A 278,774-nucleotide genomic window follows, 5' to 3' on the forward strand; every position below is an offset into this window, starting at 1 on the left:
GGGGAGGCCTATGTTCAGAAGTGGACAAAATGATGATGATGGCTAAAATGATGATGATGAAACAAAAATGTAAAGGTCTGATTTGCTGTCAAATTTAGGTGCCTACTGAAGCCTGTAGACAAGATTCTGAATCCACACCTTGATTTTGAATTAAATATAAAACGCTGTCAATATTTTGTGCCTGTGTACAATTTTATGAACTTAATTTTACTTTTGAGACGTTATAAATCATTCTTTGTACACATATTAATATTTTTAAATCTGCGTCACGTGCATTTTTAATCTCTTCATCGTTCTCCTACGTAATGCAAAAAGGAGAATGCTAAAGTTCCGTCAAGCAACTAACAAGTAAAGGTTAAATAGTTTATTAATTAACAATCATGCCAGTAAGTTAGGGCTGCCCAATCCCTGAGGCTTAAAGGCTTGCGGTGGCAGCCCTGAATTTGGCGAGCCGTGGTTAGAGGCAACCCTGAAGTTGTAAGTTCATCCTGAGGGAATTGTAGCTGTAATCTTTGAGTGCCTGTACAGGAGTTGTAGGGCTGTAGAGTTGTCGATATTGATATATCGATCGTAAAAGTATCGATAAAACTACAACGCACGAAACAAGAATATAATTTTAAGTAAGAAGTTTCCTCTATCATAGATCACATCGTTAGTAAGTACCTCTTCGAGTGTGCAAGTTGAAACTAAAAAATAATTAAATAAACACGAAATTTTCTAATTTCCATTTTCCGTATTGCTGATTTTTTTAAGGAAAGAAAGCATTATTTATGCTTTTATTAATACTTATTTATACTCAGTAGTACTCGTACTTGATGTCTATTTTCTGCTTAGTTCAGAATCATGACATTTTTACAAAAGCTTCTTTTATATTTTCTGTTCAGTTTTTGTTCATTTTCTTTTTATCGAATCTACAAATTCATAGTCCAATTACATCACTATACCAAAATCAAAATAGTTCTTAAGACAAAGCACTAAGAACTGCATTTCAGTGCACGATAGTGGCATAACTTTGACATGTAACTTCAAACTTAGTGCACACGTAATCTATGTAAAACATAAAACTTAGTGCGGTGCGAACTTGAAAGAACATTAGCTTTCTCTATCTACGTTAGTTCTTTCACTTCACGTACTTACTTACGTACTAATTACTTTTAATAAGGGCTCCATTTTTTTCCATTTGGCTACGGAATCCTAAAAAGCAGATAGGTTCAGATTGGTCTTTAAATACTATGAAGATCATATAGGTGATGAAAGTGGAATAGATCTGTGTACTCCAGGTGACACTTTAATGGCCTTTGATCACCTATTGATAATATCACCTAGGTAGGTAATTAACTTCTTATCCATGGGTGATCAAAGTGGAGTAGACCACTATAAATAAGTGCAAGTGTACGTAATGTATTTAGAAAAGTCTCCTAATTTACTTTTGTAAGCCTGTGCCATTCTTCTACTTAGGTTAACAAAGGTAAGATAAAGGAGTTAAATATGTATTTATAACAACGCCTATTATAATTTCAATTACGAAGAGGTTGGTCGCCTACTAATCCATATAAAATTTTTACCAGAACCATAGTCAATTAGATCGGTCTGTCTTTTGTCTTACGTACAGACTAATAAAACATAAAAGAAGTAATTAAACAAAAAAATATTAACAAAAACGTGCTATTGCCAGTTAGGTACTTGACACAGTAAATTGGCATGTTTTGTCATCATCATCATCATTTCAGTCACAGGACTTACACTGCTGCACTAGGCCTCCCCCAATGATTTTCAAATTGACCAGTTGGTAGTGACTTGCAACCAGCGTTTTACCTTTAAGAAATCGTCTGTCCACCTTGTATACGACCATAATGATTCTGAAACGTGGCCTTTCACTATAATAGGTCTTATAATGGCTACTTTATCAAAGTTGCACAGCGTGATATGAAAAGGAAAATCGAATTATATAGGAAATTGAAAACCAATAAAATTTTCAGGACCAAACTTAAGTATTTTTTATAGAAATTGTGTCTTAGAATGATTGGTTATTATGGTGCCAAATACCCAATTCTATGTATCAAAAATTTAGTTGTCTAAACCTTACATGACCTCAATATAATAAAATACTTTTCTCCTAAATCATACTTTCGCCCTTCGCTAACTCTACCGTTCTTGCCGTACTACGCCAGAACTAAGGCCAAATTCCTTTATAATTATAACAAATGGTGCCTTTAACACTTCCCGCGGGATAATTTCAATTTACAACGCTATAAATTCGCGAAAACAAAAGTTTAATGTAAATATAAGATATTCTTCAGCTATATTGCTTAAGTTATAAGACGAAGAGGAAGTCAGATGGATTTGTGAGTGAACTAAAATTGTATTGTAAGTAAATGTGATCAAATAATGGAAATTTCAAGTACTTTGGAAGGTTCAGGGTTAACTCTTTAAGTTCAATACTCTAAACTCTTTAAGTGTAGTGAATTGAGATAGCTTTTAAACCGCTCTTCATCTTCAAATTTCTATAAAATTACCCCCGTTTGACGTCACTTCTGTTCAACAAAGTCAAGTGATTGAAGAATACTATAATAATTTCAAATCAAATATAACTGGGATAATCTAAATTTCAAGGAAGGAATTATTTGTGAATACAAAATCTAATACTTTGGGAATTTGATTGACAGGTCATAAAATGTTTGTCAATTGATGTCATAATGGACGTCCATTGAATACGTATTCCACGTTGAATATCCCACCCAAATAGCTAAAAACTTAGGTAACAAAGACCAAAAGAATACAAACAATATTTGAATCTCCATTATTTTCACGAAGGAAGAGAGGGACAAAGAAGCCACTTAAAATAGTTAAAATAAACTTAAACACTGAATACACGACAGAATGCGGAAGTAAACTGTGTAAACCGATTTGTAGGACCTAAGCTTCTTAGGTCGGGTTCTGAAGTACGCTGTTTTATTTGTAGTTTTGGTTGCAAAGACTTTGGCCGAGTTGCACCATCTTACTTTAACTTTGACAAACGTCAAAAAGCCGCCAAACTCCATACAAAAAGCACCGGTTATTGTTATTCTTACGGTTAAAATAAGGTGGTGTAACTCAGTCTTTATCTACAGGATGTCACAAATAATACCGCGGTAAAAGGTATCATGTGTCCTTTTCCTAAGTCCAATACCATAGAATTTGAAAAGAGAGGGGGACAGAGATGAAAGAGAGAGAGAGAGGGATTCTTTATCTCTTTTTGGAACGAGTTCTTGAGTGGAGACGCGTTTTGCTTACTTACTTAGTATTACTTACTTAGGTTTTCACACCTAGTGGTGAAGACATGCAAAAGGTTACTGACATAATAAGACAGTTAGAAGGGAGCCGAAGAGAACGCTCACGCTCACTGTGAGACCTCATAGTACCGTTTGTAAATACGGGCGTAAATCTGGCAGTGGACGGCTATGAGCTGATGATTATGTATGATGATACATTAACCAATATGTTAATAATTGTGTACTTACAAGTTTGTAAGCTACTACGTGACAAGGTGAAACAAAGTTTGTATCATTAAAATCCTTGACTCATCAACCAACCATGCTGTAACTTCTAAAACCCTTGAAAAGGAGGCTGACAATAGTGACTGAGTTTCTTGCGCTGCTTCTTCTCAGCACTGGCCCATTTATTGTCCCGAAGCAGTGGTAGGGTTAATATTGGGACGTGTAAAAGTGCTTTTTAAAAGGCTATTTGCAAAAATAAATGAGTTTTATGAGTTTTTTTTACTAAATGCTTTGTCGAGAATCGAACCAGGGGCTGGCAAGACAGCGGAATATTAACATCGAGAAACGTCGGGAACGCATGCCGTCTTTTATTTCGTGACGAGCGTCCAAGGTTTGGGAGAAAGCGGTTATTTAACCAAAATCTTATGATTACATATAAAGCCTGGTCCGTGAGCACGTAGAATCCCGTCCAATGACCCCAAGCTACCCATCCCTATCGCTCGCGCGTAATTATGTTGCTGTCGCGACTGTGCGACGGGCGCCCGCAGTGAGTATGCGAGCGCGAGAGCAATATAATTACGTGCGAGCGATAGGGATGGGTAGCTTGGGGTCATTGGACGGGATTAGGGCATGAATATCGGAATCTCGGAATCTCGTAATATCGGAATCTCGGACGGCGAGATCCGATATTTCAATTCCGATATTGAGCGACCCAATATCGTAATATCGGAATCAGATAAAAGTTTTAATTGAGATTTTAAACAAAGCGTTTAAACTCGCCACAACCTGCCACAAAGCCCAAAGTACATGATTGGCAAAGACCAATGATTTTCTCATGTCTCTCACCATCACTTTTTGTTCCACTGCAAATATTTTAATATCTTTACTATTTATGGTTAATTTAACTTGTTCTTAATCAATTTTAGCATTTGCCATAGGTACTTGGTCAACAAAGAACGACATCTCAACTCCCTTTCAAACATTAATTTTACTGGACTATGGACCGTCAGTTCTGCGTACTATGTGCCCTGCCCATTGCCACTTCAGCTTGCTAATCCGTCGGGCTATGTCAGCGACCTTAGTTAGTTTACGGAGCTCCTCATTTCTGATTAGATCTCGTAAAGAAACACCAAGCTTATCCCTCTCCATAGCACGTTGTGCCTTATATTCAAAGGCCACGTTTTCGAGCCGTATATCATCACTGGTAACACACACTAATTGAAGACTTTCGTCTTCTTATTCGACGCTTTACCTCTTTCTCGAAATTGCATCTAACTACCTAGCTGATCGTTTGTCCGAGATAGACATACTTACTTGTCAACAATCTCGAGAATCGAGCTCCTAACCGAAACTGGGTAAGGAGCAACATGGACATTCGACATAAGCTTCGTTTTTTCCATATTCATCCGAAGGCCTACCTGTTGGGAAACTCGATTAAGGTCTTCGAGCATTGTGATAAGGTCTTCCAACGGTTCTGCCTTAGTAAGCAAAACAGACGGACGATGAGGCAGCAAGGTTCTGAAGTGGAGGCCACGAACCGGAAAGCGCAGCGTAGGACTCATAACCACAAGGTGGACCGACGACCTCATAAAGGTAGCAGGAAGGCGCTGGATGCAGGCCGCCACCAACCGGCCATTATGAAAATCAGCATCGGAGCCTGTGTATAGCAGTGGACGTCCTATGGCTGACATGATGATGTTGGCTCGTGGTTTTGTGAGTTGTACATCGATAATCAAAAAGGAACAAATTACAATCATATTCAAGTTCTTTGTAACACGTGATTTGAATGACCCTAAAATTCGTTCCGCCCACATAAAACAGGGTAATATAATGAAAGAGTAAAAGTTTGTTTGATACCTGTGATTTTACAAAAACAATTTAATTATTTGCTAGTCCATTAGGCTCATTATCAGTAACCATTCATTATCAGGTGATCCGTCTGTTCGTTTGCCTCTTGTCACATAAAAAACCAAATGCAATGGATACCCATAACGTAAAAATGGTTTTAAAATATGTACTTCAATTTTATGAAGTGCTGTTTTGTACCAAATTAAAGATTTTGATTAAAATCATTATTTTATTGTAAAAAATCCAGAATTCTTACGAATATAACCAAATATTAATTTTATAGCACATGAACTCAATTCCGATATTAATATCGGAATTCCGATATTGAGATCTAATATCGGAATCCAATATCGGAATTGAAAACCTTCCGATATTACATGCCCTAGACGGGATTCTACGTGCTCACGGACCAGGCTTTAGAAGAACAAAGTGGACAGATGACAACTACCAACCGGATAATCTGGAAGAGGCCACGTAGCGGATAACGCACCTACGACCTCGTAAAGGTATCAGGAAGGCGCTGAATGCACGCCGCTACCAACCGCGCTACGTGGAAATCATTGGGGGAGGCCTATGTTCAGCAGTGGACTGTGGCTGAAATGATGATGATGTACCCCAATTTTCTCGCGGATCTTATGACTTGCACCAAATCGCAATAAAAGGAGGAATGTGCGGAAGTATGCCGCTCGTGGAGACTGCTTAAGGGCACAGCGGACAGATAAAAAATACTTGAAAATCTAGCTCGCACCCTTTAGGCGGTTGCTTAGCGAATCATTCCGCGAGAAAAATGAGTTTCATTGAATACCTCAGTATAGAATTAAAGTGAAGTGCGGTACAAGTCTAAGGCTGAGTTGGTGCACCTTATTTTAACCGTGACTTTAACCATAAATGGTGTTTTTGAATGGAGTTTGACAGATTTTTGAGGTTTGTTAAAGTTAAAGTAAGATGGTGCAACCCAGCCTAAGAGAGGTGCCACACGAGCGTTGACGTCGTAGCGGCGTCGCAGCGGCACCGTATCCGCATGTCAGATTTTGTAGAACTACGGAGCGGCACCGTAAGTACCGTAACGTCAACGCTCGGTACGTAGCGGTGCCGCAGCGGTAGCGTAGCATCTCTCTAAATGTAATTAGTCTGGGAAGTATTTAATGATTGAATTTAAGGGCGCTCATTCGGATGTGAATATCAAAATTCTTACACAAATCTTCGTTATTAAGGTGACCAACTGAAAAACACAGAAATAGTGTTTTTGTAAAAAAAAAAAAAGAACTTTACCCATAAACTATGACGGGGATGTTCTTAATAGCAGCTGCGACTGCTTCTCATTTTAAAACTGTGATATTTTTTAATCTTAATCCTTTTAAACGTATTTACAGTAGCCAGCTTTACGCAATATGCTCTACCTACATATTAAAGCTTTTTATGTTAGTTGACATGACAATGCTTCTAAAAAATCGGCCTCAATCTCTAAATTACACACAGACGAACATAGAACCTCCTCCTTCTTTTGAAGTCGGTTAAAACCTATATCAGTTTCTAAACCTGTCACATCAATATCCAACATATCATTGATATTATCGGTTCCTACATAAGAAGATTCGAGAACGCGTCGCCTGCAAACTAAAGTTGGTAAAACCAATTAATAGTTTGGTGCGAACGTGGGTGATGTAATTACCCGATTTTGGGGTAATTACCCCAGTTTCTGAGGGCCTCGGTTGGTATATTGATATAAGTGTTATAGGTGTACGGTGCCGATATGATCAATCGAATTTGTCTGGTTGGTTTCAGTGTGGTGTTTATTAATTAATACAGGGGTATAACGACGAAATGTTTGTAGAAAATACCTTACCAGTTTCAATTTAGTTAAATAAGCAATTAAAATTAATGTTTTTCAATACTGCATGCAATCTGTAACTTGCTCAATTTCTAAGAACGTCACGTTTGTTAACTGCACTCTGAAACCCAAGATACAAGCTATACTGCTTAGTTTGGGTCTCACTGGCAAATATTTAAATAGGTTAGTATCTAGTGCATGGCTTTGTGATTTTGTCAGTTAGTTGTACATTTCTTTTTTGGAAATAAACATTTTATTATTATTGTTTATTAATTACTGGAAGCCTAGTGAACTGAAGACTTCTGTGTTCAGCAGTAAAAGTCGTCTCTAAACATTATTTTACTAAGCCAATACATGAATGGGGGTATAATAGGGTGGCGATCGCTAGGTATATCGAAACCATGCGCACTAGACTCAAACTATAGAATAGAATATTTACTTTAATCAGCATGTTAACATTTAGGTGAATAAATAAGAAAAAATCTAATTTCTAAATTGAATAGGTAGGTACTTGTTTTTCCAACTTTAAAAGTAAAGCTGATCCCGCGTTATGTGAACTCACCGAGTCATGTTCCTGCAATAACGTAAACAAATATTAGAAGGATGTGCCACGTCATTACACGCTTTCGTTTGTAAATATCTGACGTCATCGAGTGACGTCATGTGTGTGATGAATGTTTATTTACTGCCGATGCTTGTTTAGGTTGTTTTGTGAAAAATTTCCCCGAATCGTAAGAAAGGATTTTGTACATATAGATGATAATGCTGTTTTATGAAAACTGCACTATAGCGGACGAGGCGAAGAAGATCGGCAAGACCTGGAGCGAGATCAAGCGAGAAGCTCAAGACCGAACGAGATGGAGGACTGCTGTGGACGTCCTCTGCCCCATCTAGGGGACATAGGACCATAAGTCAAAGTAAGTCATGAAAACTGCAGATAGTCGTATTTACTTAATTAAAAACATGGAAAATTTCTTCATTTTTTACCCGACTGCGCCAGAAGGAGGGTTATGTTTTTAACGAATAGGTTTCGCCTGCTGCCTGACTCGCCTGTATTTCAACCTGTCACTATATTATCACGAAAAGAAAATAATTATCTCGCTTGCATCCCCCCTTCAAAAACTAGAATAAAAACTTGTGTTTTTTTCCTTGGTTTCAATCAATATTTTATCTAAATCAATTCAGCTCTTTTAGCTTGAAAAGGTAAAGACAAAGAGCTACTTTCGCATTTATAATATCAATATGGATGAATTGAATTTGAGACAGAACTAAGTATTAAATTCCCATTAAATCCCCCATTTAGTTCAGTCAGCTGCCATATTACTATTATAACTAAATGGTTTCTTGTAATCCAAACCGCAAAGAGAAGCCAGTGGCATTTGCTATACAATATTAAGGTGAGTATAGACTAGAGCAGGGTTTCCCAAACTATGGGTGGCGACCTAGTGGTGTCGCGAGCAAACATTGAGTGGGCCCTGCATGTAGAACGACACACCACCCTACCGATCCAACCACTGCGCAACGGGCGACAATTGTACTTAGAATTGGTTTGTTATTTGAAAAGTCCTTTATTTAGGTATATTGGTAATGGTTAAATTTCCTATAGGTGGGTCCTGAGTTTGGAAACTTGTATTAGATGAGTCGTAGCCCAGACAACTTTGGGAACCACTGGACTAGAGCATGTACCTGAAACAGAACAACGAGCCGCTCTATGTCCTAGTCAATAGAACTAGGATTCACTAGAATCTAGTGAATCACCCTTCTACGAACCAAACGTCGAGCCAAGTGTAACAATTTCGTCGAGTCTGCACCAGCGCGGTTGTCACATTTCAAGAATTTCAAAGCGAGAGCGAACGCAAGGTACAACGAATTGATACATTCGCTGTGGGGTATTACGCCGAACATAGCGCCGTACGTTCGCAAGAACGTTACATTACATGCAAATTCTTAGGAAACTGAGCGCTTACCTTTATTGTATTGTACCATTCGTTAGTACCATCATCATCATCTCAGCCATAGGACGTCCACTGCTGAACATAGGCCTCCCCGAATGCTTTCCATGTTACCCGGTTGGTAGCGGCCTGCGTCCAGTCTTACATTACTAGAGAAAATACAAATAAAAATACTGGTGAAAATTTAATAAAATATTTTTGATTTGATTTGATTTTAAAATGCTCTAGTGTATATCCATCTTCAACCCAAGTCTTATTATTACCGATAGTCGTGTGACCACAAATCGAGGACTCATAAGTATGTGCATTAGGACTCTGAGACTTCAGTCCCTGAGGACCCAAATCTGGCACCGGTCCTTATTATCCTTTGGTGATGTACAAACCCCTCTTTAGTGGGGCACTTAAGTTTGAATTTACACTTCAAAGTAGGGTGTCTATGAATCAATCCTTCAATAAGACTCGATTTGGTTTAGATATTTGTATAAAATAGATATAGTACAAGCCCTAAAGTAGTTGAATGATGATAATGATCATACATTCTGTAACATCAAAATTTACATTACAGTTTTTCAAATAGTGTTATCGCTTCACTCTGCACTTTTGTTTTTCAATAAGGATCAGCTATAACACAGCTCAATGTAACCTTGTTGGTGTTCAAATAAATAAATAGCAGACATACATACACAGACAGTCTTGGCACCTTACAACAAGGAGGACAGACCCTTAATTAAATGGATAAAATCGAACTGCCTACGGTGGGAATCGAATCCACGACCTTTCGTTTGCCGGGCGACTGGTCTTCTATCTGATTTACTTAGACACTGGATGAGCCCGTCGAAATTTTCAAGTGTAATACGCTGTTACGGCCAGCGTTTTTTATTTAATTTTATCCCTAGTAATCCCAAAGCGTTGCCAACCTATCCATCCACCTCTAGAGGTACCTACGCCAGGAGGCGTCGCCCTGAATTGTTTATGAGCCCAAATTGCAAATGGAACCGTCTCACTCTGCCAAAGACATCTACTAAAGCTGTAATTAAAAATTGTACCAAATAATTAAGCATTTTATTAATCCTAGTTCCGCGGCGTTTCAATTAAAGTAATTTTAGCGAATGTTTATTCGGAAATTGTGTTTTTATTGTGTTTCTGGGCGTATTGTTGTTATATTTTTCATTTATAATTTAATCAGAAGCGTTAAGACATTCACATTAGTATATTATACGTATGTCATTAAAAAGAAACTGAGGTTTTTTTATATCCACACCGAGGAAACTCTTGGCCTGTATCTCACCTGATGGTAAGTGATGATCAGGCCGAAGGTGGAAGCGAGCTTCACCCGGAATCCTCAACCACGGAAGAACTAATTATTAATTTTAACTTATTAGTTATTAATCTTTACTTACATAGTATAAAACAAAGTCTATCCCGCTGTCTGTTCGCCTAGTTAGATCATCATCATCATTTCAGCCACAGAACGTCCACTGCTGAACATAGGCCTCCCCTAATGATTTCACCATTGTACGCTTGGTAGCGGCCTGCATCCAGCGCCTTCCTGTAACTTTATGAGGTCGTCGGTCCCCATATGAGTGGACGTCCCAATATGCTGCGACCTTGTGGGTGGAGATCCCAAAATAATGACAATTATCTTACTTACTCTAAAACAGGTGGGACTCTAACGTGACTAGAAAGTTAATGATAACCAAAACCTTGAAATGCTTTCAGACCTGAATCGAATAAAAATCGATTCCACCATCGCTGTCCGTAAACATTATCAATCGAACGATCTTCTTTACGGTATCGTTTCAACTTTTTCAATTAAAAACTTTTTGGGGGAAATTGTTGAAATTTAATTATCATGGTCACCATAAAGTCGAGTCAAAAATCGCCTCCGGGTAGCTACAATCAAACTGGAAGTTGGACCATTAGTGGAATGAAAGTAGAGTGTATAAATGGAGATGTCCTTACCACAGGCTGAGGAGAACAGCAAGTTCATTTCACTCGTATGTAGTTGTGGGAAAACTAGCTGCCCATTTCGGACTGCTGGAATCAGAAATTTTATTGATGACAAATTCAAATATTTTATTCAGTACAAAGGCCCTTTCCAGGGCACTTATACACGTCCCAAATATACATAGCTTGCCCTACCACCACTTCGGGACAACATATTATGGGCAAGTGCTGAGAAGAAGTGGCGGAAGAAACTCAGTCACCTTTGTCAGCCTCTTTTTCAATAAAATACAGTAATTTATAGTTTACATGACACGCAATAAGTGCGAGCTAGGCATGTAAAATCCACGCACTCTTGTCATTTAAATAATCGTTTACGTTTCGAAAAGTCTTACGAGTATACATAAGCGAAACTGCAGGCAGAAATACCATCTTGACATGCAATGAATATTATGAAAATAAAAATTTCAAGTTCTCCGGAGATGAGGTCTACCATTGAATATTTAATCGGTCCACCAGCAGTATTTATGTTAATACTCTCTATACTAATATTATGAAGAACTACTTATAGTTTGTAAAGTTGTTTGTAAGAACTTATCTCTGGAACTACTAAATTGGTTTGGAAATATTTCACAGTGAAAAACTACAGTTTTACAATTAATTTTTTAAAGTCTACTCAGGCAAAACTATGACCAAAAGCTAACTGTAATGTAATACAGTATGGCTGGGTTGCATTGCACCATCTTACTTTAACTTTGACAAACGTCAAAATTCTGTCAAACTCCATACAAAAAACGCCGGTTATCGTTATAGTTACGGTCAAAGTTAGGTGGTGCAACTCAGCCTATGTGTTCTAAATTGTCTTTAATCACGCCGTTAACTTTAACCGACCAATCGCAACGATCAACTGAAATCGAAATCAAAATTTTAATCAAGGTCCGTTGATTTAGATTCGCTTGCGTTTCGCTCGTTATTAATAAACATTTCGTTCGTTATGGGATTGAATTTGAAATACAATAATAGAACTTATTGATATTACGAAGTAGAATCAATCGAGCTAACTTACAATGAGACTACTTTGGATTTACTTTGTTAAAGAGCAAATTATTGTTTTAAACTTTTTTTAATTCAGATAATTTCTTTTAATGGCGAAATAATTTATCTTTTCAAATAGTCGAGTTAGTTTGAAGACAAAATTTTCACATTTTATGTCATTTGGAACTCGAACCTACGAACTTTCGAATCGAGAAGTTCCAATCTTTTCAAATCTTATTGGTTGCTCAAATACCTAGTGTGACTGACTGACTGATAAACTCAAAGGTGACTGACTGAATGACATAGTGATCTATCAATGCACAGCCCAAACCACTGGACGGATCGGCCTGAAATTTGGTATGCAGGTAGATGTTATGACGTAGGCATCCAGAAAGGATTTTACTAAACTCCACCCCTAAGGGGGTAAAACGGGATCCACGCGTACGAAGTCGCGGGCGGCCGCTAGTTAAAAATATATAAGCGTACCCAGTAGTACCTACACGCTTTCTGTTCTTTCAAACACTGGGCCCTCCAAAATTCATTTCTCCAGCCTTGTTAATATTCCTCGACGATTTTATACAAAAAAGGTCCCAAGCATCGTAAACCTTATACTCTTACAAGATCGGGGAGTCAGATATCGGCGCCATCTTGGATCTATAATGGCATTTAATGACATACTAAAGTTCGGGTTCAAATTAAAAAGATCCACGGCGGAGGGTCCGAGTCTGGATAAACTGTGTATTTCACATGGATTTGCCCGAAAAACTGCTTATTTGACTTTCGGATGTAGCGTATTTTTTTACCCGACTACGCGACGCAAAGGAGTATGCTATGTTAATGTCAAAATGTGGTGGTCTTTAAAGAATGTTTTGTGATTATGTTTAACTTTCAATAAATTTAAAATATAGATATCTTAGAAAAAAAAAAAAAAAGAAAAAAACTAATGAATATTGAACAAAAATAAAGATGGCAATTTCATACTTTACCCCCCTTTAGTGTCTTAATAAAACATCTATTTAAATATTTAAAAATTAAGCTCTTTAAAAAGTAAAACAAACTAACATAAATTATATTTAGAAAAATTCATGTACGTCCTTTTGCGGGAATGGCCTTCCAAATCACGCTAGCCGGTCGACGTCGGCTCCTGCGCAGTCAGAGCGCCAGTCGCCGCCTGGCAGCCGCGCGCATTGTATGTATGTACAGTAATGTACAACTTAGTTTTATTCACAGTAATGTCAACCTAGAAAACTGAGTGTAAACGTATGTACAACAAAGTTCAAGTAAGTACAGGTTTGTTAGGACGGTTCCCGCAGAAGTAGGTACATCTGCTTGTTCTGGCTATTGGACAACTTGTAAATTATCTACCTACATAAAATTTGTTAATTTCTCATGTAAGTGACTGTAATGTTTTTAATGAGAAATAAATGTTCTTTAAACCTAAAATGTGGTTCAATTGACCGATGTTATGCATGGGTACGCTAGTGGTTAGTTTTCCAATATTATTTAAACTATAGCTTTTATTCGCTTATTTGTGTTGGTACTTATTATTAAGAGAAAGTAGCATTTGAAAGAAAGAGCACGGTAAAAGAGTTTTTGAAATCAGCAGTTTCTATGTTTATTTATTACAAACATACAAAAATACAAATCTTTCGTCGTTATAATCACACAAAACCTACATGTACAGAATTGGCAATGTACTATACATATATGTATGTGTTAAGGAAGCTATTGGAATTCTTCCCACGGCCGATCAATAACCGCAAGCGATTACCAAAGATAAGTAGTTAATACACGCACCGCCATCTTGGATCTACAATGTCATTAAATGACACCCTAAACTTGGGGACTAAATTAAAAGAATAAATGAGATATCCGTTTGTCTCCGCCTCACGGATTTACTGGCAAACGTTGATTGACTATAAAAGTGCCGTAAGAATTGGAAAAAGTACTCCATTGTGCCATTTGGGGAACCCATCTTGAACCAAGTGATTTCTTATTCCGAAGTGATTAAAGTTTACGCCATGAAAATGTACCAGAGTACCAGAGTTCTATATCATTCAAATATATAAAAGGAGAAACTGACTGACTTGCTGACTGACCTATCAACGCACAGCCTAAACGGCTAAACGTAGGCACTTGAAATTTGGAAGGGACGTAGCTTAGGTACCGTAGAGGTGGACTAAGAAAGAAATTCCTGAAATTCCCTGAAGTTCCACGGGAACGAGAGTTAGCGGGAAAAAACATTAATTGTATGAAAAAATCTAAACCGCGTAAGATAGATGAAGGGGGTAAAACGGGATCCACGCGTACGAAGTCGCGGGCGGCCGCTAGTCAGACTATACATTTTCGTTACAAAATAGTTTGTGAATTGGTAAATGAAAAATAAGAAGCTTCATTTCTCCACAATCTTCAAATATTACATCAATTTAATATGACTAAGACTGAGATATTAGTAACTGCTAGGTCAGGTAACTCAGAAGAAACTTGAATTGAAAATACGGAGTTTTCACTACCACGTTTTACTTCAATCTCTAATAGATTAGTAAGTCATTTTATCGCTTTAAATGCTTACAAAAAGCTTCATTTAGACCTGATTTGACGACTTGGAAGACATAATTTTGCCACTTTACTATAAAATAAGTTTCTGAATAAAAACGTGAAAAAGATTTGCAAGAAAATAAAAAAATACACTTAATTTCAAAACAGATTTACTGGTCAGTATAAGATAAACCAAAGGCCGCACTTTTTTATGCATATCAAGGCAGGTATTTGACCGCAATCGCACCTGGTGTTAAGTAAGATGAAGTTTAGGATGGTACATAATATCTGCCATACGGGACTATTCCCACCTCTCGTTCCTACCACTGCAACTCCTGGTTAGCCAGGATCTACAGCTCGACCGCCACAAAAACCGAACCAATGAAGGTCAAGTTTGTCCCGGGGGAAAGTTAAACTGTCATTGGACCCGCAACGAAATTAATCAGAAGAACATAGGAGGAGTTCGAAATTAAGGTTCGACTTTTCTCCATTGCAAAGCGGATGACAGGTGACAAACAAAAGCTTAAAACCTTTAAGAAAAGATTATGCACCACAGACAATAAATATCAATTAAGGGGGCCTATCTTATGAGCAATTAGCAACTACCTGCCAATAATATTTTTCACAAAATCGCTTAATAGCACAGAAATTTTTCCTTGTCTATGTATAATATCTGCCATGTAATAAGTACCTAGTCAGATTTCGGGAGCGGGGTGGAAGCTTTTTAAAAAGGATTATATTTAATTAAACTAAGTGATCACGTCCTCGCCGAGTTGGAGGCGATTTAATAATGATTTAATATTGTGGCCGATCGCAGTCGTCCAGTACGGTGTTTACAATTTAGTTCTGCTGACACATCTCTTATGTGAATAACAATTCTACGAATGCTTACACTGTAGAGGGGAAAGTGATGACTTATCTTGTTTAGTCTAGAGCAGAGGGAGCTGACGGATACATAACTCCTCCCTCCCTAAGTGAGAAATTATCGGAAGTTTCATTTTTATGAGTATTCCGATAATTTCGTTTACATAAAATTTTTACATGTTTGCGGAAGGCAATTAACACAATTAACATAAAAAGAATCAAAACTAATACAAATGTAAAGTATGTAAAATAAGAAGTGTCTGTTTCATTTTCACTAGCACTGATTGCTGCACTGTGTTTCAGGGCGTACGACATGTATTTGATTTCATCCAAATTGATTCCATGCATATTGAGTGCGCGTGCACCGGATAGCGTTGCGTTTACAGGTAGCTCGGGTAGGTGAATCACCGGTACGTGTTCTACGATGTCTGATGAAATGTAGAGTCGATGGTGGATCTGCAGGCCATGGATTTCCAGGTCACAGGGCTCATCGATGGTGATGATGTACGTGCCGAAGACTGACTGCTTACTGACTTCGCTGTCGCAGTGTTTGGTCAGCGTGGCTTTCAGTCTGCTGTACAGAATCCAGTTGTTCGCGTTGAGCTGCTGGAGTTTTACTTCTTCCAGCTGGATCTGGTGCTGCTTGCAGGAGGTAAGGTCCTTACTGAACCTCATCAGCTGTTCCACGCAGGTAGGCTCGTTATGTAGAGCCTGGTTGTCCGTAGAGCACAGGAAGCGATCGCCGGCGGCAAGCGGGCGACACGGTGTTACGATTGGTAAGTATTTCAAACCCTTCGCCAAAAGGTAAGGAAATTTGGGGAAAATGGAAAGCGTAACGTTTTGGGATTCTTGGAATATAGGAAGTGAGTATATCTTATAATAATTGTAAGTATAATTATCTATCAATGGTATTTCTAAAATAAATGTTATTTGATCCTGTTTCATATAAGATTTTACACAAATAGTTTCTTCTAAATTTAACAAATTACTTTCCGTAGGCTGATAAACTAAATTGGCAGAGTTTGAAATTAACTTCAAATGATACAATAATTCTGTAGAGTTTACAATTGCTTGGTGTAAAATGGATACTCTACTTAATGCTAATGCTGTTTCTATTTCACTTAATCTTATAAATATTGTACGGAAACTACTTATGAATATGTTATACACTCCTAGTATGTATGTAGAAAAAGTCCAATCGTTTTGTGTGGACGTTATGTTTTGCAATAGGCTTTCAACTCGTTTCAAGCGTTCATCAATAATAATAGAGTTGTTATTTATTTGCTCTGAAATATTTATGAAGCTGTCGAACATTTTTGAGACCAGGGTAATTTTCTTAGATATTATATTTAGTTGAAGGGCCAGCGCCTGCGTCCCTATAATTAGCAGAAGGCACCACCTGCGGAGGGCGTTTTATGTTTTTAATAGGCACTTTGGTAGTCCTGTCACCTACTTTAATTGGTAAGATGTTTCGCTTGGCTTTGCCTACAACCTTTGCTTTTACATAACGTGGTTTGTCTTTGCTTTTACGCTTATTTACGTCTTTTGCAAATATTATGTTTCCTTCGGAAAACTCTATATCTGTTTCACCACCTTTCTTTTCCCTAATGGTTTCCTTTTTGGCTGTCGTTTTCTGAGCTATGTATTTATATAAGTGCTTTGTACGTTTCGCATGATCTTGAACTAATTGCTGATAATATTGCTTTTCGAAATTGATTCTAAATGGACTGTCTGAATCTGTATGACCAAAAACTACCTCAAATGGTGTTAACTCAGTTACAGAGTGGATGGTGTGGTTATATGCCATTACTGAATATGTCATAACTGATGCGGCATCTGTACATCGTTTTTCGTATTTAGCCAATCTATAGATCTCTATAATTGTCGAGTGAAAGCGTTCGATAAGTCCCATAGAATTAGGGTTATTTGGGGTTCCGATGTGAAGTTCAACTTTATGTAAATTTAGAAATTCTTTCATGAGTTCGTTATTAAATTCGGTTCCTGGATCTGAGCTTATACGTTTTGGAATTCCGTAGAATGAGAAATATTTCATAAGTGCTCTAGTAACGTCTGATGTTGATTTGCTAGGTATCTCTATTGCTTGTCCTAATTTGCCGAAGGCGTCAATTAGGGTTAAATATGTGATTCCTTCAATACTGAAGAGATCAATGAAAATTTCCTGAAATGGGGAATCTTGAGTTTTAGTTAATTGCAAAAATGGTTTTATGGGTTTCCTATCGTATTTCATTTTACGGCAGGCTTCGCAAGCGTTAATGATTGCGGAAACTGTTTGTTGCATGTTAGGCCAAAAATGATTTCTACGAATTCTAATCAATGTTTCCTTAATACCACGGTGGCATGTTTTTCCTTCATGGTATTGGATAACTATTGCTTTTTGTTCACCCTCGTCTTCTATGTAATTTACCCGTTCTGTACACTCGTAAAACTGAACTACATCTTTCTTAAAAAGTTTAATAATTACGTCTGTGAAAATTCGTCTAAGTTGATCTGATTCAAAATAAATGAAATACTTTGTTTTAGGTTTGATATATTCTTTTAAAAACTGTTTTACTAATTCTGCATTATTATCAGGTAAATGTACTTCAAGAACCTTTTGTTTATCGCGCGAAAGGTTTTTGACTGAAAGTTCATTATCGAATCGTTCAAAGACTAATATTTGATTAGGTTTGTTATCGATTGCTTCGTTTAAGATTGGGATGCCTTGTGATTCGGTATCCTTTGCGGAATGAATAGTTTGTGAGTTATTTGATTGTTCATCGACACAGTCTGAATTATTTGAAGACGGAATCGGATATTCTGAACCTAATTGTCTACTTCCTTCTACATTTTTCTATTTTCTTTACTACTTTATCAACATGTTTTTGAATACGTTTTTCCTTTTTGCTAACATTTACTTTCATGGACTGATTATCTGAATCAAGAGCATTTACTTTTATGCGGGATAACGCGTCTGCGTTTGTGTTTTGTTTCCCGTTTTTGTACACGATATCGAAATCGTAATCCTGTAAGCGTAAACGCCATCGAGTTAATTTGCTGTTTGGATCCTTTAGCGAGTTAAGCCATGCCAAAGGTCTGTGATCTGTGTAAATGACAAATTTACGACCATAGAGATAAGGTCTGAAGTGTTTTACAGCCCATACAATAGCAAGTAATTCGCGTTCGATTGTACTGTATCGAGCTTCAGTATCACTAAGTGTGCGGCTAGCATACGCTATGGGTTTATCTTTGCCTACTTGTCCTTGTGAGAGTACTGCGCCCAATGCTACATTCGATGCGTCTGTTGTTAATATGAATTGCTTGTCATAGTCTGGGTATTGTAATAATGGGGCATGTGTAAGTAATTCCTTACATTTGTTAAATGCGTCTGTATATTCCTGATTTATTACGATTTTATTTCGTTTCTTTAAACATGACGTTAATGGTTTTGTAACTTTAGCAAAGTCTTTAATAAAGCGCCTGTAATATCCTACAAGTCCTAAAAAGCTCTTTATTTCTGTGGTCGTTTTCGGAATTGGGTAATTTAATACAGCGTCAATTTTATCATCATTAGGTTTAAGACCGTTTTTCGTGATGGTGTGTCCTAGGTAAAGCACTTCCTTACGAAGGAACTCGGATTTATCAAGTTGAATTTTAAGGTTTGGGTTGCGAATGCATTTTGCTTCGCATGTTATATTGGTCCATAAAGTTTACTTCCTCGAGCACAATCGAGAGGGCGGCTTCCAAAGTGGACGGTGCCTTTAGTCTCACAATGCGCACAAGGTTTTCTGGTAAATTATAGAGAAACACGTTTAACGCGGTGTTGTTGTATATTGTGATTTTGGCGTGACGGATTGACTCGTCTGCTATGGTGTTTACTTTGGATATAAGCATTGACCTGGTTGATTGCACGCGGTTGCAAAAGTCTGTGTACGATTCATTCGATCTGATTTTTAGTGATTCTAATTCGATATTAATACATGCCTCACTACGCGGGTCTCCAAAATGTTGTGTCAGAATTTCTTTAAGTTCCGACCAGTTTGTTAAATTTTCTTGTTCTGATAACAGTGCTGCTGCATTTTCTGTAAGGCGGCTAGTGATAGCGTGGTACACGTATAAATCTTGCTCAACCCCACCTCTATATCTCGATATAACATACTCACATTTTTTAAGGAACAAATTTAGATGTTTTTTTGTCACCATTAAAAAATGGAATTAATCTGAGCATCTCGTTGGGTATTGGCGTGATTTGTACGGATTCGATTTGTGGTGAAGCCATTTTTACTGAATTTAAATTTAGTTAATTAATATGCGCCAGTCAGAATTTGTAACAGTACTTTACACAATATTCACAATTAAAATACACGTAGTGATTACCGTGTAAAACACACAATAAAATACACAATAAAAATACACAGTAAAAATAAGAGTGGTTCTTAATTTAATTGTTCAATTTCGAGAGACAATTAACTTAACAACTTTAATAATTTTTACTTTACACAATAAACTTATTTAATTTAATTCAATATTCAATTTATTTACTTTATTTCACTTTATTTACTTTATTTCAATTTATTTACTTTATTTCAATTTATTTTCTTTACTTTGTTTCAATATTTAATTCACTTAAATCTAAACGAAAAGTGTTAACGATAAAGTTTTATGACGAAAACACAAAATGCGATACCCTGGGAGAAGTTCTATCCCGGAGTAGCAATATTTCCCTACGATTTAAAAAGCATGAAAAATACACAGAGGATAAGGAGTGGAAGGATTGGCGAAAAGTTCTACTCACCAACCGACCGTTCTCTGCATACTCGTTCCACCCGTACTTCGATGACAAATTTATTTGGTTCGGCGGATTTATTAGTTTCCCGTAGTATCACGAATTTAAACGGCGGATTTTGACACCAATCGCGTAAACTTTAGGAAAACTTGCAGCAATAAATCCGAACGGCTGCGCCAGTCAGATTTCGGGAGCGGGGTGGAAGCTTTTTAAAAAGGATTATATTTAATTAAACTAAGTGATCACGTCCTCGCCGAGTTGGAGGCGATTTAATAATGATTTAATATTGTGGCCGATCGCAGTCGTCCAGTACGGTGTTTACAATTTAGTTCTGCTGACACATCTCTTATGTGAATAACAATTCTACGAATGCTTACACTGTAGAGGGGAAAGTGATGACTTATCTTGTTTAGTCTAGAGCAGAGGGAGCTGACGGATACATAACTACCTATTCACTCACTATACAATTCAATTGTATTACTAGCAATAAGAACTCACCCACCACCCCCACCCCCTAAAAGGGTTGCTCAAATGGCGTAACCCGAGCATAACCATATCCTATTTGTCTATAATAAAGGAAAACCAACATCATTACCAAATCCGGTAAGAAATGCTACTCAGATGGACACAGCCTATCTACGTAGTAAAAATATATCGGCCAGTATTGTTTTTCTTTTATTTTTATACTTTTGTCCAGTTATTTGCTCTTTTTTATATTATTTTTTTTTTACTTTTATCTATTTATTTGCTCTTTTTCCTTTTATTTTCATACTTTAGTTCTTGTTTTAACCAATTATGTTACTTATTTAGCTTTGTTTACATATCAGTCTTTCAAGTAATTTTTCCTTTATAGCTCTTTTGAAATCAGATGCTGGTGATATATTAAAAAAGTCTGTAGGTATGCTTTTTATAAATGGTACTTACTTATTTTATTTAAAAAATATAGGAGATTTCATACTAGTTCATTCATTTATTTTGTTAAAGATTGTAAATAATTGGAGAAGTTGTCAACTTTAATATTTAAAAAAATACATAGGACCAAATTTTCTTATTAATTCCACATGAGTCAAGAATTATTAAAACTTAATTGGCTTATCTTTAATTTTCTTAATTTAAAGCACATCCATAAACAAATACATAATGAGTTGGCTGTTACGTTCTGGCTACACTACTAACATAATAAAGGCACCCATGTTAAACTAGGAGACGTGCGCAAACATCCCAGTAGTTGGCTTGATTAAATTTCCATTGATGGTTAAGCCCCCAAAACAAACACGCAATGTTATTGTATTTGGGGATAATAAAGTAATTCTTAGATTTGTTGGTTTTATCCCCTACGTGTCTTATATTCGTATAATAATATGTGTGCTACAAGCCTTGCTTGATTTTGGGACAAGAACGTTTCATAAATAAAATACTGACTTAGGTACTTGGCTAATGAACGGTTTTCATAATAATTAATGTTTAAAAAATGTTTTACCTAATAAAAGAGTGACTGATGCCCGTTTTCACCATCAATCCCTAATTTTTAAGTGACCTCTATGAAAACTGAATTCCTGTTATGTGTTACCAATGTTACCATAGGGGTCACTTAAAAATTGATGATGAAAACGGGCATGAGTTTCTTCTGCTGCTTATTTTGATCATCAGCCGATAAATGTTGTCCCGAAGTTTTGGTAAGGTAAGATTATACTACACCCTGAAATATACTTATTAGCCAAACGTTATTTTGAAAAAAATCTTTATTATTACATTTTGTTTCAAATGGCCGGGGTCTCTTTTAATGCTGAGTTGCATCAACTTACTTTAACCGTAACTATGACAATAACGGGTGCTTTTTTTGGACTTTAACAGATTTTTGACATTTGTTAAAGCTAAAGTAAAATGGTGCAAGTCAGCCTAAGTATACCAGTGTTATTTTGATGACTAGTTAAACTTACGATGTAACCAAACGCATACAATAGTTGGAATGTTGGACTTTGGACGAAGTTCCTGGAAGCCACCAACTTTCTCGGGACACGTCGAATAGTCAAGAGGTCAGTTTGCCGTTTGTAGTCACTCAGTATAATATAGGTTTGAACCAACCAGCTTTCTGATTGTGTAAGGCCCAGAACAGACGGTGAAACGCAACTGCAACGAAACTGCAACTGCTAGTTACTTTTGAGTTGCATCTAAGTTTCTGCGTCCGTTGAGAGACCACGCATGACGCGACCAGTTTTAAACTTTCAGTTTCAGTTTCATTCATCAGAATCATCACAAAGTTGCAGTTTCGTTGCAGTTGCGTTTCACCGTCAGTTCTGGGCCTAACAAATACCCGTATTCACAATCGATGCTTGCTTAAGTGAATCAGCAACGCTATGAGAAGTCGAACGCGCAGCTATGTGATTGGTTTGTGTGTGTCACTCCGCTACTCAAGTATTGTCTATGAATAGGTTTTTGGGAGCCTGTGCGTCCACGCGCATTGTGATACCTCATAGTAATGTTTTTAAATTCGGGTGCATGCCTCCCCCAATGTCCACATCGCCCGGTTGGTAGCGGCCTGCATCCAGCGCCTTCCTGCTACCTTTTTGACAACACAACCTTATTTGATTTGTAACAAAATGCTTGTTGCGAACTTTTTGGCTACTTTGGGTGTCATGAACTATTTGACGATGACTGTGATATTACACACGGTCTGCTAGCCAGTTATGTTATTTGAACTTGCCTTGACACGCTAACGCGAGTCTAGATATGGTTGGGACGCCCTGAAAAAGCTGCACAGTCTTTTTAAAAAGACATTGTTTTCTATTTTATTAAAAGAAAGCTTTTGTCAAAACGTATCCAGGTCGCAAGGCGCCTTAAACATTCAGAACTTGGCCTTGTCTTGTTTGTACTACCTTCACAGCTGACTTGGCCACCCGAGGGTAAACACTAACTTGGTACAGTACATCACACTAAACAGTATACTTATATACTTGAGTTAGGGGTCATTTTGCAACGAAAATGTTGTACTGTGTTGTCGATTGTACATTTGTTTGCTAAGGGACCTTGTTACAGTAATAATATTGTAAAAACACAGACGACTAGTGATTAAAAGTTATAAGTTTGTCGGCCCAGTAACTTCATAATCATTATCTTATTTTCAGCCACAGGACGTCCACTGCTGAACATAGGCCTCCCCCAATGATTTCCATATTGATTATTGGTAGCGGCCTGCATCCAGCCCTTTCAGAGACCTTTGTGAAGTCATTCTAATAAATATAGTTTGTTATCACTTCGAGACAGTAGGTACCGAGTAAGTGAATAAGTAGGTGTCCGTAACTTTTCCTTTGTCTATTTATCAATCACGAGATAACTATAATTGCTTTAGTCAGTAAATAATAAAAATAAACAGTATATTATGGTCATGGTCATGATGCTTGTTGCTGGCAAGCCAGCTATTAATTATGGAAAAACTATTGTTCTTACACTTACTATATTATCACTGTGATATTTTGAAAATAAAATTTAACAAAATGCTTTAGATTAAAAATAGAGTTTTACATTCCACAAAATAAGACGAAGATGTATTTTTTATTTCGCAGTAAATCCGAGCAAAAATTCCAAAGGACAAAAGAGAGTCCCTTTACAAATTGTAAATAAAAAATAAACCTTTTTCTTCATTCCACTCAGACAAAATGGCGAATATCGCATTACACTTTTACGAATTCCGAATGGTCCTACAGCCATTCACATACTGTTTTCAATTGGCAAAATTGGGACTCCGTGATTTATATAGAGTTTGGGACGCGTAGGGATGTGAATAAGTGATCGATTGTGGACAAAGATCGTTTTGAATACATCGATTTGGGGGCCTTGGTAATTTGATAAGCTTAGGTTGTGCAAAAGGGTATTTGACACCACCAAACAAGTAGCGTACTTTATAAACCATGAAAACGAGATTCTCTCATAATTTTTGTTGCGAAATACAAGCATATGACGTCACTATTGCGCGTAACTTTTTAAAAATTAAAAAGCAACCAAAAATATCGTAATTTGAAATTGATTTAAAATTAATTGAGTATTTGTATGACCAGAATGGAGTGTGTTTTCTAGACATTATCGGTGAATGGTCTCAAATACTCAATTTTAGGAGTTTAAAAGGTTTCTGGTACATTGAGTATTTTGGGTCATTAATGACGAGGCTTTGGATAGCTATCTTAAATTGGATATCATTTAATTTCTTAATTTTTTAGTGCTGAGAAAAAAGTAAAAATTAATCGATCGATTTCACTTCCTGAACACCCAATCCCATCCCTAGCCCAATATGGGACATTTCATTGAAAATACAACTTGAAAATTCCACGTAGAAAGAAACCGGGCATTCAGCTGCCTGTATCTTGCAAGATGTGAATGCAAAATAGTTCTTGTTCGAACTCGCTTCTTCGCAAAGGCGATGTGTTTTGGACTGTTTCGAATACTATTTGGATAGAAAGGCAATATGTTTGTCTGTACAGAAGTTTTTATAAAATAAATAGAAGTTGGTTTGGAAATTGCATACACAATGCCAGCCAAGTGTAAGTCGAACTCTTGCACTGAGAGTTCTGTATCCATAATTCTTCTTTTCGTGTCGACAACAAACCTACACAGTGTCAGCCCAAAACTCCGCCACAAGAGTGGCGTTGTCAGTAGCACTCATCAAATCCTCCTGAGTGCAGTTGCTTGGGCTATATCCATACTTATCTTCCCACTCACATGATGTCCCTCGCCTTCTCTCAAGTCACTCAATTATCTTCTTTAGTTTATGAGTTTCACACGGACATTTCTTTATCGAAATTACAATTGAAAATTAAAAAAATCTATAAAATACAAATGAAATAGAGCGTGATATTATTATATTTTTTTAATGTTTCCTTTCCCCATTCGTATCCAAAAATAAATAATCTTAACTGGTCAAGCATTTTTTACCTCAACTAAAGTGCATAATATAGATGACAGTAGATGTATGAAAACAGTGGAAAATAGTGCGTTGTGGCCTTCTTTCAACAGTAGAATTAAAACCATTAAGATCAGTCAAGCTACAATCACGCCTGTTGTTAAGCATAACGTAGTCTAGTGTACCACCTAGGTACAGACAATAGCAAATCAGACTATATATTTTTATTGAAAAACTGCCTCTATTACTATGGGTATAAAAGACCCGTGTACCTGTACAGCTTGACGTGCCGTCGGCTATACCTACCTACTTTGCAAACCGAAACCCATTAAAAGCTCCACGAAAAGCGATCTGAGAAGTCATGCACGCATTTACCAGTATTCATATCTGCCATATCAGATATATTCAAAGAAATACCCATGTCTTTTAGGGAGTCACTTATGACAAATAGCGCTCGCTAGCGATTCCCTTTGACATCTCCAAATTAAAGATACATACGCCAAACGCCTCCCCTTTGTAGCAGCCTCGCTTAATAAGGCGTGCGAAGAACAAGTGTGTAATATTTCACGCTATTTCAATGTTTGGGATGATGAAAGACACTTATTTGAGAGATATAGCTAGCATTAAGTACGTCTACGAATATTAAGCTTTTAAAGTTTATTCACTGTGACGACTGCTGATCAGAATAAAATAATTTAAATAATTACTTATACTTTTTTTACCGGTCAACCTGGAAATCATTGGGGGTGGCCTATGTTCAGCAGTAGATAGACGTCATGTGACTGAACTGAAACTGAATTTTCAACCGACTTCAAAAAAAGGAGGAGGTTCTCAATTCGACCCGTATGTTTTTTTTTTTTTTTTTTTTTTTTTTTTTCTATGTTTGTTACGCGGTAACTCCGCCAATTATGAACCGATTTGAACAAATCTTTTTTCAGCATATAGGTAATACCTCAAGGGTGGTCCCATTTAAATTTAATAATAAAAAAAACAACCCCCAAGGGTGGAAAATTGGGGATGACCTTTTTTATACGCAATATCTCCGCCGATTATGAACCAATTTGAACGATTATTTTTTTGTTGAATAGGTATTATCAAAAGGGTGGTTTCATGCGAATTTGAAGAAAATATTTCACCCCCAAGGGTGGAATATTGGGTATGAACTTTTTTATAATATACATTAAGAATATGGTCTCAATCTGCCTACCTTCAGTGGTAACATCAAGGTAATAATTAGTTAACTAAAAAGCAAGAAATAAGTTAAATTTTATAAAAAAAAATAAAACCGACTCCAAAAAACCTACACTAAAAAGTAGAATAATAATTACTAATTACCTACTTATTTATTAGGACGAATTATTAATATTTATGTAGGTATACCATGATTGATACTTTTGGAGTCGGTGCAGGCAAACTTTACATGTTTCATAATCTTGGCACCGACTCCAGAAGTATCAATCATGGTATACCTACATAAATATTAATAACACTGGTCAACAAAATTTTAACTTTGTCGTGCCACACGGACTTTTTTGATATTTTTTAGTTTAATTGGTGATTGTAAGAAAAAACCAACTGTTAAACAAAATTTGCTAGACAAGGATTTTGTTCTATTGAGTAATTTGAAATATTAGGAAAAAACGCAGATCTCGTAAATCAAAAGTTTATTTTTTTTAAAATGACTTAATAATCTAAGATTTTCTTGAATATTTAGCTTCTGGTTGGTCTCTTTTAATTATCCAGCAGTAATCTGCTAACATATTTGGGCTCCATTTGCCCTGGTACCGATATTCCATATTAGAAATGTCCTGATGGAACCTCTCACCGTGCTCGTCGCTGACAGCCCCTAAATTGTCAGAAAAAATCCAGGTGTGAGTCTAAAAAATAGATCTTAAGTGAAATGTTGCAACCCAATGCTTGATATGACAATAATAGCTTTTTAACCCACTCTCTGTAGCTGCCACTCTTGTGTTTACCCAAAAAATTTGCAACAACATTTTTAAAATCCTTCCATGCAGATTTTTCTAAATCGCTTAATTTTTATTCAAATCATGAATCTTTTATTAACTCCCTAATTTGAGGGGCAGCAAAAATACCCTCTTTTATCTTTGCATCACTTATTTTAGGGACAACACATTGACCTGAAGTGGACGGTTGTGAATTGTCGTTCTCAACAGACGTAGTTGCAACTGGTATTAGTTCTGGCAATTTTTTTACAATGAGAGGCTGGTCTTATAGCTGAAGATAAGTTATGGTAAATAACTGTGTTTTTTTTTCTTGTAATTTATACATTTTATGTCAGTGAGACAAAAATAGCAATCAGAAACGTGATCTCGCTGTTTAGTTCATATCATGGGTACAGCAAACGGCATAGATCGTGCACCTTCGTTCCAAATATGAGGGTCGTTATGCAACAGACATAAGGGGCCCAGGATTTGTCTTGATGGGCGGCAGAAAAACCAAAACAAGGGTGATAACACTCCAACACAAGATTCGTAAAATTTCGTCGTTGTTTTTTGAATGTAAGTTCTCCGCAGACATAGCAAAAAGAGTTAGGATCATTATTACACTTCCTCGACATGTTCACAGGGTTAATAAATCCAAAACAATGTTCAAATTCAACGACAAATAATTTTATAACGATTTACTTGTAAGCATTTCTGTTAATTTACTGCCGTAGTACTATTTATGAGTATTACCGTATCACAACAAACATGAGGCTAATTGACATAAGACAACTGTGTTTTAATAATGAGGGTGGATTGGTAAAACAAAATTAGCTATCAAAGTTCGTGTGGCAAAACCAGTGTTGACCAGTGTAATTCGTCCTAATAAATAAGTAGGTAATTAGTAATTATTATTCTACTTTTTAGTGTAGGTTTTTTGGAGTCGGTTTTATTTTTTTTTATAAAATTTTTTAAGCTGTCGGTCGACCAAGCAGGGTATTCTGTACGTTTACCTAGACGTAGTTCTTATTCAATAGAAAGTTGGTAGTGGCTGTATGAAAAAGGCACGCGATCATGCTTAAAAGCTTTTATTGGATTTGCCATATTTTACTTTCTTTTAAGACACAAGTATATGAAATATGGTTTAAAAAAAAACATTTTCCTTAGTGATTGCTACCGATACATCTCTTACACAATATCATTTTTTCAATTTCAATTCAAAGAAGGGTGTTTCCGCAATCCCCCATGGCGACAGCACGTACCTATCACGTGACACGTCAAAGGTGGATCAAAAATGAGATTTGTTGATTACACTCGTCACAGAGGTGCTGCAATATTTTCCATTCCAGAAAATGTTCAAGATTGAAATCAAAAAGGACTCGTAAGGACACTTTAAAGTCTCTTTTTATTTGCCCTACTACCGCTTCGAGACAAACATTTGGCAAGTGCTAAGAAAAATCGCCACGACAAACTCACGCCCGTATTCACAAACGATGTTTGCTTATTATAAGTGAAGCAGAAAATCGAACGCACAGCGTTGAATAGAGCTCTGTGATTGGTTCGTGTGTCACACTGTGCGTCCACGCGCACTGTGAGACCTCATAGTAATGTTTGTGAATAAGTTACCACTGTCTGCTAGTTTAATAATAGAAAAAGTAGAGGTTACAATATTCAGAACCAAGTTACTGACTACGCATTCTCGCTGATAGAAAATGGCCACATTGCGTGGCTGTTTTAATTGTTTATTTATTGCCCTACTGATGTCTAGATTGATTCTAGATTGATCAACAGTACGCCATTTGTGTTATTCATAAATAAATAATGTGTTATGGACAAGGTCGCATTTCTGTAGGCCTTGGATGCGCGCCGCGATAAACTTTTATCGATATTACGCGATAAGCCCATACATTTGTCGTCTAAAATCATCGAAACATTTTATCACGGCGCGCATCCCAGTCTGGCTGATCTCTAAATATCCCAAATCTTTATCGTTTAATTTCACTCCCGCATCTCGTTCCCGCATTATTCATGAACTTTCCGCCGTTTGTCATAAAGAACAAAACAGTCCGGCAGGACAATGCTCAGTAACGCAATAAATAAAATTCTTAATTGCGCTTCAAAACAAATACGAGCAACTTGGCCCGCTTTTGCCCGGGCACAAACTGTTTCAAGTGGGGAAATCGTCGTTTCACCAACTTTCGATGTGTTAATGTTTGTTTGTAATGATTTAGATGGTTTGATTAAATTTTAATCTAGAGACGTTATGATATTACTCGAGTACGCTTGAGTAATTAAAGGGAGTTTCATTTTAAGAGAATTTTTTAGTATTTGCAAGTAAATTCTTAGTATTTACTTGTAAATACATTTAATGCCAAGTATTTGTGTAGAATATTAAATTAAAGACGTGCTTTAGAAGCATGTTTTAGCTCGTGGTTTAACCTCTATATATTTTACTTTGTCACAAAAAGACGTTATCAACCAACTCCATTAAGACACCTACTTATTTTCTACAATAACTTAAATAGGTAGTAATTTTCAGATCCTTTACTTATCAAATTAATTAATATTCACGACCCCTTTCATATTTATTTTTGCAAAAAAGCAGTTTTTCCATGGCTCATCTATCCTTTTCCAAAGATTCATTGAAACTGATTCAGTGTTGTTTAAAACATAAATCATTTATTTTGACATTTAGAATATCCGCACGGATTATGTGTTTTTATATAACAAAGTAAGATACACGTGAAATGGATCATACCTAATTCTAATTCCATGAGCAAAATATTTAAGCCTCATATTTTTGTTTGATCCTGTAGAATTATAAGCGTTCCTAGAATCTCTTTTAATGCTAGACAAAGTAAAGATATTTTGTAATTACTGACTTAATAATGGGAAGTCATTCATTCGTTTCAGCCAAAGGATGTCCCCTTCTGGATAAAGGTGCCCAAGGCAGGGTACTCACCTGCCATGTAGCACGTAACATAGCATGTAACGTAACCAACCTTTAAGTGAGTACGGCTCGTCCACGGTCATCGCGTATCTAGCTGCGAGCTTCTGTATCCTACTGCGAGCCGCCTTTGTGCTCGCAGTGATACCGCCAGTCGGCGGGTCGCTGCGATCTCCCTGCGAACCACGCGCGAGCAGCCCGCAGCGGGCTCGTGCCTATGTACTCACTTGATACAGTATCTAATACATTACATGCTACACGGCTATATGAGTACCCTGCCCAAGCATTTCCACAACGACCAGTCCTGAGCTGCCCGCATCCAAATGGAAAAGGGGCAACAAAGTAAACGGGATTCTGCAGAAAAAAATGCCCATCCAATTTTATTAATAGCCATCAGTTAATGAATAATGCTAAATACAACTCACTGGTTAATCACGAAATCTCGGAAACTATAACACCGACAAACTTGAAAGTCACATAGGCTCCATTTAAGGTATAGACATCTGCTAAGAACAGATTTTACCAAACTCCACCCCTAAGGAGGTAAAACGAGGTCAACGCGTACGTTAAGTCGCGGGCGGCCGATAATTTTCAATATAAATACGCTGTTTCAGTTTTACCTAGATTTACTCATCTCTTGCATACTTGGCAAAAGTTTTTAATTTATTCCACGGTCATCTGTCTACACTCCACGCAATAAAAACAACAGTTCCCCAAGCGATCATAACTGCCCCTAACGCGACAGTTGAACTCGTCCCATTTTGACAAATTGCTTTTTACTAACTTTTGTATGTAGTGTAATGGAGAGATGAAATAAATAGTGGTCAGTAACAATGATGTTGAAATTAGTTAAGGTAAGATACTGTTAATTATACTTTTTGCTCGCGAACCGAACATTCCTCGCGTTCATTCGCAAATCTGCGTCTTACATTAGCCACCCTACTATCTGCGGTTCGATAACTGTACATAGGCAATTGCACTGAAGGAACTACTTCAGAATTGCCTACTGAAGAAGAGACACATAGCATTCTGAGTTCCTAATGAGTGGCTGTTAGGAAGACACTAGAGCAGGGTAGAAACACCGCGTATTGGCCTTGCACTGAGTAAACTACTCCATTGGCCTCGAGATGTGCCAGCCGAGCAGTCGGTCATTGTCTTGCAATGGACTTCTTTTGATTCGATCCCCAATCCCTAATCCTAATGCGTCTTAGAGACTATTATTAAGAAGATACTAGGGAATTGCTGAGGAACTGCTGCCCATTAAAGAAAAGACCGCAGAAGAGTAGCTCCATAACAGAACTGTTAATAAGATAGAATAATGTAAGATAAAATAAATAGTGGTCAGGAACAATGACGCAAACGTTTGCCAGTGTGGAGAGTGAAGACTAAACCTCCGTTGGCCTTTAATACATTAGAAATGGTTGTGCTCCTGCAGAGGAGGCTAAAGTCGCCTTTAAATTAGAGGCGTGAGGGAGCGCTGCAGTGGCGCTATGTGCTCTGTAGTGCCTCTAATTTGAAGGCTCCTTTAATGACCTGATGATGATAAATAAGCAGACTGACCTTGCACTGCGGGAACTGCTCCATGGGCCTGGTGACGCGCCAGCCGAGCAGCGGCGGGATGCACACGAGCGCGCTCATCAGCCACACGGCGGCGATCATGAGCGCCGCGCGCGCAGGCGTCCGCTTTTTTAGGTAATCCACCGCCTGCAAAGAAGAAAATGTGGAATTAGTTCATTCAAAGACTAGTACGGTTTCGGTGCTTATACGGGTGACTTAAGGATAGTTTAGGCCCAAGAGCGAGCAGTAGCCTGAGACGGAGCCGCGGACGAATGTCCAATAGGACAATAACTCGCGGCTTCGTATCAATGGCCCCGGAGGACGCCGTTGGGTTTTAGTGGGTAGGCCCCGCCCTCCCGGCGGGAAGAGTCCCACATAACCCACTGACTGACTGTCCCCATCAGCCAGTGGGCTGCGCAAAGCATTTATCGACGCAAAAAAAGGGTTGATGTCAACTGTAAAGAGAGAGCCTGCCTCAAACAAAATTGTAAAACGACCATGTACTTGCTGGACTGCTTCAAGACCTAAGTGTTAAGAGTGGATTCATCACCATAGTCCTCGTCCTAGCGTTCCTCGGATCTCGAGTCGATTAGAGTGGTCCACCGTTGGGTTATTATTGTGAGATGCTTATTTGTTTTTAAATTCCAATTCAATAAATGGAATTTTGGCAAAAAAGTTACGTCATAATAAGTTGCTTTTGTGTTACATATAAGTTTCGTCCACATTTAATTATAGCAATTTACCAATAACCAGACCACACCACTAATTTAAGCAAGCTGAATGAAGTTTCTTAGTATATTCCTAACTAGTATGAACTGAGTAAACATCTCTCGTATTAAATTATTTCAATACGAACCACATTCAAACATATTAGATCGCGTATGAGAGCAACAAAAAGACGAAGTACGAAATAATATTAATTTCGAACGCCTTCGCTAGTGACGTCCCTGTACTCGAAGTGGGACGAAAATTATGAGACAGCAAAAAAGTTTTATAAGGCAGCAATGTGAAAATAATTAATTTTGTTGCTATTCAATTGATATACTTATAAATTGTATATTCAAACAATTAGTGTCATACTTTTTACGATGGTCCAGTTACTTACTATGCATGAGTAGAAACGAAATAGGAGCGACCTAAATACACTAATAGCTTTCCGACCGGAACTACATCTGAAATTAGTTACAGTTTTATAATAGCTTGCCTCAAAATTTTCCATATTTTGCTTTGTCAAATTTAGTTAGATATATTATTTGTTTTCATTTCTGTTGTATGTAGTACCTATATTTTTAACATAGATAGGTAGGTACTTTTTATTTCACACTAAACAACACATAAAATACTAAATACATAAACTTATCGCTAAGATGTGATGACATAACTTACAATAAAATGCAAAAGGCAGTACATGATAAGTTAATTTTTTGTATTGCTACTAACTCATGGGCCTACTATAGTCTTGAGAAAATAAACTTTGAAATAAATAAAAGGAACGTCCCAATTGCTCAGACACACCCCGCCCCTAGCACCCGAATATCGAATTGTTTCGTATGATTTATAGAGGTGCCCCCTCACGATTCTCTCGCTGTCAAATACACCCGACAAGCAAGGTCTAGATGTGGTAAATATTTAGCTCGCGCGTATAATAAATGAACTCATAAATAAATAAATTTGGTAGATAACTCCTTATTGTCGTGGTCAGGGATGATAAATACGTTTCTGAAGTGGCCACGATTGTGTGCTTAGTTTCTGGTAGTGTTATACATTTTTATTTTGGGAGACTTTTTTGTACAGTTCGCATCAAAATATGTTTATCTATACTACTAGTCTACTGCCTAAAACACAATTTTGTTACGGGTCCAATGACAGTTTAACTTTCCCCCGGGAAAAACTTGAACTTCACTGGTTGGGTTTTTATTGGCGGTCAAGCTGTAGGTCCTGGCCACAAAATATAACAGAAGGTAAACTCATGTATGTACCTCGCTTTGCATACCTCTCTCGCTCGCACGCTCGGCCGTCGCGCTAGGGTTGTCTTGCCATGTGTTGCGTTTATTTCGATAAGATAGAAAAATGTTACTCTTTAATACTATGCAAGAAAGACAATAACAAATATCCACGTATACTTATTTATATTTAGTACGTTATTATAGTAATAGTTTGCAAACAAATACACGAGAAGGAAGTAGTATTTAGTTGACTGACACTATTATCCAACTAATATTATAAATGCGAAAGTTTGGATGTCTGGATGTTTGTTTCTCTTTCACGCAAAAACTACTGAACGGATTTTGATGTAACTTTACAGTATTATTGTTTATAACCCTGAATAACATATAGGCTATAATTTATGACGATCTGTGACAAACTAAATTTCACGCGGGTGAAGCCGCGGGCAAAAGCTAGTTATCCAATAATTCCTAAAACCTCTCTAAAACAATTTGATATTCCTAATAATTGAGTTGGCTTTCAATTTCAATTGAAATTCAAATAAATAACTTACTTACCTCCCCGAATCAACTGGTAACTTAAAAAATGAAAATTCGGTATTTAATTATGAGTTTAAGCAACCAAATACCGAACAATCATAATACGACTTTTTCTGTTCACTCATTTTCGTCAATTTCGCAAAACAAAATAATATCACAGGCGGTTGACCGGCGCGTGACTCAAGCGAACCACAGCGAACGTGTGGCGAACGTCTGTCGCGCCACGTCGCGCTCGCATTCGTCCAAGACAGTCTTGCTAGAGCGGTGTCTATGTGTGCGTGCGTGGCTCGAGCGCGTTTAGTATGGAGTTTGTCTTCTGTTATATTTTGTGTCCTGGCTATACAGAAGTTGCAGCGGTGGGAACGAGAGGTGGGAATAGTCCCGTACTGCATAAAACAGTGAGGTGGGAATAGTCCGGTACTGTCGAAAACAGTTGAACCTTACTAAAGAGTACAGAGACATTGCTCCCTTTTTACTACCAATTATTTGTCTTGCTTGTGACGTTAGACACCCAATTACCATCCTCGAAGATTGGCCGATTATGTCAAATACAGTCGAGACTACTAGCTTTGTTGCAAAGACACTCTTAATACAAGTACATAAAGTACCTGTACCAAAGATGTGTACTGTACCTGTTGATCGCCCATCTAGTTTGGATGTACTCCGCTATTGTAGTCATTATCAACATGGACATAAGCCTGACAGTGGCAAAACAATATTGGTTATTAGAGCACTAATTATTGGGGTGTGGATGTGACAACCGTTTGGTGGCTTGGACAAATAATTGCGTTATAAGTAATGAGGTAACGGACAATGGGACAATAGGAATCGAATTATTGACTATTAATATTTGTGAACAAATGTTGGTAATGTATTTTATCTCATCATCATCATTTTAGCCACAGGACGTCCACCGCTGAACATAAAAGCCTCCCCCAATGACTTCCATATCGCACGGTTGGTAGCGGCCTGCGTCCAGCGGCTTCCTGCTACCTTTATCAGGTCGTCGGTCTACGTTTATCACGTGGATTTGATAAAATGGATGGACATTTAAAGTCACCAACCTAGGGTTAGACTTCCTGTCATAACATCTGACATGCCTTAATAAGACTGAGGGCAAAACTTCGAAATCACTTTCCCAATCGTTATTTAAGCCTGCACCGTCCAAATCGAACTGGTAACCTAAAATTTTGCAAGTTTGATTTGTAAATTTTTTGTCTGATACTCATAGTTCCAAAGAAATCATTTCGTATATTTTAGACTATACGAAAACTATTATCATTTTGCCTTAAAAATACGTTTTTCTGATTAAGCTAGTGTGGTTTTCCGCCTGGAGACGCATGACGCGGAGGGCCGACCCCAAATGAAATGGAAATGGGCCAGGCAAAGTAGTAGTAGTAAGCTAGTGTGGTTTTCAGTCTATGACGTGGTCCAGTATCTCTCTCTCTCTCTCTTTCTCTCTATCTCTCTCAAATTAAAATAATAAAAAAATTGAATATATTCAAAATCTTAACAATAGCTTACAAAATAATCACTCCTATTTATAAACTGCAACACTACATTTAATTTTCTTACGAGTTCGGTCCAAAATAGCTCTTACAATGTAATTTGTACTAAACTGTGTATTACTGCAACATTGTAATTCAGTTTATGTGCAAACTAAGACTGACACAATAAAAATTGGAAAAGCAGTCGTAGTTTCCTATAAGGGCTATATTTTTCCGGGACACCATGGCGGCGCAACCAGTCTATAGGGAGTTACTCACCTGTGGGTCTATACAAAGTGCACATTTTGATCACAAACCAGTCGAAAAGTGGTCGAAAAGCCTTTTTTTATATGGAGTTTTGACGGATTCAATTGTCGATTCGATCAAAAAGTGCATTTTGTCTAGGGGGGCTGGTGTCCGTTTGGTTGCGCAAAGCTGCATACATTTTGTTGGTGGTCGGCAACTGGTTGCGCCGCCATGGTGTCCCGGTGAAATATAGCCCTAAGACTCTAAGATGACGTGATGAATTTATATTTGGCTACAAAATAAAAATACTGAGTAGGTAAGTACTACCGGCCGCCCGCAACTTCGCACGCGTGGATCTCATTTTACCCCCTTAGGGGTGGAGTTTCGTGAAATCCGTTCTTAGTGACATATGACGTGATAGAGCATAAAAGTTTGAAGCACATCTGTGCACCTACCATGAGTTTACGTTAGGTGTGCTCGCTAGCGAGTACGTCAAAAATCTCTATGAAGATTTTGTTTCTTGAAAGTAGCCGCTAGGGGCGCTGCACAATATGTCATACAATTAATGTCATTTTTTTACGTAGTCGCTAGCGAGCACACCTAACGTAAACTCATGGTAAGGACACTGAAGTCTTGCTGACGTATGACGTCACCAAAACACCCTCCCGTGCCGCTTTCACACCTCAGGCACTGTGTCAGTTATGCGCTAAATCTTTAAATGATGATACTTTTAACTTTCAAGCCTAACGCCGTGTCATTTTTCTAAGTCCCGTTAGCCCCACGTACTAAGCTAAATATGCTTGTGTCATGAGTGAGTTCACCACAATAGTCGAGCGGCGGCGAGGACCGAACGCGTTCCCCGGATCACGAGTCGGCTAGTCCGACCCCTTCACCGTTCGGCTGTCGAGGCTTCAAAAGGTGGTGCATAAACCACCCTTAAACAACTTGTGAACTCATACCCCACTGTATGTAGAGTCCATTGTGACATTTGTTTATGTAAAACGAAGTAAAGACGCATTTCAATTTACGCCAGTATTATATTTGTGTTTATCGATGAAATAATGTTTAGACTTGGCGTTCACAGCTTTGGTTAACGCTTTTAATCAGCACATTTCCATCAAATAAACTATGTAGTCTCATTTCTGTTATTAGTTTATGCATCGCCATATTGATTTTAACAAACATCAATAATAGCACAAACGATAAAAGAGAAAGACCAGTAGGGATGGGATGCGCGCCATTATTATAATTTTATCGGTGACTAGCTGTGCCCGCGACTTCGTACGCATGAAAACCCGTTTTCGCAACATTTTTCATTTTTGCTCTGCACCTATTATTCGTAGCGTGATGGTATATAGCCTATAGCCTTCCTCGATAAATGGGCTATCTAACACTGAAATAATTTTTCAAAACGGACCGGTAGTTCGTGAGATTAGCGCGTTCAAGGAAACAAACAAACAAACTCTTCAGCTTTATAATATTAGTATAGATATAGATTTTAGACGACAAAATGTATGGGATTATGTCTTAAAATCGATAAAATGCCTCGATAAAAGTTTATCGTGGCGCGTATTCTAGGCCTACTGACAAGCCAAGGCAGATTGTCTTGGTTAGTTGGAACGAGGAGGGCCGGCTGCAAATGAAATGGGAAATGACAAATAAGAAGAACATAATCTGGGTATCTTTTAGCGAGATTGAATGGGTAATTACGACAGGAGGATGGTAGCGATCAGTAGTGCTTGCAAGGGGATAGCTGAGCATAGGATCTCAGCATATTTTATGATTAACTAGCTTTTGCCCGCGGCTTCACCCACGTGAAATTTAGTTTGTCACAGATCTTCATAAATTATAGCCTATACCTATGTTATTCTGGGTTATAAACAATAACACCGTAAAGTTTTATCGAAATCCGTTCAGTAGTTTTTGCGTGAAAGATTAACAAACATCCAGACATCCAAACTTTCGCATTTATAATATTAGTAAGAAGGAAGTAGGATAATGATAGCGGTAGCCCTACAAGAACGCTACAGTGTTTCCATGTAACTGTAAAATGACAAGCCCTGACAATTTATAAGCTGACGGTCACGGTGAAATCACAATGCAAATACAGTAACTAGCAAAAAAGCCACAACATCAAGTTTCAGATGAAGCGCAGATGTACCGAGTCTAAGTTCATAAAAATTAGCACTAGTCTATCGCGCTAATAAAATATTCCAAAAAGACGTTCCCAAAGAGTTAAAGTGTCCCACATTTCTCATTCCGCGTGAACTAAAGCCAACTATTTAAAGCGAAAGATTTAAAGTAAAATTAATTCCGTCACCGTCGTGAGTAACAGGTGCCATTAATATTGAAAGGATTTAGGCAACGCCGCCCGAAGTTGACTGGGCGCGGTTGAGCTAAGTCTTGAAGGTTGGATGCATGTAGGTAGGTTTTAAACTATTTCAGCTTCGCGCGCCAGAACAAAGTATGTATTGTAACTTTGATTCAAGATTCGATTTAAAAATTATTTCTTCCCCAACCCGTCTAGCCGTTGCGAGAAATGAAGGTGAAACCAATTTGGTTAGGTAATTGTTGAGATTCGTGCCAATGCTATGGATATGACGATAACAATTACTATTCAACCTCGAAAACTATCAAAAGATGACAATGTGCTGATGAGATGATGATGGACATTGTGAGCCAAGCAGGAAATTAATTGGTCTTGGTGCAAATCGATTAAAGTCAGCTTATCCAGCATCTAGCTCAAGCGTCATTTCTTACAACCATTTTATTTTAAAGCATTAGCACTTAGCTATTTTACCTATACAACAAAGATAAAAACGGAAGATTTAAGGAATCTCAATAATTGTCTCCTTAACACTGAGTGTAAAAGTTGGAAATTATATCGAGGTCATACAGAATCAGAATTTTTATTTGTGTAAAAACATAGTATACAAATACAAAGATGTTACAGACTTCAGCAGTGCACAAAACCATAAACTTCATATAATAAGCTTTTAAAAAGCGGTTTGTCACGTGTATGTATCATTTTTATCTTCACTTGGTATAGAGTTTGGTAATACGCACCTCACCCCCGGGAAATCTACCTGCAAAGTTGTTGTTTTCTTTAACCCAACGCCGTATCTTTTCGATTTCGACAAGCACTCAGTCAGTTTAGTTAAGGACCAGCGATAATTTTGGGTAACGGATAACGGTATCAGGGGTTCAGTTTGGGTAGGTTTAAACTAATGTAATGCCGGATTTAAGGGTACGTGTTGGTGGCGAGAGAAAACAAATTAGTCATTAGCGATGAAAAAGTGGAATTGTTGCGTGTGGGGTTCTTCGTTTTAGCAAAATGACGTCCACTGCTGGACAAAGGCCTCCCCCAACGATTTCCATACAGGTGTTTAGTGGATTCGAGCCCCACATAACCTGCTGTCTCCCGGCGGTAGGTATGGATAGGCCATTTTCTTGGGTAAAAAAAAGGCTCTTCACATTCACCAGATCGTCGGTCGTCAGGTTCTTATTTTCATCTTATTTTTTTATTTTGTATTCTTTGTGGTATGAGTTAGTGCTTTCAAATTGTGAAACCTACTTACACATCACATAGTATTGATTATTTACTGTTTGTTATATTTTCTTTCAATCATCATTGATATCTTTTAGACAGAAAATATACTCCTACATACTCGTACCTTCCCTTTTATTCTATGTTCAGGATAAGCTTAAGCCTCTTGAGGTTTTATTTACTTTTACTAAAGTTTCGTGCTGCCTGACATAAGTAATTTTACTTTCAAAAAAAATTTCATATAATTGGCACTTTCAGCTTTCTCCGATACTAATTCTTCAACGGAAACTGTAATTTAAGGTGGGTCGCAAAAATTTAAATGAATTTGTTTTTAGTAAGGCTCCCGTGGGTTTCCCCAGATGGGTTTAAGGGAGGAAATACAACACAGCTGTTGACGCTTTTAGTCCGGTTAAAAACAGGAGGAAAATTCCAGAGATTTTTTTACACTGAAAGTGGCGATAAGTGGTTTGGAAATGCGAAAAAAGCCGCGTGACCTCGTTCCATAAGTTGGCTGGCTGGCTAATTTTACTGGCTGATAAAGTCCCTGATAGACTATTAGGAACTTATCAGCTGCCAGATAAACTATAACTTTTTGGTTTAACATTTTAAATAGTAGGTAGTCAATTAATAACTATAATTTTCGGTTTTAAATGTAGAGTCGAATTATAATTTGTTAGCTTACTACATACCTACAACTATAGAGCTGGGTATTTCACAACTTAGATAAAGTCCCTGATAGACTATCAGGAACTTATCTACCAGATAAACATGACTTTCGGTTTGACATGTAAACTAGTCAACGATAACCAGGTTACATTTTTAAATAACGTTACGTCAGATTCACTATCTGAAACTTATCAGTCACTGGTAGCAAACATATCTGTACCCCCAGTGAAAAGGGATCTAACTCGACTTAGATCAAAATTGACTTTATAACATAATGTGAATCTCTGAAAAATTAGCTATTTTTGTATCTAATCGGTATGTTTCTACGACGTATAGAAAAGAAAATAATGTTGTGCCAAATGATACAAGTAAGGGTTTGTGAACCAATTTTGAGTTTTCTTTCGTGTATATTGATACATGTCTACTTTTAACAAAGTGTACCGGAGGCTTCTTTCAATTTTTTATTGTGTCAAGAGGTATGACTCGTGTTACTACTTTTTACACGATTGAAGTTGTTCAGATTGAATTTGTGATTAACAATATAAGATGACTCATATTAATATACACAAAAAAAACTATGTATTGTTGGTTGGTGAAAAATAATGTAACTTAATTTATATCACAAAAAGTAAAAAACAAAAGGTTATTTTTTTTGTGTATAATGATTCAATTAGACTAATACCATTAACCACAAAAGTTTCGTACATGTGTAAAATGTTATAAGTTACTTAGATCAGAAACATTTGAAAATCGCAACTAATAATTTGGTTAATTATTTGGTGTAAAATGATATAACTTAGCCCAAACGTCAGATTAAAGGAAAAAATAATGTCGTAGTTTATAAATCAAAGAACTTTAGTTAATAGTTTTAATAAATAATGGTGAACATCTACTAGTAAAACATATAATTGAATTCAAAGTGCCTAACGTTGTCAATATAAGTACTTAATAAGTGCATTATAGAATTTACAAGAGCTTCAACTACCAGAACTCTTTATAAACAAAACTCATCACCTTTGACAACAAATTGAACTGGGCGAGTCATGTCGAGAACAAAATAAAAATGGCCTGTATAGCATTCCATCAGTGCAAGAGACTCATTGGTAGTAGATGAGGTCTCAACCCAAAGATAACACTTTGGCTGTACACGTCGGTTATATGGCCCTCTTACACATATTATTATGGATCACTTGTATGGTAGCATAGAACACAACTATCCACAGCAAGATCAAAACTCCAAAGCCTGCAACGCATAGTAAGCATAGCGGCCACTAGTTGTATGAGAACCACTCCATCGACATCACTTGAGTACCTTCTGAATCTTAGATCTTTAGACCTCTTCATTCAGGAGGAAGCGCAAGCAGCCGCTTTAAGACTTAAAGGTCAAGGACATATAAGAAGCAAAACAAGGAGACAGGACATTCCACGATCCTGCACAAAACCCTAATAAAAGAAATACCTCTCACCGAGGCACCCATCGACAGAATTCCCTGTGTTCAAATCTTCGATTGAAGATATAATATCCAGCTTACAGCGGAAACGCAAGATTGCTCTGGAATCAATGAACTTAGGATATACACTAATGGCTCCAAAACCCAAAAAGGTACAGGAGCTGGTGTCTTCTCGAATTACCTAAATATACTAAGAATATCTACAACACTAGATAAACACAATACAATTTTCCAAGCAGAATGCAATCAGAGCAGCACAGGCGGTTGCAACCATAGACATCCGAGGTCTGAATATAAAAATAATCTCAGATAGTGCAAGCAATACAAAGCAACTTAACCCGGCGTCAATGACGCTGGGTCATATTGACCCGAGGCATTTTCAAACGTTCATAATTTTTTCTTGCGTCCATTTTGTGGTTCGAGCGTTCGTATAGCTGGAGATACAACCTCCCTAAGTCCATTCCGTTAGTTAACTCAGTGTAACTCCGCTTGCGTAGCGAGATACACAGGCTTCAAATTAAAACGGGTCATTATGACCCGGCATCATCGGCGGCGCGGTGATTTTGTGGTTTACTTTTATTCGCTTATTTTGTGTTTAATGCTAGCTTATGTTGTTCTTTTTTAAGTTTTAGTCAAAATGTCTATGTTAAATGACCCAGCAAGAATGAAACTCTGCTAGAAGAGTCGGATTCCAAATGTGAAGAATTTCAGGTTGTAATAGCTAGAACTTAGAAATGGCAACGAATGTGAAAAAGACGCAAGTAATGTGGACTCAGTCTTCGGATAATCTCGACCTTGCATTAGTACGACGTCGGCAAGTGCGTCATGCCACATTTACATGCCCAGACCATTTGATTACATACTGCACCACTTGCAGCAGTTCCATGGCTCTGAATGATGAAGTAGAAGACTGATCTCATTGTATCTGCATACAAGAAGTTGATTATATCTCTTTTTCACCATATTATAACATTGTTGATTCCTATAAATACTAAAAATCTTTACCAAAAACAAAAAATATAGACTCATTGTGTTTTTACACATGATTATTTCATGTTTTGTTCAAAAATTCATAAAAAATTGATTTATATTAGGTATTAGTTTTATTTTTGTTTAATTAGCTCAGTAAAGAACCCTATAAACATAGACAGTAATTAAAATTAAGATTACTTGTTCAATTTCCTGAAAAATTATCGATGATGAATGGGTCAATATGACCCGGGGTCATCGTCTTTGCAATTATTTTCACGTCATTGGCGCCGGGTTAATATACTACATTATAATACTTATATTGGAATGCCATGACGCGCTCCTAAGTCATTGCAGACGCAAATGGCGTTACCCTGCACTCCTGAAGTAGATCAAAGGGCACAGTAACTCCTTGAGCAACGACGCAGCAGATGAACTGGCCAGAAAGGGATCGTACACGACGGTATTTGGTCCGGAACAATTACCTATAATGCCGATACCATAAGCACAGATCAAGACCTGGCTGCGCTCCAAAATAGAAAAATAACACCACACAGAATGGAAAGATTGTGAAAGATGCAGGCAAACAAAAGATGCAGTTGTAGATATATCGAAAAAGTTCTCCCGCAGCCTCATAAGACTAAACAGGGACAACATCCACAAGGTCCTAAGTGTAATAACAGGTATGTTAAACAAACACCTACACAATATAGCTGTTACAGACAGCCTACTGTGTAGAATATGCATGGAGGCAGAAGAAAAACCGCAGCACGTGCACAAGTAGTGCACAAGCGTAGCAGATCAACAGGCTCAAATTCTCCAATCACCAGGGTCGCTGCAGAAGGCCTGTAGCGACCTAGATAGGCTGCTGCTACTTGGGGGGATCTGGAGCGATTGGAATAGGAAGATAAACTACAAATAGCACACAATGGTCTAATCAAGAGGTTAAGTGCAATATTCGATTGCCCTGAGAAACTATCTACGAAAGTCCTTATGAATGGATACTATGTATAAAGTAAATAATTATGTAAATCGCATGTGTTGCTGGACTTTATCTGCTTAGCTCGCAAGTATAACATGTCTTGTTAATTCATGTCTCTATTGATTTAAGAAGATTCCCGCCCTAGGCAGTTCGATTTTTTCAAGTTATTTATGATTTAAGAAGAGTCTGACAAGGGTGGCTAAATTTCTTGCGCTGCTTCTTCTCAGCACTGGTCCATTTATGTCCCAAAATTATTGTAGGGTTCAAGTAATACTAGGACGTGTTAAAGGGCTGTTTAAAAGCCTCTTTGTTGATAACAAATACATTTTATGAATTTACTTTTATATTATCCTTCTGTAGCCAAAAGGCAATCAATATACCTTGACATCACCATCTCTGGTCCAGGGTTTGATTCCTAAAAGGGTAATTGTAGAAAACAAACTTTTCTCTGTCTCCTGTCTAATTAGTTCATGTGAAACCATTGTTGTTTCTGGTCTTTACTACACAATTGCTTCAGCTATACTTACTTTATAATAGGAGATAATGTATGTGATTTAGGCCGATATCATTCATGGTATATGGTGTAATAATGAATAAAATAGTAGTTTCAGATCAGAATAAACATTTAAGGAGTAAATAATTAGAATTCAGTCTCAAATTCTAGCCATATTCCTTTACAGTCGCCACTTATATCACTTTACACATAATTATTAGGATACTTAGATCGCTATTATGTTAGTTAGATCAGTTTACACATTTTTTTTCTCTCCACAAAATTGGTGTATAATAATATAAGTAACAATTTTTGGACGATTTACCCTAAATAACCTAAAATAATGATTCCTCATAGTGTAATTACTTATGTTTGTTTTACAACTTTTTCTAAAATTGAAAAAACAAAAAATTATCAACAGAAATGGTGGAAAATGTATCACTTTACACTTGTTAGCGTTTGGTTAATTCAGTGTGGTGTAAAATGATTTATATCTCATTACATCACTTTACACGAATGTAAAGTTGTCGTGCATGGTGATATAACGAGGTTTTTATTTAATTACGAAAAAACCACATGCTATATTTCCCAAACTGGCACACTGCCTAGTTATATCTAACATTACCTTTCACCTAAAAAATATTTCACCAAGTTATCTCTAATAGCGACAAAGCAGGATTTTTTTTAACTTCAAATGCGATTTCCCAAAAATCACCATTTTCGACTTAACTCCCTTTTCACTGGGGGTACAGATATTATAATATCTCTCTAAACCACTAAAGCCATACTCGGTGTTCCATCAAGCAACGTAATACGAAGCTTCAGTGAGGTTTCCTACAACAATTGAGTTAGACAACGGAATGATGTACGTATATTTTATGCATTATGCATAATGGAATTGGTACATATCCAAATAGTCTCCGGTTATTTATTATCTTGGAATTAGCGTAAACATTGAAATGTCTTTAGATATGATATTTAAGTAGACATGATCTGGATTTTTGTAAATTTTACTTAAGTAGTTGTAGGCCGCTACCAACCGTGCGATGTGGAAGTCATTGGGGGAGGCCTATGTTCAGCACTGGACGTCATGTGGCTGAAATGATCATGATGATGATGAGTTGTAGAAAATATGTTTTAAACATTTCTGTAGCAAAGACTTATGGTGAAGATTAAGTGGTTTTGGAATGAACCGGAGAACGCAGCATTAAATAAAATAGAGCACAAAAAAATGGACTAAAAAAAGCAAAAAGAGGTCAGAAAAATGTGGCGTGGGTAGGCATCCTACTAGGTGGACCGCCGATCTGGTAAAGGTCGCGGGAAGAGCCTGGATGCGGACAGCGCAGGACCGTGCATTGTGGAAAACCTTGGAGGAGGCCTTTGTACAGCACTGGACGTCATTTGGCTGAAACGAACGAATACAATGGCTAAATTTTTAGGTCATCTAATCATCGACAGTCAAAAGGATGTTTCCTGACAATCTCCACGGCTAAGTTTACGAAAAACAAGTCTTAAAATAAACCCGAGTTTAACGCTCGGATCCCAAAGTGCATTTAGTGCATCAGCTGTATTTACGACCGGCACTAAGGAGGCACTAAAGCTCAGTTTGGTTTCGTAGTAATGCAAGCCATACTAATTCAGACCGAATGCAACGGGATGCTGGCTGAATCAAGTTTCGATAAGCGAGAGATTCGTGAATTCTTTCACGATAATGAAAATTGAGATACACTTTTTTCATCTATCTTTAACTAGCTTTTCGCCCGCGTGGAATTTTGTCTGTCACAGAAAAACTTTATCGCGCGCGTCCCTGTTGCAAAAACTGGGATAAAAACTATCCTATGTCCTTTCCTGGGACTCAAACTATCTCTATGACAAATTTCATTAAAATCGGTTCAGTGGTTTAGGCGTGAAAGAGAGACAGATAGACAGACAGACAGACAGACGGACAGACAGACAGAGTTACTTTCGCATTTATAATATTAGTATAGACTAGTATAGATTTAGCTTTTTTACCTGACTGCGCCAGAAGGAGGGTTATGTTTTTTTAGGAACGACACAAAGCAAGACATGACGCTTTTTTCATCCAAACTGCTACCAGATTTCTTTTTAAGTTATGATGGGAGGCGACTAAGATAGCGCGTCTTTCCTGAATTCCCTTACAAGTACTTACTTGAAATAGAATAGAAATGCTCGAGTCTGTACTTATAGACACGAGCATTTCTATGTAATGTAACGTTTTTACGAATTGTAAAATACAGGTAAAATGTACGACGTTTAATTTGTGAAAGGGTGACAATGACACTGTCACCAGAACATTAATTTCATAGAGCGGCTCGTTGTTCTGTTAGAAGTGAATGCTCAAGTCTATACTCACCCTATATGGAACTTTTATAAGCTGTCAATGCAATACGCTCCTATCTTGCCCCTTATACCACGGCTTTATGACCGGCCTGACTGATTCAGAAGGTCGTCCTACGCTACGTGAACGTAGCATTGTCATGATAATTGATTTATTGCTAGGAATCGTGATCATTGCCTTAATTTTAGCTAGTTTATTAACGTTTGCCTCGAACTTTTAAGCTGTCAACCCATTACGCTCATATCTTGCCCCTTACACCACACCTCATTGATCTGCTGATACACTTACGCGATCACGGCACTTGTAACACGGCTTTATGACCGGCCCGACTGATTTATCGAATTGAGTTCCAACTGCTCTTGCGTTTCATAAGCCCACTTATTGCCGATCTGCATTTGGAGTTGATCCTGCTAATGTGGTTCGGATTTAACCGCCGGTTGTTAAACTGATTATGTTGGCAGATGTGGGTCTTCAAGTATGCAATACAAGACACAAACCACGTGGAGATGTGTACGAATTTCGATTATGATGTTACTATTCTTGTCGTGCCAAATTCAAAATCAAAAAAACTAAAACATTAATTATCTCGATTCTCACTTTTTTGAGATTCCGCTTTTTGGCTTATGAGGGCAATATACTCGTCCCAAATATAGCTTGCCCTACCATCATTTCAGGACAACGGGCTGGTGCTAAGAAGAAGTGGCGGAAGAAACTCAGTCACCTTTGACAACCGTGTCGACAACAAACCTATACAGTGCACAGTGTCAGCCCAAAATTCCGCTACAAGAGTGGCGTTGTCAGTAGCATACCTTAAATCTTCCTGCGTGCAGTTGTTTGAGTACGCAGGGCACGGCATCATGTGCTTCATCGACTGGAGAACACAACCACGGGAACGTTGTTTGGTAGCAAATTGTTTTTACAAGCTTTTTTTTGTTTTTACAAGTAAAATAAATAGAGTTGTAGTAGTTGTCGTTAAAGTAATTCCATACTTGAATTACGAAAAAGCGTTTCAAAAATTCTGTATCATTATTATTACTTCAAGAAAGTACACACCTAAACTCTCTTCAAACACATTAAAGGAACATTCAAGGCGTACATTTGCACCATCTCGTAAACCGCCAGATCTGTTGGATATACAGACCGCACATGAAGCTTAACACTGCGGTTCTTAACGCACTAGTAATAAGAGCGAATTTGCTACAAAAATGTACATCAGTATAAACTGAGTTACGATCAAAAGCCAAATCTGCCGTTTTATGGATCAACAGATTTGATTAGCCGAAGACGTAGCGCTTCTCGAGTTATCTAAGTTATTATTGGGTTTGTACATACGTTTGAGTCAAATTTATACGTTTAAGGAGTTTGCTCACCCGTTTGATGGTGGATTTGAAAAATCTCAGTAAAGGAAGTCAGAGATTTCGGGAATTTTGGGCGCTGAAATGTTTCTGGAGGATTAGATGGGTGGTTTTTATAAAAGAGGCATTAGAATCATATTTCCGTTGGGGCTGTCGTGTCCTAATAGACAAACGCTCTCTAATAAATATAGATTTTAAAAACATATTTGGAAAGTATGTAGAGACAATCATTATCTCCCGTCAGTTTACTGTAAGTTTAAATTAAACTAATATTACCCACTAGGTGAACCGACGATCAAGTAGAGGTCGCGGGAGGTCCTGGATACGGGCGGCGCAGGACCGGTATTTGTTGAAATTCTTGAGGGAAGCCTTTGTCCAGCAGTGGACATCATTCGGCTGAAACGAACGGAACTGAATATGCCTTGAAGCCACTGCTAGGCTAGTCTAGAGGAGCCTTTTCTTTTTCATGGAGTAAACAAAAACATTGTTAGCTCTAAAATAATCTATGTCTAGGTTACAAAAAATACCCAGAAATATGTCATCCCAGTAACATTATGTTTTTAGGGTTCCATAGGTGTTGGTAGCGAGACCTTATTTTATTAAGCCTGCACAATAACAAAATTAAATTAAAACTAAAGGGACATGAAGTAAGACCATTTAAAAAGAATATAAGAATTTTTGTGTAGATGTTTAATTTTATTTTTGAGTTTGAAATTCAGTGTGTGAAAAAAATATAAAAGGCTTCATACAAGAAACGTACTGTTTTTGTTTGAATTTGTATTAAAGAAAGCTGATGTAAAATGCACGGAACTTAAGTGATCCAGAACCCGACTCGTACTTGTCCAGTTTTTATAAAAATACCAAAGATGTCTCCTAGATGGTCGTTCGCGTAATTTTTGTCAAGCTTCCAAGATTGGCAAAAAGCTTGGCAGATGTCCTTGGGACGTGTTAACATTGATGGCTCGCATCCGAACGCCGGAAGACAAGGAAATTATTATGGCTTTGTGATAAATTAGAGACGGTAGGTTGGTGTTTGTAAATGCTAATGGACAAAAGATAAGTAAATAAATAGACATCGATAAATGTCACCGTAAAATTGTGAATTCCGTCAGATTATAATCTGACGTAGTTAAATTACAATCTAACCTAACCTAACCTACTGTTAGTTTACAATCTAACGCGTTATATTATAAACTGACAGAGTTCACAATTTCAAATTGACATATACACACTATATTTCGCTGACCCCTGACCGACGACCTCATAAAGGTAGCAGGAAGGCGCCGGTTGCAGGCCGCCACCAACCGGGCATTGTGGAAATCATTGGGGGAGGCTTATGTTCAGCAGTGGACGTCCTATGGCTGAAATGATGATTGGTTTACACTCCCTACTCTGGCCAGACGGGACGGAGAGCATGACGTTCGTATTTATACTTGTCCCTTAGTCGCTCCTTAAAAACATCCACGGGAAGAGTGGAGGTGGTCCTATTCCAATATACTCTACATAAATCGCAGGCACAGCTAAGACAAAGTTTTAATACTGTTACTATAGTCGGAGTCGAAAGGCACGTCTAATTGTAGATTCGACTGTGATCCGGCGTTCGTTCGTTTGTTCCGGCGTTTCTTCTCAGCACTTGCCATGTTTGTCTCGAAGCGCTGGTAGGGCCCAAAAGATAAGGAGACATGTAAAGTGCCCCATAAGGGCTACCTTTTCTTTTTTATTATTTACTAAGTATATTTTGACGTTCATAAGTGCCACTTGTGGTCTAAACTGAATAAATATTTTTGATTTTGATTTTTTTGATTTTGATCCTTATCAGATGGGACCCTCATAAAGTCTCGACACCGATATTGCGAATGAGAAATAATTTCCCACCTACAAAAGTCACAACATTGGTGTTTTACGTTGACTTAATTTCAGTTTCAGTATTAACTTTAAGCTTCGAAATTAAACAACGTTCACATCTGAATACGCTAGCGTTACAAACCACTAAAGTTTAATACTATAAAACTAGCCTTAGTACTCCACCGAGCTAGCTAATGTCGGTGCACCGCAACACGCCGCAATCAACCAATAGAAAGCCTGGTTGCACGTTACCGGCACTTTATTTAGCCACAGTCAAATATGGGTAGTAAGTTAGCTAGAAACTATTTCTGATAGCCACATTGCTTGGTGAACTTGTTCTCTCTTTTAAAATGCTTGGGACTGGACTTCACTACCTGCTGCGGTCTTCTCAATCCAGGACTTTCCAAGGTGATAGTGAATAGGCACTTACAGGGCAGGTATACCATTCTAGACTGCATTTCAATGAATATCAGGTGCGTCTGCGGTCAAACACCTGCTTTATGATGCATAAAAAAACAATTTTGCAGATATAAATCCGGTCGAAAACATATTCAATCAATATTATAAAACTTAACCGAGTATTTTTAAGGACCAGATGGACCCTGTGAGATCTACCTAGAGTACCTTTTGCCACGAGTATGTAAGAAATACTGAAATACTGAAAAAAATTTATCAATACTCGTTCTGTTGCGTTAAAGACCATTCATCCTCACTTACGTCCGTATTCACAAACATTATTATGAGGCCTCACAGTGCGCGTGGACGCACAGGGTGACACGCGAACCAATCATAGAGCTCTATTCAACACTGTGCGTTCGATTTGCTGCTTCACTTAAGCAAGCATCGTTTGTGAACACGGGCGTTGTGACGATACGAGATTTTTTTGTACGAACATGTTTTACTTTTTCAATTTTACTGTAGTGTAGGTGACACTACAGACTCCACTAATTGTTTGCCTGATCAATTGGGCACTGTAAGCACTTACTAATTGGAACTAAATCACCAGTTTAGTAAAAAATTAACAATGACTCAAACATTGTGTCATTTACAAATTACCATTTGCAAAAGTGACAAAACTCAATATCTAGTAAAAAAAATCAAAGCAGTCGCAAGTCGAAAGATTGTGAGTTCTATTCTCGTTTGAGGCAATAGATATTTTTTAATTAGCAAAATAAGCTGCTTTCCTCTTTTCAATCGTAAATAAACATGCGAATTTTGAATGTCAGTTAATAATAAACAAAGTGTAACATTTCAAATCTCATCTTAATTTAACAATGAACTCCACAAGCTTTTGACTCGGCATTTTCGTTGAAATACCTAAGAATATCCACCCCAATCTGAAAATAGGAGATATTATTCGAAAGAGCGACAAAAGGCGCCGAGTCAACAGCGCGGATGCAAGTTTGTACGGTCCGCAGCGTCATCACGTGCACACGATTACTGGTACTGATAGCAAAGAAAGAGAAAAACATTTATTTTGATTCAAACGCAAATTAAAATAACAATGGCTACCATTCAGCATGTGGCAGCAGAACCCAAAACGAAAGTAAGCAAAAAGAGTTTTGCCAAATAAAAATTGCAATAAAAACGTTTTATTCTGTCTGCTCCTTACCATACTATTATTTGTCTAACAATTCTAAAATTTCAGCCGGGCTAGGGCGCACGCCGTGATAATCTTTTCGATGATTTTCAGAAGACAAATATGTTAGTAAGGGTTTATATTGTAAAATCGACAAATGGTACGATAAAGACTTATGGCGGCGCGCATCCTAAGCCTACAGATCAATTTCCATCATAATCACTATAGGAAGTGAAACCACATGCATCTCGCAAATAGGTAGATATTATAAATTCAAGATCTTGAATTCGAGAATTTAATACTACTTGCTTACGTTGGACGCCACGCGGCTCACCGGTGACCCTCTAATAATAAAATTTCTATAGTATCTCGGCGATCAACGACTTAAATTAAATACTTTATGAGTATTGTTTTAACTTCTATCTTTTTCCAATGTTATAAACTAGCGTTAAACACGCGTGTAAATTTTATAAATTAACTTAAAGCCACTTTCATGATTGAACGTACCTATCCAATTCTTTAAAAAGTTGAAAAACAAAAGAACATTCGTTAGAAAACTGGTTGTATCCAGTTTCACCCGGATCTTTCAAACGTAAACATGGTTAAAACGTCGGTGTTGACTGTACATCTTCAAACAATAGATCGAACGTATTTCAATATAGCATCGGGGACACGTACCGTCAGATTCACCGTGTGAGCGGAATTTTTAAACCGGTCTGGAATTTCTGATGTCCATAATACAATAAAATTGTTCAACATTATGTTGGTGATTTTTGTAACTTCAGTGCGATATTTAAAGATGCTACAAACAGCTAAGTTTAATAGTTAAAATATTGGAAATGTAACTAGACTACTCTGCAGAGAAAAATTTGCCGATGCAACGCAGAAGGCCCATCTTACTTGATAGAAAGTGACTATAAGGCCGAAGATGGAAGCGAGCTTCACCTGGAATCCTCTACCACACGGGAATTGTAATGTAAATTTTCATTTAATAAGCACATATCACACACATCCTAGACTGCATCCCACTTAACACCAGGTGCGATTGTGGTCAAATACCTGCCTTGTTATGCATAAAAAAAGCATCATCATCATCATCATCATCTCAGTCATAGGACGTTCACTGCTGAACATAGGCCTCTCCCAATGCTTTCCATGTTGCCCGGTTGGTAGCGGCCTGCGTCCAGCGATAACAGATGAGATAAAAAAAAACTATTTTGAAATCACTTTTCTGGTGACCCTACGTACAATCGACTGCACTTTGGTCGCCTCAACGTGGCGCGCGTCGTTTAGATAGCGAGTGCAGTCGGATCCATGGTCCGAGGCTCTTTTGTGCCACACGAGGCTTAAACAGTCATACTGGGGTAAACTGAAGGCTAATGTGTAATACACTGGTCATCACAAAAATCGGCCCACCTACGTATTACAGGAAAACTCGTTTCTACTGACACAATCATGGTGCCCCAACAATATTGGTGTTATTTGAAAGCCCAATAACTATCCTTAAAGAAAAACACATTTAATTTCCTAATAAACGATTAACATGTACCTACAATAAATGTGACTTGAAAAACTTGAAAAAAGACCTCACTTTGGACTCACCTCTGGGATCAATTAGACGAATTTTTATGGTTATAAAACCAAATAATGATATCACGTGTCCTCTTTAACAGATGGATAGCGATTAATCCCAACTTAACAGTTTTATAGCCATAAAAGTTGGCTCAAGCGTAACTACCTATTTTTTGAAGAAGTGACTCTGGATTCTTCTACAGACACATTTTTGGGGTAAAAACCTTTCCTTTAATGAAATGAAGTTTAGAACTAGGCTTTTAAATGGTAATATAGTATAGTAATATTGGTGGGAAGTGGGGATGCATACGTTTGAAAGTGCTTGTCGCGGGTGGGTCGATTTTTATGATGACCAGTGTATTTGATGCCTTTACCGGTTGTACAACTTTCGTGGCGTCATCAATTTTTGTGCTGTATCTTTTATGAACCTTAACTTCGAACTCCTCTTATGTTCTTCTGATTAATTTCGTTGCGGGTTCAATGATAGTTTAATTTGCCCGGGACAAACTTGAGCTTCACTGGTTGGGTTTTCATTGACGGTCAAGCTGTAGATCCTGGCTACACAGGAGTTGCAGCGGTGGGAACAAGGTGAGAATAGTCCCGTGCAGGTACTGAAAACAAATTCTTCTTTCTTTTCCTTCATTTGTTTCAGTTAAATGAGTCCACTGCTGGACAAAGGCCAAGAATTTCCACAACGATTGATCCTGCACGGCCCGCATCCAGGTGTTTCCCGCGACCTACACCAGATCGACGATCCACTTAGTGGGATAGGTCTGCCCACAAAACGTGTTGCTACCCTTACGATATCTCATTCTTCTCTATTTGTAGCAGCTCATCGTCACAATCAAATACATATTTGACTTTGACTTTGATTATTCTAAACTCAATTTATGTTTTTATTTATCTAACACTAGCGGCCGCCCGCGACTTCGTACGCGTGGACCTCGTTTAATTACTAATGATGTTGATAGATGGCGTTTCACGGCTTCCCCCGCATAAATAATTTACGAACGTCAAAATTTTTTGTCCAGCACTGTAGATTTTAACCAATGACGATAGATGGCGCTTTTTAGACAACTCTTATTTAATTTTATTTATTGATTTTTTTTTGTCACATATCGTCATAAATTATAGCCTATATGTTAATCTGGGTTATAAAAAATAACACTGTAAAGTTTCAACAAAATCCGTTCAGTAGTTTTTTCGTGAAAGAGTAACAAACATCCAGACATCATGACATCCAAACTTTCGCATTCATAATATTAGTAGGATTCTTCAAATGCGGAACACGAGCAAACAGATTCCTAAACGAGCAGCTATCAAGTTCACCGCGAATGTTACATTACGTCGAAATGTACGGTCAGTTGCCAGCTTAAGAGGGCCATAAGAGCTTTCAGGATGCCTTCGGTTGTAAGAGTTTCCCTAAGTATTCACGTAAGCACCTCCACTGATATTTTTGTTGGGTCTTCCTTTTTACCTGCATTTGTGTTACGTTTTAAAGAAATGGTATTTAGAGCTAACAAATCTATTTTTTTTAATTTAGTTAATTCAGAAACTCAACAGTTATAATACATTTAATCTTTTCAACACCAATGACGGATACTTACGTACATCAGATTGACCGCCAACGACAGATTAATCCGCTTTAAAAATGTTGTCAATAATAGTATAGGCTAATTGAGAATTATGTAAACTGAATAATAATGAATACAATGATTATATTATATTTTATTATAGGTAATTTATCAAGCGTGGCGTCAGAGTGAAGGCTTTTGTATTTGACGTGGAATCTCAAAGAAAATTCATCCAAAATATTATTTTTTCAGGATGGATGTGATCAATAGTATACCGAATATTTTGTTTTAAAAAAATACTTATCTTAGATGAAATGTTAAAAGATACACATACTTTCAAACGTAACATAGGGAGTAGAAAAATAAAAAAATAAAATCACGGGTCTTAACACAGCCTAAAATTTACTTTCAACTATGTTGCTACAGGCGTAGTCACAAGCAAGTCTAAAATGGCGCAGCGACCCAGTGAGTCCAGCGGCCTAGGATGCGCGCCGCGACAAGCTTTTATCTCACCGTTATATCGATAATGGGTGAAAAGCCCATACATTTGTCACTTTAAATCATGGATAAGATTTTATCACGAAGCGCATCCTAGTGCGGCTGGACTCAGAATAGTAAACATATCAACTCTGCAACTCTCCACAAGCAAACGTTGTACAAAACGTGCAACAAACATGTTTTCTCTAAACTACAACCGCTTTAAAAATCTAAAAATACTCGATAAGATCTTCTCTATTTCGTCCTCAAAGACCGGTTTTTTCGCCGAGATATCCGCGCGATACGTCCGTAAACAAGTTAGTGCGGGCCCGTGGGGACGCTCGTCTCTTTATGTGGGGTTCAGACCACTTACAGCAACAGATGCTGCAAGTATTTAAGCTTCAGTGTATGTAGTATGTGTAGGCTACTCTACGCCTCGGTAGTTTAGTGGCTAGACAGGTTGATTCATCATCATCATCATCTCAGCCATAGGACGTCTGTCGTCCACTGCTGAACATTGGCCTCCCCCAATGCTTTCCATGTTGCCCGGTTGGTAGCGGCCTGCGACAGGTTGATTTTGATTATCTCGCTCTAAATTCAGATTCCAAGTGGGTATGACTTAGTTGTTTTGTATTGCGACCAATGCCCAGCATATTTTATCTAAATAAACTTTGGACTTAAACTTTGAAGTACATGGGTTTGGCTTTTCCTTGTGTAGCTGGTACTGTTCCTCTCTCTTTCTCTCTCTCTAAAAAGTAAGATTAATTAGTAATTTTGAGCCATTCTTTAAGATTTCATAATATCTTTTTATAGCCTGCAGTCATCATTTGTGAAAATACAGATTATATGGGATCATAATATAATGTTGTATCTATCGCTATAATTTATCTGTCGCCATCTCAGCACTTTGCCTCAAACGTGTTTTGTGAGCGAATGTGAAAAATGATGGAATTCGGCCGTTTTAATGAAAACTCGGATTAGGCGCACTCCATTGTAAATGTTTGTGTCAATCGCGAGCTCCCGCTGTGACGGTACATGCCATTTGTCAGGGCGTGTCGCTGAGCACAGCGGGTAAAGTAAGGCCTGGAGTTCACCAAAGCGGAGACGAGGCGAGCGGAGTGGAGACGAGGCGAGCGGAGTGGAGACGAGGCGAGCGGAGTGGAGACGAGGTGAGCGGAATGGAGACGAGGCGAGCGGAGTGGAGACGAACAGAGTGGAGACGAGCGGGGCGGAGAGAAGATGACTGGAGCGGAGGCAAGACGAGCGGAGCGATGTATTTTAAACAATTAAGGTTGATTCACATATATCAGTGAAGCCATAGAATTCCCTTAACGTGTTCGCTCAGTTCAGTGTCAGTGTAACAATGTTGCGTTAGGCCCAGAACAGACGGTGAAACGCAACTGCAACGAAACTGCAACTTTCTGATGATTCTTATGAATGAAACTGAAACTGAAAGTTTCAAACTGGTCGCGTCATGTGTGGTCTCAACGGACGCTATGGCAGAAAGTTAGATGCAACTCAAAAGTAACTAGCAGTTGCAGTTTCGTTGCAGTTGCGTTTCACCGTCTGTTGAATTAAATCACTAAGGCCCAGCCTTAGTGATTTAATTCACACTCATGTCAGTACTCACTTCGTGATCGTGGTAAATGACGTGCAGCAGTGACAGTGCAAATTTTACTCAGCAACTTTGACTGAATATTGATTCAACTCGATGCCTAAATAGTCGACTTTTTTTATGTTATTTAGTACATGCCAAAGGTTCAAAAAATCTTTCCGCTGACTCCAAGGACACAACCCACATAATTTATTTTACTGTTAAGACTTTTAGGAAGAAGAAGAGTTCCTTTAACAGCTTCACTTTTTATTGAATTAGAAGTTATATTACATTCTGTGAAGTGAAATAAAGATAATTCAAATGCATTTTCATCTTCTTTTCAAATTTTCAGGCTGGGTCGCACCATCTAATTTAACAAACGTCAAAGTCTGTCACACTTCGTACAAAAGACACCGGTTATAGTTACAGTTAAAGTAAGGTAATGCAACTCAGCTTAAATAATTAACTATCCATATTTTAGTGTATTTTTTCACATTGATAACATCAACATTTACTAATGAGTAACAAATAAACATTCCCAATACGTTTGCTCAAACTGTAAATACATCAGAATTGAATAAATACCTGACCGCCGCGCCAGTGATCCGTTGTAATTAGCTTTATCTAATACCAAATTGGCGGTTTGATTCGGTGGAACTGACGTTTAATTTATACATAGAATACAACAGAATGTATGAATGATCATCAGTAAGTATTATTTCGTTATTATACTTACCATAGGCCTCCCCCAATGTTTTCCATGTTGCCCGGTTGGTAGCGGCCTGCGTCCAGCATTTAGCAGTGGACGCCTTATGGCTGAGATGATGATGATGATGATAATACATACCAAACTGTACTGATCTGCTGAAGGTCATGGGAAGTATTTGGATGCGGGCAGCGCAGGACCGGTTGTTGTGGAAATCCTTGGGGGAGGTATTTGTCCAGCTGTGGACATTTGGCTGAAACGAACGAATGAACGAACCTAACAAAGGATTGTCCTAAAACTCTATGGTGTTTATGAAACGGAAGAAAGTATTGAACAATTGATTTTCGTCTCTCTTTCTCTGAAATGCTATAAAATTGTTTTTATAAAATTTGTAAAAGGATGTCCATCACTCTCTTTGGCCACACAAGGACGATTTAGAAAATTATTTCTCTAGTAAAAAGCTACATCAATCTTTTCCGTATTTCTAGAAATTAATTCTTAAAAACCAACTCATTAACATACATATTTTTCCTTAGTGTTGATTGGCAGTAAGTCTACTCTAAATTGATTCTGTTAATGTAACCAACACGCTTTTGAGGTTATGTAGATATTCGGTCACAAATTAGTGCTCGTGAGTTTGATGGAGGTTTCATTGCAGTATTTTGTTCGACCGAATGTTGATAAACTAATTTGTAATTGAAATGATTGTTACAGGATAATTGAATAACTGTTATTGACGATTAAATTCATACATTATTTTGAATACATTTCGATTAACTTATCCCGGTTTTTGAAACAGGGACGCGCGCGAATAAAGCTTTTCTGTGACACAAAATTCCACGCGGGCGAAGCTGCGGGCGGAAAGCTAGTTGATCTATAAATAAAGCAGAATACTGCAGACTATACAAGTGTATGAGCTTGTACACCTATAGTTCAAATTGTTCTGCAAGAAGAACAAATCTACGCAAGTCTATAATGGCTAGTATGTAGGATCCTCGCTGCAGAACTTCCACAGCCAGTTACGTACAAATTTGAATATTACGGAGGAAACTAATTCAACTTACCTCTATAAACGTTAGCAGTAATTACCAGATGCACTAAGGAACAGGATCAAAGGTGGGATCACTTAGATGGAACACAGTGTAAGTGCATGCAGTAGGTCTAATACAGTTTTCCCTTCGGAATGTGTGTCATGCTTCAACCACACCAACGCGTGCAGATCGCTATCGCCGGCGCGATCATAGCTCAATGACAGGTCGCCCGACCCGTGACAGTCCGCGCGACGAGTTGGTGTAGTTGAAGCTTTACTCAAAAGTCCTCTAAAAATAAAAAAAGTTTCGCTAAATATTTAGGCCCCAAGCCTCGTTTACTGGGGCATGTTATATTTTTTGTTAACTACATACGTAAGTAAGTTTAACCAAATCCCCTTTTCTGAACTTCCGCAAGAAGGAAGTTTTCTTTCGTTGTTGAATAAGTCTGAAAATAATTAATAGAAAAGAAGGATACAAAAGTTCTTTCTCTTTAAGACAGACATGTTTACATCTTGACTATTATACTAAATCAGTTTTTCTTGTTTTTATTCTGACTTCCAAACTCGATGAAAATTCTTAATCGTCGTAATAGGTATTATAATTTTAGACCTACCAGCAGAGTAAAACGTTTACGCTCATTTCCTTCTAACATTGTGAACTGGATTATCTATACGTCATGTATTTATACTGTGTCTGTAACTACAAAGCACGTTCGGCGATCACTTGAGTTCAAGACCTCTCGAAACTCCAACGGGCACACAACTATAGCCACTATTACATTGTGTATAAAGACGGAAATTGCATAACGCTGTATCTTGTACAGTGTACACACAGAAATAGGTGATTGTCAATTGTGAAACTATGTCAAACAGTGTATTTCTAGCTCTAACGCGCCTATTATGTAAATCGACTAGAAAGTGCTACGCAAACTAACGTCAAAGAGCAGGTGTGTACAGAAACCACTTGAGCTAACGATGATGGTGTGACGTTTATTTTAGTGCCTATCGAAATCCATTAATAGACGTCGTTAAGTGCTAGAGTAGTGTTAATGTTTACTTATCTTCAAGTGCCTAAGATATGGTGCTAAGTAATCTATGCCGTGTTTTGACAACGATGTCTATGCTACGAGTATAAAAACAATTTGTATGCATTAATACTGACAACGCCTAACTCTGTCCTTGTTTTTATTTCTTCACATTCATACCTACTAATCGTATGTCATGATACACTTAGATAAAGTAAGACTAGTAATGCAACTTAAAAAAGCTATATTTTTCTAATCATTACAAAATTAAATTGATTCAACCGTAAACTTTTTAAGTGACTAATAACAAAAATCAATAGGTAAGTTCTTGTAATTTTTACATCAACAAAATCAGTTGTCAAAATCATAAAATTTTAATTAAGTAGGTAATATTTTGATGCATTTATCCTACTTCTTACTAATCCTACTATTTAATATTTAATATAATAATATTATAAATGCGAAAGTTTGTGTGGATGTCTGGATGTCTGGATGTTTGTTACTCTTTCACGGAAAAACTACTGAACGGATTTTGTTGAAACTTTACAGTATTATTGTTTATAGCCCAGATTAACATATAGGCTATAATTTATGACGATATGTGACAAACTAAATTTCAATAAATAAATAAGACGTGGGTAAACCGTAGCCTTCACTTCATTCGTAAAAATATTTTCACCACTGCTTACTCTTTGCCAGTTCGTAGTCGAGTGCGACTACGGCGTTCTCGTAGCCCGTAGTTCGTAGCTGCTACGAATATTTTACACTGCACAAATACCACGTCCCACTTTTTATTTCAGCAAAATGGCTGTTCTATAGGGTGTCAACGCTTGTTGTTTTTCCTTTTCACAGCTTATACAGGTATTAAAATGTATCTTTAAATTTTTTGCAGTGAATTCGAGACGCCTCAGGGATTTCATGAAAAGAGTAGGATTGGAAACCCATTTTCAACCGACTTCAAAAAAGGAGGAGGTTCTCAATTCGACCCGTATGTTTTTTTTTTTTTTTTTTTCTATGTTTGTTACGCGATAACTCCGCCAATTATGAACCGATTTGAACAAATCTTTTTTCGGCGTATAGGTAATACCTCAAGGGTGGTCCCATTTAAATTTAATAATAAAAAAAACAACCCCCAAGGGTGGAAAATTGGGGATGAACTTTTTTATACGCAATATCTCCGCCGATTATAAACCAATTTGAACGATTATTTTTTTGTTGAATAGGTATTATCAAAAGGGTGGTTTCATGCGAATTTGAAGAAAATATTTCACCCCCAAGGGAGGAAAATTGGGGATGAACTTTTTTATACGCAATATCTCCGCCGATTATGAACCAATTTTTTTTGGTCTCAATGTACTGCCTACCTTCAGTGGTAACATCAAGGTAATAATTAGTTAACTAAAAAGCAAGAAATAAGTAAAATTTTATAAAAAAAAATAAAACCGACTCCAAAAAACCTACACTAAAACGTAGAAAAATAATTACTAATTACCTACTTATTTATTAGGACGAATTATTAATATTTATGTAGGTATACCATGATTGATACTTTTGGAGTCGGTGCAGGCAAACTTTACATGTTTCATAATCTTGGCACCGACTCCAGAAGTATCAATCATGGTATACCTACATAAATATTAATAATTCGTCCTAATAAATAAGTAGGTAATTAGTAATTATTTTTCTACGTTTTAGTGTAGGTTTTTTGGAGTCGGTTTTATTTTTTTTTATAAAATTTTACTTATACATGAATGTCTTTTAAGAATTAGCAATATTATTATGAATTCTATTGTATTGAGATTCATTTGAATCATTCATTAATTCCTTTACCATTATTTTCGGTCTGAAATCTATTGAATACGCTTTCGTTAAATTATGGCTGAGTTGCACCACCTAACTTTAACGGTAACTATATCGATAACAGGTGCTTTTTGTATGGAGTTTGACAGATTTTTGACGTTTGTTAAAGTTAAAGTAAGATGGTACAACCTAGCCTATGAGTGCTAAATAATAGAGTGAATAGGAATAGACTGAATATAACAGGGCAGATATGGACCATTCTAGACTGCATCTCACTTAACACCAGGTGCGATTGCGGTCAAATACCTGCCTTGCAATGCATAAAAAAACAGGTTTCCCGAAACTATTTTACTTTTTCGAACTGATCCAAAGATCAGCAGTACCAGAATCAGATTGATTTAAGCCTGCGACCGGACAATGTGGAAATCATTAGGGAGGCCTATGTTCAGCAGTGGACGTCCTGTAGCTGAAATGATGATGATGAAACCTGCAAAGCTCTTCCTACTTCCTACTGTCCTACTAATATTATAAATGCGAAAGTTTGGATGTCAGAATGTCTGGATGTTTGTTACTCTTTCACGCAAAAACTACTGAACGGATTTTGTTGAAACTTTACAGTATTATTGTTTGTAACCCAGATTAACATATAGGCTATAATTTATGCCGATCTGTGACACTAAATTTCACGCGGGTGAAACCGCGGGCAAAAGCTAGTACTACAATAAAAACAAATACACAAAGTGATTTTCACTATGAGTTATCCCTCCCGGGATTAGAATTCCAGAACCTCCGAGTCGGGATTTGACTCCCTGCCCACTGAATTACTCGTATACACTTCAGTCACGTACTTGGGATTGAAACTAATTTTAAGTCTTGATTGTGGTTTCATGGCGTCGCTTAAATTCGGTGTGAATTGCAAATTTTAACAGCGTTCGGTTTATTTCTAATCTTGTAACTTTTTAAAGCTAATTTGAAACGTCTCTGGTACGCATTTTGAAAGGTGTTTCAAATTATAATGACATAATCAAAATAAGTTTGCGTACAATGTTCATCTGAAGGACAACGATGATATGAAATGAGTTTTACAAGTCTGTTAAATAGCCCGCGCTTATAAAGGTGACAATTTTGTAAACACAGTCATCACAATAATCGTCATCAGGTCATTTATTTAGTCACTACTGCATGAGTACGACCATCTCTAATTATCCAATGCTAATTGAGATTGTTATATACGGCTCGGAAACGTGGCCTCTCAATATAGGCCTTATAAATAAGCTCTAAATTGCACAGCGTACTATGGAGAGGGATGCTCGGTGTTTCTCTACGAGATCGAATCAGAAATGAAGAGATCCGTAAACGAACTAAAGTCGCTGACATAGCCCAACGGATTAGTAAGTTGAAGTGGCAATGGGCAGTGCATATAGTACGCAGAACTGACGGCCGATGGGGCAGCAAGGTTGTGGAGTGGAGGCCACTTACCGGAAAGCGCAGCGTAGGACGTCCACCCACAAGGTAGACGTCCAGTCATAAAGGTAGTGGTATTGCGCAGTTGCGCTGGATGCAGGCCGCCACCAACCGGCCATTGTGGAAATCATTGGGGGAGGCCTATGTTCAGCAGTGGACGTACTATGGCTGAAATGATGATGATGAATTGAGGTTGTATCCTAGACTGTCTAATGTCAACCAGACGGGTTAGGAAGTCGTGATGTTTGTATATTAGCCTCTTAATTGCCTTTTACGACATCCATATACGATGGGAGCAGTTCTACCGGAACTACATACATAAAAACCATTTAACCATTAACTGCTTTAGTATTCTTTGAATTACATAAATTGAAGTAAAAAGTTCTACGATAAACATTTATTATTAACCTTATTTAGTTTGCAATCAAAGACATAGAAAGTTCGGTTTAAGGGTTACCCATTCGCCCATATTTGTAAGACAAAATGCCACTTTCCATTTACCTAAGTAGAGCATACTACAGCAGTTACTGTCACCGAGAAAAGTCGGACAAACTTCCGAATGCCCATTTACACCGACGAAGTTCGTTCCGCCTTTGGGAATTCGTTAAAAATATTTGCGCTGACAACGCAATATGAAACAATTGAAATAAGGGTGAAAGTTTGTTTTGCCGAAGACAAGAATGATAAAGTTTTAATAATCCCACGGAGACATCCAGTTTTTTGCAGGATCCTGTTTATTACGTGTTTTGATATTAACATTCACACGAACATTCCGTTCGCAGAAAAAACCGATCCGTTTGAATTGGCCTGCATCACTTACCATCAGGTGAGATACAGGCCAAGAGCTTCCTCGTTGTGGATAAAAAAATGTAATTCGAATTTCAACCACATAATATAATGACGTGTGTTCAAGTATCGTTTGTGAATACGGGCATTAATAGATATTGAATAACCTTATCTCTCAAGGGACTTACGCCGTTTCCCCCCAGCGATAAAGTCCAATAAACCCACCTTTTTATGTATTCCTCTCTCAGACCCCATTCCAACTTTTAACCGAACTAATCTATTATTAAAATATGCTGAGCGCGTCAACTAATCGTCCATATTTCTATGGCAATAGACGCTGGGACGTCCCAGTAAATGAGTTTTGAGAAGTGGGACGGGACAGATATCGGGACGTCCAGTTGCATCAAATAAATTTCAATCAATGAACCGTGGTGACGTTTGCGATGTCCCAGCCGTCTTGCTGGGAATTGGAATTTTGTAAATGCAAAGAATTTTGTCTGTCTGCTTTAAGTGGATAGTTCGTTGGATAGCTGTCTAGGCTAGTAGGTATAAATAAGGCGAAAGTAACTATTTACTTACACTTCAGATAGCCAGAAGTTACAAAACAAAGTACTTACTGAAACCACAAATTAAACCTATTAATATGAGTCAAGAAATGGACTTTAAAAGATCAAATCCAAAATGATTTCTGCAAAAAGTTATCACCAAGACCAATTCGTGAACTTCATTAATAGTTGCCCTGTTATTCAGACATTAACGAAATCTTTTAAAGGAAATCTTATTTATTGACCGGTCAGCGTTTACAATCATATTATATCGAAGGAGTTTTTCTTTTTGAGATTTCAAAGTTGGTGTAGGTACAAACATTTGGTGTAGTGTGTGTCCCAAAGATAGGATTTGTAGAAACTTCAGGTACCTATAATATTAAAGGTATAATAAATTGTCTGTACCTAGACACTTCATTGTACACAAACATAAATAAGCAATTACAGAAAATTAAACAAGTTGGATGTAAGCCGCGGATGTTGCTAAAGAACAAAATTTCCAAAGTAATTAAAAATTAAGTATATTGACAGAATAGAAGTTTAAAATTAAGCCCACTCTCTGTTTTAACTCAAATTAACTCTCTTCTGTCTAATAAACGTTGTAATATCAAACTTTTAATTATTCCTAAAAAGTTAGCGAAATTGTAATTCGTGAAAAACACCTTTTGGTAATTCTTAGCGTTATAAATTAACTTTGTTATCTTTACCTCGGATTAAAGTGACGGACAGTTTATATTAGATTCGTTTATTTTTAATCTTCCGTTAGGATTAGAACTTGAGTTTGTTTTAATGCAATATTCTTTCGGTAATTTATCTTGATTAATTATGGCTTGGGAAACTTTGACCCACATTCTTTTGTTTGTTATGAACGGTGGGGCAAAATGGAAGGAAAATGAGACTTATTAATATTCTAAAATAGCACTTAGTATCATGAATATTAGGTGCAATTTTCGACCGATTCATAAAGGAGTTTTCGTACGTGACCCAACCAAAAGTGAGAAGATCCATGGGAGAGCTAATAACTGACATAGACCGCAAAAATGGCAGTGGGCGAAATACATAGCTCGTAGAACGTAACCACGTATGGGAAAACGTAATGTAGGTAAACCTTGCACTAGGTGGACGGACGATCTAATGAAAGCGGAAAGCGCCTGGATGCGGGCAGCGCAGAACCAGCGTTGTGGACGCTTAGAAAGGTAAGGTGATCCAATAAAATGAGCTGTATTCTTACCTTTAAGTAATTTAAGAGGAAGGAGGTATGAGTATGCCATTCCTACACCTCAGAAAAATGAAAAGCATTGTTAAGGAAGACTTATAATGATAATAATGTTTACTTCAATTCTTTCACTTCTAATCGCACGCCATAACAAGACGCTCATGGAGTCGCTCGAAACACAAATCAGTCTATTCAACTGTAACAGGTTTACCCAATTACACCGAACTTAGCCCAGTCAAAGTTGTGAGATATGCGCGGGCAAACAAGGTTACTGGACAAAGTCCGCTGATTGCGCCGTGTACAGCCGGTGTGATCTGGTTATCAATCAGAGATTGTACAGTTTTATTGATTACTAACTTTGCTCGCGGTAGAATTGGTTATTGTTTCAGAAATATTCGAGATTGATTCATACATTGGTTTGGATTGGTTACACACTACAAAAAGTTTACAAAATAAGTGCAAAATTGGAACGACACAATTTTGGCAGTTTCATTGCACTTTTTCTAAAAACCCAGTTCAGGGACAGTTATTTAAAATGACCTGTCATGTCTTGGTCTACAATGAATGAAATAAATTAATGATACTTTATTTAATTTTACTGCATTTTAAGGTCGTATAAATACTATTATTTAAAATTCCTTAATTAGTTAAGTCAAAAGCTTATTTAAAAGCTCGCAATATTTCCCAGTTTATTACAACGTTGCAAGCGAAAAGGTGTCACCGGAACAAACTACAATGTCTCCCGGGTATTATTGTGAAGGCCTTATTAAAAATTCACGCTCTTCCTTTGGATGGAAGTTATTTATGTAGGGAAGAAAGAAAAGTATTTTTATGTAAATGAAACTATTGGACGGATGGTTAAATAAGGGTTGTTTATTCTTTATTCAGATAAACAATAGTTAGTTTCAGCTGTTTGGATTTAAGTAAAGTTGGACAATAATGTATAGTTACAGACTATAGGACCGACATTGTCGTTGCTCTGTGTCGTTTTCACGCTTAAACTACTGAACCGATTTAGATTAAAGGTATGGAGATACTTTGAGACCTAGGGAGAAACATAGTAACGTTTTTATCTGTTTTTGAAAAGGCACTAGCACGTGATAGTCTTTCTGTGAATTACCTAAATTCACGTGGGCGAAGTCGCACGTAAAAACTAGTATAAATATAAATAAACTTATTACGTTTACTTTAGAAATCTTCATCTTTTGTCTTTACATGTATTCTAGCCACTGGTTTTAGACTTCTTAAGTGACCAAAAACAACTCGCAATAGAATCAGATTAGTAGAGCAACTTATTTTAATTTTTCAACATAGCTTAGTATCATAAAGATATTGTGAAAGATAGTATATCTTCCAACACCTTGTGAAAGATAGTATATCTTCCAATACCTTGTAAGTCGCTAACATTTCCAAACTTCATTTTGCGAACAAAGGCGTAATATTTCAAGCCTTAGGTCTCTCTTTGCATTCGATAAGATTTGTGGGCGGGTGACATCTCTATGCATTCGGAGCAGCGTGTGATCAGATTGGTGAGAAGCGTCTAGCTAGAGTTCTAGAACTTCTGAATGTAGAGTTCCTGGAATTGGCTGTTAAAAACATAACCCTCCTTCTGGCGCAGTCGGGTAAAAATACAGTCTACACACCAAACTCGCAGACTCACCGCCTTGAGTTGCCGACTTTTTGTCGGTTGTCGGCGACTTCACATCTCGTTTTAGTTGGAAAACCGTTACGTTAATCACGTCATTCATTTATAATTTAAGAACACCGGTCTCGTTGGTTAAGCAATTCCACTCATTCTTGAACTCTGCTAGAACCATCAGCTCTGTATGTCCTGACATTTACTCAATTGAAACTCAAGCTTATAACGAAAACAGATAAAAGCTGAAAAATATGATATTTCATTGCGCATCAATTTAGGATTGTTAATTTCTTTATCTATAAAAGCAAAAGGGCACTGATTGACTGACTCACTCGTCACGAAATCTCGGAAACTACAAGTGCTAGGAGTCTCAAATTTTGCATGGAACGTAGCTCACTAAGACGGGACTTTGCAAAATTCAACTCCTAAGGGGGTAAAACGGGATTCACGCGTACGAAGTCGCGGGTGGCCACTAGTTGTATGATAAAATCATGGTAAGAATCTATACCACATAGTATAAAATTATTTTCAAACATAAATCCTTCAATTCTTTCGACGTCCGTGACATAACTTTTCTCGTATTAAGACGGTAGGTTTGGAAATATGAAATTCCGACGGCGACACGTCACTAAAATATACCGAGTTCCCCAACGTGCTGCAAACACTGGCTGCATTTTCAATTTGAAATGAGTTTCGGGATAGTTCATACGCGAATCAATATAAGATAACAATTTTATGAATAAAAGAAGTGGCGCACACATAGACACTTTTGTGCCCAGGGACACTTTTGTGCCCAGGGACACTTTTGTGCCCAGTGACATTTTTGTGTCCTGGGCCACATTTATGTCCAGTTGCTTCCATTTGAAAACATTTCCATTACCGGACACAATGACTAGGTTTCCAAATTCTTCAAAACAAAGCTTTAAAAGCTTTGTAACGTTAATTACATTTAAGTATTTATATCTTCACCTCTCTACAATTACCCCAATAATTATGGCAAATTAAAATCTATTTATCAGCTGTAAAAACAGAACTCCTTTTTTTTTTAATTATAAAGTTTGAAAAGAAAACGCAGCGCTAACGTGAGGTTCTAACCTACGTTATTATTAGATTTTTGTGAAAACCATTCTGACATTTCAATCGCGTAAAATGCTTTTAAAATTATATCGCTTTCAATACTAATAATGACCTTTGATCGTTTATACTTAGAGGTGCACACCCTTTCCCCACTTTGAGGGTTATTTTTAGTCCAGGGTTCGCAGGGTCGACGATATTTACCTAATGTACCTTTGCTTGCGACATTTTAATTATATTTGTACTGAAAATCTGTAATTTCATTCAGTTGGTTTTTTCTTGTGTTCAAATACCCTTTTCGGCTGATTGCTATGAAGATACAAGAGATAAAGAGCTCTTTTGGAGCAGTATTTATAGCCAGGGTTTCTTCAAAAATTTCAGTATTTCTAAAGTCCGTTTTCGTCCGTTCGTTTCAGCCAATGAGGGTTTTCGCGATTAAAAAATCCCCCAGATGCCAATACGTAGACGCGAGGTCCAAATGCTGCGTGATTGGTGGATTTTGACATATCTGTCAATGTCATGTCAAAAACAACCAATCATGCAGCATTTGGACCTCGCGTCTACGTATTGCCATCTGGCGGATTTTTCAATCGCGAAGACCCTCATAGACATCCACTGCTTGAAGACGTAGTCAGGCCACCACTAGATGGACCGACGATCTGGTGAAGATCAAGGAATTTAAGTTGTGTAAAGGATAAAATTTTTCATTTTGGCTGTTATTTGTTTATTAATGGAAAAACTAAAAAAAATACGTTAAATTGTGTAAATTGCGTGTAGTGTGCTCCTACACGCAAAATCTACAATGTAGCAATGTTATACCTATATCAGAAAATTTTTAGATTATTTTTCAATAAATCTAAGCAAACGAAGCCGCCAACATAATCTATGGTTGTAGCTAATTGAGAAACTATGTATCTGCTAAAGATATTAATTGGAAATGTATTTCTAGCTAAGTAACGTCAAATATAGACAAGGCTTATTACACACTAACAAAAGGTCTTGACCTTGTCCTATTCCTACTGAGTGACAAACTTCACAAGCCGTTCTAAACTAGTTAAGTGTCTACAACTAATATAATTTGCCTTACGATCCGTCTGGACGCCAAATAGTCCATACAAGTGCTTCTTTTCTATACTAAACTAGCGGCCGCCCGCGACTTCGTACGCGTGGATCCCGTTTTACCCTCTTATGGGTGGAGTGTCGTAAAATACTTTCTCTACTTCATGCCAAATTTCAGCCCGATCCGTCCAGTGGTTTGGGCTGTGCGTTGAAAGATCACTGTGTCAGTCAGTCAGTCAGTCAGTCACCTTTGAGTTATATATTTAGATATTACAAAGCTGAAGACTTTGTTTGTCTATTTGAAAAAATATTTTTGTGTTGGATACTACAACACAAAAATATTTTATTTATTTTATTATATTTATTTTATTTATCCAATGGATAGCCCATTTATCGTGGAAGGCTTTAGTGGATTAACATAACTATACAGTCAATAGGGGCATTTCTATTTACTGCTCCAGTAAAAAAAAATTCAATAACGGCAAATATTATTCAAACTATTTTCACGCGTACGAAGTCGCTGGCACAGCTAGTCAGATTTAACCCCCACGTCGCATTTCCATTCTTCACGATTTGACAGTTATATGAAAAGTTTTGAATCTCGTTCGTCACTCGTACGCACTTTTCCAAGTTGGGTAATAAAATTCATAATATTGACGGCACAATGGCAGTGACGAGGCGTCTTGAAAGTGGGTGCCAACTCGATTGTGTTCGGGTCAATTTAGAACAACTATTATTTTCCAACTTTAGAAGAATAACATTTTGCAGAATATGAGCAACAAATTGATTGGTTTTAAGTTGTAAATTTTTTGATCCCATGACTCATAAAAACAAAGAAAGAGAGAAGTCGTTGTTGGTTAAAAGGATGGGCTATTTCAAGTTGATCGCCTGGATTTGATCACCCAGGTGAGTGGACTTCAGGCAACACTTTGGTGTCCTTTGATCACCCATAGATAAGATCACCTAGGACCTAGGTGATCAAAGTGAACTTCTTATCCATGGGTGATCAAATCCAGGTGATCAAAGTGCATGAAACCAAAAGGATGGTCACCATAAGATTTAAATGTGTTACACTTGTTACTGTGTATTCCTAGAATAGACATAAATTTTGTATGTACTTTAATGTTCCAGCTGATAGCTACGTGACTATTCCCACCTCTCGTTCCCACCGCTGCAACTCCTGTATAGCCAGGATCTACAGCTTGACTGCCATAAAAAAACCCAACCATGAAGGTCAACTTTGTCCCGGGGGAAAATTAAACTGTCATTGGACAAGCAACAAATTTCAAAAAATTATCAGAAGAACATAGGAGGAGTGATAGCTAGTAATAGCAAGGAGTGTAGCTGATAGCTAGATTTGTTTCTTTGTCTACTGAAACTGAATCTCAAGCATTTCTTTTGAATTATGGAAAACTAGTTATGGAAAATCTAAAAACACCCATAGACATCTTAAGGCAATGAAACTTGACTTCTCTCATACATGTCGATATGAGCCATTTCATTCTTTTAAACTAATTTCAGCTTCACAACCACTTTCAGGCCAAGGAGACGTTAGTAGTTAGTATTTAACGAACAAAGACAATAATAATCATCATGTCCAACAGCCTTTGATATTTCTTTCTAGTCTATGCAAGTCAATTTATTATAATAAACCAATGTGAGAAACGGGCAGTTGTAATATAATTCTTGACATCGTTAAACGTTTTATGAAAACTATAGTCGGATTCCAGAAACTTGATTAATGTGTTCTAGCGACGACGCTTAATAACGTTCTTCCTAGAATTAAAGCTTCTTCCTTGAAGCTATGTTTTGTATGATAAACATAGGCTAGACATTTATTAAATTCTTTTGAAAGTGTAGAGAGCTGTTTGTGAAATTCCTACAAAGATATTTACGTTAAGTAGACCAGCCTCCAAATTTCTGTAAAGCAAACATAATATTAAACATAGAAAACAAATGACAGTCCGTTTGTATTGTGCGGGTATCGAACCTGGGACCTGCGACTGCAACACAAACCATAAGGCAACTATCATACCAACATTCTTAAAATCAAGCTTGCTAAAATCAAGTGGTAGTGGGCGGAGCACATAGGCCGTTAGGGCTGAAAAGTTCTCGAGTGACGACCACGGGCCGGAAGACGTAGCGTGGGCAGGCCCCCACTAGGTGGACCGACGATCTGGTGAAGGCTGCGGGAAGAGCCTGGATGTGGGCCGCGTAGGACCGGTCGTTATGGAAATCCAGTTTGTCCTGCTGGACAGCAGTGGACGTCATTTGTCTAAAACGAATGAACTTAAAATCAAACGACTCTCTCTGTATTGTTTCCTTGCTTTATTTTAACTAAACAAAAACATTAACAAATTGTAGAAGTTCATTAACTTGATTAAAACAATTCGGTATTCTTACACAACTTTATACGAATATACGACAAGCCTGACAGAGACGGATGCCTCGACTGAACTGCCACGGAATGATTAATTTGAGCGAACTTCGTAAAGAGGGTCTCACTATCAATTGAAGTTAGTGTTGCGGAACCATCGGTAGTTTCAATATCGAGAGTTAAAACTCGAATGATATTTAGGACGAGCTGTCCTGGCGAACTTCGTACTGTGTATAAAAAATTGTCTTAACTTATCTATAAAATCGCAATAATAATCTGAACGTACCTATCCTGTTTCACAATATGTGTGACGTGAAGTGGCAGTTGCGGAAAATGGCGGCGTAAATAAATACCTAATTTATTTATTATACAGTAAACATTCGAAGCTTTTTGACTAACTTTTTAAAAATAATTTAAAGCCTATGTTCAGCAGAATTGGTTTTGGATTCTAATGGTGAAAGAATATTTCAAATCGGTCCAGTAGTTTCTTCTTTCCTTTCAAAAAAACAATCAAATCTTTCCTCTTTATAGATGTACTATCGATAGACTTCGATATTATCAGTAGTGGACTATAGACAAACAACACTATTTGACTCTATTTATTTAATGAATACGCGTTTTATCTCTTGTATGAATAAAGTTGGGGGTTGGGAACCAGTCAGCCGATCCTTAGCGGAGTTATGATGTGCTTATTAAGATTAGGGCAGTTACACTTTGTAAATGGTATCGTTAAGAGTAGATAGTAGTATATCCTTTTCAAATAAAGTACATTTTGAATTAGAAGGATTATGAATTGAGCCATGATAGTAGCTGGTAACGGACGATGTGGAAATCAATGGGGGAGGCCCATGTTCAGCAGTGGACGTCCTGTGGCTGAAATTATGACGATGATTAATGATGAGTAGCAAGCATTTTATGTAGGGCCCAATGACAATTTAACTTTCCCCATAAACTTGACCTTCATTGGTTGGGTTTTTATGGCGGTTAAGCTGTAGATCCTGGCTTCACAGGAGTTGCAGCGGTGGGAACGAGAGGTGGATATAGTCCTGTAAGAATTTTAGCTTGTCTACCACGAGGGACATGTAAATACAAAATTATTTTCTTAAAATAATTATTTGAAAAATCATCACCAAAAATCATCATTATTTTTCATACAATATTTTATTTATAAGTAACTAAGCTACTCCTTATTGTTGTGAATAATTTTTCACAGCAAGATCAGTTCAATATACATTTTACAGGCGTTTATTAGCACATCACATTATACAATTTCAATGTAAAATTGCATCTAATACCTACCACAAGGTACTATCGTAATCGCCCAACCAAACAAACCGAAACTCATCGAAACCAGTAACAACTTTCAAACCAATCTATAATTCATTCAACAATCTTCGGCAGTTTCACTTATCCGTGCCCAAGAAAACTGATATTTTACGTGTTTGCCGAGCAAACTTAAACACAATGTAACCCGTTATGTGCCTGGACTAGCGGAGGTCTGGAAATGTCAACCGCTGTTGACTTAGGACCCTGAGGACTCTTGGGCATGCTACCTTCTTCGGCTAGAAAGGGTACGCGTATTTCATTTTTTTCTTCGGTCTTTTATTAAGTCTCAAAGTTAGAAAAGCCTCTACTATGAGCACCAGACTATAATATAAAAATACTTGAATAAAATATGTAATGAAAAGCAGGATATTTAGGCTTTAACCGTGACTATAATGGCAACCGGTGCTTTTTGTATAGAGTTTGATACATTTTTGATATTTGCTAAAGCTAAAGTAAAATGGAGCAACCCAGCTTTAGTGCCTTACATTTTTGTATTTTTTTTTATCCACAACTATCATCAGGTTATTTTAGTCTCTACTTCAAGAGCACGACAATATTTATTTTACCAGAAGCAAAAATGGGATTTCGCCTTTTACTACCTACCTACTACCTACTTTTTAATGACACAGAAATGCCCATATTTTTTTTTACTTGCTTAAATGGCACCTTTTGTTAAAAGATGATTCAGCTCTAGAAACATTACATCGACTTAAATGAAGTTCAAACTTTTAACCATTTTTTTCGCTAGGTAAATAGCTCAGTGATCAGCATCTCTACCAAGTCTAACGACCAGCAAAAGGTCGCGGGTTCAATTCACACTTAAAGTAATCGATTTTTCCAAGATTTCTATCCTTTTATTAACATGAGTAATAAGTAAACCTCATGGAAGTAGCAGGAAGGCGCTGGATGCAGGCCGCTACCAACCGGGCGATGTGGTAATCATTGGGGGAGGCCTATGTTCAGCAGTGGACGCCTGTGGCTGAAATGATGATTATCGTAAATTGAGACTGAGTAACCTACCTATTAACATTGACTTACTTGACTTATGGTCCTATGTCCCCTAGATGGGGCAGAGGGCGTCCTCCATCTCGTTCGGTCTTGAGCTTTTCGCTTGATCTTGATTCTCCAGGTACCCTACCTATTAACATTATAAATGCAAAAATCCCAAGGACTTCATACTAAAAGTTTGTGTGCAGACATTTTGTTTCAAACTTAGTTGCGTGTTGAACAGCTGTGTTCACCGAGTTTCGTAACTTTTTGGGCAGAATATTCATTATTTTTCTGCCCTTTTCTTAAATTATTTGGCATTTTTAGGGCAAAGCTATTCTTCAAAAATAATTCTGTAATATAGAAGGCCAGTTTGAGACCACTTCTTTTTATAGGCCTTACATTTTACATTACAATAGGTAGGTAGCTTTCATGAGCTAAAGTGGTTAAAGTAAAGAGTGATATGGGTCCTTTAAGTCAAATAAAATATTAGCTCCTACTTATTCCAATATATTTTGTATTTGTTTTCTTGTTCAGTTATTTTCTTGATTCACAAGAGACAAGTTCAACATAACAGCGACGGAAAGAATAATCCCATCAAAAACAATACTTGTCAAAAAAACCAAGTCTCGCAACTCAGTTGTTCTACGGTAAAAAGTTGTGAGATCCATGTAATACCAAGTCCAGGCCAGGAAATCTTTAACGTTTTACATAAATATATTGACTTGGCCATCGCACTAAATAATTTAATTTACACGTGTTTTCATGCGATGGCCAAGTCAATATATTTATGTAAAACGTTAAAGATTTCCTGGCCTGGACTTGGTATTACATGGATCTCACAACTTTTTACCGTAGAACAACTGAGTTGCGAGACTTGGTTTTTTTGACAAGTATTGTTTTTGATGGGATCTCATTTATTTTTGTATTTTGTAGACAGCAGTTATGTATCTAGAAAACTGGACCGAAATTGAAAAATTTTACTCGACTTGGCGGTTGCACTACCGTGCCCCCAAATCTCATTTCTTTTTGTATTTTGTAGACAGCAGTTATGTATCTAGAAAACTGGACCGAAATTGAAAAATTTTACTCGACTTGGCGGTTGCACTACCGTGCCCCCAAATATTTTAGTTTTTCCTTGATTCATACACCAAACACTACTTATATTCCAAATTTGAAGCTTCTAGGTCTGCTAGAAGTGCCTTAGAGTTTTGATGATCGGTGAGTCAGTGAGTCAGTCAGTGAGTGACAAAATTAAGTAACTTTGACCCGTTATAATTCTTAAACTACTGGTTCAAATTGAATGAAATTTTAAATATACCGTGTCTTTACAATTCCTGCATAGCTAATGAAAATTCAGCCTTCTAGTTTTATCCACAACGAAGTTACAGGCAGTCGAAAATGGCCTGAATTGCTTCGAGAAAAGGATGGTACGGCCGTGCCGCTTTTTTGCTCGAATTGGTGGGGGCACTGCCGTGCCCCCAGATAGGTATGTGCTACAGACTGCGCTGTTAGACTCCGACAAATTGTGTTAGTAAAGAGTATTGAAGATTGATTCAGACATAGTTCGTAACACTGACTGATCACCCCGCGTAGCACTCCCAGCTCCGAATCCCTTAATCAATCAAATATAGGATTACTGAAATAAATTCTCTAGTAACGAAACAGTTCAGTGTCGTTCATCAGCATTTCAGCTATAAGACAACCATTGCTAAACATAGGTCTCCCCCAATGATTTCTTTAGTTACCGATTGGTTACGGCCTGCATCCAGCCCCTTTCTGCTGACTTTATGAGGTCGTCGGTCCACTTCGTGGGTGGACGTCCTACACTGCGCTTTCCGGTACGTGGCCTCCACTCCAGAACCTTGCAGCCCCATCGGCCGTCAGTTCTGCGTAATGTGCCCTGCCCATTGCCACTTCAGCTTACTAATCCAGCGAACTATGTCAGTGACTTTAGTTCATTTACGGATTGCTTCGTCAATGACTGAGTCTGTTGCGGCGCTTCTTCTCAGCACTTGCCAAATGTTTGTCTCGAAGCACTGGTAGGGCAAAAAAAGAATGAGACATGTATAGGCTCCTTAAGAGCATTTGACGATTTGTAAGTACTAATTTAATTAGTCTATACAAATAAAGATAATTTTGATTTTGATTTTGAATGCTACTCGTATTAAGCTTCGTTTAAATTACCAGTCTCTATTGGTGCGAATATACCACGACTACTGTATATTTGTTTGCGACCAATCGCGTAATTAGCGAGTACATTTGCATTTTATCGGCCCAGTGTGTTGTGGCTTGTGGCGATACGCTTTAGTATTTCCGCTTAGTTATTGCTAATATACCATTGTTAGCTTATCAGGTTATACAATTTTGTTGCAAAATAGAACCTATTGCGAGTACATAAGATGCTATGTTTTTAAATTGATGTGCCATTGTCTGTATCTTGAAAAAGCTATATCATAACGAATAATAACGACGGACGACCTCACAAAGGTCTGGATGCAGGCCGCTACCAATCGGGCAATGTGGAAATCATTTGAGGAGGCTTATGTTCAGCAGTAGACGTCCTATGGCTGAAATGATGATGATGAATGAATAGTTAGCTTAGGCGCAGACCATCGATTTTTCGTCGGCCGATAGTTTAGTCGGTCAGTTGATCAGTATGGGCATGTATGGAAGTGCGCACACTACGCCGATTCGATTGGCCGATTCTTCATACAATTTAAAATCGGGCACAACTATCGGCCAACTAAAAATCGATGGTTTGCGCCTAGTCTTAAATGTTTTGAATTTGATACAGGACACTATTTCACCTCAAAATTCTAATGATTAGATCTTTAGCATGTCCCAACAGATAGGATGTAAGATTATTTAGTAACAAATACAAGGTAAATTTATTAAGAATTTTAACTCAAATAAATTAAAACATTCCAGATGAGACTCAAACCTATGACATTTAGCTTTCCAAAAGACTGCTCTGATAAGTGAGCTACTGAGAGTATTGAAATTAACTATCGCAGACCTTTTGAGTCTAACTAGAATTGGAATAAATAATAAATTTTCTGATTTACTCATTCATTGCTTGTCTAATTAATAGAATATTTTATCGAGCCAACATTCCGTTCAATGGAGACCTAATTACAAAAATCTTTGTCAAAAAAACTTTCACGATTTTGCTTCATTTTACCAACACATTATTTCTCTAGACGAAATCGCTATTTACCGTTCCCAGAAACCAATTTAACTTAGGAATTGTCTTTCTCGGTACTCGCAAAGCGTTTTTCTAAGAAAGGACTCGGGTTTTCCAGTAGTAGCAGGACTTTACCGGTAATCGATGAATTTCTTGGTAATGGTTTATTGATTGACAACTACCTGTCCTCCGATCGAATTAAGGCTATGTTCACATGTAACGCGCGTTAACGCAAGTCAACGCGGAATTGAATTTATAAAGAGTTCATATGACAAGCGCTAACGCGCGTTGCGAGGAGCTCGTCAGTCTATTTCGGTAGAGCTTAGAAAATGGACGTGGAAAAAGCTATTGCGATGGAAGCGCGCGCTCATCTGAACAGTCAACGGACGTTACATAGCTGTCAAAGCGCGATCGCCTGCGTCTAGAGACTTTTAACGCGCGCTCATGTGATCGGTTGTATGCAAATACTACGATGTCTAGTCGCGCGATTTGAAAACGCGCGTCAAAATTTTGCCATCTGAACATAGCCTAAAACCTTGGTTGTTGTGTAACACAAAGGCAAAATTGTGACAGTTACAAAAACTATATAGTTCTTTATCGTATACAAATTGATTAGGGACGCATGGTAGGTATTCTTCTCGTATTCTTTTGGATAAAACATGACTAACATAAAATAAAAAAGAAACATATGAGGAAAAGATAGAAATAGCAAAAAATAAAGCTGATTAAAACCCTGATACTTAACTTGTTGTTTCAGCTCAAATATAATTATTGTGAAGGACTAAAATAAAAAGACAAACATGGAATGACCTAACTCTATATTTGTAATTTTTGTAATGACCATAATTTTAGCAAAAATTCTCATTCTTAGGTGATTAAATTAATTGATGTAAAATGAAGCCACTAAACTGTACTTAGCAAATTAATAAAAATAAAAGTTGACCGCGTTAAAATGTCGCACGGCACGAAGAAAAGTAAATATGCCTTTGTTTTTTATATTGAAAAGGCTTGATCACAACCTTCATCGAAGGGTGCAGATGCGATCTATGACAGTTTTCCTGGAAAACGCCTTTCACTAATGCCTTTTGATGAGGAGGAGGAAAGGCTTTTATTTTAACTGGACAACCCAAAAAAAATGTGGAATTTATTGAAATTATTACTTAAAAGGTTCAATAATTACTATTAATCCGGGAAACAGATATTTCTTAAATTATTTAATTAAAAACTACACTTCTAATATTGTGTGGCTGTACTAAGCTGGAGGAAACGTTAAATTTTCGGATAGATCCAGTTTATTTTATAACCTATTACACATATCGTTGGATAGAGTTCGTGAAGCACTTTCGGGATCAGTAACCAGTTTTTCGATATTTTGTATAATTTAGAAATAATCGAGTGAGATCACTTATCGTTTCCACCCTGTAGACTTACACCCGGATTCACAAACACTATGGGGTCCATGTACATAAGGAAGGTGACACTCGAACCAATCACAGAGCTCTATTCAACGCTGTGCGTTTGATTTGCTGCTTCACTTAAGCAAGCATCGTTTGTGAATACGGGAGTTATAATCATCATCATCATCTCAGCCATAGGACGTCCACTGCTGAACATAGGCCTCCCCCAATGCTTTCCATGTTACCCGGTTGGCAGCGGCCTGCGTCCAGCGCTTTCCTTCTACCTTTATGATGTCGTCGGTCCACCTTGTGGAGTTACAATAATACAGAGGAATTCACATAAGAGCATAGTTTCAAGGAGCGTGTTTCAAAACAGCCAAACGCGCGTATCTTCTCGCAACACTCGGAGGGAGCTCTCCTCAATCCTCCTGTAATCAATACAGTGTCAATTCGAAGGTTTGTTTTACTTTTCTGTTTCTGATATTTCGTTTTACGCTATAACATTTTTAATAATATTTATGTTGTTGTCTAGGAAATAATACCTGTGACGTTTTAGTTTTTGGAAGTCATATGAGCAAATTACTCCTAAACTGAATGAATTGTAATCATTTGTCTCGAGTAGATTTTGAATTTGTTGTATTTGTACCCGGTATGTAAAGTGGAAAAAAGTGGTAGAGTTTATATTTTCATTACTAGCTTTTGTATGCAATAAAGTTTCTATAAAGTGTGTTTGTTTAAATAGTTTTGTGTATAAAATATTGAATAATGTGATTTTACACATTGTTTTACATACTTTCACATTTTTATTCTTTTAATTAAAAATACTTGGGGGACGCCTTTGTCCCTAATAAACTAAACCACTTTTCTTCATGAAAACATTTTTATGTATTTACCATAGCGAGATTAATACTCTGTAGTTCTAATCACGAACCACACCATGAGTAAATATTTAACCAATTCACGTCCATATTTAAACGCCTGAAATGTTAATTACACATTAAGCACAACAGTCAGAATCGGTAAATAGCTACATCAAAATTATAATTATTTGATGACAGAGATGCAAAATGTTCCATTATTCATAGTTGCTTCAACACAACATGTCATGCCGTTAATATTAATACATTGTTATCAATTTAGGCAACAATAGTCAAACCATTTTAGCATCAGACTTCAAACACACATAGAGTCATAATGGGCAACCAATGAAGCCATTTAAGCAATAAAATCTTTTGTAGGAATTATTTCCGATTTAAAATCTAATTCTACTGGGCTATTATTCGACTGACTGTATTGTGTCAGTTTGCAACTGTGTTCACGTGGGAATGTGTCTGATTGAAAATGTGTCCCGTTGAAATTGTGTCCCGTTGAAACTAAATCTGTTAGTACTAGGATTGTTGAAAATGTAACGAGAATGGAATATTTCTAGCCATCGCAAAAATCTAGAAAAAATTGGGTAGGTAGCTTAATTCTTAACTAGAAACTGGTAAAAAAACATTTAAGTTCACCATTGTGTTTAAGAATTAAATTTTTGGAAAGTCAAGAAAATCATCCGACTGGATCGTGTTCAGGTGAATGTAATTCTTAAACGATAACGATGTGATTCTTAATCAGTAATTTCTTCCAGAGAAAAACTGTTACTTAAAAAAGTAATAAGGAAAAAGCGCTCTTAACTATGGTGTTAAAAATCTTTAATGCACAAAAATAAACTTGAGATCATAGTCCAGTCAATAAAGCATTATAGATGGAAAACTGTAGAACACAATTTCTGACTTCAGGACTTTATTTAGACTAGTTAGGAGGTGAACATAGCAAAAGTCCCCGCCCTTAGCCCTTGAGCCGACGGGGAGAGGGGGGTTTAAAGGTGCCACTTTTCGGTTTTTCGCTTAATCCTCGGAAACTATGCGTCCTAGTGACATGACTACTTTGAACCAAAAAAAGCATATTCAATTTGCTACAGATGAGATAGACAAGTTTTTCTATAAATTGTATAGTTTTCGCGGCATCTGCTCTAGAAGGTCTGTAATATTGGAAATTTTATTTTTGTCTTACATGTTCCCATCAGGAGAAAATCGACTAAATCAACATTGAGCAATCATTCTAGACATGCGGGAGCATGTTAAGCCTAGTTCCAGCGAAGGGACTACACCGTGCGTATATTTAGACGAATCACTTTGAGCCACTTTTGAATCCTCATCACTCAAAAACTACTGGGCATTAACACTTCAAATTTGGCTCATGTGTTGAGACTTACAAGATATACATCAGTTTCAAATTTCATAAATATACCTCAAACGGTTCTTTAGATATTGACGTCCAAAAATCTACATGTCTGACCTATAGACCAAATTCTAACCACTTCCAGATGACCTCGAAGGTTCAAATTTGGCATCCAGAAAGGTAGTTATGTAAATACAAAGGAACAAATAAAAAACCAGTAAATTTTAACATTTCACATGTGATAGATAGATAGTAGTGCTCTAAATATCGATTTTTGAACGTCAATACCTAAAAAACCGTTTGAGGTATATTTATGAAATTTGAAGCTGATGTACATCTTGCAAGTCTCAATACATGAGCCAAATTTGAAGTGTTAATGCACAGCAGTTTTTGAATGATGAGCAGTCAAAAGTGGCTCTAATTGGTTCGTCTAAATATACGCACGGTGCAGTCCCCTCCATGGAACTAGGCTTAACATGCTCCCGCATGTCTATAGTGTTTGCTCAATGTTGATTTAGTCGATTTTCTCCTGAAAGGAACATGTAAGACAACAATAAAATTTCCAATTTTACAGACCTTCTAGAGCAGATGCCGCAAAAACTATACAAGATATAGAAAAACTTGACGGTCTCACCTGTAGCAAATTGAATAAGCTTTTTTTGGTTCATAGTAGTCATGTCACTAGGACGCATAGTTTCCGAGGATTAAGCGAAATACCGAAAAGTGGTACCTTTAAACCCCCCTCTCCCCGCCGGCTCAAGGGCTAAGGGCGGGGACTTTTGCTATGTTCACCTCCTAACTAGGCTAAATAAAGTCCCGAGGTCAGAAATTGTGTTCCACGGATTTCTCTCTACACCGTCGTTAAGGCATTCATTGACTGGACTATCATATTTCCGTTCATTCTATAAAATTATCGTTCGATTTCTTCCACTTTGTATTTGTCAAAACCCGAAGTTACAAAGGAATTCTGTGCTGAAAAAGGTATCGTTGGAAATTCCACTGAATTTTTTTTGCCAAAAACATTCCTGAAAGGCGATCTGGTAAATTTCCGTTTCAGGAAATACTTGAGTGTTACAGTTTTACATAATGTGGGAAATAGCGGGTCGAATGTCCTTATGTGACCTTGGAACTTCAGAGGGGCCGACTATGTGCTGATATTTTTCAGCGCTTTCTTGTAGGGACAAGTATTCATGAAACACTAGCTGTGCCCCGCGGAGTTACCCGGTAAAACGTAGCCTATGTGTTAGTCCAGGGTGTCAGCTAACTCCATACCAAATTTTATTAAAATCGCTTTAGCTGTTTAGACGTGAAGACGTAACAAACATACACACTCACAAACTTTCGCCTTCATAATATTAGTGTAGCTGTCCCGTAGTTTTTTTCTGTTGCACAAACCGTTTTCACATCGTTTAAACCTTCCCTGTACTACCACAAACATTTCTAAACCAAAATCACCCAAATAAGTCCAGCCGTTCTCAAGTTGATTTTATTTAAATAGTTAATCTTATTTTATATCAACAATATTTTTGTTGATAATAGAGCCCATCTATTGCGTATAAAGATGAAATATACGAGTAGGTTTGTGTATCGATACCCGTGAAGAGACGGCAATATATTTCGGAGATAGAACTATGAGGTTCACCTTTGTGTCATCAGGTGGGTAGTGATGTTCGTAGTTTGGATATCGATAAAATAGTTTCACTCTTGTCATGTGCAGGGCCACGCCTAGTGCATGTCGACCCATTGGGATATTTTGTGCTTCCCTTTATATTTTTTCCCTATCACATCTGCAAAAATTATATCCATTAAGTGAATTAAAGTGTTTGGGCACAGAATAAGTAATAGTACCTACCTACAGGTACAGAAGGATTACTCCGCAAGACGATTTAAATAAATGCAAGTCTTGATCTACGTCTTGAGCTACGACGCGATACAGTGGAATTCAGCTCGCACAGCACTACGTACCTACAATTTTATTCACCTACAAGTTTTGTCTCTTTCTATCGCGTGCCTCTGAACTCTTCTTACGCTGTTAGGGTTGCTGTCTAGTGAAAAAATAATTAATCTACTTATTTGTAATGAGGTACGTATGTAGGTAAGTAAGTATTACTGTTATTTTATCTTTGTAAAAATAACATTTCAAATATACCTAATTAGGATTAAAAAAACTTGTTTTATTATAATGTCTTCATTCATACCTATTTTAACATTTTAAGACAGATAAATTAAACATACTATTACAGAAAAAAGAAGAATCCTATACTATCCTAAGAATTTTATTATTGATTACCTACATGGCCAACATACCTTTCAGCATCTTTGGGAAGCGAAAAAAAAGATAAATCCCGTAGATTTCTTTTCGAATTTAACACTTAAGGACTCGCGCCTTAATTTGTGACATTCGTACTCGCTACCGGGTGCGCTGGACCCAGTATATAAAATCCTATGTATTTTTCAAAAACACTTAATAAAAGTGAAAACTATTTTATAAGAAGGATAATACGATATAAACAAACACAATAGTAAACCAAATAGTAATATTTATTGCTTTTTTCTAAAATAATAATTAAGGTTTTTTGGCAAAATGAAGGTTAATTTTGATAATTTCTGTAATTAATTATTTTTAATAATACCATGTATATTTTCGTAAACTACTATGATTTGCCTACATATTATAATAATTAACAATGAATGTGAAATTAGTATAGAACATTAAAGAAATCACTTTGAATACCGGGTCCAGCAGACTCAAAAACACCTTTTTCGTCTGTAACACTCACATGCAGTGGGGTATTTGACGAGTACGACCTTTATTGGCCGTGCTACACTGTCGTGGAAAGGTACTAAGAGCGACAACATCGCAAAAGTCAAAACTTAAAAGTTATTACACAAAAATTGAAGTACTGGGTCCGTTAGACCCATTAGCACAGAATAAGTAATAGTACAGGTACAGAAGGATTACTCCGCAAGACGATTTAAATAAATGCGAGTCTTGCTACGACGCGATACAGTGGAATTCAGCTCGCACAGCACTACGTACCTACAATTTTATTCACCTACAAGTTTTGTCTCTTTCTATCGCGTGCCTCTGAACTCTTCTTACGCTGCTAGGGTTGCTATGCTGTCTAGTGAAAAAATAGAATTAATCTACATACTTAGGTATTTGTAATGAGGTACGTATGTAGGTAAGTATTAGTGTTATTTTACCTTTGTAAAAATAACATTTTAAATACCTACTTAGGATAAAAAAGTACTTATTTTAATACAATGTCTTCATTCATACCTATTTTAACATAAGACAAATAAATTAAACATACCTACTATCACAGAAGAAAGAATGACATCATACCTACCTACTTACTATGCAAACACGAAACGGCTACATCCTAGAACGAGAGCGAGGCATCACCCGAAAATCATATTTGTATTTAGCTTTGCACAAACTTAATCTAATGTTACTCGCTGTACTTTGGCAACAATTTATTTTTACTGAATATTGTTGGGGTACCTATGCATTATGGGAAAAGAACCAGCTTGTCGTAATTTGGTGTATCGATGTTACTCTTCCGTTTCATTTACCTACACGGAAAGGTAATAGTTAATATTTTAACGATAAAATTCTTAAAACATCATAAATTGTATTCAAAAGAAATTATTTATTAAAGGCAAAACATCAAGTCCCGACGGGCGCGCGCGTGACACTCGACTGATATAATACCCGCCGGCGGGGCGCTTCGCTGTAGGTAATTATCGGATGTACCGCGCGGAGTGAGCCAGGCCTGCCATTAGCGAGTCCTTAAGTGTTAAACACCCGAACGCCGCACAATATTTCTTTCTCTTTATGTCCATTTTTAAATAATTACTTCGATCATAGAATTAGGTACTACAACTCACGCCAGCGTCCTGACGGGCGCGCGCGTGACACTCGACTGATATAATACCCGCCGGCGGGGCGCTTCGCTGTAGGTAATTATCGGATGTACCGCGCGGAGTGAGCCAGGCCTGGTTTGGGTGAGTCTTCTGGTGCTGGACTGCAGCCGACCCCAGGAGAACCATCCTAGTTCTTGCTAGTGCATCGCATTAAGTTCAAAGATCAACAGAAATAAGTACAATGATAATATAATTCTTGATGGCATTCTTAAGAAGGAATTTCAAATGAAGCAACACACCTTTTCAATTGAAAAACGGAAATGCATTACCGTTCTTTCTTTCACTTTCATTAAATGGTAATTCTTTTCGTAAGACCGGAAATGGATAGCTGGAACTGTGGCCTAGTGGATTGACAACTTGGTATTATGTAAACGAATGTGTATAAATGAAGTAAACACATACAAGAAATGTTATTATAGCAAACAAAAGAGAGCTTTTCTACTGTCTTTAATCGCAATAAAGATTTTCCAACAAAATAAAATGTTATCGATAGCGGTGTTATGACATCACTAGCCGGTATGTAGGTAGGCGGAAAACATCTTTTGTGAGGATAAGGATCATTATAATGATTTATGTGGAAGAAGTGTTTTCTATTTGCGACAAATGATTTACAACGGGTCCAATTGCGAGCGTTATGTGTAAATGTTATATCTATGACTATTGTTGCCAATTGAAATATTATTATATTCTAAGAAAAAGTACCTATATTATTTGTGGAGATAATTTTGTTAGCATTGACAGATGGTCCACAAAGGCTGGGTTACACCATCTTATTTTAGCTTTAACAAACGTCAAAAATGTGTCAAACTCCATACAAAAAGCACCGGTTATTATAGTACCTACATATAGCATGCATTCGTGCTAGTAATGAGCGTATGCCTAATGTATTAAAAATAAATAAAGCATTAAAAATTAGCACCCTAATGAAAAAGGTGCTTTTAAAATAAATAATCATATTATTATTTAAACTGAACAACAGTCACGTTTGAATTCAAAACGTGGTATTTAACAATGTTTTTCCAACATAGCATAACTTCAAAACTTAATTCAAGTTTCATGAGTTTCATGACAAATTAGATTAATAAAGATTATAATTCAAATTGCGGAAAATAAGTTGGGATTGCTTACATTGTTTATGTTGAAAGTTAAATGAAATGCTTTTAGGCGACCTGCACACGGACAAGTAACTTCAGAAGGGAAGAAATTTTCATAAAATTTAAAAGTAAAGGTTAATTATGTAGGTACCGGAAAACGCAGCATTAAGACGTCCATCCACAAGGTGGACCGACGACCTCATAAAGGTAGCGAGAAGGCGCTGGATGCAGGCCCCTGCCAACCGGTCATTGTGGAAGTCATTGGGGAAGGCCTATGTTCAGCAGTGGACGTCCTATGGCTGAAATGATGATTATGATGTACGATGTTTTGAGTTAGGTTTAAAAAGCAAAAAGTTATTCGGTGATTCATAAAGCACGTCTACTCCGACACACTCCGAATAAGAAAAAAAAATAAGCAACTAAAGTCCAACGTTAATTTCAAAGTCAGTAGTTTGATCCCTGTTATCAGCTGGACTATTGAATAATTCCACTCATAACACAAGCATAGGCATAGCATAACTACCAGTAAGTATTTACAAAAATGTTTACCTAAAAATATCCTTAAATCATCCTACTAATATTATAAATGCGAAAGTTTGGATGTCTGAATGGATGTTTGTTACTCTTTCACGCAAAAACAAATTTTTTATAACCCATAATAACATAAAGGCTATAATTTATGACGATCTGTGACAAACTAAATATCACGCGGGTGAAGCCGCGGGCAAAAGCTAGTAGAAAATAAAACAACACATTTATTTGCAAAATACGTCTCACGGCTAGCCACTTGTCCACAAAAATACACATTTTCAATCCGCCAAAAACCCACAATCCGTATTCAATCCGTTCAGAAGTTTGTTCCAAAGCAACACGTGGTTACCGCTCCGGGCATTAACACTCAGCGCTTCATCATTCGTTTTAAACCCGGCATTTAGTCGCACGGAAACTAATAAAATATTTTTGAGAGGAAACTTTTTAGACACCTTTTAGGGTTTGAGGTCTGTTTTGATTGATTCGCTGGGTTTTGACTGAAATTTGAGAAAGGTTATGGATTTTATATCTTTCTGAGGGCTGATTTTTCAATCATTGGATAACTTTTAACTGAAGAATAAGTTTGGCATATTGACAATTTCAGTATAGGAAATATGTCAAAATTACTTTATTTTTCGGTTAAAAGGTACCTATCTGACGATTAATTTTTTTTTTCAAGTATTCGTTTTTCCAGATAGTGTCATTTAAGGATATGAGAAGTTATCTACATAGACGGCAATTGGGAACGGCTTAGGCTAAGTTGCACCATCTTACTTTAACAATAAGGCCCAGAACAGACGGTGAAACGCAACTGCAAAGAAACTGCAACTGCTAGTTACTTTTGAGTTGCATCTAAGTTTCTGCCATTTTTTTTTTTTTATTTAGTGGCAACCAAACCTCTCTGGGAGGTTTATTTCTTCCAATGTCGAGTAAAAATTTTTGACATAATTATCAATAGAACGTGGGTGTTTCAGTTCTATTCATTTTCACTGCAAAGTATCTGTCAGCGACGTAAGCCTTCCAAAGTCGCTAGTTTGTAAATGCCCTATGTACAGTAAAAGCAACAGGATATCGTGTGAACTCGAAATTAGATTGAGCCTAATCAAACCGAACCATTTCTCGGTCCGAGCTCAGCAAACTTCAATTATCAAACTCGATTGGTACTTACTACTTGTCCTATGTTATCAAACCGAACTAGAAGTGGCACTTCAGTTTGCTCGAAATTCGGTAAATCAGTTTCGCACTCCGAAAGTTTGTAGGTTCTGGACAATTGATTAATGTTTCGTTTGGTCACTTTAATAATTATTTAAGTAGACTTTAATAGACTTATATAATTAAAGAATGGCTGCTTCATTTTATGGTGTCATAGATAGATACCATAGAGTCGAATTTACATAAATATTGCCCTATTCCTACCTCATGAAATAACAACTTTGTACAAGTGAATCGTTTTAATAAAACTTAATTTACAGTACTTACACATTTTATTAAATTTTGTGTAAATTTTTAACAAATTTTATAAGTGTCAACGTCTAAATTATTTTGATTCATAACATGCAAATAAATAACAAATAGAACGAAATGTTTGAGGTTATTCAAATGTTTATCTAATGAAGAATTTTTTGTGTTTCATCAATATTTTATACTAGCATTTCTTAACAGTATGTAACATCTTTTTCACATCCCATTTGTATTAAATACAGTTACTTATGAACTCTATGAATCTCATGCATCAGTTCAAAACTGCAATTATTAAACCAACTATGATAAAATAACTTCTCAGCGAGCTGGATTAAAGTTCGCCCTTCATTTGTTCACTAAGCACACAGATAAAATAGTTCTAAAGCTCCTAACATTGACTATGCACCGCTAGATGTCACTATCGAACTTCTGGATCGCGCTTACGAAAGTTTGTCAAACTCATACTATGTAATTATAAGTTTCGTCATGGATGGGATTTTAATTTGACCACAGTTAGTGATGCTTGTTATAAACTGGAATATAACTTAAAAGTTTGATTCATGATCTTGCATTTGATACCTTTGGCTTTTTCAAAAACTTTGTAACAACTTACCAAGTGACTTGTTAATTAAGAGTTTTTTCATGAAATGGACGAAATTGTGGATTTGTCTATCATTATAAAAATAATTAACTTTTCTTAATTAACAATTAAGCTTTTAAAAGAACTCTACTCCTGAAAAATAATATAGGCTAGTACTGAAACGAAGCAGTAAAAAAAGTTAGTCACAATTCATATTCATATTCATTTATTCACTTCGCAATGTTACTTTATTATATTACAATTCTCAGCTATTAATGCAGTTGTACCTACGATTTTCACATCCTATACGTTAATTCCTTTTGCTTCAATAATTTGATGTGTATGAATACTATCGTGTGGTTTGAATTAAAGAGACACAAAAAAGCAGAAAACTTCGCTTACAACTTACTCGGCTAACAATTGTACGTCAAAAAGAAGCCTTTGCTCACCCCTAACCTAAGATACAACCGTTGAATCCAAATCCCAAATCCTACATCCGAACTTGGAAACTCTGAATATCAGTAACGTTATAAGTATTGTATTCAGAAGTTGGGATGTATTGAAATAAACCAGCGTCGCAATCAAACTTGAGTCAGATCGGATCCTCGAGCTCCAAAACTTATATTCAATATACGGGCGTGTCTTCAACTTTGCGATGACGTCTTTGCGAGTGTGGAATCAGCTTTATATTGACCGTGGTAAGGTTAAAATTATATTAACGGGTGGCTTTCTATTTCTATTACTTGTGTCGATTGAGAGCGTGCATATCGTTAAAAGCATGCTATTTTGAGAGATGCTTTCGATTCTAATGAAATCAATGAATTGACAGAATACACATACATTTTTTGTTCTTAACGCTGCAACTATAGTATAGCCAGGATCATTCCACCACGAAGATGTATTGTCACCTCTTGTCTGCTTCTCACCTGATGGAAAGTGAGGATCAGGCTGAAGGTGGAAGCGAACTTCAATCGCATTCCTCAACCATAGAGGAACTGGCTCTCATACTTCTGACTGCCTGCTAATTTGCAAATACATCGCAATCAACAAAAAATATCTTTAGCTAAATACAAAATTAATGTTTATGGCATTTATCACAAGATCTATATTAGAGTAATCTCCTTTCCGAACCGACACATTCAATCCAGAAACTATTTCAGTACGAGTACCTACTAATCTGGACGCTAAGGGCGCGCATAAACTAAGAACGGACTATAATATTTATTGATTTAAACAACAGGTACAACATAAATAATTCTGAATCAAAACTAATTCCTGTCATGTTTATAACTTTTTTCATGGTGTCTCATCTAAGAAAAGTAAATTGTCAAAATTTGAGATACACACTAGCAGAACAGAATAATGTATTAATACGAGTAATGCTATGATGAAAAGACTGAGCGTAATTGCATTTTTTTTTTTTAATATTACAAAAGTTTTATGAATTCGCTCATTTTTAATCAACTCTCTCAGAATGGAATGATATCGTGTAAAATTTTCGTACACGCATTCAAATTCGCAATTGAACTGACCATATGCTTAGTACTTTAGATAAACCAGCTCTTGACTCGTATTTTAGCGTGCGCGCGCCCTAAGATATAGATTGCCGCGGGAACTAGATTACTCAAAGGTTAGGTTGAGCCTGTAACGAACTTACGACTTGTTTTAGCTACTTGTGCCACCTAGATGGAGTTCTGATAGTCTACATGACCTTAGATTTGGGAAATCAACAGGTACATAGTTGATAGATTAACACTTTGTTGTACACTATAGGTACAGGTGGGTAGGTAGGTTTTGATGAAATTGACGTAGTAGAGGTGGTAGAGACTTATTCTAAAGCATTCTAATCTATATAAATACAGTACTGTGAAATAACTGGTTGTGAGGATACGATACTTTTAGCTGGTATCAGTTACTGGTAGTTTTACCACAGAATAATAATAAGTACTACGTACAGAAGTTTTACTTCGCGAAGGTATTTAAAAAAATGTATGCTCAATGTCATTAACAATATGGTGTAATTTAGCCTGTCTCAAGAGTCAAGCACCATTTTGTTGACAAGCGTCAGTGATCGGCTCTGCACCGAAGCTATAGGGCTGACTTCGGTAAAATGATGTGACGTGAGGTGCCAAACTGCGGAAAATGGCGGAGGAAATACATGATTTAGCATGAATTATCATGAATAATATTAACTACTTATTTACCTCTCAGTGTCTTGAGGCAACTTAAAAAAGTACATTCTGTGTTTTTATTATTATTTAGGCAGTTAAATACTGCACAGTATTTAGTACACCATTTTCTTTATTTTCTTCCATCATACACAAGAATACGCGTGCGTGAGTCAATGTTCGCTCGTATGTGAGGCCTTGTCGAATAGTATCCTGTAGGTGGGCCATCGTGCGTGTTTTGTTTTCGATGTAAACTCGCGGAGATGAACAGGCCTGGTTTTACTAACAAAATGATACGACAAAATATAGTCCAAAGGGGTTAGACTGCTGATTCAAGAATCGGTAGCATCTATACTATTTAGTTAACCACACGTAGCAAAAGCATATTACTTTGCTAGGGGGACTATTAGAGTATTTATTAAATACAAATTACTTTGTACAATGACTAATTTTCTTATTGAAAAAAAAAAGTATCGTTTCCGCTTCACGCTGATTTTTTTACACTGATTTGTCTGTGGTACAAATAAACTCCATTGTGACGCAAACGTAAATTAAATATTGAAGCATCACATAAACAACCTAAAACATAATACACACCCATTTAACTATTGAAATCCAATCCGTCATTGCCTTCATAAATCATGCATCTTTTATTTACCAAGAAAAGAATCACCTACCGTCCGTGCATCATAAAACTCTACAGAAAGGATATCCCGAACCAATACCGTAATTTGCACACAAAAGATCCGAAAGATATCCGAATTCATTTCAGCGGGTTTCGGACGCGTATCCGAACGTCATTTTCGGCAAAAAGCGAGCGAAAGGTCCAGAATATTTGAGACCACAATTGAAGATTGATAGCTGGGACATATGTAAACGTGTGACGACATCCAATGTTGGATTTCCAGATTTAGGTTTGATTTATTTTATATTTAGGCTTTTGCTTTAGATTGTAAATGTTTTACAAGCTTAAAAGATTTTAAACTTTCGCGTTCCATTTCAACTAAAATAGTAAGGCTGGGTTGCACCATCTTACTTTAACTTTGACAAACGTCAAAAATCTGTCAAACTCCATACAAAAAGCACCGGTTATCGTCATAGTTACGGTCAAAGATAGGTGGTGCAACTCAGCCTAAGACACGTAACTCATTAATAAACGTCGCGTTAAGACCCATGTCTTACTATTTTAGTTTACAAGCTTCACATAAAAAATCGATATCGTCACTTGATTCATGCTCCAACGTTCAAAGTCCCAAAAGTTTTATGAGTTTTTAAAATACGACCAATTTTAGTTCTTTTTAAAATCATCATAACATAATTGACTTATTCTTTTCTCTGCCTTCTCTACCTTTAGTGTAAGTGTGACAAGCTAATTTTGGGACACCCTGTATTTAGTATTCTAAACTCCATTGGTATGCGATGCTGTTAATAAGCACAAATAAGGCACAAATAGAAGGTGCCTTCCTAATAAAATTATTATTGAAATCAGTTAAAGTTGTAAGTGCCTACTCTCACATGCCTGTGACATTTCACACAATACACGTGCCAGAATTTTGTTAATCACTGACCATTTTGTGCTCAAATTACTCGTACTATGTCATCCCTTTCCTTTTATGAAAATAGTTTCAGTGAACTCGCTCTTTATGAAACCGAAGGGTGATCCAGTTGAAACCGGATTGATCCAGTCACGGGCAGTTTGTCCTATTTATGGTGACGGTTTGTGTGTGAGGGGCATGTTTGTGATCCTATATTATGGTAGGGGCATGTATATTTTAAGACGTAGTGTTTTATGAAAGTAACTGTCCACACAAAACTATATTAATTTTGGTAAAAAATAAACATAAAGAAGTGTCATGAGAGAAGAAAGTTTAAACAAAAACTTTTCCCACTTAATAATACGAGCCCCGATGCAAAATAGTTCGTATAGTATGAAAAATAAGATAATATCAAATAATGTGAAGTGAATTTGGGTAAAGTACTTAATAAAGTTATGAAGCGACAATAGTAGACAAATAATACAAAAATTACACGTTTCATACACAGAAAGTGGATTCGTATTTCTACGTAATGCTTTCAATTCCCAGAATGCGCTGTGCATTTCCCCAGCGACTAAACCTAGCCCAAAACAAAAACAAAAAACAATCGCCAACACCCAAAACTTGAAAACAATCACAAACTAAAAACACATTACGAAAAACAATTGAACATTACCATACCTTTGTTTTGTTTTCGACGAAGTTTGCCGAATTATTTATATCGCAACCCGATTCGGCCTTGGCCGAGAGACCGACAAAAATAGGGTATTAGACTAGACTGCATCTCACTTAACACCAGGTGCGATTGCGGTCAAATACCTGCCTTGTCTTGCATAAAAAAAAAAAAAAAAAAAAAAATTCAGACTAAAAAGTTCGCGAATACGATAACTGAACTCGAATCGGGGTTAGGATTATGAAAAATATATTTCTGTGGAAGTCTAGTTGGCGTACCGCAGATAAAGCGTGAAGTTTATTTGTAACTTGTTAAAACCTGTTTTGAGACAAATTAATACTTTCTATCTATCTACTTTGTAAATTTAACCTGTTTTCAAACAAATTAAATACTGTTAGCGACGTCAACCGAGAAAATACGCTAACTTATTAATTAGAATCGATAAGCAACGTTAACAGTCAGATAATGTTGTAAAATAATCAATTAGAGTCATTTAGAGATAAATAACATTCCATCTCTTTCTCACATTATCTGTCATCTCGCTTGCACATCAATTACTCTTCCACACACTTCTGGAATATTCGAGAGAAAAAGAAACGGGACGGCAACATCGGACCTCTCGCTTCGAACATTCCAGAACTATGGTCCAGAACATGAGAGACAGAGACAGGAATATCGGGAGAGAAAGGGATGGAAATAGCCCGGGCCCCTATAAATACGGAGCGAGGCGCTCCGGGAGACAAGTTTAAGTTTAATTGTGTTGTTGAGTTCAGTTCAGAGAACAAGTGCTCCAAGCAACAAGTGATCTGAAGAAGCAAGAACTGAGAAAAGGAAGCGAATAATAAACGCGAGAAGTCTCAGCAAGTGAAATAGTGGTTTTATTCCTGCAAGTAGCACCTACTACGCCTGACATAGTAAGGGCAAGCTCTCAACGGCAGTCATCATCGTCCGGTCAGCGCTCTCGAACACACACAAACGCATACAGTCCACTGCAGTCCACCACAAATACTTTCCATCTTTCTACATACTATTACTATCTTTTTAAGTAAGTTGGCTTTTAGAGAGCACGCACGTCCCAACTTTACGTTTTAGGCTGATTTGCACCACCTAACTTTTACCGTAACTATGAGGATAATCGGTGTTTTTTTGTATGGAGTTTGACAGATTTTAGACTTTTGTCAAAGTTAAAGTAAGATAGTGCAACTAAGCCTTATATTAAGGCGGTCAAGTGGTGTCATTGGATCCGACATTTATAAAAAAAAAACTAGCTGCCCTGGGGATCTTCGTACCGCCTATGTTCATCAGAAATAATTCTAATGGTAAAAGAAGTATTTAAACCGGTCAAAGAAAGGGTAAAAACCACACGCACTCATTAAAAATTCACTTCTTTCATTGTAGAGCAAAATATTAACATTTATTAAATGTTTCAATTTTCGAATCACTGCAAAACACGTTCTTACCGATCCTTAATAAAGTATTTAAATTAATTAAAAACAAACAAAGCGTTGCCACCGTCAAAATATTATCACTGCCTCTTTTATTTCATCCAAACTTTATCCAGGCTGAAACACAATGTTTCAAACAAGCACTTAGCCCAAATTAAAAACTAGCCGAAATTCCGGTCGTTTTCCGAACAAAACTCTGACATTAAAAGTCGGGTGAAGCGCTCAAAGTTAGTTCACGATCCATATGTACAGTCTGCTTCGGTAATTTCAACGTGCTTTTATTAAAAAGCGTTGTTATTCGCCCACGATATTTTAATTGCTCGCATACATTGTGGTAGGTAACTTACGTCCGTATTCACAAACGATGCTTGCGTAAGTGAAGCAGCAAATCGAACGCGCACCGTTGAATAAAACTCTGTGATTGGTTCGTGTGTCACCCTGTGCTTCTACGTGCACTGTGAGATCTCATAGTAACGTTTGTGAATACGGTCGTAAGCCTAATTCAATAGTAATGTCCAATTCAGATATTTCTTTAGGTTTTAGCTAAAATATTGCGAATTCTCATCAAAATCTGCCCTATACTGGTACGTGTAGTTTCTGCGCTATCCTCGTAGCGTATCGTTGCGACACACATCTTTACACAGTTTCGCGATTGTAAAATTAGCACCTACTTATATTAACTTACTAATCTATACCATAAGACCGACTTACTCTGACACAGAACTATGAATAGCTCTATTATTTTGAGTACGACTTCAAAATATAATAATTGAATCCACTGTGACTATTGCAGTACATTTTTATCAAACCGTATGTACAAAATTCTATCAGCGCGAGCTAAAACCTTTATCCGGCGCACGCTAGAAAATCCATTATAGTTCATGCTGATTTTAAAGAAAATTATGTTCCATTGTGACGAGGGAACGCGATAATATGTTCCGTTGAATTCAATATGTCAACTGCCTTCCGCAGTATACAGTTCAATGGAATAAAATAATCCATTTTCTAACACGAGTGATTTTCTCGAATGTACTAACTGAAGACTATTTTTATTCTTCTGGTCATGACATGTTTCAGGCGTATAGGCTAGCGTTATAAGATAATAGTTTTTGTAGATTATTTCAGATGTTTTTGTTGGTTTTGTTTTGTTGGTGATAAATATTTCTATGTAGATTTACTTTTTATCTGTTATAGTTTCGAATAAAAGTTGCAATTTTCAGTAGACTACAAAGGTATGTTAAACAAGACATTGATTAAAGGAATTTGTAAACATAATTTTTCGTTACAAAAACCGTTATTCAAAACATATTTTGAAAAGTTGTAAAGTATTATGAATTACACTTAAGTACAACAAATTTTGATTACGTTAAAAGTTTCTAATAGAAAACTGTAAATTACAAGATTAAGAACATAACAATTAACAATTGAATGAACATAGATATCTGCTAAATCATGCATCGCTAAACTCGTGTTCAGTAGGCTATGCAGGTCCCTTCATGTATGACTATACCGTCCGTTTGATACACAGTTGTGTTCTAACAGGTGTACACCCGTTATTGTTGCTGAGTGTACATTGGCAATAAGTCAGGTGTGTGGCTTGACGCGCCGACAGAAGGGACATACGGGTGACAAGAATAGAGACCAAATAGGTGGGCAAACATATGTTTTTACCACGGCTTCGTCCAAGCGAATTTCAGTCAGTCACGCAATCCATTTCGTAAGTACCAGAATAAACTATCCTATGTTTAAAACTTATACTAAAATTCATCCCAATCGGTTCAGTGCTTCAATCATGAAAAGATAACATACAGACAGATTAATTTATTATACATATTAGTAATGGTTGGACCTTGTTACTAATACGAATATTACACTTGGTTGGAACTGGTCCTTATCTTTTGATTTTTATACCTATTCGTTACCTAGGCAGAACTATCAACTAACCCAAGCTAGCAACTAAACTTTCACTCTGGTTGGGTTTCATTGATACATGAAGAGATTGAATTAGTGGGAACATAGATTTAATTACTAAGCTATGTAATATTGAGATGTTTTTTTATCGATTTGTTATCGAAATCTATAAAAGTGGGTAATGACGTTGGCCATTTGGTTTATTGGTTCTAAAACGGAACGAACTATGCGGAGAGATCCCGATTTCCGAGAGATCCGGGTTCGATTCCCGGTCGAGCAGAAATTGAAATGATGAATTTTAATTTCTGTGATGGGTCTGGGTGTTACTATGTATATTAAGTATGTATTTAAAAAGTAAGTATATCCGTTAAGCAAGCACCCATAACACAACCATATCAATTACTTACTTTGGGGCTAGATAGCGCTGGGTGAAATTGTCCAAAGATATTTATTATTATTAATGGAGTTTCAAAGATAAATAAATAAACTCGCAAACTGTAAGGTTGACTTTCTCTTATGAATTCCTAATAGGCCAGAATACCAGATTCCTTTGAAGCTTTTAGCGCCATTCCTCATAGTGTTAGACAAACAGCCAGCAACACCAAATTCAGTTCAATATGTCAGTACATTGAACTTTAAACCTAAATAATTAAGCCATAAAGTTGAATATGCGTTTGCATGGTGCGTAATAAGTCAGTTGTGCGGAACTATGGACGCGTTAACAGCATGTGACACACAGACAAAGGGGATGGTGAGTAATGGCGAGGCTGGATTTTGCTTTGAGATGTAATTATTGTTTATGAGATCAATGATTTATTGGGTGAACAGAATGACTTTAATTCTCGTATGCATTATAAAGCATAAAGCAGCATTACAAATAAATTATTTCATAGTCTCAATTTTAGTGAGTAACACAATGTAGTTACGCGTGTCAATAATCCTTTTCATAATATGGTCTATCCTTTATCAACTCATCTTAGTATATTTTTATCCTTGCTAATTGACTACAGATGGGGCAGAAAGGTTCTGGAATGGAGGCCGCGTACCGGAAAACGCAGCGTAGGACGTCCACCTACAAGGTGGACCGAGGACATCGTAAAGGTAGCAGAAAAGCAGTGGACGTCCTGAAATGATGATGATGATGATGATAATTGAATACAAAGCTTTAAGACAAAATAAGGTTTATTTGTTATCATGAAGTAAATATTAAAAATAATGAACTATACAAACAAAAAAATCTAAAATCCTTGCAGTGCTTGAACTCATCACACCATCACGTATCTTAAATATATGTAATAAATAAAAATCGACCCTCATCGGACCTCGAATCCGCATCCGATAACAAACCATCAAGCTATGTATATTAGCCTAGCAAACATGTAAAGACAAACTCTGAACACCGACATCGGAACGCCATAACTGAACTCACGACAGTTCGCTGCATTGCTGCTGGATGCACACGCCCCGCAATAAGTTGGGTGACGTGACACGGCCAACTGGCGGGACACACGGGTGGCTAGACTGTCGAGCATTTTCGTTTTTTAGTAGGAGATATTTAATTTTTTCTGTTTAACTTTTAGTCTCTTTAGCATGTTCTGTTGCTTAAATGCTTTGAAAGATTATAAAAAATAATAATATGTAGAAGTTGCTAAATGTAAACGCAACATAATAATAACTCGTTGAAGTAACGCGGCCAACTGATGGGAACACACGGCCTTATAGGCTATTGAGCAAAGTAGAAAAAGCTACTTATTCTAAACTTATGAAATCAAAACATTGAATCCGAATTGGAATCAAAACTTTTTAACTTCAGATTTTTTTAGTCTTAGAAGTTACCCTTCATAATTATATCTACCAAAATGTACTCGTATTTCTTACTAATTACATAACCGTTTGATACTGGGTTTCTAACATACCTATCTTATATTATGTTTAGACAAAAAACAGGTGCTGACGTCATGTTGAAGTCCATATCGGCATGTTAAATGTTTACATCGTCATGTAAACGGCATGTGATTAATATTAAACGTCAAAAGAATGATAAATCGATGTAATACGTGAATTTGATACACGGACAGCAAAAACCAGCATAATTTTTTCAAACAAAAATATTGCTTAAATGCGCAGAGTTTAGAAAATAGTGGTGGTTTGATTTGTAGTACATGACTTAAAATTTCCCATTAATTAAACCGTGATTTCTAAAGCACTTACTTACTCATAATATATGAGGTTAGTAGGATTTCAGTGTTGCATACCTGAAACAAAATAAAAAAGGTTACAGAAGTTGTTCAAAAAAACGTTTTGACTCGACGTAGATGTCAATAATCATCATTATAAATCTTTTTCAGATTCTTCAGATTCTGCCAACAGCACATCACTCAAAATATTTCATTAGTGGAAAAAAAAGGTATTCGAAGTTAAAAACTGTGAAGTGAAAACCGCTGGCCATCCGCAACGCCCGTGTGTCCAACCAAGACCAGTGCGATACATAATGCATGCATGCAGACGTAATCTTTACCTAGGTCTGCTGCTAAGCCTTTGTGCCTAACCTATATTAAATTCATCCTGAATCAGCCGGCTGATAGCTTGGACTAACTTACAGGGTTCCGTTCCGGACGGCTTTGTGGGAAGTCTGGGATTTGCCCGCGACTGTGCATGCATTTAATGTAATGTAGAGTGCATTGGAGACTGTGCAATCGTTTTGCATACATTTATTTTTACAGCTAGGATCGTTTCATTAACACAAGGTAATATTGCCCTAAAACATAATACACTCGGCGTCAAAAAAATCGCACTTCCCGCGACACACACTTTGAATGCGTATAATAATATGCATCCCCACTTTCCACTAATATTGGTATCATTTCGAAAGCCCAGTTCTAAAGTTCACTTCATTAAACGAAAGGAATAAGGATGCTACCCCAAAAATGTGTCTTTAGAAGGATCCAGTGTTGCATTTTAAAGCGACAGGCAGACTCTATAAGTTTATTTAAATTCCAGTTTGTTTCATACAATATTGAACACGGTCTTATCGCTAGAAAGCGATTTTTAGACACACCAGAGAGAAGAAAGTTTTTAAAGATAAAAGGGAAAGACTGTGATATAATTTTTTAGCATTACAAGTTTTAATATTTGTGATAAATCCTAATTATAAGTTTATACTTCTAATTGTTTATGCATATCTATCTTTGTTACTCCCGCCTCGTATATTGGAGGGTCAGAGGGAGGCCCTTCCAGACGATTGCGTCCTTTCACTCCGGCCTCATACACAGCCATTTGTATGGTCACGATTGATTAGGAATGCTGTGGTTAAATCTAGCCTGCGGTCTGGCCTGCCGAGGAATCTGTCGTTGCTAGAATTCATTATGTCCTTAACTTTGTAGATCAGACGGAAAGTGGTGTATAGTTGCTAAGAGTGACAGTGGTTCGGTGTATATCTGTACCGTATTGTGAATCAGCTTATAATTTTAAAAACCGTAAAATGCCAATAAAACAAACTAGAGTTTATTATACACTAGAGTTTAGTCATGTTTGTTTACATACGAGTATTATACATTTTTCTTAAGGCGATTGAGACTACAATGTGGGATTTTATGTCATTGTAATTTAGGTACAACCGAACAAGATACAACCGAAAAAAAACATGAAAAATGTTGCCAAGACGGGACTATATGGCTCAAACTATCGTAAGGTTATCAGATCTCATGTGGAGTCTAGCTTCTAACTTTTCACGCCTTAACTCTACTCTACTCTTAGTTAAAATATTATTATGCTACGTGGCCGTTTCGCCACGAAATATTCTCAACTGCTTTCAACCATTACCAACCAATAGAGAGAGCTGGAGGGAGATCGTACGGAGAGTTGTATCCGCCTCTACAACCGATGTGAACAACGCCTTAACGTGACCGCGCCCGCTCTGCCAAGAGTGAAACGAATAATAAGAAGAAGACCAACCATTAAGGGCAAAAGTCCCCTTTCAATTACTTTATCTTATTCAAACACTAGTGGAGGCGTGCGGGTTCGCCCGTGTTCCCCAGTGCATATGCAAGGGTATGCATTAACCACATTTTCTCAACACTTTAATTAGAGCTGAATTTAAGCCAAATGTGGTTTGGGGCAAGACATGAGAGAGAGCGATTGTCTTCTGTCGTAAGCTGGACGAAATTGAGATGATTGGGAGCCGATAGAAATGTTTGAATTGAAAAGTGCAAACGACAACATGTTACCTCAGAAAAAAGTCCACAATTAGATTTATTGAATACTATGAGTAGTTTTTGCCTTTACACTATTTTACCATTGTGCAGTTTCATCGAAATCTGTCCAGCAGCTGCCCTTTATATTCTCACAGACTTGTTTAGTTTACCTAAGCTAGGTAGCTAAGGTAGTTCTTTAGTTTACCTAAGCACCAGTTTGTATGAACTACTTATTATTTTGCTGTCTTTACGTATCCTACTACTTCTAATACTTCAAGGCTGGGCTGCACCATCTTACTTTAACTTTCACAAACGTCAAAAATCTGTCAAACTCCATACAAAAAACATCAGTTACCGTCAAAGTTACGGTCAACGATAGGTACCCAGTGCAACTCAGTCTTAGACTACATGGTACATTATGAAACGCAAAACACCCTTCATACATTTCTCAGATTTCAAAAATATTACCAAGAACAGTCAGTCTCAGTTTTTGCAACTGCAACAAGCATATCTCGTGGCTTGGCCCATTGCATAAAGGTTTTCGAATGGAAGCGGCCACGTATTTGGCTAAGGGGAATTCTCTATCAACCAAAGACGGCATCTTCTCTATTATTATACAGTGCTGTGGGCCAAGTTCCGTTTCACTGTACTGGAGCTTACTTGGAATGAGACGAAACGTAAACGGAATGCAATTTAGCATGTGGAGTTTGCGATTGAAAACAAATTAACGATGCGCATTTTAATTACCTATTGTTTATACGATTATATTGATATAGCATGTTGATAACAGATATTTACATTATGTAGGTTATATAGGGTGACTTTGCAATCAGTAGCAAAATTAAGATAAAGTTGTATTGTTACATTGTTCTATAGATCTTATTAAAAAAATTGGATACTGATAACAAAATTACCCAGTAATAAATATGCATAATAATAACTAGCTTTTACATAGAAGCACTTACTAATTTCACGGCTAAGAAAGGACATGTAATTTAAAATCATTAAGTTTATCATAACTACAAAACAAGACCATTAAAAACTAAAAAGCTACTTTATCCCTAAGAACACAAGCTACTGAACCCAAAAAATAGTCACTTTCTTTAACCTATCATATAGTAATTTCTCCCAGAGGCAAATAAAAACCGCTTGTATTTTATAAGCCTCCTTCATTCCGGGTTATTTAGCACAACTGTCTCTTCAAGGAACGGATCCTGAGACCTCACTCGCGTCAAGTGCCTCTCACAGCACTAACCTGAGGGCAACATTTATTATCTGAATCTTTATTGGAGAACTGAAGTTTATTCGTAGGGAGGAAAATAGGGCAAAATGCTCTAGTGGACTCGAAATACAGGGTGACTTTGCAAACAGTTGCAATTTTTTAATAAAGCTCTATAAAACAATATTACTTTATCGTAATTATTTTGTGGTATTGTCTGCAAAAAAATTATTTGTTTAACTTTTGGTTTTGGTTAAAGTAGCTAATAATGTACTCGCGTTTTATTGAACTTAGGTGGAAGAAGTTCTGAGCTCAAATAGCGTTGAAAACAGTCTGCTAATGGATACATTCTGCTACCGAACGTGAAATGGGTGAGATCCAACTATAGGTACAAAGCTTACGAAAATATAATCCGTGGGAAGTTTTAAAGGCTAAGGCTTATTTTCGCTCACCTTAATGTCTATTAAGCTTTATGATCGTAGTAAAATCCACGTGTGCCAATTATGAAAACGCGCACAGTGGATAGAATTAAATAGATATAAAAAAAAGTTTTCTTTACGTAAATCGATTAAATTACTGATTCTGAGTTGCTCCTAAAAATTGCCAACTATTTGCAACGTCACCCTGTATATTTGTGTGGGGAATTCCTTCTCTTTGTTTACAGTTTTGTCGTAATTCCAAAGCGTTGGAATCCTACAGAATTGTTAAAGTGGGTGAGGCTAGCCAAATAGTTTCAGGCATAGCACAAGCAATATCTGAAAGCCTGGCAAAGCATTCAGAGCGTACATTTAATTTACATTACCAAAACTGTTGTATTACTGATCATAAACATGGATTTTATAATCGTGACTAATATGGTTTACTTATGTCCAAGTAGCCCGCGGCTTCGCCTGCGTTGAGTTCACAAAATGTATCTATACCATCCATAATTATTCTGTAGCCTATTTTTATCGGGGATAATTCTAATAGTAAAAGAATTTTTTAAATCTATCCAGTACTTTTGGGTCCTATTCAATACAAACATACAATTAAAATCTTTCTTCTTTATATCGTACTAGCTTTCCGCCCGCGGCTTCGCCCGTGTGGAATTTTTCGTTTTTTTATTTAACCTATGACACTCAGCAATAATGTGGCTTTCTATTGGTGAAAGAATTTTTAAAATCGGTTCAGTAGATCCCGAAATTACCCCTTACAATTTAACAAATATACAAACACACAAACTTTACCTCTTTATAATATTAGTAACTAGATTTAGTATAGACCTAGATTGTTCTTCTCCCAGTTATAAATAAAACTCTTTCAAACCCTTAATTCCAAAACTAATTGAATTACACAAATTGTAATGAGAAATACCTCCCGTTTACCTCCAAAACAAATAACTCAACTTATTTCCAAAGAAGTTCAAGGGGAAGGAAATTTGACAAAAAGCACTAGACTTCCAACCAACCCCTTGGAAGGAGAATTAATCATTGCTCCAGAAACACCTAGTCTAATTGATGGTGATAAATGTGGGTAGTGCTGTGGATATATCGATATCGATGATTTAGATGAAATATAACAGTAGGTTTGGCAGAAAAAGCATAAAGATTAATGTCTGCAAATGAAAAATGAAAGCAAGCATTAAATGCTTTATGTGTTGTATGTAAAATGCTTATTCACCTATAGGAGTAAGGGCTGATTTTTCAATCGTCAGATAACTTTTAACTGAAGAATAAGTTTGGCACATTGACAGTTTCAGTATGGGAAATATGTCAAAATGACAAGTTTATTCTTCAGTTAAAAATTATCTGACGATTGAAAAATCGGCCCTAAGTTACATAATTAGAATCTAACTTAAAACCAAAATCAATCGATATCTCTTCCAAATAATCACTTAAATTTTCAAAGGAACTATACACTAGACAGATTCACGTTTCCCCTTAATATAAATTATATTATACATTTAGGTACTTGAAATGCAAGATTTACTTCAAGCCTCGACCTCACTTAAGTTTAGTTTTATTGCCACATTCAAACGAAAATGTTGCCTAAGTTGCAGTTAGAGCAAACTACAAAATACAACACACACGTCCTTGTCGATACTTTGCTTTGTTTTACGATATCGATACAAAAATTAACAACACTAGTTCCTAGTAAAGACAAAATCCTTTAGTTCAAGAAACTCGGCCCAAGATGGATTCCTTTGTCTAAAATTAGATGGGAAAAAATTTCGTAACATTTACAATCTTAGCAACGTTTTCAGTTATTTTTGAACATAATATTTAAACAAAGAAACTTTACAAACTTTAAGATAAATTCATTAAGAAACATAATTATAAGAGTCTTAATTCAGTAAAATAAATTCTTTGATACCTATATTATTCCGTAATTTAATATTGAGAAAAGCCTAAATGAATGGACATGTAACATTTGGCTGAATTTTCCATTAAATGTTTCGTAAACTACTTAAGATTTTTTCTGAAAGATTAGAAATAAAGCAACTATAGAAACTTTATGAATAAAGAAACGTTAGGAGTAAAGAAATTTGAATTTGAATAAACTATTTTTCATTGAAAATCATACCCACAGCTAATAGGTTTATTGATAAGCAAAACGCACTGAATTCATAAAATTCTTCAGTATAGCTGGCCCTACCACCACTTCAAGACAAGATATCGATTGATAGTTGTTGTCGGCTGGTACTGGGAAGAAGTGACTGAAGAAAAAACTCTGTGAAACAGTGTGAGACGCGAATGGCGACCGAAACATAGGGTCTCTATATCTCTATCTTTAGGTAAAAATCTCTATCTAACTCGGTAGGTCTCTCCACCAATAAATAAGAATAAACTAGTTTTCCTGGTCGACGATCTGGTAAAGGTCGCGGGAAGAACCTGGATGCGGGCAGCGCAGGACCGTTTATTGTGGAAAACCTTGGGGGAGGCCTTTGTCCAGCAGTGGACGTCATTTGTCTGAAACGAACGAACGTACGAACGAAACTAGTTATCCTAACCCACAGACCAGACCAAAAAAATAAAGCAATAAGTCATTTGTTAACCCTGGAATCGCTCGCAGCACTCCGCGCCATTACGCCGGTGCAAACTGCGTGGAAGAATTAACATGCGCCCGCCATGTTGGATCGAGGGCTTAGGGCTGCCAACACTTTCGTTTAATGTTGCTGAACTATCGATAGTTCTATACTTCTATAGTATACCCGTATAGTATTGCCGTTATCAGTAGTATTGCTTAAAATGACCTATCAATATTATCGATTCTATTGCACATGGCGATATTATCGATAGATTAAACATAGTACTAAATTATTTGTCTATATTATTTGTAGTAGACTATCGATAAGCAAATTCAAGAGATGAGAGAGATTGACTTTATTGACCTCGCATCGAGCGGTTTCAACATCGAGACCTTCATGAACGTTAATATTTCTCGTAGGGAAATTGATTTGGTTTATACCTTATGGCTTCGCCCACATGAATTTCAGTCTGTCACAGAAAAAAATATTGCGTGCGTATTGTATGCGTATAATAAAAATCAAAACTATCTTATGTATTACTTCAAATTTCATCAAAATCCGTGTAAATAGTTTTTAGTTTTTCCATTAATTTCACTTCATTTGGTGTCTATAACAACTGGCAACCCTACTGCATGTTATTTCGTGATTGTTTTTTGCTCGTTGTGTTTTCGTAGCGGTCATACACCCTCATTTAGCAATACATAAATATTATCAAATGAGCCCGCCCAATTGTTGTTGTTTATATAAGAGATAAATGTACTATTTGTCTACAATCGTCAGTTATTTATCAAAAAATTCCATATCAAAATTACTCTTTGGCTACGAAGAAACTCGGCCAACAGAGAGAGATGGCGGGAGATCGTGCGGAGAACTGTATCCACCTTGACCTGACTTGAGCGCCTCAACGTGACCACGACCGCTCTGCCAAGAGCGAAATGAATAAGAAGGAGACGAAGAAACTCGGTGACGATTTTAAGCATGTCTGACGCGGCTTCTAAATTTTGACACCAAATTACCAAAACAGCGTCGTGTAGAGCACTTATAAGAAAAATATCACCGTTATTTCAAAGTAGATTATTCAAAAATATTTACAGTAATGTATTGCAAAGCTCTGAAAGCTTTAACAAAGCTCCAATCAAACGCGTTACACACCAAACCGTGTAAACCACGCCTATAAACGCCATCGACCACAAATTACGTACCGCTTGCATAATTTTAAATAGCATTATGTTTCACAGCTTCATTCGAAGCGATTTATACATTTATTGGTTTACATATTGTAGTAGCGCCCCCAAGCACTAGCCTTCCACGCATTTTTTAAAGTTATTTTTATTTTTTAAGTCGATTTAATAAAATTCAATTTGATTGAATCGAGTTTAAAAAATGGCAACACTTAAGTGACGTATTTCCGAGTACCCCCACTACGTAGCTCGCTTTAGCCGGCGGCCATTTGCTGCGAGTCATTTCTGCGTTCTCGTGCTCAAGCCTTCGCACGTACATTCGGAGCTCTACGCTTTCAACATGGGAAATAAAAGGAAATATAATTCTGAAGAAGAAATACGGCGTAAAATACAAAAATTGGAGAAGAAGCTACAAAAGACTCGTGAACATGACCAAATATCGGACGAAGAACCCAACCGTAAGTAAAAATTATTATTTTATATTTTTGGTGATCCAATAGTGATACGTGATGCCAACTCTGGGCTCCCACTGTCACGCTTATTGAATCAACCTATTGGCCATAGAGCGATACGTGCTGCTAACTTTGGGCTGCCACTGTCGCGTCTGCTAAATCAATGTGATACGTGCTGCCTTTTTTGGGCTAACACTGCCACGAGTATTGATAAATTTGGCCCTCCAAAAATGTGCTATTCTCTCGAAAGTATACGACACGTCTAAAAACCAAACTCTTTGGTTGTTTCAGTCGACGCCATCGTCGAGGAAGATGTCGGCAGTGCTGTAATAAGCTTACAGGATGAAAACCATCCTGAATCACTGTGGCCTGAGTCACCGTGCCCAGTATCACCGGCACGACTTGACTCCCCGGAGCGTGCCGCACCGGGCCTAATATCACCCTCCAAATCTATACCTGGACCCTCTTCGCCAAAAGAGACGCAAGAAGTCGTGCCATCCGAGTCTGTAAGCCCTACCGAAGCGGTTTTAGACGATGATATTTTGCAACTGTTGGGTGACGCTCCTAAGGCGGAAGCCACTCTCGGTCCGGCTATCCACAAAGACGTCGCCAACAGGTGGCAAGAAATCCTAGCAAAGGGTCTTCAAAAAGATGTTAAGGACCAAATTATGCAGCAATATTCGGTACCAAATAATTGCGATTTATTAGTGGCACCTACGTTAAATCCTGAGGTTAAGGCCGCTATTCGAGATGTTATGGTGAAACGAGATTCGGCACTAATGTACCAACAAAAACAGCTTGCAGTAGCTATTTCTGCTTTAGGCACAGCTGTAGACTCAATTCTTTCGAATGAAACATCCAAACAAAAGATTTTAAAGCCAATAAGTGATGCGTGCCGCATTTTATGTGACATACATTTCCACGAGACTAAGACTCGTAGGCATTTCGTTATTACTTCGATTAATACTGAACTGAAGGATTCATTGGTTAACACCGTTAGAAACAATCAACTTTTTGGTGACAATATTACGGAAAAAATTAAAACTGCAAAATCCATCCAAAAATCTGGAGAGGCATTGAAAACCGTACCAAAACCTACATATAAAAATCCAGCTAACAAACCAAGTACAAGTAAGACTAATAATTTAAACTACAAACCGCAGCAACGGAAGGCCGACAACAAGACAACCGCCGCTGCTGCGAGAGGTCGACCGGCCTACCGCACGACGCGCCCGGGCCCCAGCGACTCGTACCGGCCTCCGCACCGCTCGCCGCCTCATCAGCCGCCGCCGCCGTCGTCGAGGAGGACTCATCACACCTAGATCACGAGGTACTGTACGCTGGCAGACTCAAATACTTTTTACATGAGTGGTCACAAATCACGAATGACCCCACTATTTTATCGTGGATAAATGGATATAAGATACCATTTTCCTCAATGCCAATCTGTACTAATAACCCTAGTGTTTATCCTCGCTCGGATAGTGAAAATAAAGATTTTAACGAATCTATTAACCATTTATTAAAAATTAATGCCATATCTATATGCAATCCTGTTAAAGGACAATTTTTGTCTAGTGTCTTCCTAGTGCCAAAACCGAATGGTAGTAAACGATTCATTCTTAATTTAAAGTGCTTAAATAAATTCATAAAAACACAGCACTTTAAGATGGAGGACTATCGTACCGCATCAAAACTTATTACTGAAAATTGTTTCATGGCATCAATAGATCTAAAAGACGCGTACTTTTTTATTCAGATTCATGAGTCTCATAAAAAATATCTTCGTTTTAAATATAACGACATTATGTACGAGTTTAATTGCTTACCTTTCGGTTTAAGCACGGCACCTTATGTTTTCACAAAGTTGATGAAACCAGTCTTAGAATTTTTGAGGTCACGTGGGATGCTTTCTGTCATGTATCTAGATGATATGCTTTGTATCGGACAGGATTATTTTGAATGTAAAAATAATGTTAGACAAACCAAAGCCCTTTTAGAGAGCTTAGGGTTTATGCTAAACACTGAAAAAAGTTGTTTGGTTCCTAAAAAAGTCACAAAATTTTTGGGATTCATTTTTAATTCTGAAGAAATGACTTTAACTTTACCTGAAGCTAAGAAAATTAAAATAAAAGACACACTTTTAACATTCAAAAATACCCGTAAATGTAAATTACGTGAGTTCGCGAGGATAATAGGTTTATTAATATCATCTTGCCCGGCTATACAATATTCCTGGTTATACACCAAACTATTTGAACGCCATAAGTTTTTATGTTTACTTAAAAACCCAAGTTATGAGCAATTTATACATATTCCATGTTCATTACAAAAGGATATAAATTGGTGGTTAGATCATATAGACTTTGGATATTTTTCACTTAAGGTCAATCAATATAAACTTGAAATTTTCTCTGACGCCTCTACTACTGGTTGGGGCGCTTACTGTTGTGGACAAAAGAGCTATGGTTATTTTAAGGATGATGAAAAATCTTTGCATATTAACGAATTGGAACTGAAATCTGCTTTTCTAGCACTTAAATGTTTCGCTAAAGAGATGTTTGACTGTAATATTTTACTTCGTATAGATAATGTAACTGCTATATCCTGTATTAATCGTATGGGTAGTGTTCAATATAATCACTTAAATAAACTCTCAAGGCAACTTTGGGAATGGTGTGAAGAGCGTCGAATAATTGTTTTCGCTTCCTACATAAACACTAAAGAAAATAATGATGCGGATTCACTTTCACGAAAAAAGTTTCAGGACACTGAGTGGGAGTTAAACGAATATGCTTATAAAGATATAATTAAAAAATTTGAATTGCCCGAGGTAGATTTATTTGCTAGTCGATATAACGCAAAATGTTCAATTTATGTCACATGGAAAACTGACCCTGATGCATGGACTACAGATGCTTTTACCATATCATGGAATGGAATTAGATTCTACGCTTTTCCACCATTCTCACTTATTGTTAAGGTATTACAAAAAATTGTAAATGACAAGGCAGAAGGCATCGTAGTAGTGCCATATTGGCCAACACAACCATGGTTCCCTCTTTTTCAAAAATTAGTCATTTCTGATGTTATGTATTTAGAGCCCAATATTAATTTATTGCAATCTCCTTTCAGGCTGCATCACAGTCTTCACAAGACGTTACGCTTAGCTGCCGCGAAGTTGTCAGGCAAGCTCTACTAAAAAGATTCTTATCTCCAAGATCAGTCGAAATTATGTTAGCCTCCTTATCAGACAATACATATAAACAATATAACGGCTGTATCAGAGCCTGGATTACCTATTGTGCGATCTATAATTATGATTATATGAAAGTTTCCGTCCCTATAATCATTCATTTTCTCACGAGTATTTTCGATAAAGGGGCTAAATATGGTACTATAAATTCTTATAAATCCGCCTTGTCATTATTGTTAGGTAAAGAATTATTAGATGATGACCGTATAAAACGGTTTATAAAAGGTGTTTTCAGATTGAGACCCACGGTACCAAAGTATAACATGACTTGGAACCCTAATATTGTTTTAAATTATTTGGCAGAAAAGTGGCCTAACGTAGATCTCGATCTGGAAACACTTTCCAAAAAGACCCTGACTTTGTTGGCTTTGGTGACTGCTCACCGTGTCCAAACATTATCTTTGATAAAGTTAAGTAATATCACTACTCAACCATCTATTGAAATTACCATTAAAATACCGGATTTAGTAAAAACCTCAAAACCAAATTCATTTCAACCCTTTTTAAGATTGCCCTTTTATAATTCTCGTCCCGAAATTTGTCCCGCTAGATGTTTAGAAGAGTATATTCGTAAAACTCAAACACTTCGCAAAAATGATAATGATCATTTATTCATTAGTTACAAACGTCCATATTCTAAAGTTACATCACAAACTCTAAGTCACTGGATTAAAAATACTCTTCAATGTAGTGGTATTAACACTGATATATTCACTGCACACAGCACTCGTCACGCGGCGACTTCTTCAGCCAACAAATCCGGGGTCAATATAGATGTTATTAGGAAAACTGCAGGTTGGAGTGATTCATCCTCAGTTTTTGCAAAATTTTATAATAAGGAAATTGTCACAAACTCCAATCAGTTTGCTGAATCTATATTAGATGCATGCTTGTAATTACTGATGATTTTTTCTGTAAAGAAATGTTATTGATTATAGTATAATATAGTATTTCTTTATACATATATTTATGTTACATTATTTTAATGACATAAATAAAAACTTACCTGTTCGTTTCACATTTTATTTTATTTTCATAATATGTAGTTACTCTCTCAACATCCTACAATATGTAAACCAATAAATGTATAAATCGCAAAGAATGAAGCTGTGAAACATAATTGAAGATCAAACGAACTTAACAAGTGAAGTTCGATCATAATTATGTGAACAGCTTCATTCGAAGCGATTTATACACACCCACCCTATCAACTAAACCCTCCCTTAATCTGAAACTAAAAATTAAAATATGAAACGATCCCACCAAAAACATTCTGTAAAAAACTAGCCAAGTCTCGATGGAGCTGCTTGTTTATCTCTAAAAAGTAATGAAATCTAGACAAAGTCGTGCCAAGTCTATGGTTCTTTTCTGCGATTTCTTTATTATTACAGTTAATGTTGTGTGACTTGGCCGTTGAAGGGTACAAAACCAGGTGCTCCATGACACCATTGCACCAATCTGTTGCCAGAACCGCTACCCATTGACGATGGAAAATTGCCACTTGGAAAACGTTGATTAAATAACCAGTCAATTGTAGGCTTAATAAAGCTGCGTATTTCAATAATACTTATGCATGATTATTGATTATCTTAATAAAGATTGTTCAACGGCCAAGTCACACAACATTAACTGTAATAATAAAGAAATCGCAGAAAAGAACCATAGACTTGGCACGACTTTGTCTAGATTTCATTACTTTTTAGAGATAAACAAGCAGCTCCATCGAGACTTGGCTAGTTTTTTACAGAATGTTTTTGGTGGGATTTCACTCCTTTTTGTAGAATGTGGCATAATTAAATTTAACGTCGTCGTCCTTTAATATTATCGACATTTTTTTTACGATATTAAACACAGCGACCTTTAAAATGGACAACGAATCAGAAAATTGTTTTAATAATAACTTAACCTTATAGAACCTCACGATATAATAAACGAAATCAACCAAATTCAAATTACACAACATTCAACTTCATCGACGGGGGGGTCTAGAAAGGAAAAAAAATCTGGACACCGCGGTGCAGAAAATCGACGCTCAAAGTGCTAGCGCCATCTAGCGGTGAGCGGTACAGGCGAACGCCACGGTGCCGGTGTGGCGCTAGTAGTATTGATTATGAATGTGGTGTTACTCCAGATCTTCGATTTTCCTAGTTTTTATAGTTTTCCCTTTATGTGGCCATTAAACCCTAACTCTGTACCAAATTTCAGCTCTCTGAGTTTATGGGAAGTACTAGTTCTATTTTGATGATCATCAGTGAGTGAGTGCCATAAATTCGAAACTTTGCTTTCGCTTAACTTCGGAACTAAATGACCAACAGACTTGAAATTTTGGATTTTAGGTATGTGATTATAGCTTACTAGATGACGAAAATTTCTGCGTTCTAGTCTTATCCAGAGGTACTCAAATAGGGGCCTGAAAATGCGGCGAAATGGTTCCAGTAAAGGATGGTACGGCAGTGTTTGCTTCGCGCTCGACTTGGCGGGGGCACTGCCGTGCCCCCAGATTTAGCTGTAAACAAAATGACTCGCAGCAAATGGCCGCCGGCTAAAGCGAGCTACGTAGTGGGGGTACTCGGAAATACGTCACTTAAGTGTTGCCATTTTTTAAACTCGATTCAATCAAATTGAATTTTATTAAATCGACTTAAAAAATAAAAATAACTTTAAAAAATGCGTGGAAGGCTAGTGCTTGGGGGCGCTACTACAATATGTAAACCAATAAATGTATAAATCGCTTCGAATGAAGCTGTTCACATAATTATGATCGAACTTCACTTGTTAAGTTCGTTTGATCTTCAATAAATTGTTTTAAGCCAGTAAAATTGAGAACAACTAAAATTTTGTTTTGCTGTAGGACATTTATTGGAAAATAGTGAAAGTGATTACACAAAGTTATTTACTTAAGGCTTGGTATTTCTGCTAAAGTAGGTATTTCGCGCTGTCAAAATCTGCGCGCGCAATACTTCGCCGAAGACAGCGCGCCAAAGAGCTCTCGCGGCTACACAGTATAGAAATACGCAGTTTAGAAATACGCAGTTGGTTAGGTTAGGTTGACTTCCTTCCGTTCAAGCGTCACACTCACAGCACTTTCTAATACAAATCATATCCAAGTGATACAAATTAAAACAACTTTCAAAATTTTTGGGAATATATTTTAGAATCGAATAAATATAGAATATAACTGCCAAAGTAAACACGGTTCAAAGAGGCGTGGCGTCACCCGTCCTTCCAGAAGTTCCGCGCCGGCTAAAAGAATTTCAAGATTACGTCACCCGACCTATCGGTAGATCCTCGGGAGCTTGAGCGATTGGAAAAACATTTTATGATCAGTTACTCGTAGTAGCGATTATTTAGAGCTTGGATAATAAATTATAGTTGTTGCAATTCACAAAGCTTTGCATGTGGTTAATTACATTAATCAGTACACGCATCAATTTTGTTCAGTCTTTTTGTTTATTATTAATAAAAATATCATACTAAAATTGCATACATATTTGTTTGTATTGGTCTGGGTGTTTTCTTTCCATAATTTATGTATAACTTATGTACGGGGCTCTGTATCGAAAATCACTATGAGCAATAAGCATCACACACGGTTACCTGGAGTGCATTACCGCAGCAAAATTTTTATAAATGTTGTGCTTTAGGGAGTCGAGAGTATAGCAGATAATTAGTCCATCGTGAGCAGAAAGGGTTATGCCCACTTAGTATGGGACCTTTGGCCTGAGGTGGACAGACATTACAGCATGTAATTTGTTATTTATTAAATAGTCTATACCAGTAAGAAACAGAATATAAATATCATTTTGTATCCAAGTCCTTAAAAAATTTTTTTTTTGCTTAAGACTAGAAAGGTTAGAAGCAAAATAAAACACCATTTTTTTTTATTATTATTATTTTAATCTGACTCATGGGTCAATAAAATATTGTCTAGGAACTAGGCAGGTGGAAATACATGTTCCTGATACCTTGCCCAGCTCAAAAACCACAAAATTGTCATAACATGAGCACAGCAACCTACTGTTATTCGGCCAATATCAGGACAAATGAATCCTCGTCCCATCATGTGTTTGTTGGGGCTCCACAGCATGTGTAGCAGCTCGATCAGCTCACTGCCACTTAAGGATGACATATTTGGTCAGATCCCCGCAGCTGAAACAAAGAAATTAATTATGGTATCATTCAAAATTCATTCTTTAAGATATTGAGATGTGATGTCAATTTTTATCTATCAGTAAGAAGTATTTGTATAGAAAAAAATATACACTTTGTTCAAATATATCAAGCCATGTCTTTAATAAAATATAATGAAAATAATTATAAAAAAAACTTACTTGACGAGGTGAAATCTGTTCCATTATTACATTATTTTCGAATATGTGATTCTCTTTCCGTGTTTATATGCAGTCTATGGAACGTATTTGTAACAAAGACAATCCACGTTAACTGTGACCAGTGCTAGTGGTTGCTTCTTCATTTGAAATATTATTTGTCCTTGATTGGTGCAGAGCCACACCGTGGCCACGGTCCAACATGAGTGACAACATACACTGCTGTTATCAATCTAAAAAAAAAGTTTTATTAGAATTATGGTAATCTACGGTAAAGGTAGTTGATCAAATACATTGTAAAAGGTATTCAACAAGTCCACACACTCATTCAATAACTTACCAGCTGAGGAGTCATCAAATTATAACCAACTGAACTTAAATAAGCTCTAGGCTATGTCGCCTCCTCTGCATCATGTCAGCTATACAATTGATACATATCATAGGTTCCTCATGAGATTGAGGAATTGCTGGTTGCATTATCCAAAATCGGGCTGGGGTTAACATTAGGGCTCGGGTCGGAGTCCATACGTAACCCGTGGTTGGCGTTTAGGCAAGGTTCAATGTCCGAAAGTGAGCCATTGGTAATTGGTTGAGTGAGATTCGTAGTTCGAGAGTATGCCAGGGTCATCGGGAAGGGAAGCATCGAGGACCATGGTCAAAAAAATAAAGACGTCAAAAGGGAAACTTATACGACACTCTTCTGCTTTTATTTTGGCAAAGACTTGGTTTTGAGAACTAAACAACACTCACGATGAAAAATACAAAACAAAGGGAATGACAGATAACAGCTGTGACAATATTTTCAGTGTTGCCATGCTAATAATGTGGTGATGAATAAAAATAATCGATATAAAAATCGATTGTATTTTTTGATGACTCGAAATAAGGTGTATAATAAGGTGTGTATGAAATAAGGTTTCATTTAGTTATTTAATATTTTTGGTAGTGTTATTAGAATATTAAAAAGGTTTTATAAATGTCATTTTAATGAATACGTATTTAAAAAAATAATAATTGTCATAGTCGAACAACAATCGATATGAATCGATTCTTACCGATAAGATTCATTTTGGCAACACTGAATTGAGTGTTAAAGACAGGAAGTTGTAATTATCACATAAAGTACTATTTAAATTGGATTTTTATAAAGGCAAATTGATACAAAGTTACACTAAGTGAATACTTTAAAAATGTATTAAAAAATTTTGGCAAATTCATATTTTCATTAGCAGCTTGTCCACGCCAGGCCAGAAATGAACATTGTCCTTTGTCCACTAATAGCAAAATTCGTTCAAATTATAGTTTTAAAGTTATTAGGAAAAAACAGATTTTGCTGGGGTAACGTTTCAAACATTACCCTGGCAAAAATTTTTTTTTAAAGTCGCTCTATCCCGGTACCAAATACATGGATAGATAGCTCTTGTTGCGTAGTAATTTGTCAAATTTGTTTGTGTTCTGGTTCTCAAGTTATTTAGAATTTTGCTGGGGTAATGTTTTGTGATGTCCCAGATCTCGTAAATGGCTCAACGCAGAAGTTTGAAAGAAAAATACCAATGATAGACCTTGAATGTCCAAATTAGTTCAAACATTAGTCATTGATTTGAATGATAAACACCAGTGTAATTAAAAGATTTCGAAAATCAGATAAAACGGACTTGTGAGTAAACCAGTACTCTTACAATCGAATAAAAAGGTGTAGCATGTACCCTTGGTACACCTTTATAACCACATTAAATATAAATGATGTGGCTTTGCGCAAAAGAGAGATTTCAAGAAATCTAATTTATTTTAACAGTCTTACTTTCGTGGCCGAATACGCGATTCCCTTATAACAAGGGAACATGGCATACAATGGACAAATTAAAATGTTCCTTGAATAAGCTATCCTGTTAATTTCAGCTTTATATTACGACTTATAAGAAAGTTATCGAACTGCAAAAAAATATCAGGAATTTTTCTGTAAGCCGACCAAATTATAAAGGTTACAAAAAAGCGACCGTTCCATACATAAGGCTTGCCATCTTTAATGATATCGAGGTTTCGTCAGTACAGTTGCGAACAAAGGTGTTTGTGTAGTGTAGTTGAGTTGAGAGGTCAGATTATTGAAATAATAAAACGAACATTTTATTTTTTAAATACATTTTAAAAATAATTTACATTACAGATAACAATGAGAGGATGACATTGCAAGGTGGTGCCAGTCCAGTCTTAAATCCGTTGATATACCTATGCTGCATATGCCATGTTTTTGGCTAGAAGATTCTTCTATCTTGCAGCTTAGACCTTTAGCTACAGACCTTAGACAGTATTTTTGTGAAAATTCTTACGCATGGTGGAGGAAGGGACGCTCTAGACACTCAAGTCTACAAGGAGTCACATGAACTCCAGTTTTAAATCCGTTGACATCTGCTGCATCTGCCATCTTTTTGGCTAGAAGATTCTTCTATCTTGCAGCTTAGACCTTTAGCTACAGACCTTAGACAGTATTTTTGAAACATTCTTACGCATGGTGGAGGAAGGGACGCTCTAGAGACTCAAGTCTACAAGGAGTCATATGAACTCCAGTTTTAAATCCGTTGACATCTGCTGCATCTGCCATCTTTTTGGCTAGAAGATTCTTCTATCTTACAGCTTAGACCTTTAGCTACAGACCTTAGACAGTATTTTTTATTATTTATTTGTGTCAGTGTGCTCTTTTAAAGAGTGTAAGACGATTGTATGTAGGTACTATTAAAATGTAATTTTAACCCATTGGTTTTGTCTCATATTTGAGGAATGTACTATGTATCATGAGTAGAGTCTTCGTTTAAAAGGATGCGAACGATTTAAATTTCAATAGGTAGACAAAATTGATAATTTTTCATTATCAAAAATTTAAGCTTTCTCCAGTAACACTGATATTATTATACTGTGACTCATCAAAGTCATCATTGTCAAAAATATTGACAAATCGCGAACTGTCACGGCCAAAAAACTAACACGCGTCCGTCCTCCGTAAGCGCCACCGCGCGACTGATTGAGATTGTCCAAGCCGTCATGGACGATTTTTTCCACATTTTTTAACATAGTAACTAAATAAGACGCAATATAAAAATTTCATCCGTTAAAAGCCCTCAAGTTATTTCTGAACTTTAGTTTAGTAAAAGATTTAGAATCTCAAATCGCTTATTTTAAAAATAAAACCATAAATAGAAAACGAATAGAGGTAACTTTGGGAATTTATTCTATCGAGTCAACTTCATCAAATCGTGTTTCCATCCGTTAATAGCCCTAGAAAATATCCTCAACTATGCCCAATGAAAATCTTAGCCTTTAATTTTACTGTTTAGTACCTCAAAAATGAAAAATGAAAACCTCATTTTCGCCATTTTCTCTGCTACCCGGCCTTAATGGAAGCTTTCGTTCCGATAAATTAATTTATTGTTTGTCAGTTTTATTTGTGTGGGTAAATAATGAATGAAGTTGAATGTATTTTTCTGGTCATCACTTAAATATTGAGACTCTTAGGGTAAAGTTTGTAAGAATGGATGTATGTGATTGTGGATTTTTTCTCATTCTCCTGGGCGGATTTGGAAGAAACTTTTTTATGTTATTAAAATGTTAAGTGCGTAAAATACTTTTGTTTTGCGCCTTGGCGCTTGTTAATTCAGTAACACAGTTCTCTAGAATACATTACCCTTGATGCTCTCCAAGATTTTACTCAGTTACTAAGTATTCTCTTAACGCCTTAGAAGCCTTGTTTTGTAAAATAAAGGGGATAAAACACCTCCGGTCAATTGAGATACTTTTTAATATCAAAATGAAATAATTAGTGAACTTGTAAGTTATGTATTTCAAAATAAATGATAGAGATTAGAAATCAAACATAACTCAAAAGATTCGTTCGTTCGTTTCAGCCAAACTACTGACTGTACCTATAAACCATACCGTACACTGCTATTCAAAGACCACCTCAAGTATTTCCACAATGACCTGTCCTTCAAGTCAAATGTTGTCGTCACCTTTTATTTTACGTTTTTGTGAGTCAGTTTATGGAAGTACTGGTGAATAGTGTCGACCATTACGAAGCATAACTAGCTCAATTGTCGCAATTCCGAGCACTTTTGGTTAATGTACAGTGGCGGGCTTAAATGCATAATGCATATCTAATCACGTAGGCCGGGGATGCATTTTACATGACCCGGGACGTTGTTAAACCGCATTCAGTGTTTTGGGCACTGAGTGCAATTTTAGTGGCAAATTATGACCGAATTTCTGATGTGGCATGAATGATTGGTGGGTAATAGGATTGTATTTAGATTTGGGATGCAATGATTAATCTTACAAATACTATTTTTTTAAAGTCTGTTAAAAAGTATTATGACGATTCGTGATAAAGATAAGTAATATTCTCAGTTGTCAAATTGAGTCTGTCACAAATACCTTTAAGTAGAAAACCTAACCTAAATATACGGGACTATTCTCACCATTCGATCCCACCGCTGCAACTCCCTGTAGCGAGCATGCCATCTACAGCTTGACCGCCAATAAAAACCCAACTAGTAAAGTTCAAGTTAGTCCCCTTAATATATGTGGATGTGGTCAATTTAGCATCTCATTAAAAATCTGATCTACAATGGGGCAGTTATGTTGCTATTGGAATAGACATCAAAATCTCTACCTTTCCAAACCGGACAATCAACTACCGCCTGGAACCGAAAATGAGGGCAAACCGTGCCATTGACAAAATCCAAGTGTCAACGACACAACGACGCGTCGGCAACGATTAGAGCTTCGTTATTCGGAAAACGTTTCGTCGAATGCGAATGTCCACGTGAAATTCGGCAAAATTGCGAATTTCTAGCGACAATGCGGCGGTTGACAGTGCGTAGCTCAACGACAACGGTATGAGAATAATGCCCGTTTTCACCATCAATCCCTAATGTTTAAGTGACCCCTATAGTAACACATAACAGGAATTTTGCTTTCATGGGGTCACTTAAAAATTAGGGATTGATGACGAAAACGGGCATCAGACATCAAAGAAATAACATCTTTACGCAAAACGAGCAAAGAAAGGAAAAAGATTTTTAAAAGCGCCCGCTCAGTATAAATCGAGACACGTGTCCTGGCACTGAATTTTAGCGGGTGTGGGTTTCAAGGTGATGCAAATTTTCGTTTTGTGTAATAGCATTTAGCTATTTCACTTGCGCCTGTCATTGATCAAATCATTAGACAGGTATCATAATTTAAATTAGACAGATATCATAATTTAGGATCATAATTTAATTTGAACGATGTTTCGTTGTGTTCAATTCAATTAAAAGAACTAATTAAAAGTGGCATTGGAGCAGTATTTACTTTTGGCCTGTCATTGTAAGAATTAATAAAGACAATTAGAAAGGGTCGTTCTCATGTAGTAGAGACGAAATGACCTGATGCCAAAGATAGTTCCAAGACTTCCGTTCTATCTTGGCTATGGTATCGTCGGTTTAGGTGGTGTAATTACGGGGAATCTGTTTAGATTGTTTAGAAGCTTCGTTCGTGTCCGTAATCATTGGGCAGCTGCATTCGGTGGCGGGATGCAGCAGTCTAACTAGTCCAAAACTGAAGTAATTTGGACTATTAGATCAAAATTAAAGTGTTTACATGGCGCTTTGCAATGGAGGGAAGTCGAAACATTATTTCGAACTCCTCCTATGTTCTTCTGATTAATTTCGTTGCGGGTCCAATGACAGTTTAACTTTCCCCAGGGACAAACTTGACCTTCATTGGTTGGGTTTTTCTGGTGGTCAAGCTGTAGATCCTCGCTACACAGGGGTTGCAGTGGTGGGAACGAGAGGTGGGAATAGTCCCGATGCTAATGTGAGTCTTCAGTCTTTCATTCATAAATTATGCTTTTAAACACGTTCTACTATAATTTTAACTCTACCATTTCAAGACAAAAAGGTCAGTGCTTTTTTCAGCCTCTCTGTTTTACAATATTACAAACATACTGTTTATGCAGAACAAAGCAGGTATAGGTATTTGACCGCAAACGCACCTGATATTAAGTGAGATGCAAGGATGGTACACACCAGCACTGTAAGTGCCTATTCACTCTTGCATTATGGAAAATCTTTATTCAGCATTTAACAAAAGTTGTCTATGTAGTAAGTAATAAAGTACCACATTATTGATACTACACAATTAAAACATTCCTTACTATTCTCTAGACAATTTAAGTTTTAAAAGTACCTATCTAAAGGTTGTGTCGTAGTCGTATCGGTGTACCCATTTTTGATTGGTGGTTTAAACATGCCTATTAATATCGAATAGTCAACACAACTAATAATCTGCTAGACCGCACCAATTACGGGAGGATTCAATCGCAGGCGTTATGCGACGTCGCGCCGCACTGTAATTACAATATCGTGTTATCACTATCAGATCTCTATCGTGATGGTTATCTTTCGTAATTAATTCAGGCACTTACATCAAACAAGCATGGAGTTAAATAGTGTGTTTTGTATCGGACTTCCGATACTTTAACCACGAGTTTTTTTTGTTAAACATCGATAAAAACAGTACAAAGAGGGGTTGCACTCAGTTAAAATATCGTGTTATCAGCTCACTATCCTGATGGTTATCTTGCGTAATTAATTCCTGAATTAATTACGCAAGATAACCATCAGGATAGTGAGCTTATCCAAAGTTAGTAAGTTCCTGAACTTATCCAAACAAGCATAGAGTGTTTCGGATCGGACTTCCGAGATTTTAAATACGTGTTTTTTTATAAACATCGGCACAAACCATACACAGAGGGGTCGCACTCAATTACAATATTGTGTTATCAGATCACTATTATGAGTTATCTTACGTAATTAATTCAGGCACTTACACTAAACCCAGTTATACAGTGTGTTTCGGAATGGACTTCCGATGCTATACCCATGGACTAAGAGCCCATAAACCCCAGACTTTCGATATTTTATAAAAGCCGAAAGTTGTCAGCGCATGCTCCCAACTTAAGTAAGAGCGTAGACCGTCATTTAGTTTGGGTTATCGTAGCTTTAGCAGCTACCCTAAAATACTTTTCTGGCAAGGAGTTGGAACGGTCAAAACTGTCTGGCTTCACAGGTTGGGTTTTATTGGCGGTCAAACTGAGATCCTGGCTACACAGGATTTTTTTTATGCATAACAAGGCAGGTATTTGACCCCAATCGCACCTGGTGTGAAGTGAGATGTAGTCGATTCTAGTCAATCTAGTTGCAGCAGTGGAAACCGAGAGGTAGGAATAGTCCCGTAACCCATCGCCTCATTTTTAATTAAAACAAAACACGAAAGCACAAAGGCAACAAATTAAAAGTCTACTGTTTATGACAAACTTTCACAATATTCCGAAAAGCATTGAACCAAATTAGTACGTTATGAGTTTCTGATGGATATTCGATTAGAATCTTAACTCTGACATCGAATATATTTGTATCGATTGATGTTAATTAAATTGGAGTTTGTGTACAAATATTGAAGGCGTGCCTAAATATTGACGGTATTTTAATCGAGGTTAGTGATTTTTCTAGTTGTATTTTGGTTCCCATAGTATTTTTGAGAAATGATGATATTTGGGTTAACCAACTGCCAATCGATTACGATTTATAAATTACGAGTATAATACCTAATACATAGATGGATTGAGTGAGAATTTGAGTTGTTTATATCTCGTGAAAATCTCACATTACTTTTAACCGACTTAAAAAAAAGAAAGAGGTTCTAAAGTTCTATGTTCCACAATATTAACAAGAACATTTTGCATACACCAGTCTCTATCTGCATTTCATTTTACATTCAAAAATTGTGCGTTACTTTCAAAACTTTTGGCTCCTTAAATTAAATAGGGGACAATATTGTTTAATTTATCATCATCATCATCAGTACGTCCACTGCTGAACACAGGCCTCCCCCAATGACTTCCTCATCGCACAGTTGGTAGCGGCCTGCATCCAGCGCCTTCCTGCTATCAGGTCATCTGTCAACCTTGAGGGTGGACGTTCCACGCTCCGTTTTCCTGTAAGGTGGCCTCCACTTCAGAGCCTTGCTGTCCCATCAGCCGTCAGTTCTGCGTATTAAGTGCACTTTCTAATGCTACTTCAGCTTGCTAATCCGTCGGGTTATGACAGCGACTTTAGTTCGTTTACGGATTCCTCATTTCTGATTCGATCCCTTAAAAAAACACCGAGAACTTTCAATAAGTACGCTGTGCAACATTGAGCTTCTATAAGAGGCCTATAGTGAGAGGCCACGTCCGTTTCGGAGCCGTATGTCATCACTGGTAACACAGACTGACTATTATTTAATCTACATAATAATATCCAAATCTTAAAATTTGCGTAGATTACCTTAAACATAGGTATACAAACTTGTATAATCCAACAACAACGTCTTGATCCACCGAACATGACAGCTCCTTACCGTCCCGAGTGTCACAATTTCTTGGAAACAATACACACTTACGTCAACAAAAGCCGCGCCTACGTCATCGCAATCGTTTCGAGTGTTAACATGCCTAATTTGTTAATTAAGAAGACAAAAACATAATCAAGCTTAAGTATTGTACGGATTAAGGATAGAAATGCAGAATAAAAGTCTGTTGTTTTGTTTATTTTCCCTGTTTTGTTCCGATTCAAATGTGAATGGAACAGCGTGGATTTTATAAACTGAGTGTTTCCCACACGTTTACCTATGCATCTTTATTTAAAGCGTATAAATATGTCAGATGTACCTACCTCAATCGGATTTTTTGGCCTACCAGTCCTCCACCCTGGTCAATCGGGTTGGAGAGAATTTACTATCTTCCATTAAAACTACTGACAAAATTTCAAAACATAAATGTTTTGTTATGATTAATTACTTTATTCAATACTTTCGTAAGGATTAAGTCTGGATCTCCCCGACCTTACTAGCATATAATATGAGTGTAAACTAAATCCTCAATTTGTCTCAGGCAAATGAGGGCTATCGTTTTAGCGCTCACCAGTTTGCGCCACTGTAGAGTAAGGTCCTGTCACTTGCTAGTAGCGAAGACAGTGGCACCATCTGGTGAGTGCTAAAGTGGTAGGAGGACTATCGCATTTGCACTCATCAAGATGGCGCCACTGTAGAGTAAGGTCCTGTCAATCGCCAGGGGTGCCAACTGTTAAGTATAAAAACGATAGCCCTCATTGGAGAGAACCGTGCTCTTGCAGTGGAGACTGAATGACCTGACGATGATGATGACGAAGGATTTAGCATAAAACTGTATTTTTTTAAAGTTACAAACAGACACTCCAATTTTTATACCAAACTTGATATCCAACCACACAAAAACCAACGGTGTACTCTCCGAGGCCGTTAGCTGTTGTTATTAATATTTATGCACCTACAAACGAAATCAGAGATAATAGAGCAGTCCACTTAGTATTCCAAACAAAGAACTTACTTTTTGGTATCTGATTCTCTTGGGCTGGTGTCACAGTGAGTGCAAAGTTTTCATAAATGTAATTAATCTTGTTTAACGCGCCATTTATGAGCAGAAATTGATCGATAAGATAATCATTTGCACATTTAATGCATCAAACCTTCCTAAATCCGCTTAGAGAAATCGACAATAGAGTACACGTGTTTTAGGAAAATTCGATTCTCTTATGCTGCATTTTCTCAGCACTTACTATTCCAAAGCAACAGTAGAGTTAAAGCAGTTAAAGTTATACACTGGGGCGTGTCAAATCTAACTGATTTGCGCTTATTGCGAGATACCGGTACATGTCTTACAAATAAATAACTTAACTAGTGAGGATCATTTTAGCTTCTTACCTAATACTAAATGGGTTTACCTACTAAGATAATAATGTATTTTTTTCTTGACACAACATTATCGTTTGGAACACTGTTCAATGTGCAAAAAAGTTTTTTTTTGTAATAAGATTTTCAGAGTGAGCGTTTAAGTGTACCTTAATTTTAAAGCAATTAATCATTATTTTGACGCACTTCTCCCAGTGTGCCCTTATCTTTCCGCTGGAGATTTCGTTCTCCTTAATTTTATGCGAAGTTAAGCCAAACAATCCGGGGGAATACGTAATTACTTCATTGCGCGTTTATCATATTGATGAAGTGCCCTAAATAATCTAAAAGCCTGGAACGGTGGCGGAGATACTGAAAGAATTATGTTGGAACAAGTTTGCTAATGTAATTTAAGTTGTAATTTTTGTTGCAAATTACTAAAACTAACTAAGGCTGAGTTGCATCACCTAACTTTGACCGTAACTATGACCATAACCGGTGTTTTCTGTATGGAGGTTGATAGATTTTTGAGGTTTGTCAAAGTTAAAATAAGATGGTGCTCTAGGTTGACGCGTTTTGCTTAGTGTGAAGTTTCGGGACACACGATGTAAAGGCTGCTTACACGTATAAGTAGTTAAGTAGATAACTAAATTTTAACTTGATTGTAAGTGATCAAATTGCATGCACCTACACATCCGATGATTTTACATTTCAAAACCTGAAATCCATCAACAGGAAACTGTCAGATGATTATCATGTAAATAATCATCTGACAGACTAACGCCCGCAATCACACACATTACTATGAGGTCTCACAGTGCGCATGGACACACAGGGTGACACACGAACCAGTCACAGACCTCTTTTCAACGCTGTGCGTTTGATTTGCTGCTTCACTTAAGCAAGCATCGTTTGTGAATATGGGCATAAGCATCAAACCCAGGACCACCAATATGAACAGTTCAAATTACTAACACAACAGAAGCTATTTAACGTCACTAATTGAACGTAGATTGTACAGCTTTAGCAATTTCCAAGAAATTAGGAAACTAACAAAGTTTAAAAGTAAGCAGTTAACTTAAAATCCCTGGATCGTACAAAAATTAGAAGTTCGATAACTAGATATAAATACCGCGGGGCAAGTTTTAACTTGTAAGTAGTTTAGTTGACGGTTTAAAAGTTCAAAGCTACGGATTTTTCAGGATTCAGTTTAAATTACACGATATAGATGGATCAACGAATTTTAAAGTTATAGGGTGTTTCGATCGAGTTGCAGTGATTTAGAGTTGTATTGAGTAGAAGCTTTCGCGAACTAATCAACCATGAGTGTTGTCCAAAAGATTAAGCGGTTGTGGATTTGAATCCCGTTGAGGGCAAGTGATAAGTGGTGAGAACGAGTCACATTCATGGACGCTTAAGTATTAATTGTTGTCTAATAGGTAACTAAAGAAGAAGACAAAATAACTGGTATGAATGTTGTATATTATGAATGTAATAAATAAACCAAAGTAAAGCACAAAAGTATGGGTTTTGTTTATTTCCCAGTTAAAACGTAGGTTAATTCAAATGACTGACAGCGTCAGTTTCTAATAATTATCCTGTGTCATACTATCACCCAGTCTTCAAAAGAAAATAATATTCTTTAATCACAATCCTATACAAGACCAAAAAGTGATTTTCTCTTTCCTCGCTTAAATATTTTATACCAAAAGACCCGATTCCCCTCGAATTGATTAAAAATACACACAAGACATTTCCTTGAGGTTTATTTTTCGTTCTGTAAACATAACAATGGATTACGGGCACAGACCACTTGCTAACTAGAAACCAACAAGTAAAGAATCGTTAAAAAAAATCTTTCGTATTGAAAAGTTTTGATTTAAATTTAAAGCTAGATTTAAAGCATGTGTTAATGATGTTTTTGTTGGATGGCCCATTTTATCCAAGAAGGCTTTAGGTGGGCTATATAACATCAGCCTACAGCCAATAGAGGCGAAACAGTAAAGAAAAATGTTACAAAAACGGGAAAATGTATTGAAATAGTTTCAATAATTTTTCAATTCAATTCTCGCGTACGAAGTCGCGGGAACAGCTAGTAAGTAATAATTTTGCGTGCAAGTAGAATACTGCTGATGGTACTGTTTAAAAGTACGTTATGAGAAAGGCATTTTAAAATATGGACTCTATTGATATGAGTGGTCTGTAACGCTGATTACGTTTAAGGAAACCGGGATCGAGTTCGTTTTTCCAATAAAAATATGCGATTATCTTATCCGTTAAGATAATTTTGGGGTTTTTGTGACATTCACCCAAATTGAATGTATGGAAATGAGGGATTGCTGATTGTATTTGAATTCTGTTGAATAAATGTTACAGTTTATTCATTATGGCATTTGTTTAGCTTTAATTATTATAACAAGATGGATCGACGACATGGTAAAGGTAAAAAGGAAAGCGCTGGACACAGGCCGCTACCAATCAAGCAACATAGAAAGCACTAGGGGAGGCCTAGTTCAGCAGTGGACGTCCTATAGCTGAGATGATGATGAAGTTACAGTCAATTTTGTCGATTGCAAACGAGAGAGAGGAACAGATGTGCTGTGAAACTGACTGTTGATGTTGTAGTCAATAAAGAAACGGTCCAAAATACAAATTGGAGCCACGGCCAGAACCTATAATGGACCTTTTCAGACCGAGATTAAGGCATTTACTGAGCAAGTGTGCACTACCCTAGACTGCGTCTCACTAAACATCAGGTGTAACTTGCGGTCAAATAACTACCCTGTTCTCCTTAAAAAAGATAAAAAATACTGTCATTATTTTGGGTATATTTCGATTTAAAATGGCTACTCAAAAAGTCCATATCTATAGACCAAACCGCCTTTTGTCCTCAAAACGTCATTACATTTTACAGATGCGATCAATCAACACAAATTCGTCCCAACGCGAACTGTCCCAAAGCAGATAATTGTTTGAGATTGAATAAAATTTGCACTCAATTCAAATGAGTTTGAATAAAAAGTTGAGACAATGGTATTCTCTATTTTTCCTGGTGCCCCCTGGAGTGCTGTTAAATTGAATTTGGTTGTTTGTGAGGCCTCGATGTTAATCGCGGAGTTAGATTATGGTAATGCATGGTGAAAACAGCGTTGGGGCGTTTGGCCGAATTTTAGGATCGTATTATAAGGATGGGTAAAGATAGGGAAGTGGATAGAAAGTAGAAAACTGGGAACGAACGCAAGACTAGTTGTTATAGAAATTATTTGGGGCGTCAGTCCAGCAGCAAGTAAACGTCTTTCGATTGAAAAGGAAAGGATGATTCTAAGACGTTTACCGAAACGTAGTCTCTATTCTAGAGCCCATTTTCTACATAGGATCTGCAACAGATTAAGGCTCAGTTGCACCACCTAACTTTGACCGTAGCTATAACGATAACCGGTGTTTTTTGTATAGAGTTTGACAGATTTTTGACGTTTGTCAAAGTTAAAGTAAGATGGTGCAACCCAGCCATATCCGAGCACACTCATATTATCAGCCCTTTAAAATCAGTAAAATGAACCGCCGACGGATATAATGGAACGACATTTTAAATACCAACTCTTAAAAAGAAATTTAAAAAGCCAGTTATGGTAATATACAATACTGAATTTATTAAATCTGTTCTTTTACCACACCTTCACTTTGATTGACATTCATTCATAAATAACTCCCCACTGATCCCGAATACAATCAAAACGTAATTAACTCATCAACACAAAAAACCTTTTACATTACACCCAATAATTCTCTTCACAAAATCCTGTTTGTATTTAATTTCTTTGACAGGTTTGAAAGATAAAATTCATGCATTAATTTAAAGCCAATTTAATATTAATTTCAGGTCCTTTGAAAGAATCTGACAAAAATACATTTTAACCGGGGAATTCCCAGATCGATGTCCTTTTGAAAACGTTGATTACCCGCAGAGCAGCCAATAATTGCATCGGCCTTTTTGTATTCATTAAACAAGTCATTATAATGATTTACATGGAACATGGAAAACAGAATCGGTGGAAACGGGTTGGTCGATAATTAAAAGGAATAAGTACAACAAAGTAAGTCTATACCTAGCGGGAGGCCTGTCCACACTACGCCATCCGGCCCGTGGTCGTTCTACTCAAGAACTTTCTGCCCCAGCGGCCATCAGCTCTATGAGCTGTGTACCCCGCCTGCAATTTTGACAATTCTGCGGGCCATATCGGTTAACTGATATTGATCTGGTGAAGGTTCCGAGAAGAACCTGGATGCAGGCACCACAGGGCTGGTTGTTGTGGAAATCCTTAGGAGAGTCCTTTGTCCAGCAGCAGTGGACGTCATTTGGCTGAAACGAATGAAGAAACAAAGCTTATACACATCACGTTGAAAAACAAATTAATTGGATTAGGTATCATTAGCAGTCATTTGATGATGACGATTGATGCTGGGCCCATACCACCCCCAACTATAAAGTAGCTGGGAGTATACTCGTACTCCTTAATTCTTAACCTACACGAAGTAGACGCGCTTAAATCGGGTTTTCTTGATTTTCCATCCAAAATATTTGTAAATCTTTAGGAAAATTTCCAGATTAGTAGATGCTTTGATCTCTTTGTTTCAAAGGCCAGGCTGTCATTTCAGTTTTATTAATGTCAGACGCATTGACATCGGCATATGACAGCTCAAATATAACAAGGTGTTTAGAGAAATAACATCGCAAGACATGAAACCAATGTTATTTGAGTTGAACATAATATCTTGTTTAGTGTAAACTTCTTGGTGATCTTTTTAAATAAATAAAATAAAATAAGACATCGTAAACCTGCAATATCGATGTCTATAAAAGAACGTAGGTAAATGTTCCAACGTTTTAATACCCTTGTTTGCTTCACCAAAATCAGATTGGGGCGTCTGCAGTCGACAAGTTTTCTCATCATCGCATTTTGTTTAAATTGCTTATATGTTATCGCACTAGGAAGCATATTATGTAAATAGGTACATGGTTTAATAAGGAAAGTGTTTGTTTTGACTGGGTTTTGAAAATATTATCGTTAAATGGGAGAAAACGCCTTACTTTACTTCATGGAATAATAAAAACTTGGCCTGTTATTTGCCTGCAAGTTTGGCGTAAGACAGTATACGATGTTCATTAAATTTCTTTGAAAAAGGTTTAATAAAAATAATTTTAATTATCACACATTTAAAAAAGTTTCAACCCTTCCTTTGGCTCTAGTAAATAGAGATGGCAGAAGGCCGTGTTCCTACAGTAAAGAATAAATGATCTGATGATGAAAAAGGTTTCTTTACTGCTTTTGTGTGCAGACTAGAATTGCTCTTGATTTCTCCATTTGCTTGTCATACTCCTGCAGTGGAAAACACATAACCCGATGATCATTAATCTAAGTGTGAAGATGCGATGTCATAATGCAATGATGATTTTTGAACATCATCAAGTTTCTATTAATTATACTTATGTTTGCGAACTATCAAATCACGATTTAGCCACCGGCGACAGATTAACAGATAGTTGTCTTGGAACGTGAAATCCGCTGTTCTGGCCGTGGAAAGTTTTATTAATTCATCCGACAGAAACTTGGCCTGTAGTTTGCTTCGGCAACTTGAAACAAGTATGGCGGCTCCGTCAGCTGTGTAAAGCTTAATGTTTCGTGTTTACTGTTGTTAGATCTTTTAATACCTTCGAAAAACATGTACTAGGTAAAGTGAAAGATCATTTAAAATTTTAAGACGTTACCGGTATTTTACCATCCATGTTAATATAAAAGTAAGATAAAACGCATATTATGTTAGGTTGGTGAACCCAATGTTCACCAAAATAGTTCTGCGGTTGATGTGAACTAGCGCTCGATATCGATATTTGATGTTTATTATTTCTAATTTCAACAAAGGAATAATTTTTTTTGCTTAACTCATTAAAGTAGAGTTCCTGCTATCTCTTCTAAAAACTGGCTTACATTTACTCTGAAGGTGAAGCCTTCGAATAAATCCTATCTTACCCTGAAAATTCATTAAAATTTGCTTACTGGCTTAAATGAGAAAACATAGCAGACAGACGGTTACTTTCGCATTAATAATAAATGGGTGTTTAGATAAATTGACTTTACTGACATTAATATTAACTACTTACGAGTACGTCTACAAATGAATTTAATTTACTAAAGGATTTGCCACACTGGATGTGTTCTGCGGTCTGCGGTCAAAGTGTCCGCATCATGGATGAACATCATTATCGGTCAAGGCTACAGTCAGCGGTCCAGAAATACAATCTGTCAGTGGTAGGGATAAGACAATCTGGCAGCAGTGGGATTTGCGTTCTTTTCTCGTGCCCGCACTGTCAGATCGCATCAATACAAAATGTATAGAGACAATATTGTTCATACATGATGCGTTCGATTTGACCTGACCGGTGCATGCAGAACACATCCAGTGCACGGGACTATTCCCACCTCTCGTTCCCACCGCTGCAACTCCTGTGTAGCCAGGTTCTACAGCTTGACCGCCAATAAAAACCCAACCAGTGAAGGTCAAGTTTGTCGCGGCAGAAAGTTAAACAGTCATTGGACCCGCAACGAAATTAATCAGAAGAACATAAGGAGTTCGAGCGCATTCAGTGTGGCAAATCTTTAGATGTAAGATTATCTAATTCCCAACCATTTAATATATTTCAATTAACGCACTATTCAAACCGTTTTGAATCTAAGCTGAGTATATTAATTTACTTCGTTCAACCCAGACGAGCGCTTGAAATATTTATGTTGAACCTCAAAAAGATTACAGAATGATGAATCGAGTTTTATTGGGTTAACACATTCTCTTTCGCATTTGGAATTTCGCATTCAGTATTCATTAATGTTAGGGTGTGCTCACAAAGGCTTAGCAGAATAAGAAAAATAATCTCAAAATATGACGCAGTACTAGTACTAGGTATGGGCTTTATAAGAAGACTCAAGGTGACCCAAAGGGCGATGGAACGTGCTATGCTCGGAGTTTTCCTGCGTGATCGAATCAGAAATAAAGAGATCCGCAGAACTAAAGTGACTGACATATCCAGCAGAATCGCTAAAATCAAGTGGCAGTGGTCGGGGCACATAGCTCGCAGAGCTGATGGCCGCTGGGGCAGAAAAGTTCTCGAGTGGCGACCACGAGCCGGAAGACGTAGTGTGGGCAGGCCTCCCACTAGGTGGACCGGCGATCTAGTGAAGGTCGCGGGAGGTGCCTGGAGGCTGAAACAAGCGAACTAGTAGGTATATAGACCCTATTCAGGTTACCTACTTATGTACATCCCAAATCCCAATACATACAGAAATCCCAACTTACCCTACTTTTAACTGTAGCATGATAAACGTAGCTAAAAAAAAGGAAAGGTAAAAGTAAGGAAAATAAAACAAAATATGAAAGTTGTCGATTCTCCCACCATTTTCCCTTTTCTATTTTCAAGTGAGTGAGCCGAGCAACAAAACACTCACAAAATAAATATTGTTCGTAGCAAAATTAGTGCGCTCCACCGGCGAGTACACATCGGTGCAAAATTTTGGGCCACCAAAAACAATTCCGTCATCGAAACGCTCAGTCACGGAAAACATAAGGCCATGTCCTAACGTGGAAGCTTTTTAACCGACTTAAAAAAAGGAGGAGATTCTCAATTCGGTTGGTATGTTTTAATTTTTTTTCTGCAAGTATGTATCATCGATTACACCGAGGTTTCCAATGGGATTTAAGTGATTCTTGTTTAATTTTTTGATGACTCACTGCTTATATGCATTACATAAGACGAACTTCTTTTTGTTGACAACTAAAGTGTTTTTCTTCACCAAAATGATGAATTTTTAACATTTTTTTCCACGTCTGTGCCCGACCTTAAAGGTCGAACGAATCAGGACTATTTTCTCAGCGTTCGAGGCCGAATAGCTGACGAGACGAATTATAAAAAATTCAGAAGCGAGTGATACACGTTTGGCCCTGCGCGGCTTATTTATTGACACGGGGGACGCTTTGTGTGTACACTGCTGGCCGTTACAAGTGTGCAGCTTGCTAAAAAAAAACGTTATGTAAGAATAAGAATTTTAAATTTAGTTGTGGGTATATTTGTTAACTTGCCTAAAAGGAATGAAAGTTGACAACATAATCTTATTACAATTTTAACAAAGACGTGTTGCAAACTTTTTGGCTACTTTAGAAAAGAAGAAAATAATATGTTACACAACATTGACAGTTCTAGGGCGTGACAATGAATTACGTATAATTTATAATGTCTACGCAGATACAACATTTAAATGCTCTTTTGGTATCATTAGTTACTCACATAAACCTGATGAAATTATATTCTGTCTAATTTTGTCAACCTAGATTTGATAAAAGCATTTCATAATTAAAATTTCACTTTCCAGAAATCATATAAAATACTGTTTATTATTTTCACCCACTCAAATATGATTACTTCGCACTGAAACCGCGGTGCACTCTAAATATTTTATATTTCAATCCACTCCGCAACACCTCCGTTACTTCTAAGCTATAAAGCATCTAGTGCTAAAACTATATCGAAACATCTCGCTGCACATAAAATGTCTCGCGGAACGTCAGCAGAAACTCACTGGACAAGCAACGTTGCAATTTGCTGAGGTGCATTCAATGCTAGTGCGGTGAATATACTATCGATGAAATTGCTTTCATGAATCATAACTATCGATAAAATATTACTTCACTTGTAAAATTATTACGTGGATTGCAAAGAAGCATTCTTATTCGATTTTGGCTTTCTCCCGCACACTAAATCTATTAGCTGATCAAGTAAGACAAATCAAAAGTACTCATGCAAAATCGCACTGTAAAAGCTTCTAAAGAGATCAAATCGATGTGTCATTGTCCTTTCATCGATAACAATATCAATGGAAAATGTCGATAGTACCACAGCACCATTTTATACTTTATTAGGTATAGCAATAAAGTTTTACACGTTAGAGATTAGACTTTACGCGAAGCGATTTACTTTTTATGCGCTGACCTCTGACTGGATCTATTAAATACTATGTAGCAAACTTTTAAATTAATTTGTAATTTAAGATTTTATATTGTTAGTTCGTAAATTGAAATATATATTTTTTTAAGATGTACTAAAAGTGTAATGTTATAACAGAAAATGTTATTAGTTCTACATGATCCCATTCGTCAACTTTTTGACTATAAATTACCTGAATAATATCTCGCATTAGACTAAACATAACATACCTAAAATAACGAATTAGAATCAAATTAAAAAATACTGACAAACAGTAATGTAAAAGGAAGGGAAATCCAAGGAGAGGCTTATACTCTGCAATATACAATAGTAAAATAAAAATTATAGAATTAAGTAACACAGTTTCAATGTGACGCAAAGATGCCCCTCAGATTCCTCTCAACTTTTCTTTTCCCACACTATCGCGTCACTGCTTTGCGTTGCTTCCAGCAAGTTCATTTTAGTATTACTATTTTGAAAATATTCCCTTATTTTGTCCGCAACTGTACGCAGACAGCACGTACTGTCCCGCGGCAGACATCGAGACGTGGGCACTAAACTGCCCCGAGCCTGACCACTTACGATTTGCCGTTTTATGCTGTCGCACACGAATGTCATCCTAGCACGACAGAAATGGAAAAAGTCTGCACGAAAAAAAGAAAATGTTAAAGAAAATTGACATCTTGACATCTTTTCAAACAGTCCCTGTATTTGAATTCCTTTAGATATAAGTGGCCGCTACCAACCGGCCGATTTGGAAAACATTGTGAGAGGCCTATGTTCAGTGGAGGAGAGAGGACGTCCTGTGGCTGAAATGATGATGTTGATGATAGCTTCCTAAAATGTTGTGTGAATTCAAATAATCATTTGCCATGTCTAAAAACACTAGCTTTCCGCCCGCGGCTTCGCCCACGTGGAATTTTGTCTGACACAGAAAAACGTTATCGCGCGCGTCCCTGTTTCAAAAACCGGGATAAAAACTATCTTATGTCCTTTCCCGGGATTCAAACTATCTTTGTCACATTTCATCAAAATCGGTTCAGTGGTTTAGGCGTGAAAGCGAGACAGACATACAGACAGACCGACAGACAGACAGACAGACAGACAGACAGACCGACAGACAGACAGAGTTATCAGATCATTTATTTACTGTATGAGGACGACCCTCTCAAAGGTTTCTTACGACATTTTTACGAGAAGAGTGGTCTTATTTATTTATTTCAAACTTTAACATTTCAAATAGGGTACAAAAGGCTAACTTAATGGCTAATGGCATTCTTTTCCAGCTCACTATAGGGCCAAATTGCATTCTACTCTGCCGTAACCACACAGTTAATTGTGGCATCGTTAGAAGTTCTTTAAGTTATTTTCAAAAAAGTTTTGCAAATGTGTAAATTTTAACTAAAAAGGCAAAACGGTTCAAAACTGAACGCTAACTAGGCATTAGCGAGTTCGTTTTGTTTTGAACTCAACTTAGAACTTGGAGAAGTTTTAACTATGTAAATTTGTATACTCTTGCCGATGCTCGGGGAACAAAGCGGACAAACTGTTTTGTATGGCAGATTAAATTTTGCAACTTTTTTAGGGTTCCGTACCTCAAAAGGAAAAAACGGAACCCTTATAGGATCACTTTGTTGTCCGTCCGTCTGTCAAGACCCTTTATCTCAAGAACGCGTGAACGTATCAAGCTGAAATTCACATGAAATACTCAGGTCTATTGTCCCTTTAAGCTGTGAAAATATCAAACTTCTAAGCCAAGCCAATCAAAAGATACAGCCGATTATGTCGATATTTTCAACAAATTTTCGACACTCGCAAAGGAATCAAAACCTACAGGATACTTCCCGTAAACTCAGAATCTTGAAATTTGGCATAAAGCATTGTCATATAATGCAAATATAGGAAAAATTGCGAAAATTACATTTTTTTAGTTATATAATATAATAAAAATATTTTAATAAAATGAAACTTACTACCTTATTTCTCACGAACGAATAAAGGTATCAAATTGAAATTTATACCAAATACCTAGATCTATTGTCCCTTTAAGAAGTAAAAAAATCAAACTTCTAAGTTAACGCGATCAAAAGATACAGCAGTTTATACCGACACCTTAGACGAATTTCCGTCACACCCTAGGGAATCAAAACCTACAAGGTACTTCCTGTGAACTCAGAATCTTGAAATTCGGCACGAAGCAACTTTATATAGTAGAGATAAAGGAAAAATTGCGAAAATGATAAATTTGAAGTTATATAAAATTTAAAATATTATTTTTGCTTACATGACATAAAATATTTTTTAATAATTATAAACTTACTACCTACCCTTTTTCACATGAACGCGTAGAGATATTAAAGTTGAAATTCATATCAAACACTTCTTAAATCTAATTGCCTCTAAACTGTGAGAAATTCTAAATCAACGCAAAAATTCAAAACGCCTATCCTATAATGCAAATATAGGAAAAATAAATAAATAAAAAATAATCATACCGCATATTTTGAAATTCGCCACTACTCGCAACGGAATCAAGTAAGTAATTTGATTTAATCCCAACTTAATATTATAAATGCGAAAGTAACTCTGTCTGTCTGTCTGTCTGTCTGTCTGTCTGTCTGTCTGTCTGTCTGTTACGCTTTCCCGCTTAAACCTCGCAACCGATTTTGATGAAATTTGGCATAGAGATAGTTTGAGTCCCGGGAAACAACATAGGATAGTTTTTATCCCGGTTTTTGAAACAGGGACGCGCGCGATAATGTTTTTCTGTGACAGACAAAATTCCACGCGGGCGAAGCCGCGGGCGGAAAGCTAGTACGTCATAAATTGTAAACCGCTACGTTTGTACGGCGGAACCCTCGGTGTGCGAGCCCGACTCGCACTTGGCCGGTTTTTTTTGTTAGTAAACTTGCAATGTTTTGTATAGGGACAATGTGTATTTATAGCGAGGTAAACGACGGTGGGCAGGCCTCCTACTAGGTGGACCGACGATCTGGTAAAGGTCGCGGGAAGAGCCTGGATGCGGGCAGCGCAGGACCGTGCATTGTGGAAAACCTTGGAGGAGGCATTTGTCCAGCAGTGGGCGTTATTTGGCTGAAACGAACGAACGAACGAAACGACGGTAAACTGCATTGAATTAAGGCCACTCATATGCAAAACAAAACCTAAATAATTAACTTGATTAATTCAAACTTAAATAAATTCTGATCGAGTTTCAATATTCAGACTAATCTCAATTTATCGGTGCTTGAGATGTAATCTAATTTCAGATGTTTTTAATAAGTTCGCTCACAAATCGAATATCTAGAAATAAGACAGTTTGAAAATCTGTCTATACTTAGTTACAAAAAATAGAACATTACAACAATAAATAAACCAAAAAATCTTAACTCTTGCCTTATAAAATAATTCAGTACGATTGTTTTGTAATTTTCGAAGTTTATTTTTTATTTATTTTCATATTCTACTTTCTTCACCCAACTGACTCGACCAAGAATAGAACTTGGGACTCTACCTAACTGTCATTGTCACCTCTGACATATAGAAATCCACCCTCTCTCTACAGAGCAAAGGGTACGTTAACTACTAAATTGGTAATTCAGTTTGAGGTCCCCAAATGCTCATGTGACGGGTGTGATTTAAGCCATAGTTTCCCAAAGTATTAGTAAGACCTGTCAATTTAAAAGATGATGATGACATGATTTCAATAGAATGCCAGTTCATTCAAAACACGAGACCATGCTAAGGACTTTTCATAATTACAGTCCAGTTATCTGTTTTAAGTATAACAATTGTTAAGCTGAGTTGCACCACCTAACTTTGACCGTAACTATAACGATAACCGGTGTTTTTGTATGGAGTTTGACAGATTTTTGACGTTAGATGGTGGAACTCAGCCTTAAAATTTTCGACAAAAATTTGCCGTTGTTTAATTGAAGTTTCAAATAATGTTGGGAACCACTGAACTAAACGAATATCGACATACGTGTTTAAACTTATCGCACGATTTGAATATTCCATTTGAAGTTCGGATTCGGTTTTACTGATCGGCGCCGTATTATTAATTCTGTGTCAATTTCCATTCAGACGTAACTTCGGTGTAACTTGGATGGTGGTTAACGTTTAATAATAAATTGGGCCATTGGAACAAATTCATTTAAGATTACCACCAATTACCGAGTTTCTTTTTTATTGTTTGCTGGATAATTTGATGTTATTTTTTTGCTAGGTGTTAAAATGAAAAGGGTAGATTCTAATACTTAAATTAATCATCTTTTTCTTAGAGTATCAAGTTTAAAATTTAAAGAAACAAGTCTTCTCTGTTGACCACAGAGCTTTGTGTTTGTAGCATCGACAGAATATATTGGTGCGTTTTATAATCGATTCTATTCTATACTAAATTCAATCATCTATTGACACAGTTTTTAACTTACTACGCTGTCGAAAGGATGTCTCCAAAACCTTTACAGCTCTTATAGTCAGGCTAGCATACTTTTGCACTTTATTATTTTTTCAACAGCATTTATTTTTCCTTGAGAATTGTACTTATTGAAAGCTATTAGCAGAGGTGTGTCCGTCCAACGATGCAAACCGTAATAGCTCTTGCTATTTATGAGCATTAATGTGCATAGCTCTTTATTAAGTGCTCTGACCTTTAAAGCTAGTCTTTCTCCATAACTTTGCAGACGAGTATAATCAGTTGGATTTATTTAAAAGTTAAGTGATAACACGGAAAATGAAACGGAATTATCTAGAAGTAATGCTGTCTATATGTCGATTTGTCGATATCGATAAACTTGTGAAAATCTCTAAAAATGCGCGTAAAAAGTAAGAGACAGTCTTACGAGGCCAGTAAAAAGAACTCTCCTCTTAACTTTATACGACTCGCTATACATAAAATGAAGTTTAAGAGCTACAATTATAGTCAAATAAATATAGTTTTAGTGCAGCACCTACTTAAGTGGATTAAGTAAATAAAACAAAATGACTTATAATAAAATAAAATGATCATAAAGACACTTGAATTCAAACGCGCATTGAGTGTTAAACGACTTGTCGTGTTTACAACTTGCTTTGAACCTGTTAGCATCTTTAAAACCTGCAAAGGCAAAAGAAAAGAAGAACACAAAAGTGTCTTCCGCCTTAGAAATTCGAGCACCCTTATATCAAGACCACAGGCGAAGCTTTGGCGGATTAAATTTATCGATACGAGATATTTTCACAACACTATCGGTGAGCGCTCGCTGCCTGACGAACCCTAATATCGCTTTTCTGTGGCTAACGTTATAATAGGGTTGCTCCTTTTAATTTCAATAAATTATAAAGAATCGCCAAAAGTAATTAAAATTAAATGATATTAGAAGTGAGAATGTAATTAAGGTGGCACAATTTTGACACACAATGTTTTACAATGACACTGTGTCAAATGTTTAAAATTACGGTGGCTTTTTGTGGACTTTAATTCACAGCCCTCTGGTGCCTGGTGGTGGCCCTCACGACACTTAAAACTGCATCCAAGGTTCAATCATCAGCATATTCGATCAATATTCGACCGAAAAACTAATTTCCCACTTCTCAAGCATGCAAAAACCAAGTCACCATCAACAAATGCTGCTATCCAGTCACAAAAACATCGCTGTATTGTCTTTGCCACGCTCGCGTGTGCGCCGCACGAAGTTTCCGCACCATTCACTCACTCTTGAAAAGTTTTTGTCTCCCCACGATATCTCGTATCTCGTTCGTGCGCGATTCGTTCGTTCGTCACAAAACGAGTGAGCGGCGCCACGCGTCGATATTTACGCGGCATTTAATGACGCATATGAAGTGACTGACACACTGTCGTGGAGGCTAGGCAACAATTAAAAATTTTATGGATGTCTTTATGGCGCAAGTACTTTAATTGATCGAAACGTACTATAGTGTAAACACGCACTACCGTTAGTTTCGTCATGCGTTGCCCATACTTCGGTGTGCAGGCTCTCAAATCGTATCTGTCAATTTCCCGCATAGTGTACTTGCGCCATAAAAGGCAATTTAGGACAATAAGCAAACATCAGGCCTTCCCAGTGTTTTTAGGTACAACCCACCATTATTGAGTCGCTCTATACAAGAAAAACTGATCGTTGCAAATGAAGTCAAAAATGCACGAATAACAATGAGTATTGCTTGAAATCAACTAAAAGTACGTTCTGGTCCTATGGAGTTTTTATAATATATTTACATACTAAGTACTTTAAACTATGAGTTAGTCTAACTTTAAAAACTACAAACCCTGTGCTTAAAAATTTTGTTCTAAATTCCAAAAATAACAACAACTTTTAATGCATGCAAAGCTTGTTGGCCGAACTGCCGAGCAGTCAAGTGTGTAGCTAGACCTAGTAAAGTTTACGTCATAAAGATTAGCGAGGCGATCCCTTCCTCTATGGTGCTCTGGCATAGACGTAATAAAAGTTAGTGTACATGACCTATAGAAGTCTAGTGTTGGGTTTTATACTGCGTTTTGATCTTTCTTCGGTCTATTTTACATAATTATTATGGTTTCTAAACAAAACAAGTAGATATCTAAATATTGAGGGAGGCCTATTTTCAGCAGTGGACGTCCTGTGGCTGAAATGATTCAATGATGACGATAATCTAAACATTCCGATTTTTTAGTTTTTCGTCCTTAGCCTGCTGTCTTTGACAGAGTAGAAATTAGAATATTATTAAGACCACTCCCACTTGTTCCGTGGACAGGTTAAAATGCAACTGATTAGGGACTTAGCTAGAATTAGCCTCCCGAGCCAAATCTAGGTCATTCCCGCGACTTTCACCAGATCGACTAAGCGGCTCCCAACCATGGAATTATAATTCTTTTCTAACCAAATATTATTTTAGACATTAGGTAGGTACTGGTACGTCATTCAGCCTCACTATACATTTCATGAAATCTACAGTCAACAACACAAAATTTGCAAATAGCATTTATTGCTACTTAGATAAGATACCTAATACTTATCTAGATGTGCGTCCGTACCTAAGGATCACAAAACCTACTCTTAAATGTCCAATTTTAGCCTCAATGTAGGTACGTAACGGAGGTCGACTTTTTGTATTTTATACCAAACTGGAGAAACCTTCGCCAAAAGGTGGGCCTTGCTATTTTCGTTACTTTACCTATTTAAATTGAGAGGTCAGGTCACTGCCTCGCGCCGATTTTAACGAGGAGGAACGGGATGATAAAAATCTGTAGGTACTGATAACGTGAAAAGGCAGATATTTGTCAATAAGGAGAATAAATATCTAAACTGAAATTTGGTATTGAAATCACAGCTTTTTCATTAATTTTGTTATTCACAGAGAGGCAAATCTTGGCCTGCATCTTACATGATGGGAAATGACGATCAAGCCAAAGGTGGAAGCGAGCTCCACCCGAATTCCTTCAACTGCCGAAATGACTATTAGAGGGAATCTGATCTTTGATGGAACTATTTCCATCTCTCGTTCCCACCGCTGCAACTCCTGTGTAGCCAGGGTCTACAGCTTGACCGCCAATAAAACCCAACCAGTGAAGGTCAAATTCATCCTACAACTAGCCAGGTGCTCTTAAGAAAGCTCTATCACTAACCAAACCGAATTTAGAAAGTTTTTCCCCCACTGAGAATTGAACACGGGACCTCCGGGTCTAAGAATGGTCTTACAACTAGAGTTTGGTAAGTACTTCTCAGCACTGGTCTAATATTTGGTCTGAGACAAGTGGTCTACCACTAAAATTTGGTAATAACTTCTCAGCACTGGTCAAATGTTGGTCTCAAAACTTTGTTAAAAGATAATGAGACATGTAAAAGCAACATCTCAACTCTCCAAAACCTTTTGAAGTTTCCAACTCGATAAAGCTATGTCATATATCCATGCTGTTAATTAAATCCAAAGGCCTACCTTCACGACAAAAGAATTGATGGTAAGAATATAACCCCCCACTGGGCAAAGACATCGCCCAGCTGTGGGGTGGTGTCAGACAACGCGAAAAACCACCCCTTAATTTCCACGAAGTATTCCATTAAAAACGGAAGTGATGAAATCTATTTCCATATTACAAGTACTTGTTAGGGCAAATTCACCATAAAATCGATTCCTAAATTACCATATAATTTATAGGCGGTACTTTGTTTGGGTGCGGTCCTAAGATCAGCGGGAGATGAAGCGAGTTGCAAGAGCGGTTTTGGTTGTGGTGACACTAACTTTCGTACTCGGACTAAATTTTTAAAGAGAGTGAAGTAGTGGGCATGCTATGAGGCAAGGTGAAATGACGTTGCTGACTTGCTATTGAAAACTGCCCTTCAGTCTAAGTGAAAAAATGTCAGTAGTAGTGAATAGTCTGTCGATGATAATGATTATGATGACTACTTCAAGGGACTTGGTAATAATACCTATCGAAATAAAAGAAAGGATCAATATCTGACCAAAGTACAGCAATAACAATGAAATCAACGCCTCATAACTAAGATTTTTTTCTACAACCACGAATATTTATGTTTTCGAACACTAACTACATAGTAAGAAGGGTGTATGTAAGCGATCGTGCATAAAGCATAAAGAAATACTAATTGTAAACTTCCTTTACAATTTTTACGAGATATTTTACATTTCGTCGCCCATCTCGCAAATCCGCTGGTCTCAAAGACTCGCTCCAAGATAGATCTTCGAAGAAGATTTGAAATAAAGACCATATTTCATGTGGAATCGTATATTAATTTCAGATAAGGTAAGGCTAAAGCCGTTCGGGATCGATCGGGAATATTTCCCGGTTCACTTTGACAGTTATTGGATTTGCTAAATAAAATGAGGAAATTGGCAGAAAGTGTTCATGAAAAACACTGTATATTGGATACAGATAATGCAGACGAAATTATTTGAAGAAAATGTTATAATTCACCCTCAATTTAAAAAAAGTTGACGCCCTAGTATACCAAAATGCTACGAGACTGTTTCTTTGGGTGTAGTAGTCTGATTACAAAAAGTTAAACACACGTTGAACACTAGTTTAAATTACCATGTAGTGTGGAAATGTAATTTTAAACAAGTGTGCAACGTGTGTTTATATTTTTTGTAATACCTAAGGCCCATAAAGCTTAAGGCATTATTAATGCTTTCAAATAAAGTAAATTGAAACATCTCTTCTAAAAATATCTCAATCTAAATCGACTTAATCTATTTATTTTGGAAACGGCCTTCTAAAGTTAGTACTTTAGGAATTATGGAATTTCGCTTTCTTTCTTCTTAGACATAAACTAAGAGTTGGGTATTTGAAACTATGATTCTGCCATTGTTTTAATGTTTTTAATTTCTACGCCGTATGAATAGATTTTAGTTTCAATGTTAGATGATTGATGATTTTAGTTTAAAGTTTAGTTTAAACTAGCGGCCGCCCGCGACTTCGTACGCGTGAATCCCGTTTTTCCCGCTAATTCCCGTTCCCGTGGGAATTTCGGGAATTCCTTTCTTAGTGCACCTCTACGGTACCTAAGCTACGTCTCTTCCAAATTTCAAGTGCCTACGTTTAGCCGTTTAGGCTGTGCGTTGATCTGTCAGTCAGTCAGTCAGTTTCTCCTTTTATATATTTAGATGAGTGGAACTAAAATCTATTCATACGGCGTAGAAATTAAAAACATTAAAACACATGACAATGGCAGAATCATAGTTTGAAATACCCAACTCCTAGTTTACGTCTAAGAAGAAAGAAAGCAAAATTCCATTTCCAAATTTCAAACAACAGTACCCTGAAGACGTTTTGAAAGTACCCACCCTTCCACATCAGTAAGGTCTAAAAGTGTTTCGCTGTCCTCCCCGCGGGTGTCAAGTCCAAACAATTGTAAATTGTCCGCACTTCCCCGATATCTCGGAATTAACTCCGCCATTGTGGTACATTTCACAGTTTATTTGCTAATGAATTGTTATGCTTTTGGTGGCGACATCTTGTTATTTTAAGCAGCTCCATCATCGTCATCATCATTTCAGCCATAGGACGTCTACTAGTAAACATAGGCCTCCCCTTTAACTCTTTAAGGCCTCCCCCAATGACTTATGCCCGTTTTCACCATCAATCCCTAATTTTAAAGTGACCCCTCCCTATGAAAACAAAATTCCTGTTATGTGTTACCATAGGGGTCACTTAAAAATTGGGGTTTGATGATGAAAACGGGCATTAATGCTAAATAATTGTTATGTTACTGGTGATATCTCGCAAGTTTTAGCGGCCTACTTAAAAACAACAGTAACGATTAGTTAGGCAAATATAGAGTGAGGCAAGTGGAGACGTTAGAGCTCATTCTCACGGGAATCCATTTTTGCGGGATACAGTAATGCAGGATCACGCAAAACTGGACATGAATGATGAACAATCAGCATGATCAACAAACAAATGACGAAGAAACATGTCAAATCCCAAGTCGTTTCAAATTCGAATGGATCAGTTTTTTACGGGACTCTGCAAACGGAATGTTTGTGTGAACGTTAATATTAACACGTACGATACTACTAAACAGAATCCTGCAAAAAACATTGAAGTAATATTACTACGTATAGAACAGACATCGCGAACAAAATATGTACAGTGCGGGGTGCGGGGCGGGAATTTGACGGACAGCTGTCAGTCAAATCCATGATTATCAAGTTTCATAATTTATGGCGATAAAATCTGCACCAGAAAATGTCGTACTTCATTGATAGGATTGCACGAATAGTGACGTTCCTGCGGTCGCCTCATCTAGACATTGTGAAACGATTGTGAAAATAAACAAATCGGCTAAATTGTGTTAAATTTTCATGGTGCTCAATAGCAAAAAGGTTCAGCTACTTACATTATTCTCTTATTATTTTCTTTCTGTTTCTTTTTATGTGGTGTACAATAAAGAGTATTTATTATTATTATTATTATTTTCTTTTATTATATTGTGCGTTTCCTGTAATGTAATCTAAGCTCCCCTCCCTTAGACTAAAATTAGCCCTCCTAGACAAGTGACAGAACGTAGCAGTTGAAACATTCGAAATCACTTCGCTCTGCCGTTTTTTGGTGTTAGTTACCTACTTCACTCTGTGATGGGATTTTAAAATTACAACTGGCGATTCCGAATTCACAACTGAGGGGACTGAGGCTAATCGTGTTACTTGTGCTACAAGTGCGTATGGGCTTCATACTGATGCTTAAGCCATTAATTATTTTTTTTCCCGATTAAAATCTAATGTAATCGATAATCGCCTTGAGAATCGTTAACTGGTATTTTCTAATTCGATAAAAAAATTACCCATCTCTAGTTTAAAACTGTCATCCAACAGCGCACGAAATATTATGAGTTATAGATAATGATACCATTACAGAGGCGACACTTCGTTTACGTTTAGTTTCTGCCTATTGAATTGGATACTGTAAGGAAACATCGTCATCATCATTTTAGCTACTGGACGTCCACTGCTGAACAAAGGCCTCCTCTAATGATTTCCACATCGCCCAGTTGATAGAGGCCTGCACCCAGCGTCTTCCTGCTATCTTCAGTCAGTCCATCTTGAGATTTTAGAAAAATTCCCACTCGTCACGGTAGGAACAAAGCTAGGGATGACCTACGCCTTCACTCCAGAACCAATAAAATAACTGAAAGTCAGAAACTTTCAGTTATTTTATTGTCTCTATTGTTAACTATCTCAGTGGTTGAGTACACGTATAATAGCTGTGAGGTAGAAGTTACGGGACTATTCCCACCTCTCCTTTTCACCGCTGCATCTCCTGTGTAGCTAGCACCTAGACTAGTTGATTTAAAGCCAAGGTATATCAGTTTTTAGGTAATGACTTAGTGCATCTAAAAATGTAAAACTTTCTAGTTTTTTGTAACATTGAAAAATCTAAAAAGAAGCATCATTTTTTTTACCAAGTGTTTCTAAGAAATTTAAATGGAAGCTTTTGATGACAACGTATTGCTTACTTTTTCAGCTGTCGAACGAATCACTTTTATACTCATAGGTCCTGTACATCGGTAGATTTGGTAAATAAATGAATCCATCCGGACTCAGAAACTAAAAAAATTAAAATAGCTGTAATTTTTTAATACTGGATTTGTCGAATTGATCGTATTACTGCGCCCTAACGGGTCGGACACTGGTGACCAGACACACTGTACAATTATTATAATTTTAGCCTATCTCGTGAGCTAGGTGTCTATAATTAGGGTGATTTACTAACTAACCGCATACGAACAACAGCAGTGAGATTCAAACAAGTTTGATCCATGATGCCGCACGACTATTGTGTGAGCCCACCCGTAACCCAAGCTTATTTAGCTTAACACAAGGGGCTGGACGGGACTATTAGTAATTTGTGCAATACAAAGTGCTTATAATCTTTTAAAAAATCTTTTTATTGCTGTATTTAACCTTCTTTTCGTATACTAATTTATGCGTCAGTGTCAATTCTGCGATGTTTATTCTTTGAAATTTTCGTAAAATGGCTGCCGCCTTGTAATTAACAAATTAAAATTAAATTAGTGTTTTAAAGTGCATAAATGTACAACTTAATGGTAAAAAGTCATTCCTTGATTTTTACTTAATATGTATCTGGAGTTATTTGAACAGTATTTTCGTCTATAGGACGGCATATTTCAAAAAACAAAACTGCACTCAAGCGTGTTGTCACAGCAACCGCTGAGCACATACTAATTGAATTTCGGTCCGTGGACCTATTTACGTGCCAGAAACAGTCTAGTTGACATGTCTTCTCTAGTACGTAGTACATTATAACTCAATGGCAAAAAACGGGGAAACCAGACACTTTCTCATTATGTGTGTTCACACGACTGTCGAGTATCATTGCACCCGTGCAAAGCCGGGGCGGGTCAGTAGTCTACACAACAAAATACATGCACTCGAAAAACATAACCCTCCTTCTGGCGCTGTCGGGTAAATACCGGTCTTTGCTACTCAGTAGTTCGAACAGACTACCGTTGCCCGCGGCTCCGTATGATTATGAAAGATATTACGAAGCTTTAAGCTTTGTTTTATTAGAAAGTTGAGGCATGAACTTCTAAGCTTCCGGAAATGAAGGCTGGGTACATAGTGCATAACAATATTATTTATGATGAGTATAGTAATAAAGTACGAGTATAATGAAAAAGCTTTTTCTATTTAAAACTCGGAGGTCCGGATAGTACGTAAATGACGTTCATAATAAATATTATTAACGGGATTCCTACCATGTACCTTAATTTTAAGTTTCCGATATGGTAGCAATCCTGTTGATAATAATTATTATGTTAGTGACCTTGAAAGTTTAAAACAATGACGTTCACAAAACACTAGCTAGAGAAACTAGAACGATTGAAAAATCATGTTATCAATGACTGATAGAAGAACAGTTATTGAAAAATATTTCATCCCGAGCAATGTGTGACCCCAAAATGATGTGGCGAGGCAAAGTGAGAGAGAGACGGAGAACTTTATTTCTCTCTCTCTCTCTCTCTCGATGATGATGAAACTAATATGAAACAATACATTTATTCCTGCAAACTTTCCCTACAAAGATCAAAGCACCACTTTCAATGCCGACTTAAAATAATAACAGAATATATGAATACCTGAACTCCAAATGCCCTAGTTTTAGCGGTCACGCGTGAACGCATTCTAAGGGCGCATTCACACGAGTGTGGGGCTTAACGTGGGGCGTAGCTAAACAATTATAGCTATAAAAAATTGATTTGTTTATTAATTTACATGCATAGTCTGGATGTTTACGCTGGAAAAAAGCTTTGCTTACATTTTTTCAGATCTCAATCTTTCTCTAACTCACTGATTTTAGCGAATGTTTAACGAAATTATTTTCATTTTAAAAGGTGGTAAACAAATACGTGTCCTTTAGTGAAAAAAAATCACTTCAAGATTTATCTTTAATCACTCAGTTCTTTTGTTTCCAAAAATTACATTAAAAAATTACAAAATCTAAAATCAAAACACAATCCCTATTTTTCCGGGAAATCTCCACATGTGTGAACACAACCTTACACGTTACTATATCAAAGTGAAGTCGGAAAACCGCGGAACCCATGTTTAATTCAAAATCGTGTGTACTGTATATCATTGTGCTAGAAAAAGTGGCAACTACCTCCCTTGAGATTGGGGGAGGCGGCTTTGTTAAAAAGTGGCGAGCGTAGCCCGGGATAAGTGTTGTTTGGTTCCGTAGAATTATTATACTGTAACATACCTTCAAAATGTAATCAAGTTTAATAATATTTCGTTTCTGTTACTTATATTTTTTGCTCGATCTTTCACGGCCATAGCTCGCAGTGCTGATGGTTGCTAAGGGACGTGAGGGCCCCCCACTAGGTGGACAGACGATCTGGTGAAGGTCGCGGGAGGTTCCTGGATGCGGGCGGCGCAGCGGTCGCTGTGGAAATCCGTGTGAGAGGCCTTTGTCCAGTAGTGGACGTTCATTTAGCTGAAATGAACAAAAGGTCTTTCACGAAGAGTAATTTTAATCAGCCCTCTTAAAAAATCAAAAGTTATGGCATCGTCTTTTGAATCAGATAACTTGGCAATTCTCAAATTAACAACCCGTCTGGCCAGAGCAGGGGGGTGTAGGCCAAACAAGTAGCCGTAGTAAAGCCTGGTCTCTGAGCACGTAGAATTTTGTCCAATGACCCCAAGCTACCCATCCTTATCGCTCGCGCGTAATTATATTGCTGTCGCGACTGTGCGACGGGCGCCCGCAGTGAGTGTGCGAGCTATAGTAGTAGCTAGACTATAGTAGTATTTGTAGTGTAGCAAGAAAACGACTCTCCCTAATACTAGAGTCAAATGGAGGACTCTGATAAATTGGGGAGAGTCGTATTCCTGCAATAGACTAATGACATGATGATGATGTACAAGATAGAAGAGACACAACCCATGGTGAACCAAAGACGCTATTGATTTGATTGATTGAGAATTACACACCTAAATAGCACTCAACGTTCAGTAACTTGTGAATAGTTTCCAATTACCAATTTCAAAATGAACGCAAATCTGTGTCAATTTATTACATTTCTAATTAAAGCTCGTAATTTTAAGGTCTAATTTTGATTACAAAGGTCTAGGTTATCTATACGATCTCATTTCCCGCGCTCATAGTATCCAACGTTTTCTAAAATTAGGAATGTCAGTTCGTTCAACTTTCGATCTCATTTTGCTCGGAATTAATTAATTTTACGTTTAATTATACGATTTGCTGCTGAAAATAGCATGAATAATACAAACACTAAGTAACACGACGTGACGTCATTTCCCAAAAGTAATGGGAGAAAAAATGTGCATGCATCTTGCACGGAAAGAGTGAGCGGAAAATGTTCGGCGAACGTCTACGAACGAACGCGAACGAACATTGCTCGCGTACATTTATTAACTACAGTGGCCCTGGAAAAGATTTCGAGATAAGACTACATGTACTTTTTTATATTGTATTTCTTGTAACTGACAGTTTTCGGTAGAGAGTACTATTATTTACCAATTTTTATTTATTTTCACGAGTTTCGACCTTTTCCCACGGAACCCTACGGAGGGGAAAGTGGACATTCCCCGATAGGCGAGTAATAATACTTTTGTTGGTGTAACATTGTCGCAACAGGTCGGAAACCGATAAGGTTTGGAAAAACTTGGGTTTTAACTGTATTAGAAACCTTTTTATTTATTTGCCGGCACAGAATGTGTAATGTGTGTTTATATTTTGACACCTGTCAGGGGTAACGTTGTAACTCAATATTTAGAGAAATCACAAGTTTTGTCTTTAGAAAATATTATTTTCTTAGCTACATCCTTATGTCAAACGTACGCAACTTTATTGTAAGTGGAAGTCTTTGTCCAGGGCCGAGAGACGTAGTGTGGACAGGCCTCCCACTAGATGGACCGACGATCTGCTGAAGGTCGCGGGAAATCCCCAGATGCGGACAGCGCGGGGCCATTGTCTATAGGCACAGGGCTATCTCAATTTTTTTTGTATATAACGTTTAAATTCACAAAGCTTTTTAAATTCTTATCGCGTTTGACACCTTGGCGCAACTCATCACAGAGAAGTACTAAAACGTTGAATATAATAACATTTTATCGACGTCGCATTCTTGAAACCGGATTTGATTGCCCATAAATATTGAAACCCTTTTTCGAGCATTTATTACCTGGAAAATGCCATCGCAGCGAACTCAAACGATTCACCTGGATGCCGGTTTAAAAAGCGGATAAAATTATGGCCACAGGGCATGGAGAACAGACTACTCTTTTGGTAGTGCTCGGGCATATAAAATAGCAGCAATGGTGGGTGTAGAACAAGTATAAAATGAGTGAGGATTACGTACAGCGAAATAAATTGAGGATGGATCTGATGGGTGTATGAATACTTTGATTTATTAATCACTTAACTAAACTTAAACTGGTCTGTACCTACTAAAACTTTTAGCACCACAATGTCTTTCAGTCTTTCCTTAGAATGTGTTTTCTTGTCTGAATTTATTGAATAGCCAATCAAAAACATTAACTTTTAAACAGCTTAGGACATCACAAACTGGGTTAGGTTTAATTTAATCTGCAAATAATTTACGTAGATATTTCTTTATATTACTTCATTCTCGGCTAGCAGATTTAATTTTGCTTTTGTACCTTTTCAAAACAACAAGTACCAAAATGAATTGCTGCTTAAGAATTTGCAAACTGCTCTAATATTCTCTTTGTTCAAACGACACTTTACCTATTCATTAGAGGAATGACATGGCTGTTCTGTTTTCACTCTGCCATGGGACTGGCAATGGGAGGATTATGTTTTAATACTTTAAAACCCGAGTAATGGGGATGAATAATTAAGGTCCATACGCGAATGTCACGTTTACATTATTAACGGTGTCTTATTATACAGGGTGTGTACGGTGCCGGTGTAATAACGTGCTCATTATTACTAGCATTTATCTATTATGGGTACCAGCGCTTCGAGAAAAACATTTGGCAAGTGCTGAGAAGAAACGCCGCAAAAAAAAATCTGTGACTGCTGTCTATAAAGTGGAAAAAGTAGAGGTTACAATATGTTTCAGAGGCCTGCTTACACTACGATTTCCGATTGGTGGTTGCCACTCGAAAGCTTTTCCCAACGGCCATCAGTTCTACGCGCTATGTGTTCTGCCCACTATTTCCTGAATTCATATTTTTAAAAAGGATCGGTCTACATTTTACAGATGTTAAGCTTGATAAGGTACCATATTTCTTACCTATTTATATAAAATGTACCTTAATTTATTTTAAACATCCTGTATTAATTAGTAAACCAGCGAGATTCCCAGAACATACTTTCGGTTCCCTGCGAAAATGGAGGGTAAGCTTTAAAATTTTGGGGAGAGAAAGTCAAATTAAATTTTGAGTTTGTGATTTTGTACCGGAGTCGTATTGTTTTATGTATGGTTATGTCGCAAGCGTTAAGTCTACGATTGAACGAAGGCTATCGTTTTAGCGCTCACCAGTTTGCGCCACTGTAGAGTAAGGTCCTGTCACTTGCTAGTAGCGAAGACAGTGGCACCAACTGGTGAGTGCGAAAGTGGTAGGAGGACTATCGCATTTGCACTCATCAAGATGGCGCCAATGTAGAGTAAGGTCCTGTCAATCGCCAGGGATACCAACTGTTAAGTATAAAAACGATAGCCCTCATTGAGCCATGCGTTATTTGATACTTTTTATCAATATAGGGTGACATTGTAAGGTGTTGTCAATTTTTTTAACTAAGCTAAGTTAAGCATGAAACGATTGCAGTAAAATAATAGTCTGAATAAAATCTACCTATAGTAGTAGACGACGATCTGTTACAGATGCGGGAAGCACCTAAATGCCGGCAGCACAGGACCAGTCCTTATGGAAATCCTTGGGGGAGGCCTTTGCCCAGCAATGGAGGTCATTTGGCTAAAACGATATCCATAAACAGAAACCTATACTAATAATAATAAAAATAATAAGGCCCCGCAGGGCAGCTTTGTGGCGAGCTGTTGGTGAGTAGCGACACCACGGGGCCAGTTGTTAATCCGAGTGCTCCCGAGAGTCGGTCAAGACCCTCGTCTTCGGCTTGCCGAAGTGGAATCCGAGAGGGTCTGCAGGACTTTCACCTCTGGCTTGCCTTAACCGGCCGGCCAGAGTGGAGTCGCTAGAGCTATATGCTCCAGGGGTGGAAGTGTTAAAGGGCATAACGCCGCGAGTAACTTCGGAGAAAGCGCAGCACACCTCTCTACACCCCTGAGCTGGCAGACGCCAATGTTGCCCCTCAGTCCGGTCTATACGACCCATGACGCCAGGGGGGGGCCATTTAGTCGCTGGCTAGTCACCGCCTGCCATTTTTTCAGTCCGACACTATGAACCAGGCAGGTGACCCGTAGTCTCCATCCATAGCCCAGTAACCAGTCCCTCCATCCTTCATCCATAACCCTAGTCCATTCTCCAATAACTGCAATAGCTCCTGTGCACAGGCTGGGGATGGTCTCTGGCTACATCCCATGATATAGTCAGAGACTAGATCCAGCATGTGCACCACTTTCACTTTTGTCGATTATTTTGCGCTTAAAACGGCCTCTACGTGTTGGATCTGTATCCCCACGCAAGCCTTATAAAGGACCGGGCCTCTTTTGACCCGTGAGCTCCAAAGCGTACAAACATAATAATAATAATAATTCAAGATGAGCTTGCTATGGCAACGTAATCCAAATATTTTTATAGATTCGATTATAGATCAGGTACTTGGCCATGCCCGTAGCTGATCTTATATTATACCAGCTCTATAGCTGAGATGAAAAAATCGCAAACATATAAATAATAATAATAAATAATTTTATTTCAGACTTTCATCCATAGTTTGTTAGTAGGGATTATAGTCCTTTTCACCTAAGATGATTCGTATGACGTTTCGAGTTTGAAAGTTATAGAGATGTCACTTAACTAAACCATAGCGATTTATCTATCGATTTTTTTCTAAGAGTTAGTAAAACCTACTTTTAGAGAAATGTTTTGTACAAGTGTTATTTAACAAAAAACATGTTTTTTTAATTACTAATATTATTTTAACAATTTTTTATTGATAGTATTCAAATTCCATGGACTTCGTGTTCAAAAAAACGATTCCTAAAAAGTACTGGTTCTGTTTCTTTAAATTAAAAACTATTAATTTATTTTCAATGCGTTTATTAAAGTCAACAATCGAAAAATATAGTTGATTTTTGTGATGTTTTTAATAACTAAATATTCACTGCAATCGATTAATGAACCGCGGAAATAATCGATTTTGTTATACAACAAATACCCCAGCACTAAATCTATTCCGTTTCACACATTGCGTACATTAAATAAAAAACATTTTTTTATATTATTTAATGAAAATATAATCAATAAACTCAGATTTTACTATATTATTTCAAGACAAGTAGTTAATTTTTTTTTATTATATTGCTAATAAAATACAAATATTTTTTCAAAAATATTCTGCATATGTAGTATGCGTAATATGGATAACCTTGAAGTGTCATACGGATCATCTTACGTGAAAAAGACTATAGTAACAATTTTTCCTTATATTATGTTAGTTGAGTTAGTGCACATTACTTTTAGTTTTCATTTTATTTGGCCCATAGATAATTGTATCCAATGTGTTTGGATAGGACAGTCAGGACGTGCAATAATTGTCCTAATACGTTTACAATTACTTTTAAATTAACATTTACTGCTGTTTTTCTGCTTAGGAATAAATCCAATACAAAAACATATTTACCATTAATATCTTCATTTGTTGCTTATTTCATCCAAATCCGTTTAACTCCACAATATATTAGCTATTAATGAGTGTATCTGCAATCAACGATGTTTCCTTGAACGTGATCTGTATAAGATATTTCTAATTCTGTTTATATTGTGCTGAGAAAATCATCATCCAGAAATATTAATCATACACACATTAATGTATAGTGCGGGGATCGAACTTAATACCTCTGACGTGGTAGCATAATAATATTAAGCTCTTAAACCACGGAAATGGCACGTAATGTGTCGTCAGTCAATTTACATCATTATTAATAGTTAAAGTACGACTAAAGGTGATTAGCGAATACGCCATCAGGGAGAGAAAAGAAACATTAGAGAAGTCAAAACTATAATATGCCTGCCAGAAATATTGTGGCTCAAAACATTTATTTTCTTTAAATTAAACAACACCCAGAGAAAAAATTAGCAAGAATAAATTACTGGGTGTACTTTTCAAATAATTATTTGGCACACATTTCACGTTTCAGCTAAATGACGTCCACTGCTGGACAAAGACCTCCCCCAAGGATTTACCGGTCCTGCGCTACCCGCATCCGGGTTCTTCCCGCGATCTTTAGTGCTATTATTTGCTTATTTTTTCACCTCAATTAGCATGTTTTAAATAACCACAATTTTTAAAAGGATTCTTTATTCCAAAAGCATAAATTTGTACGGATAAACGTATAACTGGATGACTGTTGTATCCACAAAAAAGGGCAAAAGAAAAATCCACTCGTTAAAGGTTCGAATTGCATCCATTCCGTTACAAAGAACTCTAGGGGTGAAACATTCGATACAACGAAATGCAACTATCCATCGCAATCCAAAATATAAGTAAAAAATCCCAGTAACATTGGGGGAGGCCTATGTTCAGCAGTAAAAAATACCCTTATGTCCAAAGACAAGGTTCGAGACTATATTGATGACAAGGATGCGTGGTCAGTTCAGTCTGCACATATTTGATGTACTTAAATTTGACTAATCTTACCGTTAGATAATTCCTGGCAATAAGTGGTGACTGAGTTTGTTCCGGCGCGTTTCTTCTCAGCACTTGCCATATGTTTGTCTCGAAGCGCTGGTAGGGCCCAAAAGATAAGGAGACATGTAAAGTGCCCCAAAATATTTGTCGGGGAAGAAGACTTCTTAAGGACTCATAATTATGTTGATTTAGTTATATTAATTAGAGAAATTATTTTACCACTTAAACACACAAATGTTATAATCTGTCTTCCTACTTATAAGCTTAGTTATTACAGTAGCGTTTACAATTGGCGAGTTGAACATTTTAATAATTTAATGTATCTAGATATGTTGACCCATGAGCATGTGTATTTGTTAGATTCGAATATGAATCTTCAATATAACGCATCAATGTTTGATATACGTGATGGATCTATTCTCAATCGCGGGTTAAATACTATATTTAAGGATCTTTTTAATATTGTAACGGATATAGGGGATTATTTGTCTAGTGAGTTACCCGATATGAAAGAAAATAATACTAATATTACTAACAACTCAATGAGTAACACGACTGCAAAGATACTAAAAAATACTAACTTCAACGAGACCAAGAATGATTTTTTTCGGACATAGCCTTAACATATTGCACCAGAACATTGCGGGTCTCATACGCAAGACAGACTTACTTGCTATCAGTTTAGATCAATTACATGATGAAGGTATCATTGTTGATGTAGTTTGTATTACAGAGCATTTTATTATGTCTGGGTTCGAGCAGTTCCTAACTTTACCCAATTTTTCCTTAGCTACTTACTTCAGTAGAAAGGATGCTAAGAGAGGAGGAACATGTATATTAGTAAAAAATGGATACCAATGGAAAGACATACCCGAGGCAGTTAAACTCTCTATTTCTGGAGTGTTCGAATGTTGTGCAGTGGAATTGATTGCATATCAAATTATTGTGGTCTGTCTTTATAGAACACCTAAGCCTAATAATATAAATCTATTTTTTGAACAGTTAGAGAAATTGTTACACTTGTTAAGAATGAAAAAATGCCGCATTATGATTGCCGGTGATTTTAATATCGATATTTTGAAACGTAATAACATTACTCGAGATTTCGAATATCTTCTGTTAAGTGCTAATTTAAAATTAGAAATAAAGCAACCAACTAGGCTTGCCAGCAATTCATGCTTGGACAACTTCGCACATGACTTTGGTAAAGGTTGTATAGCAAAAGTATTTGAGCTAGCTCTATCAGACCATACGGCACAGTTATTACACATACCCGTAAAAAAACAGTGCATATTAAAATACTGGCGTTTAAAGAGACGCGACTACAGCAGCGAAAATATAAATAAATTTAAACAAAGTCTGGAGAATATTTCTTTCTCAGAAATATATCAAACCGATGATCCTAATGAGGCGTATAATATATTTGTACAGCTCTTCTGTCTGTTCTATGATATGTGCTTTCCTTATAAAATAATTATCCAAAAACCAACTAAAAAGCAAAACTGGATATCTAGAGGAATTAAGGTCTGTTGTAAAAGAAAAAGAAGCTTATTATGGCGTTATAGACTCAAACCAAATGACAAAAATAAATTCGCACTTAAAAAATACTCTAAAATTCTTAAAACCATTATAAACTATACAAAACGTGCACAAAACAGTTATAAAGTCAAAATATCAAATAATAAGGCTAAAGAAACATGGAATTTAATAAATAACGCTAGGCAATCTCAACCTAAAGAAGCAATTGACAAAATTAAAATAGGTGAAAATTTTTTGACAAACTCATATGACATTGTAAATGCTTTTAATGACTATTTTATTGACAAAATCAAACCTTTAAAAGATTCTGGTAAAAATGTTACTGCAAATATAAAGAGTAATTATAAGTCAATGTTTATGGCACCATGCTCACCTGCTGATATAATAAAGATTACTAATTCTCTAAAAAACACCACTGCCGTTGGATATGATGGCATCTCAACTAAGATAATTAAGACCGTAATAAATATTGTAAGTGATCATATTAGTTACCTTGTAAACTTGAGCATAAGTCGTGGAATATATCCATATAATTTAAAAATATCAATAGTAAAACCTTTGTTTAAAAAACATAATAAAGAGCTAATGGAAAACTATAGACCCATTGCTTTGATCCCAATTATATCTAAAATATTTGAAAAATATATATATCAACAAATAAACTTATATCTCGAGAAACATAACATTTTAGCAGAAGAGCAAAAAGGTTTTAGGCAAAAAAAGACAATAAATATGGCCATTTTTGATTTTCTGAATATAGTCGTAGAGAGTGTAGATCAAAAAATACCAATTTGTGCAATTTATTGTGATATGACCCAGGCATTCGACTACGTTGACCACGCAATTTTACTGCGCAAGCTTCATGCTTATGGAATACGCGGTAATGTCCTACAATTAATAGAATCCTATCTTAAGGAACGAAAACAATACACCGAAATTACTAGAATAAATTTAAAAACCAAAAATGAAGAAACTTATCGATCTCGTGAAAGATACACGTTTTATGGCGTACCACAAGGCAGTGTTCTAGGACCATTATTATTTAACATATATATAAACGACCTTCCAAAAGCTATACCGCAGCCTATGACATTATTTGCAGATGACAGCACAGTTACTATAAAGTGTAGGGACCTAGACAATTATGAAAATGACATTAATGTAAGTTTAAAATTGATAATTGAATGGCTGAATAATAATAATCTTGTTATTAATTTAAATAAGACTAAATTGACACATTTCAGGCAGAGAATTGCTCCATTGACCATGAAAATTAATTATGATAAAACTAACATTAGTGATATAGATTCAACAAAATTTTTAGGAATAACCATAGATAGTAAACTTAATTGGAAAACTCACATAGAAGTATTGTGCAAGAAAGTTAGTTCCTCTGCGTATGCTCTGCGAAAACTTGCACCTGTCTTGAATATAGATGCTCTGATGACTGCATACTATGGCATTGCCGAGTCACATCTAAGATATGGGGTTATATTTTGGGGTAACTCTACAGATAAGGAGATGGCTTTTAAAATCCAAAAAAGGTGCATCAGAGCAATGTTCGGGATAGAACCGACGGAAAGTTGCAAGCCATTTTTCCAAAAATTTAAAATACTAACGTTACCATCATTATACAGTGTGTCCGGGCATGTAGTGATCAAACTTGAAGGGCGTAATCTATGGACAATTTTATCGATGAAAATACTTCAAATTTGGGGCCTGACCCATTTCTCGAAAAATTACATCGATTTAAGTTTTTAATATTTAGTTTACACCTCTTCTTTAAAAAACAAGTGAAAGCGTGGGTAGCTTAACATTAATAGGCAAATATTTTATATCATGCGATAGCCAATAAAATTATCTATTAGTAGAAGAAGAAAACAGACACAAGTTTCGTATATTTTATGGGAGTAAGAATGGATTTAATTAGAAAAATACATTACTTTTTTCACTTCTTTTTCAGTTACTTTCCAACACAAGAAAAACCAGGTCGTTAAGGTATGTTTTATTTGCATTGTATTATTAGTGTTTGAGCTATTCTACAAAACGAATGTAAATTTATTAGTCTACGTCTATTAGTTTCGACGTAGTTGTTGAACAAAGATACCCCTTCCCAGCGGTTTCCATAGTAATCGGAATAGGTTGAGTGATTCTTTCAGGCAGTGTATTTTCGCATGTCGCGTGCGCTATGGAAACCGCTGGGAAGGGGTATCTTTGTTCAACAATTACGTCGAAACTAATAGACGTAGACTAATAAATTTACATTCGTTTTGTAGAATAGCTCAAATACTAATAACACAATGCAAATAAAACATACCTTAACGACCTGGTTTTTCTTGTGTTGAAAAATAACTGAAAAAGAAGTGAAAAAAGTAATGTATTTTTGTTATTAAATCCATTCTTACTCCCATAAAATGTATGAAACTTGTGTCTGTTTTCTTCTTCTACTAATAGATAATTTTATTGGCTATCGCATGATATAAAATATTTGCCTATTAATGTTAAGCTACCCACGCTTTCACTTGTTTTTTAAAGAAGAGGTGTAAACTAAAAATTAAAAACTTAAATCGATGTAATTTTTCGAGAAAAGGGTCAGGCCCCAAATTTGAAGTATTTTCATCGATAAAATTGTCCATAGATTACGCCTTTAAAGTTTGATCACTACATTCCCGGACACACTGTATATACTAGAGATAGCGATGTTTGTTAGATCTAATCCTGCAATGTTTCAAAATATGTCAGATATTAATAACCGGACACGCCGGGACAATAGATTGGTTGTTCGTAGTTGCAATACTGCGCTTATGCGTAAAAGTGTGTTTTGTATGATACCCGCAATATTCAATAAAATTTCGAAGACATTAAGGGAACTCAATATAAACTTATTTAAGCTAAAACTGAAAAGTCTTCTTGCAGAGAAAAGCTATTATAGTGTTAATGAATTTATGACAGATAAACTTTAAATTTGAAATTAAATGTTTCTAAAACAAACACACACGACACAAACTAAAATAATAATAAGTAATTTTTTATGACATTTTAATTACTATTTTTGAATTTTTAATATTGAATTGACATTGTAATATTACGACATTTACGACGACTAGTGACTTATAGTTTTGACTACTTAATAAGCAATCAAGTGTTTTGTGTCATTAATGCATGTGAATTATTAATTTATTCATTGATTTATTAATCACTTATATTATTGTATGCCAACCAGGCGAAACATAGTGAGACTATCACAATGTAATATTTTTATCTGTAAACACCTATGTTTCACAATAAATAATTTTGAATTTTGAATTTTGAAAAAAAAGGGCTACCTTTTCTTTTTTTATTATTTTCTATTGACGTTCATAAGTGCCACTTGTGGTCTAAACTGAATAAATATTTTTGATTTTGATTTTTTTTGCAGTGGCATCGTCATCATCATCATCTCAGCCATATGACGTCCCGGTTGGATCCCAGGTATCGAATGAAAAATAACTTAATTCAGAAAAACATAATTTAAATAAAATAAATAATTTCTTTTTAGTTTTTTTGTTTTTTAATGAGTTCTTAAAATCCACAAACAAACATTAAAACAAATGCATTTTCATCTAAATCCATTTTCTCGCACAGTTGCATACAAATTGGCTTATTGCAGTAAACTCACGTCAAAGCCCTACTGGCTGCTCAATCGCAAACAGCTGCGAATCGAATTGTTGCATTCTTGGAATCGAATGAAACCTATTCGATGGCGACTCGATAAATAAACATTCGCCGTTAGCCACTAGCTTTAAGGGTCGCACGTACGATCTGATCCTAGGCTTTGGCCAGCACATATTGGAATTTTTGTTACTCCTCTCGTTTCCTTTCTTTTTGAAGATACTCTATGTCTAATGGTGAAGAATGTTGTATCATACTGGACATGATTTAAAGTAAAATCCTTCCTCACATACAAAAAAGTAAATGGGTAGTCCCATATGAAGCGGAAATCTATGGAAGATGATGATGACTGAATAAAGCCATTTAGATATTAGTTGATTTCTTATAAAATTAGTCCATCTAGTACCATCTCGTATTCGTATTTTACTGTAGTCTAATCCAGCCCTAAAAATATTGTTTTCGTTGGTCCCTTCAACCTAGAAAATTCTAGATAAAGGCCTTCCTCACGGATTTCCACCACGACCGAAACTATAGAATCCTTCAAAATTTTGAAAACATACAATCTACACCCAGAGGTGACAATCTCAAAAGAAGCTTCTTCCATCTTTATCCTGACTATTCTGCTCGACTTTCGAAATGCTATTGTCACCAAATTTAATATTTTTCATCGCCTTTTCATTCCAATCTATCGCAGAGTAAAAATAATAAAGATTGTTTATGTAAGCCACATTTCAGTCGACCCTTAAGCTTGAAAATAGATTCTTTTGTGTCACTGTTTGGTTTTGATTTGTTGTGCCTTTGGAAGTCGCCTTTATTGACAACAATTGAGCAAATCTTCACAAAGAAATGTGACGCTGGGGAGTAAACAGTACTTTTGATATCAATAGACGCCGGTCAAGACTGTAACAGGAATAAAACGAGTGGCTCTATGCTTTGATAAGTTTGAAGAGATGTTTTATTTTATCTACAAAAAGAAACTCTTGGCGTGGACCTTTTTTATGCAGAACAAGGTAGGTATTTGACCGCAATCGCACCTGATGTTAAGTGAGATGCAATCTAGGATCGTACATGTTTGCCCTGCAAGTGGTTATTCACTCACGCCTTGAAAAGTACCGGATTATAGTGTTCGAGAAAGACAACAGCAGACCAATCCGGATCTTTCCTTGCAGATATTGGGGTATTCTAATAGGTAAACCCAATAGACAAAAGGCAATTATTTTTCCCACAGTGAAAATTCATTTATTCTCCTTCAGTTCACTTGTTAAACCTACCTTACTTAAAAGGCTGAGTTGCACCACCTGACTTTTATCGAAACTATTACGATAGCCGGTGTTTTTTGTGTTAAGTTTCACACTTTTGGCGTTTTGCTAAAATTAAAGTGGTGCGACTCAGCCTTGGTATTTTTTTTAAATTTGTTTTCTGTTTTAAATCAATTAAATATTCACTTATTTCTAGGCAAAAAATTGCGATTGCCTGCAAAAATAAACTACCTAAAATGCATAAATCATGACAAAAAACAAGTGTAGCGTTACACGCGCTCTAATAATTCACAACACGAAGCGCCCAAAACGAAAACACATCTAAAATATGTTGGCCGAAGTGTCAAAAATGGCGGCCGCCGGACATCCGCCGCGGGCTGGTCTCTGACGCCACTTCCGGTCACGTGACTCAGAAATGCAACAGAAGCGGAACATAATATTCCCGCTTAGTCGCATAAGTTTGATTCCACGTTGTTGGGGTACATTATAGATAGTGTTTGTATTTTAAATGTACGTACGTAATATGAGTATACAATACGGACGCAAAGCATCTTATGTTTTTTATTTTCCAACAAAAAATGTGAATACAGATAAAGCAGTTGGTATGTAACATAGGATGTTGGTACTTAAACAAGTCCAATAGGGATGATGACTGGGTAATTAAATCGAAATTCTATTTAGTCCGTCTGACAGACAATTAGAAAATTATAGACCCATATTTTTTATTTTTTTCCATAATCCAATAATTACAGTATTATATTGAGTTGAAATGTCGCGTGACGTCACTTTTGAGTAAAAATTCTACTCAAGCGTGACGTCACGCGCCATTTCAACTCGATGTAAGTAGCACTGTTATTATTTAATTATGAAAGAACTGACGGACAAATAATTGAAATTTTGTCATCTAGCCTATTTTGATAGGACTTTCACTGACAGATGTTAATGTAATAAAAAGTAATCAATAGGTTAAGACGAGTCATGTCAAGCAGAAATCATTAAGCCCATGAAGTTGTAAAAAATCCTTGACAGCCCAAAATCCCGCGAGTCAACCCACAGGCTTATGCCTAGTTACAATACAAAACATGACATGTGTTATGTGTACGCCAATATTATTATTATGTTTATGTATCTAGGTGTATGTCTATTATATTAATATGTATTCGTATGTTATTTATTTTATCTAATGCTATGTAAGTATATTAATTAAACGTCATATTTATTACACCGCCTTAGTCTCTCTACTCGACCTGTGGTTGACTGGCAGATAATGCCACCTGGCATTAAGTCCGCCACTGTACAGTTGTATGTGCAAAAGTGTAAATAAATAAATAAATAAAACAATAATGATTACGATTACAATTTCGACCCACAGCTTTTTGTAATAAAGTTTTCTTTAGCATAACTGCCTCGTTTCTACCATCTAAAGAACAACCAATAGCTACTGAGTTGAAACCAAGTTTATTTACTGCTGTAAACTTATTAAATAAAACTCTAACAGCCATTAAAGAGCGAGTCTCCATAATACGTTATTATTTAGCACGCAAGCGTGCGTGGAGTTCGCTGATTTGTTAACCCTAAGAAACTTTAAAATTTTCTTTGTATTTGGAGCTTAACACAAAGTGATAAAGCTCAAAATAATGTAGTTATTTACTACCATTGACTGGTTGTGGGTTAACTCGAATATTTGGTAGATCGCTGTTTGAAGCATTAGTGTCTAACTTGCTTCAGTCACTTAGTGAGGGGTGTGTTTGTATTTTATACTTAGACCAGACTTAGACTTACTTACTAAGGACCAGGTTCTTAATGATAAGTGGTTAAATATCAACAAAATGCGTATTTCAAGCGATGGTTAGCTTGACTTTTAGTACAATTTTTAACTGTTATTTTACATTAATATTTAACGAATTGTTACATAATTTGACGGGTAGTTATTTTAACTACGTATCAAAATATGGGGTCTAAGTAGAGGTTTAAACTTAGATATAAAGATAACTGACACTCAACTCATAAACAAAACCATTTACTTATTCAAGTCTGTGATTAGTTCAAATTCAAACAATCTTGAAACTAAGTATCACTTATAAGTTAACACTTGTCATTTACTTACTTGAGATATATTTAGCATTATTATGCAAAAATGTTGATAACTATTGAATAATACATTGTCTGGAGGCTCATTCCACGCGTCAAAACCGTCTTAATAATTAGGGTAAAGCCGTAAAACGTAATAAGTCCCCGTCAAACTCGGCGTTTTTCGACGCTCGGACTGATCTTATCTTCTTTTCCCCCTAATTTTCGTTATATTTTGCTTCGAAACTGAGTAGTTTTAAATGAACGTTTCATTATATTTTGCCTCCGAACTAAAGGTCGTCATTAGGAAGGATAGTTTGTTTAGTCAATGCAATAACGCTTAAATACATCGTTTGGAACTTTCTCTATTTGTACTTTATTGACGAGCTTTCGCCTGTGGATTCGCTTGATTTCGGTTAAATATCGCAATAGTTAGTTCTCCAGAACTTCATAGAGCAGGGGTGGCCAACCGGTAGACCGGTCGATCGTGGCAAAGCAAAAAATACTACATGATTGTGTACTAAACTATGCTGTTTCATTTAAGATTTCAAGAAGTATGTAAGTGGTAGATCGCCCAGGGTTTTGTTAGTAAACAGTAGATCTTATGTCTAATCAAGTTGGCCACCCCTGTCAAAGAGTATAGCTAACCAGAACTAGAAATGTATTCAAGAAGCTATTGTCATGATAGATTTGGCTTCTTCCAAAGCCCGGTCTGTGAGCACGTAGAATTTTGTCCAATGACCCCAAGCTACCCATACTTATCGCTCGCGCGTAATTATATTACTGTCGCGCTCGCACACTCACTGCGACTATACAACTATTAGATTACTCAAATGCAAAAGTCAAATATCCCTTATCTCCACAATCTTCAAAACCTGAACCTGCATTTAAATATTTACACTCGCAACAAGATTACACCGGAATAAGCCGGTGTGAGCCGGTCTGAACTGGCTTGAACCGGTTTGAACCGATGTGTGCTGGTCTCAGCCGCCCCGGGCCGGAGTCGATCAACCGTCGAAACCAGTGTTCGCTTCGATGTTGATCGATACTGTTTAGGGTTGATATGGCAAGGTATAAGTGAGGCTAAAGATGCAAACATAGAATTTACAAACATTAACTACATTTCCAAACGCTTGAACCAACATTAAAGGTACAAAATTTTCATTCATCATCATCATCATCATTTCAGCCACAGGACGTCCACTGCTGAACATAGGCCTCCCCCAATGACTTCCACATCGCACGGTTGGTAGCGGCCTGCATCCAGCGCCTTCCCGCTACCTTTATCAGGTCGCAACGCAGCGTGGGACGTCCACTCACAAGGTGGGCCGACGACCTGATAAATTTTCATTCGTGTAAAAGCAAATATCCGCAGTTTTCACACAAGCTCTATCGGCCGGTTAGCTCGGTTTCCTGATTATGCTTAAAAAACCACAAATCTTTCAAGGGAGGAAAAAAATTGGAAAGAAAAACGGCTTGATGACCTGGTTGCCCATAGTCAATAGAATCCACTGGACGCAAAAGCGTTCAGAGCTTAACCGTAGCACTCTATTCGGAAAGTTTATCTCCATTAATGGACTTCTAAAATCTGATGATGAAACTAAAAACATTTCATGATAGTCTGAATATTGCTATTTTAGACTGCGCGCAATATTCTACGCGATATTAAACAAGTCTCACTCACTAGCTAGTATGCTCATTTTCGTCAAATAAATGTTTACACTTCTGTAACATTATTGCATAGTAGCAACCCTAAACGTTCTTCAATATTCATTGTTTCAAAACCCTACCGCTGGTAGGCTTGGTATTAATTGGTCCATTGGATTTTGAATTTGTGATGCCATTTTAGCTCGGCAGCTTTTGTTTGAAGCCGTGGCGTGCCGTCGTTTCGGGTCTCATGAATACGGCAAAATATTAACACAAAGTCCACAAAATATATGTGAAATATTATGATAATTGATCGCCAATAAAAATATTAAGAATAGAGTCTTGTAGAGTGCAGTAAATGTCGAGTTCTTGAATATAGTGTGTAATATTAAACGATATACTCTTGAAGCCATATTCCTAAACCCAACTTGTAAAAGATCGCATAATCTGACATTCAGTGTTAGACATTTGAGGTACAATCCACATCCCACCAAGTACAAAATATTGTGTAATTAGAGACTTATCACAATCATAATTTTAAGTAAATTAATTAATAATTATATATCCTTGGACGTTACACACTTACGCAATACACTGCGCCTCTAGCCCCAAATTAAGTAAAGTTTCTTATGTTATTTACTGTTCAGAAAGTTCATCTTTCTTTTGGGAAATGGGTTCATGAAAATAGTAGGTACTTAAGATTCAGGAAGGTAATATGAAAAAAGTTTGAGAATCTCTGCTAGTCTCCACTTAGCGCGACTCTCATTAAGCCGCAAAACGAGGAACATCTGCCGATTAAGAAAAAGCGCAATAAACAGTCGCAAAAACCCGATGAAACCCGCGCGCTTGAGCTAGTATTCGCTGACCTAAGAAAGTAAGAACTGCTGTTACTGTCGCGGTAGTCTTTTGTCATCAAGCCTTTGTTTTATATTTATTGTAAGGTAGACGAGGCTTAATATCGTTAACATTGTTTTAACTTTTTTGGTCACAGATACTAGAATCGTTAATATTATGTAGGTAGCTGGATAACTTTACTGAAATCGCTGAAACCTATGGCTGAAATGATAACGATTAGGTAAGCTTAAACTAAGTATCTGTTATACAATTCATCCTTGTCCTTCATCGAACAATCCATTATTTAAAATTATAGGAGTTCCTTTTAGGTGTTATTCCCATAGTTTCATTACTTACCATGAATGTACCTAATTTTCAACTGTTTTTATGGAAATGTGTAATATGTAGATAAATGTTTATAGCAACTCTACCTTGTGCAATTTCCTTCAATTAGAGACGGATTTAACAAATGATCAATGTTCAAGAATATGCCCTAATTGTGCATCAAACTCAGTCGACACTGACATGTCAATAATAGCTTTCTTTCCAACGATTAATTAAACAAAAATAACTATCTTCGTCTAACCTCAGCAAACACTTCACTAAGTGTCACATTTACCTAATACGATTTCCATGTTTAGGGCCAGATAGATCAGATCCTACATATTGACACTGTCCCAAAAGCAAAGCAAACACTTCATCAGACAGGTCAGATTTCAGCAATTAGCCGTAGAGACGGCTAAAAATAGCCGACTATATCTGAGACTAGGGGGAAGGGGGATAACAAGGGCTAGTTTGCGGCCTAGCTCGCAAACAAGCGAGGAAACTTTCGTGTGGTGTAAATGTATCATAATAATTATGTAGTTGCTTGACTTTCTTTTTGTTCATAGTTGCAATATTTCCTTTATGGTGTACCACGTTTGCTAGATTTTTGTAAACCAAGGCAAAGCATTAATCACCTTAGAAAATAAAAATTCATTTTATATTTGCAAGTAGGCTTTTAAAAAGCATTTTTAAATACTTCAAGATCATAATCATACTCTCAGTTCCACCAGTAATGTTTTTCGTGCTCAATGGTTTGTTCGTGCACGTAAAATGATTTCCATGTCGCGAGAAAATCGGTTATTAAAAAAGCGAAAATAGAAAAACACTGAATTGTCCAAAGCACATAACAGTATTTTTTCCAAAGAACACACAGCATTTACAGTTAAATAAAGATACAAAATAGAGCTAAAATAAAGGCTTAAAATTTTGAACTCACCTGAGTGATACTCCAATAGCGGTCCAGCGATATGAGGCACAGGTTCATAATAGACGCGGTGCACAGCAGCACGTCCATCGCCGAGTGTATCTCACACCACCAGAACCCAAAAATCCAGTACCCCATCAGCTCGTTCGCCAAAGAAAACGGCATTATCACCAGCCCTAGGAAAAAGTCCGACACCGCTAACGAGGCAATGAACCAATTCTGTATATTCTTCAACGCTTTCTCTGTCACAATCGCAATTATCACCAACATATTCCCAACTACCACCATTATCATTAACACTGTCACCACCACTGACGCTATTATTATGTGAGCGGGCGAATAACCACTCGGATACCAGGTTTTTAACACAACCGGTATCGTGGTATCGTTGGACACTGACGTCGTGTTCGCATCTGACGCGTTTGTCATCTGCAGCGCCAAGAACTCCTCTTGGCTTATGAACGTTGGCACCAGGAATGTGGAGTTCCAACCCAGTGTCCCGTTGAAATGCGTGCTCATCGTCGTCTTGACCAGTGTTGTGTTCGGCACCATCTTGGTATCGGCCTCGGTACCGGTATCCTTAACCCGTTTCGACGCCAGATTTGTAAAATTCAACTAACTACCCACGTTTATTGTTTTGCATTTATTTTTTATTTTATAAAAAACTCGGAATTGAAGTTTGGCCCCGTAATAAGTACGAAAACGTTTGCGGTTTAGAAATAATTAAAAATCGTATTGCCTATAGGAACGGAATAACTCGCGTAGTTTAATTTAAATTTAAAACTATTTTTATCAATTACAACAGATTTTATACAATTAATTAATACCCGTTTTCCCGAACTATATGCAAAGACTATATCCAAGCACAGATGTCGATCGAAGAACCTTAGTATTTTTTTACAAATCTACGCTATCAATATCAAACTTACGTTAAAATCTGGAATATATACAAACGTATTATTGTATAAATAAAAAACGCGTGCGGTATACGAAGGCCTCTTATCTAGTATTGCTTTTGAACGGCGCGAAATGATACCGAAACTACACTACCGAATACCTAAAAAATAAACACGCAAAAAAAGGATACCTTAAAACGACCACGACTTAATGCGACACACAAAAAAGCGATCCTATCACTAGCGAAGCTGTGACTATATGGTACCGGTACCGATTACTTTATACAGCCACTAAATCGGTATCGTGACGTCATCGTGCAGTTTTCCCCTTTCTCCTGTCCCAGTATCTGTCAGTTTTGGCGAACATGTTGTGTGGTGGTTCCATCACATGGTGCGCGTTACGCCTTCATGCTGCCGTACTGTCCTTGTGCTTCTTAACATGAATCCATCTGTGTAACGTGTAATCAAATGTAATCAGTTGTCGCGTGCGGCGCCTGGTGCTCTTAGACTGTAATTATTTTGTATCGGCGGTGACGTCATGTACCTGTAACAAGAAAATGACATACATTAGCGCCATTAAGTCGTTGCACGCGTGTTTTGTGGTAACAAAGTAATTTCTTACTTCATTCGTAAACGTGACGTTGATGGGTTTATTTTGATAAATTACTACCTATAATAAAGTAAGCAGTTACCTATCTTTACGATCAATCACTTCTTAAAATATTTTTTTAATCTAAAAATGTAGTTATGCTTTACCTATTGAAACACACAATTACATTTTTAATTTTCCTCTTGCGAAAATACCAAAGCTCCCAATCAAGAAGGAAAATTTTCCTATGTGCGCGTAAATCCAAAATTCAAATCAATTAAAATTCCAAAAGTCGTCACTTATTCCAGCTAGCATTTCCAAATAGTAAAAAAAAAGAATTCACGTTTACAATCCCATACCCTACAGGATAAAAAAATATCAATAGTCAATAAACTCGCGATCCTTCAGCGAATGTAAAACTGCATCCGAAAAACCACATAAATATTTATAGCACGTTACCGTTACCGAAGGCAGCTAAATAAAAGCCTACAAGTTTAAATTCAACTTTTTTGGGTGAAAGCGTATTTTGGAAAAGTGAGTCTTCATTTTTGCAGCTCTGGAAATGTTTTGCTGCGTACGGCTTTTGCGGGTCGAGTTGCAAACGGGCTGCAAATTGATGTTTAAATATTTAATTTATGATGCACGTCAGATAGGAATTGAAAACTTGTCTTTACGTTTTAAAATTTTAGTTATGGTATTTAGTATCTTATTATTAAAATACCATTTAGCTTTATTTAAACATCCATAGTTTCACATGGTATTTTGGAACGTGCTTATCAACTAAAAATATTTTTGGAATCTAAAGTCAAAACACACGTTTTAAAAATCCAACTTCCTATTATTAGTAATTTAAGTATAGTACGGAAAAATCAAATTATAATAATATTTTTTTCCAACAAAATCTAATTAAATTAACTGTAGGCTTTTAAATTGCTCAAGAAAGCTGAAAATCTCATTATTCGTAGTTTTGGCTTTATAAGATTATATGGCCCTAACCTAAAAGTTTCTTCGTAAAATTATTAAAAATTCATAATCCCCTAAAAACCTTCCGGTTCAGATTCGCTACAAAATTCAAATTTGACCAATTTTTATTCGGTGAAAAAATTTCGATAACTCCTAATGATTCGGACAGCGATTCGGGCAACTTTCCTAATTAAATATTCGGATTGGGGATCAAGTAATCCGGGATAGTGTTGTTCGAGGGTCGATAGTTTTAGACATAGCAAAGATTGGACACCAATCAAAATTAAATGTAACGTGTACCAAGCACTATGGCACTTTTAAAGTGAAAAAAGTTATTTTCGAAACAAAAGTATATTCCTAATTGTAAGACCTAAATGCTAATGTGGTGAAGCAATAAAGTATTGAGTATTGAGTAGTCTGGTTTCCTTTCGTTTGTCTTCTTAAAAATGATGACAGTAGAATAGAGATGTCAAATACCCAATAGATTTTTTATCATTGACAATATTATTATTATGACAAAGACATCTGAGAGATCTTAAACTTCTACAGCAAACAGTGAACGTGTGTCTCTTAAACTATTGAAAAAATATTTTAAAAAGAGAAGTTGCATTTTCCCTTACTATCCAATATCGACAAACCATCGATACCGCCAATCAACTGGCAGCACTAAGCCTTACTAATGAGAGCTCCGAGTTAGAAATAAAGAAAGTAATGAACGAATGCCCCAAGCACGATTAATAGGCGCCCATACAACTTGCTTCCTTGCTATGGCGCACTTTTGTAGATAACAAATGTTTTTAAGCTTAAGAATTGGAACTTGGAGAGAAACTTTATTTTTAACAGATTACAAACGGTCTCTTTGAAACATTTTTTTGTCTGGAAATGCTGAAAAACTCGCAGCAACGTTATGACCAAGGAAGACTTGCGAATTGTTAAGTGATATTTTTGGTATAGGAATGCATAAATTAATAGACAGTTTGACACCATACCCCAATAATTCCAAACCACAACTTTTTTAAAACGACCCTTCATTCTGGTCTTAAAAACTTAATTAATTTTAAATTACCTGTAAATTACGATTTTTGTTCGCATTGTAATTGAAAAAAGTAGTTTAATTGAGTTGACAAAATAGTGACGTCACTTGCTTGTAGTGCCATACAAAATCTATGGGAGAGTTTCGTTTTGACAGTTTTAAAAAGTACGTCAATTGATTGGTGGTGTCAACATGTCTATTTTTATACAAAAAAAAATGGTAAATATTCTACAGTTTACACATTATAATTTTTATTTTTATAAAGATTATTAGTAATCAATGTATCATAAAATAGACAACCTCAATAAATATAATAAGTTTAGGTTCTTTCCCACGAAGACATCGCGTTTAAAAAAAAAGGTCTGCAAAAAACGGGATACTGTCGTGTCAAGTCCAGTTTTGCAGGATCCTGAAATGTAGGGTCCCCCAAAAATGAATAGTCGTGGGAAAGGACCGTTATACTAAAAGCATAAAAGTTCAAAATCCAAGTAGAAGCAGTGCAGTCGTTCGTGCCAATTGTAGCGCTACTACTAATAAAATAATTTGCATACACATTAAGATTGACTTTATAACCCAAAACAACAACCACTAAACAACTCATTCACCAAATAAACAAAATAAAACCGCCAAACAACTGTTAACCCTTCACGAGTGAGTTGTAAACACTGCGATTAAATAACTAAAGTTTCCGCTATCGGTTGGTGTAAAAACGGTTATAATAATCACAAGCCTCCACAGGTTAACCGGTAAATGCGGTGTAAATCACTAACGCGAATGCCGGTGATAAAGGAAGGTGTGCTGCGTAGCTCAAGCAGAACAGTTTTGCATAATTTCAACTACTATTGACGTTAAAAATGAAAAGAAATAAAATGATCAAGAAAAAACGATGGAGCTCCATGAAACAGAGTGGAAAAATTATCCACAAAAATAAAAATCCATCAGGACATTTCCTCACTTAACACAATAAGTGAATTCCTAATCGATATTTGGAGCGCCGTATTTTATTGACATTACCATGAAGTCTCTAAATAATAAAATATGTCTATAAATTTATTTATTACAGTAATACCTACCTACAGTTATCGATTACTTACACTAGTTTGTGTTAAGAATTTTGAAAAAAATTGCTGGCTGGTTAAATGTCACTGTAAAACCGGTTCGTCGTTGACTAATTAATTTTCCGACTCCACCGCACGCCACGTCAATACATCGGGGAAATTTTTACCGGTAATTTACCGGTAAGAGTTACCGGTAAATTAACGGTATGCGGTCGTAAATTTCCACGTATTTTCGTTCAAAAAGCGGCGGGGTTAACAACGGAATCGCGGTATGTTAACGTTACAAAGTTAATAAACGACGAAAGTGTATAATTTTTTATTGAAATAAGTATTTCATTGTGAGTACGGTAATATTTACGTTTTACACAGCAGACATAAATCGCTTTTCGATTAAATTTTTATTACAAAACATGCCGTTCCAAAAGGGTAACATAAAATAAATGTTACGCAGTATTTAGATTAGAGTAGGTACTGGCTAAATGTTAATAATTATCAAAGTGTCTATTTTCTTTCGAACATGTGATGTTTGCCTTCAAGTACCCTCAAATCGATACACAATACAAATCAATTGTTACCACGGTCTCATCAAAGGAGAGACTGTCCATTTATCATCAAAACTTCCCAAAATTTTACTATTCCCGAGAAGTGTTGATTAGCGACCGTAGTGCAAACACTGGCTAATTCTGCCTCTGCCCAGCATTGCATTAAACGCCACATAGATTAGCTCAATTGAAGGCAAACACGCGGTTTACCGCGTCAACTGGGCGCATTTCGACAGTTGCTAAACTTAATTACTATCCGGTACCGGGCAATGGGCATTGGAGCAAAAAAGTTCTCAAGTGGCGACCACGGACCGGAAAACGTAGTAGGCTGGCCTCCCTCTAGATGGATCTACGATCTGGAGACGGTTGCATTAAGAACCTATCCCCTAGCAGGCAATCCTTAGGAGGACTTTGTCCAGTACTTAGTGAACGTCAGGTCATAACTATAAGCCTAAAGCTCTAGGCTTCTCGTTCTTTAGATAACAAACAGTCAAGCAATTCAGTATGCTGTACTGTATATAAAAATATCCTTTCTCAAAATCTCTGAACAGCTAAGAACAATACGTATCGCTAAATAAGAAAAACAATAACAACAATATTGCCTTCTTAAATCACCAAGACCGAACTAACAAACAACACTAGCAAGTATCGGTACGTTCGAAAACATCGACTTATTGCAACTGACACGAAAAAAACAGCAAATGATCAGGGAATCGTGTAAAAAGGGCGCAGTGGGCTGTCGGCTAATTAATTGACCGACCGACTGCGCTGATTGAATAGTGTTGCGATGCGGACCTTTTTACGGGCTTTAGCAGTTCTGTGTCGGTACTTTATGAGCGAATTGACCGGTTTGATGTCGTTTATTTATCGTAGCTTTTGCGTTGTTCTGTCAGTGAAAGTACATTTTTAGGGTTAATAACCACTCACAATTAATGTGATAAACCGACTTTGAAAATTCTTTTACCTAAGAAACCCTATCCCTATTAGTAACCCCTTGCCCCCTTGAAAATTATTCAGTGTGAATGTGTAGCGTATGTGTACAGATTAACAATAGTGAATAAATGAGGGCAAGAATATTTATACTGTTTTAAACTTTCATGGTCACTAACAAAATTATTATTACTGACGAGATTGCTACCATGTACCTTAATAATAATCCCGTAAGTAATAATAAGAATTTATACGATTAAACCTTTAATAAGTTATTAATGCTCTCTTGATTTCGGGCTTCTAACAGGAAAAAATCAAACTTTCAATCTTAAATTAAACCAACACAACCTTACTACTACACGTATTATATTATCTACCGTTCTAAAAATACAATCAAAAGTCAATTACGTGAGTTTATTATCAACAGAAATCTCATACGTAAACTAAAGCGTTTTCTATTTCAATCCGTGCTTTATTTCCACTGGCCGAGTCCACAAAAACACCAACGTTAGTTTTACATTACCCAAAGCAAATAAAAGTCAGTCCACTGGCTCTAACGGAATCAATTTAGAAGCTTAAACGTTTCTAATTCGGATTCCGGTAAATCGGAATTCGGAGTATCGATTAAAGTCACATCACTAGTGACGGTGACTTTCCTTTAATTGATAGAGTTGCTTTTTGTAAAGTGCTTTTAGAAGTTTTTATAGTAAAAGTTTGTGTACGTTTTAAAGTAGTTTTTGAGCTTAAAATGTGACTAAAATAGCAATTTAATAGATTTATGGGTATCAGCTAATAACATTTTAATAACAGAACTATATTTACTGCATAGATTATTTTATATATAGCGCTTTGTGAGTTGGTCTAAATAAAGAAGTAACCTTCAAACTTACTGAACTGGTCGTTCGACTTTGGAAAAGTTTTTCACTCTTTGAAAGGTAATATTATTCCAGATGGACTCTAAAGGCAAATCTAAAGACTAATAAATTGTGCAACTTCGGTGAAACCAAGTTTAGCTATATTTTGTAATTTTTGAGTAGTCACTGTAGTCAGTATGATGCGTTGACAAGAACTGCTATGCTTTTATGTACCTACTAGCGGCCGCCCGCGACTTTGTACGCGTGGATCCCGTTTTACCCCCTTCATCTATCTTACGCGGTTTAGATTTTTTCATACAAATGTTTTTTCCCGCTAATTCCCATTCCCGTGGGAATTTTGCAATATCCTGTTGTACCTAAGCTTTAAGTTTACTAAGGTACCTGCATTTTCAAGCATCTAACTTAAGCGGTTTAGATTTTTCATACAAAAGGATTTTCCTGCTAATTCCCGTTCCCGTGGGAATTCCTAAGTATACTATAACCTGTCCAGGAGTATGAAGAATAATTGCTCCAAGTTTCGTTAAAATGCGTCGAGTAGTTTTTGTTTCTATAAGGAACATACATCAGACAAAAATTTTACTGATTGCATTTTTGGCATCAGTATCGATCACTAATCACCCCCTGATAGTTATTTTGAAAATATATTTTATGTACAGAATTGACCTCTCTACAGATTTATTATAAGTATAGATATCGATCGCTTCAACCAAACGACGTGCACTGCTGGACAAAGGCCTACCCCATCGATATTTTACTTTGATTTTAATAGAAAACAGCTTGAACATTATCATCATAAATGGCTGTGAATAAATATGTGTAATATAGTAAAATATATCGATAAACCAACACACATGGCGCATCTCTACACGTATAGGAAGGCGCCAATTACTCCCAGTCTAGTCTGGTGGAGGCGCTATTGTGCATGACGCTGACGCGGCACAATCTGTTTTAAATAAACAACACATTTCAAGTGGATGCTACGTTATGTATCTTCTAATGTAAAGTATCTAATAACACTGTGACGTGTGATTCTGTGTGTTGGTTACTAATTAAATTTAAAAAAGCTTTATCTTAAATTAGTAAAGTTCAAACATATACACTGGTCATAGTGGTCATCACAAAAATCGGCCCACCTACGTTTTACAGGAAAACTCGTTTCTACTGACACAATCATGGTGCCCCAACAATATTGGTGTTATTTGAAAGCCCAATAAATATCCTTAAAGAAAAACACATTTAATTTCCTAATTAACGATTAACATTATACAATAAATGTGACTTGAAAAACTTGAAAAAAGACCTCACTTTGGGCTCACCTCTGGGACCAATGAGACCAATTTTTATGGTTATAAAACCAAATAATGATCTCACGTGTCCTCTTTTACAGATGGATAGCGATTAATTCCAACTTAACAGTTTTATAGCCATAAAAGTTGGCTCAAGCGTAACTACCTATTTTTTGAAGAAGGGACTCTGGATTCTTCTACAGACACATTTTTGGGGTAAAAAGCTTTCCTTCAATGAAATGAAGTTTAGAACTAGGCTTTTAAATGGTAATATAGTATAGTAATATTGGCGGGAAGTGGGGATGCATACGTTTGAAAGTACTTGTCGCGGGTGGGTCGATTTTTATGATGACCAGTGTATTTCCAAAACTTTGGTCTATATTTTCCGTGGGTTTTATTACTGAATAATTGTTTTGATGTCGGACTGCCGATTTGAGGATCACTAAATAGATTTCCGTTGACCTATTTAATTGTTATATACTCACTCCTAACACAAACTTAAGCATACGGAATCATTAATTTATCAGTAATATATTAAAAAATGTCTTCAATTCACTGGAAAACTGACTGAAAAGATTTCCATGTTATAAAGTTGCATGCATACTCGTAGCTACTTTATCGATGAAAATATAGTTATGTCACATCCCTATTGTTATAGGAAGGCGCCAATCACTCTTAAGTCACTCTACTGGAGAAGTGGAGACACTATTGTGCTGACACAGCAATCTGTTAAAAAATAAACAACACTATGAGGGTGTTGTTATTTATTATATTTAGTTATATTTCTAACAGCTACTTTAGACTAGGCGCAGACCACCGATTTTTAGTTGGCCGATAGTTGGGCCCGATTTTAATTTGTATGAAGAATCGGCCAAATTAAATCGGTGTAATTTGCGCACTTCCATACATGCCCATACTTATCAACTGCCCGATTAAACTATCGGCCGACGAAATCGATGGTCTGCGCCTAGGCTTACACACAGTATTTGAGCTCTGCGAGTGGTTTAGTATGTCATAAAATCGCGTAAAACACTTAAGGAAAAGTGGGAGAACTATCAAAAATAATGTAACTGTATGTTTCCCAAAAATAAATAAATAAATAAATAAATGTTTACCTCTTAATCTTATTTCTACTTGGCACCAAGGTTGACGAGAAGGGAAAACCATATACTAGTCAATATGATATGAGTTTTGAAGACATAAATAAATATGTAATTTAGGTCTTCACAGGTCTGAAGGTCTAACTAAAGGATGACTTTAGCTGTTGAATATTAATTCATTCCTCAGTCAAAAGATATGATTTTTAAAGATACAATCTAACAAACAAAGTGCAATACCTCTATGATAACGTAGTAAGTTTTAAGTAGGTAACTACCTACCTCGTGTATGTGTCACACCATTACAACATGCACTGTTTCATGTCAAATATTGTACCAAAACATACGAAAATTATCAAAGCATCACACGCTAAGGAGATTACAAAGCACCGTACGTACAAGCTCTGAGACTGGGACCAAACCTAATATTATGTACCAGCAGCACATCACAAAGCTCTCATTTCTCTCGTTTCAACTGATTCCACATTTGCGACGGCCAGAAATGCACTAATTATGCACATAACTGCACCGAGCCATCGCTAACTCTTTGGCCATAAAGTAGAAGAGCTCAGAAAGGTTACTTTGATTTTGTGTGCCTTTTTCGCAATTGGGTATTGAGCGAATTGTAACTTTTTCAAAGTCATATTTTGGTGAGCTAAAAAGCCGATGTTTGCGGGTTTGAACCATCCGAAAATTTACTTAATGTAAATGTGTTTGATGTCGTTAGTACCTAGTTAGATTTATCTAAGTTTCTTTTATAATGTAGGCTTTAAGATTTTTTTTTGGAAATTCCAACTTTAAGGAGGATAGAGGTGGAAGAAAGATCTTCGTGTGAAACTCTCATTGTTTTTTAAGATGAAAAAATAACATTTCAACTAAGTTGATAATAGCCAATGCATTTTTTTTGTGTATAATCACAAACTTGAAATGTACGATTTATTATTTAGTTGACATTTTGTTTAGGATATTTTGTTATGCCGCTGCGTCCCAATAATTTTCATCAGACTAACTCCTTAATCGTTAAACTCCTTGTTTCGAATAGAACGAACCTACTGAACCGTTTCATTCTGCCCTTTGGTGCACAATTATTCAGCACTAAACTCAAAGTTTAGAGTAATTTACAACTGGTTCGCGTACGTGCGATTTAGCTTGAAAATATAGTGTTCAAAACAGCGTAATTTTTCGCTAAATTCATTCGTGTTTAAATAATTTAAAGCGCTGTGCAAAATAATTTATGCAAACGGAAATTTAAGGCCCGTTTATTTGACATTATTTAAACAAAATAAACACATTTTTAATTTTAGGTTCTACTACTTTTAAAAAGAACTAGGATATGACGTTCACTGCTGGACCTTGAAAGGCAGGGTGCACTGGTCCTGTGATGCCCGCATCCAGGTGTTCCCGCGACCTTCACCAGATCATCGGCCCTAGAATGGAATATTTTATACTGAGTCTTCAGTCCCAACTAGAACTAACACAGTTTTTTTATAAAGCTGTAGATCCTGGCTACACAAGACTTGCAGCGGTGGGAACGAGAGGTAGGAATAGTCCCGTAGTTTTCAACCGACTTCAAAAAAGGAGGAGGTTCTCAATTCGACCCGTATGTTTTTTTTTTTTTTTCTATGTTTGTTACGCGATAACTCCGCCAATTATGAACCGATTTGAACAAATCTTTTTTCGGCGTATAGGTAATACCTCAAGGGTGGTCCCATTTAAATTTAATAATAGAAAAAACAACCCCCAAGGGTGGAAAATTGGGGATGAACTTTTTTATACGCAATATCTCCGCCGATTATAAATCAATTTGAACGATTGTTTTTTTGTTGAATAGGTATTATCAAAAGGGTGGTTTCATGCGAATTTGAAGAAAATATTTCACCCCCAAGGGTGGAAAATTGGGGATGAACTTTTTTATACGCAATATTTTTAATTTTCAGTTTTTTTTTTGTGTTCACGCATTTGAAGTCGGTTTTATTTTTTAAAAAAGTTAATTATTGTAACTCAATACGAAACTCCCTAATCAATACAACTCATGTTCAAGCACACGGACTCTATGGGATACTAATTTTATCACGAATCAAGCTCTCACGAACCAACTACAGAGTTGAGAGTGTTTTTAATTCCCTTTGTGGTAATAAATATAAAATCGGCGACTTTTATTCAACCCAAAAAAGGCCGACGCCCAAACGTTCCACTTAAAACCCGTGATTTCCGCAAATTCGTGGAAAACTATTTCATTAGTTTAGGTACATTAACAGATTCCCAATCCACTCTGCAAGTTAATGGTGCAAAAAACAAATGTATCCTCGCTGGGCGGGCGGAAATGAGCGCGGATCGCCAATAGAAACAATTTGTGAGATTACAACGCGTTTCGTACACGGAGGAGAAAGGGCGTATTTGGCACAGGGAAGTTTATAGCTTTAAAGTGTATAACTAACAATGATTTTGTTTTGGAACGGATTCTAGACTGCTATTGTGACAGGAATATTGGTCCACAAAATATTAGTGGCATTTATAATACTACACATTTTTATTTTTTATTATGCTCGTGCTTTGTCCTCGAGATTAGAAATAAGAACTATGTAGTATCACGTACGGTGATGCCAGTTTACGCACTGTTAGTTGAGGATATTTTTTTTTTTTTTTTTTTATGGGTATCTCACTTTACATCTTATTTGACATTGGTATCCGTCGTCAGTCACGATTCAGTGCTCTGCCAGTTCGCACTTCTTCTACTTAAATACGTACCCAGTGTTAAAAATAGTGTTTTTGTGTCGTCAAAATGCCGAACGAAAAACGTCAAATGAGGATAAGGAACATTTGCTGAAGAAAATAAAAAAATTGGAGCAGAAGATATGGGGTGCTGAACGTCGTTCAAGCGGTTCAACAGAAGATCATCGTTACACATTACCATAATGCGAACAACCATCCCGGGTTGTCTCTTTATGCCAGTTGTGTTTTTTGTCTGAGGGTTTGCGGTTTAACGTTTGAGTTCTACTCCTACCCCTAATTCAGACAATTGGAAAAATCGCAAGTTCATCGCCTTCAACCAAAAGAAGAAGAAGAAGAACATCATCATTACACATTACCATAATGCGAACAACCATCCCGGGTTGTCTCTTTATGCCAGTTGTGTTTTTTGTCTGAGGGTTTGCGGTTTAACGTTTGAGTTCTACTCCTACCCCTAATTCAGACAATTGGGAAAAATCGCAAGTTCATCGCCTTCAACCAAAAGAAGAAGAAGAAGAACATCATCATTACACATTACCATAATGCGAACAACCATCCCGGGTTGTCTCTTTATGCCAGTTGTGTTTTTTGTCTGAGGGTTTGCGGTTTAACGTTTGAGTTCTACTCCTACCCCTAATTCAGACAATTGGAAAAATCGCAAGTTCATCGCCTTCAACCAAAAGAAGAAGAAGAAGATCATCATTACACATACTACCATCCCGGGTTGTCTCCTTATGCCAGTTGTGTTTTTTGTCTGAGGGTTTGCGGTTTAACGTTTGAGTTCTACTCCTACCTCTAATTCAGACAATTAGAAAAAACGCAAGTTCATCGCCTTCAACCAAACGAAGAAGAAGACAGATGCAGTAAGTTCTATCCATTATTACACATACTACCATGGTGCGGGCAACCATACCGGGTTGTCTTCTTATGCTAGTTGTGTTTTTTTTTTGTCTGAGGGTTTGCGGTTTAACGTTCGAGTTCTACTCCTACCTCTAATTCAGACGAATACAGTAAATTATTTTTATTATAATATTATCATTACACATACTACCATATTGCGGGCAACCATACCAGGTTGTCACGTTATGCTAGTTGTGGTTTTTGTCTGACGATTTGCGTTTTAACGTTTGAGTTATTACCTACCTCTAATTCAGACGAATACAGTAAATTCTATTTACTTTATACAATATTATCATTACACATACTACCATATTGCGGGCAACCATACCAGGTTGTCACGTTATGCTAGTTGTGGTTTTTGTCTGAGGGTTTGCGGTTTAACGTTCGAGTTCTACTCCTACCTCTAATTCAGACGAATACAGTAAATTATTTTTATTATAATATTATCATTACACATACTACCATATTGCGGGCAACCATACCAGGTTGTCACGTTATGCTAGTTGTGGTTTTTGTCTGACGATTTGCGTTTTAACGTTTGAGTTATTACCTACCTCTAATTCAGACGAATACAGTAAATTATATTTACTTAATACAATATTATCATTACACATACTACCATATTGCGGGCAACCGTACACGGGTTGTCACGTTATTTAATTTGTGTGGTTATTTTTGTCTGACAGTTTGCGATATTAATATATACTTGCCTCCAAATCAGACGTTCGTAATGTAATGATTTATCTATATCTAAAGGTTTGCGGCACTAAAAACTTTGCATTAATAACCTACTTCTAAATCAGATGTTCGAAGTTAATTATTTTTTTAAATAATAATTACCCATACTACCATACTGCGGAGCTGTGTGATTTTTATAATATGATGGTTTGCGGTATTATCAACAATACCTACCCTCTAAATCAGACGCAGAATCCTAAAAATATTACGATACTTACGGTATTGCGGGCAACTACAACGGGTTGTAATTTTACTGACCTACTTAACCCATTATAGACTGAGTTTTCTTAAAGTGTCAGATTTTTGTTTTTTTGAAATATGTTCATAATTATGGTCTACATAATGCTATACAAGCATTAAAAAAATGATCCGACCTGTAATCTAGAAAAAAAATGCTGGTACCATATGGTACCGCTAGCCTCTTACCGTGTCAGTCGGTTAAGACATAACTTTATCATGGACTTTATAAAAATAGGGTAAGTTATATATTTTATTATTATTATTATATGTATTAATATACAAGCAAATAACAGAAGTGATATTAAATGTAAAAAAAACTGTATATTGGGTAAGGAATATTCATTTTTATCTTTGAATATTCAAAAATTTGGAATGGAGCTTTGCATTGCACGCTGCACTTAGCCCCACGTAACATTTCCTATACTCTAATATTGTTCGAGAATTGCAATTATCTCGAGTTCGTTCTATAAATATCTGCTTCGTCTTGGGACCTTCATCGTCCTCCAAAACTGCCAATGTTTCGTGTAAGTTACATCTAAAATAAACAAAAACCCATGGTTTTGTAAAGTATAGGAAACTATTTTACTTTATCTTCCTGTATACCTTATATACCATTGAATATATCACATACTTTCCAATAAATACAGTGAAAACTAAAAATCATAAAATAATGAAAAAGACACCGTAAGCGGCTAGCGGTACCGTACGGTACCAGTAATTTTGACATACAATATTTCCAATTATTATTACCTATCGACGTAATTTTACACCATTTCATAATTAGAGCACTTATGGCGAATACAGGATTGTAACAAAATCAGTATTTCACTATCACACAAAAAAATATGATCACTTACTTGAATGGCGCGTCAATTTTTAAGAGAAAATTTTGATGCGCTCACTTCAATCATTTATTACACACAACTGAAAAGAATAACTGTCAATTTTTATTCCTAGAAGCATAGACCATATCTATTGGCTACGACTTGCATCAATCAGAGCACTGCATCTTTTCACGTGTTAATGTATAGAGCCAAATTAAAACACACAAAAAAGTGGTACCATATGGGACCGCTAGTCTATAATGGGTTAATTCTTCAAGTCAAGTAAGTTCAAGTCTAAGTTTTTCGGTGATAACAATTTGGCGATATTTAATTTTAAATTGATATAAACGTTAATATTACTAGGCATGCAGATAATTCGTGTTAAGTTGTTACCTACCCGCTACATATTTTAGCAGGCAGTCAAAAGGGCTGTTCCATACTTGTAAAAGTACATAAATCACATTTAAAAAAATAAAAAAAAATAATGCAATAATGCATACTACTTGTTTAAAAATTGGGAGTTGTCTTAATAAGACATAATTTGATGGGTTTATATCCACACTACCGGGCGGTGATATGATACACGCCAAATCGTTAGCAGGTGAAAAACCATTAGTGGCTATCGAAACATTGGACTCAGAACCCTTAGCCTCGAACCCTGCCGCCGCCGACGCTGCTGCTCTCGTTGCCATCTGCGCCGCTTCCGCTGCTGCTGAAACTAGAAATCAATTAGATTCGACACCTGCAACGCTGTTGGTCTGAAACAGCTGCGCCCCTTCATGATGAGATTGTAATATTGGTGATGATCCTGTGTAGGACAAGCCTCAACACAATTACCTTAATATGAATTTCTTATCGATGCCAATCGCATTTTTTCGACTGTCTACTAAGAATTCATTATCAGAAAAAACGTAATTCTACTTAGACTCATTAAAGATAAGATCAATTATTACCTACTTTGGGGCCAGCTGGCGCTGTGTGAAATTGTTAAAAGACTTATCTATTTATTTATTTATTACAAACACCGAAGATTGACGCCATGTCTTTTGATACAAACTTTCCAAAACACTAAAAACTGCCTAGCGAACTTCAAAGTTTGGGGCTGATCTGGAATTGAATCCCAAAATCAAATCAGCAGCCACCAAAAAGTCCTTTCTTATACGAATTTAACCTTGAAGGGACTTCCCCGAAAGGCAGACAACCGATGAAAACAGAGGACTTGACCTCCTGACTTTCAAAACAGTCATCACGTGTCATGCTCGTGAGCGCACCAGCCGCATCCAGCTCAGAACCGCAACAGTTGAATCTCGTAAAATATGTCGGTTGGCTTTTAAATTTTTACCATCAGTGGTCACTAGTAATAAGTGACTCTGTTGTACTAGGATAGAGTTATGTGATTTCAATCTCACAACCAATAATAAATGTCAGTATAAATCACATAATACATGATTATATTCGGACATAGAAAAATTGCAATTATATCAGGCTATTCATAAACTTATATTAAGTGTCATGAAATATAGTACTCCGATGTCTCAACTACGGGATGGGGGGCGGCGTGTTACGGGGAAGCTTCTGGGGACCCATGGTCCAACATCTATTTTATTTTATTAATATTATCTAATATTAAAAACATAATATAAGAATTAATCTGCAAAGATTCCAAACATTGACCTTTCTTGGCCTAAAAGTATTTACTAAGGATCTTCAAAATTTTCAGTTTCTCAGAATGAAATTCAGTTTTGTACACCGCATAGGTGGCGTGCAGTTTCCCCCCACTTAACACAAATAAAAATAATTGTGGCAATGATGCGAAACTAGAAAAATCATTATAATCATCAATACACAATGATGTGTCCTATCTAATGATCTATCTTATCTAGATAATAGCATGGTAGATACCGAATCTTGAAGAGTCCATTCAATATTAGTATGGACTCGACATTACCAAATTCACCATTTTATCATTTTTACATTTGGAGAACGTGGCATCGTTAATTTTGCTAAATTCGTTATCGTTATATACCCTAAATTAGATAGGTAACCTGATGCATACGCAATTAAAATTTTAAGACAACAAGGTCAAGCTTATTTCTGCGGTTTCCTTCCTTTTTTGTATTACACATACATTGCGAAAAATCACATGACGTGATCAAGCGACGGGTATACTGGCAGTACCCTTATAATGTAGTCTAGCTTTGTTTCTTTAATTGGATAAAAATAAAAACGCTACATGTGTCTAAATGTCTCATATAAAACGAAGATTACATCTTCATCTATCTATGGATATTATATCTTCATCATTGTCTGATGATCAAGCAGTACAATAATTGTTCAAGGAAATTGTTTTACTTTTACCATAACTATCATTCATTGAGGTATTAGATTCCACTATTTTAATAAAAATATTGAATTTCGATAGCTGTAATAAGCTTGTCTTTTAATTTGGCTGTCATATTGGAAACATAATCAGATATTATGGTTTCCGAAAAATTTAAAATATTGAGAAATTAGCCATTTTACTGTCATTAGTTAGTGTAATTATTACACACATTGTTCAAACCTTCCTTATAAGCATTCAAATATTATGCATACAAATATTCAATTTAATCACGACATCGCGCCCAAGTTCACAACAATCAATCTTGGTATTGTTTTGACAATTTATGTCATGTACAAGCATTTTGTGCAAAGTGTTGCTTACGAAATTGTTTACCGCTCTAACACCGAGCACTTAGTTTAGTCACAAGTTTAGTTCAATTAGCATTGCAGGCTTGTGATATTGACACCTTGATATTCACCACTCACAGCACGAGGCATGCTGCCTCGTCTAGAGCACATACATTAGGAATTAATCTTGATTATCAGAATTACCCCCGGTTGGAGCGTTATTTCAAATAGCTACTTTGGGCAAATTCTTTAATAGAATGCCTATTGCGTCCAGAAATAACAATCAACATTTAATTGCCAGAAAAACCTAATACTGACAATTGATTTGGGAAACAATAATTAACTTTCCCACTTACATTATGGCTAATATAACAGCTAATTATACTTGCCTTTAATTACTTACCCTTAATAATAATTATCAATTATACGAAAGTATTCACTCGGGTAACTACGACAGTTATGTCACACTTAATAGTAATTATAAAACAAGCATTGTATTCTTACTAATGATTTATTATTTTTGCAAAGTAATAAACAGCTTTGTTTTTATTATCATTTCACATCAGTTCTCTCAAAATCTACATAGTTCTTATTTCTAATCTCGAGGACAAAGCACGAGCATAATTAATGATTAAACGAACTTAAAAAGTGAAGTTCTATCATAATTATGCGAGGGCTTTGTCCGAAGAGATTAGAAACCCTCCCACCCGTCTTTAACAATCATAATAATTATGTATATTATTAAAAACACAAACCCCCCATATTAGTGAAATGATAAAAAATACAAATTACTACTCCAAACTAACTGACGACGGATACCAATGTCAAATAAGATGTAAAGTGAGATACCCATAAAAAAAAAAAAAAAAAAAATATCCTCAACTAACAGTGCGTAAACTGGCATCACCGTACGTGATACTACATAGTTCTTATTTCTAATCTCTTCGGACAAAGCCCTCGCATAATTATGATAGAACTTCACTTTTTAAGTTCGTTTAATCATTAATCATAAACGTCTTGATTCATTTTACTTAGGTAACGAAGAATTTAAAACTAGGCGTCTATTAACAAATATTTAATAAATTAAACCACGTTGAAGATAGTTGAGCCCATTAAAGCTGAATGGTGTCTCTGTGGCAGCTAAACAGTTCCTACATAACAGACGGTGCTTATAAACCAACATTTGTTTTCAAAATGCAAGTAGGTACTCAACTCCCTTACCCAAAATAAAACATATTTTATGATGAATCTTTAGCACCACTGTTCCCCAGTCTCCTCTAACGCTAGCACAAAGGAAACAGCAGTTTCCGACCTTCTAAAGACGTGATAAATTGGCGTAAACTCATGAATTTACTACCCTCATGCCATTTGGCAATTAGCTACATATTTAACTAAACCTAGCAGTCACTATTAATTTAGTTACTGCATTGCATAACAAAATAATAATGCTGAGTTGCACCACCTAAGTTAAACGGTAACTATAACGATAACCGGTGCTTTTTGTATGGAGTTTGACGTTTGTCAAAGTAAGATATAGCAACCTAAAGTTTACCTAGCTCAGAACTATGCCTTTAGGTGTCTACCCTAATAAAAAAAACCGGCCAAGTGCGAGTCGGACTCGCGCACCGAGGGCTCCGTACAAACCTGCAAGGTTTACAAAGTTCGTTCATTACGACAATCGAGTCATAACTATGGTATTTTTATTGCAAAATGAAATTCATAACATTACAATGGGGAAAGATGGAGGAGCATAAATATAAGACAAAGATCTCTTTATCGTTTAAGTAATCCTTTATTTTATAGTATTTGATATGAATTTCAACTTGATAGCTCTACGCGTTCATGAGGAAAAAAGTAATAAGTTTATATTTTATATTTTATAAAATATATATTTTGTAATGTAACTAAAAATTTAAGGTTTTCGGAATTTTTCCTTTATGTGTGCTATAAAACGTTGCTTCATGCCAAATTTCAAGATTCTAGGTCGACTGGAAGTACCCTTTAGGTTTTGATTCCCTTGCGAGTACTTGCGAGTTTCAAAATATGCAGCTTAAATTGCTGTTTCTTTTGATTGCGTTGACATAGAAGTTTGATTTTGTTACAGCTTAAAGGTATTATATACCTGAGTATTTGGTATGAATTTCAATTTAATACCTCTGCGCGTTTATGAGGAAATGGGTAGTAAGTTTAAAATTATTTAAAAAAAATATATTATGTGATGTAACTAAAAATTTATGGTTTTCGTAATTTTTCCGTTATCTATAAGACGTTGCTTCGTACCAAATTTCAAGATTCTGAGTTCACGGGAAGCACCCTGTAGGTTTTGATTCCCTTGCAAGTGTCGAAAATTTGCGGCATAAACGGCTGTATCTTTTGATTGCGTTGGCTTAGAAGTTTGATTTTTTCACAGCTTCAAGGGACAGTAGACCTGAGTAATTGATATAAATTTCAGCTTCATACCTCCACGCGTTCCTGAGAAAAAGGGTCTTGACAGACGGACGGACGGACAACAAAGTGATCCTATAAGGGTTCCGTTTTTTCCTTTTGAGGTACGGAACCCTAAAAATGAGGTTAACCAGCTAGATGGTATCCATCCAACACCACACATAGTCGGCAGTGGTATTATCTACTCAATAGACATAGTTTCAATTGCCGATTACAATTTTACACATCATTTTAACCACAAAATGGAAAGATCTTGGCCTGAATCACATTTAAAGGAAAGTGACGACCAGTGTTGATGATGACAACTTTTATGATTGTCACCAATGAAGAAAGAGCTTCTACGAGTATGGAGGTTCACGTGACATTGGCAAATGTGAAAACACAAACCCCCTTACTAATAAAAAGTTACACAGTTGTTGAACACTGTTTTAAAATGACGTTTCTATACTAAACGTCACTTTGAAGTGTAAGGGGGATAGACTTTAAGGTTTGAATAAACTGGTTCCGATTGCCCTAGGGCCTTCATTACCTTGGGGGAGTGTAGGCCAAGTCATATTTTTTCCTCTGGTAAGTTAGCGAGTGCTGTGAAGACTAAATTGACCTGAATGATAAAATTATTGGTCTATGTATTTTAAACTATGTATAAATATAGTACATATTTACGAAAGACATAAATTCGAGTAAGTACTCGATATTGTTGTCTGATACCTATAGCACATTAATATAAAAGTGCTGTGTATCATAACCATGAAAATTTTGTTAAAAACAGTGTTGACACAACGTGATACAACTATTATTCCCATTTTGCTGGAACAAGGTAACAGCTGTTCTGCTAATCAAAATTTAGTTAAAATTTCCAATCCAGGATCCTCCCAATCCAATCCCAGAAGCAATACTCAGTTCTGAGCACGTCCAAACTCATTAAACTGACCATTTTCACCATTTATGTCGCGGATATGAAGCGAGGACGCGCCCAGCGAAATATTGGTTGGAGGCGCGAACGGTGGATGTGGTATTTATAGGTGATCCTTGCTCAAATAAGAGTAAGCTATTTTCACAATAAAATAAAGATTCCGTGTCCACTCAGCAAGAATAAAATTATAGCTGTATTTTCTCGCTGAAACCATAAGTACTTATAAGTACATACATACATGGCTAGGCTTACGAGTTACGATTCAATTAAGATTGCTTACATTCCAATTGAGCTGTATTATCTTATATACTTTTACGCCAGGGAGAAATCTGTGACATTACTTGTAACAATCCATTTTGTGCCTTTTTCGCGTGCGGATCGGGTTCGTATGCGGGCTACCTACATTTCATACATGTTTTCCCTATTACATGGGCTAAACGAACGCGGAAAAAGGCACTTAATAGAAGTAGAAAATGACTAGATTGTCCTCTCCATGTTTTCCAACATCCTCCTTGCCAACGGCACTTCGTTCGTTCGAACTGATTACAGTCCTTGATAAAAATATTGCCGTATCCACTTTTCTGCCATCCTCGTACTAAAATCTCATCAGCTCTCGAAGCATCGAGTACATTTCATCTCCATTCGGTTCGAAAATTACGGTACACAGAACATTTGTTGTTGGAAGACAAAGAGACAAAAAACCACGATCGCGTTGCTCCCAATCTCTGGCTATTGTTGATTTTTTGTCGCATTTCGGTTCTGTACTGTTGATTCGAAACAACGATCTTGGATTTTGACGGTTGGTTTTAGATCTTGGAAAGAAAGCAACAAAGATCAGGAAAATCACGCTTGTTTAATGATAGTAAAAGCTATATTTTAAGGTATTTAACTAAGTGAGCATAGAAATATCTTTAAGAGTCCCCTACTATCACCGAGGAACAAAAAATATACATAAAAAGCACGCAGTCCCATGAAGGGCTCCATAGTGACTGAAAATTCTTTAAAGTATGCACAGTTCCCTACCACCCACGCGTTCGAACCGTTTTCAAGAAATCAAGCGTTGCTTGTTGCAAAAAAATTTGGCCCACCCTATACTCATTTACTAGCATCTTTTATGCTAGTAAATGAGTATAGGGTGGGCCAAATCCCATCCCAACTAATATTATAAATGCGAAAGTAACTCTGTCTGTCTGTCTGTCTGTCTGTCTGTCTGTCTGTTACGCTTTCCCGCTTAAACCTCGCAACCGATTTTGATGAAATTTGGCATAGAGATAGTTTGAGTCCCGGGAAAGAACATAGGATAGTTTTTATCCCGGTTTTTGAAACAGGGACGCGCGCGATAATGTTTTTCTGTGACAGACAAAATTCCACGCGGGCGAAGCCGCGGGCGGAAAGCTAGTTTTTATATAAATATAGGTATAGGTATAATTTTTTCATGAAGATTTTCTAAATTTCTATCACACAAAATACCTACCACTGCTCATCGCGGAATATGAATCACTAAAATATTCAACTTTCACTGACCAGCCGACACTGAACACACGGTATGAAAACGTAGAGTAATTCTCAACGTTGGCTGAAAATATTGACCGCCAAAACATATTTTCTTCGCAAAACAAAAACCTTGTCTATCTATCAATGCCAGCGTCGGACGATACACCCTTATGGGTCTTTTTATTCGTTACATCAAACTAGTGTTGCCAAGTTACCGATTTTAGGTAATCGATTATGCTCCTTCTTCATCATTTCAGTCACAGCACGTCCACTGCTGAACATAGGCGTCCATTGATTTCTAAATTGGCCGGATGGAAGCTCTATATCCAGCTCTTTTCTGCAAACTTTACAAGGTATCTTCGATTCGATGGATTAGCCCCTCAAATAAACGATTTTAAGACATCTCTGTCGACAGTATTGTTACTATTAGAGCTTACAACCATACAATCGATTATTATATCAATGTGATACCGGTAGAGTCGGTTGAACCAATCCCACTCTCCCCATGAATATCACAAGAGGCGATGAATATGCGTCAGCGTGGGATTTGAAGGCTTCCATTTGTTATTTCTCTTGCAGTGGAGATTTAAATGACGATAATAATATCAATTGATCGATTATAAATCGATTAATCATTTATTTCGGGCCCCGTTTGAACTATCGATTGCGCGACAACACTACTCGAAAGTAAGTTTCGCTCGTCCGATATAGCCTCAATCAAAGCGACGTGCCTGCCGTGATTTGTCAGCTGGATGACACGCCGGGACCCTTATTTGGAGGCAATCGAGTTCAGGAGGTGACTATTGCCTATTTTTTCACGAACCTACCAATTTTTGGATGTACGGACGACGCTACTTGGAGATAGACACTTTGACTTGACTTTTGTGGTTGGAAGGGCTAGATTTTTACAAAAATGTATAGTTTGATGTTAAAAGGTGTCAGATATTCAGTTTGACTAGATTAAATAGACAAATTGTTTCAGCAATAAGGGCGATTACGGACTGCATTCGATCTGAATCCGAGAACCATCATCCTTTTTCTGGGTTGTCTGAAAAAGACCGCTTCCTAAGGATAAAACATGTATTTCTTTTATTTTTCAGTTTTACCTACAACAACAAACAATACTTCGCTCTCTGTCTAGTCAATCTTCAGGATGTCTAAATAATTGTTAAGGTGAATCCAAGTACAAATTATGTAACACAACACAAAAGTATACAGTAATACTCGTTTATACAAAAAGTTTTATAAGTAAAGACGTTGTGTGCGCGTGCTACTATTAGAGCATTTTGAAAGATGTTACTAGAGCAAAATCATAACCCTCCTTTTGCTTTGCCGTAGTCGGGTAAAAAGTGATTTAACATGTTACATAATTTGGACTCACCCTTAATCTTAAACGAACCGTTGGAAAGAGGCTACTTAACACTAATATCGTAACTTAATTTCCTTTCTCCTCCATAAAAGGTGGTCTACAACCATCTTAGGGCGGAAAATTTTAAATCCGTCCCAATCTGTCCCAATAAGGCTATATTAAGGTCCGACCGAATACTTATCATTTTTAATATCGTCTGTCGTTCGAGATCGACCCCGACATTCCGTGATGGTGGTCCAAGTGGCAATGACAAGGTATTTGATGGCGAAATTTAATTATTTTGTACCAACAATCAAATGAGTATAATACCCGTATTCACAAATGAGGTCTCACAGTGCGCAGAAATGCACAGGGTGACATATGACACAATCGCAGAGCTCTATTCAAAGCTGTGCGTTCGATTTGTTCCTTCATTTAAGCAAACATCGTTTTGTGAATACGGGCGTAAGGGGGCGTCCATAAATTACGTGAGACGTTTAGGGGGGGGAGGGGGTCAAGAAAAACCTCACTAAATCTCACGTAGGGGAGAGGGGGGATCTCGACAAATATCACGTAATTTTTTTCAGCAAGTAAAAGGGTCAAATTGCGAGAGAACTGGGTAATTTTAAATTAAAAAAATAAATATATTTTAAGATGATGATGATAAATTATTCAATTTTTTTATTCTAAACCGTCTAAACAATAAATAAATTAGAAGAAACTGTTTTTTTGTACATTAAATCCTAATCGAATTACCCTTTACATTGCAAATATGTATTTTAAGAAATCTCACGTGAGATTGTGGGGAGGGGGAGGGGGTCTAGAAAAATCTCACCAAATCTCACCAAGGGGGGCGGGGGGGTTGAAAAATTGGCAAAATTGTCTCACGTAATTAATGGACGCCCCCTAAGTTTTGTTTCTTCTCACATTTCTGTGGCTTTGTCTTTATGAATTATTCATTTCATTTGTTTTTGAAGTCTCTTTAAAGGACTCTACACACCGGACCGGCGACTTGGTGTCGGCGGCTTTATTTCATGTCGACGACTTATACTTTCTAAGACATTTGACTACACGTCAAAAGTCGACGACTCATGTCGCCGGACCGGCGGGTTTGGTGTGTAAACTGCAAAGATAACCTAATAACCAGTATAAACCAAAACTTTGTTAGTTACCCAAAATAACTTCACGCTTGCAAAACAAATCGACCGGCACGCATTCGGTTATATTTGTAATGTTAGTAAACGCTTAATCTATTTCAGTCCTTTACAGTTTCATAAAACAGGTTAAGTTAATGTTAAAGACATTTTTGAAGCGACAAGTCCAATTGAAGGTGTCAGACTGGCGACTCGAGAATCGAGTAACGCTGGTTCGAACCTCGTCGCCGCTGAATTTTTGCGAACCCACTCGCAACACCTAGCTTATCTTATCACGAGGGGCTAACGGGACTATTAGTAATTTGTGCGATAAAAATTCAACACTCAAAACTTCTTAATCTTTAATAAGGGATAGTAAATATAAGCAGGACTATTCCCACCTCTCGTTCCCACCACTGCTGTAACTCATGTGTAGCCAAGATCTACAGCTTGACCGCCAATAAAAAACCCAACCAGTGAAGGTCAAGTTTGTCCCGGGGGAAAGTTAAACTGTCATTGGACCCGCAACGAATTTAATCAGAAGAACATAGGAGGAGTTCTAAGTTAAGATTCAACTTCCCTCCAGTGCGATGCGGTTGACAGAAGACAAAACAAAGGTTTAAGTAAAACGTATGTACAACAAAGTTTACGTAAGTAGGTACTATGTGTTTGTTAGAACGGTTCCCGCAGAAATACATCTGCTTGTTCTGGCTATTGGACAACTTGTAAATTACCTACCTACAAAAAATTTGTTAATTTCTCAAGTGACTGTAAGGTTTTTAATGAGAAATAAATGTTCTTTGAACCTAAGGAACCCTTAAGAAAAGATATGCACCACGGGATAGTAGATATGACAAAATTGTGCTAAGTGTAATATACTAATTAATAAGCTGCACGCCTCAGCTCCTGCCTTAAGCCAGAGCCAAAGCAGGGAGTCGGAGGGCAAGGGTGGCCAAGACGTCACGCACTTTATCAAAACCTTTTGCCGATTTACGAAAAACTTTTGACGTACGAAATTGTCTCCGGTACCAAGATTATAGGAGAAATGAAGACTTACACGGTTTTTGGGACTGGCCTAATTTTTCTGTGTTTAGTGACATAACATTTTTGGTTTGCTAACTTCTGCTCACTGTTTTGTCTGAATTATTTGTAAGGCCCATCAAAACAGGTCCAACTATTTAGAGGATTAGTCGGGACAAACTGACAAAATAAAAAAAAGTTTTGTTAGAGGCACCGTCTATAAGTACATACCACCATAAAGTATGCATTTAGTTTCTTTGATTTTACAAGCAGACACTTTAACTTTACATTTGTTTAAATACAATTTCTGTAAAGTTGTTCGTTAAATACAATTTCTGTAAAGTTGTTCGTACCCCGCTTTTAATCAAAAAGGATTTACTTGAACGTTCTTAATTTAACCATTTCACTACATTAAAACGTTTCATTCAAAACTAAAAGAACCTACACATAAATACGTTATAATTTCTATAGAGCGACCTTTTCAGACATTCTGAACACATCCCTCACTGTACAGTATAGACCACATTTTTATTACAAAATCGTCCCAATCACAACTGAATAAGAAGCCACACTTACCTGTGCCGTCTGTACATGAACATAAAACCCACTTTGGTCCCGTAATTTCTTAAAACCTCCTTGAGATACTTTTACAAACCCCACTAGTGGCCATTTCCCTAGATTTCAGAGATTACGTCGCAAACCGAATATCCTTTGAACTTGCTGGAAGTCAGCTCGGAGATTCTCGACGTTACCATCCATAGACTACTTAGCGATGTAGACTGCTCAATATTTTTAATTTACTTATCGGGCATTTCACCATCAACCCCTAATTTTTAAGTGACCCCTATGGTTACACATAACAGGAGTTTTGTTTTCATAGGGGTCACTTAAAAATTAGTGATTGATGGTGAAAACGGGCTTTAAGGTTCTTTCCAACGGAGACATCCCGTTTTTTGCAGGAACCGTGTTTGGAATTCGAATTTCAAACACACTATTGTGTATCATTCACACAGGAGTCTTGTTTTGCGGATTCCTGCATTACTGGCTCCCGCCAAATAAAAAAAATATTATAATGTGCTTTGGAACTCCAAGACGCCATGTCAGACAAGAGAAACTTAATATCAGATGGAAAAAACTTAAGACGGAAGATTTTTTAACCCTCATAAGTTTCTTTCTCTACTAATCATGATTGCTTGATTTTATTATCTGTTTTATGTGTCTTTCGTTTGTATCAGTTTTGTGTGATGTGTAACAGAAATAGGGAGTATGTTTTTTATGCATGGTGTTAAGTAAGATGCAGCCTAGGATGGTACATATCCGCCCTATAGATGCCTATTCACTCTCGCCTTAAAAAGGCCCAGATTACAGTGTTCGGAAAAGACAGCGCAGGCAGCGAATTATACCTTTCTAAGTAAGCAAGAAAAAGAAATAACTCCGAAAATAATAACGATTGCATTATGATAACGAGCAGAGCACACGTTATAAGCGGCGTCTATCAACTCAACTTGTCTTCGGAGATTCCCGGCGCTACCATCTGACCTTATGACCTTTGCCCTAAAGGCTCATTTACACTTGCGCGGTCGTCAAACAAATTCCTGCACGGTCCGCATCCTTTGTTGATGCAACGTACATTTTGGCTAAGCTAAGACTAAGAAATTGTAGGAGTAAACTAGGATTTAAATGTGGTATGCTTCAAAGGTCAGTGGGAATTTCTGGTCTTGGGGGTTCTGGATTTGATTCCTAGGTGGAATACAGAAAGTTACAGAAACTCAAAGGCGTCGAACGTAGGACCCACAAGTTGGACAGAAGATCGACGACCAGCTACAAGGTGGACAGACGACCTCATAAAGGTAGAAGGAAGGCGTTGGATGCAGGCCGCTACCAACCGGGTAACATGGAAAGCATAGGGGGAAGCCAATGTTCAGCAGCAGTGGACGTCCTGTGATGATGATGATGATGATGATGATAAAGGCGTCTGTTCTAGAAAATAGTTGTAATTTATCTTGTAAAATTCCGAGAATATCACCCTCCATCGCTCTTTGAGTGACCTTGAGCTTTCTTATGAGGCCCATAGTAAGGGACATATTGTTTGTTATCTCAAATGAAAATAAAATAAAAATAGTAAGAAACTGTAAGGGACCACGTCTCAGTTCCGTACGTTATCACTAGCAACACACTTTTGTTTTTATGGCGGTCAAGCTGTAGATCCTGGCTACACAGGAGTTGCAGTGGTGGCAACGAGAGATGGGAATAGTCCCATTTTTTTTAGCAACACACACCAGTCAAAGACTGTCTTGAAACACCGCGATATTAAATTTTCTGATGAGAAGATGCCACAACACTGCCCAGACGAGTTGAATACAACGATTGACCTCTTTCTCGAATCGTTAACATAATAAAGTTTTTTATCAAATAAATTGATACTTCCAATGTAAATGGCCCTTAATACATGAGGTAACATAGACTATTTCTTGACCTTGGCTTCTTTCCCGTTGCTAGGAGATTAAAAACATGGAATTTACTTTGTTTACCTCGCGTGTGAGGACTGAGGACACCTCGTACCGGGGACCGAATCTAGGTCTCACGGCCTAAAGCGAATAAAAATACATTATACAGGTTTGAATTTTGTAATCCCAACTGAAAGGAAAGTACTCTTAATACAGTATTAGATACTAGCTTTTGTCCGCGGCTTCACCCGCGTGAAATTTAGTTTGTCACAGATAGTCATAAATTAAATAAATAAATAAATAAATCTTTGGACAATTTCACACAGCGCCAGCTAGCCCCAAAGTAAGCAACTTAATGCTTATAATTAAAGCCTATATGTTAGGTATTCTTGGTTATAAACAATAATACTGTAAAGTTTCATAAAAATCCGTTCAGTAGTTTTTGCGTGAAAGAGTAACAAACATCCAGACATCCAAACTTTTGCATTTATAATATTAGTAAGATACAGTACAGATAGAAAAATGTGCTTAAAGATAACATTCCTATATTTTTTAAAAGAAAGAGAACTGCATTCAAAGATTTCCGAAACTTTTGCGAAAATTCGCCAACATACCATACGATTTTTTTTTATAATTTTGATTTTATGGTTTTCGTTTCATTTGATTTATCAAGTTTGATAGAGAGATTTCATCCTTATAATGAACCCTAACGATCGATGCAATAAATTTTAGTCGGTTCGATTCCCTGGTGTGGCAGGCAAATTTTTGGAAATCTTTGAATGTAGTTCTCTTTCTTTCAAAATTACAGGAATGTTTTCTTTGAGTAAATTTTTCTATCTACAGTAGAGTACTTTCCCTCTCCAGGTGGCATTACAAACTTCCACCCTGTATAGTCCCGTTGAGATTTCATGCACTTGGCATGCGAAAACACTTGTTGTTTTACATGCAAAATGCTTTCATTCGTGACAAAACACTTTTTGAACGTCCGTTACAATGTTAACTTCATGTATGCAGTCTCTATTATTGTTCTACCTCATACAATGTAACAAGCATACATGTTCATTCGGTAAAGTCACGTTAGCTTTAGCTTATCAAGGGGCTCTTACAAGGGGCTAACAGGACTATATTTTTAAATTGTTTCAGTTAAATATATCAAAGTATTCTTAAAGGCCACGTACCGGAAAACGCAGCGTGGGACGTCCACCCACAAGGTGGACCGACGACCTGATAAAGGTAGCGGGAAGGCGCTGGATGCAGGCTACCAACCGTGCGATGTGGAAGTCATTGGGGGAGGCCTATGTTCAGCAGTGGACGTCCTGTGGCTGAAATGATGATGATGATGATGATTCTTAAAATGCGTTATTAAAATGCGTTATTGTGTGTTAGAAAATGTTTAATTTAATTTCACCTGTATTTCACAACAGATGCAAGTATCTATCGCTGCAAATATTGAAAGTATTTCGTCTAGATTACGTTAGTACAGTGGCAGTTAAAAGCGATCCTTAGGGAGGCTTATGCCCATCAGAGGACTCCATTGGTTGTTGTAAACAAACGGATGATGAAGTTTAAACCAAACAAAAATATCTAGGGTTAATCTATATCTATACTAGTCTATACTAATATTATAAATGCGAAAGTAACTCTGTCTGTCTGTCTGTCTATCGGTCTGTCTGTCTGTCTCGCTCTCACGCCTAAACCACTGAACCGATTTTGATGAAATTTGGCACAAAGATAGTTTGAGTCCCGGGAAAGGACATAGGATAGTTTTTATCCCGGTTTTTGAAACAAGGACGCGCGCGATAAAGTTTTTCTGTGACAGAAAAAATCCACGCTGGCGAAGACGCGGTCGGAAAGCTAGTACCTATCCTATTTGTATAAAATCTTAATTTTTATCCTCAATAGGTACTTTTATCTATTACTACTCTCTTATACTAGCCTTGACCTATATTCTTACATTTCACAAAGCTCCCAATCTGACAGCGATATCCAATTCGACAAGTCAACCCTCCCTCTGACACATCCATTTTTGTATGGTCCAGTTAATTCCTTAAGGTTCGGCCAAACCAACGCATGCAGGCTGCGTGCGCGATAGCGATAGCGATGGCGATCAGACATGTGTGAATTTGTATCGATGAGTTCACATCAACGCGTCCTGTCATTGGTCGCGGCGATCTATGCAGCGTCTACACAGTGTGAACGACTTTTGTGCTTCAAACACACCAAAGCGTGCAGATCGAAATCACCGGCGCGATCAAAGGCCAATGACAGGTCGCGCGACCAATGACAGTCCATGCCAGTCAAAGCTTTGCACGTGCAGTGATCGCCATCGTCATCGCGTATGGAGGCTGCACGCGTTTGTTTGGCCGAATCTTTACAGGGCCGGCTGTATATCATTGGTCAGTGTATCGGCTGTTATTTATAGAGTACACTCTAAATAGGTTTGTAAGGCAGATTTATGAAGTACACGAATAATGGGCAACCTTCTGCTGAGTAATGGATCCGTGGTTAACGTGGGGGTAATCCGTTACTTGCTCTTGTTAGGTGTAATATATTTACACCATAAATACATATAAGTGCATATTGTTTAGATAGTTAGAGGAAAGGGTCACTTTTCTATGCGATGCGCAGTCATTAGAGTATAGTAACTTGATTCTGAAAATTACAAGTATTGTTACCTCTACCACAGAATAATAATAAGTAGGTACTACGTACAGAAGTTTTACTTCGCGAAGGTATTTTAAAAAATGTATGCTCAATGTCATTAACAATATGGTGTAATTTAGCCTGTCTCAAGAGTCAAGCACCATTTTGTTGACAAACGTCAGTGATCGGCACTGCGCCGAAGCTATAGGGCTGACTTCGGTAAAATTATGTGACGTGAGGTGCCAAACTGCGGAAAATGGCGGAGGAAATACATGATTTAGCATGAATTATCAAGAATAATATTAACTACTTATTTACCTCTCAGTGTCTTGAGGCAACTTAAAAAAGTACATTCTGTGTTTTTATTATTATTTAGGCAGTTAAATACTGCACAGTATTCAGTACACCATTTTCGTTATTTTCTTCCATCATACACAAGAATACGCGTGCGTGAGTCAATGTTCGCTCGTATGTGAGGCCTTGTCGAATAGTATCCTGTAGGTGGGCCATCGTGCGTGTTTTGTTTTCGATATAAACTCGCGGAGATGAACAGGCCTGCCTCTACTGTTATAGATATTTCACTATTTTTACTCAACTACGCCAAAAGGAAGGTTATGTTTTTCGAATCTGTCGGTCCAGGTTCTTCCAGCGACCTTCAGATCCTCGGTAGGTCACTAGGTGGACAGTTATAGTTATATTTACGGTTAAAGTTAAGGTGGTGCAAATAAGGCTAAGAGCATTCGCCTGACATGTAAAAGAAATATACTGTAAGATATATTTGAGAAGAAATTGCGTCCCAAACTAACAAATTATGACCCTTATAATTACAATCTTAAGACACTAAACGATACTAGCCCACAACCACAATTAACTAGTTAACCCTTAAGGTCTAATCTTCGGCAGCACACCATCATACCGGTTGTTCCTCGCGATTTGTTGTGACCCGGCTTAAGGGATCTCCGGGCCCTTAGTCTGGCATCGAGAGGTTAACGATAGGGTTGCCAGTCGTGATTTGTTAATAAATTATTCAGAACGTCTGGAATGTTCCTCTTTCTTTCTGTTACTATAACAATCCATTAAGGGCTACCCATTAGCTTTAAAATTATTTGCTGCATTAAAAATAATATAAACTGATATCTGTCCATCAGACTTTACATAATTTGTTGCAAAATTAGGTACACGTACCTACATGAAATGACAATATTTAGCTTAGGTAATAATAAAATACATTTTCAGTAAATATTTCACTTTTTTAAATCAGGAACTAGATACAATTAAAAAAATCATTACCCATCCATCTCGTATTGTAGATTAAGAATTAGTAGAAATTTCACAATAACAAAACTTAACCATATTCAATTAGCTACTTTTATTATTGAATTTTAATATTACAGACACAACACAGTAGATCCTTGAAAGACTAACTACCATTCACAAGTGTTTACTATAAGTTATTACAGCTTAAAATACGCTGCTGCTAAATTCATCTCACCCTTCCAAGGGCACCGGATCGAAGCGCGAAGTCCAATCAAACTTGAGCAGTATTAGCACTGACCCACTTCCGGTGCGGGTAACTTGGCTACATTAAACACCGGTAGCAGCCCTACCGTTGAACTAATAATTTGTAATAGTTCCTTTACATCAGTGGTTCTCAAACTGAGCGATAATGCTTCCCAGAAGTTAGTAAGTAGACGGGGCTATTTGTGATTTCATCTGCTTTATAATTCAAAATTCATCATTACAACAATAGTACGTACACTGCTGAACATGCCGCCTTTGTGGTCTAGTGGTAAGACCACTTGCTTCAGACGCAGAGGTCCCGGGTTTGATTCCCAGTGGGGGCAGATTTTTCTGTTCGGTTTGATTGGTGATAGGGCTTGTTCTAAGTCCGCCTGGCTAGCTACCACCATCTTGCCTAAGTCTGTCACCATAACAACAGTGTCAACAGCATTGTTGTGTTCCGGCAGTTAGAGGTAAGATAGCCAGCTCCTCCGTGATTGAGGATTCCGGGTGAAGTTCGCTTCTATCTTCGGACTGATCATTACTTACCATCATGTGAAATACAGGCCAAGAGCTTCTTCGTTGTTAATAAAAAAAATGCGCCTCCCCCAATGATTTCCATAATGACCGATCGGTAGCGGCCTACGTACATCAAGCGCCTTCGCTACCTTTATGTCCGGCGATCCACCCTGTGAGTGGACGTCCCACACTGCGCTTTCCCGTACGTTACCTCCACTATATTTATAAATTCACTGAACATGTAATTTAAGATGAGGTAAAAAATTGAGAGCGACCCCCAACTTATGTAAAATTGACAGTTTTTGTCCCTTAAAAATTCATAGTCAAAGTGGGCAATAGACGAAATAGGTTTGAGAACCTCTATCTCACATATCGACGTAATATTTGATTCGGACCTTTCTCTGGCAGAATGATCAAAGTTGGCTTTATTCGCATCACTGGTAGTAGGTATAGAGCAATGTTACTTGGCATTAAAATTTCTAGATAGAAGTAAAGCAAATATTTCAACAAAAATTACGAAGCTTTAAATTTTCCAAGTAAGTCTAAATGACCTGTTAAGAACAAATATTATGACTTATTTTCACTAATATTATAAAGAGGAAATTTTTGATTGTTTGTTATCTCTCATCTATCTGATGAACACAAGTTATAGAATATGTATGGATAAAGACATTCTGTGACAAATGGAAATTAACGCGGGCAAAGACGCGGCCAAAAGCTAGTGTGGTTATAAATTGCTATGACATTTTCATTCCACAATCCTGGTCAAAGGAGAGCGAATGAGTGATTCTCATGAAACCCTAGTTAAAGAAAAATTTACTCATTACAGTTTATTGTGCGATAAGACGTTGCTGTTGATTTAATAAAATGGTTAGTTTGAGACAGGCAGGCGCATCATGGCGGATTAAAAAGTGTCAAAGAATTATTTGCCTTATCTATCTATACTTATAATAAATCTCTAGAGAGGTCAATTCTGTACATGAAATATATTTCCAAAATAACTATCAGGGGGTGATTAGTGATCGATACTGATGCCAAAAATGCAATCAGTAAATTTTTTGTCTGTCTAGAAACAAAAACTACTTGACGGATTTTAACGAAACTTGGTACAATTATTCTTCATACTCCTGGGCAGGTTATAGTATACATAGGAATTCCCACGGGAACGGGAATTAGCGGGAAAATCCATATGTATGAAAAATCTAAACCGCTTAAGTTAGACGCTTGAAATTTGGCATGCAGGTATCTTAGTAAACTTAAAGCTTAGTTACAACAGGATATTGCAAAATTCCCACGGGAACGGGAGTTAACGGGAAAAAACATTTGTATGAAAAAATCTAAACCGCGTAAGATAGATGAAGGGGGTAAAACGGGATCCACGCGTACGAAGTCGCGGGCGGCCGCTAGTTAGTTAATAAAAACTGTGACTTTCATTGCTGGAATATTGTCACTATTGGCAACCCTGCAGAGGTCGGACTAATAACTTGTAATAGTTATACATATCGCCGTAATGTTTGACTCGGGCCCTTTCTCCGGCAGAGCGATCAAAGCCGCCAGTTATTGCTGGCGGGGAAATACCTACCTTATTCATTTAGAAACGATACAGGGTGGTATTGGAACGAATTTGTGTCATTTTCAAATTACTTTGAAAAGTATGACCTGGGACATTTCAAAACAAAAGTAGATAACCACTTATTAGAGCGGTATCATAAACCATCCGCAGGAGAACCAAAGTGACCGACGTAGCCCGCAGAATTGCTAAAATCAAGTGGCAGTGGGCAGGGCACAAAGCTCCTACAGCTGATGGCCACTAGGGGCAGAAAAACTCTCGAGTGGCGACCACGGGCCGGAAAACATAGTGCGGGCAGGCTCCCCACTAGGTGGACCGACGATCTGGTGAAGGTCGCGGGAGGTGCCTGGATGCGGGCGGCGCGGGACCCGTCATTATAGAAGTTCTTGGGGAGGCCTTTGTCCAGCAGTGAACGTCATTTGGCTGAAACGAACGAACTATTTATTCTAAAGACTAACTACGAATATAGTTATAAGCGTTCAATAGCAGTAACTGACTCTTTCCCTATTAGTGAATATTTAACCAATAAAAAACACGGTAGTCATGCGGCGCAATAATCACCAAATATAGCAAACGTAGTAAATTCCCGCCAACCTATAAACTTTATAACTATACCAGATGTGAGTTTCCATTATTTAACTGCGAATTCAGATTTATGCTATGTTAATGTTAGTTATAATAAACGTAGTTATGATCATTTTGAATGAGGTAATAATGCAATTGTGACATCAAAGTGAAATTCGACTTTATACATACTATTAACATAATATACCTACTATGAGGTCTCACAGTGCGCGTGAACGCACAGGGTGACATACGAACCAATCACAGAGCTCTATTCAACGCTGCAGCGCTGTGCGTTCGATTTGCTACTTCACTTAAGCAAGCATCGTTTGTGAGTACGGGCGTAAGACTCCCTGCATACTACAGACTTTAAGTCGGCCGATAGTTTGGTCTAGCTGCTAATTTGCATCAGCATCATCATCAGCCACAAGACGTATTGCTGAACATAGGCCTCCCCCAATGCTTTCCATGTTGCCCGGTTGGTAGCAGCCTAAGTCCAGCCCTTCCTTCTTTGTACCTTGTGGGTGGACGTCACACGCTATGTTTTTTGGTACTTGGCCTCCACTCCAGAACCTTGCTGTCCCATCGGCTTCTAATTTGTATAAGCTTAGGTATATTAATGCTATGACTCTAGTAGAGACATTCCAGGACTACATAATACGGGACGGGAATCTTACACAAGTATTTTTTTTTATTAACAATTTTATCACTGCATTAAAAATATAAATGTCTAAAAACTTGTGATCTTGCCCTGCTTTCTTGAGAGTGCGTGAACACAAGTAGGTAGGCACTAATCTCTGTTGAACCGCACGATACTTTGTGTGCAGAATCGAGTGTCTCATATCGAGTTTCATTCCCCTTGAACAATGTTTGACTCGTGAGGGAAAAGGCTTACATTTATCTATCGCATTTGTTTTATTTGTAAGTTTGTAAAGCAATAAATTCGTTTCTAAGGACGTTTAGAGCAGTTTTGCATTACGTCCGATCCGAAACCGTCAAATATGGATCTAGAAATCTACTAGAGAAATCTGATGACGTTAGTGATATCGATACAAATAATTCTACGACTAGGCCACAGACGTAGTGCGCACGCAACCGTTCTAAACACACTGCACCTAATTCGAATTTTGCTCTATAGGTATGTAGTACATCATCATCATCATCATCATCATCTCAGACGTAGGACGTCCACTGCTGAACATAGGCCTCCCCCAATGCTTTCCATGTTACCCGGTTGGTAGCGGCCTGCGTCCAGCGCTATCCTGCTATCTTTATGATGTCGTTGGTCCACCTTGTGGGTGGACGTCCTACGTTGCGTTTTCCGTATGTACTACACTTGGGAATCAAGTTTAAAACACTGAGCGTGTCTAAGAGCGAAAGCCCACGATGGGTTGCGGCGTCACATCAAGATATACCTACCGTGAAATCTTTACAGTGTGGCGCCGCAACGCGTCGTGTGCTTTGAAGCTACCACGTTAGAGAGTACTAGAGGCATACCATCGCTTCACTTGTAGTAATATGTTATTTCTATACTAAAATGGTCATAAACAGAGAGTAATTTAATATTACTAAAATAATTCCTCCTACCGCAAATTCAAACAAATAACTTTAATTTTCAACAATTCTAAACTAACTGGGAGAGCGTAATAGTAAAAACAACAGTTATTTCGACGGCATACGTTTTAGTTTAGAATAAAAGCTGTTCGTTGTAAATTGTCACATATATTACTCTGAATAAAATCGGCCAACAGTGGGACACAGCTCAGAAAGATAAGTTAGTTTTTTTTAATGTGGTGTGTTGAGAAAATGTTAAAGCAAATCATCAAGAGCTGAAACATCTTGAAGATTAAAGAAATCATAATTATACACACTAGTATCTGTATACCATCTGGAGGCCACGTACTGGAAAGCGCAGCTAATAGTGGAGCAGGAAGTGTAGCAGGAAGGTGCTGGTTGCGGGCCGCTACCAATCGGTCATTAAGGAAATCATTGGGGGAGGCCTACGTTCAGCAGTGGACGACATACAGGGTGGAAACGTTAAGTGATCTCACTCAATTATTTCTAAACTATACAAGATATCGAAAAACTGATTACTGATTCTGAAAGTGCTTCACAAGCTCTATTAAACGGTACCAATAATAAGTTACAGAATAAACTGGATCTATCCGAAAATTCAATGTTTCTAACTTCCATACATTTAGTAAAACCACATAATATTAAAAACTATACAAGATATAAAAAAACTGATTACTGATCCTGAAAGTGCTTCACGAGCTCTATCTAACGGTACCAATAATAGGTTACAAAATAAACTGGATCCATTCGATAATTCAATGTTTCCAGCTTCCATACATTTAGTACAGCCACAGTCATGGCACTCATGTCTTGTTAATATTATAGCAAGTAAAGCCTGAAACCAATGTTTTCCAATAATAATTTTAAATGAGAATGCAATTTACGAGTTCATTTTAAGTGTTTATTATTGAATAAAAAAAATTAATACTTCTAATATTGTTTGGCTGGCATACATTTAGTATGGAGACTGAAAACATTAAGTTTTCGGATAGATCCAGTTAATTCTGTAACCTAATATTGGTACCGTTGGATAGAGCTTGTGAAGCACTTTCAAGATTAGTAACCAGTTTTTCGATATCTTGTATAGTTTAGAAATAATCGAATGAGATCACTTATCGTTTCCACCCTGTATAGCTGAAATGATGATTATCTGTATCCATGGTAAATGCAAATAAATAAATATCTTTGCATTATCTTCTCTGTAAGATTTTTTTATACAGAACTGGAGATTGAAAAATCAAAATCAAAAATATTTATTCAGTTTAGACCACAAGTGGCACTTATGATATTGGTTCATGTTTTCGCTGTCATCATCATTAGAAGCAAATGCCACACTCCCCACTCTGACGACAAGTGTTGGAGAGGCCTGTTTCCCTTTTATAAAATCCATTGGAAGAGTACACGTTGTTCTATTTACTGTGCAAAAAGTTTAAGTGAAAAGTGAAGAACGTAGAAAGTTTGAACAAAATGAGCTGGCGTCTCTCGCTGTCCTATACCGAATTAAGCCGTTGTAAGCACTTGAACACAGTCCAACATGTTGCACGTTTTTACGTCGGGCACGGCAGCCAACAAGCCATCGGGGAGTTGTTTTGTTCGAGTTGTTTATTGCCGAACCACCATTACTACTTCAAGTTTGGCGGATGATCGAGCAGTTCAGTTAACTGGTGTTTAATAGAAAATTTATGGACTTTGCAACAGTTACTTCGCCTTTTGAGATGGTTTTGGCTTTGTTTTTAGAGGTACGCGGACTGTGATAGATTTATTTTGATTCTGTTTTTGTGTTCTTTCAAAAGAACTGCTACTGAATAAATAAACCTAGTAGTTATACGAGTATAGAGAGTCAAAGTCAAAGTCAAAGCTTTTATTCAGTACTTGGGCCCTTTCCAGGGCGCTTATACACGTCCCAAATATAGCTTGCCCTTCCACGAGGAATGCGAGTCTTGCTCTTGGTAACAATGTCACCCGAAGGATACAAATACGGTCCAAGGTGGAGAGGACTTGCCCAGGGCTAGGATACGCGTCGTGATAAAACCTTATCGATGATTTTAGACGACAAACTTATGGGATTATCGCATAAAATCGATAAAATGGCGCGTAAAATATATTGCGGCGCGCATCCTAGGCCTGCAGACGATGCGTGTTCAGTCATGTTTTAGAGGCTTTAGGGTAGTTCATTCGTTCGTTCGTTCTTTTCAGCCAAATGACGTCCACTGCTGAACAATGGCCTCCAAGGTTTTCCACAAGGCACGGTCCTGCGCTGCCCGCATCCAGGCTCATCCCGTTACCTTTACCAGATCGTCCCTCCACCTTGTAGGAGGCCTGCCCACGTTACGTCTTCCAGTCCGTGGACGCCACTCGAGAAATTTTCTGCCCCAACGGCCATAGTCTCTACGAGCTATATGCCCCGCCCACTGCCACTTGATTTTAGCAATTCTGCGAGCTATATCGGTAGGAAAACACAGAGACTAGTAGCAAAAGGTATCGAAAAAAGCTGTGTGTACCTGTTATTGGCATGCATACACACTAAACTTCTATATGTAAGATTTTCATGTAATTACTTTGTATGTAATGTTGTTGGTATACCGTAATAAATAAAATAAAATAAAATAATATAAAAAAGTGTCCTATTCGATAGAAAGAAACGGCAAATTTTTGTTGAATAAAACAATAAGTTCTTAGCACTGAGCTTACTGAATTGAACTTTATTGTGTAATAGTGAGACTCGCCATTTCTTCAAATAACGTATTTAAGAACTGATCCTTTTTTTTGACTAATAGATTATTCTTTACCTTCTTTTTTAAACTTCTTACATCTTCCAAATCTAACTTATGCGGGTCCACAGCCTTCGGGTGGACTCTCATTATACTTGCTAATGCCAAAGCATGTTAGGGACAATTTAATTATTGGCGAGTCCAAAGTAGGTCAGCTCACAATAGGGACCGACTTGATTAGGGCCTGTTTTGTCTAATACCTTTGTTATTTCAGCTCTGTACCAAGATTGGGTTTTTTCGAACGTGCTTAGATTATCAACTGCAAAAGTAGGTAGAAGTATTGAAGTTGCAGATAATTTTCAAGATTTCTTGGAAAATGTTTAAGATTATACGCCCGTATTCTCACATACGATACTTGCTTAAGCAAGCACTTAAGTGAAACAGGAAATCGAACGCACAGCGTTGAATAGAGCTCTGTGATGAGTGTGTCACCCTGTGCGTCCGCGCGCACTGTGCGACCTCATAGTAATGTCGTGAAAACGGGCGATAGAGTTGATAGAAGTGGTAAGTAAAGCTTGCTCTACCACCACTTTTGGTAAAACATGTCAAGTGCAGAGGAGTGGTGCAAGAAACTCAGTTTCTACCTTTGTCAAACTTCAACAAGAAATACAATTTTGTAAATACATAAGTATTTATTTAGCAAGTAAAAGTTTAACATGTAAAGTCGGTGCACTGTTTTCTATCAAATTCCCTCTTTACAATATACTTTCTCAGCTAAATCTGCAATTTGACCCCATCAAGGTAAGTAGTTTCACATGGTGTGAAGTTCTAGCGAAGAGCTTACTATAGACACTGTTATCCTAAAGTCTTACTCTGGTACTACAAGAATAACTGCACTTTATGAAAAATGCTAAAACATTTCCAGAATAAACTGCCTCGCCCAAACTTCCTGAAGATAGCCATCTTTTCTATTTACAATATATCATGTTACAAAAAATATAACGGCAAGATAAACCACTTGATGGCCAAATCGGCGGAGGCCCAGCGTCTTAAGAGATAACCGCGTTTTCACTCCAACAATATTGTTGCTTCCAAAATGGCCGACTTGTTTCGGACAGGGTGCAACTTGGTGACGGGCAAACAGCGTTATTGTGGTTAAGATCAACATGAAAAGTAAGAATAATAAGAAATAATGAATTGCTTTTTACCCGACTGCGCCAGAAGGAGGGTTATTGAGAACATCATTTCAGCTACACTACAGAATATCCACTGCAGAACACAGGCGTGTACGTTACTCCAGCTGGAAAGTAGCTCCTAGAGTGATATGAGTAGAACGTATAATTAGTTCCCAACATGGTGTAAATGTGCGCCGAATTAGAGATTAGTGCGTGCTGTCGTTTTGGTACAAAACGAAAAAAACGATTCCTGCTGGAGTAACGTTGTTCTAGCAGGAAAATTCTAAACGAATGATCGGAAAGAGAAAAACTGTGTACGAGCAGATAGCTTGTATTTGTTCTATTATGTGAGCTGAAAATGTGATTTGTGCGTCTTCAGGTTTTCGAGATATTGCATTTCCTGCCAGGGTAACGTTTTGCAGAATGCTCTATCTCAATAACCATTATATGTGCGCCTATAGAATAAACACACACGAGTAGCTCTTGATTTGTGCGTATATGTGAAAGAAACATGTTTATGAAAATATTTATAAATATCAAGTAATCGAGCTTTCTTCAAAATCCGAAAAAATCGTGTAGCGCCTGAATAACAAAACATACAAGCTCACTGAAAACTGTATTCGATCCTTTTTAATACGTATTATAACCATAAAAAGTTTCAAAAACGCACATTCATGGGTCATTGAATAATATCACTAAAAGTAAATACGACGGTGCTATAACTTTGACGTCAAAATACAAGAAATCAGCTACTGCAAGATGAGCGGATGTCAACCTTATAATTAGAGCGTTTATTAAACAAATATAAAATATAATATTCAGCTTGAAATGTATCGCTTAAAAAAAGATATGCACAAAAATATCAAATTGTAAATAACGGCTGGTTACCCGACCAAATTTGAATGCATACAAAAAAGCGATGGATTCATACACATCGATGACCTTCCACATTGAGTGTATTAAACTTAAGCTGTTGTTAGTACAGTCGTGTTCAAATGTTTTGGCAATTATTTTAAACAGTCGTATTTTAGATTGTTAATGAAAAATAAATACAATTTGTAACCACATCAAATGAAAAACCCTTATTATTTCTCTTCTTAAGAATCTCTTATCAATTTATCTTAAAAAGTATTTAATCATGACGTAAAATCACAGATCAATATCGTTCGAAAAACAAGACACTACTGGACAAAGGCCTCCCTCAAGGATTTCCACAAACACCAGTCCTGCGCCACTCGCATCCAGCTACCTTCCGCGACCTTCACCAGAACGTCGGTCCACCTAGTGGGAGGCCTGGCCACGCCACGTCTTCCGGTTCGTGGTCGCCACTTTGTGGTGGAACTTTCCTGCCTCAGCGGCCATAAATTGCTAAAAATGTTTTATAGACATGAAAGAAAAGTGATTTGTGTTGTGACAAACTAAATTTCATGCGGGTGAAGCCGTGGGCAGAAGCTAGTATTAATATAATACACATATTTCACGTCAAGACTTAATTGTAAAATATAACATAGGCGCACATGCCAGAGATAAGAAATAAAAGTTTGTCATTAAAATTTATTTTTTACTTGTTATTTTGTACTTCAGTGTACTTTGGTACAACAAAGTTCTACCGGTTAGTGAGTATAGTTAAGAAGGTCATCGATATGTATGAATCCGTCGCTTTTTTGTATGCATTCGAATTTGGTCGGGTAACCAGCCGTTATTTACAATTTGATATTTTTGTGTATATCTTTTTTAAGCGATACATTTCAAGCTGAGTATTATATTTTATATTTGTTCAATAAACGCTCTAATTATACGGTTGACATCCACTCATCTTGGTGTAGCTGATTCCTTGTATTTTGACGTCAAAATTATAGCACCGTCGTATTTACTTTTAGTGATATTATTCAATGACCCATGAATGTGCGTTTTTGAAACTTTTTATGGTTATAATACGTATTAAGAAGGATCGAATACAGTTTTCAGTGAGCTTGTATGTTTTGTTATTCAGGCGCTACACGATTTTTTCGGATTTTGAAGAAAGCTCGATTACTTGATATTTATAAATATTTTCATAAACATGTTTCTTTCACATATACGCACAAATCAAGAGTTACTCGTGCTTGTTTATTCTATAGGCGCACATATAATGGTTTTAGAGATAGAGCATTCTGCAAAACGTTACCCTGGCAGGAAATGCAATATCTCGAAAACCTGAAGACGCACAAATCACACTTTCAGCTCACACAATAGAACAAATATAAGCTATCTGCTCGTACACAGTTTTTCTCTTTCCGATCATTCGTTTAGAATTTTCCTGCTAGAACAACGTTACTCCAGCAGGAATCGTTTTTTCCGTTTTGTACCAAAACGACAGCACGCACAAATCTCTAATTTGGCGCACATTTACACCACGTTGGGAACTAATTATATGTTCTACTCATATCACTCTAGGAGCTACTTTCCAGCTGGAGTAACGTACACAACACAGGCATCGCCCAATGATTTCCACATCGCCCGATTGGTAGCGGCCTGCATCCAGCTCCTCACCTCACTGCGGGCGCGCGTCGCACAGTCACGACAGCAATATAATTACGCGCGAGCGATAAGGATGGGTAGCTTGGGGTCATTGGACAAAATGCTACGTGCTCATAGACCGGGCTTTACCATTGCATTTGAGCACATATTACTTTTGTAAATATTACTGTTTAGTTGTCAAATAGAACCGTTCATTCAGAAAAGTACCGTGTTACCTGGAGGAGATCGTTTCCAAGTTATTTTTTCAGAAAACCACAGACACCCCAACTTATTTTTATTATAAAAGAATTATGTAAATTATTAAAATTAATTTTCGCGGATTATTTACGAAGATATTCACTCTTTTTGTTTTCGATCCGCGCACTTGTTATCTCTTTTTTACGCATTTCTGGAAACGTATTGACCTTTCACACGCTGATTGCAAGGTATGCACGCCTATGAGTAGGTTAGTAGTTAACGTAGATAGTTTCACCTCTGATAATAGAGTTAAGTAACACGGCGTAATTAAAATATTTTTTGGTTAAAATTTGACCCTATTTTTTTATTAGTGGAATCGATTTTACTCTCGATTCCGAACAAACTAAATTCAGGTTTTGCGCTTTTTCATTAACAACGTTCGGGTCGAAACGTCCCTGTTGTTTAAAATTTCACCCATAGGGGTAAATTATAACTTATCTTCATTGCTACGCAAATATTAACGAGCCTACTTTTCAAATTAAAACTATTAAGTAGTAAATTGCAGAATACATCAACTGAAGTCTCTCAGGACCTACGTAGTAATCAGTAACATGTCGTTGGAATACCTTATCAAGCTAAAACAGGTATGCGCTGTAAATTCATAATGCTAACCGTAATGTCATCGTTTGCATAACTTAGGTCAGAGCATTTTGAAGGTGACATAATATAGGCTATTATTAATGTGACAAATTAGATTCCAAACGAGCGAAGTCACGGACAAATCCTCCACACTTTTCACATTTCCACCAAAATGGAGAGGTGGTGTGTTTAAACGTCATAGCACACTTATCAACCCGGAAAGGGATCAACACCGTATCGCCTTTCGCGCTATCACCGAGGCGAGGCGTTTACGTTACGATGCTGGTAAGTGTGCGTTGAAGTACGGAGTTTCATACAAAGAATACTGACCGCCTCGAGTTGATACGGTTATGATCCATTTCCGGGTTGATAAGTGTGCTTCATCCTTTAATGACCAATCAGAGGTGGAATTGTGTAAAGCAATCGTAATCATTTGACAGTTCATAACGTACGATTATTCTGTCAAACGCTTTGTTTAACTGACTTTATCGTACGTTATGAACTGTCAAATGATTACGATTGCTTTACACAATTCCACCTCGGATTTCGTTATTGCCATATCACCGCTCTGATCCAATTGCTTATTCAAATACATGTCCTCTTTTTTCAGTTTTGATGAAAACTGGGCCTTATCCTTCCTTCGCTCCGCTAACCGCTCCGCTTGTCGCTCCGCTTGTACTACAGCACGGCCGCATTCATTTATCCTAGCTTACGGAACGGCCACGGCTGTCAGAGGCAAGTCGGAACAAGACGAACGAGGCCTGGACATGTTACAATTTTACGTAAAATAACTATTTGGGCTCCTACGTTTGCAGAGCTTGGGAAACTCAAAATAAATATTTCCTGTTTTGTTCTACGCCATCCCAAAACTAGAGAACTAGTTGCCATCCATAAAGGATTAATGGAAACCAGGCAACGTACGACAAGACAAGTAAGGTATTGGACCGCAATCGCACCTGCTGTTAAGTAAGATGCAGTCTAGGATGGTACATATCTGCCCTGTAAGTGCCTATCTCGCCTTGAAAATGCCCAGATTATAGTGTTCAGGAAAGACAGCAGCAGGCAGCGAATTCCAGTCCCTAGCTATTCGCATTATAAAAGAGTTATCTAAACACTAACTGAGTTCAGCGACCTATAACTTGCCGACTTTTTTAATGAACTTTGAATGCTCTCTCCATTAATCAAAGTAATTTTTACTTGTCCCACCTGAGAATCGAACCTGTCAAAAACAAGCCGTAACCATTGTCTCCGGGGAAGCAATCTGGCCGTTATTTACGTCCCCAATTACTGCTAAGTTACACGACGATCCGATGCAATAGCCATACAATAACGCCGATAACTCATACAAGTTCGCTCCCCAGCCAATCGATGCGCCGTAAACCAACAGTAAACTCTGTGTGTAAGGCAGTAAGGTACAGAATCTCCATGCATTTGGAAAACTCTTCAAAAGACTGGTGGCGGCAAAATACCAAACTTTGAAAAACATACTAAAAAACTCACCGTTTGTCTGAAACAGACATTTAGGTGGTCTTTCTAGCGATAAGACCACCTAAATTGTGCCATTCTTATTTCTTGTGGCCCTTCCCATTCAGTCAGTAATGTGTATTTATTTTAACCAAAAGACTGCTGGACAAAGGCCACCTCCAAAATTTTCCACAACTCTGTCTGTAACCAGGTGCTTCCCGTGACCTGCACTAAATCGTCAGTCCGCCGAGTGGAAGGCCTGCCTACACTAGACATTCCGGCCCCGCGACTCTTCTGTCCCAGCAGCCATCAGTTCAACTACTATGTATCTACATACATTAAAGAGTGTAGTGTATCGTTTCTGAAATATAGATAGATGTGAGGCTCCAAAACAATAAAAAAACTGACATAATGTGATAGGTTGAACTACCAATACTACCATACAACATACACGATAAAGGTGGATACCGGCTGTAGCTTCTAGCAGAACAAGCCCACTGTTTTCACCTCTATTATTCAATACCTACAGAGTATTGTAATCGGAGGACGAAGTTTAGTATCGATAACAAACAATACTATCCTTTGAGTTCGCGAAGAAACAGTCACATAGCATGTAAACTACACGACACGATAGCCCTGTCACAAACATTATAGTGAATCGACGTATCAGTCTCATAGGTTCTATTCTCGGCTGAATTAGGTTGTATAGAAAATACAATTATTTCAGGATTCGAACTTAACACATACAGTACAACAGTCACGCTATTTGGTATAGTTGTATTCGCTGAATTCGATCTCCATTCACTGCTGGCGTTGAAGTCTTTTTTATCTTTTAGCCGATCTAAAATATAGAAACTTAGAGTCGCGGGTAAAACCTTTCAAAATATATTTTTACAATGACCTAGTAACAATGTAATATTTAATTTGGATATTACCTATATTTAAACATTACACTCATTTTACATTACGCGTGATTGCTTGCTGCAAAGCAGTGGGCAGGTGAAACCTAGTCTTCAACGTCCACGAACAAAGTTCCAGGTCTTGCTTTATTTATGACGTATTAGCAAGATGAAATTACTTAAGTCTAAGTTTTCCGTAATTAAAAACTGTACAAGTCCCACGACGGCACAACAAGCTAAACTTTGTTGCATCTTAAGTGGTTGTCATAGGGACGATATTGCAACAAAATTGTAAAGTCTGATGTGCTCTCTACTGTAAGACTGCGGTCTAAAAAAGGTTTAAAGTTTGCACAGGAAACTCTACCGATGTGGAAATAGTTCTCCGATCCTTTTTAGGTAAAAAAACTTTTTTAATTGACGACATTCCACCAGCTCACACTAAGCGCTTCGCTAACTCTTTTATAATGCGAACAGCTAGGGTCTGGAATTCTCTGCCTGCTGCTGTCTTTTCCGAAAACTATAATCCGGGCCTTTTAAAGGCGAGATTGTATAGGCACTGACAGGGCAAGCATGTACGGATGCGGGTAAGCAATACTCAATCCTAAACGCTTTTCATAGAGCTTGGTTTGCTAGAGCAAACATCTACAGTGGTGCGCCGACGCTGCTTAGACCCGAAACATGAATGAACGGGGGCGTAGCTTAATCGAGCGTGTGTGTGCAAACAATTTACGCCCTTAAAGTGTCAAGGCGTCCGAGTCCCCGTTAGTACCATCCTAGACTGCATCTCACCTAACACCAGGTGCGATTGCGGTCAAATACCTGCCTTGTTCTGCGTAAAAAAGTATGACTTTGTCCAGCAGTGGACGTCATTTGGAAGCCAACCAAACTATCGGCCGACTAAAAGTCGATAGTCTACTACTACTAAGAGACATTTTGGGACCAAATATAGCATAGTTTTTGACGCTCGCTCTGTGACACGTCGAAACTTACGCGGGTGAAACTGCGAGAAAAACTTGTAGTCTATACCTAAAAGCTACCTCAGACCACCACAAGTTACCAAAACAAGTGCCATAACAAAACAAGGCCCACTAGCAACTTAATCCAACCGTATCACAGTAACTTCATATGAAAACAATATCAAACTCGCGCGCCATTGAATATTTATAACGGACGGGTCGTTTACAACAGGCCTCCTTTTATAGCCTGTGTGGAGTTTTATCTGGAGTTTCGAGACTTAGTTGAAGGCTTATTGAAAAGTGATTAAAGTTACCAAACAATAGAATATGGGAGATACAGAAAGAGAAGTTCATTAAATTGATATTTTACACGACAATTAAATAGCCGAACGGTGAAGGTCGACTGGCTGACTCGAGATCCGAGGAACGCGGTTTCAAACCCCGCTGCCGTTGGACTACTCATATTGTGGTGAACCCACTAGAAACACAAGCATATTTAGCTTACCACGAAGGGTCACCGGGACTATTAGCGATTTGTGTTATACAGGTTACTAATACAAATATTCTAGTCCACTTGGAAAGCTATCACCATCATACCTGTCACCATAAAACAATGTTAACATCATTGTGGTGTTTCAGCAGTTAGAAGATATTTAGCCAGTTTCTTAGTTTCTCTGTGGTTAAGGCTTGCTTCCACTTTCGGCCTGATCATCACCATATCCATCAGGTGAGATGCAGACCAAGAGCTCCTTCGTTTAACTAATCAGTTGAACTGACATAACATTCAAAAACTGACCGTGTATGTGAAATAAGTCAAAATTCATTATACACTATCAGTTTTTTAGGAGTATATTAATACAACTGATCAGTTGACCTGACCATATTATGTCTAGCTTTTAATGTGTACCTGACCCATTTCTACACTTGTAAATAAAATAGTGATACTGCTTTTGCTGTCTGTGTGACTCCGCCCTAACTATCTGTACAAAACAAAAACTTGATAAGTAAATGGGTTTCCCTTGTATTCGAGCCGTTAAAACATCTGAGATCCGCATTGCGGTGGCAACTAAAGATGCTATAAATATAATTTTTACCGAGACTCGGCTTCAGGCGGGAAGTTTTGCTTTTTTCAACTCCCGCTTGTCTTTGGATAACAAATTAATGGAATGTATCCAAAAAGCGTTGAGCAATACCGTTTAAGAATGTCGCGGGTAAAGATGGATGAGGCCTTTTTAATTTGGTCGTCGAACATAGTAGGTATACAATTTGTAGAGAAAAGAAAAACTGAAAATATGTCGTTTTTTTTTCAGCATTTCTAAAGATTCCGAAAAACTATTAGGTATTTGCTATTTTTAGTTTTTTCGCGGGGGAAAACCCTAAGCTTAATTACTGCTTTAATCAATTAATGTGTTTCATCCTTATCAAGTAACATAACGAATGTACCACCGAGAACCGAACTTAGGTCTCACGGGCAAGAGGACACAGCTTAACCACAAAGCTACGAGGCCGCTCGTAGTACTGCTACTACGAGTACTCGTAGTACTCGTAATAGCAGTACTACGAGTTGCATACCCACTGGCCGATGGGGACGGCCAGTGGGTTATGTAGGGTTCTCCCTGCCAGAAGGGCGGGGCCTACCCACTAAAGCCCGACAGTGTCCTCTTTAACCCAATGAAATGGTGCTGCGAGTTGTTGCCCTATAGGATATTCGTCCGCCGCCTAAGCCTGTTTTACCCACTGTGGTCTGTGTGTTTTACCCTAACAAAACTGAAAAAAAATCATACTTTTTCATGTTTGTCTTAACCTCATATTGAACCTAAAACTTAAGCTAGATCCAAACCACTAATAAACAGTGGATTTTAAACAATATTCATTCTCACTGCACTATTTAATTATTTTACCCAACTTTTACGCAAAGCTGCCAAGCCAAGAGCAATTTAAACAAAAAACGACTTAAGTGTTCCTACTAAAGTAAACATACAATTAATTTTCCAGCGTTTGCAGGCAGCTGTTTTGGCGTTTCGTTTGTTTTGCACTAGTAATTAAATAAAATAACAATTAACAGAATAAGCCGCAGGTTTTAAGCTTTTTCACGGTCCAAAGCTGGGTTTACGCAGAATGCAGATGTTCTCTGCAAAAAGTTGCATGAAATGCAAGTGTTTGTGTTAGCAATTAGCATTAAAATCATTTAGATGAAGACTTTGTACGAAAAATAAATTCAAGGCTCTTCCAAATAAGACGTTTTGAGCCGGACGTCTGTTGTCTGATTGCAGGACACGTCCGTCCGGACGGCACACGGAAAATTTTAAGACAATAGTAAACTAAAGTAAAATCATAGAATTTCTGAAAAACTAGTATTGAAATTGGGCTGGAAACAAAACAGTTACAAGTGTCACCCCACCCATAGTAACTTGTATGGGACTCCGCGTGTCGTTCTAACATGACCAATGACGTCATGAGATCTCTAACGTCCAAATCCTATGTAACTTTTGAAATTTTTGTTAAAGAAAAGTACTGATCGATTTGATAATGCCAAGGCTACTGAAATGTGAGAAATAAAAAACCTTGCTTATTCTTATTGTTGGCATTAAAATCACAACTAAGGTTTTGCCACACTGAATGCTGTCTGCGGTCAGATCAAAGTGAACGCAGCCCGCATCATGTATGTATGAACAGCATTATCTCTTTACATACTGAAACTCTTTCTTATTCAATTAGGTAAGAAAAAAACTTCATAATAGATCAGACTTACTGAAAAATGCACCATAAGTTCAGCAATACTTCTATGATGAATCTCCTTACCCTTTGTCTTAAATTAATTAATAAAACACCATGTACTTGCCATCTGAAACAATAAAAAACTTAGATTAGTAATGAATGAATGTAACACCGGCAAGTCATAGGTCTGAGATATAATTACTTGTGAAAGATTTATGTGTGCCTTTAGCATTTTGAATAAACTTGATCGCAGAATCCAAATAAAGGAATGCAGTGAAGCAGTCTGTTTTCTTGCAGTTCGGACTAGCATCATCATCATCATCGTCATTTAAGCCACAGGACGTCCACTGCTGAACATAGGCCTCCCCCAATTATTTCCACAATGGCCGGTTGGTCGCGGCCTGCATGGATGCACTGGAGTGCCTTCCTGCTACCTTTATGAGGTCGTCGGTCCACCTTTTGGGTGGACTTCCGTACCGGAAAACACAGCGCGTCGCTACACCTTGTCGGACGTACAAAATCGACTCATATTGTTGGAAAATTGTACCTATTACAACGATATAAGATCTCACATTGTCTGACCACTAATAAAAACTCAGAAAACTTGTAACACAATTCCGAAAAATTCAATAACGTTTTTTCTCCGCATTAAGCTCTAAGTTTTTGCATTTGTAATTAAATTCCTCGTCCCCGGGACAACTTTAAGAAATTCAAATTAAGCATAAAACTTTTGGAAGTACCGTCAATTTGTTGTGCCCACTTAGATCTGACCGTGGCTTTTGGCTTCGCGAAATGGATGCAAAGTGATAAATAAATGGGAATAAAACTTCTAATTGGGGAGTTCGTGTTGCGGTGATATTGATGTTTTGGACTTTTCGGAAGTGAACATCTGTTGTTTTTTATAGTATAAATTAGATAGAAAGATAAATCATTATATTTGCATGCACTTAAAATAGTAAAGCTGAAGCATAACAATAATAAGAATATAGTGCAGGATTTACTCAAGTTACGAATGGCTATAAGCGCACCAGTGTGCTTACCATAGGTTTACATTACGTGTGCTCGCTAGCGACTGCGTAAAAATGTCATATCCTCGTATGACAGATTGTACAGGCCCTAGCGGCTACTTTCAAGAACTAAAATCTTCAAGGATTTTTTTGACGTAATCGCCAACGAGCACACCTAACGTAAACTCATGGTAAGCACACAGATCTAGTTGGACATCATTCAATATGACATTGACAGTAGGGCGCTACTATCAATACTGCAATACTTGGCCCAATAGGAAGGCGTTACTAAGAAATTAATATAACCTTTAAGAAAGAAACTGGCGCTTATAATGTGCAATAAGAAATGAACTTTTTATGAAATCCCATTGTTTTTCAATCCCAAAATATAGTTTAGGTACGACCGCATTTTGATAAGCAAGTTGTGGGATAACCTTTTGTAAAAAATAATTTAATGTGGACAAAGTTGCAATCTATAACTAGTATTGTTTACCCATGCTTATGACAAACGAAGTAACGACCATTACCCTAACTCAATTTTTTCTTCATTATTATTTGGAGCCTAAGGTGAACAAATCCACGCCCAAATGTACGTAATTAATAAAACCCAATTATTATGTTGCTGTTGGGGACTTTCTCCCCACTTTTATGAAGTTGCAAACTTTAGACGAAAAAACTCCTGAATTTACGACACCGTTATAAAAAGTAATTGTAAATATAAAATGTCGCGAACAGCAGACACTTTATGGTGTGCTTGTAAATTCTTCAGTTGTTTTTATTCACATTATTTAAGACCACTAAGCACGATTAGCAAACACTATAGGTACAGTAAGTGCAAGTTGTTTACACTACTGGGAAAACAGATGGCGCTGAAACGCTTTTAAATCGCGATATGATTTTTTCACGTAATTTAGTCTCTCCTTCAGGCACATGGAGGATATAGCCATCACTCCCCATGATGGCCAGGCGGGTTAGGATGAACCTGATGTAAGGATATATGTATCTAAAGTAGCTTTTTTCAAGTCTGACTATATCTAAAATGTTTCTTTTGCGTTTAAAATAAAAATAATTTAATTCCATTCAGGATGAACAAATTTTTATTTTCTCTGTAGTCAAGACTGGTTCTTTACAAGAATATTTTCCTGAAAAACGTAGACATAGCCTCTCAGTCTTATTAAATAGATCAAAAGGACTATACATTAACATTCAAATAGGCAGAGATAAAACAATGTGCCAAAATAACATGTAATACAACGTAATGGGCTCCCTCCCTGAGTCACCAATAGACCTTGATGAAGTAGTCCCATTACATTATCACAACTTGTGAAATTCAAGACTTATCTTTGGCCCGATTTCTACCAAAGCGGAGAGGAGAGGATATGTGTTTGAATAACTAGGTTTATCCTAGGTATGCTTGCTAGCGACTGAATAAAAAAATGACATTAAATGTATGACAGATTGTACAGCGCCTATAGCGGCTACTTTCAAGAATCTTCATAGATTTTTTATGCACTTTCTAGCGAGCACACTTAACGTAAACTCATGGTAAGCACACAGATCATAATTATTATCATAACAACAATTTTGACATGATTGTTGTGTTTCATCAGTTATAGGTATATAGTTCCCTGTGGATGAAGCTCGCTACCACCTTCAGCCTGATCATTACTTTCTGTCAGGTGAATGCAGTCTAAAAGATTCCCTGCTGTGGTGAAATAAAAAGGTCAGCCTAGCATCTGAGGCCTTAGATCTAGGCCTGTGAATGGCTTTAAAACAACAAAATTACAGCATAAATGAGCCTACTACACCTACGTTAAGTATGGTACAGTGACCCGTAACATTCCTGCCATTGTGTCGAAGATAATGGCCTAAACACAGCCTCCATTAGAGCTTAATTATCACGTGATTAGCCGACTCATCGTTATCTCCGAGTTTTTATTTATAAAATTTGCAAAATAATCTCGGGGGAAATGAAAAATTGTGAAAACTTTTGTTATGCTAGCTACCACGAGTGCCATCACGCCATGCCACCGATATTATTATAATGGCGTACGTAGATTCGGGTTACTTTATAGCCCAATGGGGGAAAGGCTCAAAACAAAAAAGGTTTTAAATTCCGACCTCTTCATAGCAATGTCGATAAACGACATAATTCGACAGGGCAATGTTAGATAGCGTAACTGACGCCTATTTATTTTTAGTTTCAAGATAGATTGTTCAATTTCATTACTTTTGCTTGAACGCGCTAATCTCAGGAATTATTGGTCCGATTTGAAAAAAATATTTTTGTGTAGGATAGCCCATTTATCGAGGAACGCTTAAGGCTACAACCAATAGGGGCGGAGCAGTAAAGAAATATGTTGCAATATTTTAATTTTTTTCAAACAATTTTCATGCGTACGAAGTACCTACTTAAAAAAATAAAACCATCCAAGCAGAGACACGATTAAACAGTTTTGTATTTTAAAAGTTGCCTGTAAAAATAACGTAATCCAACAACGTTAATTTAAATCAAATGTCTTTTTTCGCTTTAGCTCTTACAGTGAATAAATTTTTGGGACAATTTGCATTTTAATCTCTTTTTGTCTAGCCTGTAACCGGGAGAATGAATTAGGTGCTCTGCTTTTAGAGATGTAAAACGGTATCGATATTTTTTGCATGTGAATGGATTGAAAAGTATCGATTTTATCTAATTAAACAAACTACGGATACTGATGTTGTAGTCTAAGGATTTTGGACTAAATAAAAAATCTTTCTTTCTTTCTTTAATTGCCAAAGTTGAATAATTAGGCTGGCTTAACGTAGCATGGCTAAAATTATAGTGCTGCTGTCATCAAAGAAAAAAGATACAGTTACATTCGTTCGTTTGTTTCAGCTGAAAGACGTCCACTGCTGGACAAAGGCCTCCCCCAAAGATTTCCACAAAGACCGGTCCTGCGCCGCTCGCATCCAGGCGCCTCCCGCGACCTTCACCAGATCATCGGTCCACCTAGTGAGAGGCCTTGAGCCTTCTTATGAGGCCCATAGTAAGCGAGCACGTCTCAGATAGTTACATTCATAGCACAATAATTATCTAATATTAATATTTTTAAATGCTACATGAATTAAATATTACGCACATCCAAACATGCGTTCTCCCAACACTATCCACATAAATTATTGTACGTGCGATAATACCCCGTGGGCGGGTTAAACCTATTCGACTACAATTGACTAAGCTGTTTTGGAAATTATTTAAGGCATTATAAAGTTCAAACGTAATATTTTCAATTTCACAAATAAAAGCTAAGTTTTCAAGGGTAAAAGTATTTAAGTATATTTATATCCATTGGTGAAGGTCGCGGGAGGTGCCTGGATGCGAGCGGCACAGGACTGGTCTTTGTGGGGAGGCCTTTGGCCAGCAGTATTTCGGCTGAAACGAACGAACGAATGAATATCCATTTTCTGGTACCCATAGTACAAGCTTTGCTTATTTCGCAACTAGAAGGCGCAGTGTAAAAAATTTCAAGGATAATGCTAAAAGTTAAAATGAATTGGTTTATAGAATGAGAAAGCTTTTGCTAAGAGAGGGATTTGATTTCTTCCACCACAATTGTGTGGATCATCATTAGATTATAATAATCCAGAATTCCAAACTTTCGAACTTCCCCTATGTTCTGATTAATTTCGTTGCGGGTCCAATGACAGTTTAAACCCTGGGACAAAGTTTACCTTCACTGGTTAGGTTTTTATTGGCGGTCAAGTTGTAGATCTTGGCTACACAGGAGTTGCAGCGGTAGGAATAAGAGGTGGGAATATTCCCGTAGAGAAATAATCGTTAATGAAACCACTTAGAAGAAGGCCTAACATTGTTAATTACAATAATAAATAATTCATTGAAAGTTATATTAAGACAACACATTTTTTTCTGATTTATAAGAATATCTTACGCGCACTTTTTAGATAAGAACTCCGCAATATACGAATATACATATATTTATTTATTTCCACATACCAATTTTCCTTTTGCTCCTCCAATATAGAGTATGAAAAGGCCGTATCTAACATATAACGGAAAGCATTATATTGATATACTGCTCCTACGACACAGTTCGGTAAGAACAGCTAGGCAGAAACTTGTTTGCTGACTGCATTATGAATGTAAACGGTTAAGATAAGTTTTAGCTCATATAAAATTAATTAAAATTAAATCTACATAATAAGAAATTGAAGAAGACCTTATTAATGATTTAGACTTGTGTAAATAACAAATTACGACATACCTAAACATTATTTGTACAAAATATTACGATTTTACGAGATATTTGGTTTCTTGATAACAAGCTGTCATGTATATAGGTTGCGCAAAGCTGTATACATTTTGTTGGTAGCCGGCGACTGGTTGCGCCGCCATGGTGTCCCAGTGAAATATAGCCCTAAGACAAGCGACGACATACGCATGGTGGCTTAAATAGTTGCAGTTTCTATAAACTGCAACCAAATTCTCTATAGAATAGCTTATAATCAGACTCTTTGATGTATCTTTGATGAATGTAGTGAGTTCTTGCTATGCTTTTGAAGAAATTATTTCCGCACTCCGAATGTCGTGGCTGATTTCCTTAAGCTGTGTCAGTCCCCGCGATACGTCAAATTCGGGGGCGTCTTGTACAATCGCGAGCACGTCAGACTATTCATTTTCATGGCAAAATTGAACCTATTACAACTGGTTAAGATGGCAGCATGTAGCTTGATCTGCTTGATAAGAGGGGACGATCGCTGACTGGCGTTTCGAGAAACTATTCGTCAGATCCCGATTGTTTTATATCGGGATGAAGTAGAGATCCTTGGATGAAGGTTATTTGTTGTTATTATAATACTTATTGGCATTTTATTTAGGACAAGCAAGAAATGCTTAGATATTCGTATTAAACATAATAGAATAATAATAATAATAAATAACTTTATTAACACACATAATAGTCACTTATTATAGTAAGTCTAAGACGACGTTGTTAAAGACTAAAGCCGGATTTATATTTGTCTGGCGTATTATGTCGTGACGCATCAAAACTGAATTCATTATGACACGCGTGTTGAACACTAACTTAAGGTGACGTTTAGTATGGAAATGTTATTTTTAAACTACTGTTCAACGTGTGTGTAACTTTAATAGTAAGGGGGATAGACTATAATGTCGTGTCGTGATGGCTTCTCACGTGTCGCTTAATGTATGAAAGCAATTCTGTTTTGATACGTCACGACACACCACAACATGGCAGACAAATATATATCCGGCTTAAGATTTGATTCGGCACATCTACTACACACACAACTTTTGTCTTTGGCTTCGCCTGCAAGTATTTTGATGGTCATAGAGTCTCCCTTCCAAAAACCGGGATAAAAACTATCCTAATGTTTTTCCCTGGGTCTCAAATCTCTATGTTCATCTCGTTTAGTATTTTACGCGTGAAAGAGCACTCACAAACCATTCATAATAATGTTAGGATTTATCGCATACAAAACCAATACAAAGAACGGCTCTACGTACAGATTAGTGCGTTATCAAATATTAACGCTGGAAGCTGATTACACTGATTTAGTATTCCTTTGGGACTGCATGTGTACAGATGGCTCGGATTACTCTAATCAGGGGGATTAAACAATTATTTTAATAGTAAACAAGGTTTAGATTGGGAGTTTAACTCGGTTTTACGGCAGTGATTACAAGTTAGAATTATTATCTAGATTTGGTTGATACATAGTCAATCCATGGGGTTTATTGTAATAGTCACGGCTTGTATTGACATACAAAATTTACAAGTATGGGAGAGTCGCATTATGATAGCTCATAAAAAATCATCAAATATAGTGTCAAATGCCTCGTTTTCAGTATTTTTTTACGAAATAATGTATTTAACCGAAATAAAGCCTTTGCTCACGAATTCAAAAGAAGAAGACAAATTAATTCGTCTGCAGAGATATCTAGTCAAATTCAAATTCAAAACGTTTATTGCATGTCACATTACAATTTATACTTATGTTGTTGCAAAATAGAGGTATACATGTCTTGTACTAAACAAGACAAAACTTTACCCACTGCGTTAAAAATATCCGATTACACAACACCGTCAATTCGGTTAATTTTGAAACCAAACGAACCTATCGTAGTTCCAATAGTTATACATTTTCACGCATCATGAATCGAGGAAAATGGTGCACCACAACACAGCTATATAAAGTACAGTACGCAGGCATAAAGCAGCCGAATGGAGGCCCAGTCACGCCTGTGGTTCGTAGATAGGTAATAATACACAACATTATAGGTATTGACCGAATTTTCCGGAGGTTTGACTCCTATGTATTGGCTGTGTTGTGGAGCTGGTAGAGCGACTAGGTTATGACATATATGAAGAGTCTTTTTTTCCTTTTCATTGTCGATTTCTAAGTAGAGACAGCGTAGCACCTTAAAGGCCGGCAACGCACTTGTAACGCCCCTGGTACTACGGGTGTATATGGGCGCCGGTAATCACTTACCATCAGGTAATCCGTCTGCTCGTTTGCCTCCAGTCACATAAAAAATGTACCTACTCGTACTATAATTACAATAGTATTTTCTCATACTAAAATGCTTCTAAGGCTTTTAATGCAAAACATTAAGTTTATGCTTTTTTCAATCTTATTTCTATGCCCATTGCACAGAAATGTTCGCTTTGAGAGGGTATCAAACGCCCGACGACGGACCTACGTCAGTAGTAATAGGTCTAACGGCCGTGAAATACTGAAAAATAGTACATACAAAAACACAAAGTTCGTGCACATAATTAATTTATCTAAAACTCAACAGTACCGTATTTACATGTTACAAGTTTGTTACTCTTTCGCGCAAAAACTACTGAACGGATTTTGATGAAACTTTACAGTATTATAGTTTATAGCCCACAATAACATAGGTATAGGCTATAATTTATGACGATCTGTGACAAACTAAATTACACGCGGGTGAAACCGCGGGCAAAAGCTAGTTATTTATAATGTTAGTTTTGTACGGGGATTAAACCGCTGCTCAAGGCTTAGCAACCTTCAAATATTGAAAAATACAAGGAAATATTGAAATCGAAATATACGAGTACATTATGGAAACTCAACTTTAGGATTGGGATAACTTGGTCCATTAACCGTCTACATAACATCAAGCATTTGCAAAATAGAAATAGAAAAATAGTTTTGTACTAAGTTACGAGTAATTAGTGCGTTATTTTATATTAACTAATTCTAACTAAGTACAAGGTGTTTTCTGTAATGTAAAAACTTTCGGGACTGAATACCTTAGTCTACCAATCTTAGTTGACGACCCTTTTATAATTACCTTCGATAAGGCAAAACTAATTTTGTTTGTAGTTTAACATTAAATCAGATAAGTCCTATAAATTAGTAATAGAACGAAGGAGTCTGTTACTTAGTAATTTATTCTAGAAATAGTTGACCCGGCGAACATCGTACCGCCTATGTTCATCAGAAATAATGTAGGCGCTTTTTGTATGGAATTTGACAGATTTTTGACGTTTGTCAAAGTTAAAGTAAGATGGTATAACTCAGCCTAAGTGTAGAAGAAATACACACTCTTAAATAGTTCGGGTCAAGTTTATGGCCTACAGGAATAAATGTTAATCTTAAAAGATATCTGAAACTATTTTAAATATCAGTTTTAGTCGTTTCATCACGGGTTTGAAACAAAATCGTTTTGTCAAAACTTTCAGACCAGCGGTTTCAGGTTTTTCAGGCACAAAAATCTCGTTTCGAACTGCACGTATGTGATTTAGTTCACATTCAACAAATCAACAAACTAAAACGACCGTACATTTTAGTTTGAAAACATTGCGAGTTTGTTAAGGCCCAATTTCTACTAAAGCGGAGACAAGAACAGAATATAATAGCGGAGCAGGAATGGTGGTTCGACGAATGCGGAGCGGAGACGTAAACTGGCTAACGGGGCGGAGATGATAGCTAGCTAACGAAGCAGAGGTACACCCATAAGAAAGTACAACAGAAGCGCGAATGCAAAGAAGCCACGATAGTCGAACCACACGTGGCCGAACAGTGTAGGGGTCAGGCTGGCCGACTCGTCATACAAAGAATTCTCGATTATTTATTGAGGTGAGCCCACTCGTGACACAAGAATTTTAGCTAAGTATGAGGGGCTACTAAGCTAATATCTTGTGACACAATAAAAACAATAATTGTAGTTTGTGCAAAAACAAATTAGTAATAATATTTTATTTATTTTATTTTGTTTTATTCAGAAAAAATAAACTTCTCCGCTATATGATTTACCCCTCCACTCACCGATCTATTCTGCTCTTAAATTAGAAAAAGAGAGCAAGAAAGAGATTAAAGATAAAGATACATTTATTTGTTCAAACATGTGGTGTACATAAGGTGTTAAGTCAGCATTTAAAATGGTATCAACATGTCGTACCTTTGCGGTGTACAAATTAAATTTAAAAAAAAAATCAATTACAATAATACTGCATTGATTGTAGTCTTAAATTAAGGTATATGTTCTTCAAGGGCAACAAAATACTGAGTGAGATGTGAGACATCATTAATTCATTCCAATTATTATTGCTGTATCACCCCTTTTGTGAGCGATATCTTTGAAGGGTATCAAATAGACTGAGTGAGACCAAAGAGACTTGAATTAGTAATTCAGTCCAGTTATATTGTAGCCATATTCGCCCTTTTGAAAACATTTGAACTCAATCTTATGCCTTTTCAAGTTTCAACATAGCGAAATAGACAAGCTGTCTAAAACTTAAGTCTAGGTTTGAATATTACAGCTAGTTTAGTAAATTACAATTATTTTCTCAATTATATATACTGAAAATACCTAAACAAAATAACGTTAAAATCCAATGAAAACCCAAATCACAATAATAATAGATCTCATTTCTAATTCTACATAATATCAAGTCAATTTAAAAAGCGTTCTTACACAAATAATACAAATTCATTCTAGTCCGGGTGAGCCAATAAAAGTCTACATTCTCGCAAGCAGATAGCTGCGTTCCTTATTTATATTATAGTGTACAACTATACATTAAAAAATCCTATCTCCACATCACGCCACTCAAACGAGATTAGTGTTGCTATCTACGGGAACAGGGAAATCCCGAGCTAGGAAAGTGTTGCCACACCCGGATAGGAAAATCGGGGATAACCCAAGAAAATATGAGATGCCCGGGTGTATTTTCCGGGATGAGCGCGATTCCCGCAGTCCGGCTTAGTGATCCGGATATTCGCGGAATAACACCGGATTGCATAATTTTGAACGCGTATTTGTAATGGAATGGAAAATAAAGAAGTAGACCAATCTACTTTTGGTTAATGCTCTAAAGTTTTTCAATTACAATCATGTTAAATGTTAATTTCTGTATACTAGCAAATACTTTTAAGCTTGTAATTTTACCATTCAGTAGTAACGAGGAATTCTGTAATTGGGCATACCACATTGAAGTGCCCGTCAATGTTAGCACTTTTCACCGCTGTATGAAGTCTCAATGAATAAATAAAATAAATATCAACATTTTAACATTTAAAATTTATAAGAGCGGAATCACACAATAACAAACTAGGGAATTCTTGATCCAGTTAGTTTTCTAGTCTTGTTCTAACATCGCTAAGATGGTGTCAGACTTCTTTAAAAATAATCATTTAAAGGCGTTTCTTATGCCTCAATCAGTCAGGTGCTTTTTGACACTAGGTTGATTCAATCCAGGAACATTCTATGCAAAAACAATTTACAAGAACGACATACTAAAACAAATACAATACTGACTTTACTACAATGTTTCAAGTATTGGAAAGCCAATTAAAACTCTGTAGTTAATTGTAACAAAATTCCACTGCAGTACCGTCTTTTGAGACCATTGGTCAATATACAATTTACTAAAACTTTATTTTGTTTTTCGTTCTCCTATAAAGCGTTCTAGTTATTTGCTAATTAAAAAACATGCAATTATTTTTGATTCTCAATTTTTTTCTATTAAAGTATATTTACTAAGGTATATTATTTGTATAGTTTACTAAGCTATTAAGAACTCTCAATTAAAAAATGGTAGTGAGACGCATACACAACTATTTATTTTTCTAAAAAGTAAATTATTTTACAGGCTGGACTGTAAACACTAATGTTTATAATTCGTGGCAGTTCAATTATTAAATTCGTTTAACACCAACACGTAGGTAAACTAATTTAAAACTTCTTTAGTTAATTAGTATTTAAACTAAAGTAATCCCTAAAGTCTCATAATGTTTACCAAACTTTGGGCTTTTTTGTAATTTTTGAGTGTGATGAACGTAATGGGTCATATGACCGCTAAATATTTTGAATTTAACCCTTTAATTGAGAAATAAGCTGGCGCAATCACATTCTGCCATTAGGTATAGTTTTTTTAGAGGATACTTCAATAGACAAAAAATATAAAATATGGTAGCTCAGTGTCATATTCCTGAGATATTTTAAGGTAAAGATCGCCCTGTGAGAAAAAATACAATCATTACAACCCAGTTACTACGTCACTACGTCTACGTACTACATCAACACACTCCGCTGTTCACATGACAAAAAAGCACTACATAACTATTATAAACAACTCGCATCCCAACCAAACACTGCGATCGCAAAAACACTACGACACTACATTTAAAACAAAAATATGCAATAGAATTTCACGTGCGGAAATTCGGAACGAACCGTTTTTTTACCGGAACCGGAATCGCTTACGGAAGAACAGGATGGGTGAGTAAATACGGAAGCGCTAGCCGGAAAATTCGCTTACGAATTGTAAACAGTACTGTAGAACGACGACAGATTTGATAATGATCGTTGTTTTGTTTAACTTTAATCTGGTAAAATCAGGTTCATACTCGTATGCATATTTAAGTGTAGGTACTTTATCCACACTAATAAAAAATCCGAGAGAAACTCTTTCTGGCTGTCTGTCTGTTACCTTTTCAGACTTACCTGAACTAATTTTGTTAAAAGGTATATATTTGAGATAAGGTCTTTCAATAGATAGACTTTTCCTTGTCCTTGTCTTACCGGTAGTAATACGTCATAAAATGTTGCTTAATTTAATTTGAAACCTTTGGGTATACGTTAACGGCTAGATGACGTATACTTGCGAGTAAACGTCATCAAGATCTTAACGTACCTCGCTTTTATATCACTCGCCACCGGGAATTAAACCTGCAACCATCGAGAATGTAGGAAGTCCGAAAGTCAAACCACTATGCCTATAGGTGATCATTTCAAGCCTAGACGCAGACCACCGACTTTTAGTTGGCCGATAGTTGGGCCCGATTTCAATTTGTGTGAAAAATCGGCCGATAACAAATCGGTGTAATGTGCGCACTTTCATACATCTCCATACAGATTAACAGCCCGACCCAACTATCGGCCAACTAAAAATCAGTGGTCTGCGCCTATGCTAAAAGATCAGTCATATACAAAATCATTATTCAGCGATTTCAAACGCCCTACTCCTACTATTATTGCAAATATCAACAAGCGACGCAATTTAGCACATTTTCAACACATTTTCTCGCCAAAACCAATTTGTAGAGATCGCATAAATTCGCCCATGCCACATTTTATTCACTCGTTTTATTTCATTTCCCACCACTGGCACAAATTTGTTGGGCCCTAGGGGCTAACGATGTACCACGTACCACGACGAGAACTCGATTTTTAGATCGAGTTTGATGTGAGTGCGTAATGTAGCGATGGCATGGCAAGTTCTGGCATCTTATGTACGGATGAAAGCACAACACAATATTTGTTTTTGTTGCAAAATTGCCCGTATTACTGCCTTTATTTAATGCTCAAAGAACGAAAACCCTTCAATGATGAACGAAAAAGGCACCCATTGAAAATCAGTGTCTTGGCAGTCACACTGTCAAGATGTTACTGAGTGGGTGACCTTTTTTGGCAACTTAGTTAAAAAAATTTTGTGTATGTCTTTGTTTGCCTGAATTTGTTGTTGCCAAAATAAATTTATTTTCTTTCTTCTTTCTTTCTTTCTAAAAAACAACTCACAATGAATTGTGGTCATAGTAAAATAACCACATCGCGAAACTAATAATAAATATTAAAAATCACTCTTATCCGTGGATAACTTACACAATCAAGGAAATGATGAAGCTGCGAGATAAAGCACACGCTAGAAGTAAATCTACAAAGCTAGACATACATAAAAAATACTACCAGGACTTAAAGGCTATCGTAAACTCAGCAATTCATAGCGAAAAAACTGCATACTTTAATAAATACATTCATTCTGGCTCAAAAGATCCCCGGACGTTATGGAAACACATAAAAAGAGATGTTGTTGATTTTAAAAAGAAAGAGTTCATATTACCCTCGCACTTGAATAACCCTGACATTATTAATCAAACTTTCTTGAATATACCCGGAAATAATGACACCGACACTTCTATCCTGAATGACCTTAAGTCAAATAAATTTGATTCTGCCGTGTTTTCGCTTACACCTGTGACGGAAACAATAGTAAGTAATATCATTAAAACGATAAAAACAAATGCGCAAGGAGTCGATGGTATTTCAATGAATATGATTATGCTCACTTTGCCATGCACCTTATCAATAATCACCGCCATAGTTAATAAATCAATAGAAACCGGCGTGTTTCCGGAGCAGTGGAAGACAGCTATTGTGAGGCCTATTCCTAAAACCAAAATTCCCGATGAACACAAAGACCTACGCCCCATCAGTATTCTCCCGTTCATGTCGAAGATTGTCGAAAGGGCTGTTTCTATGCAAATGACTGAATTTCTTGAAGGCAATAATATACTACCAGAAAAACAGTCTGGGTTTAGGAAACGTCGCAGCACTTCAACAGCACTGCTGGATGTCGTTGATGACATATTAGCAGCACAGGACTCTGGTGAAAGCACTATTTTGGTATTACTCGATTATACGCGCGCCTTCGATACGATCAACCCAACAGTCCTATTAGCTAAACTAGCTTATTATGGTTTTGACTCTCTAACTTTGAAATGGTTCGCTAGCTACTTGTCAAACCGAACTCAATACGTGGAAACGCGTAATGATGATGGCTCAACCTCAACTTCTGCCACTGCCAGTATGATCCGTGGCGTCCCACAGGGATCTATTCTGGGGCCGCTGCTTTTTATTCTATACACTGCTGATATCACTAGAAATATACATAATTGTAAATACCACTTATATGCCGATGACCTCCAAATATACATTTCATTCGAGCCTGAATCTACTTCTTCTGCTGTAGATAAATTAAACGAAGACCTAAACCGTATTAGCATGTGGAGTGATCGACATAACTTAATATTAAACCCAAAGAAATCCAAATATATGATTTTAGGTTCTAAAACTGGTATCGCTACAGTTTCTGCCAAGTGTCCAAATGTGTCTATGATGGGTTTAAGTTTGGAAAATGTTCCACAAGCTCGCAATTTGGGTCTACTGATGGATGGAAGGTTACGATTTGAAGGACACATTCATGAAATAATGCGTAATTGTTTTTATAGGCTTAGAGTTTTATATAAAATCCGCCAATACATAGATGTAGAGACGAGAGTTAATTTATGCGAATCACTTGTCCTTTCAAAGCTAAATTATTGTGACAATGTTTTTGGAGGGTGTTTATTAGTGCGTACGAAGAAATTGATACAACGTGTCCAAAATGCTTGTGCGCGGTTCTGCTTTCCAATACCGCCACGATCACATGTCACTCCATTTCTGAACCGTAACAATCTCTTGAATATGGCAGCCAGACAGAAATTACACTTTGCTTCTTTACTTTTTGGAGTAATTAACAATGAGGAGCCTGCATATTTATTCGCTAAACTGAGGGTGTCTCAGCGTAAAATGAGAATCGCTTCACGTCTAATATGTCCAGAACACAGAACAGCTGCTTTTCGTGGCAGCTTTCGGTATTCTGCCACGAAGTGTTGGAACAATTTACCGCCGCCAGTCCGAAATTCTACAACAATTGCAGCCTTCAAATGTAGTTTAAAGAAGTTTATTTTCAATGACCAGATATCCGGTGTTTGAGTAGCTTTAAAGTAATGTTTGTAGATATTATTATTGTTATTATTTTCTGCCTGCTTCACACACACTCACACTAATACACTCATAGTACACAACACGCTCACATGCTCACCTAAGAGAGTACAATGCGCCAGAAAAGTCTAGGTATTTTTTAAGCAATAAAGAGTAGATTTTATTTCATATTGTTAAGTGTTACATTTTTATGTAAAAGTTTATTAATGTTTATGGTGAAATGCCAATGTTTATTGCGTCCCTGGTGACGCTCTTTTCAAAATGGTTCCTGGGTCATTCTAAGTTAAGAGGTACTTTCGATGGCAAGGGCAAAAAAGTACCTTTTTTTTATTCTAATTTCCTAATTAACCTATTTATTACTTAAAACTAAATGTCTTCTACATGCTCACTTAAATTTATTACAGAAATGTACGCAGTTTAGTCACAATAAGTTCTAATACAAGAAAAATGTCTCTACCCTGGGCTGTCCCAAACCCGACTTTATTTGTAAACCAATTATTATGAACGTATTAAAATTAAATAATTACTTCATCATCGTTAATTTTATACAAAACAATAACTTAGGTACACTGTCTTATAAGTAAAATTACATAAATTCCAATTTTTCATAAATAATATCAACGCCGAAATTTGTCCTCCGTATTTCGTGTCTCGTCCCCTGGCTTTTTGTTTTCGTTTAAAAGTTAGTTTTGTTTTACTATTTTGTGGAAGTTATGTCCTTTAGTGCATAGGATGTAACGTGAAGCTATCAGCAAGCGGCGCATAAGCCGACTGCGAAGTCATTTTAACCGCCATTTCAGTCACGCCGCTCGCTGGGTGTAGAAGTGTTGAGTGAATGCAGTCTTTCCTCTGGTAAGTTTTATTCAGCAATTATTTGTTAAAATACTAATGTAAACTTCAATATTTACTATGAATAGTGCATACATTGTTACGTTTGGATGTGAATTGCGTACGAAAAACACTTTTACGGCTATTTTAGATATTGATCGAAAATGTATCTCCCCTGGCGTATTTCCCCTGGCTTTTTTGATGGCAGGGGAGATTCGTAATGACCAGGGGAGATACATTTGTATGCGTTTTCATGAATACTTCTATATTTTTCTCTGAACCTTTACTTGGTATTATGTATATCTTAGCTTTACAATTTAATATGACTTTTTTACAGAAAAAATGGCATCTAGAAAGCTAAAGCCCTTGAGAAAACCTGCCCGAATATGAAAATTTTCACCGTAGATACACCGTAGACATGCTATCGGAAAAAGCAGCAACATTAGGTTCTACTGAAGGTATAAAGACTTTTTCAGGCACAGTAAAGGTTCACAAAGTTACCGGTTGATTTATACCTGACATTATATAAAGTTTGAGATGCTTCTGTGTGTCCAGCCAGAGTTATGTCATCATTTTGAATTGGGTACCTACTTTGGATTATCCACAAACACATGCTAAAGTCACTGTTTCTGTGAAGGAAACTACGCAACATCTTTTCGTCCAAAATACCTCAGTGCCTATAGACGAAAGTCTTCAATCAAGCAACCTCAAGTGACAAAGGGCAGGGCACATAGTACGCGGAACTAACGGCCGATGGGGCAGCAAGGTTCTGGAGTGGAGACCTCGTACCGGAAAGCGCAGTGTAGGACGTCCACCCACAAGGTGGACCGACGACCTCATAAAGGGAGCAGGAAAGGGCTGGATGCAGGCCACCACCAACCGGTCATTGTGGAAATCATTGGGGGAAGCCTATTTTCAGCAGTGGACGTCTTATGGCTGAAATGACGATTATGAATTGATGATGATGTTTCTTTAATCTCCTGGGATCAGGTTTTAAAAAAACTACCCTAACCTAACTTAAAAATGAGAGGGTAGCGTATTTTTTATGATTTAATGAATCTATTGATGTCTTTGAACGCAGGTTTTACATAAAGATTTTTTTTAGTTACCTCTCAATTCAAATGGTTGTTTAAGTACAAGAAAAGTTTGATAATATTTCAGAGAAGTTTTTGTTTCTTTTTATTTCGTTATTGACTATTGATAGTTGTTTTGATGGAAAGTAAAAGTAAGAACCTTTTTATGTTTTGTACCTAGGCTTAAAATACATTTTTGTTAACAAAGTTTGCTAAAAAATGAAAAGTCTGATTATAAATAATTCATAATTAAAATTAAAATAAATAAATAAAGTTAATTCCTAAAAACACACTGTTTTTAGTATGTCTATGTCTCTTCCCTGTCCATAAAGTATCCTCCCGTGTGCACCTTGTCTCTACCCTGGACTGAGTATTTACCCTGGTCGCTTATAAAACGAGAAAAAACCAACAAATTGACTGGCCACTTTGTAAACATTTTCAACTTAAAGGTTTCCATAAAACAGATGTATACTTAAGTAAAAATATTTAAAGAAATGCCGTGCCGTCGCTCCATACAACACATTACCTCTTAACTTAGAATGACCCTCCTACAGAATACCAGCATCATGTTCTTTACGGAATATGATACAAGCTGAGTAGGAGCCATTTTGGTTCAACAATTTATCTATAATTATTAACCAAATTGTGTAACATTACTATGTTTGAACCAAATAAACAATTTTTCTTTCTTTCTTTCTTTCAAATAACTATTTCAAGCTCAATTAAAAAACAAAGGTTGGCTCATTCTTTTGAGTGCATTTGCATCTGTGTAAGAAGAAGCCACTCTTTCGTAACTACATAAATGGTAGTTAAAGTTAACGTTAGTTGTGTTATGGCTCTTGTTATACTTCTCACGACGCGATGTGGTAATGAAGAACAGCATATTTTTGGTGAAGAAAAGTGACATAGACATTAAAACCATTTCGAGAGAGAATTCAACATTATTTCAATTATTTCGTTCCTAGTAATGCAAAGTCACTGTAGAACATTCCGAGTTACATTTATTCCACCATAATTTGCAATACACCGCACCGTTATGCCGCCATTTTGCGTGCCATCTCCGTAAATCCTGTTTAAGATGGCAGCTAAAGGGACATAACCTCAAAATTGTGTACACGACTATATTCATTCATTAGCCAGGCCACAAAAAGTAAGTAAGCATAAAGGGGGTCACTAATTCCCATCTCACCCTTAAAGGGGGGTTTGATGGGTCTAGAAAGAAAGAGACACAATTTTATTTAAGTTAAGCTAACCTGCGTCAAGGATTTGGCTATAATTTAGAGTTAGGGGAGCAAATTGATAAGCCAGCTTTGTGTTTTTCCTTAAAGGTTGTGTTTCGGCCTTGTTCCGGACTTAGATAGTTTTATAGACATAGCCCAGCTTAGTTATCACTTTGCGTGTGTTTAGAAGGCAATGTGTTTAGAAGTTAAGTGTGACAGTAAGGAAGAATGGTGATATTGCTGACACTATAAAAGGAAATCCTTGATTTAAACAAAGTATTAAAGCCTTACCAATCCATATGGCCAGCTTTGGGGAGTTTAGGGCAAATTCTTTATTTGCCTTTAATAGATTTAAAGAGAAAGTCGTACTCCTGCAGTGGAGACTAAAAAAATCTAATGAAAATGATGATGACCACTAATAGTCAAAATTAAATAATATTTCTATTAGTATGCAGACATAAGGGGAGGCCTTTGTCCAGCAGTGGACGTCATTTGGCTGAAACAACAACAACAACAACATGCAGACATAAGTCTTAAAATATAGCTTGCCTCACCACCACTTTGTTAGTACAACGTTAGCGCTGAAAAATGGCGGAAGAAACTTGTCAGCTTTTTTAATTTACAAAAAATTCAATTTACAAGATAATTATGTAATCACGAAGTAGTTTTTCATCCAAAAGCCATTGCAAGGGATTCGTCGGGTAAATGTTATTTGAGCTTTCTGTTTTCTCTCAACTATGAAGAGGCTGTCTTCTGGGACGAGACACCTCGGCTGTCCTTTTTGTGCCATTTGATATTTCAACCGGCGCCGGCAGATCGGGCCGATTGGGCCACGGGTACCGTTCAAAAAGGGGTGAAATAATAATTTTGTCTTGTGTTCAGTTTGGAAGCATGAAAGAGCTTCATTGGCTATACTTAAATTACTTATCTTTTACTATGTTTATTGTCTTTATTTATTTTTATACTTTTTAAACAAACAACGTGAAAAAAATTAAAAATTGAACTGCTTGTGGATTATTTTTCTCCTTATTGGGACAATATTTTTTTTACGTGACAGGAGTCACAGGAGGCAAACGAGCAGACGGATCACCTGATGGTAAGTGATTACCATCGCCCATTGACACCCATAATCCCGGGGTGTTACAGTTTAATTACTTACATAAATGTATTAAACCAATAAAAGTTTTTTTAAGATTTGCCAGACAATCAAAAGTTAGGACAATATACGAGTATTTATGCTCATAATATTAAAAGGGTGCTTGAACACACTTATAAAACCGCTGTACGAGTACGTTCATAATCTTTCGTAGCATTCATCGTAGTCCAAATTCGTAGCACATACTCGTAGCTACGAATTGCCGTAGTAGGTACGTAGCGGTGAGGTCGTAAACGTAGCCCGTAGCAGTAGCTATGATCGTAGTATAGCCGTAGCACGACAAAACTACGAGTATACTGCAGGATATTTTTAACCAACTTGTGTAGTAACCAGAAATGTATAGTTTAGTTACTAATTCACATGTAAAAATCTTTGCGAGCTAACCGCTAACAAACACCTGATGTTAGCTAATAAGAAAATCGATTATTAATCACATCGATTAATCGATTCACTACCGATTAGTCGGCAACATTACATCATTCAAAATTACGTAACTTCCTCCATCACATACTTTGAATAAAATTATGCCACATATTGACGCGTTTTAACTTGTTAAAACAACTTCATCTTTATCCTAATATCAAACACAAAACACGGGTATGAATATAATTTACAAAGTGAATAGAGTCTCGATTTCTGCTTAAAAATAACAACGCTCTTTCCAGGTGCTTATCTTAACGTACACTTAAAGACAAAGAAAGTGGCACGATATAAAAAGCTTACTTTTTGGCTTTTAGAATTCTTTTACTTTGTGTTTATACCTGAAATGTTAAGAAATAACATCGCTTATTGATGATATTTGAAACTGAGAGCTCTCAGAGTCTCAAACGCGACATTTAGAGCGCTTTCACATTAGGGCGTTAGTAGCGCGACAGCAGCGCGGTAGCGGCGTTTTTATAATGTGAAGGCATGCATCCGCTGTCACATAGTATGAAATTATCGTCGCGTCTGCCGCGAAAGTCGAAAAGCTGCTAAAGTCGCCTAAATGTGCGTAAAAACGCCACTCGTATTTTGTATGTATTACACATGTATAGTTCCAAAATACTGGACTGTCCTATCGATGACATTGACAGTGAGGCGCCACCGTCAATACCGGATCGCTGGTTCCGATTTTTGCTATGTTTTAGTGATCTCAAGTCAAAGATCGAGTCCTATTGCTCTCAATATCAAATATGTACTCGTATGGTGAAACACAAAAGTTTATGTGTTGTATCAATAGAAGTTATGAATAAAATATCTAATATCCAATAGTCAAATATATTTATTATTAACTAGCTGACCCGGCGAACTTCGTACCGCCTTAGCGTAGAGATTTTCTTTATATTTTTTTCCGTAAAAACCTTGTACAGAGTATTAGAAAACTACAAAAAAAAATCAGCCAAATCGGTCAAGCCGTTTTCATGTTATGTCGTGACAACGGAAAACGGGTTTCATTTTTATATATGTTACGGTCAAAGTGATAAATGTGAAAATTATGAATAATCGCCGGTTATTATGAATAATTACCGCATGATTTGGTAAATGTGATTAATATGAGGTCATTTATGTGTGTATAAAACTAAATAGGCGGCTTAGGGGTGGCCCAAGGGCCACCCCCGCCGCACCTTAACCTATTTTTCACTTTAAATCAAAACATTATGTTATAGGCATCATGGAAAAGTAATATTATGCAAGAAACATTCCAAACTCATTATGCCAAATTATATTAATATATGATATCAAAACGTTCAAAAGTTTGGCTGTACACGAGCACGTACACAAGATGTTGTTCTCTTTTATTAAATTTGTTAGTACTAAGGTTGAATTATGAAATAATCACTGTTAAATGTGATTAGTTTATCACTTTTACCGCGACTGTCGGTAATTATTCATAATAACCGGTTATTATTAATAATTTTCAATTTATCACATTAACCGTAACATATATATAGATATTTTTGTAAACAATGAAAACCACTAACGATCAAAAGACGTCACAACACAGATTCGCATACAATAAAACCAAAGCATCAATGAACAATTAGTAATTCCATACCACAAACTTTAAATTAATTAAAGCTGTATACTTACTGGAATATATTCAAAATTTCAACACAATCCAATCCCAAAGCTAGTTTGAGCAATTAAAAGCATTTCAAACCGTAATTTAGCGACGTGGCACACTAACCCCAAAATTATGGCCACAAAAATTCGCGTAACTAGAGTTGCACAAAGAATCGACTGTAAAAATATCGATAAAAATATTTTGGCAGACGACGCATCCAGGTTAAAATGTTAGCTAATACCTTACATTAAATTATTATTTTGTTAGTGCGTTTCCTATCTTTAAGCCTAGTAAAATAACCATATCTCTTAATTTAAAAAAAAACAACTTGAAAAATCAGAACTGCCTAAGGCGAGAAACCAACCATATCACTATTTTAAATTCAAAAATTAGAGTAAAATAAAATTATGTTCTTCGAAATCACATAAATGTTTCTCTCTATTAAGGATCTCAGGAGAGTGTACACAAATGTATATTACCACTACCATCAACAAATTATCGTCACCAATAGTCGATAAAAAAGAACGAATAATTCCACAACACTATTGCAAGCCCTTACCCATTTCGTTTGCGACTGGAAAAGAAAAGACGCAAATGCTCCGCCAAATTAAATAGAATGTCGAAGATAAAGACAAATAGCTGCTATCCATCTCTCTCTCACTCCAGCTATCCTCCAACCAGATTGGAAAGTGCAAGTAATTAATAATATACACGATAAACCAATTTAGTTTTAATGAAATTGGGGGTCGGAACGGTTGAATTTCTATTTGATTTGAAATAATTGGATGTAAATTCAAATAGGTCCTGTAAATGTCTTGAAATTACTACAGGGTACGAGTACTAGGCTTGCAAAAGGCATTAGTTGTAGAATAGTGTTAATGAATTCATTCTTAGTTTTATTGCTTTCGGATTTAATTAAAATTTTACGAGTCATGGGAGCATTCCAAATTGAATCCTACTACAATATTTTAGTAGATGTTTTTGGTACATGTTGGCAAATGTAAAGTGTTCGATAGTTAAATAATACAGAGCCAAATCTTTTTGTCTCTAATTTTGACTTGTTTTTGTGTAAAAATCAGCAGTAGGTACAATTATAAATATCATTTATTTTCGATATGAAGGAATTCATATAGGAGAAGTAACAGTATCCATATTGGTAAATCTGCCTTATGTACCGTGCATGTAAATTTTAAATAAATAAATAGGTAAGTATTGACACGACATATTTATTTTTAAAAATGTATTTTCACTCAAAACTTTAAATTAAACTATACACACAACTGTTGTCATTTCCCTGTCCTGCAACACAAAGTACCAGGAAGCCTGGCAGAGGTCCAAGTGGCAAGAAAAATATGTTTTGGACCAAAAGCCAATTATTATTACCAGTGACAACATCTCAGTTTCACGCCTGACCGACTTTAAGTTATAGACTTGGAGCGGCCATTTTAAAACGTGATTTAAAGTTGCACCAAGTTATATGACTTTAAAGTTTTAGTGATGAAAGGTAGGTACCTATTATAGTTATGCATGAACACTATTACGAGTATCATAGTCGATATCGATAAACCACTGAAACTGATTATTGTAACAAGGCACAATAATTGTAACAATTATTATTGAAACTGATCACTTAAGTACTTGTACGTAATCGTATTTTCTAAAGACAGAGGTTCGGACCCTGTTTAAGATACATTTTCAGTTTCGTTATCATCCAACTAAGTGCTCGGTTAACGAAAGTACTTACTAAAAGTGAATAGTCACTTACAGGGCAGTTAATGTACCATGCTAGACTGCATCTCACTTAACTCCAGGTGCGAATGCAGTCAAATACCTGCCTCATGATGCATAAAAAAAATGGCTCCGTATTGCAAGGAACAATGACATCACTCACCGTGATTCTCAATGATGACCACGATTACTCTGGCAAGAATGCACCGACTGGGAAGAAGAGTTAGCATTGTAGTTGTGTTTATTAGCTGTTACTGCAAAATAACATAACATTTTAGCCACAAATAATGTGGAATTTATTTAGTTCTACTAATAGGATACGTTTCAAAATCAACACAACCATCTGTACTTTTAAAAGCACGTCAAATTACCGCTCAAAAAAAACACCCAGTTCAAAATGGTTAATTTGTTCAGTACACACACAGACACATTACAATCCATAACCGTCCGTCCGGAGAACGAATTGGCTGAATCCACTCGACTGGGCCAGTCAATAAACGGCGATTCACAACGCATTACGTGTATTGACACAGATTCGAGCGAGCGGGCCCGATGGGTTAAAATGTGCTATACATAGGACAACGGGTAAGGCAATCGAAGTATACAGTGTTTTTTAAATCGTATTTACACGAGTATACCTTTAGCTTCAAAAGTTTAGGTTTTGCTCGAGATAAAACTTAATTATAAAATACCAAGTGAAAGAGGTTTTATCACATTTTTTTGCATACGCTCTGCAATGAAGAATACCTAATCTAATCATAATATTGTTCTCTAAATTAGTTATATTTCACAACAAGCTAATAATAATAAATTGCTCGAAATATTACACTAATTTCGTAACCCCAATCAACGAGAGCTTATACAGTACAGGCGTCGGAGCGATCAGCTGAACATTTTGGCACCTTTACATAGTATTAATGATGTTGTTTTGCAACATAAATGTTTAGGTAAGTCCAATTCTACTTAAGTGCTTTTAAGTGTAGAATCAGAAATGAGAGGATCCGTAAACGAACTAAAGTAGCTGACAGCCCGACGGATTAGCAAACTGAAGTGGCAATGGGAAGGGCACATAGAACGCAGATATTACTATGGCGATAAGATAACGTAATTAATATTAAAACATATTAGGTATACATTTATAAGTACTCATAGTACAAGCTTTGCTTAGTTTGGGACTAGAAGCGTAGTGTAAAATGTCCAAAAATATTTATATTTTATTTATTTATTTATAAACGTCCTCCGTTTGACTCCGTGTAGCATTAATGTCAACATTACTGGCCCTATTTGTACCCAGCGGGATACGAGACCTCATTTAACAAAATACCTGCCCCACAGAGTACGTAGCAAAAACATAACATTTTCATTAGTACACACTTACTGCCTAACTATGGCAATGAAACTGCCGCAAGCCACAAGTGCGTACAAGCCTGCTATTATCTTAACCTGCGCGGTCCCAGACGCCGTAATAAAACAATGTACATGTTCTTTATATAGGTCAGTAGTGTTACTGCGACACTAACTCTGCTAGCATTTTACTGGAGGCAATAAACTGTAGTGGTGCGACAAACACGACTTTTTACGCAAATGCCAAAATTTGAATTAGTTGATGTTGTGACGTAATCTGTTTTTTGGTATCAAAAATCAATGGTAAATAAATATACAGGGCTATTTTTAAAACACCATCATAAAACACCATAATCGCAAGGGTAGGTAGGACATCATTCGCAACAACTTTTGTTCTACGAGTTTTAACATAACTCAATACATTTGGAGTTATAACGTAAACAAGAAATATCTTTCAAAACTTACATAATACTGTGTTGACATTTGCAAGTCTATGTTTCATTCAAATTGTTATCCTATCTGGGTGATATGCGTAGATTTATAAATACCTATAAGAGCGATAAATTAATGTAATATTTTATTTTAGTATGGAAAAAATAACGAATTTCCAAAGTCGTAGATCAAAAGTTGTTGCTTATGATGTCAGCTTATGTCCCTGCAAGGTCGCCGGTGTATTTTACAAATAACCCTGTATTTGAATTCGAAACTCGAAATGTTGTTTCTATTAATGCTTTATAATCATAGCCATACTCGTAGTCTCTAGGTAATTCGCTAATTTTAACGTGCCTACATTAATTAGGGAGGCCCATAAACTAAAGTATAAGTTTACAGTCGTAATAAATTATAACCTGAGTAAATACCCAGGTATCCCAATTTTATGTAATGAATTCGCATCTCTACAGAACGGCCATAATTTACGGGGAGCGTCTAAATATTTACATTTTATTTAAGGAAGGATCGTGAGGGATACAATTAGCGAGTACCACCTGGGTATACCTCGGCACAGCCTGACAATTAGAGCTACCTCACTTTGTATGTAAGTATAATTCGTAACTTTAATTTATGAGTTCTCGAGAGGGCCATTTGATGTTTGCTATGTTTGGAATAAAAACTCTTCAGTCTTTGTTATTTTGAATGTATTAACCGAAGTGACGACCCTAGCTACGATTTCCTTTCTGATATTTTTTTTAACAATGTTAGTAACTAGCGGCCACCAGCGACTTCGTACCCCCTTAGGGGTGGAGTTTCGTAAAATCCGTTCTTAGTGAGCACCTACGTTCTAAAAGGAACCCCTATGCAAAATTTGAGACTCCTAGCACTTGTAGTTTCTGAGATTTCGTGATGAGTGAGTCAGTCAATCAGTGACCTTTCGCTTTTATAGTATTAGTAATTTTCACTGCACAAATTACGAATAGTCCCGTTAACCCCTCGTGCTTAGCTAAATATTATGCTTGTGTTACGAGTGGGCTCATCCACAAAATTCCAGCAGCGACGGGGTTTGAACTACCGCACCTCGGCAAGTCTAGAATCGGCAGTTTGAAACCATAGGGCTATATAAGCCGTGTGCTAAATTAACTTGAGGTGCCATTAGATACCCCGTAAACTACAGTCTTATTGGCGGATAGTTTGGTCGGATTCTAATTTTGTATGACGAATCGGCCGAATCGGTGTAATTTGCGCACTTCCATACTGATTAACAGCCCGACCTAACTGTCTGTCTGTAATATGAACGTAAAAGTGCCTGTTCTATAAATTTTAGCTACGTGTAGTGTGGAGGCTAATAAGGTATCATCTTTTAATAACTGGCGATGTGATGCGAACGGCTTAAGAATTCCTTCATTTAAGCCGTGCCTCGCCAAGTTTAAACTTTTATTTATCTTAAAATACGATGTAATTTGTATGGCTTAATGAAGATTATGAAAATTTGTTGCAAAAATAAATATCAAGCTCAACGTTCAAAGTAGATTCCAAAAGGAAGGAATTTATATCATAGGTTTGTCTAACTCTTTAAAATGTAGGATAGTGTCTATTCCATTTTATTATTTTTATAAATATTCCTTTTTTATTAACTTTTTCGTACCGTTAGCACATCATAACGTGTTTTGTTGTAATTTATAAAACCACTATCTACTTTAATATCATTATAGTTAATTAGACAATCTCACGCATTAGCCATTCAGGTGGATATTAAACAAACCATGATTTTATTTATTAAACAATCCTCAACCACATAAATTGTGTACTGAAAGATACTACTTGCTCACGTTATTAAACATACTACTACTAAAACATGATAGTAAAGTAACCTACCCAAGGTGCAGTTAGCGTCAAATACACTCAACATCAAATAAACCGCACCTTCCGCGACGCGAACTTTAAAGATTTTCTTCTGACACAATCATGGTACCCCAACAATATTGGTGTTATTTGAAAGCCCAATAAATATCCTTAAAGAAAAATACATTTCATTTCTAAATAAATGATTAACATATACCATAAATGTGACTTGAAAATAGACCTCACTTTGGGCTCACCTCTGGGATCAATTAGACCAATTTTTATTGTTATAAAACCAAATAAAGATCTCACGTGTCCTCTTTAACAGATGGATAGCGATTAATCCCAACTTAACAGTTTTATAGTAATAAAAAATGGCTATAGCGTAATCACCTATTTTTTGAAGAAGTGACTCTGGATCCTTGTAAAGACACATTTTTGGGGTAAAAACCTTTCCTTTAATGAAATGAAGTTTAGAACTAGGCTTTCAAATGGTACCAACGTTGGTGGGAAGTGGGGATGCATACGTTTGATAAGTGCTTGTCGCGGGAGGTGCGATTTATTTGATGCCGAGTGTAGTTTGTAACACTCGAAGTGGCAAAAAAATTGACGACACAACCTTATTCCAATTGTAACAAAGAGGTGTTGCGAACTTTTTGGATACTTTGGATGTCTTTGATTATTTGACGCTGACTGTACTACAATTTTCATCACCAAAACCCCGTCTGCAAGGTAGGCACTCTCCATTTGCCAATACGCACAGCGTGTTTTCACGGAAACGCCAAACAAAACACTTTTTAGCAAATTAACTCTGTGACAATGTACAAAAGATTATAATCGAGTATAGGATATAAATACGAGTACTTCTATGTACTACTAGAGTGGCTGTGCTAAGATATTACTCACTATAAATCGTAAAGCCAAGTAAAACGAATACTTATACAGTGTGAGTCACGTTAAAGTGTACATATGAAAATAGATGAAACTAGACTTATTTTTATCGACAAAAAAGTGGTCAAAAATTTTTTGAGATTTTTTTTTAATTTTTTATAGAATTTTTTTTCTTCCAATTACTTATTGTAAAGAAAACGTAATAACTTTTAAACTAATCAGTATATCCTGATAAAATAAAAACAGTAATAATGCTAAATAACAGGCGATACTAAAAAAATACATACAATACACAAAAAATGCCAACAAATAATAAAAACTGATACTTTTTGAAAAAAATCTGCTTAAAAATTCGTGTTTTTTTTGGTTATTTGATAAATTTCTCCGAAAAATGCCCCTATAACAGGTGTTTTTTATTGTTTTGTATTATTCTCTATTGTATTACCTTTGTAAAACCAAAAATTGCATGTCTCTATCCCTATCACAACATTTGCTATGATCGTTTGAACTAAGCCTCCCCGGGCGCGCCATTCAACGCTTCGTTAACAACGAAACTGAAAATGGCTCTAGATTTGTAATTTTGATAAAGACAAGTTAGATTTCAAGTGAAAACAAAAGATTTCGAAGTAAAATAAGCATTTTAGTTAAAATTAAAATTGTCCCCACCTGTAGAGGAGAATAATGTTGTGGTAGGCCTTTGTTCAAACTATCATAGCAAATGTTGTGATAGGGATAGAGACATGCAATTTTTGGTTTTACAAAGGTAATACGATAGAGAATAATACACAACAATAAAAATCACCTGTTATAGGGGCATTTTTCGGAGAAATTTATCAAATAACCAAAAAAACACGAATTTTTAAGCAGATTTTTTTCAAAAAGTATCATTTTTTATTACTTGTTGGCATTATTTGTGTATTGTATGTATTTTTTTAGTATCGCCTGTTATTTAGCATTATTACTGTTTTTATTTAATCAGGATATACCGCTTAGTTTAAAAGTTATTACGTTTTCTTTACAATAAGTAATTGGAAGAAAAAAAATTCTATAAAAAATTAAAAAAAAATCTCAAAAATTTTTTGACCTCTTTTTTGTCGATAAAAATAGGTCTAGTTTCATCTATTTACATATGTACACTTTAACGTGACTCACACTGTATTGTTCTCACTAGGGAGTTAGTTTCCCTCCTGACCTTACATTCTGCCTCCCGCCCTTACACATATCGTTTAATTACTTTTCCATTATTTTACGTTGCTTTATACCGTGATTTGAACTTATTTTAATTCAAATTACATTAATATACAAATAACCATGTAGACTCTTTTCGGGGCATTTAAACTACACCACTTGGATATCGGTCGAAGTGTCAACATAATTATCTGGTGCTTAGAAGTAGCGATAAAAGAAAAACGAGATGGCCAGTGCTGTTTTTCTCCACAAATACCCTTTATTCTGGAACAAGTCTAGTAGTATACTAAGAAGTCTACATACCCACACAAAACGTAAGCGTAACAAGTAAACATTTGCATGAAACAAACCCTCCGTGCCACCGGATGTTTTAACCTGATAAGCCAATCGCTACTTCCGGGTTTACCCGGCGACAGAAAAAAAAATTGCTCGTGATAGCGTTGCCGCTAAGTTTGACGGTGACGTCATAAGAGGTAGCGATTTATAACATTGAATTAGTGGTTTGCATACGAATTCTCTCGGGTTCAAATACTGTTAGGTGCAAAGTATTGAATCATCATCATCTCAGCCATAGGACGTCCACTGCTGAACATAGGCCTCCCCCAATGCTTTCCATGTTGCCCGGTTGGTAGCGGCCTGCGTCCAGCGCCTTCCTGCTACCTTTATTAAGTCGTCGGGCCAAGTGGCCACACACAAGGTTGTGGGCGTATTGTATGGAATAGTAAACTATAGAAAGTACACACCTACATCGACCTAAGGTAGCAAGAAGGCGCTGGATGCAGGCCGCTACCAAGCGATCAATATGGAAATCATTGGGGGAGGCCTATGTTCAGCAGTTGGACACCCTGTGGCTGAAATGATGATGATGTTAATGATGATACACTTACTTGTTATATTTGCTTTTTAATACAGTCTATATCTAGTTACAAGATTTTGTGTTGTGTATTGAAATACCGTGTTATTCTGAACAAAATATTAGAAGAAAACAAATAACAAAAACTTTGTAACAAGAATATTATTCTCTGACACACCTTTAATTTCAAGAATATGTAACATTAAGTTTACATTAAGTTTATTTTAAGCTCTATTTCCTGCTCTAAATAAACTTTATACAGACACACATTCTATACAAAGAAAGACAAAGATCAAACCGCTAACTCTTCACTATAGCACCTACGTTAACCGCACCACACTTAGGATAGAAGTAAGCGTAGTGGCACGATTTTTCACGTTGCCCATCTGTCAAAGGAAAGGGTGCCTCGAATTAGATTTGGCCACAAAAGGATGAATTAAGTGTTGTTTGCTGTTCTATGTTGTTTGTGACAGACAGGGACAAATACACCACTATGTGGGGAGTGGGAAAGGGAGGGCAAATTAGGCTTTGTTCACGGTTTTTCATTAATTCTTAGCCGACTTAGAGTAATGTGTGTTACATATCAGTCAGGGGTAAGATAAAATTTGGGAGCTGAGCTTTGGAAGCTTCGTGTAAACGTTAATATAAAGTTTGTGTGACAATAGCTTTCGGGATTGGACTGTTCATTAGATAGTCGCTAGTTAGAACCATATTAATAAACTTCGAACGCAGGTTGGCCGTTGTAAGGACAATCTGGTCAGGTGGGGATTCTTGGATGGCTCAAACATGGAGTGCAGGTGCGGTTTTGTTCTCGAGTCGATGAAGCGCATGATGTCGTGCCCTGAGTGCCCTAGCAACTGCACGCAGGAGGATTTAATGAATGCTGCTGACAACGCCACTCTTGTAGCGGAGTTTTGGGCTGACACTGTGTAGGTTTGTACTTTCACAAGTTTGAGTATTAGACCTGTGGTAACACCAATCCAACTGGGAGTATTACAAGCCAGATCTAGCTTGACTGCCAATAAAACTGACTATTATAATAATAGTATTAAATTATTTTTATGCTTGATCATCTATCAATCGATTACTGGATTGATAGATGTTTTGTTCAAGCTTAAAAAGTTTTTTTATCTTTATTTATTTGGGAACAAGCTTAAAAAGATAACAGACAGGCAACAGAATGACTGTAGCTTATTTATAATATTAGAACAGATGTTTTATAAAATACAGGACCATTATTCATCATCACCACTGAAATTGTTCCGCCCATACCAGCGCCCTCTAGTTCGCCCACTGAAATAGTTTCATGTCACTTTAATTGGAGTCCTGGGAGTTCTTTAATTAGACCTGTCAATAAAGAAAATGAGCCGGATACAGGGTGAGTGAGGAATAGTTCTCAAGTTTCGCTTTTAAAGGCACGTTGTTACTCAGTCTTTGTTAAGAAAAAGTAACAACACTAACTACAATTTTGTTGCAACTTCTTAAAACTATAAAAGTTGCCACAGTGTTTAGTATTATCGTCCCTCGCATGACTATCGAGGACTATCTCAGTTTTGCCACTTTTTCAAAACCACGGGTTTTCAGTTAGGTCATTTCAAATTTAGTTTCTGTTTATACTTTTTTTATTTTATTTATTTATTTATTTATTATTCATTATTGAGCAATTACATATTTACTTTACGGACCTCGTGGGAGAAAAAATAGGTACATACAGATACGTAAGTTAGAGAAAATCGTAGACAATGAAAGCAGGAAAGCCAAAAACTTGTAGTCCGTTAGGACTTGAGAAAGATGCGATTTGATAAATCGCTAAAAGACTGAGATAGTATAGTTAGTCATGCGAGAGACGTTATATTCCATCGTGTGCATTGTAAATAAATAATTTTAAATATCATGAGTAAAAACTTCACTAAGACCATGAAAGTTTCCAGCAAATTATTGAAAAAGCTATACAGGAGTAAAGTGTTAAGTTGATTTAAATTTTAATGTAGCAGTTAATTTTTAAAAATATTATCGTCTCAGGTACTAAGGAATTATAAGAATGAAAAAGTTATGAAAAGTTGTATCAAGACACTAGTGCGATATTTAAATACAGAAATTGTACGATTTTGTCCACTCAATTACATTTCACGTAGAACTACACTAATCTGAGTTAAGTAACCGAGATCCATCTAGCCAAACCTGAGTTGCTTAAACTCGGACACCCTGTATACCCGGTGAATCATTAATTTGGGAAAATAAACGTTTTCTCATTACTCTAGCCGGTCATTTATCTGCGTCCGAAGGCTTTTGTCCGCAAAAATGTCTTTTTTAGGGGTGTTTTTATATTGATAGATCGGTGGCTGCGATGACTCGCGCGATAGTCGACAGTGACGCGGGTTGGATGGGTGACCGGAAATGGAGTTTAAGTTAGTTAAATGAGACGAAAGTATGAGTTACTTCTTCTTAAATAATAAATAGATAAATAACTGTACAGATAAGACTGATATTTCTTGCGCACACGACAAAGTTAAAATTATATTATTAGTAACAAATAAAATCGTGTTGGTACAGTAAAATTAATTTAGGCGGTTTTATAACTAAGAAGCGCTCTCTTCCTGACATACAAAGAAATTGGTCTACTGTCTTCTTCTTCTTATTCAAATTTCATCTTAAGTTCAGCAGTGGTTTAAACATGATAAGATAACAGATAGATAGACAAAATTACATTCGCATTTAAAATATTAGTATGGATAATTCTCTGGCATCGTGAATTTTAACAGTTTTTTCTTGGGAACACTTTTCGATGTAGGTAAATATACAAACACACTTTGGCTGAGTTGCACCACCTAACTTTGACCGTAACTTTAACAACAACCGGTGCTTTTTGTATGGAGTTTGATGGATTTTTGACGTTTGTTAAAGTTAAAGTAAGATGGTGCAACCCAGCCTTAAACTCTATAAAACCTTACAGATGACGTACAGCAGTAGTTATAATCGATTGATTGTTTATAGCCCATTATTCATTGTTTGTCGTAAACGTTTAATTGTTTCTCATAACTACCGCACTTTTTGCAGGGTAGAAATTGCTTGGGTGTGATTACATAAACCTGTAATACTTAAATGATCTACAGATATTATGTTCCGACTGTTAGTGGCAATTATTTTGTGAGAATGTATATTTTATAGTATTTACAGTTTAACTGACATTATAAAAATTGAAAAAAATCTTTTTAAATAGTTTTTTTAAGAGTTTTTATTAGGCAATAAACAATTTTATAATACATTTACAAAAAACTTAAAATTACTTAAAAACTAAACTTTTTAAGAGTATAACTTTATTCATACTTTTAACTGTTTATTGCATATAATTTGTTAGTGCTAAAATTACTAACTATAACCCTTCCAGCTTCGCTAAATATTTGTGTTTGTGTCAAAATTGTAAAAACCCGAGAAACCTGGTGTGAAACTTCATAAATCGCATTTGCTACAGGCATTAGTAGCATCTAAACAGTTGATCTAGTATTTAAACTTAAACATAGATAACCAAATCACCCGCATTCTATCAAGCGATAACATGGACACAATGGACGTACCTAACCAAATGTCAAAACCATGTCATCATAGTACAGTCGACAGCACATTAAACTACACAATAATTTTCCAAATTAGCACCTTATTACGACTGCATAAGACACAAAGTTAAGCCAAATGTGTCGCCTTCATAATACAGTCGAGAGCAAAGTCAGTCAAAAGTCAAAATTCCTTTATTTGCATATTAGACTTTTTTAACCGCCTCTGTGGTCTAGTGGTAAGACCACCTGCTTCACACGCAGAGGTCCCGGGTTCGATTCCCAGTGGGGGCAGATTTTTCTGTTCGGTTTGGTTGGGGTGGTAGGGCTTGTTCAAAGTACGCCTAGCTAGCTACCACCATCTTTATATCTAAGTCTGTCGCCATAACAACAATGTTAACAGCATTGTTGTGTTCCGGCAGTTAGAGGTAAGATAGCCAGTTCCTCCGTGGTTGAGGATTCCGGGTGAAGCTCGCTTCCACCTTCGGCCTGATCATCACTTACCATCAGGTGAGATACAGGCCAAGAGCTTCCTCGTTGTGGATAAAAAAAGACTGTTAAAAATTCTTCTGTTAAAAACTGTAAAAAATTTCAATATTATAATAAAAAAATAAAAATAAAAGACTAGTTAATAAAAACAACTTTAAAGTTTTGCTCTTATGGAGCCTTCACATGTCTCATAATCTTTTTGCCCTGCCAGCGCGTCTAGACCAACATTTGGCAAGTGCTGAACAGAAGCGCCGCAGCCCGCAACAAACTAAGTCACCGCTGTCTGCCGGTTAAAATACAGTGTGAGTCACGTTAAAGTGTACATATGAAAATAGATGAAAATAGACCTATTTTTATCGACAAAAAAGAGGTCAAAAATTTTTTGAGATTTTTTTTTAATTTTTTATAGAATTTTTTTTCTTCCAATTACTTATTGTCAAGAAAACGTAATAACTTTTAAACTAAGAGGTATACCCTGATAAAATAAAAACAGTAATAATGCTAAATAACAGGCAATACTGAAAAAATACATAAAATACACAAAAAAGGCCAATAAATAATAATAAATGATACTTTTTGAAAAAAATCTGCTTTTAAATTCGTGTTTTTTTGGTTATTTGATAAATTTCTCCAAAAAATGCCCCTATAACAGGTAGTTTTTATTACTTTGTATTATTCTCCATCGTATTATCTTTGTAAAACCAAAAATCGCATGTCTCTATCCCTATCACAACGTTTGCAATGATCGTTTGAACTAAGCCTCTCCGGGCGCGCCATTCAACGCTTCTTTAACAACGAAACTGAAAATGGCTCTAGATTTGTAATTTTGATAAAGACAAGTTAGATTTCAAATAAAAACAAAAGATTTCGAAGTAAAATAAGCATTTTAGTTAAAATTAAAATTGTCTCTACCTGTAGCGGAGAATAATGTTGTGGCAGGCCTTTGTTCAAACGATCATAGCAAATGTTGTGATAGGGATAGAGACATGCGATTTTTGGTTTTACAAAGATAATACGATAGAAAATAATACAAAGTGATAAAAACCACCTATTATAGGGGCATTTTTTGGAGAAATTTATCAAATAACCAAAAAAAACACGAATTTAAAAGCGGATTTTTTTCAAAAAGTATCATTTTTTATTATTTGTTGCCATTTTTTGTGTATGTTATGTATTTTTTTAGTATTGCCTGTTATTTAGCATTATTAATGTTTTTATTTTATCAGGATATACCGCTTAGTTTAAAAGTTATTACGTTTTCTTTACAATAAGTAATTGGAAGAAAAAAAATTCTATAAAAAATTTAAAAAAAATCTCAAAAAATTTTTGACCTCTTTTTTGTCGATAAAAATAGGTCTAGTTTCATATATTTTCATATGTACACTTTAACGTGACTCACACTGTATAGCTCATCAGACTATACAATTATGTCGCAAAATGGCACCTTATTACGACTTGCATAAGACACAGTGCTTAGCTAGATGTGCCATCATAGTAACCTAATCAGCGGCGAGCCCAACACTGGCTTAATTATGCCCAATGTCCCTTTTAATTAGCCTTCCGATAGTTATTTCATTGAAAGGAAACTTTACCGAGCAGAAAATAGTGATGGCCGTAGGAGTCGACGAAGTAGACATATCGATACTTTTTTTTTCTTTTTTTATGAAAGAAATAGTTTAACCCTGGTTTGACTATTTTACTTTAACTATAACAAACGTCATAAGTCTGTCAAACTCCATACAAAAACACCGGTTATAGTTACTTATAGTTACGGTTAAAGTTAAGGTGGTGCAATGGAGGAAATGAAATGAAATGAAATAAAATTAAACTCAATCATAGCAAAGGTATCAATGAGATATGTCACCACACAACACAAAACTACACATAGATACGGCCTACAAAAAAGTAGTGTTGTTTCGGATCTTTTTTATTTTGACGTACATTGGTGTGTTTAACGTTTTGATGTTCCGCATCGATAGTCTCACCACTTAACAGCACTAGCAGAAAATCTAAATACGCATCCCAATTCCAAACCGGAGAAGGAACATCGTCCCAGCGTTTTAGGAGCGGATTTTCCAACAGCAGTTTTCTCATGAACATTTCCCGAGAAAATGTTACGTGAAGTTTTTCACCGAGAATTTTTGAAACCGCCCATTTTAGTTAAAATGAAATAACGTTAGTGGCTGCTCTATTCCAGGAAAAGTGAAATTTTGAGGGTTCGAAAAATGGGTAAAGTACACAATTTTACACATTTTTGAGTTGAAAAAGGATCTGTCGTGTGGTGAACAACACTAAAACTCGATTCAATTTCTGGGTAATCCTATTGTTTTACTATCCATGGATTCGGATAGTAGGTTTGAACATGTACAGTTGACAGCGTTTCAGACTATAAATTTTTGTTGCAAAATCACGCCTATTACAAATACACGAAATTCCGATCGACCAGCAAATCAAGCGCCGCAAGTGGAACTGGATTGGCCACACTCTCCGAAGGGACCCCGATCACATCCCCAAGCAGGCCCTGGATTGGAACCCCCAAGGAAAACGCAAACGTGGTCGCACTGTGGCAGACGAGGCGAAGAAGATCGGCAAGACTTGGAGCGAGATCAAACACATAGCTCAAGACCGAACGCGATGGAGGACTGTTGTGGACGCCCTCTGCCCCATCTAGGGGACATAGGACCATAAGTCAAAGTAAGTCAAGACAAATACACAAATTACAACTACATAAATGACCTAGTGTTTAATTTGATATGCCACTGTTTGTTTAGTACTAGGCATCCTAAAATAGTAAGATATGGCTGCAGCATCGCAGCCGAAACGTCAAGCCGTGAGTACACAATGTAACTCATTAATAAACGTCGCGTTAAGACTCGTGTCTTAGGCTGAGTTGTAATTGTAACTTTAAGTTTGACAAACGTCAAAAATCTGTCAAATTCCATACAAAAATCTCCGGTTATCGTTATAGTTACCGTTCAAGTTAGGTGGTGCAACTCAGCCTTACTATTTTAGTTGAAATGGAACGCGAAAGTTTAAAATCTTATACTAGGCATCCCTTTTAATCCTTTTGATTTGATCATTGAATTAAAATAACAAAAATATCTATTTTACAATAATTACTTCTACTTGGTTCCAGTTTCAGCAATGTAAGACAATTGCTTTTTGTTTGGTGTTTGACAGATTTTTGACCTTTGTTAAAGTTAAAGTAAGATGATACAACCCAGCCTTAACCTCTATCACTTTCGTGCTAACAAAAATATAGAAGAAATACAGAACCCTAAAAGGGCAAATGTCAAAAAGAATTAACAACAATATTCTTTACTATTCATTCATTCAAACAATAATACCCACTTATTTAGACTAAACCAAGGTTATAACAAAACTTAATGTTTACCGGGCCATTGTCAAAGACGGCCAATTCCGGTCCAAGGAGGAAAATTCTAAATCTACCCTCAAAAGAAATATCCTCCGCCAACAAAGGAAGCACAATGCTTATAAAAATTGACGGTAGAAGGAAATTAAGCGGTTTTCAAATGGCGTCATGTTTGAGAGGGAATTGTGAAAAAACATTGTTTTGTTAGATCAGGATTTTTTATCCAAGGGCAACGGTAAATAAAAAATAATACCTTTAGTAGATACAAAAAATATAAATAGTCGTGATAGAGAATAAAAGTTAAGAGTAATAAAAATAGTGTGTTTAGACAAATCAAAACGAAACACCCCTCTTTTCCCGTCGCGTGTAAAAAAATACGAGTACCTAGTGTGTTTCTCATTAATGTAGATAGGTAACTAGGTTATAAAGGGCTGTTTTTATATGCAGAACAAGGCAGGTATTTGATCGCAATCGCACCTGAAGTTAAGTGAGATGCAGTCTAGGTACAAGACCGCCGACAGCCTGATGGCTTGGTGTCGGTGAGGCTTTAGTTCAAAAGAGTGCGACAACGTCGACGACTTTGTCGACATTCTTCTTCTTCTTCTTGTCGTGTCGACAACAAACCTACACAGCGTCAGCCCAAAACTCCGCCACAAGAATGGCGTTGTCAGTAGCCTTCATTAAATCTTTCGCTTCGTCGACTGGGGAACATTGTGACGTTGACATTGATGTCGGTTTGATGTTTAGGCTGCATAATTTAACTTATAGAGCACACTGGTATAGTAGCTGCTTTATCAATCCATCGGTTTGAGTAATGCCACTTCATCAAGGCATCTCAATTAGACCATTATCGGCACAAACTACTAACTAAGTATGTTGATTACAATCGCATTATCTTTGCCCAACTTGGAGCTGATATTGCTGATATGAAATAAATAACTGATTGACTGGATAGTTACAGATTAAAGCTTTCGTCAAATGTTGTGTTGATAGAAATAGAGAAATGTATTTCTTCTAACCCGAACTATTTTTATTTATAAGACTCCTAATGTGATTCCATTTCTGACGGTTAGAGGCGACGTGAATACACTGGACCATGGTGGACTCAGTAGCCTTTGTGATGTCTATCCAGCAGGCTGACGATCGACCGTGTGCTCTCCTGCCTTCCACCCGGCTCTCAACTACCAGTCACTCTATCGAGTTCTCATTTCAGAGACGTGACCAAAGAACTTCAGTATTCGTAGTTGTACAGTTGACGATAGTCTGTCTTTAACACTAAGCTATTTGAGGATGGATACATTGGTGCGAAGTGCCGTCCACGGGATCTTTAGGAGACGTCTCCAGCACCACATCTCTAATGCAATATAATGGAAATCTATGCCATAATTTCCCTTACAAACAAGACGTGACCGAACAAACTTCAAACGGACCAAAACCAAAAGAAACTAATTAAAAATCCTATTTAAATTTTCTCAAAAAGCTTCGATTCGTGTCTTCATTAACGCTCTTAATTATAATTAACTAGCTTTCCGCCCGCGGCTTCGCCCGCGTGGAATTTTGTCTGTCACAGAAAAACTTTATCGCGCGCGTCCCTGTTTCAAAAACCGGGATAAAAACTATCCTATGTTCTTTCCCGGGACTCAAACTATCTCTATGCCAAATTTCATCAAAATCGGTTGCGAGGTTTAAGCGGGAAAGCGTAACAGACAGACAGACAGACAGACAGACAGACAGAGTTACTTTCGCATTTATAATATTAGTTGGGATAATTAACGCCGCCTATAATTATTCGTGCTCGGCAAGCGATTGCACATAATTGGATTTTTTAAATAAAATTCATAATTTAATTTTGTTTAATTCCTACTTGGCACATTCGTTTCAATTAATTTCTTTTAGTTATTCGATTGGAAAGGATTTTTCTTGCTTACTCTTGTTTATTTGCATTTTAATTAAGCATGACTAGACCATGTTCTGAAGTTGTTTCTTTTATCAATTAAAAACCTTTTGACTATGTTTTGATTTTGTTTTACCTGACTTATAGGCTAGCCACAGCAAGACTCGTTTTCATCATTTCAACCAATGGAAGTCCACAAAAATACCTTTTTGAGGTTTTTCGATCCATCACGCATGTAGGTTCATGCATGACATCATTTTAAAGTATGCACCCGAACGTCTCAATACCTATTAAACAAAAGTTGCTCTATTTACAATCTTCTAAAATTCACCCATCATCATCATCATCATTTCAGCCATAGGACGTCCACTGCTGAACATAGGCCTCCCCTAATGCTTTCCACGTTGATCGATTAGTAGCGGCCTGCATCCAGCGCTTCCCTGCTACCTTTACGATGTCGTTGGTCCACCTTGGAGGTGGACGTCCCACGCTGCGTTTTCCGGTACGCGGCCAAAATTCCAAAATTCACCCATAAGAATGTAATGCAATTAGTCAATAATATCTAGTCTAGTTAGTTATTGACTCTACATTCAAACAGCTTCAAGCCACTTAACTATCACTTACTCTGAACCGTAACCTTAACAAAAGTATCACGTATGCTCTCCACTCCAGGCGGAATACAGGCCCGAATATTACGTCAATATTAGCTGAGGCTGCTCGATTCTCTTTCATTTTAACGTTTGAATCTTGGAGAGGGCTTATAATAGAACTCAATTTTCTTACGAGGATTCTCTTTACTATAATTTGGGCTTCTACGAAATGTTATACAGGGTGACTGGGAAATCGAGGGAATGTCTGATGTAACATCCTGTATTTTACATTCATGTAAAACTTATTTGCACTTTCAACAGAGTACAAATGGCGAATTTGATGCCATATACCTACCTCCTTCAGTAAATTAAATTTTATAGACTTTTGAACTATGTACCTAATTTGGTACCTTTTTCTTTATTCGTTGTTCTAAAACATTTACAACGTCACTGTTGTCTTGCACCAAACAAAATAAACAGTGTCGAAACTTTATAGCATTTTGTTTCAATATTTAACGTCTAGTTTTTGTTGAGAGGACCTGTATACTGTAAACTTCGGCAGATGTCTGATACGGCACGATCGAGTCTAAACATAATATAGAAGAAGTCAGTAAGGTCTATGTAAGAATAAGAATAAGAAAAACTTTATTTGACACAAAAGAAAACAAAAAACAGAACAAAGGGACTTAACTATACTCACATATTTTGTGCCAAAAAGGCGCCCGCTCAGCATTAATCGAGCCACGCGTGCATGCACTCGTGCCCCTACGCTGGTTTTCAGCGGGTACCTCTCCAACCAACATTTTAAATTACAAAAAAAAGAAAACATTAAACAAGACATACATGGGGGTGATATCGATAGGTATTGAATTCCCCTATCGTTTGACTTACGATGATCCACCCCCTGTTACACCCTGTATGTGTATTAAAATGCTTAATGAATCATGCCTTTATTGTCAAAGAGTTGTCGTTCGTGCGTTTCAGTCAAATGATGTCCACTGCTGGACAAACGTTTCCCTCCCCCAAGGATATCTACAACACTGGCCTGCGCTGCCCATATCCAGTCACTTCCCGCGACCTTCACCAGATCGTCAGTCTACCCAGCGGGTGAACTTTCCTGCCCCAGCGGCCATCGGCTTTACGAGCTATGTGCCCGCTCATTGCCACTTAAGTGTAAGCAAATCTAATAAGTTACTATGTACTACTATTCGTTTGTTAACATCATTAATGAATAATCCCAAGACACAAAATCTTTAAGGCCCGAATCGCCCAAACTTTTATCCGAGAATAGCTCCTAGTATAACTGGCACATTGACAGTTTCAGTATGGGAAATATGTCAAAATGTCAAATAACTGACGATTTATTCTGAGATTAATATTTACTCTTATTTGGTCGAATCCACCCAAGAGCACCTTATTTTAGCCCTGAAAACCGAGCTTTTTGCTTGCTTTTAATAAACTAATGTGAATTGAGCTTGCTGATCCTTGTTTAATTATGGTTCCGGCCTGCCTTTTCAGACCCAAATGAAACGGTAAGAAATGTTTTGCAAACGTCGTATTTCCAGTGTTTTCAATGGAGAAAAACATTTTTGGGAAAAATTATATTGTACTGTTATTTTTAAATCTATCTAAACGTGTCCAAGATTAACACTTAAGTACGAGTACTCATCAAGATGAATACTGTGGCATCTTTGTTACCTTAATTGCTATTTTTTCAACCAAGATTAGTCATCATCATCATCATCGTTTCAGCCAAAGGACGTCCACTGGTGAACATAGGCCTTCCCCAATGATTTCCATGTTGCCCGGTTGGTAGCGGCCAGCGTCCAGCGCCTTCCTGCTACCTTTATGATGTCGTCGATCCAAAACAAAAATTTGTAGTTTATTGTTATTTTTGTTAATGTCAGTTATTGCTACTGACTCTACATTTGTCGCGTAACGTAGCGTCGCGTCGCATATTGTCGCGTAGTGTAGCGTCTATCAAGCACCGCAAAAGGTCAATGTCATAGGTCACCTTAAGCTGTCCTACAACAGTAACAAGCATACCGGACACCGCCAATGTTCGTAACAAGGATGTATCGACGGAGCGCATTAATTCTTATTAGACGTCGATGTCTGGGACATTGACGTTGGTAAACTATGACACGAACAAAAAATCTACTCTATGCATATTATTGAAAAACGTCTTTAATCTACATAGTCAATATTACAGAGAATATGTTAAATTAGGTGAAATAGTGACATGTTTAATTTATCAACATGTCATTATTTCATCTCAACAACCTATTCAAAACAACTATCTTGTAGGTTGTCTGGAACAGATTGCTTTATAGCGATAAGACCGTCTAAATTGTACCATATCTTTTGTATATTTCTTTCTGTTTCTATTCTTGTGTGGTGTACAATAAAGTGTGTTCTATCTATCTCCACTGAAGGAGCACAAATTCATTTGATTTACCAGTGGTAAATAGATATGGGTGACCTATCTCTTAATTGCATATCACACACACACATAGTATTGCCAATTACTATAATTGATAATAGAAATAATGCAAAATAAGTCACAAACTTTTGTCCTTGCTGAGTTTACAGTATGGTACAGTCGTAAGAAACATCGTCTCGAACACGACATAACTATAGTTCCAAGAACGAGCGAACGTTTTGTCTTACTAAAGATTTCCCAAATTTATATCATGAACCTAAAACTAGCACCAAGAAACCCTAAGACCCCATTGCGGTGTGTGGATTGATTCCCCCATAAATCAGCGGTTAAGCCATGCCCACACTGCCCATATTTGCCTAACTAGGTCACTCGGACTAATTGCACCACGGGGATGAGTGGGACGTTATTTTTGAAGGGGACAGCGTATACTTAATGACGGTCAGTTAAGTCGTTTGAATGTTTTTAACACTTATTTTGCAGTAGATTCATCCCGCGACTTCGCCCGCATTTTCTGCTGCAAACAATACTATTCGCGTGCATTTTTTTCGATTAAAAAACTTTTTTAGTATCAAGTGTTATCATTGATATTTTTGATCGGGTTTAGAAACGATTCAATTTACAAACTCTCTTGTTTCATACAGTTTTATTTTCGCGTCAAAATGATAGCCTATGCCCTTTTCCAATTGATCTTTATTTGATACCACAATTCATCAATTGATATTGTTTCAGGTGTCAAGAGGCAACACCTAGATATTGTTACTTTCTTATTTGCAAAGAAAAACATATTCTATTGCCAATTTACGACTACCCTAAATTACTTTTTATCTAGGTACTAAATAAAGATTTTTAAGACATACAACATAGTTATAGATCAAAATGGCAAAAGAAAGAAAATTTCCATTAAAACTCAAACTTAGTATTAGGCTACTTTTATCCACGTCCCGTTAATATGAAACCGAAGTGTTAAAACCTAGAACATTGTAATTTCGCATTTTACGACGGTCAAAGTGCCATTAAACTAACTAGTGACTGGTGACCATTGAACTAGGAGCGACTAGTAATTACCGAGGTAGTTTGGCGGAGCATTGGCAGTCCGCTGGGGTGTCGGAGTTTTATGGGTGTTATAAAATTTATGATGGACTTCTAACCGACTTAGGGCCATGGACATGCTACTTTAGCATCGACGATCGGCGATTTATGCAATTTTATCGATGCAGCATCGCGATTTCGCGACTTCATGCGTTCGGATGCGGTATCGGAGTCGCGCGTTTTAGCGACTGTTGTCGCTGCATTGAGGTTCAGAAAAGCGACTTACATTACTATGAGGTCTCACAGTGCGTGTGGATGCACAGGGTGACACAGGAACCAGTCACAGAGCTCTATTCAACGCTATGCGTTCGATTTGCTGCTTCACTTTAGCAGTGAATACGGGCGTCAATCGACGCTAGGTGTTTGGTGTGGAATGTGTGGTGCATTCAGCTTCTAAAAAGCGACTAAAGCTAGGTTCGCAATTATATTTATTGGCACTATTCTGTTCAATAAACAACTCAAAAGTCACAGAAAGACGGAATCTGAATTTCCCTTCTCGAAGCCGTTTAATAATCTGACGAGCTATCCACGTTATGTCAAGTCCAGCGCATTGCATATAGAGCTAAGCAGATATATCGGGCAGCCGCCCCGCTGCCCTTTACCCACCAATGGGCAGAACTATTCACTATGTTGCCACACTAACGACCGATTCAGCCTGATGGAAGGAAATTAGCCGGGGGCTTGTGAGTGTAATAATGCGGATTTGCAAAAAATATATTAGATGTGTTATTGAGCTTTGTGTTTTATCTCGTCGAATTGATGGGATTTCAATGTTAAAATAAGGTTTTTAAAAATAAAGAATTAACTTTTGTTTCATAAAACGGCAAATACACAATCTATTGAAATTTCAACTGTCTACCTGTTATGCTTCAACCACACCAACGCGTGCAGATCGCCATCGCCGGCGCGATCACGGCGCAATCATAGGGAAATGACAGGTCGCGTGAACTGTCATGTCGCGATCTGCACGCGTTGGTGTGGTTGAAGCTATAAGATACAGCCCGCTGACAGACAGCGGGGTATATTAGTATGGGTTTTTGCCAATTTGCAACAAAGTCGACTCGTCACAAGAACTGTATGGATTTTGATGAAACTTTACTGTAATATTGTGTATCACCAGTCAGTTTAAATTATAATTTAACCAAATTACAACGATAAACGATTTTCACGCGGACATAAGATAGTCAATAACCGATAGACCCTCAGTCCTGCTGAACCCTAAAAACCAGTCCAGTATGTTCGTAGCTGAAATTAATTAATATCTCAAACGTCCAAGGGCCAACTAATACCAATCACAGCCCACAGTGATTTATGGCGAAATCAATCTACAAACCGCTGTTTGGCAGGAGGAATGGATTGAGGGGGGGCAATTATGTCAATATCTATAGTACCAATATTCAATCGCAACAATTATACCAGTAGTTAGAAGCTAAACACTGGAATAAGACCTGGTCTGACGGACCTGGGTTCTATTCTTAGATGGGACATACAAATCCAAATCCATCCATCACTTTGGAAAACATACATTTTAATAAATGTAGTAGTAATAAGTAGCACATTAAACCGTAAGGTTCTGAGTTATATTCAATACAATACGTATTGTGGCTCAATAAAGTTTGAAAACTTGAGATAGAAATATCCAAAAATGTTATATGAAGGTTTTTTAAATCAAATGACCAAACCATTAAAGGTAAGGTAAGCCATAAAAAAGAATCTTAGAGGAGTGTTTGAAAGAAATTAGCCCAAAATCTGGATCAATATTGCTGGAGTAGGATGTATTTATTTACAAGTTTAATCGTTGCTCAGGAACTCTATTTATAAGTTACAGTCAAGTTTGCCTCATTACATATAAGCTGATAATATACGATTAGCCTCCCATTAAGGGTTTATAGAAAAAAATCGTTTCGGTCCCAGCAAAAAGCACAATTAGGCCAATCGACGGGTTAAGGATCGGCCGTCGGTCAAAACGGCAGATCGTTCGAGATAAATCCGGATAATTCCGGATTAGTGTTACTGCATTAGCGGCTCTCCTTACGGTATTGCCCCGGGCAAGGATAGTGCCACTTTCTTTGTTAGATGTAGGGTGGATAGAGACCATATTTATTACGGGATGAACTTGGCAAAGTTTGGTGATAAAAGAGGCGGGTTTATCGTGTATCTCGCGAGATATCAAGCTTGGTGTCAGTTTTTATCAGGCACGCCTATGGTGGCTTATACAACTACCCAGACGTTTTTTTAACCGACTGCAAAAAACGGTAGATCTTGATTTCGTTTTTGGTCTCTGTAATTTTTAAAGTAATTTAGAAATCTTTTCAGAAAATACATCATCTGTCAACAAAACCAAACATTGTTCTTTATCATGTGGATTGTAATAACCGAGGTCACAGCTCTGTAATCATGCTAAGATGTATAAAAGAGCGCACATTACACCAATTTGGTATCAACCGATTCCTGATACAAATTAGAAGCCGACCACATTATCGGCCGGTCTGAAGGGGCTCTTAACGAACTTCCATAGGCACTCAAGTAGTCTAAATAAACTTAGCCTGAGTTGCACCTTCTTATTTTAACTTTGATAAACGTCAAAAGTCTGTCAAACTCCATAGGTACTAAAACACCGGTTATGGTTATAGTCACGATTAAAATAAGGTGGTGCAACTCAGCCTTAATAGTTAGACTAAGACTAAATATTTAGTCAATCTCAGCATCCCAACTAATATTATAAATGCAAAAGTAACTCTGTCTGTCTGTCTGTCTGTCTGTTACGCTTTCCCGCTTAAACCTCGCAACCGATTTCGATGAAATTTGGCAGGGACATAGTTTGAGTCCCGGGAATGGACATAGGATAGTTTTTATCCCGGTTTTTGAAACAGGGACGCGCGCGATAAAGTTTTTCTGTGACAGACAAAATTCCACGCGGGCGAAGCCGCGGGCAGAAAGCTAGTAAAACATAAATAGATAGGTGAATAAGCAGAAAAACTTCGCCTTCGAAATAGATAAGAATCTCAAAAACAACATTTTTATCGCATTTCATCTACGTTCACGTTCAGCTGTCACAACAAGTTCTATGTCCACAAACAAACTGCATTAATATAATTGGACAACGACTGAGTTTTTATTTGTACAGCACATTGGACTACACATTTTTGTTGGAATATAGCACCTAAATATACTGGATAAGTTTCGAAAGAGCTCAAGTTGATGTGCGTCGAATGTATATTGGAGTGATTAAGGATGTAGAGATGTAGGTACTTTTATGTTGTAACTAGGAAAGCTAAAATATTTTTCGGAGCAATATTTTTCTAGTGTCAGTCACTCTTTTACGAACCAAACATCGTAAATTTTTCCTGTACTGCACCATTCGTAAGAAGAACGTTACACTACATAGGTAGCTAAATGCTCTAGTCCAGTGGTTCCCAAAGTTAACTGGGCTACGACTCATCTAATACAAGTTCCCAAACTCGGGGCCCACCTATAGGAAATTTCGCCCGCTGCCCAGCGGTTGTATCGGTAGGGTGGTGTGTCGTTCTACAGGCAGGGCCCACTCAATGTTCGCTCGCGACCCACCACTGGGTCGCGGCCCATTGTTTGGGAAACCCTGCTCTAGTCTATACTCACATTAAGAAGATGAATGAGTATACGAGTAATTCAGAACGAAATTGATTAGAGAAGTTTTAAATGCATTTCTGAATCTCTTACATACTCGTAAGTAGTTACATTATTTGCTAACATCTCCTTTTACCCCGAAATATAATGTAGATTATGTTCAAATGAAATTGTACTCTATGAAGTACTTTGTAAGTCCCAAATTGTTATATAAATATAAATTATTCTTCAGGATAAACTAAAGTTCTGGGAAAAAATCCTCCTTTTTCTTACTACTTCGATCAGGACGGCTTTGCTACGCTCGATTGAAAGCATGTTTACATAAAAGTGAAAATAATTGTTTTTGTTAACTTGTTGATACAATCATTGCTTTCACTTTTATTCTCTTACGCGTTAGTTTTACTTTGTATAGTATTTATCGTATCAATAATAATACTTTGTAAAGTATTTATCGTATCAATAATAATATATTTCTAATCAAAAATGAAATTAAATCCAGCATTTTTATGGGCTTTTCTACTAGAAATAACATAATAGCAATTTAAGACGATAATAATAACACAGAGAGATATTAATGTTGCTCAAAGTTTTCAAACTTGATTTTGACCGTCTTTATGATTCTCTGTCTAAACTTCTAAATAATAATGTAATACGCTAGGATTGTGGGCCATTAAAAACATCTATACTTATAATAAATCTGTAGAGAGGTCAATTCTGTACATGAAATATATTTTCAAAATAACTATCAGGGGGTGATTAGTGATCGATACTGATGCCAAAAATGCAATCAGTAAAATTTTTGTATGTCTGTCTGTCTGTCTGTCTGTATGTTCCTTATAGAAACAAAAACTACTTGACGGATTTTAACGAAACTTGGTACAATTATTCTTCATACTCCTGGGCAGGTTATAGGATACTTAGGAATTCCCACGGGAACGGGAATCAGCGGGAAAATCCTTTTGTATGAAAAATCTAAACCGCTTAAGTTAGACGCTTGAAATTTGGCATGCAGGTACCTCAGTAAACTTAAAGCTTAGTTACAACAGGATATTGCAAAATTCCCACGGGAACGGGAGTTAGCGGGAAAAAACATTTGTATGAAAAATCTAAACCGCTTAAGTTAGACGCTTGAATTTTGGCATGCAGGTACCTTAGTAAACTTAAAGCTTAGTTACAACAGGATATTGCAAAATTCCCACGGGAACGGGAGTTAGCGGGAAAAAACATTTGTATGAAAAATCTAAACCGCGTAAGATAGACGCTTGAAATTTGGCATGCAGGTACCTTAGTAAACTTAAAGCTTAGTTACAACAGGATATTGCAAAATTCCCACGGGAACGGGAGTTAGCGGGAAAAACATTTGTATGGAAAAACCTGAACCGCGTAAGATAGATGAAGGGGGGGTAAAACGAGATCCACGCGTACGAAGTCGCGGGCGGCCGCTAGTATAACATAATTCTATGACATAATTATGTACAAACCCATAAGTAACGTATGCTGTCAGTGACTACGTCACTATATGTACGTACATAATTTTTGTCTATCAAAATAGTACCTGTTACAACTACTTAAGGGTTTACAGTACTATCGTCTATACACTTGAACAAATACTTGAGCAACACATCATCATACAACTTGAAAATAGCTACATAAAATGCCACAGTATTTAGCTCGATGTCCCTTCAACACGACCTGTGAATACCAATACAATTTTTGTTGCAAAGTAGCAACAGTTACAAATCTAACGCCCGTATTCACAAACGATGCTTGCTTAAGGGAAGCAGAAAATCGAACGCACAGCGTTGAATAGAGCTCTGTGATTGGTTCGTGTGTCACCCTATACGTCCACGCGCACTGTGCGACCTCATAGTAATGTTTGGGAATACGGGCGTAAGAACCACAGAGTTTTTCTTGATGTTCTGTCAAAAAACATGGATCTCTTTATTCATAACCCTGCCAGAAAACCTATTAAATCCGAGGTTAAAAACTCAATCGTGTCAAATGAGCTCACACGGCTGAAACATTAATCCGAATCTAAAATTCTATCAAGAGCGGGCGCTATCGCATTTTATATTCTGCCTAATTTCTCGCCAATGGACCTTAGTGAATTATACTGGGTTGTAGGGTGGCTAGGCGGTTGTATAAAGCCGGACAAAATGGCTCTTTTCTGAGTACATCTAAATAATAGATATAACATAATAGATCTAATCACGAAGGGGTCACATTAAAGTCACAAAAGGACTGCCATTCCCTCCATAATAAAAAATAACCTCATAAATATTGTAATACTTATAAAAATGCGTAATTTTCATGCTAACAACAATCATGGCGTTAATATACACAAAACGATTGAGTGAGATGCCGGAATGTATTATGTGACTTTAGTGTTATTCTCTGTAAATACATAATAAGCTGTCATAATAGCAATTTGCTTACGTATTCAAGAACTGCATTTTACTTGTACAAACTTCATCTACCTAGCACTTAACACTCACTCGATGGACCGACTCTCTAGAGAAGGTCGCGGGGAGTATCTAGATGCGATCTAGATGACTAACCTAGGTAGGTCATCGTAATTTGTAGATGCCTTTGTCAAGCAGTGGACGTCATTTTGTTGAAACGAAATAAACACTAAAATTAACAATCCGAATTTTCACTAAGACTTGGAAACCCTACTGCAATGTGATTTCAAGAGCAAATTACTGCCACAGTGATATTTCACTTTATTTTTAGTTAAATTGTGCAGTACATTCGTAAATCACTGAATTATTTAGGCAATTTAACGTATCGTGTGATTCTATTAAATTCTAAGCTATGCAAAGAAATTAACAAAATATATTTTATTACGATGCCAGTGTAAAATTAGAAAGAAGCACAATTATAAGTAAGCTTATGAGAAAAAATCAGAAATATCTTTCTCCTGCCTTAAAATACTTTTAGAATGAATGAGGTTTTTATGTAGAAGACATTTCAATGACAAAAATGTTTGGAACACGAAATACTTACATATGGCTCTAGCTTTTGCCCGCTGATTCGCTCGTGTAAAATTCACTTTGTCATAGATCGATTTATTATTATTATAAGCATGTATTTTATTGTGATGTACAAAAATAATAATAGTGTAACCGTTTAGTAGTTAGTTTTTGCGTGAAAGAGTAACAAACATCCCCACAAACTTTAACCATTATATTATTAGAAGGATTTTCTTCTAATTACAGTAACTAACACGTATAATCTCCAAAATACCGCATTACGAATTCCTGCAACGCGATGCGGCGCGGCTAAATGTCGCCATAATTTCATAATAATTTGATACGTCCCCAAGGAAAGTGATTTTCCGCGATGGAAAATATCGTATGTAAAATTTTGCGACGTCGACTGAAAAGTTGGGGAAATGGGACAAACAAGCGCAGGTAAGTGCGGGGTGAAGTTTCAGTGAAACTTAAGTCATTGTAATATATTTTATCCTTATATCCGTTTGTAGCCTAAAGGACGTAGCACACTAATCAACCCGTAAAGGCATTGTTCTTGAGTGGCGACCACGAGCCGGAAGACGTAGCGTGGGCAGGCCTCCCACTAAGTGGGCCGACGATCTGGTGAAGGTCGCAGGAGGTGCCTGGATGCGAGCGGCGCAGGACCGGTCTTTGTGGAAGTCCTTGAGGGAGGCCTTTGTCCAGCAGTGGACTTTCGGCTGAAACGAACGAACGAAAGGCATTGTAACCGTATCAACTCGAGACGGTCACTATCTTTTGTATGAAACTCCATACTGCAACGCACACTTGTCCACACACCGTAATGACGCCTCGCCTTGCGGTTGACAGCGCGCGAAAGGCGATGACAGCTCACGAAAGGCGATCCGGTGTTGATCCCTTTCCGAGTTGATAGGTCTGCTATGAACTTAACTCTTAAGGTGAGTATAGACTTTACTTGTAACAGAAAAACGAGCCACTATATTATACGTTCTATGTATCATCTTTTTACAAACCAAACGTCTTATATTTAACCTGTTTATGCCATTCGTAAGAACGTCACATTACATCTGGGGGCACGGCAGTGCCCCCACCAAGTCGAGTAAAAAAGCGGCACGGCCGTACCATCCTTTTCTCGAAGCAATTCAGGCCATTTTCGACCCCCTGTATCATCGTTGTGGATAAAACTAGAAGACTGAATTTTCAGTAACCATGCAGGCATTGTAAAGACACGGTATATTTCAAATTTCGTTCAATTTGAACCAGTAGTTTAAGAATTTTAACGGGTCAAAGTTTCTTAATTTTATCACTCACTGACTGACTGACTGACTCACCGATCATCAAAATTCTAAGGCACTTCTAGCAGACCTAGAAGCTTCAAATTTGGAATATAAGTAGTGTTTGGTGTATGAATCAAGAAAAAACTAAAATATTTGGGGGCACGGTAGTGCAACCGCTAAGTCTAGCAAAATTTTTCAATTTCGGTCCAGTTTTATAAATATTTAACTACTTACCTAAATAAGTTTGTAATACCATATACAATTAAATATAAAGGCACACGGTAGTGTCCCCGCCAAGTCGAGTAACATTTTTAAATTTCGGTTCAGTTTTCAGTTCAAGAAGTAGAACCGGAAAAGAGAAAACGGAAGGCTACCTATACATACAATAAGTAGAAGGTACCGAAAAGGAAAAAAGTAGAACTGTTTACAAAATACAAAAAGAAATGAGATCCCATCAAAAACAATACTTGTCAAAAAAACCAAGTCTCGCAACTTAGTTGTTCTACGGTAAAAAGTTGTGAGATCCATGTAATACCAAGTCCAGGCCAGGAAATCTTTAACGTTTTACATAAATTTATTGACTTGGCCATCGCACTAAATAATTTAATTTACACGTGTTTTCATGACATTTTTGACAAGTATTGTTTTTGATGGGATAGAAATGGTCTAGTCTCTACTCACCTTTATGTGTAGCTACATTACAGTTTAGAAGAATAAGAATTTATTCATATCATATCATTACATGTTAAGGTTATTGTGATAAATTGGTTGTTATTATCATCTACTACACTAATAAAATCGTGTGTTTTAACTATCAACGCACAATTATTACAACTTATTAAGAATCCTTGTAATTTACAAAAGAAAATATATTTTTCTGAGTATTTTAACAACACAATTGGTACAATTCTAAATATCTGCACGTCACTACAAGCTTATTTCTACGCAATTTTGTAGTTATAGCTAAAAGTTAGTAAGTTAAACTTATCATGGTCCCATAATTTCTACCTATACTATACTGCTACTAAATCAATAATGTTTCTACAACTGTTACTTCTTATTCATTTTAACAGATAGTGGCGACTGAGTTTGTCTGTAAAGCAATTCTTTTTATCACTTTCCAAACGTTTCTCACGAAGCATTAGTAGAGCAAAAGATTTTGAATAACTTTAATTAGTATCTTGTTATTATTGGGTATTTTTGTCTACTGTTATCTAAAAAACATTTTTACCAAATTGACATTGAATTAGGTTTTTTATTGCATCTGACTAATCGAGTCACCAAATTAAACTCGATGAGACACAAACTTACAAATCGATAATCACCTAACAACTGTCAATTGATCATAAAACTGACACACGATATCAATATGACAATGATGTCAACAGGGACATTATTTTGACATACTTGACAGTTTTAATGACAAAATGATATTGAGACTGGATTTTTATGCTGTATTTATCTAGTTTCAGACCGTGAGAACTAATTTCTTGTCGCAAATAGGCCATTCTATTGCATAGCGGAGGAAAAAATAACCTTTAAGAAGACAATGAAGTGATGATCATTTTTTTACACCCGGTATATGTTAGTGAGGCAGTAAACAATGATTAGAACTAACTTTAATTGATGTCTCCGCATTCGTCATTGTAAAGACTAATGATTTGTCTAAAGGTAGGTAAGTATAGTCGGCGAGGCAGAAGAATAACGCCCGTATTCACAAACATTACTATGAGGTCTCACAGTGCGCGTGAACGCACAGGATCACACACAAACCAATCACAGAGCTCTACTCAACTCAACGCTGTGCGTTCGATTTGCTGCTTCACTTAAGCAACACAACAGATTATCTACATCTACACAATTTGATCATTTGTAAGTATTGAATAGGCTACAAAAACAACTGGACTGATTCGAAAAAATCTTTCTCCAATAGAATCCTACATTAGTTCACCGAGTCATTTAATAATAGGTATATTTTTTTGCACAACTTACATATTACAATTTCATAAGACATAGTTTAGAGCGTTTTGACAGCTCTTAAAAAGTCATCATCATCAGTTCATTTAGTCTCCACACTGCAGGAGCACGACTCTCCCTAATTTACCAGAAGCAAATAGAGAATTTTCCCCACAATCCCCACACTGGCCAAACGATATGATGAATCTTAATATTCGCACATAAAAATCATGCTGTATACAGATACAGGAAAATGTGTATTCGTCTCGATGTTCTAACATGCGTATAAAACTTTATAGCGGTCGTAAAACATCATACTTTTACTACATGATTGAAGTGTGAAGCATAGATTTGCTGTAAAATGCATGGGTATATGTATAACCATATACGAACAGTAGATACTTATTTAAACTAAGTGTCTAAGTAACATTCTTAGCTCTAATGCTAATTTAATTCAAATAGCAATTTCCAGAATACTAACCAAGATTGCTTCAATATTGTAGCGTAGTTTAACCTAAGAACGGGTGGTTTCCTCTGTAAACTTTTCGAAATTCTATACTTTACTATCTTTACAATCTAGGTATCTCTATCCCAAAATGATCAAAATTGCTTCAGCGTTAAAGTTACAGACAGACTTGCTTTCGCATTAATATTACTTTTTACTCGACTGCGCCAGAAGGGGCTTATGTTTTTTCCATGTATATTTTTTATTTAAGTACTCGTATGTGCTACGATATACCGTAAATCGGCTGATAGTTTATTGGCCGATTCTTATGAAATGTTGTGTATATTCAATAGGTGTGAAATGTTGTCATTTAAGATGTAAACTATTTTTCATACCCCTAGGACCTAGGGGTCGCGAGCACAATAATTATTATTCATAATATATGTAAGGTGTAAGCATACTGGTGTTTAAAAGTTTAACTTTAATTCAGCATTGGCTTTATTTATAACTAATTATTTTATAAAATTAACTTTAAGTACATAATATAAATGTAAAGTAGATACCTATTAACACAAACGCCAGCGAAAAATCACACCTTTTCAGTCCAAAATGAAATTTTAATTTACAAATGAATATGGACCAGCTCTGCAAGGCTGAATGAAATTAAGACGGATGCACTTTCTTAGCACTATTTTTATTTAAAACACTGAGAACTTTCAAAAAAACAACATTTCTTTTTCTCTTCCTTGCGAGTATAAGACTTGACTCTTTAGCCTAATTAACCGACTTCAAAAAAGGAGGAGGTTATTTTATTTGTATCTTTATTATGTAACGTAAGTCTAGGCAACATAGTTTAAGTAGCAAACGCTTAATTTGATATGCACGATTTTACAACTAAAATGCATATTTTTAACCGACTACAATAAAAGGAGGTTCTCAATTCGGTTCAGTTCGGTCAGCGATTTTCTATGAATAAATAAAATGTGACCAAACTACTATTATAACAGTAATGCAACCACATTTTGTGTCACAATGCCCACTGAAACTACCTACGTAAGAAAGAGAACAAGCATCATCATCATCATCATCATCATCATTTTAGTCATAGGACGTCCACTAGAGAACAATAAATCAACAAAAAAATCTAATAACATTTCAGTAACTTGTTTTGGTATAGGTTTGTCAGTCTCTATATCTTTAGCTATATAAAACTTACGAAAATCTGAGATGAACTTAACTTTCATTTAATTATCTTAGATAAATCACGCGTCAAGTAACTAGGTAAGTAAGCTATGATTAATTTAGTTAATTCTGAAACGAAGGAAAATGAGTAATATAATAGCCAATTTTACGTCTCATATGTGCATGAAAATAGTTCCACAATTTACGTTAAGAAACTTAATCCCTAGTATGTCACCTCCTTATATTTTAAGATTTAAATTTATCTCTACAAAGTAACAATATACTTTATATTTGATAAAAAAAAACGTCCTTCATACCAATAATGTTCACATCAAAATATTGACCTAGTGTTGTAACTCATACACACGTATGGGTAAACGCATTCCTCTTTTATGATAGAATTAGTTTTATTTAATTAAAAAAGATCCTGTCACATAATTTTCACATACTTATTAATTTTACCTACATAAAATAACACCATTGGTTGGTCCAGTCTGGTAACTAATCATAATATACCCTCCAATTCTTATTTCTAAGAATGATTTATTATTTAAACTTTAATCAAAATATTAATTTAGTAGTCTGAATTAAAAAGCCACTTCAATATAATTTATAGTCAACTTTCACAAGGTCAAATATGTGGGTATATTTAAAATGCATAATTTTCATCTAATGTTTTCGATGTTTGCATATTTTCATACACATTTCGTAAATACCCTCCGCTCTTTAATGCCTACAATGATATAAACATTTTTACAGTCCACCTAAAAGTCGGTAATGTAATTTATAGTTATTAGCACCATCAATAGATACTATAGTTATTTTACGTCGTACCCCAGAGGTCATGGGACGATCCTAATCCCTATCCCGCAATCCCTTACATTTTGCACATAACCAACAAAAATATTACACTATTGTATAAAACCAAAAAAAACTACTTACAGATTTAAGCCAGGGGGGTGGTTGTCACACACAAATGTTGCACAAAAACACAAATTCCACTGTGACACATTAGCACACAAATTTTTGGTAACACGATGTAGGGAACGAAACGCGCGGCGGCGGCGACACCCGACCGCGGCGAGAGAGCAACTGACCAGTGAAGCGACTGTGTTGCGCGCTACGGGAAATAATTTCCCGGGAAAAATCGGCGCCGTTTTCGCTGAACCGTTGCGTTTTTCGCGTGAATTTTAAGCTGGATGTTATTTAATTGTTTTGATTTGGTGAATTAAGTGTTTGGTAGTATTTGTGGCTGTTTATTGTTTCGGCTTACGGTAAATGCATGTAACGGATGAAACTTTATGAACTTTATTTAGTAGATACGGATTTTGAAGTGAGTTGTTTTTGAAATGAGTTATGTTTTGACGGCCATACAGCTTATAGCGGTTGAATACAATATCTATTCTCTACATACTATTGTCTACATCTTCAGTGCAATATAAGACTTCCATAATTACTTGACTATATTAATAAGAAATTGGACTTACTTTGTCCTACCATGTAGCTTAAATATTAATAATAACCTAGAGCAGAAGCAACAATGTAGGTACTGCATGTGTTCAGGACGATTAATCGTAAAGTAATTAAAATAAAAAAAATCTACTAAATCGGTACCTATCCTATAAAAAACATTGACAACACTCTCTAGAGTGCAAAGCATTGCTAGTTTATTGCAAAGATTTATAATTAGTCACTTTTCGGAAATCCCCAAAATTTTTAACTACTTTAGGTACCTATTATAATTAATCTCCGAGTTTCAATATACAAGAAGCCGCAAAGAATCATCAATTCTTATACGAAATCACTTAAAAGTACCTTAGACAAACCCAAAAACCAACACCCAAAATCAATTAACAAAAAACAAAAACTCCTTACCCCAAAACAGGGTAAATCTCCCCACCCTGGCAGTCATCTCCCGAGAAAATGGCGGGAAGTGGCGCCTGCGTGGACCCCCGCCCCGCGCTCGCGAAAACTTGCCGCCAATCGAAGTGATGAATTAGGCTTGCACCCTGCATCTGCTACAAACAAACAAAATTAACTTAATTAAAGTATTAAATGATCATTAATAATTTATGTAAATTAATAACCTTGATTGAAATATCAGTCGTGAAAACATAACCTAAAAGGAGTTCGTGAATGACAGACGTCATTGAAAAGTTTTGAAAATTGAATACAAGTCTGAACTTTTTTGATAAAATAAAGCAATTTGGAAAACGGAACGCAAATAAAGAGAATGCATACAACCACAAACTGCCAACTGCCACTGTAGATTTGGCAGTTAGCTCTCATGAATAAAATAAATAAATGAAGTCTACGTAAAATTGCATAAAATAAAAACTTTTTTAAACATAGGGCACAGGTTGGTTTCCCCGGCAATTTATACGTTTGCTTAAAAAACTAAATACATACTACTCGTGATAGCCAACATCCAAATAAAAATAGAATGCAGGTATTGCTGCTAGTGTTTTGTTTTGCAGTATATTCGCAGCGAAACTTTTTTCAACGAAATGGATTGACGTAATCTGTGCAGCCAGTGGTTCGGTTGTCATTCGATTGAAAAAGAGGTTGAATTTGTGAAAAGAAATCACTTTCATATTTTAATTGAATATAAAGGCACTGGGTCTCTATCAGAAGGAACTCTAGGGGTGGAATCTCCATAGGCGTGGGTTAACGGGCAAGGAGATAATATCTTGGATGGTTGACAATCACTTTCCCTACAATTTAACGTTCCACCAAACTCAATACGCTTTCAAAGATAACCTCGTAGCCGCTTGCTCACACTGGACATGACACAACTGATTGACAGTTACCTTTTTTCTGCGCATCAGTCGGGTGTTACGTTTAGGAATCACAAACCTTCTGTGGGTCTAGACAAAGTGCAAATTATAATCGCAAACCAGTCGCAAAGTGGTCGAAAAGCCCCTTTTTTGTATGGAGTTTTGACGGATTCGATTTTCGATTCGATCAAAAAGTGCGTTTTGTCTAGGGGGGCTGCTCTACAGATTTATACAGATAACATAATATTAAGATTGGTACTATTAATCATCAATAATAATTTGCAGCATCTGTGTCCGGCGCCGACATGTTTATTTCAGGCGCCCAGACAGTAATACGTTGCGAACTGAGTTAAAATAACGAGACATGAAAAATATTAATGCCATTAACGGTTCTAAAAATAATCGACCTGCATTTAAATCATAGTAGGCAAAAGTAAATAAAGATTATAAAACCAAATAATAAATACTACCTACTGCATGAAAAACACATGTACAAAGGTTACGTTATTTATTTTATGTTAAAGCGATAGTGGCAATTTTAATTGTTAAATATGTACTTATTAATCTACTCTATCGCATTGGGATAACATGTAATGTTAGAGATAAGATTGTTAATAATTAAATAAATAAATATTTTCAAACAAACTTTTATAGCTATGATGCATGATGCCATTTAGTATATAATAACAATAGAAATGTTTTTAGTTCGATTTTGAATTATAGAGTAGTTTGTGCATAAAAAAGCTACTTAAACGAGATTTTTTATAAAAACTAAAAACTTCCTTTCTTTGTACACAACCCACTTAATCACTAATGCGCATTAAAAAAGCACACACAACGAAAAGTAATATAATCACACACACAACGAACACAAAACCTTACCTATTCCTTCTATCGAGGGTAGTCGTTTAAAAGAAGCCTTCTTTTACCGAGTCTATCCCGTCTCTTTGCGCACAAAGCAAAAATAAAACATAAAATCGAACGCAAGTTTACAACAAAGTAAAGACCACAATTACAGACAAAGTAAATGAAAGATTCACTGCTGTAGGGTGACCAGGATGCTGCAACTATAGTCTGGTCCGTGAGCACGTAGAATTTTGTCCAATGACCAATGACAATGATGATGAATAGCGCTCGCACACTCACTGCGGGTGCCAGTCGCAGTCGCGACAGCAATATAATTACGCGCGAGCGATAAGGATAGGTAGCTAGGGGTCATTGGACAAAATTCAACGTGCTCAGAGACCAGGCTTTAGTTGTATTTTAGGACATATAATAAGTTTCGTCTGTGCAGTTTTGAAATCTCCAGAACAGGTCCAGAGTTTGATGTTGAGGCCGCGTTATTGGATATTGTTAACTATGTTTTTTAGCCTTTTTTCTGTTTTTATTACTTCTCTATCTACTTTTTATGCACGCTCATCTGTTTTTCCATAAGTTTTCGTACTATATGTATCTTTTTCGTTTCCTGAATATCATTTCCATTCCGTTTCTATCTAGTATATCCCTAACAGATATGATACACCTACATATTGTTGTAAAGTTCCATCTACGCACGGAAATCATAAGGTTAAAATTATGGCTACGCGCTTCAGAGAGCACGTTAAGCCGTCTGTCAAATTGAGCCATTTCAGACGCCTGCTGAGAATTTGAGATGCAAAAACGAGAAAAGCACAAGCATTTATTAAATGTTCGGAGTCATAATAATATACGTTTACGAGTACGTGTACTGCTCCTATCGACAACTCTTCAACTTACTACAAAATGTCAAATTCTATCACAGATTTGCAAAAACATAACCCTCCATCTGGCGCAGTCGGGTAAAAAATAAAGTTCAAATTCGTACTCTACGTAACTACGTACATAACAGAGTAGTAACTCCACTATGTAAGTTACCATAATCCTCTGCTCAGTTAGTTCAACAACACTATTACAGGGATAGTTCGACAACAAAGAATCTCAATCCTTCTGTCCCCCATGTCCTCATGGTCACCCTATCCCCTCTCGCACTTAGTGCTAGGACAAACTAGGACGTAAAAAAGCAAAACCCCGGACTACAATTAAACTAAAAATTTTCAGTTTAAAACTTTCAAATCGCGGGTTAAATGGATTGAGTCGCTTTAAGGGCGCATACTCATCGTTAGAGTCGTGAGAGAGTGAGACTCCGATTTCTGGGTTCGATTCCCAGGGTTCTAAGTACAAATATATTTCACGAATTGAAATGCTGAAAAGGAGCATCACTACAACTACTTGGTGAACATCCTTTTTAATGGCCTAATTTTTGTTTAAGCTCTCACCAGGCACTTTAAACTAAGGTGAGCGCTGAAGCGGTAGGAGAACCACGATGGCACCATAGTATATTAAGATGCTGTCACAACTCAGACGCAAGTGGCCAACTGGTAAGTATAAAAACGATATTAAAATATAGCAACAAACGGTTTACCATTAAATAGAGAATAAAAAGAGGTTTCCTAAACGAGGCCACTATATCCCACATTCCTAGCCCTCTGTAGAAAACATTACGTAATTTCACTCGTACTTAGCCGCTTCATGAAGACAGGCGACTAACAAGAATGGTGTCAACGCGCGATCCGGGCACAGAATGCGCGTAATTTCGGTTTTATGTACTTCTCAGCTATTAACTAACTATTTATAAGACATGTACTAAATATACTTGATAACTTTTTCCCGTGGCTTCACCCTCGTGAAATTTTGTCTATCACAGAAAAACATTATGTACTGTTTCAAAAATCGGTATAAAAACTATCATACTCGTATGTCCTTTTCCGGGACGCTATCTCCATACCAAAAATCGAAATCGGTTCAGTGGTTTAGGCGTGAAAACGTAACAGACAGACAGAGTTACTGTCGCATTAATATTAGGTAGGTATATTATAAATAGTACTGCTAATAACTGCTATCCTCACATACTTTCACATTAACATTAGTAAGATTTAAAAGCCACACGATGCGATTCAGTGCAGCCTCGAGTCGTTTATTTGCCCTAAAATTATATGACAGCTTTTATGATAGGACGTCGCGACACTCTATGTAAATTATGCCTAGTTGTCGTTACTCATATGATTGATTTTAATGCTTATTTATTTCAGTATCGTAGTTGACTGCTAGACTTCGTATCTACACGTACAGGGACGCTACAAAACTATTCTAGGTTTTCATTTTCATGAATGCGTGGTGCTATAATATAGCAAAGAATAAGAATAATACATAATTTTATTATGGACTCTACACACGAAGCCTGGCGACAAGCCGGCGACTTGGTGTCAGCGGCTTTGTTTCAAAAATAATTATGTCGTCAACTTGTGCTTGCGAGTCTCACCATGTCGGCAGATCAGCGGGTTTGTTTTACGCACTGATATCAGGAAGCTCGTAGAAAACCATTGGACGGATTTATTTACAGCTAATAATCTGACCGGCACGTAGAGACTATCTACACTCAACATCAAATAAACCGCACCTTCCGCGACGCGAACTTTAAAGATTTTCTTCTGACACAATCATTGTACCCCAACAATATTGGTGTTATTTGAAAGCCCAATAAATATCCTTAAAGAAAAATACATTTAATTTCTAAATAAATGATTAACATATACCATAAATGTGACTTGAAAATAGACCTTACTTTGGGCTCACCTCTGGGATCAATTAGACCAATTTTTATGGTTATAAAACCAAATAAAGATCTCACGTGTCCTCTTTAACAGATGCATAGCGATTAATCCCAACTTAACAGTTTTATAGTCATAAAAAATGGCTATAGCGTAACTACCTATTTTTTGAAGAAGTGACTCTGGATCCTTGTAAAGACACATTTTTGGGGTAAAAATCTTTCCTTTAATGAAATGAAGTTTAGAACTAGGCTTTCAAATGGTACCAATGTTGGTGGGAAGTGGGGATGCATACGTTTGATAAGTGCTTGTCGCGGAGGTGCGATTTATTTGATGCCGAGTGTATTTATCGGTATGTAACAAAAGACAAGTCACATTCTAACGCTTCCCCTGGCGGCGAGCTAAGAAGGTGTCATCCTAGATTTAAAACTTACCTCAACAGCTACAGGTACTAAGCCCGCTCTAAGAAGCCTCCTGTATTCACTTCTAGGTAAAACATTTTCTTTAGAACTGACTATCACACCGAAGGCTCTATTTCTAAGAGTAGGCGCACACCGTTGATTTTTAGTTGGCCGATAGTTGTGCCCGATTTTAAATTGTATGAAGAATCGGCCAAATTGAATCGGCGTAGTGTGCGCACTCCCATACATGCCCATACTGATCAACTGCCCGACTAAACTATTGGCCGACGAAAAATCAACGGTGTGCGCCTACTCTAAAGAGTACGAAGCGATCTACAGACAGATTGAAGTCACATTAAAAATCTGCTTTCAATTTTGACAAAGGATTGGCTCTTAGAAACGTCAAATAAACACTTTTTAAAAAGTTGCCTTTATGCTGCCAGCACTCACAACATTAAAAAGGTCAATATTTCCTTTGCTCGGTTCGAAAAAAACCTAAGAGGTTAAATCTCATTTCGTATGGATACAGTTCTTTATTGAAATTTTATTTTTTATAATCATAAGAGCATTCAACTTCCGAAATTACTGCATACTTGTACAAGATGAGAGATATATTTGCCTATGATGGCTTTAATTTTGGAATAAACTAACACAAATAGGGTGATTGGACAAAAATAGGATGATTGATTGATAGTAATTTGACTGTGTCTATTTTATTTTCATTACAGTCATTGTCCAAATACCTATGTCATGAGGTGTAAAAAAGTATTAAAAGTCTGAATGTTCGCCCGCATCATTACACTTCGGTGTGACTGGGTCTCTTTGTCAGAGAATTGTCTCTTGGCAGTTTAGCTCCCCTTTGAAATAGTCGCGCGAACTTTCAGATTTTTTCAGTTTAGAATATTCTGAACTTATAGGCTTAATTGGAAGCTTCGGACTCGAGTCACCGACCACTTGAGTACCCGTTTTTTAGTTGGCAGACTGGAGAGGTTTCAATTGATTTCTGCAAGTTTGTTCGTGGTTACTAGGGGATGGGTGGGCAATGCAGTAAGATTGATCCATAGTTAAGATACAGATTTCGTTCGTTCGTTCGTTCGTTTCAGCCGAAATACGTCCACTGCTGGACAAAGGCCTCCCCCAAGGATTTCCACAATGACCGGTCCTGCACTGCCCGCATCCAGGTACTTCCCGCGACCTTTACCAGATCGTCGGTCCACCGTGGGAGGCTTGCCCACACTTCGTCTTCTAGCCAGTGGTCGCCACTCGCGATAAGTTTAGTTAGCCATTTTAGGAAAGAGAGCTCAAGTATTTTAATCTTCGGTATCAAACGATAACGCAATCGATGTTTAAAGGCTAATTTAAAAATCTTTCAAGTTTCAGGTTGAATCACAATATTACCTACTCGTAAAAAGATATTCAACTAAGATACCAAGCAAAAAAATACAATTTCTGTTCATTTTACAGCATAACTTTTTAGTACTTGATTCTAAAATGATTAGGCAAATTGGGCTGTAGTTTTCAAGGTACGTAATTGCAAAATAAAGTTATCTAGCAAACAGGGTACAGTCCTCCACATCAGACTATACTTTGCTGTTGCAAAATAGCATGTATTAACATTAGAAAACATCCTATTTTTAGTCACAAAATAGATAGTAACAGAAGGCAATCACCTGTATGTACCAATACACCCATAAGTACATAACACAAGCATATAAGTTGCTTACTTTGGGGCTAGCTGGTGCTGTGTGAATTTGTCCAAAGATTTATTTATTTTGCATACGCACACAGACGCGTCTCAAGCGGGCGCCATTTACGCACGCTCGCATTGGTTCCAATAATCGCAAACCAGTCTAAACCAATCGAATGTGTGAGCGTTGTCTGTCTATGTATGCGTTTCTCAAGCGCACTTTGTGTGTAGATTGTCTTCTGCCCCTATCTATTCTGTGGTTTAGTTGTACGCTGCTTTCTCTGCAATAATCTTTTACAATGTCGACTTACTTGTCCAATCTCGGCCATTGTAAAATTTTATTTTACTTCCAAAAGGATTCCGCAGACGTTGGTCTGGACATAAGGATTTAAGCCAAACCAGTGTTTATGGTTTATAGTTAGTTTCAGCTTTACAAGAGCTGCTGGTATAGGGTTGCCAGGTCCAAAAACACAAAAGCCGGACTCTGTGCTTCATTTGTCCGGACATTTTACCCTAAAAGCCGGACATGTCACCAGGGGGTGCAATCAGTGTCATAGCTCACGAGTGAGTACTATCATCATCGGTTACCCAACATCGTGATGCGTGCGCTTGATATTATTCTGTAGCTCGACTTTAACTTTAACTTGACTTGCAGCCACATACAAAGCCTAACAAAAGCCGGACAGGCCGGACAAGACAATATTTGACCGGACAAGACCGTAAAAAGCCAAACATGTCCGACTAAGGCCGGACACCTGGCAACCCTATGCTGGTATAAAGTCCGAGTTGGATATTAACTTTTCAGCTGAATTGTATTTTCAGGACGCGCTTAGGCGAGACTTAAAGCATTGACAATAAACCCTTCAGCGCACACGTCGTGTCGCATAAAGGCGACGCGAACGTGACGTAAAGGTGACGAGAACGAGACGTGAACGCAACGCAACATGAACCTGAAGTGAAAGTGACA

General features: G+C 36.8%; 2 protein-coding genes, 1 long non-coding RNA gene and 1 other non-coding gene across 4 annotated transcripts; 2 read left to right on the top strand and 2 right to left on the bottom strand.

Annotated features, from left to right (window-relative positions):
• Positions 1-13,209: 13,209 nt before the first annotated feature.
• Positions 13,210-165,490, bottom strand: LOC135083670 (proteinase-activated receptor 1-like). The gene is made up of 4 exons (XM_063978379.1): positions 164,951-165,490; positions 31,619-31,762; positions 15,903-16,280; positions 13,210-13,326 (listed from the first exon to the last, which is right to left on the bottom strand). Exons 1-4 carry the CDS (start codon positions 165,488-165,490, stop codon positions 13,210-13,212), a joined length of 1,179 nt encoding a protein of 392 aa, XP_063834449.1.
• On the top strand, positions 105,404-106,837 carry LOC135083621 (uncharacterized). The gene is made up of 2 exons (XM_063978321.1): positions 105,404-105,521; positions 105,807-106,837. The coding sequence occupies exons 1-2, from the start codon at positions 105,404-105,406 to the stop codon at positions 106,835-106,837; spliced, it is 1,149 nt and encodes a 382-aa protein (XP_063834391.1).
• Positions 112,461-113,861, bottom strand: LOC135083687 (uncharacterized). Its single transcript, XR_010259681.1, has 3 exons — positions 113,440-113,861; positions 113,103-113,332; positions 112,461-112,920 (listed from the first exon to the last, which is right to left on the bottom strand). It is a non-coding gene; the product is annotated as an uncharacterized LOC135083687 (long non-coding RNA).
• An 82,732-nt stretch (positions 165,491-248,222) lies between the features above and the next one.
• On the top strand, positions 248,223-248,294 carry Trnav-cac (transfer RNA valine (anticodon CAC)). The gene has a single exon. It is a non-coding gene; the product is annotated as a tRNA-Val (tRNA).
• Positions 248,295-278,774: the final 30,480 nt, after the last annotated feature.

Source organism: Ostrinia nubilalis, chromosome 24 (assembly GCF_963855985.1).
Source record: "Ostrinia nubilalis chromosome 24, ilOstNubi1.1, whole genome shotgun sequence".
NCBI lineage: Eukaryota > Metazoa > Arthropoda > Insecta > Lepidoptera > Crambidae > Ostrinia > Ostrinia nubilalis.

Coding starts and splice junctions, on each gene's coding strand:
- LOC135083621 (XM_063978321.1), top strand. CDS start 105,404: ATGGGAAATAAAAGGAAATATAATTCTGAAGAAGAAATACGGCGTAAA. Junction 105,522..105,806: donor ATCGGACGAAGAACCCAACC/GTAAGTAAAAAT, acceptor TGGTTGTTTCAG/TCGACGCCATCGTCGAGGAA.
- LOC135083670 (XM_063978379.1), bottom strand. CDS start 165,490: ATGGTGCCGAACACAACACTGGTCAAGACGACGATGAGCACGCATTTC. Junction 31,763..164,950: donor GCTATTGGAGTATCACTCAG/GTGAGTTCAAAA, acceptor TCTTCTTTGCAG/GCGGTGGATTACCTAAAAAA. Junction 13,327..15,902: donor CATCAGACATCGTAGAACAC/GTACCGGTGATT, acceptor TCAGTTTTCTAG/GTTGACATTACTGTGAATAA.